At 44.1% G+C, this 271,378-nt stretch overlaps 8 protein-coding genes and 1 non-coding gene across 24 annotated transcripts; 5 read left to right on the top strand and 4 right to left on the bottom strand.

The window, feature by feature from the left end:
- The first annotated feature begins 54,616 nt into the window (after positions 1 to 54,616).
- On the top strand, positions 54,617 to 68,824 carry Araf (A-Raf proto-oncogene, serine/threonine kinase). Of its 2 annotated transcripts, XM_090326152.1 has the most exons (15): positions 56,789 to 56,907; positions 57,047 to 57,150; positions 59,643 to 59,745; positions 59,839 to 59,993; positions 60,105 to 60,203; positions 62,509 to 62,650; positions 62,752 to 62,779; positions 62,867 to 63,015; positions 63,127 to 63,329; positions 66,044 to 66,220; positions 66,299 to 66,347; positions 67,031 to 67,147; positions 67,361 to 67,492; positions 67,941 to 68,075; positions 68,262 to 68,824. In XM_090326152.1, the coding sequence occupies exons 1-15, from the start codon at positions 56,812 to 56,814 to the stop codon at positions 68,394 to 68,396; spliced, it is 1,824 nt and encodes a 607-aa protein (XP_090182278.1). In that variant the 5' UTR covers positions 56,789 to 56,811; the 3' UTR covers positions 68,397 to 68,824. The 2 variants fall into 2 exon arrangements, with proteins under 2 accessions (XP_090182277.1, XP_090182278.1); XM_090326151.1 differs by lacking the exons at positions 62,509 to 62,650; positions 62,752 to 62,779; positions 62,867 to 63,015; ... (5 more) ...; positions 67,941 to 68,075; positions 68,262 to 68,824 and adding an exon at positions 54,617 to 54,793 and having other exon boundaries at positions 56,753 to 56,907; positions 60,105 to 60,207.
- Syn1 (synapsin I) lies at positions 68,813 to 138,853 on the bottom strand. 2 transcript variants are annotated; one of them, XM_090326132.1, is made up of 13 exons: positions 138,339 to 138,853; positions 126,902 to 126,959; positions 126,708 to 126,799; positions 125,059 to 125,215; positions 124,464 to 124,553; positions 75,154 to 75,216; positions 74,369 to 74,511; positions 74,199 to 74,273; positions 74,007 to 74,109; positions 71,982 to 72,128; positions 71,581 to 71,668; positions 70,897 to 71,488; positions 68,813 to 69,867 (listed from the first exon to the last, which is right to left on the bottom strand). In XM_090326132.1, exons 1-13 carry the CDS (start codon positions 138,713 to 138,715, stop codon positions 69,840 to 69,842), a joined length of 2,013 nt encoding a protein of 670 aa, XP_090182258.1. In that variant the 5' UTR covers positions 138,716 to 138,853; the 3' UTR covers positions 68,813 to 69,839. The 2 variants fall into 2 exon arrangements, with proteins under 2 accessions (XP_090182258.1, XP_090182257.1); XM_090326131.1 differs by having other exon boundaries at positions 68,813 to 69,905.
- Positions 85,542 to 89,190, top strand: Timp1 (TIMP metallopeptidase inhibitor 1). Of its 2 annotated transcripts, none has more exons than XM_090326149.1 (6): positions 85,542 to 85,646; positions 86,530 to 86,658; positions 87,900 to 87,979; positions 88,156 to 88,282; positions 88,502 to 88,626; positions 88,922 to 89,190. In XM_090326149.1, the coding sequence occupies exons 2-6, from the start codon at positions 86,538 to 86,540 to the stop codon at positions 89,090 to 89,092; spliced, it is 624 nt and encodes a 207-aa protein (XP_090182275.1). In that variant the 5' UTR covers positions 85,542 to 85,646; positions 86,530 to 86,537; the 3' UTR covers positions 89,093 to 89,190. The 2 variants fall into 2 exon arrangements, with proteins under 2 accessions (XP_090182275.1, XP_090182276.1); XM_090326150.1 differs by having other exon boundaries at positions 85,563 to 85,666.
- A 2,599-nt stretch (positions 138,854 to 141,452) lies between the features above and the next one.
- On the bottom strand, positions 141,453 to 149,040 carry Cfp (complement factor properdin). Its single transcript, XM_090326134.1, has 9 exons — positions 148,780 to 149,040; positions 148,536 to 148,686; positions 146,670 to 146,845; positions 146,142 to 146,312; positions 145,811 to 146,002; positions 145,439 to 145,612; positions 145,014 to 145,205; positions 144,765 to 144,876; positions 141,453 to 143,081 (listed from the first exon to the last, which is right to left on the bottom strand). Exons 1-9 carry the CDS (start codon positions 148,841 to 148,843, stop codon positions 142,919 to 142,921), a joined length of 1,395 nt encoding a protein of 464 aa, XP_090182260.1. The 5' UTR covers positions 148,844 to 149,040; the 3' UTR covers positions 141,453 to 142,918.
- A 5,870-nt stretch (positions 149,041 to 154,910) lies between these two features.
- On the bottom strand, positions 154,911 to 172,552 carry Elk1 (ETS transcription factor ELK1). Of its 13 annotated transcripts, XM_090326148.1 has the most exons (9): positions 172,388 to 172,552; positions 163,943 to 164,036; positions 162,555 to 162,690; positions 161,623 to 161,866; positions 158,644 to 158,827; positions 158,378 to 158,469; positions 157,112 to 157,543; positions 156,393 to 156,494; positions 154,911 to 156,302 (listed from the first exon to the last, which is right to left on the bottom strand). In XM_090326148.1, exons 4-9 carry the CDS (start codon positions 161,830 to 161,832, stop codon positions 156,204 to 156,206), a joined length of 1,119 nt encoding a protein of 372 aa, XP_090182274.1. In that variant the 5' UTR covers positions 161,833 to 161,866; positions 162,555 to 162,690; positions 163,943 to 164,036; positions 172,388 to 172,552; the 3' UTR covers positions 154,911 to 156,203. The 13 variants fall into 13 exon arrangements, with proteins under 13 accessions (XP_090182274.1, XP_090182271.1, XP_090182261.1 ...); XM_090326145.1 differs by having other exon boundaries at positions 158,378 to 158,827; positions 162,555 to 162,617; XM_090326135.1 differs by having other exon boundaries at positions 158,378 to 158,827.
- Positions 172,553 to 173,337: 785 nt separating this feature from the next.
- Positions 173,338 to 183,886, bottom strand: Uxt (ubiquitously expressed prefoldin like chaperone). The gene is made up of 7 exons (XM_090326154.1): positions 183,747 to 183,886; positions 183,463 to 183,569; positions 181,934 to 182,015; positions 181,720 to 181,787; positions 181,334 to 181,441; positions 174,134 to 174,197; positions 173,338 to 173,696 (listed from the first exon to the last, which is right to left on the bottom strand). The coding sequence occupies exons 2-7, from the start codon at positions 183,558 to 183,560 to the stop codon at positions 173,643 to 173,645; spliced, it is 474 nt and encodes a 157-aa protein (XP_090182280.1). The 5' UTR covers positions 183,561 to 183,569; positions 183,747 to 183,886; the 3' UTR covers positions 173,338 to 173,642.
- An 11,447-nt stretch (positions 183,887 to 195,333) lies between these two features.
- Positions 195,334 to 222,675, top strand: LOC150040683 (uncharacterized). The gene is made up of 5 exons (XM_090326155.1): positions 195,334 to 195,418; positions 200,301 to 200,529; positions 204,998 to 205,124; positions 208,732 to 208,827; positions 219,006 to 222,675. The coding sequence occupies exons 2-5, from the start codon at positions 200,425 to 200,427 to the stop codon at positions 220,694 to 220,696; spliced, it is 2,019 nt and encodes a 672-aa protein (XP_090182281.1). The 5' UTR covers positions 195,334 to 195,418; positions 200,301 to 200,424; the 3' UTR covers positions 220,697 to 222,675.
- Positions 209,311 to 209,411, top strand: LOC150040684 (U6 spliceosomal RNA). The gene has a single exon (XR_016533906.1). It is a non-coding gene; the product is annotated as a U6 spliceosomal RNA (small nuclear RNA).
- A 20,410-nt stretch (positions 222,676 to 243,085) lies between the features above and the next one.
- On the top strand, positions 243,086 to 247,949 carry LOC150040685 (uncharacterized). The gene is made up of 2 exons (XM_090326126.1): positions 243,086 to 243,220; positions 243,609 to 247,949. The coding sequence occupies exon 2, from the start codon at positions 244,040 to 244,042 to the stop codon at positions 246,677 to 246,679; it is 2,640 nt and encodes an 879-aa protein (XP_090182252.1). The 5' UTR covers positions 243,086 to 243,220; positions 243,609 to 244,039; the 3' UTR covers positions 246,680 to 247,949.
- The last annotated feature ends 23,429 nt before the right edge of the window (positions 247,950 to 271,378 follow it).

The following is a 271,378-nucleotide window of genomic DNA, read 5'->3' on the forward strand; positions in this document are numbered from 1 at the left end:
GACAGAGAGAGAGAGAGAGAGAGACAGAGAGAGAGACAGAGACAGAGACAGAGACAGAGAGAGACAGAGACAGAGAGAGACAGAGAGAGAGAGAGAGAGAAAACAGGCCTTAAATATAAGAGCTTGGCACCAGTAGCTCAACCCTGTAACCCTAGCTACTCAGGAAACTAGGATCTGAGGATCACAGTTTAAGGCCAGCTAGCCTAGGAAGTAAGGTCTGTGAGACTTTTTATCTCCATTTAACCACGAGAAAGCCAGAAGTGGAAGTGTAACTCAAGAGGCAGATCACCAGCTTTGGGTGAGAAAGCCAAGCAAGAGTGTGAAGTCCGCAGTACAAGCCCCAATTCAAACCCAATGCCAGCACACAGAAAAAAGGAAAATATCTGATTCATATAGGAGACTTTGAAGAGAACACAAATTAAGGGAAGAAAAAAAATCCCAAACTATACAAATAAAGACGATTTTTGGGAATTAAGAAAATGAAAACCAAAGCTGGGTGCTGGTGGTTCATGATTGTAATCCTAGTTACTCAGGAGGCTGAGATCTGAGGATCCAGGTTCAAAGCCAGCCTGAGACCTAAAATCCCTGAGACTCTTATCTCAAATTAACCACCAAAAAGCCGGAAGTGTCACTATCCATTCCACAGCACTGCAAAAACACAAGCAATGGGCTGTGAGTGTGGTCTAGTGGTACAGTGCTCGCCTAGCAGGCATGGAGCACTGGGTTCAATTCCTCAGCACCATATGTACAGAAAAAGCCAGAAATAGTTTAAAGAGGGTCAGAGACAGCGACTAGGCCCTGAATTCAAGCCCCATGACGGGCAAAAAAAACCAAAAAACAAAAAACAGGGGCCGGGAGTTTGGCCTAGTGGTAGAGTGCTTGCCTTGCATGCCCAAAGACCCGGGTTCGATTCCCCGGTACCACATACATAGAAAAAAGCTGGAAGTGGTGCTGAGGCTCAAGTGGTAGAGCTCTAGCCTTGAGAAAGTCCAAGGACAGTGCTCAGGCCCTGAGCTCAAGCCCAGGACTGGAAAAAAAAAACAAGCAAACAAAAACCAGTTGAAACTATATGTTGAAAAAAGTACCACAGGACCAGAAATATGGCCTAGTGGTAGGGTGTTTTCCTAGCATGATCAATTCCACGAAGCCCTGGGTTTGATTAATCAGTACCACATAACCAGAAAAGGCCAGAAGTGGTGCTGTGGCTGAAGTGGCAGAGTGCTAGGACAGTGCCTAGGACCTGAGTTCAAGCCCTAGGACTGGAAAAGAGAAGGGGGAGAGCAGGAGGAAGGGAGGAAGGAAGGAAGGAAGGAAAGAAGGAAGGAAGGAAGGAAGGAAGGAAGGAAGGAAGGAAGGAAGGAAGGAAGGAGGGAAGGAAAGGGCACCATAGATTTCTCCTCCTGCCTGTTCCTAGGGAAATTGAGCATCAGATAATAAAGTATAGTGATTCCTAAGAAAGGGAAAGAAGGTTGAGATACTTTCCTATCAGAATGATGAACAATGGATCCTAGAGATAACTCAAATGCTCTCCCTGAGTTAAGAAGATGGCCAAGGGGATCCCAAGAGACCAAGAAAAGTTGAAGACTACAGTGCTGGGTATCAGAGAGGAGCAAGCTATATGGAAAGGGAAAATGCTTAGAGCTACATAGGGGATTCAGCCTTCAGCTTGAGCCTTTAGCTGAGTACTAGCTCGGTTTATGCATGTAAGAACACAGAGCTACACAAAGAACCACCAGAAAGAGTGACCTGAATAGTCCTTAAAGTTTAGGGGGCTGGAAATAGTTATGGTTTCTAATAGTTAAAGTGCAAGCCTCATAACTGACAAGGAATTCAGATGAGTACTTAAAAGGCTTTTACTTGAGCAGGGGTGCTAAACTTAGATCCAGACTAAAAGCTACTCTGGCTCTGCCTAATTAGATTTAAAAGCAATATCTGAAAGGATCAAACTGCTTTCAGATAAATTAACCTTGTCTCAGAATGCAACATAACAATATTTATAGCAGCACATAAATATCCAGTCCCAAGCAAGGTAAAATTCACAGTAGCTCACATCCAATTGAAAATACGCATCTATAGGGCTGAGGGTATAATTCATTGGTACAGAGCTTTATCAAGTATGCACAAAGCTTTGGGTTCTATCTACAGTATCCAAAATTAAAAAAAAAAGTAGGAGACACCAGGCAGGGTAGTTTAAGCCTACAATCCCACGTACTTAGGAGACAGAGATTTAGGGACCAAGGTTAGAGACCAGCTGAGGCCAAAAAGAAGTTTTTGAGATTCCATCTAAGCTTCTAGCTTTGGGAGAAGCACAATAGCTGGGGACAATATCTGTGAGTCTGTGAGACTCTTATCTTCAATTAACCACCAAAATGAAAGAAGTGGAGCTGTGGCTCAAGTAGTAGAGCACTAGCCTTGAGCAAGAAACCTCAGCGTCAGCATCCAGGTCCTGAGTTCAAGTCCTAGGACTAGCACACATACAAAGGGGACTGGCAGTATGGATCAGGTGGGTGACCATTGAAAATATGAGGCTCTAAGTTCTATACCTAGTATTGCCAAAAATAACCAGGAGAGGCCCATGTGTCACCATGAAGGTAGCAAGAGAAGGTAGCTATGTTGCCTCTGCATGTGGCAGCTACCAGCCAAAAGAATGCCATGAAATGGTGTGAAGACAGAGAGAACATGACCCTGCTGACACCTTGACTTTGAATTTCAGCCTTTAGAATGATGAGAGGACAGTCCTATTGTTTGAAGCCATTCAGGTAGTATACTTCATGATAGCAGTCCCAGGTAACTAATATACCAAGATCGATTCCCATTCATGAGTCAGATGGCAGTGGTAGACTTGCCTCACAAAATTGCTAGACATAGGGTACTGGTGGCTTACACATGTAATCCTAGCTACTCAGCAGGCTGAGATCATAGAATCATAGTTCAAAGCCAACCTGGACAGGAAAGTCTGTGAAACTCTTCAATTAAGTACCATAAGTCAGAAGTAAAGCTGCAATCTTAACCACAAAAGCCTGGGGACAATACCCAGGCCCTGAATTCAGTCCCCAGGACCAGCACCAAACAACAACAACGACAAACAAACAAATAAGAAACCAACTGGCTAGAGAGCCAGGAGTATGGCCTAGGGGTAGAGTGCTTGCCTAGCATGCACAAAACCCTGGGTTCAAGTCCTCAATACTACATACGCAGAAAAATCCAGAAATGGTGCTGTGGCTCAAGTGGCAGAGTACTAGCCTCAAGAAAGTTCAAGGGCAGTGCCCAGGCCCTGAGTTTAAGTCCTAGGACTAGCAAAAAACCTAGCTGGAGATATGTATTGATATCTTTGCCCTTTTTCAGTCACACTCTTAGAAACAATCTCAACCCTTAATCCTCTTGTCCTTGGGGAGTCTGTCTGAGCAATGGCATGACCGCTGAATCCCTGGGACAAGTTATGCCTTTGCTTTACCCCCCCAAAACTAATGATATGACTTTATTTGGAAAAAGAGTCTTTGTTGGGCCAGGAGCATAGCCGAGTGGTAGAGTGCTCGCCTAGGATGCACAAAGCCCTGGGTTCCATTCCTCAGTACCACATACACAGGAAAAGTCAGAAGTGGTACTGTGGCTCAAGTGGCAGAGTGCTAGCCTTGAGCAAAATGTGTCCAAGGACATTGTCCAAGCCCTGAGTTCAAGTGCCAAGACTAAAAAAAAAACAAAAACAAAAACAGTCTTTGCAGATTTAATTAAGTAAAGGATATTGAATTGAGATCATTCTGGATTACCCAGTGAGGCCTAAATCTAAGACAATGTTTTTGTAAAGGAAAATGAGGAGGCCATGTAAAAACAGTGGTAGACCCTAAAGTGATACAATCACAGGCCAAGGAATGCCTGGTGACATCAGGAGATGAAAAACAGGAGGGACAGAGTCTCCCTTGGCGCCCTCAGCAGTGAATCTGCCAATCCATTAGTTCCAGATTTCTGCCCTCTGATACAGTTCTACTGTTTTAACTTTCATTTGTGGTCATTTGTCATAGCCACAGAAGGTGTTTTGCGTGCATCTATGAGAGAACAATGAATCATATCTATTGCTAAGCCCATCCCCAATACCTACACACATTCAGTACTCATGAAAATGCTCAGCATTGGACCAAAAGGAACATTTTAACTTCTGGGAATCTTTCCTTAAGACATAACTAGTGTGTCCTAATGGTAGAGTGCTCGCCTAGCATGCACAAAGCCCTGGGTTTGATTCCTTGGTGTCACAGACACAGAAAAAGCCAGAAGTGGCGCTGTAGCTCAAGTGGCAGAGTGCTAGCCTTGAGGAAGCCCAAGGACAGTGCCCAGGCCCTGAGTTCAAGCCTCAGGACTGACAAAAAGAAAGAAAAGAAAGAAAGAAAGAAAGAAAGAAAGAAAGAAAGAAAGAAAGAAAGAAAGAAAGAAAGAAAGAAAGGGAATAAAGGGAAAGAAAACATGTAAAGATTAAATATTAAAAATATTAGATACCAGTGGCTCATTCTTGTAATACTAGCTACTCAAGGCACCGAGTTCTGAGAATTGAAGTTCCAGGCCACCTGGGACAGGAAAGTCTATGAGACTCTTATCTCTAATGAGCACAAAGCCACATATACAGGTATGGTTCAATAAGTAGAGTGCCAATCTGTCATGAAAAGGCCTGGTGAGAGCACAAAACTCTGAGTGCAAGTTCAAGTACCGTCACCAGACAAACAAAAAAGACTCAAATTGAACTTTCGTAGAGATGAGAAAACAGAGTAGGCATGGCAAATTGAAAGAATAGTGAACTTGAAAACATATATGTTGTTAGCATCTTGGGGAAGGACTTAAAAATATCTGAGAGCTCACATTGTGGCTCATGTCTAGGATCATAGTTACTTAGGAGGCTGAAATAGGGAGGATCATGGTTTGAGGCAAGCCTGGGCACAGTTCTCAAAACCCCTGTCTCAACTAACTAAAGAGCTGATCGCAGTGGTTCATGATTGTCAGTCATCTCAGCTATACAGGAAGCATAACTAGGACAATCATGATCCAGGCCAACCAGATCGAAAATGCAAGGGCCTAATCAAAAATAACAAAATCAAGCCAGGCAAGGCAGCTCATGCCTGTAATCCTAACAACTTAGTAGGCTGCGATCTAAGGATCAGGGTTCAAAGCCAGCCTGGGCACAAAAGGACCTGAGACTCTTGTCTCCAATAAACCTCTAGAAAATGGGAAGTGGGGCTTAGCTCAAGGGTAGGGTGGTAGCCTTGAGCTGAAGAGCTCAGAGACAGCGCTGCCCAGGCCGAGTTCAAGCTCCATGTCTCACAAAAAATAAAATAACAAAAGCACGGCCTGGAATTTGGCCTAGAGGTAGAGTGCTTGCCTACCATGCATGAAGACATGGGTTTGATTCCTCAGTACCACATACATAGAAAAAGCTGGAAGTGGAGCCGTGGCCCAAGTAGTAGAGCTGTAGTCTTGAGAAAGCCCAAGGACAGTGCTCTTTCCCTTAATTAAAGTCCCAGGACTGACAACAAAAGCAAGTAGCATTGTGGCTCAAAGTAGTAGAGTGCTGGCCTTGACCCGAAGAGCTTAGGATAGCACTCAGGCCCTGAGTTCAAGTCCTATGACTAACAAAAAACAAAAGCGAAAAGGGCTAAGTATGTGGTTCAAATTGTAGAGAGCCTGCCTAGCAAGCACAAGGATTTATTTTTGCCAGTCCTGGGGCTTGAACTCAGGGCCTGGGTACTGCCCCTGAGCTGCTTTTGCTCAAAGCCACCCCTGTACTGCTTGAACCACATCACTACTTACTTATGTGGAACTGAAGAATCAAATTCAGGGCTTCAGGCATGCTAGACAAGCATTCTACCACTAAGCCACATTCCCAGCCTTAAGGCTTTGAATTCATACTCAATTACCCTAAAGGAAAAGTATGAGAGTATATTTTGTATCTGAGAATATCCACTAAGAATAACTAACAAGAAGTCATATTCTCATCAGTTTTAATGTGTGGGTGCCAATGTTGTAGCTTAGTCTTGTAGTCTGGCTTAGCTTTTGTGCTTAAGACTTACTCTGCTACTTGAGTCACACCTCCACTTTTGACCTTTTTTTCTGGCTAATTGGAGATAAGAGGCTCTCAAAGCCTGGCTTCGAACATAGACTCTCAGATCTTAACCTCCTGAGCAGCTAGGGTTACAGGCATGAACCCCTAGGGCCCAGGTTTCTCACCAGTTATTAGAAAAATATAGATCATCATCAGATTTGATAGCAATCTTAGAAAAATAGTAGCTAAAATAAGGTGGAGTAACTGGATATACCAGGAAATCAAATGTGAGCTAAGGCATTTATATCAGACAAAATTGCCTTCTAATGTTTAAAGGACTAGAACAACTGTCTTCAATATGTAAAACCTCAAAGACTATTGGACTTATAAATCCCTCTTGAGGAATCTATTAGAGAACAAAATTCAGGGCTGGGAATGTGGCTAAGTGGTAGAGTGCTTGCCTAGCATTCATGAAGCCCTGGGTTTGATTTCTCAGTACTACATAAGCAGAAAAGGCTGGAAGGGGTGTTGTGGCTCAAGTATAAGAATACTGGCCTTGGGCAAAAAGAAGCTCAGGGACAGTGCCCAGGCCCTGAGTTCAAGCCACAAGACTGGCAAAAATAAATGGATGTAAGATGTTATATGCAAGCCATGTGATTTGGCTCCTAGCTACTCAGGAGGCTGCAATCTGAGGATCCCAGTTCAAAGTCAGCCCAGGCACTAAAGTCAGTAAGATTCTTATCTCCAGTTAACTACCAGAAAACCGGAAGTGGTGCTGTGGCTCAAGAGATAGGGGGGTAGCCTTGAACTGCAGAGCTCAGGGATAGTGCCCAGGCCCAAAGTTCAAGCCCTACGACCGCCACACACACAAAAAGATGTTATATGCATCATTTTTCATCAATATAAGATGGGTCATTCTGTCAGGAAAAGTTGTAAAGAAAAAAAAGCTGCATCAGTGAGTCAGAGTGCCCTTACTTTTTACTATATATGGGAGAATTGCAATTTGAATTCTTTGAGAACAGAAAACACAAGTCTCCTTGACTAATGATTATTTTTGGTCTCTGGAAGCCTCTAGAAAAAGGGTAACAAGATGAAAAGAGAGGCAATCTCTAAGTCAAAATACATTTTTGGAGTCTTGACCAACAGTTATAAATGCTGGAGCCAGGACAGATGGTCTTCCAGCCTGGTGGTGCTTCTATTTTGAGTAGATCTTTTTGGTCTCTTAAAATGACAAGAAGTGATTTTTAGAGAAGCCTAGATTAAACCTGGTGCTGGTGGCTCCCTCCTGTAATCTTAGCTACTTTGGAGCAGATATCTGAGGATAAAGGTTTGAAGTCAGCTCAGGCAAATCTGTGATTTTTATCTTAATTAACCAGCAAAAAGCTGGAAGTAGATATATGGCTCAGTGGTAGAATGGCAGCCTTGAGTGAAAAAGCCTTTAATGGCCAGTGCCCAGGCCCTGAGTTCAAGTACCCAAGCACCTACACACACACACACACACACACACACAGAGAGAGAGAGAGAGAGAGAGAGAGAGAGAGAGAGAGAGAGAGAGAGAGAGAGAGGTGGGGGGGTGCTACTTGAATTTGGGACATGGCTGTCTGGTTCTTTTTTACTTTGCTTTTTTGCTAATGAAAAAAAGGCCACTGGCTTTTTAAAAACTTGCAGATTCACAGTTCTACAGTCTGTCCCAGCCCTGCAGCTGTAACATGAGCTGCCTGGTTTCCTGCCAGCTGTAACCTGGGAAGTGAAAGGTCATCTCAAAGAAAAGTACTCAGTTTTAGACAGACTTTGTGGGGCCATAAATGACAAAATATGGATGGTGACAGGACTGTCTGGGTTACAGATGCTGACTGGAAATGAAGGGCGTGTTCCCCAGAGACCATCCGAAAATTGCGAGGTTCAATGACTGGATTCCTGCTACAGAGATTAAATGCATTCCAAACTTGTGATACCCTGTGAAAGCTGTGGGTTGAGGAAGGGGCCCCACCACAAGGAGGGTGCCCTCTTCTGTATACTCTCCACATAGCTGGCTCAAGGCTTCCCTCTTGGAGATGTCCTTTTGTTGACAAGTTTGGCTTTCTGGATTGATTCCTTGCAGTTTGCACTAAGGGCTGATAGCCTGATTACCCTTTTATCTCCCTCCTTATGGATACATCTTACTAAGGCAGTTTGGTCATCCCCAACAAAGGTCTAAATGTGTGTTTGTGTGCGTGTGTACACACGTGAGACAGTTCAGACTTGAACTCAGTGTAATGCCTCTAAGCATTTTGCTCAAGGCTAGTGCTTTATTACTTGAGTCACTGGCCCACTTCCAACTTTTGGAAGTTTATAGGAGATAAGAATCTTAACGGCTTTCCTGCCCTGGCAAGTTTCAAACTTTAATTCTTAGATCTCAGTCTCTTGAGTAGCTAGGATTACAGATATGAGCCACCAGCACCCTGCTAAATCCCCCATCCCCAGGCTGTTCACTGGGTAAATGATCAGGACCAAAGGAATGGATGGTTATGGAAACTCATTTTGAAAACATTCAGAAGTGTGAGATTCTTCCTTACTAGTTCCTGAATATGATACATAAAATTGAATAAAAATGCTGGGAAAGGAATTCTTGTCTTTTTGCCTGTAACCCTTCCAGGTCAAGGTGGGAACAAGTAAAATGATTGGGAAACATGAAGTTGTGATGACCCATATGAGAAATGTTGCTTTTGCAATAATGGAGAAAAAGGAAAACCCAGGGAGGTTCCTGCAGTGGAAAGGTCAGTGATATACTATTCTTTCAGAACTACTTCTGGAAGCCCACCCTTCTTCCAGTAGAAAAACACCCCAAGCTTCATTTCCTATCTGCTGTGAGTACTTTGCCTCTCATTATTCCTGCCAATGCAGACTATGACACACTCTACTCTAGTTGGCACACAGATGCCACCCAGTGCTACTCATAACCGTGGAACGGATGAATTGAGGTCATGGGAAAGCCACCTGATGGAACTTGATCATCTTCAGGTCCTTCTGGGACCAAACACTAACCTGAAATATTTAGATTGGACTGAATGAAATGTTGTACTAGAGGTACCCTGACAGCTGTAAACACATTTCCAGAGGTGTAATGGGAGCCCTCTGAGATTGTGCTTGCATACTCATCTGTCTCTGTTGAACCTGCTCTAGCCCTGAAAGACATCCAGGTCATCCTCACCTAACTGGCCAGGGTTTTATGGAGCCTGAATTAATGTTGCCTGCTAGGCTGAAAAGAGATTAGTAAATTAGGTGCAGTGGCTCACACCTGTAATCCTCGCTACTTAGGAGGCAGAGAATTAAAGACTGGGGTTCAAAACCAGCCTAGGGAGGCAAATATAAGAGATTCTAATGTCCAATTAACAAGCAAAAAACTGAAAGTAGAGATGTGGCTCAAGTGGTAGGCACTAGTCTTGAAGGGACAGAAGGGAACATGTCTTAGTGGTAGAGTGCTTACCTAGCATGCATGAGCCCTGGGTTCAAGTCCTCAGTGCCATATAAACAGAAAAACTGGGAGTGGCACTGTTGCTCAAAAGGTGGAGTGCTAACTTTGAGAAAAAGAACCTCAGTGACAGTGCTTCAGCCTTGAGTTCAAGCCTCAGGACTGGCAAAAAAATTTGAGCAGTCCCCTCCTAGCTTTCTAAGATAGACTTCTATGATTAATGGGATTTGTTTCAACTGACTAAAACTAGGATCCTTTGAGGTAATAACTGAGATCAGTATTACAAGCTAATTGAATGTTGCTGCTGGATCGGTTATAGATGCTTTGGGGAGCTGAACATGGAAGTACATATCTATAATCTGAGCTACTCAGAAGATGAAGCAGGAAGATTGTGGTTCAAGGCTGGCCTGGGCAATATCTTCAGACCCTACCTGAAAAACAAAAGGACTAGAGGTGTGGCTGAAGTGATAAATTGCTTGTCTAGCATGTGTAAGGCCCTGAGTTCATTTCCCAGTACTGGAGGGTGGGGGAGAAAGAGAGGGAGAGGGAGACAGAGATAAAGATGGTGTGGCCTTCTGGACCTGGTGGTGTATTGTCTTATTGTCACAGTTACTCAGAAGATTGAGCAAGGCAGGAGGATCTCTTGAGCCAATTTGGGGCCAGTCAGGGCACCATAAGCAGAAACCATCCCCCCAAAAGATACCTTAGCCAAGGGGTGGACACAGTGTTCTCAAGATTGTTATCTGTTGAAATCTTGGACTCTGACTAGCAGCTGAAAGCATCCTTTAATTGATGGGATAGTTTAGTATGCTAAACTTTCTGTGAACCATGGTTTATGCTGAACATCAGCAAGGAATTACGACAAGCACTAAGCAGAATGTACCTTGGAAACTACCATTGGGCACTGAATTGCTAATGGGCTTAGGTCTACAGCAACAGCTTCACACAGGAGCAGCTGCAGGCCTTTGCTTGGAGGAAAGAGAATTCTAATAGAGTTTCATGCGAGGGAATATATCCTCAAACCGCACCCCTGCGCCGCTGCTTTCCCCCTCCCCACTACTTGTCTTCAGGAATCTATCAAATATTGTCTTGCTGTAGCAAGCCGTAGTTGTTGTTGTTGTCATTGTTTTGCCAGTCCTGGGGCTTGAACTTCGGGCCTGGGCACCGTCCTTGGACATTTTTTACTCAAAGCTAGCACTCTGCCACTTGAGCCACAGCGTCACTTCTGGCTTTTTCTGTGTCTGTGGTTCCAGCTTTCTAGGTGAGCATCCTACCACTGGGCCACACTCCCAAACCAGTAAGCCATAGTTTTGAGTACAACTATACACTCAGTGCTGTAACGTCCTAGTAAGTCACCAATGTAAAGTGGTGCTAAGTCCCCCATACAGTGGGATAAAACAAGTGGGAATCTGAGATGTTTCTTTTTTTGGTCGATCATGGGGCTAGCCTAGAACCGTAGAGCTCAGGGCCAGCGCTCTACCACTTTGAGCCACAGCATCACTTCTGGTTTTCTGTTGGTTAATTGGAGATGAGTCTCATGGACTTTCATGAGACTGGCTTTTTCTTTTTGGTCAGGCCTGGGGTATGAACTCTGGGCCTGGGCACTGTCCCTGAGCTCTTCAGCTCAAGGCTAGCACTCTGCCACTTGAGCCACAATGCCACTTCCAGTTTCCTGGTGGTTAGTTGGAGATAAGAGTCTCACAGACGTTAGTGCCCAGGATGGCTTTGAACTGGGTTCCTCAGATCTCAGCCTCCTGAGTAGCTAGGATTACAGATGGGAGCCACTAGTGCCCCTCTGAAGTATTTTAACTTTATCATCCTCTGCATCCTTGAGCACTTGTGGTTTGGTGTAAAAGAAATGAAATGCAGATACAATTTACAGAAGAGGTTAAATTAAAAAGAAAAACCCTACCCAGAATTCGAGCTGGCAATATCTGTATGATCTCACTACATATGATCGCGCGCGCGTGTGTGTGTGTGTGTGTGTGTGTGTGTGTGTGTGTGTGTCCTAGGGCTTGGACTCGGGGCCTCATGCTCCTTTTTTGTCAAAGTGCTTAAATTCAGGGCCTTCAACCTGTTCCTGAGCACTTTTGTCCAAGGCTAGTCCTCTACAACTTTAAGCCTCAGCTCCACTTCTGGTTTTCTGATGGTTAATTGGAGATAAGAGTCTCACAAACTTTATTGCCCACTCTGGCTTTGAACTGGGACCCTCAAATCTCACGCTCCTGAGTAGCGAGGATAACAGGAGTGAGCTACCAGTGCCTAGCATCTCACACTCTCATTTAGCCTTTGTTGCTCAAATCTGGTACTCTACCACTTAAGCCACATCTCCGTTTCTGGCTTTCTGGTGGTTAATTTTTTGTGTGTGTGCCAGTCCTTGGGACTGAACTCAGGGACTGAGTACTGTCCTTTGGCTTTCCTCAAGGCTATTATTCAATCACTTGAGCCACGGCACCACTTCCAGCTTTTCTATGTATGTGGTACTGATGAATCGAATACAGGTCTTCATGCATGCTAGGCAAGTACCCTATCATTAGGCCGAATTCCTGGCCCCAAATTCTGGCATTTTTGTTGTTGTTGTTTGGTGTCAGTTCTGGGGCATGAATTTAGGGCCAGAGCACTCAGGCTAGTAGTGTTTTACTACTTTGATACACAGTGTCATTTCTGGCTTTTCTTTGGGGGGGGTCAGTTATGGGGCTTAAATTCAGGTCCTGAGTGCTGTCTCTGAGCTCTTTTGCTCAAAGCTAGCACTCTATTCTTTTGATCCACAGCTTCACTTAAGGTTTTGTGGTGGTTAATTGGAGCTAAGAATCTTACTGACTTTCCTGCTTAGTCTGGCTTGGAACCATAATCCTCAGATCTCAGCCTCCAGGGCAGCTAGGATTACAGATGTGAGCCACCAGCACCTCCTCTTCCTTTGTATTGGCAAAAAAAAAAATTTCACCCTTAATGCTTAAAAGATAAGCTAAAAAGATATCACTTTATTATATTATCCTGCCTAAAAAAGAACTGGGGGCTGGGAACATTGCTTGAATAGTAGAGTCAAGCCCTGGCTTAAAATCCCATCCTGCCAGGAGGATAAAAAAAAGGAGAATTGGAAGTAAAAGTGTCACTAATTTTACTCAGAATCTCAGGGCATTTCCAGAATTTCATCATGACAGATCTACAGATCTACAGATGCTTCTTACTAAATTGGTTTTTTTTTGTTTGTTTGTTTTTTATTTTTTTGTCAGTCATGGGGCTTGAACTCTGGGCCTGGGCATTGCCCCTGAGTTCTTCAGCTCAAGGCGACCGCCCTACCCCTTGAGCTACATCAACACTTCCAGTTTTCTAGTAGTTAATTGGAGATAAAAGTCAAGGTCTTTACTACCTGGGCAGGCTTTGAACCATAATCCTCAGATCTCAGCCTCCTGAGTAGCTAAGATTCTAGCCATGAGACACCGCACCCAGCTGAATTGTTTTATACTCCATTGTTCTAGTACAATGTGTGTGCGGTGGCTCAAAGTGGTAGAGTACTAGCCTTGAACAAGAAGAGCTCAGGTACGACAGCTAGGCCCTGCATTCAAGCCCCACTGTTAACAACAACAACAACAACAAGAAAAAAAAAACTTAAGGATGAATGCCCAAGCCATGCATTCAAGTCCCAACACCAAACAAAAAGTAAATAAATAAGAAAACATCAAAAAATTGTGATAAAATGCATACATAAAATGTTCCATCTTGATTAATTTTTCTAGCAGTGTTGAGATTCAAATGCAAGGCCTCACAATTGTTAGTCAATTATGGGTGCAGTTCTAACCACATGGACCCAGGCCCTCATCTTAACCATTTTTTTTTGTCGGTATTGCGGCTTGAACTATGGTCCTGGATGCTGTTCCTGAGGTCTTCAGCTCAAGGCTCGTGCTCTACCACTTGAGCCATGGCACCACTCCATCTTAACCATTTTTAAGTGTGTCATTGAAAAAGTGAGAAAGCAAGGGTCTTCTCCCCTCCTCCCACAATGCCTGCTCTGCAGCAGGAGAAGCAGCAGCAGCAGCAGAGATATTCCCTCTCCACCACCTCCACCAGAGCCTCTTCCCTGGCAGACAGGAGTTGATAGGAAAGGGTCACCTCCTCTTGGGCATATAAATGCCCACTCCTGCCTCAGCCAAGACACCACATTTAATAAACAATGACTGAGCTTTATATCAAAGGTATCTGTGGAATAGTGCTACAGTTTGATATGCTATTTTTTTGCCAGTTCTGGGGCTTGAACTCAGAGCCTGAGCACTGTACTTGAGCTTTCTCAAGACTTGAGCCACAGCATCATTTCTGGTTTTTTCTATGTATGTGGTACCGAGGACTCGAACCTGAGTCTTCATGCATGGTAGGCAAGAACTCTACCACTAGGCCAAACTCCAGGCCCTAGATTTTTTTCCTTGATCTAATTTACAGTGTATTTTGTGGGCTGGAAAGTGAGAAATGAAATACATAATAAAATAATAAGCTTATCGTGAATAGATAATAATTCTGGAGGGTTGGGAATGTGGCCTAGTGGTAGAGTGCTTGCCTAGCATGCACAAAACCAAAACCCTGGGTTCTATTCCTCAGTAACACATACACAGCAAAAGCCAGAAGTAGTGCTGTGGATCAAGTGGTATAGCATTAACCTTGAGAAAGCTCAAGGACAATGCCCAGGCCCTGAGTACAAGCCCTAGGACCTGCATTAAAAATCATGGAAATATTTATAATAAAGTATTCTTGAATAGAGATGGGGGGAAGATGGAGGGAGAGAGGAAGGAGAGAGAGAGAGAGAGAGAGAGAGAGAGAGAGAGAGAGAGAGAGAGAGAGAGAGAGTTCACACCTATAATCCTATCTACTCAAAAGGTTAAGATTTGGAGAATGGGCTGGGAGTTTGGCCTAGTGGTTAAAGTGCTTGCCTAGCATGCATGAAGACCCGGGTTCAATTCCTCGGTACCACATACATAGAAAAAAAGCTGGAAGTGGTGCTGAGGCTCAAGTGGTAGAGCTCTAGCCTTGAGAAAAGTCCAAGGACAGTGCTCAGGCCCTGAGCTCAAGCCCAGGACTGGCAAAAAAAAAGATTTGGAGAATCAAGGTTTAAAGCCAAGCAGGAAGAAAGACCATGAAAGACCATCTCCAAATAACCAGCAGAAAGCTAGGCTAGGGATGTGCCTCAAATGGTAAAGTGCCAGCTGAGCTAGCAAGCCAAGCTGGTATGAGTACCTGACTTTGAACTCTAGTCCTGCCAAATAAATAAATAATCATTGAGGTGAAATTTATATAGCACAAAATTCTTTTTTTGGAGATAGAGTCTTGCTATGTATTTCACACTAACTTTGAACCCACAAACCTCCTTTCTCAGTTTCCCAAGTGCTGGAAATACAGACATGTCATTATAGCAGGTCAAAGTAAATCCTTGGGCTGGGAGTTTGGCCTAGTGGTAGAGTGCCTGCCCAGCAGGCACAAAAACCCGGGTTAAATTCCTCAGTACTACATATATTGAAAAAGCTGGAAATAGTGATGTAGCTTAAGCGGTAGAACTCTAGCTTCGAGAAAACCCAAGGACAGTGCTCAGACCTTGACTTCAAGTCCCAGGAGTGACCAAAAAAATCCTTTCCAAGTGACTTCGTGGCATCTATTAATTTGTAAAGCTCTTTACTAGTCTTTGTTCTTTGGACAGTAGATCACAGCCATAGACTGTGGTTCTAACTGCTCAGAAAACACCCTAGCGAAGGGCCAGGAATGTGTGCTAGTAGTATAGTGCATGCCTAGCATCTGCGAAGCCCTGAGTCCTGAGCCCTGAGCCACAGAAGTGGATCTGTGGCTCAAGTGGCAGAGCACTAGCCTTGAGCAAAAAGTGCTCAAGGACAATGCCCAGGCCCTGTGTTTAAGCCCCAGGACAGGCAAAAGAAAAAGAAAGAAAGAGAGAGAGAGAGAGAGAGAGAGAGAGAGAGAGAGAGAGAGAGAGAGAGAGAGAGAGAGAGAGAGAGAGAGAGAGAGAGAAAGGAAAGAAAGAAAGAAAGAAAGAAAGAAAGAAAGAAAGAAAGAAAGAAAGAAAGAAAGAAAGAAAAGAAGAAAGTGTGAGAGAGAGAAGGAGGGAGGGAGGTGGAGAGGGAGGGAGGAAGGAAGAAAGGAAGGAAAAAACCCTAGCTAATGGTTTCCTGATGCAAATCATAGTCCAGTCTCAAGGACCCTTAACCAATGGTGGCTTCTGTCCTGTCCTGACAACACACACACACACACACACACACACACACACACACACACACACACACCTCTTCCAAAGACAGACCATGCAGGAAAGGGACCTGTCTAGTACCAGCCCTCAGTGTCCTGCAAAAGGAGGCTGAAATCCTTCTGTGTGGTGCTTCATTCCTGCAGCCTGCAGCCTAGGATGTGAAAGCTCGGGAAAGAACAGAGCAGCTGCACATAGGAGCCTGCTATTAGAGATGCAGACAATCCCGGAGTTTCTTCCCTTCGGAGGACACAAAGCCCTTTTCAGCAAAAGATGTTCAAAGATCTGAATGACACCCATGCTAATTGCACTTGGCTTCAAAACCCAAAGACTCCTGAAAACCTCGTTACCAGTGTCACCCAAGCTGCTTTCCCACGCACCAGCTGCTTTTGAAATTATGGTCCTGAATGTGACACCTCAACCTTGATGCTAGCCACTGTCAGCTCTTCCTGAAAACCATCAATACACCCTCCAAGAGTCTCTGATCCCAGCATCCTCTATGGGGGGGGAGCATCCCCTCCCTCAGCAGTAGGTCATTTTCTAGCACCCCACAGAATGGAGGGGAGAGTCAACTAACTTTCTTGTCACCGCCTTTCAATTTTCCACATTGGGCTCCTTTTGTTTCCAGTCATCAAAGAGAAAGCTTTCCGACACAAAGCAATAAGAGAGAGCCATCCAGAGAGCCAGCTGCAAGAATTCCCCAGCTCAGGAGATCATATTGAATGAACTTAGTAAACCAAGCTGAAAAAGGCCAGATACTCATGTTTTTTCACTCATTTGTGGACTCCAGATTTTGTAAACCTGCATATAAATATGCATGTACTTTTTTATACATAGACCTTGATAGTAACTCTGAGACTGATTGGGGGGGTGGGGAAGGGGATAGCGAATAATGGAGGATGAATTCTACTGAAATGAATTCCACTGTGTTGCAGTGGAACACAGTGGAAATCTTTATAATTGGAAAAAAATTTGCCAGTCCTGGGGCTTGAACTCAGGGCCTGAGCACTGTCCTTGGGCTTTCTCAAGTCTAGAGCTCTACCACTTGAACCACAGCACCACTTACAGCTTTTTCTTTGTATGTGGTACTGAGGAATTGAACCCAGGTTTCTGTGCATGGTAGGCAAGCACTCCGCCACTAGGTCATACTCCAGGCCCCTCCTAGAGCTTTCCTTTGATTTCTTTTCTTTTTTTTTGCCAGTCCTAGGGCCTGAACTCGGGGCCTGGGCACTGTCCCTGAGATTCTTTTGATCAAGGCTAGCGTTCTACCACTGGAGCTACAGCACCACTTCCGGCTTATTCTGTGTATGTGGTACTGAGGAATGGAATCCAGGGCTTTATGCATGCTAGGCAAACATTCTACCATTAGTCCATGACCCGGGTCCATGTGCTTGAGCTTTCTTGCTCAAGGCTATTGCTCTACCACTTGAACCACAGCTCCAGTTCCTGTCTTCTTTGTGCCTATTAGGAATAAGAGTCTCATCGACTTTCTTGCCTAGACTGGCTTTGAACAGTGATTCTCAGATCTCAACATTTTGAGTAGCTAGGATTACAGGAGCCACCCATGCCTGGCTGGGAAAAAAAAACCAAACATTTTTTCTTCAAATCAAAACAATTTCCTAGTGGGGGGGGGAGGGAAATGGGTACCAAGACATGTGAAAGGGTATCAATGTATGTGAATTAATGCACCTTCTATCTGGCAAATATCATGTAACCCTTTTACTAATTACAATAAAAAAATAAGCTCAATGTAAAAAAAAAAAAGAAAAAAAAACCAATTTCCTAGCTCCCTGACCAACAGGGCTAGGCCAGCTCAGGAAATGTCACCAATGCATGTCTCACTGCCTCCAAGAAAAGACAATCAGCCAGGTGCATTGGCTCACACCTGTAATCCTAGCTACCCAGGAAGCTGAGATCTGAGTATCATGGTTCAAAGCCAGCCCGGGAACTAAAGACTGAGAGATTCTTACCTCCAATTAACCACTAGAAACCCGGAAGTGGTGCTGAGTCTCAAAGGAGTGGGCGGTAGCCTTGAGCTGAAGAGCTCAGGGACAGTGCCCAGGACAGAGTCCATGCCCCACAACTTAAAAAGAGAAAAGAAAGAAAGAAAGAAAGAAAGAAAGAAAGAAAGAAAGAAAGAAAGAAAGAAAGAAAGAAAGAAAGAAAGAAAGAAAGAAAGGAAAAGAAAAGACAAAACCATCTGCTATTAATTTTAAAGTCACAAGACATAGCTCTACGGTTCTAGTGGTAAAGGCAATGACCATTTGATCACAAGTTGGCCAGACCGCAGGAAGGACTTCCAGCTCTGATAGTCAATGAATCATGGATCTTTCTCCTGGCTCTTTGCATCTTAAAATCTTAGACATGATTACACCTAGGAGGCCACTCCCTGGCCGGAGGATCAAATGCAGGGTACGAGCTGGCATGCCATCTCAGGCTTTGTATTTTTCCTTAATCCATGTGGTATTTATCTGTTTGTATGCTTTCTTTCTCTTTTTCTTTTTTAGGGTGTTTGTGTGTGTGTGTGTACTCACACTAATAGAGCTTGAACTCAGAACCTCATTATTTTGCTCAGGTTTTTCTCTTAAGGGTGGTATTCTTCCACTTTTGGTTTTTCGCTGGTTGCATGGAGATCATTTTCTTACAGATTCTCCTGCCTGGCTGGTTTTGAGTCAGGATCCTCAGATCTCGCCTCTTCAATAGCTATGATTACAGGTGTGAACCACCAACTAACCCTCTATTTTTTTTAACAGCAGCCATAAGAAATTAATAATACAACATACTGAAAAAACAGGGCAGAAAGTATAGCTCAGTGATAGAGCACTTACCTAGTATGCTTGCTTGAGGCCCTGAGTTCCATCCTTAGCCCTTTGTTAATTTTTTAAAATTAGCGAAAAGCAACTAAGTAGTTGGGCGCCTTAAATCCTAGCTACTCAGGAGGTTGAAATCTAAGGATCACAGTTCAGAACCAGGAAAATCCATGAGACTCTTATTTCCAGCAAACTACCTGAAATAACTAACATAGAGCTGTGCCTCAAGCAGTAGAGCTCTAGCCTTGAGCAAAATAGCTCAGGGCAGTGCCCAGGCCCTGATTTCAAGCCTTAGGACTGGCACACATAAAAGTAATTAAGTTTCTCACAGTTATAGAGGCCTATAATCACTATTGCTAAGCTGAAATCATATGTTATAGGGCCATGTTATAGGGTAGAATCCATTTCTGCAATCTTCCAGCTCCTAGTACCTGGAAAGTTCATGAGTTGTGTTTTTTTGTCAGTCATGGGATTTGAACTCAGGGCCTGGACACTGTCTCTGAGCTTTTTCACTCAAGTCTAGCACTCTACAACTTTGAGCCATGGTGCCACTTCCTGTTTTCTGGTGGTTAATTGAAGATATGAGTCCCATAGGCTTTCCTGCACAGGCTGGCTTTGAACTGAGATCTGAGGATCTCAGCCTCCTGAGTAGCTAGGACTATAGTCATGAGCCACCAGTATCTGGCTTCATGAAACATTTTTCTCTTTTTGCTCACTTTTGAGGCTTGAACTCAGGGCCTAGGCGCTGTTCTTGGCCCCCTTTGTGCTCAAGGATTTAGGCCCTTAAGTTCAAGCCCAAGCACATAAAACAGATCTCTTCATTGAACTTCCTATTTTCTCTTCTTTCAGTCTCATTTTACTATTGAGCTCATTTAATGATTTTGTGTGTGTGTGTGCCAATCCTGGGGCTTGAACTCAAAGCCTGGGTACTTTCATTGAGCTTTAGTGCTCAAGGCTAGTGCTCTGCACTTGAGCCACCATGCTACTTCCTTTATTTGTGCTGTGTTATTCAGAAATACCCAGTGGCCAGTTTTCATTTGAAAGTAGTCTGTCCTGTGTTTCAAATCTCACATCCTTTGATGTAATCTTTACTATAAAATCTATGCAGATGCTAATCATCCTTACATCAGGGGTTGAACACAACTTTATGTGATTCTTGGATTCTTTCATCCCTTTGATGTTGCAAATGCTTGCCCCTCACCCCCCTTTTTTTCTGCTTGCTAGAATACTAAGCCTTCCATTTCCTCACTGTGTCATACACTTCCCATAAGTTTGCTGGCCTTTTAACCATACAGCAATAAAAGGAATGATTTTTTTTGTGTGTGTGTGTGTGTGTTTTTAAATAAAGGGAAATGCTGGGCTCTGGTGGCTCAGGAAGCTACTCAGGAAGCTGAAATCTAAGGATTGTGGTTTGAACTCTGGCAGAAAAGTCCTGTAAGACTCTTACCTCTAATTAACCACTCAAAAACCAAAAGTGGCACTGTGGCTCAAGTGGTAGAACACTAGCCTTGAGCACAAAGAATCTCAGGTACAGCACCCAGGCCCTGAGTTCAAGTCCCATATCCCACAAAAAATGAGACTGGGGACTGTAGTTCCTCCATCATAGAAAAGGAGTCCCTTGGCTATTAGTTTTAGGCACTTCTCCAGTCAAGGCTACTATGGCACAGTTAATGATTGTTTGGGTGGAAAACAAGTGGCAACAATAACAGCAACAACAATCCCTGGGGATTTCTCCTACATCCTATCACCAATAAAGGCTGTTTGCCTCTTCCTTAAAGCACAAGCAGAGGATTTCTCTTGGAGAAATTTCTTTTTATGTAGAGGAAGAGAAAAGTGGAGCTTCATTACTGGTTTGGTCTTTGGGTTTTTCTTTCAACAAACCTCACACACAGAGAAACAGAGAAAGACAGAGAGAAACAAGCCCATCAAAAAAAAAAAACAGAAGTGGTGCTATGGCTCAAAGTGGTAGAGCGCTAACTTTGAGCTGAAGAGCTTAGGGACAGTGCGCAGGCCAAGAATTCAAGCCCCAAAACCAACAAAAATTAAAATTAAAAAAAATAGCCATACCCTGAGCCAGGGGCTCACACCTGTAATCCTAACTACCAGGAGGTAAACATCTGATGTTCATGGTTTGAAGTCAACCAGGCCAAGAAAGTCCATATATTATCTCCAGTAATCACCAAAAAACTGATAGTGAAGCTGTGGTTCAAGGCTAACTCCCAGGCTCTTTGTTCAAGCCCTCGAACTGGCACACACAAAATGGATACATCTAGGAGCCAGGAGTTCGGCCTAGTGGTTAAAGTGCTTACCTAGCATGCATGAAGACCCAGGTTTGATTCCTCAGTACCACATATAGAAAAAGCTGGAAGTGGTGCTGAGGCTCAAGTGGTAGGGCTCTAGCCTTGAAAAAGTCCAAGGACAGTGCTCAGGCCCTGAGCTCAAGCCCAGGACTGGCAAAAAAAAAGGACACATCTATTCTTGATCACTTTAGGATTTTTTTCTGGTAGCACTAGGGTCTGAAGGTAGGGTTTCAAGGTTACTAGGCAGATGTTCTCCCACTTGAGCCATATCTCCACAACACTTTTTGCTTTATTTTGAGGTCTTGCATTGTCTGAGTAAGACTGAACTGTGATCTTCCTACTTATGCCTACCACAAACCTGGAAGTGCACGTGTGAACCACTATGCCCAGCTTTTTGTTGTTGAGAGGCAGTCTCTAAATTTGCACCCCCCACCCCGTTGGCCTCCTATTGTGACCCTCTTGATTGTTCTCTCTGAGTATCTGGGATTAGGCTAGAGCTCTACCACTTGAGCCACAGCACCACTTCCAGCTTTTTCTGTGTGCATGGTTCTAAGGGAATGAACCCGTGTCTTCGTGCATGCTAGGCAAGCACTCTACCCCTCAAAAATATATATATATATATTTCAAATATATATGTATTTTGTATATTATATATATATATATATATATATATATATTTCTAGGTCATGGGACTTGAACTCTTGTCCTGGTCACTATCTCTGAGTTCTTCAGATCAAGGCTACCAGTCTACCTCCGGAGCCACAGCACCAGTTCTGCTTTCCTAGTGGTTAATTGTAGATAAGAGTCTCTCAGACTTTAGTTCCTAAGCTGGATTTGAACCAGAATTCCCAGATCTCAACCTCCCCAGTAGCTAGGATTACAAGCGTGAGCCACTGGCACCCATCTCAAGTATATTTTTAATTAGTAAGTGTTGTTTTAAGCCAGGCGGTGGCTCACCCCAGTAATCCTAGCTGCTCAGGAGGCTGAGATCTGAGGATCGGAGTTCAAAGCCAGCCCAGGCACTGAAGAATGTGAGACTCTTATCTCCAATTAATCACTAGAAAATGGGAAGTGGGGCTATGGTTCAAGGGTTAGGGCAGTAGGCTTGAGCTGAAGAGCTCAGAGACAGCATCCAGGCTTGAATTCAAAACCCATGACCTACAAAAAAAGTGTTGCTTTAAAGTGTTTGTCAGATAATTCCATCTTCAGTAGTATCTTGCTTTGGCAAATGTTGGTTTTCTTTTTTTTCCTTTCTTTTTTGTTTTGCTGGTCATGGGGCTGGGACCCTAGGCCTGGGCACTCTCCTTGGGTTTTGTCAAGGAGAGAGCCCTACTACTTGAGCCACATCACCACTTCCAGCTTTTTCTATGTATGTGGTACCTAGGAATCAAACCAGGGTCTTCATGCATGCTAGGCAAGCACCCTACCACTGTGCCAAACTCCCAGCCCCAACTGTTGGTTTTCTTTCACATTCCAAGGTCTTTCTATGCTTAGTAATTTGCGTTGTATCCCAAACATCTTGGGTATGATGATACTAAATGTTATGTAAATCCTGTGGAGGCAGCTGATATTTTTGTTTTAGCAGGCCATCAGTCTGATTGAGTTCAGATTAAATTCCAGTCTACTTTCAGTGAGCAGTAAGGCCAATGTGAGCTCAGCTTTCATGTCCTTGGTAGTGCCCTTTAGAGATTTTTCTGGCTACCATATGCAGCTGTCAATCTGGGATTTAGATGGTGTTCTGTTCTGGTTCATTTCCAACTACTTTGGTATATTAATTTTGGAATAGTTCCATACATGCGAAGCTAGAAGACAAGGCCTAGACTTTACAATTCCCATTAGCTGCTTTACCCATGTGTCCTTCCTGACAGAAGGAGCTTAGTCACATAGACATTTCTGCCTGGGCTGACTTTGAACCTCAGTCCTCAGATCTCAGCCTCTTTATTAGTTAGGATTATGAGCATGAGCCTGGCTCTGGTCATATTTTCGTATTGTGCACTTAAGGCTTGCTTTCTAGGGGGTGATCCCACGTCCACTCAGACATTGATCAGAGATTGAGCCTAAATATGTGAAGACACACGTGACTTGTGAGCACATTCTAGCCTTGAGCCTCTTACAAATCAGACCTGGTTTTGCTAATCACTGGGCTTGCTGTATATTCGTTGTGCTCATACAAGCACTGTGGGTAAAGGAAAAACGGGGAGTTGGGGCAGGCCTACTGGTCCAGTACTTGCCTAGCATGCATGAAACCCTGGGTTTGATTCCTCCGTAAACAGAAAAGGCTAGAACTGATGCTATGGCTCAAGCTTCAGGCTTGCTTGGCTTTCTTGGTCACAGTTGGAGCTCTAACACTTAAGCCATGCTTCTAACCCAGCTTTTTACTGATTAATTTGAGATAGAATCTTGCATTCTTTTCTGCCTGGGTTGACTTTGAAACTCAATCCTCTGGTCTCTGTCTCCTGAATAGCTAGGATTACAGGCCTGAGCCACTGGCACCTCATTATATTCTTCATTTTTGGAAGAATTTCTAAACGATTTTGCTAAGCAGTTGTGGCATTTTGTAATCTTACCAACAGTGCACCAGGGTTCTAATCTCTTTACTTTCTTGACAACCTGATTGCATTCTTGGTTTCTTTTTAAATATGACATAGCTCATAACACTTGTTATTTCTCTTTTTACTTCAACCCATTCCACCCATGAAATGCAGAAACTTACAACTATTTTTACAATGTGACTAGGTGTTTATTGTCAACCACTTGCCTCTAGCCTGGCTGCCAGAAACAGGAAGTAGTAGAGACAGAGTCCCAGCCCCTCCCTTCCGGGCAGAGTCACTGCCAGATCCTGACTCATTCTTACATTTAGTGTAGTCACAATGACAATTTGGAAGAGAAAGGATATGGCAGCAACAGAGGACAACACTTTCCTAGGGAAGGAGAGTTAGGGGAAGCCACAGCACCACTTCTGGTTTTCTAGTGGTTAGAGATAAGAGTCTCATAGACTTTCATGCCAGGCTGGCTTTGAACTGGGATCCTCAGATCTCAGCCTCCTGAGTGGCTATAGGTTATAGGTGTGAGCCACAGTCACCTGGATCCATTTCTCCCTTAACAACAACTAAAAAGTTTAATTGAAAGTCAGGCATGGTGGCTCACGCTTGTAAATCCTAGCTACTCAGGAGGCTGAGATTTGAGGATCAAGGTTCAAAGCCAGCCCCAGCACAAAGGGACCTGAGACTCTTATCTCCAATTAACCTCCAGAAAACGGGAAGTGGGGCTGAGGCTCAAGGGTAGGGTGGTAGCCTTGAGCTGAAGTGCTCAGGGACAATGCCCAGGCCCAGTTCAAGCCCAATGACCCCCACAAAAAAAAAGTTTAATTGGAGATGAGTATTTGGGGCTTTCCTGCCTTCGGATGGCTTTTAGCTATGATTCTCAGATCTTAGCCTCCTGATTAGCTAGGATTACAAACATGAATTCAGAGACAGCCTCAGACTCTGAGTTCAAGTACCAGGACCAGGCCACACGTGCATGTACATGCAGTCACTCATGGAGTGAAAAAATCACAGTTTGCCGAAGAAATAAGGAAATCTATCATCATGAAGCAAGCACATTTTGGTTCCAATTAACACTGACACTATTTTGAACAGAGAAATATTAACAGAATTTGCCAAGAGACAAAGGCGATAAGATTTTTGATTGGGAGGAGTGAGGGCTGGGGCCTGCTAAGGATGAGGGCTGCACACAGAAGAGAAGCAGAGGTAAGTCAAGATCCTTGGGAAAGGACACTTCTGTCTTCCATCAAGCCCTGCCCCCTTGCATAGTCCAGGATGCAGCTTGTTTCCCCTTGTCCATAAACTGAGAAAGCCCCACTTGATTGTAGAGTCAAATTTATCTACAAGCCAGGTGCAGTGGCTCACGCCTGTAATCCTAGCTACTCAGGAGGCGGAGATCTGAGGATCTCAGTTCAAAGCCAGCCTGGGCACTAAAGACAGTGAAACTTTTTTCTTGCCACTTCTTGGCTTGATATCAGGGCCTGAGCACTGTCGTTGGACTTTCTCAAGGCTAGAGCTCTATCACTTGAGCCTCAGCACCACTTCTGGCTTTTTCTCTATGTATGTGGTACCAAAGAATCAAACCCCGGTCTTTGTGTATGCTAGGCAAGCACTCTACCACTAGGCCAAACTCTTGTCTTCCCCCCCCCCCACCCCTGCCGTGAGACTCATCTCCAGTTAACCACTAGAAAACTGGAAGTGGGGTTGTAGCTCAAGGGGTAGGGTGGTAGGCTTGAGCTGAGGAGCTCAGAGACAGTGCCCAGGCCCAGAGCTCAATCCCCACAACCGACAAAAAAAAAATCACCTATAGTTTGCCATCTCTGAAAAAATCTGTTTTATTTCATTTTGCCAGTCCTGGGGCTTGAACTCAGGGCCTGAGTACTGTTCTTGAGCTTGTTTGTGCTTAAGGCTACCAAGTCTACCACCTGAGCCACAGTGCCACTTCCAGCTTTTTCTGTGTATGTGGTACTGGGAATTGAAATCAGGGCTTAATGCGTGGTAGGCAAGCACTCTACCACTATGCCACATTCCCAACCCCTGGAAAGCTCTTTCATAGCTACAGAAATATTAATACTGTTTATCCCAGGTGCAGAGAGAGAGAGAGAAGAGAGAGAGAGAGAGATGAGAGAGAGAGGGAGGGAGGGAGGGAGGGAGGAGGGAGGGAGGGAGGGAGGGAGGGGAGGGAGAGAGAGAGAGAGAGAGAGAGAGAGAGAGAGACGAGAGAGCGAGAGAGAGAGGAGAGAGAGAGAGAGAGAGAGAGAGAGAGAGAGAGAGAAATACACACCACCACCAGCACCATCACCACCTTTATCTGTTAGGAGATGAAGGTGGAGTTGAAGGCGGATATGGAAGAGGGGGAGAGAGGGTGACGCTCCAGGAAGCATCAGTGGTGGCAGAGCGCCACGGTGACTGCCGCACTGCAGGGTAGGTAGCCCCACCCTCCAACTGCAGACCTCTCCGCAGTGCCCTTGCCGCAAGTGGCAAGCTTGGCCTTGGTTTGGGGCGGTCTTTGGCGCCCTCTGCTGTTCTTCTCTCTACCTGTATCAAACCACTTACTGCACATTGCTCTCACTTTCTGCCTCCATTTTGCTTCTCCACACCTTTCCCGATGTCCCGCCCCTTTCCAGGTCTCTGCATCTTGATTTAGGGGTCCCAGCTCGAGGAGCCCTTTGTGCAATTAATTGCTGTCATTAGTCTCAGAGGGACCGAGCAGATCGATAGGGGCTTAGGTAGTCAAGGACAGCTGGCCACAGCCAGGTTCCATAGCCCCCCACCCTTCCCGCCCCCTGGGCACCCCAACCTGCCAGGCCAAGTATATTGTAGTGTCTGATGTCTAACTTCATGTGCCTTGGGAGATGGTGCCAGAAGCATCAACACCTGTATGCAATCCGGGGACCACAAGATTGCAGACCTGCACTCTCCTCCTCCTTCCAGCAGAGGAAGTGAACGGGGGGGGGGGGGGGGGGGGGGAGCACTAGAGCACAGAAATGCCCAAATGTGATATCTGGAGATGGCAGGACAACTACCTGCAGGAGCAAGCAGAGGACCTTGTGGGTGACAGAAAGCAGTCATGTCTCCAAATCTCAACCTGCAGAGCTGAGGCTTCCTCATATGGCTTCCCACCCATGTGTCATCTCCTTCCACTTTCACAGTAGCCTCAATTCCAGCAGGTTCTAGACCATCCTCTGGAAAGTGCCTTTTGATTGGCAGGATGCTCCAGGCCTCTCCACATAGACATCCCTGGTAAAGGGCGCACCATTCAATGTGGTAGAATCTGGAGGAGGAAAGGCAGAGTCCAGGAAAGGCAGCTTGTGGGTGGTTCAGAGTCAGCCCCAGTGCTGACAGAGCGGCAAGAAAGGAGAGGTAATACAAGTGATGCCCCCCAATGTCTGGCCTAGAGCACTCAAGGACACTGGATGAGGAGCCTTAACTGTTGACAGGCCTCCTGGCAGCACACAGAGGACTCTGCCTAGTCAAAATCCATAAGCTTGACCAAGAGCAGTGGCCATGTGACTTGGTGGCTCATTCAGACCTAGCTGTGTCCACCTCATCCACCTCAGCAACATTATCTCTCTCTAAGCTTTCTTTTCCTGTCCTTTTTTTGTCAGTCATGGGGCTTGAACTCAGGGCCTCAGCCCTGTCCCAACCTCTTTTGCTCAAGACTAGCCCTCTACCACTTTGAGCAACAACATCACTTCCAGTTTTCGGTGGTTAATTGGAGATAAGAGTCTCACAGTCTTTCCTGCCTAGGCTGGCTTTGAACTGCATTCCTCAGATCTCAGCCTCCTGAGTAGCTAGGATTACAGGTGTGAGTCACCAGAGCCCAGCTTTACTTCTAAGTTTTTTCGGGATCCTCCATTGCTGTTTACAGTTTTCTGGATGTGAACTCTGATCCGCCACCACTCCTTCACTGTCAAACTATGATCTTCACAGTGACCCATATCCGCATGATGAAGGCATTGCAAAGGAGGGCTTTTTTCTGTGACTGGAGATATGTCTAACTTCAGCTTTTGCAAATGTCTACCAAGCAAAGTTAAGCTGTTGTCACCCAGTTGTGGATAAGTTACCTGTGGACTCCATCATAGCTGTATCATAATTTTTCTTTTCTTTTCTTTTGGCCATATTGGGGTTTGAATTTACAGTTTCAGTTTTGCTTGTTTACCTGGTGCTCTACCACCTGAGTCACGCCTCCAGTCCAACTTTTCATTGGTCAGTTGGAGGTGGAGTCTTTTGGACTATTTTGTTTGGGTGAGCTTTGAGCCAAGATTCTGTGATCTCAACCTCCTGGGGAACTAGGGTTACAGGCGAAAGCCATTGACACTCAGCACCCTTTATTATTTTTATTTTTGCCAGTCCTAGACTTGAACTACGGACCTGGGCACTATCCCTGAACTTCCTTTGCTCAAGGCTAGCACTCTACCACTTGAGCCACAGCATCATTTCCAGCTTTTTCCTGTGCATGTGGTACTGAAGAATTGAACCCAGGGCTTCATGCATGCTAGGCATCGATCACTAAGCCACATTCCCAGCCCAGCCCCGTCACAGTTTCTAAATATCATTGAAGGGTATAGGACACTTTAGAGAAATGACTGATTTCAGAGCTAGAACAAGGAAAGGCAAAGTGGGCCTCGAACATGGTGTGCTGGAAAACATAGAAAGGCTCAGAGAACCTAGGGGCTCTATAAAAACTGATCAAGGAGACAGTGGCAAGGGTGCTCTACCACTTGAAACACACCGCCACTTCCAGCTTTTTGCTAGTTAACTGGAGAGAAGAGTTTTTTAGAATTTTCTTGCTGGCTAGCTTCAAATCTCAGTTCTCAAATCTCAGACCCCTGACTAGCTAGGATTACAGGCATAAGCCAACCACACCTGGCTCATACCCCTGGCTCAGAGCCCATTCCTCTTGTTCAAACATCCAGGAAAAGGATATTTGATCCAAATGGCCAGATATTCTTATCTTGAGGCCCCAGAACTAACACTCCCACGTTACTCTCTCTACTTGACCTCTGGACTCATATCGCTGGCAACAGACTAAAAATTTATTGCCAATTAGGGCCTTGAGCTAAGATCTCCACCTGGCTCAGCTTCCTCTCTACCTCTGGCTTAGATTCTTTTCCCACTTTATCTGCTTCCTACCATTAGTTACTTTCCTACCAACCCCCACCAGACAACTCTAGCATTCCTTTAGACTCACAATAAATACATCAGAATGTAAGAGTGTTTGAAGCTTTGCAAGGGCTCCCAGCTGCAGATTGCAAAGTTGTACAAGATTAAGCACCTCCCCTCTTTCTTTGGTGCCAGTCATAGGACCTGAACTTACGGTAGGGGTGCTATCCCTAAGCTTCTTTTGCTCAAGGCTAGCGCTCTACCATCTGAGCCACAACTCCACTTCCAGCATTTTTTGGCCAGTTTATTGAGGTTAAGAGATTCAGGACATTCCTGCCTGGGCTAGCTTCAAAGGACAATCCTCAGATCTCAGTCTCCCAATAGGTAGGATTACAGAGGTGAGCCACTTGTGTGGGGCTTTGAGTCCTTTCCTTGTCTATTCTCAGTACTTTTTTTGTCAGTCGTGGGCTTGAATTCAGGGCCTAGGCACTGTCCCTGAACCCAAAGCTAGCACTCTACCACCTGAGCCACAGCAACACTTCTGGCTTTTTCTGTTTATGTGGTACTGAGCAATCAAACCCAAGGCTTCATGCATGCTAGGCAACCACTCTACCACTAAGCCACATTCCCCCAGCCCCTCTGCACCCTTTTGAACCTATCAAAAATCTTTTGGCTAATACCAACCCTGCACTAGGAAAACTCCAACCCTGCACTAGGAGAAAGAATTGCAAACCCACCCACTCTCACCCATTTCATGTGGAAACAGGGAGCTGGGCACTGAGCCTCCATTCCATTGTATCAACAAATTGAACAGGCAATAATGAATGGGAGTATTCTTCCTTTTCATGTGCTGTCACCTCCTTGCTCATACACTGGAAGACTTATCACAGAAACAAACAGAATCTCATCTGGACTTGGCTCAGCCTGTCATGGAGATGAGGTTTAGTGACGCTTCCTTTTAAATACAGGAATTCTTCCCATAGGGTCCTTGACTTCCATCAGATTTCAGAATAAGAATTTCTGGACAAGTCACAATGGTAAGAAAACTTGGCAGAACTTTATTGAGTAAATAAACAACAGACAATCAGACATACAAAAAACAAATGAGTGCCGGGAGTTTGGCCTAGTGGTAGAGTGCTTGCCTAGCATGCATGAAGACCCAGATTCGAACAGAAGGGCAGGGGCACACTCTTACAGAGTGTGGGTGTTTTCCTAGAGAGATGGACAGAGAAGCACACAGCTCCTAGAGCTGCTGGAATATTATAGGGTAAAGACAGGGGGTCTGGCTTCAGTGTTATGCAAAGACAGGTGCTTTGTCTTTGCTCTAATTACGACTGGTGTTACTTTCTGAGATTCTAGGTAAAAATGCATCCTGACATAAAACAGAAGTTTACCCTTGAGACAAGGAGGCTGTCTGTAATCTGCATTTTGGACAGGGAGCTTAAGTTTACTCAGGAAGACATAGTTAGCTGTTAAGTTAGGCTAGAAATGCATCCCTCAGGAAGAAATGCATTCTGATGTCTCTCTTTGAAGCACTTCTGTGTTTCTAAATACCGTATTCTTGAGTTGCCTTCACCATGGCCTCAGTTTCCTTAACTTATCCTGCTCCATTTTCCCTAAAATGATTTTTGTTCCCTTAATCTATTTTTTTTATTTTTGCTGATCATAGGGCTTGAACTCTGGGCCTGGATGCTGTCCCTGAGCTCTTCAGCTCAAAGCTAGCGCTCTACCCCTTGAGCCACAGCGCCATTTCTGGTTTTCTGGTGGTTAATTGGCGATAAGAGTCTCATGGTTTTTTACCCTGGCTGGCTTTGAAGCTTGATCCTTAGATCTCAGCCTCCTGAGATCCTGACCTGGGCACTGCCCCTAAGCTTCTTTTGTTTAAGGCTATCACTCTACCACTTGAGCCACAGTGATACTTACGGCTTTTTCTGTTTATTTGGTACTGAGGAATCAAACCTAGAGCTTCATGAATGCTAGGCAAGCACTCTACCACTAGGCCACATTCTAAGCTCCCCAGTTTCAATATTTTTTTGCCAGTCCTGGGCTTGAACTCAGGGCGTGAGCACTCTCCTTGGGGCTTTCTCAAGGCAAGCAATCTACCTCTTGAGCCACAGCACTATTTCTGACTTTTTTTTTCTATGCATATGGTACTGAGGAATCGAACCCAGGTCTTTGTGCATGCTAGGCAAGCACTCTATCACTAGGCCAAACTCCTGGCACCCCAGAAATAAGAGGTTTAACTCTTATTTCCTGACGGGGAAGCAGAAAATGTTTCTCTTCTTTTCCTAAAAGAAAAACATGATAGAGTAGGAAAGCACTAGGCACAGACATACCACATGTATTTCTTTTGTATTTCTCCCTATTTTAAACTTTGATACTAAAATACATCTTTGGTAAAGGTTTTACCTTGTAAGACATCCTGAAATGCTTTTGAAAAGTGGATCTTGCAGGGTGCTGGTGGCTCATGTCTGTAATCCAAGTTACTCAGGAGGCTGAGATCTGAAGATCGTTGTTCAAAGCCAGCCCAGGCACAGGAATGTCCATGAGACTCTTATCTCCATTTAACAACCAGAAAACTGGAAGTAGCACTGTGGCTCAAGAGATAGAGTGCTAGGCTTGAGCTGAAGAGCTCAGGGACAGCACCCAGGTTCAGAGTTCAAGTTCTATGATGGGTCGGGGCATAGAGGGAAAGTGGATCTCAAGGACCTGTAATTTTGTGTGGAAACTGGAAAGTTAGGAAATGCCCTAATCCATTTTCCAATGACACTAATAGTGAGATGTTTGCAAACTATTTTAATTCATAAGTAAAGGGCCAAGAGTGTGGCTTTGTGGTAGTGCGCTCACCTAGCATTCACGAAGCCTTGGGTTCAATTCCTGGCTACCACATACACAGAAAAAGCCACAAATGGAGCAGTGGCGCAAGTGGTAGAGCCCTAGCCTTAAGAAAGCTCAAGGACAGTACCCAGTCCTGTAGTTCATGTCCCAGGACTTGCAGGGAAAAAAATCACTAGCCCTAGCTGGGCACCCGCTGCTCATGCCTGTAATCCTAGCTTCTCAGGAGGCGGAGATTTGAGGATCATGGATCAAAGTCGCCCCAGACAGGAAAGTACCTGAAACTCTTATCTCCAATAAACTACCAAAAAGAAAGAAAAGAAAAAAAAAAGAAAGAAAGAAAGTTGGAAGTAGAGCAGTGGTAAAGTGGTAACTAGCCTTAAGCATATAAAAGCTTAGGAATTGCATCCAGGCCCTGAGTTCAAGCCCCTGGACTGACACCCAAAACTAAAATCACTGGCCCTAGAATAGCTAAACAGAGGCAGAATAGACTAGGGAAAACGTGTCTGCCAGGAGTTCAAAAACTCAAGCCTAAAGCTAGGCCATCAACTTCTCTTAAGATTAAGAGAACAAAGAGTCATTTAGGGGGAAATTAGGTAGGATAAATTGAGGAAAGTGAGGTGGGAGAAGGCTACCCAGAAACATAATCTGTAGAAATACAGTAGCACTATCTCTGCTCCAAAGGTAGACAACAGGATGCTTTCTTTATCTCAAGGATAAGCATCTGCTTAGTCGCAGGAAGCATTCTTATCTGGAAAGAATGCCCAAGGCATCTAGAGACAGAGCAAAACTAAGAGTGATTCCAACAAAGATAAAACACCTATCTGCATAACTTTAAAGTCAGACCCTCAACCTTCATCTTATGAACACTCCTAACACCCAAGGAACTGAGTGTTTGTGTTTCTGTCTCCCTTTGAGAGCTCTGCTAGAATGTGTCCCTGCCTTCTGCTTGTCTGCTTTTTGTTTGCTTGTTTGCTTTCTGTCTGCTGATCTGTTTGCTTGCTTACTTCCTTACTCGATAAAGTCCCACCAAGTTTTCTTAACATGGTGACTTGTCCAGAAATTGTTATTCTGCTATCAAAGTCAAGGATCTTTTTTTCATATATTTTTATTATAATTAATAGAAGGGTTACATTATATTCACCAGATAGAAGGTGCATTACTTCACAAACATTGATACCCTTTCTCATGTCTTGGTCCCCATTTCCCTCCCTCCACCCCCTCCCCTCATCTTGTTTTCCCGCCTTCCCTATCTGATTTCAGGTAACCAAATAAGCATATAGACAATGTGTCAGAAAACAAGGTAAAATACTGTAACAATATGAGATCACCAAGGGACAGCAAAAGAGATGAGAAATAGCATAGTACATTAAGGAAAATAATGACTCATTATATGGCTTTTGTTTCTATATCCTGGAGGTCCTTTCATTTAGTGTCATGCTATAAGGCCTTATGTATCTAGGTTTTGCTCTATTGTAAATCTCTGCTATGGGCGCACAAGGTTTCTACTGATTATGACAAATGACAATTCTAGTTAGTTTGCTAGCTATGTCCTTTGCCATACAGAAGCTCTGCAGTTTAATGCAGTCCCACTTATCCAGACTTTCTCTGATTTGTTGTGTTTCTGGTTCCTTATTAAGAAAGTTTTGACCTGTGCCAAGGAGACTTAGTGTATCTCTTATTCCTTCTTGTAAAGTTTTCAGTGTATCTGCTTTTACCTCCTGGTCTTTGATCCATTTGGAGTTAATCCTGGTACAGGGTTAAAGTCAAGAATCTTAAGTGATGTGTCCACAAGGAAACTGCACAAACCCTCATCTGCATCCAGTGACAAAACTACATGGTAAAAAAAGAATAAACTGGAGCCGTGAGTTTAGCCTAGTGGTAGAGTGTTTGCCTAGCATGCATGAGGACCCGGGTTCTATTCCTCGGTACCACATACATAGAAAAAAGCCAGAAATGGTGCTTTGGCTCAAGTGGTAGAGCTCTAGCCTTGAGAAAGCCCAAAGACAGTAACCAGGCCCTGTTTTCAAGGCCCAGGACTGGCAAAAAAGGGAATAAACTGCTGGATGCTAATGGCTTATATCTGTAATTCTAACTACTCAGGAGGCTGTGGTCTGAGAATTGTGATTCAAAGCCAGCCAAGGTTCAAGGTCCTAATCTTACTACAATAAAACACTAAAAGAACCCCCACCAAACAAAACAAAACAAAAAACCCTTAAGTCCAGCTGTGGTTCAAGTAGTAGAGCTCTAGCCTTGAGCAATAAAAGCTCAGGAATATGATTAGGCCCTGAGTCCAAGACTCAGGATGGCACAAAAGGGAAAAAAAACTGTAGGCATGTATGTAATCCTAGCTACTCAGAAGGCTGAGCTCTGAGGATCCTGTCTGAAGCCATCCCAGGAAGGAAAAGTCCAAGAGAGTCTTATCTCTAACTGGCAATAATCTGGAAGTGGAGGTATGGCTCAAGTAATAGAGTGCTAGCCTTGAGCAGGGGAGGGGGGGACAAGCAAGAGTGTGAAACTGAGTATTAAATATCAAAACTGGCTTTAGAAAAAGGATTAAAATACCTGAATTTACTATTAAGGTTTCCTGTATAACACAGTTGTTAAGAGAATGTAGTACTAGAGAAGTAATAGACAGATACACAGAGTAGTGGACAAAACAGAAAAGCTAGAATATACAATGTAAATGTAAGTAGTTGAGTTTTGGAGCCACTACTGGGATTAAAACACTGTTTCATCTTCATTGAGCAAGTGCCTGTTTGAGTCACACTATCTATCCAATTGATCTTTTGTCTTTTTATTTTTTCCTTTCTTGGTACTGGGGATGAGTCCAGGATGTTGCATTTGCTAGGCAAGCACTTTGCCACGAGCTACATCCCAGCCTCCAATTGATGTTTGAAAAAGGTGCAAAACAATTCAATGGAAGGATTTTCTTTTCAAGAAATAATGCTGCAGGGCGCAGCAGCTCACACCTGTAATCCTAGCTACTCTGGAGTCTGAGATCTGAGGATCACAGTTCAAAGCCAGTCCGGGCACTAAAGACTCTTATCTCCAATGAAGCACTAAAAAAAACAGGAGGTGGGGCTGTGGTTCTCAAGGGGTGTGGTGGTAGCCTTGAAGAACACAAGGACAGTGCCCAGACCCAAAGTTCAAGCCCCAGGACACACAACAAAGAAAGAAAGAAAGAAAGAAAGAAAGAAAGAAAGAAAGAAAGAAAGAAAGAAAGAAAGAAAGAAAGAAAGAAAGAAAGAAAAGAAAAGAAAAGAAAATTTAAAAAAAGAAAAGAAAAGGAAAGAAAAGAAAAGAGGCTGGTAGTTTGGCCTAGTGGTAGAGTGCTTGCCTAGCATGCATGAAGACCAGGGTTTGATTCCTCAGTACCACATACACAGAAAAAAGCCAGAAGTAGTGCTATAGCTCAAGTGGGAGGTCTCTAGCTTTGAGAAAACCCTGAGCCCAAGCCCAGGACTGGCAAAAAAAGTTTTGGTATTGCAAGACACTGGTGCTCAGCTATGACTTTATTTCCCGTTTGTTGTGGGACTTGAACTCAGAACCTAAGTGTGTCCCTGAGCTTCTTTTGCTTAAGGCTAGTGCTCTACCACTTGAGCCACAGCTTCACTTCCAGTCTTCTGGTGGTTAACTAGAGATAAGAGTCTCAAAGGCTTTCCTGCCTGTCTGTCTTTGAACCTCAGTCCTCAGATCTCAGCCTCCTGAGTAGTTAGGATCACAGGTGTGAGCCACGGGTGCCCAGCTCAGCTAGGAGTTTTATATTTTAAACTCTGCAGCTTGGGCTAAGAATATGGCTTAATGGTAGAAAGCTTAGAATGGTAGAGTGGTAGCATGCATAAAGCCCTGGGTTTGATTCCTTAGTGCCACATAAACAGAAAAAAATCAGGAAATGGTGCTGTGGCTCAAGTGGCAGAGTGATAGCCTTGAGTACAGAGAGGCTCAGAGATAGGGCTCAGGCCCTGAGTCCAAGCCCCACGACTGGGCGGGGGAGAACACAACTATACAGCTCCCCCAGGATCGTCCTGTATCTGGTCCAGATTGTGGCTACACAGTAAGAACCAGAGGGCCAGGAGTGCAAGAGAGGGTAGGAGGGAGCTTTCTGGAGGCAGAAGAGAAGAGCAAGAATGAGAAAAAAAAACATGGTGAGGGTTATGGGCCTGGGTAGAACTTTGGGTCTGCCACACATTGCTTCTCTTCTGTGGCCTGAGCTGAGTCCCTTCCTCCCTCCTCTCTCATCTCCCCTCTTCCTCCACTTCCCTCTTGGTCTCAGCTTCCTCATCTGCACCTCCACTGAGATACAGGGCTCAGTAACTCTGAGTGGCCCAGATACACTCAGTCCTTGTGCCTTTTGGCTAGAAAGTTGCTTAGCTGCAATTGTCAGGTGATTGTCATCAAGGGATGCTGTAAAGTCACAATGCAGGAGGACTTCACTCATCAGCAAGATATTCTTCATGCACTGGAGACAGCCAGCTTATATGTAGTATTAGGCATTATCATTTGTGGGACTATTTAGATTGCTGTCATCTCCTGTTACTTCATCCTGCATGATGCAACCTCTTTAAAACTCAAACACAATAGTAGATTGTATTCCTCCTGCATAGCCTCTAAAGTAGCTAGGACTACAGAGCCACCAGCAACTGGCTTCCAAACTATGGTGTGTGTGTGTGTGTGTGTGTGTGTGTGTGTGTGTGTGTGTGTGTGTCTGTGTGTCTGTGTGTCTGTGTGTCTGTGTGTCTGTGTGTCTGTGTGTCCTGGGGCTTGAGCATTGTCCTTGGGCTTCCTCAAGGCTAGAACTCTACCACTTGAGCCACAGCACCATTTCTGGCCTTTTTATGTATATGTAGTACAGAGGAATCGAACCCGGGTCTTCGTGCATGCTAGGCAAGCACTCTACCTCTAGGACAAACTCCCAGCCCCAGCCCTGAGCTTTTTGGTTCAAAGCTAGTGCTCTACCACTGAGTCACAGTTCCACTTCTGGTTTTCTAGATGCTTCTGCCAGGGTTGGCTTTGAACCACAATCCTTAGGTATCAACCTCCTGAATAGCTAGGATTACAGGTGCTGAGCTCTAAACTATGTCTTTTTTTTAACATTGTCTTTTAATATAATCTTAATGCAATTGCGTGCTTTTCATTTTACCAGTCCTGGGGCTTGAACTCTGGTCCTGGGCATTGTTTCTAAGCCTCTTTGTGTTCAAGGCTAGAACTTTATCACTTGAGCCACAGCACCACTTCTGACTTTTTGAATAGTTTATTGGAGATAAGTGTCTCAAGGACTTTCCTGCCCAGGCTGGATTCGAAGTGCTCTCCTCAGATCTCAGCCTCCTGAGTAGCTAGGGTTACAGGTATAAGCCACTGGCATCTGGCAATATGATATTTTAAAAAAGTATTACACTTCCTAGCTGGGAAGTGTAAAGTGTGTTCTGGCCTTGCCATTTGCTCTCAGAGTCACTTGTCCCCAGCCACATGTTGGAGCAGATTTCCTGAAACCCTTGCAACAAGAGCTTGAAACTACGTAACAGCCTCCAAGCTGCTACTGTTGGAGGCACATCCTTTGATTTTCATATAACCTAATCAATTATTTAAAAATAGGTGAAGGTTGGGCCGGGAGTTTGGCCTAGTGGTTAAAGTGCTTGCCTAGCATGCATGAAGACCCGGGTTCGATTCCTTGGTACCATATACATAGAAAAAAAAGCCGGAAGTGGTGCTGAGGCTCAAGTGGTAGAGCTCTAGCCTTGCGAAAGTCCAAGGACAGCGCTCAGGCCCTGAGCTCAAGCCCAGGACTGGCAAAAAAAATAGGTGAAGGTATCTGTGCAACGGTGGCTCACCTCAGTAGTCCCAGCCTCTCAGCAGGCTGAGAACTGAGGACTGATGTTCAAAGCCAATCTGAGCATTAAATTCCAACACTCCAATTAACGACCACAAAACTAGAAGTGAAACTGTGGCTCAAGTGGTAAAACATCAGCTTGGAAAGGCAGCGTGCCCAGGCCCTGAGTTCAAGTCCTATTACCAACACACACACACACACACACACACACACACACACACACACACTCACACTCACACTCACCATCACCATCATCATAGTTTGGCTTTCCAGAATGAGGATAATAAAATGTATCATTTCACCAGTTACTTTTCTTTTTGTTTGTCAGTTGTGAGGCATGGGCACTCTTCTTAGACACTTTTTGCTCAAGGATAGCACTCTATCACTTTGAGCCACAGCGCTGCTTCCGGTTTTCTGGTGGTTAATTGATGATAAGTCTCATGGACTTTTGTGCCCAGGCTAGCTTTGAACTGTGATCCTTAGATCTCAGCTTTCTGAGTACAGGTGAGCCGCCAGCACCTGGCTCGTTTTTTTTTTCCTTGATGCCAGATCTGGGGCTTTAACTCAGGGCCTTTGTGCTGTCTTCTGCACTTTTATTAATTTTTGTGAGTCCTGGGGCCTGGGCGCTGTCCCTGAGCTCTTCAGCTCAAGGCTACTGCCCTACCCCTGGAGCCATAGCCCCACTTTCTATTTTCTAGTGATTAATTGGAGATAAGAGTCTCAAGTTCTTTAATGTCTGGGCTGGTTTTGAACTGCAGTCTTCAGATCTCAGCCTCCTGAGTACCTAGGATACCTAGGATTATAGTAAGCCATTGCACCTGGCTTCCCTGAGCGTTTTTTTTTTTTTTTTTTTTTTTTTTTTTTTTTTTAGAATACTAGCACTCTACCACTTGAGCCACAGCTCCATGTCCACTTTTTAGGTGGTTAATTGGATATAAGTATCTCAGGGACTTCCCTGCCCAGTCTGCCTTCAAACCTCACTCCTCAAATATTAGCCTCCTGAGTAGCTAGACTTACGAGCAAGAGCCACAGAGGGCCCACTCCATCATCTACTTTTTAAAAATAAACTTACGTTAAATACATCCTATGTGGGGGCCAACGGAAAAGGGGAATATGTATTCTCTTGACCAACATACATCTTTCAAATAGTTTCCAGTCCACTCACAGATTCAAATGACAGCATCATTGTTGTCCTTTGTTGTTCGGTCTTCAGAATTTTGCCCATATTCTCTCCAAGGTTTGTTTTGTTCCAGAAAATCTCCTAGTTGGAATTTAATGCACAGCCCAGCAGAGGGCCCTGTGTTCTGAGTCATGATGTGGCTGGCACCAAAGCCACTGCACCAAACAAGCAGCAAATCAGGCCTGAGTAGGCCAGTCCTCCCACACTCCTCTCTCAGGGCTCAGTTCCAGTTCCAGCTGGCCTGCTTAGGACAGAAGGTGTCTGCACGCCCTTTAGTCACTGGCGGCACAAATGGTTTCTAAGAATAACTAGTGCCTCATGAAGATTCTTATTATGTGAAAAGTATTTATATCACAGCTTTTATTCCTCTGTCCAGTTCTTATTTGAAAATGGGTGGCAAAGGTATAGAGGAATAGAAACTATAGGAAAAGAATATTACTGAAGGTGCAGGACACAGTGGCTCATGCCTGTAATCCTGCTACTTGGGAGGCTGAGATCTGAGGATTACAGTTCAAAACCAGCCGGGGCACAAAAGACCATGAGACTCTTCAATTAATCACTAGCAAACAACAAGTGGGGCTGTGGCTCCAGGGGAGCTCAGGGACAGCGCCCAGGCCCAGAGTTCAAACCCAATGACCCCCACACACACACAAAAAGAATATTACTGAAGGGACTATAGCTGAGTTATTCCAGTCTGGGTTCATGTGGTATTGTTTTGTTCTTTAAATTTTTGTTTTATCTTTTGTTTTGTGCTGGTACTGCAGCTTGAACTCAGGACCTTGAGCTCTGGCTTGGCTTTTTTCCACTCAACTCTACCATTTGAGTCACAGTTCCACTTCTAATTTTTCAATAATTAACTGGAAATGAGTTTCACAGACTTTGCTGCCTGGGCTAATTTCGAGCTAGATCTTCAGATCCCAGCCTTCTTTTTTCTTTTTTTTGCCAGTCCTGGGCTTAAGCTCAGGGCCTGAGCACTGTCCTTGGACTTATTCAAGGCTAGAGCTCTACCACTTGAGCCTCAGCACCATTTCTGGCATTTTCTAAGTATGTGGTACCAAGGAATCGAACCTGGGTCTTTGTGCATGCTAGGCAAGCACTCTACCACTAGGCCAAACTCCTGGCCCCTCAGCCTTCTTTTTTCTTAGTCAGTTGTGGGGCTTGAACTCTGGGCCTGGGCTGTCCCTGAGTTCTTCAGCTCAAGGCTAGTACTTGAGCCACAGAGTCACTTCCGGTCTCCTGGTGGTTAATTGGAGATGAGTCTCACGGACTTTTGTGCCCCGGCTGACTTTGAACTGTGATCCTCAGATCTCAGCCTCCCAAGTAGTTAGGAGCTGGTGCCCCGCATATCTCAGCCTTCAGAGTAGCTAGTATTACAGGTGTTTGCCATTAGTGCCTGGCAGACCTCTCCTCTTTTTAAATTGCTTATGTCTAGGCCAGACAATGGTGGTTCCTGCCTATAATCCTAGTTACTCAAGAGGCTGAGTACTGAGAGTTATGGTTCAAAGCCAACCTAAGCAGAAAAGACCCTGTAAGATTTTTGGGGGGGATCTGTTCTGGTGCTTGAACTCAGCACCTGAGTATGTAACAAGGCGAGAATATCCAGAAGCCACTCTTTGCCAGTTCAAATCTTAGAGTCTTTGTTAAAAGGCCAATGACTGCATAGTGGACTCCCGCTTCAAAGTGCAGCTGCCAGAAAACACAATGCAGTGAGGAAACGGGCCAGAGATGACAGAAACAACATCCAATACCAACAAGCCAATTCAGCGGTGATGGAGAGCTGAACTGGGACATCATGCTCATCAGAAAACAGCCAGGAGACTGGACCCAGGACCCAAACATGGATACACCTGGCATGGTGTAAAGGCATCTAAGCTGGTTCAGGCATAAATAAAGTCAGGGCAGGAGGCAGGGTCACAGGAAGCTCCCAGTCCCAGGGACGCAGGCAACACCCATCACTGGGAGAGGTGGCTTCACCTTCACCCACCAGAGAACAAGAGGCTAGAGCTTAAATCTCTAAATGTAGGACTTTGTTTTCTCATAAGCAGAGCCCTATCTGCTCACCTTGATTCTAGGCATCTGCATTTACCAGAGGTGCCAAGATGACTGAGAAGCCCTCAGCAACTGGGCAGGCGTTGGCATGGCTCTGACTCAGTTTCCTTACTTAGGTTCAGCCACCTTATTTCAATGTTCTTGAGCTTTCCCAAAGCTAGTGCTCTACCACTTGAGCCACAGCACCACTTCTAGCTTTTTCTGTGTATGTGGTACCGAAGAATCAATCCAGGGCTTCATGCATGATAGGTAAGCACTTTACCACCAGACCACACTCCTGGCCCCGCTGTGATACATTTAACTCCAATTAATAACTCAAAAGACAGGTAGAGCTGTGACTCAAAGTGTTAGAGTGCTAGCCTTGAGCACAAGAGCTCAGGAACAGTGGCTGGATCCTGAGTTCAAGGCCTGTGATGAACAACAACAACAAAAAACTTTTTTTTTAATTGAAGGCGGGAGTTGGTTATGGGAGCTTGAAACTCGGAGCCTTGTGCTTGCGAGGAGTTATATTATTTGAAGCACTACCCAGTTTGGGGTTTTGTTTTTTTGGGGGGGCAGTCTTTTTGAGATAGATTCTCATGACCTTTCCTGCCCTGGCTGGCCTCAAACCATAATCCTTCTGTTCTCTTCCATACAGGTAGGTAGGTTAACAAGCATAAACCACCAGCATGTGGCAGGAAATTTTTTTGCCAGTCCTGGGCTTGAGCTCAGGGCCTGAGCACTGTCCTTGGACTTTCTCAAGGCTAGAGCTCTACCACTTGAGCCTCAGCACCACTTCCGGCTTTTTCTATGTAGTGGTACTGAGGAATCAAACCTGGGTCTTTGTGCATGCTAGGCAAGCACTCTACCACTAGGCTACGCTTCCAGACTGAATTTTTTTTGTTGCTTGTGTGGCTTGAACTCTGGGCCTGGGTGTTGTCCCTGATCTCTTCAGCTCAAGGCTACCGCCCTACAGGCTTGAGCCACAGAAAGCTGGGTAATATATAGAGTAGGGAACCCCAGTAAAGGGTTCCATATTCGGCTTGGCTTCTCTAGTGACTTTCCTTCCTCCAAGACACAAGTCCCCATTGAAGGAGGACCAGTGATCTAGTATCATATAAAACAGATCAGTGAATTTATTGCAGAAGGGGAGAGGAAGGCTTGAACAGAGATACCAGGTTTTATGGCTTCCTTTAGGGGTGAGGTACTCTACTGTTTATGACTTGTCTGAGTGGAGGAAGGGGATAAAGAGAAGGAGGATAAGAGATCATAAAGATCTTTCTTTGAGGTACTCTCTACTTCCTGAAGATCAAAGTACCCTGCATACAAAAGCTCAGTACTTCATGGCATTGTATTCTGTGCTTGAACAGAATTTCTTCTTCTCCCTCTTGTTCTTCTTGTTCTTCTTGTTCTTCTTGTTCTTCTTCTTGTTCTTCTTGTTCTTCCTCCTCCTCCTCCTCCTCCTCCTCCTCCTCCTCCCCCTCCTCCTCCTCCGCTGCTTCTTCTTCTTCTTCTTCTTCTTCTCCTTCTCCTTCTCCTTCTTCTTCTTCGTCTTCTTCTCTGTCCCTGAGCTTCTTATGCTCAAGGCTGGCACTCTACTTCTTGAGCTACAGTGCCACTTCTGGCTTTTTCTATTTATGTGGGACTGAGTAATCGAACCTGGGACTTCATGCATGCTGGGCAAGAACTCCACAACTAAGCCACATTCCCAGCCCCTCTTCTTTGTTATAACCAATGCCCAGTTTTCCAATTATTAAGTAAAAAGTTGATTTATTAGAAGAGATGCATCAAATTCTACTGAAATTATAGTAAGCACTAGATGCAGCGACTTGCACCTGTAGCTACACAGGGATTCAAGTGTGAGAATAGATCAGCTAAAAAGAGTTGGAAAGGTAGGCACCCACTCACAGCTACTGTATTTCTAGCTATTCAGGAAGCTAAGATCTGAGGATCATGGCTTGAAGCTTGCCTGGACAGGAAAGTCCTTGAGACTCTTATTGCCAAAAAACTGGAAGCACCAGCCGGGAGCGTGGCCTAGTTATAGAGTGCTCGCCTAGCATGCATGAAGCCCTGGGTTCGATTCCTCTGTACCACATACACAGGAAAAGCCAGAAGTGATGCTGTGGCTCAAGTGGTAGAGTGCTAGCCTTGAGCAAAAAGTGTCCAAGGACAGTGCCCAGGCCCTGAGTTCAAGCCCCAGGACTGGCAAAAAAAAAAGCTGGAAGTAGAGCTGTGGCTCAAGTGGTACAACACTGGCCTTAAGCACAAAAGCCCAGGGAGAGTGCCCAGGTCCTGTACCAGGACTGGCATTAAAAGGGGGGGGGGTTTCCTGGGTGCTCATGGCTCACACCTGTAATCCTAACTACTCAGGAAGCTGTGATCTGAGGATAGAGGTTCAAAGCCAGCCTAGGCAGGAAAGTCTATTAGATTCTTATCTCCAATTAACCACCAGAAAACCAGAAAAAGAGCTGTGGCTCAAAGGGCTAGAGCACTAGCCTTGAGCACAAAAATCTCAAGGCCGTCAGTTCAAGCCCTACAACAAACAGCAAAAAATGGTGAAGAGGGGCCGGGAGTTTGGCCTAGTGGTAGAGTGCTTACCTAGCATGCACAAAGACCCGGTTTTGATTCCTCAGTACCACATATATAGAAAAAAAGCCAGAAGTGGTGCTGAGGCTAACACTCTACCACTTGAGCCACACCACCACTTCCAGTTTTCTAGTGATTAATTGGAGTTAAGAGTCTCATGGACTTTCCTGCTCTGGCTGGCTTCGAATGTTGATCCTCAGATCTCAGCCTCCTGAGTAGCTAGGATTACAGGTGTGAGCCACCATGCCCCAGCTTGCCCAGCTAGTCTTGAGCTTATGATCCTATCTCAGCATCCTGAGTGTTGAGAGTTATGGGTGTATACCACAATGCTCAGCTGGACTGCTATTTAGGAGTTGATTACAATTGGATAATGTCATTAAGGTGACCCTCAGTGATTGAAGCCTGATAGCTTTATGAGGGTGCTACATTGAAGACACAGTACAGACCTACAGACTCCCTGACTTGCCATGTTAACATTCAGGACTCTGCCAGTAATTAGGCCATCACTAGTGTTAGCCTTTGACCTTGGACCTGAATGTGAGTGATAATATGCCTCTTCTTTAAGAAGTTACCTAGTCCATGGTATACAATACTTAACAGCAGAAAACCAAATAGATACAAATATAAATGTATGAGCTTGGGTGCTGGTGGCTCATGCCTTGTCATTCTAGCTACTCCAGATGCAGAGAATTCGAAGGTTACAGTTTAAGGTCAGTTCAGCCCCCTAAGCATACACAACAAGTCAAAGAAAAAAAAAGCTCATGATACAGAGAAAAGCTGAATATGAGTGTGTACGCCTGTCATCCCAGTTACAATGAAAAGCCTAAAAGCCTAATAAAGGAAGATCAATGTCCAGGCTGCCCTGGATAAAAAGTAAAAATAACCAGAGCATAAAACAGGTGGGAGGTGTGGCTCAGATTGTAGTGTGCCAGCCTAGCAAGTGCAAAGCCCTGAGTTCAGTCCCAGTATCATACATACATACATACATACATACATACATACATACATACATAGTCCTATCTCTTGTTTGTAAATTTTTTTTTGCCAATTCTGGGGCTTGAACTCAGGGCCTGAGCACTGTCCTTGAGCTTTCTCAAGGCTAGTACTCTACCATTTGAGCTGCTGCACCATTTCCGGCTTTTTCTATGTATGTAGAGCTGAGGAATCCAATCCAGAGCTTCATGCATGCTAGGCAAGCACTCTACCATTAGGCCACACTCACGGCCCCACAATGTTTTGTTAGGAGACCTTTACCTTTGTGTGTGTGTGTGTGTGTGTGTGTGTGTGTGTGTGTGTGTGTGTGTGTGTGCGCGCGCGTCTGTGTGCCAGTCCTGGGGCTTGTAGTCATAGCCTGCGCATTGTCCCTGAGCTATGTGTGCTCAAGGCCTGAACCATAGTTCCACCTCTGGCCTTTTAAAAAAATATATTTTGTGGGTCGTGGGGCTTGAACTCTGGGCCTGGGCACTGTCCCTGAGCTTTCAGCTCAAGGCTATTGCCTCACCCCTGAACCACAGCCCCACTTCTCATTTTCTAGAGATTAATTGGAGATAAGAGTCTCACCTAAGTAAGCTGTAATCCTAGCTACTCAGGAGGCTGAGATTTGAGGATCAAGGTTCAAAGCCAGCCCAGGCACAGAAGGACCGGACACTCTTCAATTAACCTCTAGAAAATGGTAAGTGGGGCTTGGCTCAAGGTAGGGCAGTAGCCTTGAGCTGAAGAGCTCAGGAACATCACCCAGGCTGAGTTCAAGCCCCATGAAACAGGAAAAAAAAAAGTCTCACCGTCTTTGGTACTCGGGCTAGCTTTGAACCGTGATCCTCAGATCTCAGCCTCCTAAGTAGACAGGATTACAGGCCACAGTGTCTGGCCCTCTGGCCGTTTTTTGTAATTTATTGGAGACAGGAGTGTCATGTACCTTACTCCCCAAGTTGGCTTTGAACCACAATCCTCAAATCTCAGCCTCCTGAACAGCTAGGATTACAGGAATGAGCCACTAGCACCCAGCAAGAGAGACTTTTACTAAAGAACTTTAATGATTAGATTCACTGATTTGTAAATGTCCTACACTTCTGACCAGAGAGTTATATATTTTAAGTTTTTTCACATTGGGGAGTCCATATATTAATTAGGATATTTTTGTCGGTTGTATGACTTGAACTCTGGGCCTGGGCATTGTCTCTGAGCTCTTAGCTCAAGGCCACTGCCCTACCTCTTGAGAGACAGCACCACTTCCAGTTTTCTGGTGGTTAATTGGTGATGAACTTTTGTGCCCAGACTGGCTTTTATTTCCCATATATTTTGGGTGCATTATTTCACAAACATGGATACCCTTTCTCATGCCTTGGTCCCCATTCCCTCCCCCGCCCCAGACTGGCTTTGAAGCATGGTCCTCAGATCTCAGCCTCCTGAGTAAGTAGGATTACAGGCATGAGCCACTATGCTCAGCTTAATTAGGATTTTTTTTTGGTTGGTCATGTGGCTTGAACTCTGGGCCTGGGCGCTGTCTCTGAGCTCTTCAGCTCAAGGCTACTGCCCTGACCCTGGGCCTGGGTGTTGTCCATGAGCTCTTCAGCTCAAGGTTATTGCCCTATGCCTTGTGCCACAGTGCCACTTCCGGTTTTGTAGTTGTTAATTGGAGATAAGAGTTTCATGGACTTCAGTCCCAGGACTGGATTTGAATGTGGATCCTCAGATCTCAGCCTCCTGAGTAGCTAGGATTTCAGTCATGAACCACCATGCCCAGCTTTTACGATTGTTTTTGATGGTCATGGGTTTTGAACTCAGTGCCTAGATGCTGTCACTAAGTAATTTCTGCTCAAGGCTACTAGTATTCTACCACTTTGAGCCACAGCTCTACTTCTGGATTTTTTATTGGTTAACTGGGGTTAAGAGTCTCAAGGTGTCTGCCCACTCTTGGCTTTGAATTTTGGTCTTCAGATTTCAGCCTCCTGAGTAGCTAAGGTTACAGTCCTGAGCCACTGACAGGATTGTATTCCTCTTCCTCCTCCTCCTCCTCCTCCTCCTCCTCCTCCTCCTCCTCCTCCTCCTCCTCCTTCCTTTTTGCCAGACCTGGGGCTTGAACTTATAGCCTGGATATTGTCCCTGAGCTTCTTTTGCTGCAGGCTAGCACTCTACCACTTGAACCACAGTGCCATTTTTGTCTTCTTCTGTTTATGTGGTACTGAGGGCTCCATGCATGAAAGGCAAGTACTCTAACACTAAACTACATTCACAGCCATTCTTCCTGTTTTGGTCAGTCATGGAACTTGAACTCAGGCCCTACGTGCTATCCCTAAGCTCTTTTGCTCAAGCCTAGCACTCTACCACTTTGAGCAATAGTTCTACTCCCAGTTTTCTGGTGGTTCATCAGAGATTAGAGTCTCATGGACTTTTCTGCCCAGTTCTCAGTCTCCTGAATAACTAGGATTACAGATGTGAGCCACCAGCACCCAGTAGAATTAAATTTCTTTTAAGATAATGTTATTAGCACACATTAGTTGTAAAAGGGAGGGGTTCATCCTGACATTTCCATATGTGTATCCAATGTTCTCCATGACCTCACCCTCAGACTCCCTTAGCCTTCCTCTTCTTTTTATTTTCTATGCTAGGGCTAGTGCTTGAATTCAAGGTCTGGGTGTTGTTCCTGAGCTCTTTTGCTCAGGCTAGAGTTGTACCACTTGATCCACCTTCACTTCTGGATTTTTGATGGTTAATTGGAGAAAAAAATCTCATGAAGCAGTGAGCCTGTGGCTCATTCCTATAATCCTCGCTTCTCAAGAGGCTGAGATCTGAGGATGGGGGTTCAAAGCCATTTCTGGCAGGAAAATCCATGAAAGATTATCTCCAATGAACCACAAGAAAATCAGAAGTGGCACTGTGAATCAATGTGGTAGTGCTAGCCTTGAGCAAAAAAAAACCCTCAAGGTCAGTGTCCAGGTGCCAAGTACAAGCACCACAATCAACAACAACAACAACAAAAATCTCACAGGATTTCCTACGCAAGCTGGCTTTGAATTCCCATCCTCATATATCAGCCTCCTAAGTAGCTAGGATTACAGACCTTAGTCACCTTCAAATGACTATCTTTTCCCTTCTTAAAACAGTTTCCAGGCTGGTAGTGTAGACTAGTAGTAGAGTACTTACCTTGTATACATTAAGTTCTAGGTTCAATTCCTCAGTACCACATACACAGAAAAGGCCAGAAATGGTGCTGTGGCTCAAGTGGCAGGGCTCTAGCCTTGAGAAAGCCCAAAGACAGTGCTCAGGTCCTGAGTTTATGCCCCAGGACTGGCAAAAAAAAGAAGAGGAAGAAGAAGAAGAAGAAGAAGAAGAAGAAGAAGAAGAAGAAGAAGAAGAAGAAGAAGAAGAAGAAAGAGAGAGAGAGAGAGAGAGAGAGAGAGAGAGAGAGGGAAAGAAAGAAAGAAAGAAAGAAAGAAAGAAAGAAAGAAAGAAAGAAAGAAAGAAAGAAAGAGAAAGAGAAAGAAAGAAAGAAAGAAAGGTGAAGAAGGCCTGGAAATGTTGCTTAGTGCTAGATTGCTTGCCTAGCAAGGATGAAGCCCCAGGTTCAATTCCTCAGTACCACATGAACAGACAAGGTATAAAGTGTGCTGTCATTCAAGTGGTAGAATGCTAGCCTTCAGCAAGAAGAAGCTCAGGGACAGTGTTCAAGCCCCAGGACTGGCAATAAAAAAAAGAAAAGAAAAGAAAGAAATATGTGGAAGTATAAACTCCTGGGTGCGGGAGTGTGGCCTAGTGGTAGAGTGCTTGCCTGTCATCCACTGGGTTCAATTCCTCAGTAGCACATACATAGAGAAAGCCAGAAATGGTGCTATGGCTCAAGTGGTAGAGCTCTAGCCCTTGGGAAAACCCAGGGACAGTGCCCAGTCCCAGCATTCAAGACCCAGGACTGGCAAAAAAAAAAGAAAGAAGGAAAGAAAGAAAAGAAAAGAAGTGGAAATTCCTATGCTTTACCTTTCTAGGGCACAGTTGACATGTCAGTAATGTAAAAATGACTTTACATGCCCTCAAATAGCAAGGCCTAAGCTTTCACCACTTCCTATATGCTAGGATGACCTCCAAAGCCTATATTATGCAAATAGTTATTGGTCTGCTAATGGCTGTAGGGCTGAAGCACAGCTTGGTAATGCCTATAACATCCCAAAGACATCTTCTGCTGTGCTGCCATTGGTTGATTTTGCTGCCAGTCAGACCTAACTAAAGAGAGACTCCCTGAAATGGCTGCCTTAGCCCATAGGAATTAACTGCTGGGGTCTGTAGTATCTAAGGGAAATGTGTATTTTTTTTTCATTTCCTTGGAATAGGAGGAAAGAGATAAGTGATATAATTGAAGACTCAGGGCTGTGTCTTGGCTGGGACAGGAGTTAGCCACTAAACAATTTTGGGACTTGAGCATGGCCTATTTTGGAAGTTCTTTTGGTATGCAGGACAGCTGGGTTGGATCTGACATTACTTAAGCAGGTGGCTCTGGCACACACCCTTGTTAGGCACTCTATCAAACCTGATTGCCTGATGCTCTCTTCCCTTCCCTTTGTTAGGGTAGCTTGAACCTCACTTTTCCTCTTATGAGATCTCACTGTTTTTCCAACAGGTTTCTGACAACTTAAAATAACCCATAGTAAAAATCAGCAACCACATTGAAATCCGTGAACAATCTCTAGGTACATAATTATAAGGAGGACATCAGAAAAACAATCAGCTAGCTCATGTTTTAGTTTGTTTTCTTTTTCAGGGTCTTGCTATGAAGCCTAGGGTGACATCACACTCTAGATCCTCTCCTGCCTCAACCTCCTAAGGGTTAGGAATACAAACATGTATCCCTGTGCCCGGCTTTTGGGCTTTCATTTTTTTCCCTTGTAAAACATGTTTTCTAGGGCTGGGAGTTTGGCCTAGTGGTAGAGTGCTCACCTAACAGCACAAAGGCCAGGGTTTGATTCCTTGTTTCTACATACGTTAAAAAAAAAGGTGGAAGTGGTGCTGTGGCTCAAGCGGTAAAGCACTATCCTTGGGAAAGCCCAAGGATAGTGCTCAGGCCCTGAGTTCAAGCCCCTAGACTGGCAAAAAAAATATTTTCTACCCAGCCACAGTGGCTCACACCTGTAAGCCTAGCTACTCAGGAGGCTGAGATCTGAGGACTGCAGTTCAAAGCCAGCCCGGGCACTAAACTCCGGGAGACTCTTTCTCTTTCTCTCTTTTTTGTGGGTCATGGGTCTTAAACTCTGGGCCTAGGCATTGTCCCTGAGCTCTTTAGTCAAGGTACCACCCTACCCGTTGAGCCACAACCCCATTTCCCCTTTTGTAATAATTAATTGGAGATAAGAGTCTCTGGGTCTTTAGTGCCCGGGCTGGCTTTGAACCTCGATCCTCAGATTTCAGCCTCCTGATTATCTAGAATATCAGGTGTGAGCCACTGTACTTGGTTTGTCTGTGAGACTCCAATTAACTACTAGAAAACCAGAAGTGGCACTGTGGCTCACGGGGTAAAGCAGTAGCCTTGAACTGAGGAGCTCAGGGACAGTATCCAGGCCCAGAGTTCAAGTTCCAGGACCAACAAAACAAATGAACAAAAAAAAATGTTTTCTGCTGGTCACTGGTGGCTCACTCCTGTAATCCTAGCTACTCAGGAGGCTGAGCTCTGAGGATCGTGGTTCAAAGCCATGTGGTACAAAAAGTCCATAAGACACTTCCTCTTAAGCACCAGATAACCAGAAGTGGCACTGTGGCTCAAGTGGTTCTGTGGCTCAAGTGTTAGCCTTGAGCTGAAGAGCTCAGGGACAGTGCCCAGAGTTCAAGCTCCACAACTGACAAAAAACCAAAAGAATATATTTTCCAACTCAGATGGTTAGATTTTCACCTTTAGTGTGGTGAGCCACAGCTAAATCTTTTCCTAGGTATCAGGGTGTCATGGGAGCCTGTCTGGTACCTCCAGTAGACTGCTAGGTAGCAGGTTGATGTTTGCAGTTCTTAACCAGCCCTGAGACCCTGAGGGGAAACAATGAAGAATTCAGTGCTCTGGAAGTGTTCAATGATTTGCATGAGTTTCTACTTTTTGTTATAAAACATCTGTTAGGAGGTTGTTCTACTGTAGGCCAGCAACAACTTCCTGAGTTTGGGGTGTGTGTGTGTGTGTGTGTGTGTGTGTGTGTGTGTGTGTGTGTGTGTGTGTGTGTGTGTGTGTGTGTGTGTGTGTGTGTGTGTGTGTGTGTGTGTGTGTGTGTGTGTGTGTGTGTGTGTGTGTGTGTGTGTGTGTGTATGTGTGTGTGTGTCCTCATGCAGGAGCAGAGCTTGAACTCAGGGCCTGGGCACTCTCTCTGAGCTTTTTTTCAAGGCTAGCCTCTACCATTTGAGCCTTTGCACTACTTCTGGCTTTTTCTGTTTATGTGGAAATGAGGAATCAAACCCAGGTTTTCATGCATACTAGGAAAGCCGTCTACCACAAAGCCACATTCCCAGCCCTTTCCTGAATTTGTTTTGGTAGGTCATGGAGCTTGAACTTGGCCTGGGTGCTGTCCCTGAGCTCTTCAGCTCAAGGCTAGCACCCTACTTCTGATCCTGGGCATTGTTCCTGTGCTCTTCAGCTCAAGGCTACCACCCTACCTTTGAGTCAAGCCCCACTTCCCATTTTCTAGAGGTTAATTGGAGATAAAAGTCTCAGGTCCTTTTGTGCCCAGGATGGCTTTGATCCTTAATCCTCAGATCTCAGCCTCCTGAGTAACTAGGATTAGAGGTATGAGCCACTGCACCCTGCTCTTTCCTGAATGTTTTTAAGGTATCTCATGAGAAGATAAAATTAGGTGGCATATTCCCAGCCCTCAGGAGGCTAAGGCGGGATGATTATGAGTTCAAAAACTGCTTAGACTCAGGACGGGGAGTTTGGCCTAGTGGTAGAGTGCTTGCCTAGCATGCACGAAGACCCAGGTTCAATTCCTCAGTCCCACATACGTAGAAAAAAAGCTGGAAGTGGTGCTGAGGCTCAAGTAGTAGAGCTCTAGCCTTGAGTAAGTCCAAGGACAGTGCTCAGGTCCTGAGCTCAAGCTTAGGACTGGCAAAAAAAAATTGCTTAGACTAGTTAGTGAGACCCTATCTCTTAAAGGTATAAACGAACCTCATAGATTAAATTTCCACTGTCTTTGAGAGTTTCCCAGTACTAGGCCCTGAACCCGGGGCCTGGGTGCTTTCCCGTAGCTTTTCATGCAAAGCTGGCTTTTTAATCACTTGAGCCCCAGCTCCACATCCAGCTTTTAGGTGGTAAATTAGAGACCAGACTTACCATCTTTCCTGCCCATGCTAACTTTGAACTTCCATCCTCAGATCTCACTGTCCTTAGTAACTAGGATTACAAGTTTGAGCCAACAATGTCTATCCCATGTGCTCTTTTAACTTAAGACGACTTTAAATTTATAAATTTGTCTGGCCATTATCTCATCACAAAAAGAGAAGCATTTGTATATCATGTTCTGAGAGTTGTTTTTTTTTTTTTGCCAGTTCTGGGCTTGAGCTCAGGGCCTGAGCACTGTCCTTGGATTTTCTCAAGGCTAGAGCTCTACCACTTGAGCCTCAGCACCACTTCCAGCTTTTTTCTATGTATGTGGTACCGAGGAATCGAACCCGGGTCTTCATGCATGCTAGGCGAGCACTTTAACCACTAGGCCAAACTCCCGGCCCATGTTCTGAGAGTTTTAATGTGAGGATGCTGGTCCTCAGCCAGAGTCCAGGCTGTGGTGCTGAGATGGGTTTGGAGTAAAAGAGAAAGGATTTCCCTGGAGTAGCTGTGCCCACGCTTCCACTCCTCACCTCCTTCCCAGCCTACACAGTGAGAGTGCAGTAAGCATGGTCTGTGGTTTTGTTTGTTTTTCAGATAGGGACAGAGATGGGTCACTGCCCTAGCTTTGTAGCTCAGGATGACATCAAAGTTGAAATTCTCATGTTACTGGATTTGGGGCACCAAATGCAGTAGCAGGTGTGTTAATACAAAGCAGCTTAGAAGTTAACTCTCAAGCACAGAGAGAAGAAAGTCTCAAGAAGGAATATGCCCTAAACATTCAAGACTTCAAGCTCTGTCCCTCCCTTTCTCCCTCCCTCCCTTCCTTTCTCCTTCCCTCCTTCCCCTCCTCTCTTCCTGCCTTCTTGCCTTCCTAAGGATTAAACTCAGGGCTTTGCCCATTCTAGGCAAGAATTCAGGGTGACCTTGAATGGACATTGCTGGATTACATGGTACATTTACGTTAAACTTTATACAAAGCTGTCCATCTGTTTCCTAAGTGGCTATATTATCTTACATTCCCTGTGTATGGAATGTTCCAGTTGTTCCATATTCTCATCAATATGTGGTACTGTCAGTCAACTGCTGTGTGTGTGTGTGTGTGTGTGTGTGTGTGTGTGTGTGTGCACGCGCGTGCCATCCATGCACATGCAAGTAATGGGGCTTGTACTCAGTTCTTGGGTGCCCTTAGAATTTTTGCTCAAGGAAGATACTCTACCTCTTGAGCCACAGCTCCACTTCTTGGTTTTTGGTGGTTAATTGAAGCTAAGAATCTCACTGACTTTCCTGCCTAGGCTGGCTTCAAACCACAACTTCCTCAATAGCTAGAATTACAGGCATGAACCACAAGCAGCTGGCTAATAACTAAGTTCTTTTCTATTTGTCAGTACAAAGGCTTGAACTAAGTGTCTAGGCACTATCCCTTAACTTTTTAAAACTTTTTTTCCAGTCCTGGGGCTTGAACTCAGGGCCTAGGCACTGCCCTTGGCTTTCTCAAGGCTAGTACTCTACAACTTGAGTCACAACCCCACTTCTGTGTATGTGGTACTGAGGAATCAAACCCAGAGCACGCACTCTACCACTAGGCCATGCTCTTGGCTCCATCACACTTCTACTTCTAAGAAGCGTGTTTTTTGTTTGTTTGTTTGTTTGTTTGTTTGTTTGTTTTTTCTGGTGCCAGTCCTGGGAATTGGAGTTAAGGCCTGGGTGCTATCTCTAAGCCTTTTTGCTCAAGGCTGGCATGCTACCACTTGAGCTTCCAGCTTTTTTGTGATTAATTGGAGATAAGATTCTTATGGACTCTCTACCTCTGAGTAACTGATATTACACCTGTGAGCCACTAGTGTCTAGCTGTAAGAAACATTCGTGTATATATTTCCCCTTACATGAAAACAGATGGGAAGCAGAGCTGTGGCTCAAGTGGTAGAGTAACAGCTGTCTAAGTTGCAAAAGCTAAAGAACATAGCCCAGGCCCTGAGTTTAAGCCCCAGTGCCAGTATAAGAAAAAAAAAAGAAAGCAAAAGAAAAAAAAAGAAAAGGTTTATTTCCCCTACGAATGAGGAGGAAAAGAAAACCTCTAAGAGGCAAGGAGAATGAAATGTTACTTTGTTGTTTACCTTTCAAACAGATAGCTCCAGGCTCTTACCCAAGGGAAAACTAAGACTCATATCTCTATGACAATCTAACAACTTGGGGCTACTACACCCTAGATATGAGGATAATTTTGTTTACATTTCAAGGAGATGACTTCAAGGCCCCCAAGGAACTGTTTTCAGACTTGTAAAACAGATAAGAGATCTAAGTTCCTGTGTGATTTTAGAGTTTGTCCTAGGGACCTTGCACATGTTAGCAGAACATTTTGATTGCTGAGCTATATCCCCAGCAAGTTTCCTTAAAAAAAAAAAAAAAAAAAAAAAACAATACTCGAAGCAAAAGGAAGGGTGAAAGTCTCTTTTCCTTAGGGAAAATTCAATATAACAAAACTTGTGTTGATTTTACAGTATCTCCAAACATTTACTCCATTCCAGGATCTATACTTCCTTTTTCACTTAACAGCCCATGACGTACATGTCTTTCAAAGTTTTCACACACTCCCCTGCACAGGCAGGTGGCTCATGCCTGTACTCCTATACATTTGGAAGGCTGACACTAGATAGAGATTTGAGGCCAGCCTGGGCCCTATCTCAAAATTAAACAACAAAAACAGGGGTAGGGGTTATGGCTCATGTGGTAGAATGACAGCCTAGCAAGTGAATAGGCCTGAGTTTAAACCCCAGTACGGGGCCTAGAGTTTGGCCTAGTGGTGGAGTGTTTGCGTAGCACTCACAAAGACCAGGGTTCCATTCCTTGGTACCACTTACATTGAAAAAAAAAGCCAGAAGTGGTGCTGTAGCTCAAGTGGTAGAGCTGTAGCCTTGAGAAAACCCAAGGACAGTGCTCAGGCCCTGAGCTCAAGGGCGTAGGACTGGCAAAAAAACAAAACAAAACAAAGCAGTAAGTGTGTGTGGGGGGGGTGTGGAGTTCTCATCGATCTCTTTTCTAAAGGATTTCCAGTCTTAGTCAGCCGAGAGACCTGCTATTATTTCCAGTCTCCTGCTGCTGGTTAATACTACAAATCATCTAGTCTGATTTCAACCCATTTTAAAGGCAGGAAAACTGAGACTTGGGAAAATCCTAAAGGAATACTTCCAATATTAGTCCCAAATTGAATTTAAGGAATCCTCTGAGCAGATTCTAAACACTTAAGGTCAGCACTAAATGACCGGAAAAGAAACATTTTTCTTGCCTCTATAGAAAGATTGAGGTTAAAGTCCTTGCACGCAGTTCTCACCCTAATGCGCCTGCGCCAGGCATGACCTGCGAATTTAACCCCAGACTCTGACGTTTCAGGCCGCCCCTCCTAATCCGGAACACGACCTACATTCCGCCAGTCCGGGCTTGATAGGCATGACCCATTTCCAATAATGATAGAGGGCTGAGTCCCACTGAACCAATAGAGAAAGTCCAAGGTGCGGTGCAGGCGGTCTATGTGAGGAAACAAGAAGACAGGCCCAAGATGGAGGCGGTGGCGGCTGTAGCGGCGTGACAGGTGAGGGCGGGTCTGCAAGGATTTGGATTTTGGAGCTGCTGTCAGGCTTCGGTAGGGAGTCCGGACCAAAATCTTAGCTCCGGAATGGCTGTGTCTGGATTCCGGCGCCCCCTGCCCGGAACCAGAGGAGTGGTTTGGCCCGGGGCGAGACCATCATCCACAGCGGGGGTAGGGTGGGTAGATGGGAATCGACCAGTAAGTCTGCGGGGATGGTTTCGCCCGCTGCCACTGGCTGCGCGCCTGCGCAGATCTTCAAGACCGTCAGGAGGCGGGACCTGGCCGAACAGGGCTAGGGGGGCTTGGGCATGTGGTTCCCAGTTGCATCTTTAAGGCTCTTGAAGTGTTTGCTGACCTTTCCTTACGAAGGTCAGGGTGTGGGTGGTTCATTCCTAGGGTTTGTTATTCTGGCTCTATATCTGACCCCTAGGGAAACATCTGATGATTTCTCCCTTATACCTGCTTACCTTCTTCACTGTTTCCTGATTCTCCACTGTGACTCATTTGCTCTCAAAAAGATTTTTAGAGACCTTTCCCCAATTAACGTCCATTTTCATCAACTTAGACACCATTACCTTCCTTTTCCCACGATGGTGTGATAACCCCCAATATACTTCTCTTATTACAGTACTTAGTGATTCATGTATCTTCCTTCAGTATTGTGTCTGGTGACCTCCTCTTATCTCTATGAACTTCTCATCCTAGAGCTTGGTGACCTCCATTAGTCACTAAAACAAGTGCCTGTGATTTTTACCAACAACACGACATGCCAGGATACAATGTGCTCAGGAATGAGCATAGTGCCGTTTAAAGTGTCTAGCGGCCCGAGGCTCACACCTGTAATCCTAGCTACTCAGGAGGCTGAAATCTCAGGATCATGGTTTGAAGCCAGTTTGGGTCAGAAAGTCTGTAAGACTTAACTTCAACAAACTATTCAGAGAATGTTGGAGGTGGTTCTGTGGTTCAAGTGCTAGCCTTGAGCAAAAAAAAGAAAAAAAAAGGCTCAGGACAATGCTCAGGCTTTGAGTTCAAGCCTCAGGATTGGGGTGGAGTGGGGACCAAAAACCAAAAAATTTAAAAACCCAACATTGGTGTGAAGCTAGAGGGTAGGAGGTTGGGAGGAGGAAAGTTGGTGGATCAGGTTTCTAATCCTAGCAGGTTGAGATTTGAAGATTGAAGTTCAAGAAGAAGGAAGGAAGGGAGGGAAAGAAAGAAAGGAGAAAAAAGGAAAAAAGCAAGTCATGGAGGAAGGAAGGAAGAACCTTCCCCCCCCCAAAAAAAGGTTCAGGAGACTCTTATCTCCAATTAACCAGCAACAATCCAGAAATGGAAGTGTGGCTCAAGTGGTAGAGCGCCAGCACTGATTTAAAAAGCCAAATGACAGTGCAAGGCCCTGAGTTCAAACTTTTGTACTGGCATCAAACCAAACAGAAGAAACAAGTAAGCAAAAAACACATTGATGGGGCCTCTATTTCTTCTAAACCAAGGGTAATATATGTGATGATCCTTCCTTTCCCATCACCTTGTCTATGCCACTTCCATTACCATAGTATGTGATTAACCCACTCCTCCATAAAGTACCAGGATACCCTGTTCATGCCATTATGTACCCACTCTCGTAGTCCCCAGAGCAGTGCATGCTGAATTCTCAATTCGTTCTCAGCAGAGTCTTGTGCACTGTACCCAACTGGACAGTGTATGCTTCTTCTCACTGTGTGTCATTCCCCCTACTTATTCACACACCTCCCTGCTGTGAGTTTAAGACCTTGGCACCAAAGAGTAAAATGAATAACGGAAAAGACCCAGCAGAGGAGACAGGATGTATTTCATGGGTTAGACTTCTTGGGCTATTGCATAGAAATGGAGATTCTGGGTGCAAAACTTGATTTTGTAAAATATCATTTTGCTTCCAGGTTATCATTATTGAAATTTTGAATTTCTCCTTTATGTTCTCTCTCCTAGAAGCCCCATGGCACCTGCCCAACCTCATCTCAACCCATCTTGACAGAGTCTTAGGCTCCATGGAGCCACCACGGGGCATCCCTGCCAATGGGGCCGAGCCGTCCCGGGCAGTGGGCACTGTCAAAGTGTACCTGCCCAACAAACAGCGCACAGTGGTGAGTCACTAGGTCCAAACTGGATTCAGTTGTGAGGGTGGGATTGGAAGGGTAACAAAGGGAATGTGGAAGGCGGTGGTCATGGCAGAGAGATGGGAGAGTCAGCTTGGGCTCACCATCTCTCTACATCAATGTACAGGTGACTGTCCGGGATGGCATGAGTGTCTATGACTCTCTAGACAAGGCCCTCAAGGTGCGGGGCCTCAATCAGGACTGCTGTGTGGTGTACAGACTCATCAAAGGGTGAGTATGGCAGTCTCACACTTCCTACCTCCTCTGCCATCTCATTCCTTCTGCATTAGGGTAGAGAGCCCATAAGCCCATTTGTCTTGTCTTTTATCCTTTCCTTTTTCTTTCTTCCTTCCTTCTTTCTTTCTCCTTTCTTTTCCTTCCTTCCCCCTTTCCTTCTTTCTTTACGTCCTCCTCCTCCCCACCCCCTCCTATAGGTTGTACTGGTATTTGGACTTGAACTCAAGGCCCAGAGCTTTCTGACTTAAGTCTAGTGCTTCACCATTTGAGCCACAGGTTTTTTGTTTTTTTTTTGCGGGGTGGGTAATTGGAGATAAAAGTCTCTTGGGCTTTCCTGCCCCAGCCAGCATTGAACCAAAATCCTTTTCAGCCTCGTGATTAGCTAGGATTGCACATATTAGACCCTGGTGCCCAGCTTCAACTTCATTTATTCTTTTACTTTTAAATTTTTATTTATTTATTTATTTATTTATTTATTTATTTATTTATTTATTTATTTATTGTTGGTCATGGGACTCTGGATCTGGGTGCTGTCCCTGAGTTCTTCAGCCTTACCCCTTGAGCCACAGCTCCACTTCCAGTTTTCTAGTGGTTAATTGGAGATAAGAGTCTTATCGTGGGCCAGGAGTCTGGTGTAGGGCTTGCCTAGCATGCAGGAAGACCCAGGTTCAATTCCTTGGTACCACGTACATAGAAAAAGCCGGAAGTGGTGTTGTGGCTCAAGAGGTAGAGGGCTAGCCTTGAGGAAAGCCAGTGCTCAAGCCCTGAGTTCAAGCCCCAGGACTGACCAAATAAAAGTCTCACATTCTTTAGTGCCCCAGCTGGCTTTGAACCTCCATCCTCAGATCTCAGCCTCCTGAATAGCTAGGATTATAGGCATGAGCCACCTCACCCAGCTTATTTTTTTTATTTTTGTGCTGTTCTTTAGGCATGGATTCATGGCTTGGGTGCTCTGTCTGAGCTTCTTTTGATTAGGGCTAGTGCTCTACCACTTGAGCCACAGACAGTTTTTTTTTTCTTTTTTGTCAGTCATGGAGCTTGAACTCTGGGCCTGGGCACTTTCTCTGTGCTCTTCAGCTAAAGGCTAGCACTCTACCACTTGAGCCACAGCACCACTTTCCACAGTTCTACTTCTGGCTTTTTCTGTGATTAGTTGGAGGTAAGAGTCTTATAGACTTTCCTGCCCTAGCCAGTTTTGAACCCACATCCTCAGATCTTAGCCTCCTGAGTTGTTAGAATTACATTAGCCAACCAACCTCTGACTTTGATTTCTTCTTTAGTTCATTAGCTTGGAATGTCTTCAGTTCACTCCTCTCTTAGCTCCTAAGTTCTCATCCTGCTTTGTCATTTCCTCTCTTGGTTTATCTATTATTTTCTTTCTCCCCCCCCTTTTTTGTTGCCAGTCCTGGGGCATGAACTCAGCACCTGAGCCCTGTCCTTGGGTTTTTTCAAGGTTAGAGCTCTACCACTTGAGCCACAGCACTACTTCCAGTTTTTCCTGTGTATGTGGTACTGAGGAATCGAACCTGAGTCTTCGTGCGTGCTAGGAAAGCACTCTACCACTAGGCCAAACTCCCGGCCTTTCCTCCCTTTTTTTGTGTGTTGATTTGGGGGCTTGAATTTAGGGTCTGGGCATTGTCCCTTAGCTTTTTCATTCAAAGTTGATACTCTACCATTAGAGCCGCACTTCCACTTCCATCTTTTTGGTGGTTAAATTGGAGATAAGAGTCTCAAAGGGAGCTGGGAGTGTAGATGAGTGCTAGAGTGCTCGTCTAGTTTGCACAAAGCACTGGGTTTGATTCCTCAGTACCACATACACAGAAAAAGCTGGAAGTAGTGCTATGGCTCAAGTAGCAGAGAACTAGCCTTGAGCAAAAGTGTTCAAGGACAGTGCCCAGGCCCTGAGTTAAAGCTCAGGACTAGCTCATACACACACACACACACACACACACACACACACACACACACACACACACACACACAAAAGAATCTCAAAGGCTTTTGTTTTGTGGGGGGCAGCTTCGAACCATAATCCTCAGATCTCACCCTCCTGAGTAGCTAGTATTACAGGAATGAGCCATCATCACCCAGTTCATTTTTCTTTTTTGAGAGTTCATAAATTCATTAGCTCTTATTTCCCTCAGTTTTCCCATTCCCTGTGGAGTTGGCCATGACTGCTCTAGAATTATTTTTCTAATCCAGTTCATGCCTTGTTTTGATTTGTTGTTTCAATGCCTCATCGACTCCTTTCTTTTCTGTGCTGGCTTAGCACTTCTGAGATTTTGTTTCATTTGTTTGTCACCTTGTGAACAGCATAGATTCTTCAGAGTCCTCTTGGACAAGTCAGTTTATTCCCTCTGCACCTGTTTCCTCTCTGTAAATCCAGGGCAAGGATAATGAGAATTAAACCTGCCAATATTAGTGCATGGATGGGGGCGGGGCTTAGCCCCAGTCTACCCTCCCTGACCCTCCTATGCCCCCTACAGGCGAAAGACAGTAACTGCCTGGGACACTGCCATCGCTCCCCTGGATGGAGAGGAGCTCATCGTAGAGGTCCTGGAGGATGTGCCTCTGACCATGCACAATTTTGTAAGTGTGGTAGGTTTAGCCAGCGCAGGTCATGGAGAGCAGGAAGGAGAGTCCTTGACCAGGTCTCAACCGCCTTTTTCTCTGTGGCTACAGGTACGGAAGACTTTCTTCAGCCTGGCGTTCTGTGACTTCTGCCTTAAGTTTCTGTTCCATGGCTTCCGCTGCCAGACCTGTGGCTACAAGTTCCACCAGCATTGTTCCTCCAAGGTCCCCACCGTCTGCGTTGACATGAGTACCAACCGGCGACAGTGAGCCCAGTCCTGGGTGGCTGGGGTATGGGGAGGCCGGAGAAGTAGCCACAAGGCCCTTATAGCCAGCTGACTCATGTCCTCTTGTTTTACACCCTTACTATCCTCAAGGTTCTACCACAGTGTCCAGGATTTGTCCGGAGGCTCCAGACAGCATGAGACTCCCTCCAACCGCCCCCTGAATGAGTCGCTAACCCCTGAGGGCCCCAGGTAGGGCTCCTGGAAGAGAAACAGATCTGAGTGCTTTTGCAATGACAAGCCATACTTCTGTTCCTTTGTTTACTAGACAACCTTTTTGTTGTTGTTATTGTTGGACATGGGTCTTAAACTCAGGGTCTGGATACTGTCTCTGAGTTCTTTTGCTTAAGGCTAGCACTCTCCCACATTGAGCCACCGTACCACTTCTGATTGTCTGGTGATTAATTGGAAATAAGAGTCTCACAGACTTTCTTGTCTGGGCTGGCTTTGAACCAAAATCCTTAGATCTTAGCCTCTGGAGTAGCTAGGATTATAAGCATGAGCCACAGGCATATAGCTTGACAGACATTTTTTTTTGCCAATCCTGGGACTTGAACTCAGGGCCAATGCTCCATTCCTGACCCTCTTTGTACTCAAGGCTAGTGCTCCAGTACTTGAGCCATAGCACCACTTCCAGCTCTTTCTGAGTAGTTTATTGGAGATAAGAGTCTCAGATTTTTCTCCTCAGGCTAGCTTTGAACCATGATCCTCAGATCTCAGCCTCTTGAGTAGCTAGGATTACAGGCATGAGCCACTGGCACCTGGTGACAAATATTTCTTGAGCATCTACAAGTGTGAGCTTTCATGGAGCTGGTAGGCAGAGGACACCCACTGACTCTCCTAGAGCTCAGGCTTTTCATCTGTAGGGGATGACACTTGGTACCACACAGGACTCTGGTGAGATGAAATGAGCTAAGACATGTCCAGTGCTTTTTAATTACAAATTACACATCAAAGCATCTAAGTACTTGGTTCATTCTGCCAGTATAACCATGCTCATGTCTTTCCAATTGAAAATGCACACTATGTTATCAGAAGCTTTTTCTTTCTCCTTCCTCTTTTATGTTAAGTATAATGACATGTATGATGTTTTGCCATTCCTGGGGTTTGAACTCAGGGCCTGGGTACTGTCCTTGAACTTTCTTAAGGCTAGCACTCTACCACTTGAGCCACAGAACCACTTCTAGCTTTTTCAATATATGCGGTACCCAGGAATCAAACCCAGCCCTTCATGCATGTTAGGCAAGCACTCTACCACTATGTCATACTCCCAGCTCCCATGTATGATTAAGTAGTTTTATAATCTCGAAAGTCAGGTTACAAGTACAATGCTCCTTGGTCAATGTCAACCTTTTAATCATTCTCCCCCTTTCTTCCTCCATCCTTAAACATCTAGGTTTAACATAGAAATGGATGGTTTTATTTATTTATTTATTTATTTAGGGGGGTCACAGGACTTGAACTTGGCCTGGGTGCTGTCCCTGAGCTCTTCAGCTCAAGGCTACTGCCCTACCCTTGAGCCAAGCCCCATTTCCCATTTTCTAGAGGTTAATTGAAGATAAGAGTCTCAGGTCCTTTTGTGCCCAGGCTGGCTTTGAACTTTGATCCTCAGATCTCAGCCTCCTGATTAGCTAGGATTACAGGTATGAGCCACTGTGACCAACCGATGTTTTATTTAGTACACACACAAGCCCACATACTTATATATTTGTTATATCATATGTTTGAACTTTTTCATACTTTCTTGTAATACATAATTTATATATATATATATATATAATTTTATATAATATATAAGAGGGTAAGTTTAGGGCCCGGGAGTGTGACCTAGTAGTAAAGTTTTCTAGTGGTTTATTGGAGATAAGAGTCTCATTGACTTTCCTGCCAGGTGAGCTTTGAACCACAATTCTCAGGTCTCTGCCTTCCAAATAGCTAGGTTTATAGGGATGAGCCACCAGTGCCCAGCTTCTTTTATTTTTAATTTTTTGCCTATTTTTGTGCCCATATACTAGCAGATATAGTGTATATTTTTTGTTTATGTTTTCTCTTTCTACTGGACTATCAGCCCCACAAGAGCAAGAGCTTTGATTTATGTAATCCATAGTTGTTGTTGTTGGGCTTCTTTTGGCCAGTCTGGCACTTGAACTCAGGGCCTGAGCACTGTCCTTGGGTTTCTCAAGGCTAAATCTCTACCAATTGAGCCACAGCACCACTTCCGGCTTTTTCTGTGTATGTGGCATCAAGGAATTCAACCCAGGGCTTCATGGCAATTACTCTACCACTAGGCCACACTCCTGGCATAATCCAGTTTTTAACTTCACCATCTAGTATGGTATGTGGCACATAGCAGGTAGCACTCAATAACTTTCTTGAACACACAAGTACTAGTATTACACTTGTTCTATGTGAGCTAAATGCATGTTCAGGTGGCCGGGGTGAGTTCTGTTGCCTTTCTAGCGCATTCTCCAGCAATTTCCTGGCCTTTTCCTCTCATCAGCCCCTGCACGCAGCACTGCGACCAGGAGCATTTTCCCTTCCCTGCCTCGCCCAATCCCCCTCTGCAGCGCATCCGCTCCACATCTACTCCCAATGTCCACATGGTCAGCACCACAGCCCCCATGGACTCCAGCCTCATGCCGGTGGGTGCAGAAGGGCAGCTGGGGGAATGTGGGGGAGAACAGTATCAGCTGTTCCTAGGGGCTTCCATGTCCTTACCTGGATTCTTTCCCCTCCTTTCCAGCTAACAGCCCAGAACTTCAGCACCAATGGTGAGATCCCCAACCACCCAACCCCCGCACCTTTCCCAGCCCACCCTTCTCATTTACCTTGACTTACATCGGCTTCATGAAACACAGCTGCTGCTAATAGAGGTGGCGGTGGTGATGGAACCCCCCGGGGGACCCCCAGCCTGGCCAGTTTGTCCTCCGGGAGGAAATCCCCACATTCCAAGTCATCTTCAGAGCAGCGGGAACGCAAGTCCTTGGCTGATGAGAAGAAGAAAGTGGTATGCTAAGGGGACCCTTAGCAGGGGGCGGTGAGGGGGGATGCCCATAGACGAATGACATGGGTGAAGGGTGTGGGCAGGTCCCTCAGGTGCCCCTTGTCTGGCCCACAGAAGAATCTGGGGTACCGGGATTCAGGCTATTACTGGGAAGTACCACCAAGTGAGGTGCAGCTGCTGAAGAGGATCGGGACAGGCTCTTTTGGCACCGTGTTTCGAGGACGGTGGCATGGTGATGTGGCTGTGAAGGTGCTCAAGGTGGCCCAGCCCACCGCTGAGCAGGCCCAGGCCTTCAAGAACGAGATGCAGGTGCTCAGGTGAGGTCTCTCGGGAGCATAGTGGGGGCAGGCAGAGCTTTGATATCTTGGGGGGCTGGAGGAATGAATGGTTGTTTGCATTTGTTCATTTGTTTTTTGTTTTTTTTTTTGCCAGTCCTGGGCTTGAGCTCAGGGCCTGAGCACTGTCCTTGGACTTTCTCAAGGCTGGAGCTCTACCACTTGAGCCTCAGCACCACTTCCGGCTTTTTTTCTATGTATGTGGTACCGAGGAATCGCACCTGGGTCTTTGTGCATGCTAGGCAAGCACTCTACCACTAGGCCAAACTCCCGGCCCCATGTCATTTTTTTTTGCCAGTCTTGGGACTTAAACTCAGTGCCTGAGCACTGTCTTGAGCACTTTTGCTCAAGGCTAGCACTCTGCCACTTGAGCCACAGCAATGCTTCTGACATTTTCTGTGTATGTGGTTCCGAGCTAAGCAAGCTCTCTATTACTAGGGCACACGCCTGGCCCATTCTTTTTTTCCTCTCTCTCTCTCTCTTCTCTCTTCTCCTCCTCCTCCTCCTCTTCTTCTTCTTCTCCCCCCCCTCCATCTCTCTCTTCTGCTGGTCCTAGGGCTTGAACTCAGGGCCTAACTGCTGTCCTTGAGGTTCTTGTAGAGCTCAAAGCTAGTGCTCTACCACTTTAGCCACAGCTTCACCTCCAGCTGTTTTGGTAGTCTCACATGTTTTCCTCACTTGGCTGGCTTAGAACCATAATCCTCAAATCTCAGTCTCCTTAGTAGCTAGGATTATATGTATGAGCTACCAGTCCTGGGCCATTTGTGTCATTTTGGAGGCATATTCATCAGTCAATTTTCTTTTTCTTTTCTCTTTTTTTTTGTTCAGTCATGGGGCTCCAACTCTGCACCTGGGCACTGTCCCTGAGCTCCTCAGCTCTAAGCTACTGCTCTATCCTTGAGCCACAGTGCCACTTCTGGTTTCCTGGTGCTTAATAAGAGATGAGTCTCAAGGACTTTAGTGCCCAGGCTGGCTTTGAACCTTCATCCTCAGATCTCACACTCCTGAGTAACTAGGATTACATGGGTGAGCCACCACGGCCAGCTTCATTTTTCTTATAAAGGTATCATTTTGCCTCTGGGCATCAGACATTTGAAGGGACCTACGAATGATTTTAGTTTGTGTTGGTGTTAGTACTGATAGCAATTAGTGGCTCTGCCCCCAGCTTGAGTCTTCACATTTGCCTGCTGTGGACTGCGTCTAAGCAGGGGCCATCATTTCCATGATCACTGGCATGTTTGTAAAGAACATAATGTTTTTTTTGTTTTCTTTTGTGCCAGTCCTGGGGTTGAACTCAGGGCTGAGCTCTGTCCTTGAGCTTGTTTTGCTCAAGGCTAGTGCTCTGCCACTTGAGCCACAGTTCTACTTCTGGCTTCTTTTTAGTAGTTTATTGGAGATAAGAGTCTCATGGGGGCCAGGAGTTTGGCCTAGTAGTAGAGTGCTTGCCTAGCATACACAAAGACCTGGGTTTGATTCCTCGGTGCCACATACATAGAAAAGGCCGGAAGTGGTGCTGTGGCTCAAGTGGTAGAGCTCTAGCCTTGAGAAAGCTCAAGGACAGCGCTCAGGCCCTGAGTTCAAGCCCCAGGATTGGAACAAAAAAAAGAGTCTCATGGATTTTCCTGCCCAGGCTGGCTTTGAACCATCATCCTCAGAGCTCAGCATCCTGAGCTAGGATTACAGGGAACTGACATCAAGAACATAATGTTAAGTAACCCCAGCACCAGGAAGGCTCTCATTGGTCCTTGCTCTTGGTTGCACCATTCATGTTCTGTTTATCAAGTGGTGATCATGTGATGAGTTAATTATGAGTGCTCTAATGAAAAGCACAATAATGTGAAGTATAATCATGTCCCCAATGTAATCGCTACTTCATTATTATAATTGCTATAGCTAATGTTACCGTTAATACTCTGAGTTCACTCACATTGAGAAACTTAGAGTTACCCCTAGTGGCCACTGTGTTACCAGGCGAACAATGTGTACTATAAGACATAGTGTCATCCATCTTAAGCATGCACTCTACCACTCAGCTGCTTCCCCAGCCCCAGGACTGTATAATGTTTGTCACTCTGGGCGATGCCAGCATGGGTTCTTCCCTCTGTCAGATGAACCCAGTGATGTTACAAAGTCAATGATGCCATAATGACTTGTGCCATATTAATATTTTTCTCATAACAGATGCTAAAGTAAGAACACTTCTGTTCTTAATTCCTCTCTGTGATATGGCAATGACTTGAGCATGTGATAACTCAATTCCTAATTTTGACCATATGCTTATCATGTCTTTAGAATCTTTTTTTTTGGCCAGTTCTGGGGCTTGAACTCAGGGCCTGAGCATTGTCCTTGGACTTTCTCAAGGCTAGCACTCTACCACTTGAGCCACAGCACCACTTCCACCATTTCTGGCTTTTTATGTGTTTGTGTTACTGAGGAATTGAACCCAGGGCTTCATGCATGCTAGGCAAGCACTCTACTGCTATTCCACTCTCCTGACCCTGTTTTTTGTTTTTTTGTCAGTCCTGGGGCTTGAACTCAGGGACTGGGCATTGTCCTTGTGCTTCCTCCAGGCTAGCACTCTACCACTTAAGCCACTGCACCACTTCCAGGTTTTACTATGTTTGTGGTACCAAGGTATTGAACCCAGGGCTTCCCCCTGCCCCCCCCCATATATACACCATCCTCCTTGTTTGCAGGAAGACTCGACACGTCAACATCTTGCTGTTCATGGGCTTCATGACAAGGCCAGGGTTTGCCATCATCACTCAATGGTGCGAGGGCTCCAGCCTCTATCACCACTTGCATGTGGCTGACACACGCTTTGATATGGTCCAGCTCATCGACGTGGCCAGGCAGACTGCCCAGGGCATGGAGTGAGCCTCCCATCTTGGGCATTGGGGGAGTGGGGTGAAGTAGCTTCAGCCAGTTAACCATCTATTTCCACTCCCTAGTTACCTGCATGCCAAGAGCATCATCCACCGAGACCTCAAGTCTAACAGTATCTACCTGTCACTGGCTATGGGTGGGGTGGAACCATAAACTGAGTAAAGGACTTAGCAGGAGGGAGGGCTTTTGTGGGATTTGCTCCTAGGGGTAAAAAGGAAAGGGCGAATGTTCCTGCCTTTGATGATGAAATAGCTTTTTTTTTCCAGTCCTCAGGCTTGAATTCAAGGCCTGTGCACTGCCACTGAGCTTCTTTTGCTCAGGGCTAGCACTCTACCACTTGAACCACAGCACCACTCTTGGTTGTTTCTGTTTGTGTGGTACTGAGGAATTGAACCCAGAGCTTCATGCATGCGAGACAAGCACTCTGCCACTAAACTACATTCCCACCCTCTGAAAGGCCTTTAATGGTTAGGAATCAGAGGCATGGCTAATTGAGTGATGTTCTTGGGGATTCTGGTCGAGGTGTGAGGTATGACATTTGTGAAGGACTTTATAGGGAATTTCTGATTGGTGTCAAAGATATGAAAAGTTTGGGCTCCATTGAAGAGTCTGAGTCAGAGGGGGACAAAGGGACCAAGTGTAGAGGGCATTGATTGTGGATAGTTTGTAGAAAATTGCCGTGGCTTCTGGACAGAGGCATGACTGGTGTGGGGACAGGGCATTAGTGGGAACTTCTGAGTTAGGGCAAGAGGTGTGATTGTTAAGGGTTTCTGTAGCGATCCTTAACCATGGCGGACATCTTCCTACACGAGGGGCTCACCGTGAAGATTGGAGACTTTGGCCTAGCCACAGTGAAGACACGATGGAGTGGAGCTCAGCCTTTGGAACAGCCTTCAGGCTCTGTGCTGTGGATGGTGAGTCGGGCCAGATTGGATGCAGAGCTCAGAGAGGAAGGGCTTGTGGATTGGGACATTATGGGACCAAACAAGAAGAGGAGTGCCTCTGCCAGGTGTGGGTACCTAGACAACGCCTATGGGAAGTGACCCAGTATGGTCAGCAAGATCTGGGACTGTGGGCTAGCTATTTACTGATCTCAATGTTTCTCCTGCCTTTCTGGCCTACCAAAGGCCGCGGAGGTGATTCGGATGCAGGACCCGAACCCCTACAGCTTTCAGTCGGATGTCTATGCCTACGGGGTTGTGCTCTATGAGCTCATGACCGGCTCGCTGCCTTACAGCCACATTGGGAGCCGTGACCAGGTGAGCTGTACACCTTCCCTGTAGTTCTTAGGCCTCCATGCTTCATATCCCTTATCATCCCACACTTCCCCCAGAACCCTAGAATTTTCTAGGACCAGAACTCCCAGAGTTCATCTCTTAGGTACTGAATATTGACCCCACTTCTTCCTCCACATCCATAATTCCTGGCACAGAATCCTCAAATTCCCCATTTCTCTGAATCCTGATACTCAGAAAGTGCTTAGTCTTTCAAATACCTAGACCCCTCTGGGTCCCTCAACATATATTAACTTCTGCTCTGGGTACTCCGAATACCCAATGTCCCCCCCCCAAATTCAGCATCCCATCTCTCCCAGAAACAGACTTCCTTCCAGATACCCAAATCCTTCAGGCTTTGGGGCCCTGGCACCCATAATGTTTTAGGCCCCAGACTGAATCCAGGATCACCCCATTTCCCTCCCTCCCCAAGATCATCTTTATGGTGGGTCGTGGCTATCTGTCTCCGGACCTCAGCAAAGTCTCTAGCAACTGCCCCAAGGCCATGCGACGCCTACTCTCTGACTGCCTCAAGTTCCAGCGGGAGGAGCGGCCCCTCTTCCCTCAGGTAGGCTGAATACTTGGGGAGGAATGTGATATGGGGGGAGGGGGAGAACAGAGATGGAGGCAGACATGCGTCTTGTCAAAGGCCCAGAGGTACACAATGTGTGTGTCTCCATTAGGGTGGGGGTTCCAAGGACATGAGGTGTCTATGGGCCTCTGGACATCCCTCCTCATTCTCACCTGTCCCCAGATCCTGGCTACAATTGAGCTGCTGCAACGGTCACTCCCCAAGATTGAGCGGAGTGCCTCGGAACCCTCCTTGCACCGCACCCAGGCTGATGAGTTGCCGGCCTGCCTCCTCAGTGCAGCCCGCCTTGTGCCTTAGGCCCCCCCTAGCCAGGAGGGGGGCACCAATCTCAGCCTGCCATGCCAAGGAGCCCTGCCTACCAGCCAATCAATGTTCCATCTCTGCCTCAGGACCCCTATTTCCTACTCTGGGAGATGTGGGTGGGGTCCCTACATGCTCATCCAGTTCCTCTGGAAATGGAGACTTAGACCCCTGTCTCCATAATTTTAGTTTCCTCTTATGGGGATACTTCTCTAACTCTGGAGTGCCCCTCTTCCTCTGATGGCTGGGATTTGTGGCAAGGATTCCACTCAGAACCTCTCTGGAATTTGTGCCTGTTGTGCCTTCACTGGATTTGGGGGTTCCCCAGCACCCCATGTGGATTTAGAGGGGGCCCTCCTGTGTCTCCTTTGCCATTCAAAGACTCCCCTCTTTCTTCACCAAGAAGCACAGAATTCTGCTGGGTCTTTGCTTGTTTATTTTACTTCCTGACTCTTCTCTTGGGGTTGAGAGCTGCTGAGGGGTGGGGGAATCCAGGCAAGGAGTAGAGGTCAAGGGGAGGTGCAGACCACACAAACAGCGCCACTGCACGCATCACCACAGGCAGCACAATGAATGAGGACCACATATGCCAAGCACGGCACAAGAGGAGGCCACATCAGTCACAGACACAGACATCACGGCAAAGGTGGGGTAATGGGAGACCACTGGTCTTCCCTGTGCAAAGGATTCTGGGAGGATGGGTAGAATTTGCATATTTAGACAGCTGTCAAGAGGCAGGAAACTGGGGAGGGAATCCCTGGGGGAAATGAGGGGTCCTAGAAGTAGGAGGAGCTCCCAAATGGAATTGATGGGGAGCCGTGAAGGGAAATCCTTATAGAGCTGGGTGTTCGATGGCATGTGAGAATGTGAGCTCTAAAGAGACGGACCTCACATGGAAAGTGGTGGGAAGGCAGGGGTTTCTTGCGGCATTGGAATATTTTTGATTAGGAACAAGGTGTGTTGGAGAGATTCGGGACCAGGAGTAGGGTTTTCCAGGATTTTCAGGGTTCCAGGAGGAGATTCAGTGGTGTTAGGGCCAGAAACAGGTTGCCTGGTACTTGAGAGCTTCCAGAAAGGAAGTACTCTTTGGGGCTACCAGGAATAGAAGTGTTCAGGAATTTCCAGGGTCTAAGACAGTAGATCTTGAGGTGACCAGGAACAGGGCTCTAAAGGATTTGGGGGATCCCAAATGTGAGACCTGGATTTAGGACTGGGTTTCACAAGGAACTTGGGCATCTTGAGGAATGAGAAGTAGGATGATGGAGAACCAGGAGATGGGTTCTCAAGGGATTTTCAAATCCCAAACAGAAATGGATTCAGGGCCCAGAGAGGGTTGCCCAGGGACTTGGGGATTCTCAGGGGGGGGAGTGTCAGTCGGAGAAGAGGCTGGCGAAAGACTTCCTCAGGCTGCGGATGGTCTCAGCTTTCACCTCGTCCTGGCTAAGGCTGGGCCTGGGCGGGGCTGGCTCTGGAAGGTTGAAGGCATTGGTCAGAGACTGGGATTTGCTAGAGAGAGACAAGGTGGAGGCATGGGAGGAAGGGGAAAAGAGGAAGGGAGGAAGGGAGAGAAACACAATGTTACCCCAGGCCCGGCCCCAGCCCTGCCCCTCTGATCCTGGGGCTGTGCCTGTGACCTTCCCACCCACCACCTTCGGACTGGGCTCTTAGGTTCTCTGGGCTGGGAGGACAGTGGAATAGGTTCGGCCTGGGAGTAGGGAGCAGAGAGCACTGCTGGGAAGACTAGTACAAGATGAAGAAGGGTAGGATTAATGGAAAGAGCCCTGGCCCAAGTCTAGGTTTGTTTGGTGTACAAAGGAAGATGAAGGAGGTTTCCAGTCTAAAGGTAAGGATTCTAGAAGGGACTGAGGAACTTGGGCCAAGGACAGGCTGCTAGGGCCCAGTCAGTCTATAAACAGAAGCACTTGGGTGAAGGCAAAGAGGACTTTTGAGCTGGGGTGGGGTGGGATGGACCCAGAGGAGGCTGGGAGAATGATGGAGGGGCAGATAGATGAGCCAGGAGGATTTGGGAGATAGACCAAAACGTTGCCTAGACCGTTCTGGAAAGGATTGCCTGGGAAGAATGGAGTGACAAGGCCAGACACATTTCAGGGATGGGCCAGGAGGAACAGGGCGAGGGCAAGTTTGGCAGGAAAGCCTGAGTTGGGCTGGGCCGGGAGATACTAGAGACGGGTCTGTCAGGCACGGGCTGTGGGCCTCGACTTGGGGACTTTCCCAGGGCCTGTTGTTGGAAGCAAGTGGAGGAGGGTGAATGGAAAGTGTCTGGGATCTGACATCAAATCCCAGGATGGAGACAAAACGATGTAGATGGGGAGGAGGAGCGCCAACCCGGAGGTGGGGTTTGGCTTTTGCTGCAGGGTTCTCTGATGGGAGCAACCAGAACCTGGGTTTGCTGAGCCGTGATACTAGGGCTGCCCTACCAGGCCCGGAACCCTCTTTGTGAGCAGCAAGGCGAGGGCTGCTGTAGGGGGCCCCTTACTTGAGCTGGGGGTGCGGGGGACCCCCGGCAGCAGCGGTGGTGGGTGGCGGCACATCCTGACTCGGTTTCTGGGCCAGCTGTGGCTTGGCAGGACGTCCAGCGGGACCTGGGCCGCTGGGCCGGGGCTGCTGCGTGGTGGGTGGCCCGGTGCGAGGTCCGGGACCTGCCTGGCTAGCCTGGCGTGTGGGGCCTGCGGGGCCTGGGGGTTTTTGGGGAGGGCCCTGACGCTGCTGCCCCGCTGGTGGGGCCCCAGTGGCTTTAGGCGGAGCCGGGCCAGAGACAGATGTCTGACGAGTAGCCTGTGGAGGGCCTGCCTGGCGCTGGGGAGACGGAGAGGCAGGCGGACGGGCTGCAGGAGGCGCCCCAGGGCCTCCTGCCACTGGACGGGATTGGCGGCCTTGCCCCTGGGTCATCGGTGCGGCCTGGGACGCAGGCTGCTGGGGCGATGAGGTGGGACTTGGGAGGCGCTGGGGCAGAGGACTGCCAGCTGGGGGTCCGAGGCCGGTAAGGTGCTGCTGGCCCTGCGGTGGCGGACGCTGCTGCAGTGGGGGTCCCTGACGTTGGGGGCCCGGGCCTGGCTGTGGAGGGCCGCCTGGTGGACAAAGAAGAAAGGACAAGTTAGAAGGAGAGGGAGAGATGGTCCCATGGAATAGTGGGAGCGGGAGAAAGCTGGCTGACCCTTACCCTGGGGCGGGGGTCGTTGCTGAGCTGGAGGCCCTGCAGGCTGCTGGGAGGTCTGGCGGCCTAAGGGCAGGGCCCCTGGGGACTGAGTCTGCGGCAGAGGAGTGAAGCAGGACAGGTTAAAAATAGTTACCAGCCATAGTGTATCAGCCAATCAGAATGACCATCCTTCCCTGTGTACTGGGTGTTTCCCCTTTTGTGGGCAGCTGAAGGGGTGTGGGGCTGAGTCCTCCACCCCATCTACACTCAGGTGGACGAGAGAGCAGCAGTCATGTACCACGACTTTACACAACTGGCCATTCAGGCCATAGGTGATGCTTGTAGTTTACTGAGTATCTGCTCTATGGTCCATGCTTGACCAAGGACTGGCCTCCTTGCCATTAGCTCCATGCCAAGGGCCTGACCTGGCTGTGAGAGCCCCTGCCAGGGGAAGCATCCCTTTGCCGCTGCCGAGGCAGGGCCTGGGCCATCTTGTTGACCACCAGCTCCACGATGAGTTGTTTGTCTTCATCCTGGTGATCACCAATGAGTGGCATGGAGGAGCCCACCACCTGGGGGAAGAAAGGGAAGCCAGTGAGAGAAAAAGGCAGAAAAGACATGGGATGTCACAGTGACCACATGTTTTGACTTGACCAAAAAAGCATGGACACTTGCAGGAAGTGAGGTCTGGTTCCAAACAGGTATTGGTTGAGCACTGTGAAGAAGGCTTAAGAAGTGACTTTTGATTAAGATCTACAAACCAAGTCCCATGGGACATATCAAGCCTGTCATTTGCAGGGCTCGTGAACTTAGAGTGATTTATTTATTTATTGTATTATTAGTCCCTGAGCTCTTCAGCTCAAGTCTAGTATTCCACCACTTGAGTCACAGAACCACTACTTCATTTACATCGGGGGGGCGGGGGGAGAGTATTGGGGCTTGCTCTCAGGACCTTATACTCCCACTTGCCCTTTTCAGTGAAGGCTGGTTGTCTACCATCTGAACCACACCTGCATTTCCAGCTTTTTGATGATTATAGCTAAGGGTCTCATGGACTTTTCTGTCTGGGTGAACTTTATACCCTGATCCTCAGATCTTAGCCTCATAAGTAGCTAGGATTACAGGAGTAAGCCATTATTGCTCAGCTCAGATCTTTTCTCCTCCTCCTCCTCCTGTGCTTCCTCCTCCTCTTCTTTTTGTTGGTCTTGAGGCTTGAACTCAGGGCCTGGGTGCTGTGCCTGAGCTCTTCTTTTATTATTAAAGAATTTATTAACATTGATTTTTACATCATATTTCAAATGACGTGTTTAACAAACAAGTGTTCAAGAAGGGAATCTCTATATACCATCACTGGCACTTAGATTTTAGAACATAATCAAAATTAGGCTGAGGGTTTATATGTCACAGATCCCTGAACTCTTTTGCTCAAAGCTAGTGCTCTACCACTTTGTGCCACAGCTCCATTTCCTGTTTTTTAGTGATTAATTGGAGATAAGAGTCTCATCAGGACTTTTCTGCTAGCTTTAAACCACAATCCTCAGATCTCAGCTTCCTGAGTAGCTGGATTACAGGCATGAGTAACTGCACCTGGCCTTGGCTGATACCTTTTAATGGTTAGAAAAAAATGTTTCATGATAGGTTAAATTTAAATTTCAATGTCCATGAGCAAAGCTTTTAGACAGAAACACACAAGTTCTGTCCATACATACAGCTACATTTATGATTTTACATCTTGCCTGTGGCTGCTTTCTCTGAATTGAATCAATTAACAGAAACTATAGGGCCCACAAAGCCTAAAACATCCATGGTCTGGTCCTTCACAGGAAATGTTTGCTGGTCCCAGCTTGAGAGTTTTTCAGGAAGGAATTTTGTCATTTCCAAAGTGCTTCCCTATTGTTGAGTGCCAGTGGCTTACAGCCAAAATCCTAGCTTCTCAAGAGGTGGAGATTTGAGGATTAATGTCCAAAGGCAGTCCAACCAGGAAAGTCCATGAGATTCATCAAAAAGCCAGAAGTGGAGTTGTGGCTCAAGTGGTAGAGCCTTGAGGAAAAAGAAAACAAAACAAAAACAACTAAAGGACAGTACCAAGGCTCTGAGTACAAGGCCCAATACAAACACACAAACAAAAAAAAATCCAAACAAAGTGCTTCTCTATTGGTCCAGTTCACTGGAAACTTGAAAGGTAGCTAATTGCTTTGCCGGTTACCACCGGTGTCTCCATTCACTGAACACTTTATAGCTTGACAAGTGTTTTTTGCCATTTATCAAAGATGTCCAGATTCACAGAGCCTGACTAGAATTTGCTATTTTGCCCTTAGTACAGGACATCCCAGTTCACCAGGTACTTTCCAGTTTACTAGAGCATGCTGTCATTCACTGAGGACTTTCTGTGTGACAGGTGCATCCTCATTTGGGATGTTGCTGCCCCACCAGTCCCTGGGTGTCCCCACCTCAATGATGTGGTCCCTTCCATCCTTGCCATGCAGCGCTTCCACTGCACAGATGTCCAGTCCCCCAAAAATCTCTGAGCATGTGTCCACCCACAGCTTGTACCTGCCAAGACAAGAACAGGGCAGCCTGTCAATGGCCAAGGTGGCTACTCTCCCATCCTCCATCCTCTTTCCCAAGTGTGGATCCCTTACCTGTCCGACATGGCAATCTGCTCGAGCATAGCAGAGCCTGTGTTGGTTTTCCAGTTCCCTGATACTGATGTTCTCCTAGGGAATAAGGAAGAAGACGTTGGAGGGGGGGGTGCCGACATGTAGGAGACAGAGCAGGAAATATACTCCGAGACCCCAGTCTCTCCACTCACATGTAGGCCTTATAGTTCTGCCCAATCTTCTGGACACGCACGTCATATTTGGCGTCAATGAAGGGCTCGGCAGTGGCGTATGTCTTGGTCAGTGCCACAACACTTGCAATGTCCTGGAAGTCATGCTGGTTGTCCACCTTGACCTATGGACAAAGGGGAGACAATCAGGCACCAGGAGGGATGTGGACACATGACACAGATACTCACACATGCAGTGTGGCAGATGCTATACACAAACACAAAGCTGGCAGTGTATTGAAGCATACTATAAACCACGGTGTTCTCCATTTTGAATGTGTAATGCCTTTTTCAATACAGTTGTGAATAAACACTGTATATGGGACACATATACAGGATTCCACCCCCCCCCAGACAGGCATAGAGAAGCTGGGACACACTCAGACTTACAAATGCCAAGTCAGCTTGCCACATACACACAGACAAAATCAGCTGGATGGAAAGCATACCGGACCCCCAAGACCCTGCAACATAAAAGGTGACACAGTGCATGTTCAGCACACAGGCATGCACATACACATAGACCCAAGATCACACACACCAGCACAATAAAAGAACACCAAATTGGCTGAAAGCATGCTGGAAAAATGAGCTAGCCAAATCAGCTGACTAGAGGAAGACATCCCAGGACACTACTGTCAAACACAATTACTGGTATGCATTGAACACAAAACCATTTACCCCTACTTACCCCAACACACACCAGGGCCGAAAGCATGCATGTACAAATGCCCACATGCATGCCTGCCCTCCAGCTGCGTACTCACCTTGCCCATCCCAGAGTGGGCATGCCCCATCTTTATGACCACAGGGTATGTTGTGCTGCTGAGCTGGTGGGGACAAAGGCAGAATGGAATACGGTCAGGCTGCAGTGCTGGCTACCAAGAATGAGAGAGGTGCTGGCCCCTGGTGACTTGTACCTGTAACCCTAGCCACTGGGAAGGCTAAGATCTGAGGATGGAGGTTTGAAGCTAGACCAGGCAGGAAAATCCACGCTACTCTTATTTCCAATCAAACACCAAAACACTGGAAGTGAGGCTGTGGCTCAAGTGATACAGCACTAGCTTTGAATGCAAAAGCTCAGGGATAGCACCCAAGCCCTATTTCAAGGTCCAGGACATCTCTCTCTTCCCTCTCTCCACACACAGAAAAGAGGAAAAGAGATGTTCAGTGACCCCCATGGAGAATGAGCCACATTAGGACCTATTTTGTAGAAAAGGAAAATCAGAGACCGACAGCTGCTGGGAGTCACACAGCATCTCCAAACCCAGAATCCAACCCCAAGCCCTATCTGCATGTCCCGTCCTCCACCCTCTCACTGCCAAACTTCCCGCCTCTGCTTTCCCAAGAAGAGGCAAGGAATAAGGGTGGAGGACTTCCCAGCAAAGAGAAAGTTTATTTTTATAGTGAATAGTTGATAGCAAAAGTGAGTCTATTTATGGGGGTGTAGTGGTTAGCATGTAGCAATAGACCTTTTAGCCAAGCCTTGTATGGAAGATCACACACACATACCCACATTCTCAAAACTTAGATCTGTCTAGCTCAATCTAGAGATGTCCATGCATGTTGAGATGGACCCTTGACACATGCTCAAAGCACACCAACTAGATGCTAATGGCTGGGAAACACTCCACACTCTTAGACATCAAATCAGCACTTTGGAGCCCACACACGTATCCTCCCTCCTTTCCTCTAAAGCCACATAACTGAGGGGCATGCAAAGTAAAGAACAACCTGTGTAACACATACAACAGAACTGGACACCTACTTAACACTCCTGGGTACATGTGCAACACCTCTAGGCACATGCACAACCAACAGATGTGTCTACACAAGACACAGGAGGCTCACATGCTTTTTAGGTATTCCCCATAACCACACCCTCATCACTCCAGCCTGCCTCACATACTTGGGCAGACAAAATTCACATATAGACACATGTACACAGCATACACAGACGAACACAGAAGGGGAGATAGCACAGCTCTTCTATGTATACACAACACACACACACTCAGCAGAAAAGACTATGTTGTCTCCTATAACCCTGTGGAGTTAGAGGGAACCAGGTTAAAGCAGTGTAGAGAGGTAGTCTTCCCGGGGCTGCTGGGGTGGAGGCAGTTCCCGAAAGGCACAGGAAGCCCCACATACTCAGGGTGACCCTTTGGCCTTCTGGCCTCATCCTCCCTTTCCCTTCCTCATTTCCCAGATGACTTGCGTCATGGAGGGAGATTCTAAAAGGCATGGTTTGGGGAGTGAATAGGGTTCAGGTTGTCTCGGCAGCATGCCAGGGGAATATAGTGACATTTTCAATCAAGCATGCTCATAGCACACCAAGGCATCCACAGCACAACATTCAGGCACAAACAGATTCTTAGGAATAAACAGATCCAACTGGGCATGCATGCCACTCTCGGAGCAGATATTTACCAGAGACCTATGGGTACACATGCGTGCCCACTCTAATTTGCCAAGCCTTCTAGGTCTTTTCAGTGCTAGAGACAAGACTCAGAGCTTTGTCACACTAGGCCCGTGCTCTAGGTTCTGTTTTTCATAAACCCAAGTGGAAACACTTGAATTTCCTAAGGCCCCGCTCCCATCACCCCCCGCCCCACCCAGGATCCGAAGGATCTCAGGATCATAGCCGAATTCCTTCCTGGACCTCAGTTTCCCAATGTGTACAAAGGGCCCAAACACTTGGTACACAGAAGGATCTTTTGCTGTTGGTGGTGGTCATGGGGCTTGAACTTTGGGCCTGGACACCATTCCGGAGCTTTTCAGCTCAAGGCTAGCACTCTACCACATTGAGCCACAGTGCCACTTCTGGATTTCTGGTGGTTAATTGGAGATCAGAGTTTCAAGGACTTTCGTGCCTGGGCTGGCTTTGAACCATGATCCTCAGATCTCAGCCTCCTGAGTAGCTAAGATTACAGGCGTGTGATCCACCATCACCAGGCTTCATGGTGGGATCTTCAGGTGTCTTCTCTGTACATTATAGTTGCTCCCCATAGGCCCTCCATACCTACTAAGCTCACTAGTTGGTTGCAGGCCTAGACACCCTCTCTGAATCCCACACCAACCCTGTTTCGAAACAAGCTAGGGACAGGTGGCTCATTCCTCTAACCTCAAGAAATTGACATCTGAGGTTTGCAGTTCAAAGTCAGCCAACTCTGGAAAGTCTGTAAGACTCCCATGTCCAGTGGGCCACTAAAAAGCTGGAAGTGGAGCTGTGACTCAAGCAGTAGAGTGCTAGCCTTGAGATAACAAAGAGAGCCCAGGAACAGCTCCAAGGCCTTTGAGTTCAAGCTCCAGGACAGGCGCATAAAAAAACAAAAACAAACAAACAAAACCAAAAAAAACCCTGAGAACAGTTGACCTGATCCACACTACTTCTCACATTTAAACACTCAGCAAACTCTGTGCTGAGTCAAGATTCACAGTTAAGAGAACTGGCGTCAGAAGCAGGGTCAGCACAGGACTTTCCCTGTCCTCACGTCTCCCTCAGTGCCGCCATCACATTACTCAGCCCCCTGTCTCATTCACTCTCACTCCCCACTTTCACAATCAGCTACTAGAAATTCTTGGTTTCCTCCTTCCTTTTTATCCCTTTTTGTCCTCTAATAGTCATTTCTTCATTCTCATTCCTGGACAGGTCTTTCAACCACTTTGTGTCTGTTTCCTCATCAGATAATAAAAATGTAACTCACCGGGATGTTGTGAGGAATAAATCAGTTATTTTGTGGGGGAGGTGGGAATCTCTCTTAGCTCACTATCTGGCAAAATCTCAGTAAACTTGTCTTTAAAAAATGTTAGGAGGGGACCAGGAGTTTGGCCTAGTGGTACAGTGCTTGCCTAATAACATGCACCAAGGCCGGCTGTTCAATTCCACAGTACCACACACACAGAAAAAAAGCTGGAAGTGGTGCTGAGGCTCCAGTGGTAGAGCTCTAGCCTTGAGAAAGTCCAAGGACAGTGCTCAGGCCCTGAGCTCAAGCCCAGGACTGGCCAAAAAAAATGTTGGAGGAGGGCCAGAGGGTGGTCTAGTGATAGAGTGCTTGCTTAGCATTCATGAAGCCCTGGGTTCAATTCCTTGGTACCACACATACAGAAAAATCCAGAAGTGGTGCTGTGGCTCAACTGGTAGAGTGCTAGTCTTGAGAAAGCCCAAGGACAATGCCCAGGCCCTGAGTTCAAGACCCAAGACTGACAAAAAAATTGTTGAGAGGGCCAGACGCTGGTGGCTCAGGCCTGTAATCCTAGCTACTCAAGAGGCTGAGATCCTGGGATTGTGGTTCAAAGCCAGCCCAGGCACTAAAGTCCACGAGACTTATCACCAGAAAACCAGAAGTGGCACTATGGCTCAAAGTGCTAGACTTAAGCTGAAGAGCTCAGGGACAGTACCCAGGCCCAGAGTTCAAGCCCCACGACTGACCAAAAAAAGATGTTAGGAGAGGTGGGAATGTGGCTCAGTGGTAGTTTGTCTAGCATACATGAAGCCCTGGGCTAAATTCCTCAGTACCACATAATGAGAAAAATACATGTAAAAGGCACTGTGGCTCAAGTGGTAGAGTGCTAGCCTTGAGCAAAAGAAGCTCAGGGATAGTGCCCACGCCCTGAGTTCTGAAAACTGGCAAAAAAGATGTTGGGGGTTGAGTAAAGGGTGTGGCTCTCAAGTAGTAGAGAGCACAAGCACAAACCCCAGTTCCACCAGAAAAGTATTGGATGCTATTAACTGTAGAGAGCTATTACATTCGCCATTACAAGATGGCGCTGGCATCCGCCTTTGTGGTTGCACCACTGAGTTGTTTGTCTGAAAGTTTCCAGGAAAAGATGTGATTGTTCATGAGCTTTATGCATGATTGGAAGTATGTGTAATGCCATATTGCTGCTTGTTTAGAATGTGCTATAGAGGTGTACTTATATTATTGGCTATAGAATTGTAAGAAAGCAAATGTGATTGGATGATGGGCCTTTATAAGCCCCAGATTTTGAGGAAGTCGGGGTCGACCCGGCATAGCTGTAAGCTTGCTGAATAAACTGCTGCTCGAGAAGAAGTCTCACGTGTTGCGTCTTCCTTGCCGGCCGAGGGGACAGCGACAACTGGTGGCCCGTACGGGGACGCCCGTACGCCAAGACCTTCACTTCCAACAGACTTCAGAACTCGAGGTGGTGCACCGGTAAGTTTCCCAGGTAAGGGGAACCAATTAAAGTCTCAGGTAAAAGAGACCAATTAAAGTCCCGGGTAAAAGAGGGACCAATTACTTTTGCTCTTTTCTGTAGATAAAGAAAGAGCGGGGAAAAGCTCCGGTTTTGAATTATGGGAGCCTCACAATCATCTCAGCTGGTAAAAAGCGCAAAGGAACTGAAAGTGAAACAAAGTATCTTGAGACTTTTCCTCCTTAAGGTGGAGGAGGTAGCTCCCTGGTTCTCTGTGTCAGGTAATCTATCATTGCCTGCATGGGACAAGCTAGGGAAGAATTTAGACCATGTTGCAAATCAAGGAAGTCTAGGGCCCGGAGTAAAACCCATTTGGAAACTAGTTAGGAGCTGTTTGACTGATGAGCGTTGCTCCGGCGCACTAGTGGAAGGAAAAATAGCATTGGAGGAATTTAAGGAGGAAAGGTCAGAATCAAGGAGTGAAAATTCAGGGGAGGATCGAAAGGTTCCTTCTATTTATCCCCCCTTGCCGCCTGAAAATAGGCAGGAGGAGTCTAATTTAGAGGAGCCTGTGCTAGGCGCAGTATCTCGAGTTCGTATTACATCGGACTGGAAGAGGTCGCGCAAGAAAGCAGACCTTAATGCAGGACAGGAAGTTCCTTTTTTCGAGGTGCTGCCCCCCCCTACGTTTTGTATGGGTGGTATTGCCTCAGGGAATGGCCAATAGCCCCACCTTATGTCAACTGTATGTACACGCAGCTTTAATCCCCCTGCGAAAGGAATTTCCATCAGTGAAATGCTTATATTATATGGATAATATCTTGTTGGCTTCCAAAGACCAGGAAATGTTGAATGAGCCTTCTAGTTTATTAGTAAAGTGCCTTGAAAATAAAGGATTATTTATAGCCACTGAAAAGGTTCAGAAAAATAGAATATCACAGTATTTAGGAAGCATTATAACATCTCAGAAAATAAGGCCATTGAAATGGCAGTTGCGAAAAGATAACCTTAAGACCTTAAATGATTTCCAGAAATTGTTGGGAGATATTAATTGGATTAGAACCTCCCTCCCTATGAGCAACAGTGAATTAAAACCCTTATTCGATATATTACAAGGTGATTCTGCCTTAGACTCACCAAGAATGTTAACCCCCGCAGCCAGAAGAGTTTTAGAAGTTTTGGAAGAAAGATTAGATTCAGCATTTTTACAAAGAATAGAACCAAGACTAGAAATTTCTTTAATTATTTTGGCTTCTTTTAAATTGCCTTCAGGAGTCTTGTGGCAGACTGGACCTTTAGCGTGGGTTCACCCTAAATTGTCACCTGCAAAATCAATTGAATACTATCCCACAGCTGTTGCAAATTTGTCCATTTTGGGTATTAAATTTAGTATACAACACTTTGGTTGTCAACCTAATCTTCTTATAGTTCCTTATACTTCTGATCAAATTCAGGTTTTAAGTGCCACCATTGATGAATGGGCTATTTTAAATTGTATGTTTACAGGAAAAATAGATAATCATTATCCTAAGAGTCCTTTTTTACAGTTTTTTAAAGAACATCCCGTGGTTTTTCCGGTAGTTACAGCAAAACAACCTATTATTGGAGCAGTTAATATTTTTACCGATGGCTCTAAGAATGGATTAGGGGCCTATTTAATTGAAGGACAGCAACCAGTTTTATGTCACTTTCAACCTGGATCGGCACAGAAGGTGGAGTTACAAGCTGTTATTGCTGTATTTCAGAATTGTCCCTTTCCTTTTAATATTATTTCTGATTCCCTTTATGTAGTAAATGCCTTGAAAAGTTTAGAACTTGCTGGGGTTATCAGCAAAAGTAGTAGTGTTTATAAATTATTTGCACAATTGCAGGAATTAATTTGTGCCCGCAAGGCCCCATTTTTTCCAGTTCATATACGTGCTCATACAGGATTACCCGGACCAATTAGTTTGGGTAATGATGTAGTGGACAAGTGCACACGTGTGCAAATGGCCTTTACTGTTTTTACCCCGGAACGACAAGCTCAGGAATTTCATAATCATTTTCATGTTAATACCCGCACCCTACTATCTCGGTTTAAATTAACTCAGCAAGTGGCCAGACAAATTGTGTTAAATTGTCCAAAATGTGTTACCCACCTACCGGTTGCGTCATTGGGTGTTAATCCTCGTGGTCTTCTTCCTTTAAAAATCTGGCAAATGGATGTTACCCATGTTATGGAGTTTGGAAAGTTAAAATTTTTACATGTTTCAATTGATACATGTTCAGGAATTATTCATGCCACTCCTTTAAGTGGAGAGACAACTCATCATATAATTACTCACTGCTTGGAAGCTTGGGCTTCCTGGGGCATGCCTTATTTAATAAAGACTGATAATGGCCCCGCTTACACTAGTAAGCAATTTCTTACCTTTTGCCAGACTATGGGAGTACAATTATTACATGGATTGCCTTGTAATCCTCAAGGACAAGGTATTGTGGAACGTGCTCATCGCACCTTGAAATTCTATTTACAAAAACAAAAAGAGGGAATTGGATATAAGAAAACACCTAAAGATAGAATTTCCCTTGTTCTTTTTACTTTAAATTTTTTAAATTTGGATATTCAAGGCCATTCTGCCGCTGATAGACATGTTTCACCAGCTATAGGACTGCATAAAGGACTTGTGAAATGGAAGGATGTATTAACTGGCCAATGGAATGGGCCAGATCCCGTGCTCTCTTGGGCACGAGGAGCTGTTTGTGTGTCTCCACAGAAATCACAGGATCCCATTTGGGTGCCGGAACGTTTAGTGAGGAAAGTGCAGAAGGATGAGCGTCATGAAAATCCTGTCGATGATGCTGCTACTGATGATGCTGTTGTGGCCATTAATGGAAACTCGAGTATTGTGGGCAATAATGAAGACGTTTCCTCTACCAATGCCAGTGACTAGTACTTCAAACGTATACCCATATATATTCACCACTAACAGTTCCTTGATTGTTCCCTTTCTGAATGTTATTTAAGTCAATGTTGGAATGTTAGTGAATTTAATTCTGCTGTGGTTATGCACATGCCTACCTTTATTCCAATTCCAGTAGAAGCAACAAAAAGGAATTTAATAGTGAAATTGAGAAGAAGACCAAAGCGTAATTTTGGAGTGACTGCATTAATTGTTTTAGTATCTTCATTAATTGCAACTGCCGCTGCGTCTGCTGCCACTATGATTACTTCCATTCAGACTGCGACTACTGTAAATACTTTGTCTGAAGTGGTTTCACAAGCTATGGATACTCAAGTACAAGTAAATCAGCATTTAGCCCGAGGACTTATAATTTTAAATCAAAGAGTGGACTTGTTGCAAGAACAAATGGATTATATGTTTCAATTTACTCAATTAATGTGTGTAGGAACCACGTCTGGTTTATGTATTACTTCCTTGGATTACTATAATTTTTCACATGCTGCAAATTTATCCCGAGAATTGGGTCATATGCTTCAAGGATCTTGGACTCAAGAATTTGAAAATCTTACTAATCAATTACGACAGGAAATTATAATTGTTATTTCCACCCGAGTAAATATTACTACTGTGGGAGAATTGGTAGATTGGATTTCCCAATCCCTAAATTGGGTTAAAGAATGGGCTGGAAGTGTGTCCTTAATTGTTATTTTATGTGTTGGATTAGGATTATTGTGCTGGTTTGTTCTTGTTTTGCGCAGACAAATTATCAGACAAAGGAAGCGCGATCACATGGTCATTATACAAGCTCTTATGGCTCTCCAGCAACATGAATCTCCCCAAGAATGGCTGGGTATGCTGGGTCAGTAGTCAACGACGGGTAAGAGTAGAGATTGGTCTTGGTATCAACCTAAGACAGACTCCGATGCTCGAGTATCGGACGTTGAAGACGGGTAAGAACCAAGAGGCATCTCTCCAACCTAAGACAGGCATGATCCCTTACCCTTTGAATGAGAAAATTGGGAAGGCGTTTGGAGACCTGATCAATCTCTGAATTCCTACTCGAATTCTCTATACTTTCAGCCAAAAGAAAAAAGGGGGAGATGTAGAGAGCTATTACATTCGCCATTACAAGATGGCGCTGGCATCCGCCTTTGTGGTTGCACCACTGAGTTGTTTGTCTGAAAGTTTCCAGGAAAAGATGTGATTGTTCATGAGCTTTATGCATGATTGGAAGTATGTGTAATGCCATATTGCTGCTTGTTTAGAATGTGCTATAGAGGTGTACTTATATTATTGGCTATAGAATTGTAAGAAAGCAAATGTGATTGGATGATGGGCCTTTATAAGCCCCAGATTTTGAGGAAGTCGGGGTCGACCCGGCATAGCTGTAAGCTTGCTGAATAAACTGCTGCTCGAGAAGAAGTCTCACGTGTTGCGTCTTCCTTGCCGGCCGAGGGGACAGCGACAATTAACATCATCATCATGACCATCATCATCAGCAGCACCACCAGTTTAACATCCTTTCAGTAACTAGCATTAATCAAGCAGGATAAAGAAGTTCTTTAGATTGATTAGCTCAGGTCTGAGTTCCTAGCTGCTCCGGAAGGTGAGTTCTTAGCATGGTGATTTGAAGCCATCCTGGTATGGCGTTAGCCTTGTGTGGGGGCAGGGAGAGATAATGTGCACATAAAAACTTTAGAACAGTGTTTGGTACACAGTTAAGCTGCTGGTCTCTGGAGGTGGTTTTTATTCTGCTGTGGTTATTGAGCTAACCTGCCTAAGTTAATAAAGCTTAATTAGCAAGGGGGTAATGGAGAGTGACTGAGATAATTTATACAAAGACCTAAGCTCATCGTACACAGTAAGCGCTCAATACGTGGCTGCTGTCATTGCTATCATTATCATTATTATTGGTCTGTTCTCCCTGAATTAAAGGAGACTGTTAATCAGCCCTCAGAACCCATCCCTAGGACCCCAGGGAATCTTCCTGCATCATCAGGAAGCTGGTGGGCAGGGGTTGCCTCATCTTATCCTCAAATAGGGGCGTGGGATGGTTGGTGGGGAAGGGGTAGGGCAGGATGGGGTGGGGATCGGTTTTCTACTGACTCACTAGCTTTTACCACCATTCATCCCCCACTTCTCCCTGCTCACTAATGCTCACTCCCACCATTCCCAACTTGCTTGGACTGTGCCAAGCCTGGGTTAGAATCCCAGGGCCCAGGAGCCTAGGTTTGAATCTCAGCCATGTTCTGTGACCCTGGGAAAGTTCCTTAGTTCTATAGCTCATTTTCTTCAGGTTCCCACTCAGAGATTTGCTGTAAGCTTTTAAGGGAGATAAACTATATCCAGTACCTGGTACACAATCAGTGACATATAAATGCTGGCTATTTGCCACCCCTCCCCGTGTGTGTGTGTGTGTGTGTGTGTGTGTGTGTGTGTGTGTGTGTGTGTGTGTGTGTGTGTGTGTTTCACCCAGTGGTATGAACCCCCAGGATCCACAGGGCATGGAACCCCAGGATTCATTCACTCAGGCTCCTGTTGTTTTTTGAGAACAGATACTGCTCTGGCACTAGCTCCAGGTCACCTTCATTCTTGTTCCAGTTCTGCCATTTGTTAACTCTTTGATCTTGCATAGGTCACATAACCTCTCAGTGTGTCCCTACCTCCTCATTTCACTTGCCTTCTGTCCTTCCATGGCTTTTCCTCAGTTTCCCATTTGCCACCCCTCACCAGAAAGTTAGACACATCAGGAAAGTGATTGTTGTAGGCTTGGCACAAAGTACATGCGCAAGAAACATCTACAGACTGAACTAATTCGGGCTTCAGGCATGAGAACCTTGGGGTATGTGAAATTGGAGATATTCGTCCGATTTTTGGCTTGGGCTGTCTACAGCTGCCTTGAGGCCGCGGGAAGGAATGCTTGCGACGACGTGGAGGGGGAGGAGGAGGGGGCGGCAGCGGCGCGGGCGGGGGAGGGTGTATCTTCTTTGGGCAACCCTCGGCCCGCCCCTAGGCCTGGGCTGGGGATGAGTAATGCATCCAGGAAGCCTGGAGGCTGTGATTTCCGCGCCAGCCCCGCCCCTCGTGTGGACATTTATCCTCCACCGCTCCAGCCCTGCTGCCATCGCCTCAGATCCCGAGCATAGAGAGACACAGCGGTAAGCAGAGAGCCACAGCGGTAAGCGGGGCCCCTTGTCCTGGTCAGGCTGAGGCTGGAGGCTTTGTGCTGGCCTCTGGGCCCATCCAAGTCTTCTGCCGGATGCCAGCCTACATGGCCTTCCTGTGGGCACAAGGATTCTGGACTCACTGAGGGGGGGACAAAAGGAGGGAGATGGAATACCCCACCCCCAACTGGACTCAAAACTCTGAAGCTTCTAGCATTCATCCCCAATCGCCACAAACCCATGACTTCCCAAACACCAGCAAGGCCTCACAATTTGCCAACTCCTCTAGTTCCCATGTTGCCCCCCAAGTCCTCACCGCAGCCTCTCAGAAGCTCTTAAATTCTCTCCCCCCAAACTTCTCAATTTCTCTCTAAGTCTCAACCCCTCCTTTGGTGTCAAATCCCTCAGTTTTTCCCTTTGCCTTAAACATACCAAACCTTTTTCCCAGCTTCTGCACCCCACAGTCTTCTTAGAATTCCTCAATCTCCCTAAATTTCCTCCAGGCTTCCTATATCTTAATAGGCACAAGCTCTAAACTCCCAACCTTCCCCCAAACTTCTCTAGGTTCCCAGCCCTTGGACTTCTCAACCCCAAACTCCTCAACTTCCAAACACTCCCACCCCACCCCCATTAAACCCTCAAACTTCTCAAACTTCCCAGCCATCTTTATTTACCAGTCGCCACAACCCTATAATTTCCCAATTCACTCAGTCCCCTAAATCATTGTCCCAACTCTCCAAACCTTAAATTCTGAGCTCCCTAACCCCTTTAAGATTACCAGACTCCAAATTCAAATGCAGTTAGATAGCTATCTAAGCTATCCAAGTCTACAGATCAGCGGGGTTGAGGGCTGTCTAACACACTTCTTTCCCAACAGAAGCCACCATGACTCCCTTCGCTCCCGTGGCCTCCGGCTTCCTCCTGTTACTGTCACTGATAGCCCCCAGCAGGGCCTGCACCTGTGCCCCACCTCACCCACAGACAGCCTTCTGCAACTCTGACCTTGGTGAGTCTGGTCCCTGCCTGTCCACATGCTCCATCTGCTTAGCCTTCCATGGCATCTTCCTCTGCAACATTTCCACTCATTCCAGCATCTCTCTGTTGCAGTATCCTCAGACTTCCAACAGTATGCCATTTACAAGCTCCCCTCATATCCTGTGTACTGGCTGCTCCCTGTTCCTGAAACACCCTGCCATCATGTTATCTAGATAAGAGGAAGAAACAGTAAGACTTCATCCAAGGCCATCTCCATAAGCAGGAGACTGTGGCAATGAGGATTTTCAGTGGGGGAGGAAGACTGGGCTCATCTCCCAGTACAGTATAGGCAAGTGGGACTCTACTGCCAAGTTGTAGCTGAGAAGAGGGATCAGTGAATGGAGATGTAAGAGACGTGGGGATTGGGTGAGGATTCTGGCTAAAGATGCCCTAATGGGATTCTTGCTGAAACCAGACCCAGGTGATGAGACACCATGTGAGGCTGGTGAATGAAAAACCCCATCAATTATTGAGGGGAATCAGATGTGGGTGTGTGGGGTCTCACTAAACTGACTTAGAATTCTTTTTTTCCAGTCCTGGGACTTGTTCTCAGGGCCTGAGCACTGTCCTTGGGCTTTCTCAAGGCTAGAAGTCTTCTACTTGAGCCACAGCTCTACTTCCGGCTTTTTTCTATGTATGTGGTACCGAGGAATCGAACCGGGGTCTTTGTGCATGCTAGGCAGGAACTCTACCACTAGGCCAAACTCCCGCCCCCCCTGACTTAGAATTATTTGCTAAGTATGGATTCTACAATAAAGTGCACATGTGGGCCCGGGAAATGTTTCAAAAGGCTATAAAGTTTGGCTAAGCAAAGATTCTTTGTTCCCTTACCTGATTTTGTAATTCCTCATCACACACTTAACATCCTCTAACATTCCATGCACATCTTTATTTCTAGTCTGTCTCTTGTTGAGAGTGTGGGGTCCCCAAGGGAAGAGGTATCTGTGTTTTGTTAAGTGCTGGATTCCTCTCTGGCAATTCATAGTTCCTGACATACAGTAGGCACTCCAAAATATTTGTTGAGTGAATGAACAAATGAATAAATGGAAAAGCTTAACGTGTTCAATGAATCCGTGAACAGATGTATAAACTACTTTGTGTGCTCTCTTTGTGGGCATTATAATGAATACGTGTTTCTACTATGATGACTACTTTGTTTTTATTGGCTTATGACACCCATTTGACTCCCTCCCTACTCCCCCTCTCCTATAGTCATAAGGGCCAAATTCATGGGGACCGCAGAAGTCAACCAGACCACCTTTTACCAGCGTTATGAGATCAAGATGACTAAGGTACCTCACTCACCCCTCCCTAACAATCCCTAACATCCTCCTCAAAATAGCTGCTGGCCACTACTCAGTGAAGCAGCTGTCTGTAATCTCAGGATTTAGCTATGAGACTTCAGGGAAGAACGTGGAGTGGGAGGATTGTGTCAGTAAAAGGACTGTTCCCTCACATCTGTCAACAGATGTTCAAAGGATTCAACGCCTTGGGGCTTGCCACGGACATCCGGTACGTCTACACCCCCGCCATGGAGAGCGTCTGCGGATACTTCCACCAGTCCCAGAACCGCAGTGAGGAGTTTCTCATCGCGGGTGAGGCCCCGCCCTCTCCCCCGGGCCACACCCACTCTCCCTCAGCCGGACCCCTCCCCACTATAGGGTGACGGCAAGGCTCCAAAAGGAAAACAATTTCCAGTCTTTCAGAAAGGCCAGGACTTTTTCTTGCTGTCTGTAAGCTTAAGGCTCCAAGGTGGCACCACCCATCTCCTGCCCACTCAAAGTCACCTTGCTGTTTCCCTCTCTCCCTCCCAGGACAACTGAGGAACGGGGACATGCACATCACCACCTGTAGTTTCCTGGCTCCTTGGCACAGTCTAAGTGCGGCTCAGCGCAGAGGCTTCACCAAGACCTACAGTGCTGGCTGTCAGGCATGCACAGTGAGTGCCTGTTTCTTGCCTAGACTTCGTTCCCAGGGCTCGACTTGTTTCTTCCTCCTTCTGGCTATTGTTGGCTTTGCTGTTGCCTCCCAAACCTGACACTGCCCCCTTGGGAATTTTGCTTGTTTCTTTGTCCTGTGTTTGATTACTTAGGATTGCCTGGTTGTTCACTGAACCTTCTGCTTCTCTCCAACTCTCCTGTATGTTTGTAGATCATGTTGCCAGCTGAGGAAAGTTCTCCCTCTAGGGGAGGGAGGGAAAGGAGGATAACACTGACCTTTCTTCTCTCTTCCAGGTATTTCCATGTTCATCCATCCCCTGCAAACTGGAGAGTGACACTCATTGCTTATGGACAGACCAGCTCCTCCTGGGTTCAGAGAAGGGCTTCCAGAGTCGCCACCTTGCCTGCCTGCCACGGGAGCCAGGGCTCTGTACCTGGCAGTCCCTGCGAGCCCGGACCGCCTGAAGCATGGCCTGACTGGGAGCTAAAGCCTATTTGATATTTGGCTCCATTCCCCTCCTTTCTTCCACATGGTGAAATAAAAAAAAAAGTACCATCCAGCAGACACTGTCTTTGTGAAGTTAGTGCCTGGGAACAAACTTGTGTCAGTGATAGCCTGGGACCAATGGGGAATGGTGCAAGGTGTTGGGGTGTGGGCCTTCAGATGCTAAGAATAGGGCCCTTGTAAAGGGCATGTAAAGGGCAAATCCCCCTAACAAAACAAAACAACAAAATGATGTTGGGGTTAAGTGCTGGTGGCTCACAGGTGTAATCCTAGCTACTCAAGTGGCTGAGATTTGAGGATCAAAGTTTGAAATCAGTCTGAGAGACAAACCCACTGGACAAATCCACCAGCCTCGTATCTCCAATTAACCAGCAAAAAAAAAAAAGCTAGGCTGTTTCAAGTGGTAGAGTGCCCGGAGTTCAACTCTGTATCAGGACACACAGAAAAGATGTTGAGGTTTTTTTATTTTACACAAAACAATGCACTTGGGGGCCGAGAGTTTGGCCCAGTGGTTAAAGTGCTTGCCTAGCATGCATGAAGACCCGGGTTTGATTCCTCGGTACCCCACATACATAGCAAAAAGCCGGAAGTGGTGCTGAGGCTCAAGTGGTAGAGTGCTAGCCTTGAGAAAGTCCAAGGACAGTGCTCAAGCCCTGAGCTCGAGCCCAGGACTGGCAAAAAAAAAAAAAACTGAATGCACTGGTATTAGCATCAATATTGGATTAGTACTGATGATCTGCAGAATCAGTTATGGTTATTTAAACTGTATTTTCTCTCTTTTTTGTCAGTTTTTGTCAATCATGGGGCTTGGACTCTGGGCCTAGGCTCTGTCCCTGAGTGTTTCAGCTTAAGGCTACTGCCCTACCCCAGGGCCTGGGCTTGTCTCTGAGCTCTTCAGCTCAAAGCTACTGCCCTACCCCTGGAGCTTCAGTGCCAATTCCTGTTTTCTAGAGGTTAAGTCTCAAGGTCTTTAGTGCTCAATACTCAAATCTCAGCCTCCTGAGTTGGTAGGGTTACAGGCATGAGCCACTAACACCCAGCTTGCATTTTCACTTTCAATTTTCAGTTTCAAACACGCTGCTACAGTAATTTATAATTTCCTAATTGCCCAGAACCTTTTAGATAATAAGTGAATTCACAGCCATAAGTCCAAGTCACAAACCTCATCATTTAATAAAGTATTTGGGAAGGGCCTGGTCAGATGACAAACAGCCTTTGTTCCCTTATGCTTTGTCTTGAGGTTGTATGGGGATGCCCTGCCCCAACCCTGGCCTCTGTCCCCTCCCTTAGGTGGAGTTCTGTTATTTCTTTTTGTCAGTTGTAGGGCTTGAACTTTGGGCCTGGGCACTGTCCTTGAGCTTTTCAGCTCAAGGTTAGTGCTTTACTACTTTGAACCACAGTGCTACTTCTGGTTTTCTGGTGGTTAACTGGAGGAAAGAGTCTCATGAACTTTCCTGCCTGGGTTGGTTTTGAACTGAGATCCTCAGTTCTCAGACTCCTGAGTAACTAAGATTATAGCCCTGAGCCACCAGCACCCTGCTCTGTTATCTTTAACTTGACTGTAAGAAGGGGGACTCAGATCCCCTTTTGTGCCCTAGCCAGGGACTCTAGAAAGAGGAATAGCTCCAGCCTACCACCAGCAGCCTATGGGAGGTTTAAGAGGGTTTGTTGCTGTAGAGTGGTGGGATAGGGAAGTAGGAAGATGGAGAAGTACTTCAGCTTTGCTTTTCTTTCCCCTCTTGTTTTAAAATCAGGTTGACCCAGGCACAGGGGCCCACATCCTACACCTCCTCTACCCACTTGTCCTTTCCCAAACTGAAGTCTCTGGACCTGACCCTTACCTTCTGAATTTATCTTCTATAAAACTCAAATGTGAGACAGGAGTGCTGGCTTACACCTATAATCCTAACTACTCAGGGGCCTGAGATCTGAGAATCACAATTCAAAGCCAGCCCGGGCACTAAAATTGTGAGACTCTTCAATTAACCACCTGAAAACCGGAAGTGGAGCTGTGGCTCAAGGGGTAGGGCAGTAGCTTTGAGCTGAAGAGTTCAGGAACAACACCCAGGCCCCAAGTTCAAATCCCACTACTGACAAAAAAAACTCCAATGTGAGCCCTCCAAACACTATCTCTGCACCTTTCAGTTCCCAAACTGGGCCTCAGTCCCTCAGCCTTTCACCTACTCTGAGGCTCTTGCTCCCAGAACTGCAAAGATTGTGACTATAATAAAAGCCCTAGGAACCAGAATTTCAAACAGCACCCTTAGTGGAACACCCAATGTTCTGTTGGCTTGAATCGGTTTGCAAAGGCTCCAACAGGACTTCTTTGGTAAAGGAAATAATCCCCAAATTCTCTTCCATCAGACTACTTGTACATGGTAGCCCACACCTGCAATCCTAGCTCCATAACAACAAAAAAATGGTACTGACTTCTCACTTGGACTTGCAAATGTCCAAAGGTAAACTAAAAGCAGAAGAAAACCTTGGTATTCCTGTTTTGATTGTGTATCTGTGTCCTTTGCTCTGAGCCATTTTCTTCTGCTGTCACCTTGCAGCCCCCCTGGAGATAAGGAAGTATGATAATATCTTGTGACAAGTCAGTACTTAGAATAACAAAGCTTTCTTATCTTGACCTGGCTCCAGCTGACCATCCTGAGAGGACTGAGCAGTCCGTCTCTGATCACCTCTGACCTTGGGACACCACTAGTGATCCAGACTGTTTAATAAGGCATACCTTTGCCCCTCCTTCCCCTATTAAAAACCGAAAGCTCAGCAGGGCACTGGTGGCTCATGTCAGCAACCTTAGCTATTCTGGAGGCTGAGATCTTAGTCACAGTTTGAAGCCAGCCTGAGTAGGAAAGTCCATGAGACTCTTACCTCCAGTTAACTACCAGAAAACCGGAAGTGACACTGTGGTTCAAAATGGTAGAGCGCTAGCTAGACTTGAGCAAAAGAGCTCGGGGACAGAGCCCAGACGCTGAGGTTCAAGCCCTACAACCACCACCATCACCAACAGCAACAAAAAACAAAACGAAGCAAAACAAAACAAAACAAAAAACCATTTAAGCTCATGTATGCACTCAAAAGATAGGCTCAAGTGCATACCTTGTTTAATCCCCTGGGTAGTTACAGTCCTATAATAAACTTTTCTCTGCTCTTTATCAGTATTCATCTCTTTATTTGAAAGAGAGACTGAATCTGACATTTCCCAAGTTTCGAGCTCTAGACTACAATTACAATGCCAGCACTTGGGAGGCAGAGACAGGAAGATCATGAATTCAAGGTCAACCCGGGCAGGCTACATTCCTAATTCCATACCAGCATGAGCAACTAGTAGTGCAGTAGCAGAAGGAAATAATCAGGGCTCTTTCAGGTCACATGAGATCACTAAGTATGACCCCTGAGTCCTCTCTGGTCTATTTTGGGGAGCTTTTTATACTCCTGGGAGCTTAGTTCAGGCCCAAGTTATACAGTGCATCAGGACGGAATTTTTTTTTTTTTTTGCCAGTCCTGGGCTTGAGCTCAGAGCCTGAGCACTGTCCTTGGACTTTCTCAAGTCTAGAGCTCTACCACTTGAGCTTCAGCACCACTTCCAGCTTTTTTTTTTTTATATGTATGTGGTACCGAGGAATCGAACCTGGGTCTTTGTGCATGCTAGGCAAGCACTCTACCACTAGGCCAAACTCCCGGCCCCCAGGACGGAATTTTTATTTTTTATTTTTTGCTAGTCCTGGGCTTGAGCTCATGGCCTGAGCACTGTCCTTGGACTTTCTCAAGGCTAGAGCTCTACCACTTGAGCCTCAGCACCACTTCTGGCTTTTTGCTATGGATATGGTACCGAGGAATCGAACACGGGTCTTCGTGCATGCTAGGCAAGCACTTTAACCACTAGGCCAAACTCCCCGCCCTGAATTTTTATTTTTTTGGTGGGTTATGGGGCTTGAACTCTGGGCATGGGTGCTGTCCCTCAGTTCTTTAGCTCAAGGCTACCGCCCAAGACCTTGAGCTACAGTGCCACTTCTGGTTTTCCAGTGGTTAATTGGAGACAAGTGTCTCACTGACTTTAGAGCCTGGACTGGCTTTGAACTGCAATCCTCAGATCTCAGCTTCCTGAGTAGCTAGGATTATAGGCATGAATTTTTTTTTGCCAGTCATGGGCCTTGAACTCAGGGCCTGGGCACTGTCCTTGGACACTTTTTGCTCAAGGCTAGTGCTCTGCCACTTGAGCCACAGCACCACTTCCAGCTCTTTCTATGTATGTGGTACCGAAGAATCCAACCCAGGGCTTCTACATGTGAGGCAAGCACTCTACCCCTAGGATATGCTCCCGGCCTATGAATTTTATTTTTGTGCTGGTCTTGGGGCTTGAACACAGGGCCTGGGCATTATCCTTGAGATTCTTTTTCTCAAGGTTAGCACTCTACCACTGGAGCCACAATTCCACTTTTGTTTTTTTTTCTGAGTAGTTTATTGGAGATTGAGTCTCAGGCCCTTTCCCACCTGGACTAGCTTCAGATCACACTCCTTAGATCTCAGCCTCCTCTGTAGCTAGGATAATAGATGTGAGCCATCACTAGCACCCTGCTCATGTATTTTTTCTGATTCTTCTGCCTCTACTTCTCAAATTCCAAGATTACACGCGCCACTATACCTGGCTTATACTGGCAGATTTGGGGCATTTAGTACTCATGTACCTGAGCAGGAAATATCTGCTGTTACATTTACGATGGCATCAACATCTACACATTGGTTATGTCTGGGAAGGTCTGAACATTGCCTGCCATAAAAGGACAAATGATGGCCTTTGTTGATGGGCATGACTAGAAGGGAAAAGGATCCAGGATCCATTCTGTTCCCAGTGATATTACTATTCCCGCAGCAGTCTGAAAGACTTCAGCAGCTCCCGACAATTCACCAAATGTTCTTACTAGCTCTCAGCTCTCTTACGTGGCTCCCTGGTTTTGGCAAACCATTCCTGTGTGCTCAGCTATCCTAGTCCCTCAAGGAAAGTGCAAAGTGACAGAAGAAGGATAGTACATAGCATGGAGCCATTCTCTTGTCAATGAGTCTACTCTGCAGGTAGAATTTGCATCCAAACCCTGAGGCCAGAAAAGCATACAAGGCTTCCCCCTGCCCCAACCTGAGACCCAGCATGAGCAACCCATAGGATCTATATAATCCTCACATTACTCTTCTAGAAAAGTCTATTAAAGGCATGTATCAGCAGCATTCAGTGTATTCATTGACAACTCTCTGAGAGAAATTTGTGCAGGCTGAGAGAATGTGTGTAGACATCACAGCCCTGTGAGGTGTGTAGCCAGGATACAATCCAGTGGGTGATCCAGCATAGTGAATGACCTGAAAACCAACCCTTCCTTTTATCTAAGCTTCAGTCCTCCTATCTAGGCAAATGGAAATCACAGCCCTTACCTAGAATCTTTCAGGGGTCTCTGCTATGGCATGGAAATTTTTTTCTTTTTTTTTTTTTTGTCCATCGTAGGACTTGAAATCTGGGTCTGGGCGCTGTCCCTGAGCTCTTCCGCTCAAGGCTACCACCCAAACCCCAGAGCCACAGCGCCACTTCCGGTTTTCTGGTGGTTAATTGGAGAGAAGAGTCTCACAGGCTTGGGTTGGTTTTGAACCATGATCCTCAGATTTCAGCCTCTTGAGTAGCTAGGATTTACAGGCATGAACCATTGCACCTGGTTGGGAGATGGTTTTGAAATGTGTTTCTCCATTACATATTTTTTATGTCAAAACACATGAAATTCTCAGACTGGGGGTGTGGCTTAGCCACAGAGCCCTAGCCTAAAGTGCATATACTTAGAGCTTGATCCCCACTACTGCACAACATAAAACAAAACCACAAGCAAACACTGGGATACTCATGACAATATGTTAATGTGCATTATCACTAACAGTGACCTAATTTCTAGATAGGCAGTGAAGTGTTAGTTAAGAACATGAACCCAAACACAAGGTATTGATTTCAATCCCCAGTATTGCCAAAAAAAAACCCCTGCAAATCCTACATGCTTATAATATACTTTGATCATATTGACTCCCCTGTGTTATTTGTGTGTGTGGATCATAGGGCTTGATCTCTGGGCCTGGGCGCTGTCCCTGAGCTCTTCAGCTCAAAGCTACCACCCTACCCTTGAGCCAAGCCCCACCTTGCCATTTTCAAGAGGTTAATTGGAGATAAGGGTCTCAGATCCTTTTGTGCCAGGGCTGGCTTTGAACCTCAATCATCAGATCTCAGCCTCCTGAGTAGCTAGGATTACAAGCATGAGCCACCACACTCCTCTGTTATTCTTTCTTTCCCTTTATACCCTCTTTTTTTCCCACTATTCTTTGTGTGCATGCATGTGGGTGAGCACACATGTGCATGTGCTCATGCATTCCTGGGGCTTGAACTCAGGGCCTGGGTGCTATCCCTGAGTTTTTATGCTCAAGGCTGGCTCTCTATCATTTAAGCTACAGCTCCACTTCTGGATTTTTTTTATTTTGGAGGTTAATTGGAGATAAGCATCCTTGCATTGACAGATAGCATTTTCCAAGACTTTTGAGGAAAAACATCCTTCTAACCTGTGATAGCAAGACCAGCTATGAAGTCCTCACAATGGACAAATCTCTACTGTTATAGCCCTCTGCTGTTGTCTAGGCTATAGATAGCAATTCCTAAGCCCTTTGTAAATCCTTCCTTTGATTAGTACCCTATTCATGTTAAGTCAAATCCTCTGTTTCACAAATACCCCACGAAGAAATACCATTTATTTATAAATATTTTAGCACCATCTCCCCACTGATCACCCCCCCCACTGACAAATCTCTCATTCACAAATGCTCAGCAGTAATCTAAACCGCAGTCATAACTATCTCTCTTAATATCTGCCCACCCACTGACATCTCCTAGGCTGACAAATCTCTCCATTCATTAATATCTTTATTTTTTGTCAGTTATACGGCTTAAACTCTGGGCCAGAGTGCTGTCCCTGAGAAATGTCTTTCTACTCAAGACTAGTGCTCTACCACATTGTGCCACAGTGCTATTTTCAGTTTTCTGGTGGTTAACTGGAGACAAGAATCTCCTAGACATTCCTGCCCAGGGTACGTTTTGAACCCGGCTATTCACAGATCTCTGTTTCCTGAGTAGCTAGGATTACAGGTATAAGCTACCAGCACCCAGCCCATTAAAACTTTTGATGATGTAATTCCCATTCACATGACAACTTGCATAATTTCCCTATCTCCCCATTGTCCAGCCACTAGGAATGATAAACCTCCCCATTCATACTTGCCCAGATAGTTCTACTGATGAACCCCCTATGAAGTCGTCCTATTCACAAATACCCACCACTGACAATTATCTCATTGATAGGTCCATCCAAAAGAAGAACCCACCTTATCCATATTCTTCCTATTGGTTGAGCCCCTATACATAATTTCTCTGTCTTTAGATATTTTCAGTTGGAAAAAGCCCCAATAGAGCAGCTCTTAATATGTCACCCCATGTAGTGATACACATCTTCCCAACCCAGTGTTAGAAAGAAAACAACCCTTCACTTTTATTAATATCGACTGATTGACAACTTACGCCCTAGGTCCAGACATCTCCTCTGCCAGCAGTGGTGGTGAAATCTGAGAATGTACCTTACTTACACTGCACAACTTCAGAGGGCAGGATTAGGGTATAAGTTCTTTCTGGATGTGATTATAAAACCTGAGGTGTTTTTTTAATTTTCTGAGACAGGATATCTCCATGTAGTGCAGGTTAGCCTGGAACTCCCAAGCCATGAGTCATGAGTGTTGGGTACAACAGACATGCACTACCATAGCTGATACCAAAGAAATAGGAGGGAGAGACGGAGAGAAAGAAAGAATGAGAGAGAATGAGAGAGGAAGACAGAGAGGAAAAAGAGAGGAAGGCAAGCAGGCAAGCCAGATAGGCACTGATGGTTCATATCTATAATCCTAGTTACTCAGAAGGCTGAGCTCTGAGGATGGAGGGAAGCCAGCCCTAGAATACAAAGCCATGAGCTTTTTATCTCCAATAACCAGCAAAACGCTGGGCATGGGGGTCTGGCTCATGTGGTAGAGCACTATCTCTGAGCAAAGGTCCTTAGTTCAAGTGTGTGCATACTCACGCTTAAGCGTGTGTATTCATATACACACACACACACACAGAGTTAGGATTAAGCCAGGCATGTGGACCACACATATATGTCTAGCATGTGCAAGGTCCTGAATTCACCACAAGACCATTGGCTAAAAGTCTTATATAAGAATCTGTTAGGGACTGGGAATGTGGCTAAATGGAAGAGTACTTGGTTAGCATGTACGAAGCCCTGGGTTCGATTCCTCAGTACCACATAAACTGAAAAGGCTGAAAGTGGCACTGTGATTCAAGTGATAGAGCTCTAACCTTGAGCACAGGGAGGCTTAAGGATGGCACCCAGGCCCTGAGCTCAAGCCCCAAGACTGGCACACATGCACACAAAAGAATCTGTTAGAAGCTGGGTAGGTACCAGGAGCTCACACTTGTAACCCTAGCTACTTAGGAAGCTAATAGCTGAGGATTGTGGTTCAAAGCCAGCCTGAGCAGGAAAGTCAGTGAAACTCACACCTCCAGTTAGCCACCAGAAAACTGGAAGTGGTACTGTGGCTCAAGGTGGTACAGTGCTAGCACTGAGTGAAAAGGCTCAGGAACAGCACCCAGGCCCTGAGTCCAAGCCCCACAAGTGACCAAAAAATTGTTAGGGCTGGGAGCGTTGTCCGGTGATAGCATGCTCACCTAGCATGCATGAAGCTCTGGGTTTGGTTCCTTGGTATCACATACACAGGAAAAGCTGAAAGTGGTGCTGTAACTCAAGTGGCAGAGTGCCAGCCTTGAGCAAAATGTGTACAAGGACAGTGCCTAGGTCCTGAGTTCAAGCCCCAGGACTGGTATAAAAAAATCTGTTAGAGTCCTGCTATAATAATTACTGAACTTTGCTCCACTTAGAAGCTGTGAAGCTTGACATACCTGAGAACACAAATGGGGGCTGGTTCATGCTGGTAGGAATGCTTGGGCTGTAACTCCTAATTGCTGATTATTTGCTCTATTTACTAAGCCTGGGTTTCCTGCTGAACCACATAGGAAAACATCAGATCCTCTAGATAGAGATGAAACCCCAGGCATAATGTCCTATCTTATCCTCTCACCACAGCAGGGGAGTCTTCCATTGACCCTAAAGGGAAAGAGGCTTCCAAAATCTCTACTGATTAGCTGGGCTGGGGAAAAGATCTTGTTCAACCTCTACTGTGAAGCCTGGCCCTTGCTGTGCCCCTGGCTGAGCTTTCTCTTGGGGAGGCCTTTTGGAGCCACCCTCAACAGATCACTAGACTGACTCCATCTCTAAGTCATCATTGTCATCAAATCCCCCCTAAACACACACACACACACACACACACACACACACACACACACACACACACACACACAGTTAGGATTAAGCCATGTATATGGACCACACATGTATTCCTAGCATGTGCAAGTTCCTGAATTCACTACAAGACCATTGGCTAAAAGTCTTATATAAGAATCTGTAAGGTGCTCGACATCTCTGGCCATAAAAGAAATACAAATCAAAACAACTCTAACATTCCACCTCACTCCAGTAAGAAGGGCCAGGTTCAAGAAATCTAATAACAACAGATGCTGGTGGGGATGTGGCCAGGAGGGATCACTACTACACTGTTGGTGGGAGTGCAAACTCATTCAATCACTATGGAAAGCAGTATGGCAGTTCTTCAGAAGACTAAATGTAGAGCTTCCCTATGACCCAGCAATTCCACTACTTGTCATTTATCCAACCATCCAGAAACAAGTACATACTAAATCCACTAGCACAACGATGTTCACTGCAGCACTATTTACTATAGCAAAGATATGGAACCAACCCAAATGCCCCTCAGTTGATGAGTGATCAAAAAGATGTGGTATTTATACACAATGGAATTCTATGCTGCTGTCAGAAAGAATGACATCGCCCCATTTGTAAGGAAATGAAAAGACTTAGAAAAAATCATATTAAGTGAAGTAAGCCAGACTCAAAGGAACATAAGCTCAATGGTTTCAATCATTTGTCATAATCAGTAGAAACCTTGGGCTCTCCTAGCATAGATTTACAATAGAGCAAAACCTAGATACATAAGGCCATATAGTATGACGCTAAATGAAAGGGCCTCCAGGATATAGAGACAAAAGCCATATAATGAGTGATTGTTGTCCTTAATGTACTATGTTATCTCTCATCTTTTGCTGTCCCTTAGTTATCTCATATTGTTACAGTATTTTACCTTGTTATCTGATATATTGTATATATGCTTGTTTGGTTATTTGAAATCAGATAGGGAAGGGGGGAAAACAAGATGAGGGGAGGGGGTGGAGGGAGGGAAATGGGGACCAAGACATGAAAAAGGGTATCGATGTTTGTGAAGTAATGCACCTTCTATCTGGTGAATATAATGTAACCCTTCTGTTAATTACAATGAAAATATATGGAAAAAAAGAATCTGTTTGGGACTGGGAATGTGGCTAAATGGAAGAGTACTTGGTTAGCATGTACGAAGCCCTGGGTTCGATTCCTCAGTACCACATAAACTGAAAAGGCTGAAAGTGGCACTGTGATTCAAGTGATAGAGCTCTAACCTTGAGCACAGGGAGGCTTAAGGATGGCACCCAGGCCCTGAGCTCAAGCCCCAAGACTGGCACACATGCACACAAAAGAATCTGTTAGAAGCTGGGTAGGTACCAGGAGCTCACACTTGTAACCCTAGCTACTTAGGAAGCTAATAGCTGAGGATTGTGGTTCAAAGCCAGCCTGAGCAGGAAAGTCAGTGAAACTCACACCTCCAGTTAGCCACCAGAAAACTGGAAGTGGTACTGTGGCTCAAGGTGGTACAGTGCTAGCACTGAGTGAAAAGGCTCAGGAACAGCACCCAGGCCCTGAGTCCAAGCCCCACAAGTGACCAAAAAATTGTTAGGGCTGGGAGCGTTGTCCGGTGATAGCATGCTCACCTAGCATGCATGAAGCTCTGGGTTTGGTTCCTTGGTATCACATACACAGGAAAAGCTGAAAGTGGTGCTGTAACTCAAGTGGCAGAGTGCCAGCCTTGAGCAAAATGTGTACAAGGACAGTGCCTAGGTCCTGAGTTCAAGCCCCAGGACTGGTATAAAAAATCTGTTAGAGTCCTGCTATAATAATTACTGAACTTTGCTCCACTTAGAAGCTGTGAAGCTTGACATACCTGAGAACACAAATGGGGGCTGGTTCATGCTGGTAGGAATGCTTGGGCTGTAACTCCTAATTGCTGATTATTTGCTCTATTTACTGAGCCCGGGTTTCCTGCTGAACCTCGTAGAAAAACATCAGATCCTCTAGATAGAGATGAAACCCCAGGCATAATGTCCTATCTTATCCTCTCACCACAGCAGGGGAGTCTCCCATTGACCCTAAAGGGAAAGAGGCTTCCAAAATCTCTACTGATTAGCTGGGCTGGGGAAAAGATCTTGTTCAACCTCTACTGTGAAGCCTGGCCCTTGCTGTGCCCCTGGCTGAGCTTTCTCTTGGGGAGGCCTTTTGGAGCCACCCTCAACAGATCACTAGACTGACTCCATCTCTAAGTCATCATTGTCATCAAATTCCCCCTAAACTCTCTCCCTCCCTCTCCCTCCCTCTCCCTCTCCCTCTCCCTCTCCCTCTCCCTCTCCCTCTTCTGCAGGAAACTGTATTTCCAATTTCAGTTCATCACTTAATTCTGTTTCTAGCCTGAAGGTTTTTGAATGTTGGAGAGTAGCCACTTGGGCCATATTAAGGCATATCTGGGTCACACTTTACTGCCACTCAGGGCATGGCCTCTGTCCTCTCCAATTTCTGTGGGGACAAGAGCCTGCTATACAAGGTACAGGGCTGTATTCTAGAAAAGGGAAGAAGAGCACAAAAAGGCTTTCTGAATGTGGGCAAAAAAAATCTCACTGGCACTCAGTGGCCACTCCCTCGTGTTTCTGCAGCCACAGGCATTTCCTAAGCTGTTCCCCACTTCCTTGTCATTTGCCCTGCTCCCTTTCCCAATTCCTTGTCTGCCTCCTTTCTTCTGGCATGGTAGCTCTACTCACTAGCATCCCTGCTTTCTGCTCCCTGTGCCTCCTGGCTGCTCCTTCTCTATTTGCCATTACCATTATAGTTTTCTGTGTGATGTCACTGGCTCAGGTCCCCATTTGGCTGAGTCCCTGTTGCCCTTTGGAGGACAGAATGTAGCGCAGCCTTGTCCAGCAGCCACAGAGCCACATGTATGCTTTTCTAGGCGCTGAAGCCATGAACTTGGCTGCCTTCCCTGGTGGCCTAATGTCTGCCAGGCAATCTTCACTGCAACAGCCTTCTATTCAGCTGGCCTTCCACTTCCCTCAGTCTCCCCTTCCGCAGCCTCAGGCCTCTGAGGGGCAGATAACAGGAGTATGCCCAACCTCCTCTCAAAATACAATGAACTCTGCCATAGGAAAAGTCCCCCTTTCTGAAGTTTTATTAATTATTCATCATCATTTTTAGTACTAGTACTGGAGCTTAAACGTAGGGTCTCATACTATGGCTTAGTACTGAGCATTGTCCTTGGGCTTCCTCTAGGCTAGAGCTCTACCACTTGAGCCACAGCACATCTTCCAGCTTTTTCTATGTATGTGGTACCAAGAAATCAAACCCAGGTCTTCATGTATGATAGGCAAGCACTCTACCAGTAGGCCAAACTCCCGGCCCTTGGCTTAGCTTTTTTTTTTTTTTTTTTTAATTCAAATTTGGTACTCTACCACTTGAGCAAGACTTCCACTTCTGGTTTTTTGCTGGTTATTTGGTGAGAAGCATCCAACAGACTTTCCTGCCTAGGCTGGTTTTAAACTATGAGTAGCTAGGATTATAGGTTTGAACTACCGGGGCTAAGCTACCCTTTCTAAATTTGTGTAGTATACAAATACTTAAAGATATTTTCTGAATCATTGTATTATATAATTTCCTTCCAATGTAGATGAGCTTTTTGCACCCATAGCCAGGATTTATGGCCAGGCGATCTGGTAACAGAACTTTGTGGCCATATAGTGACAGTATTTGAGGGGGTGTTTTGGAAGTGTTACTCTCAAGGTTTTGCTCATGGTTCACTGGATCTGAATTGCATCAGGAAACTTTCTTTCTTTCTTTTACCTAGTGCTTATGGCCCTTTACTGCCTATGGAAAAAATAGAAACATGAATTTTAAATCTACACAGCCAAAATCTGTTTCCCTGCTAAATTCCTTTCATGTGGGCCTTACTCTTTCATTTTCTTGTTGTTTGTGGCTTTTTAGACAGTTTGTGGAAAAAATGCAGGGTTCTTTTCAGAACTGTTGGCTTGATGAGGAAATTAGGGTTCTTTGTGCATTTGCTGCCAGTTCCTGAAGACATTAAGACTTAAAAACCCCAATTGTATTTGCAAAGCTCTGATGCAGTTGCATGAGAATCAAAGTTCTAATTTTGTTATCTGTAGTGCCTTTTGCCTTTATTCTTTCTCTTGAACTCACTTTTCAGTTATGGTCACTTAATATCTTATTTATTCATTTATTTATTTGCCCGTCCTGGGCCTTGAACTCAGGCCCTGAGCACTGTCCTTGGACTTTCTCAAGGCTAGAGGTCTACCACTTGAGCCACAGAACCAACTCTGGCTTTTTTTCTATGTATGTGGTACCGAGGAATCGAACCCTGGTCTTCGTTCATGCTAGGCAAACACTCTACCACTAGGCCAAACTCCCGGCCCACACTTAATATCTTTTTGTTTTAACTTTAACTAGTTTTTGTTGGCTTGATTGGATAGTTTGGCTTTTTCTCACTATTTGGGGTGTGTGTGTGTGTGTGTGTGTGTGTGTGTGTGTGTGTGTGTGTGTTTTAGGGCTTGAATTCAGTGTCTAGGCACTGTCTACTGTCTCTGAGCATTTTGCACTCAAAGCTAGTGATCTATCAGTTAAACTCTACTTCCCCTATTTAGTTTTTATTTTCTGCTAAGATAACCTATCACGACTACTTGAAAGATTGTGCTACAGCGAGTCCTGGCTGGAATGCAGACCTTTAAAAAAATAGTTTAGACTGGTTAGGGCTAGAATAAGGTAGGCAAAAGTATATATCTATCTCTATATATATATTTTTACTACTATAGAGGATGTGTTTTTGTGGGGGTAGGAGCCTGTGTGCATGCACTGGTGCTTGAACTCAGGGCCGCACAGTCTCACGTTTTTTCCTTACTGGACTGGTGCTCTACCACTTGAGCCACATTTCACTCTGGCCTTGTGCTGTTTAATTGGAGATATGACTCTCACAGACCTTTCTGCCTAGGTTGGCTTTGACCCAGATCCTCCAATCTCAGCCTCCTGAATAGTTAGGATTAGAGGCATGAGCCACCAGTGCCTGACTATTGCTACAGAAGAGTTGACTCAAGACTTCTAAGGTTCGAAGTGGTAGAAGGACAGCCTTGATCGAAAAAGCTAAGGGACAGAGCCCTGGCTCTTAGTTCAAGCCCCTAACTGATGAATATCACACACACCAAAAAATACTAATGTTAAGATAGTCATGGTTCTATCTGGCAAATATCATGTAACCCTTTTATTAATTACAATTAAAATAGTTTTAAAAAGATAGTCATGGTTTAAATACTAATGTTAAGATAGTCATGGTTTCAGTTTATCACAAATATGATTTTAACTATGTTTACATAAATGGCCAATTAATATTATATTTCTTTGTCTTATACAGTACCATGTCTCAAGTACAGTGATCTTAGAGGAGTTTCCTTTGATAAATAAATGACTTAAAATAGTTACTCTGTTTCTCTGAATTGTTGAATTCCATGGGTTACCAACAGCAACTGCCCAAAAGGAAATAAGTAAGAATAAAGTGGGATAAATGTTTATAAATACAAATGATAGTAGTAAAACAATTGAGTCAGATGTAAATAACAACCACCAGCTGGGTGTGGTGACTCACGCCTGCAATCCTAGCTACTCAAGAGGCTGAGATCTAAGGATTGCAGTTCAAAGCCAGCCCAGGCACTAAAATCCATGAGACTCTTGTCTCCAACTAACTACTATAAAAAGAAAGTGGGGCTGTGGCTCCAGGGGTAGGGTGGTAGTCTTGAGGTGAAGCGCTCAGGGACAGTGCCCAGCCCTGGAGTTCAACCCCCATGATTGACAAAATAAATAAATAAATAAATAAATAACAACCAGACAGGGGCTCATGCATGTCATCTCAGTTACAAAGAGGATGGAGGTCAGGAGGATCATAGTTAAGGAGTAGGCTGGGAGTAAAATAAGTGAGAAGCTATCTCAATAAACAATCTTGGTGTGGTGATGCTACCCAGGAGGCTTAAGTAGGAAGAACTTGGTGTAGATTGTCCCAATCAGAATTGGGAGATAGTATCTTAAAAACAAAACAAAAACTTGTGGCACACTAGTGGCTCATGCCTATAATCCTAGCTACTCTAGAGATTTGTGAGACTCATCTCCAAATAACTGGCTAGAAGTAGAGCTGTGGCTCAAGTGGTAAAGCAGTGCCTAATTTTTCCCCTGCCCATCTCAGGGCTTGAACTCAGGTCTTGGGCACTGTCCTTGGGCTTTCTCAAGGCCTAGTGCTCTACTACTTGAGCCGGCTTTTTCTATTTATGTGGTACCAAAGAATCAAACCTGGGTCTTCACGCATGCTAGGCAAGCACTCTACCACTAGGCCAAACTCCTAGCTGTAACTAATATTGAGAAAAAAAGCTCAGGGACAGTGCCTAGGCCCAGAGTTCAAACCCCAGGTCTAGCACCAAACATAAATAAAATGAGAATAAAATAATAATAAAATTAAATCCAAAGTACATCTATAATCTAAGCTATTGGAGAGTTAGTGATCAGTAGGACCAGGTTCAAGGTCAGCTCAGGCAAAAAGTCACTGAGCCTCACATCTCAGTATAGCAAGGTATGGTGCAAGCCTGTATGCTCAGCTATGTGGGAAGAATAAGCAGGAGAGTCACAGTCTAAGGCTACTCTGAGTAAAAAAGTATGAGCCCCTATTAGGAAAGTAAAGCAAAAAAGGACTGGGAATATGGTTCCCAAGTAATAAAACACCTGTCTAGGAAGCATAGGCTCTGGGTTCAAACTCCATTATTACCAAAACATATCTGATTAAGGCTCAGTTTGTCCATCTGCTTCAAATGTCCGAGAGTCTATAACTTATACGAGCAATTCATTTGATATTCAAGTTGTAAAATAGCAACCATCTATTTTAGGTAACATGTGTCTTTAGCAGAAAATATTCTTCTGTTAATTAAAATATTCCTTCATTTAAAAAAACCCACTTTAATTAGACTTCGTAGCTGCTGTCTATGTATGTAGATACCATTTTCATTATTTGTTTATTTATTTAATTTTTTCCCAGTCCTGAGGTTGGAACTGAGGGCCTGGGCTCTGTCCTTGAGCTTTCTCAAGGCTAGCCTTCTACCACTTAAGTCACAGCACCACTTCCAGTATTTCTAGCCAAGAACTCTAGCACTAGGCCACACATTTCCAGCCCCCAATTCCAGCAATTTCTGGCTTTGTGCATGCTAGTCAAACAATCTATCACTAGGCTATACTCCCAGCCAATACCATTTTTCTTTTTACAGCATAGGAATTATTCTTCTTTAATTCCTCTGAATATATCTAGTGGAATTTAATTTACCTCTCCAGTAGCTATCAGGTTGCCCATGTATGTGGATAAAAGCAGCTGAAGGGTGACTTTTTTTTTTAATTTGCCACCTCTAGGGCATGAACTGGGGCCTGGGCCCTGTCCCTGAGCTTCTTTGTGATCAAGGCTAGTGCTCTACCACTTGAGCCACAGCGCCACTTACAGCTTTTTCTGAGTAGTTTTATTGGAAATAAGATTCTCATAGACTTTTCTGCCTAGACTGGTTTGAACTAAGATCCTCAGATATCAGCTTCCTGAGAAGCTAGGATTACAGGCATGAGCCACCCATGTCCAGCTGGGTGGTGTGTGTGTGTGTGTGTGTGTGTGTGTGTGTGTGTGTGTGTGTGTGTGTGTGTATGTGTGAGAGAGAGAGAGAGAGAGACAGAGACAGAGACAGAGACAGAGAGACAGAGGAGACAGAGACAGACAGAGAGACAGAGAGTGTGTTGGGACTTGAACTCACTTGAACCATAGCTTCACTTCTGGCTTTTTGGTGGAGTGGAGATGAGAGACTACCAGACTTTCTAGTCCAGGCTTGCTTTGAGCCTCGGATCTCATGATTCTCATATCTCAGCAGCATGAGTAGCTAAGAATACAGGCATAAGTCGTAGGCACTTGGGTTGAAAGGGGATTTTGTTAGGTAAATGTGAAACCATGTAGTGTGTAATTGTCACTGCTTTAAGCTTTGGTTTATAAGAATGACAGAGTATGTGCATGCTTGCGCGTGCGCGCACACGCGTGCACACATACACACACACACACACACACACACACACACACAGAGCCGTATAATGAAATAGCATCCATTTAGTCCTCAGACAGTGGTTTTAAGTTGCTAATGAGTTTTGCATGGCTGCTTAGATAATATGGTCAGACAAATGTTACATTTTTATCCATTACATCTGCATCTTTTATTACCTTTCTCTTAATTTAGTCTTATTGATTAGGTCTCATTTGAAATGTAATTACAGAAGAAGAAATGCCTAAATTGTGGGCATACATTTGTTACTATTTTAATTTATTTTAAATTAACAGTACCAAACTTAAGGACTTGAATTTGCTAGGTAAGTACTCTTTCTCTGAACTAAATCTCCCAACCCCAAGATTTTTTTGTTGGTTATGGGGCTTGAACTCATGGCCTGGGCACTGTCCTTGGGTTTTCCTCAAGGTTAGTGCTCTACCATTTGAGCCACAGCACCACTTCCTGCTCTTTCTATGTATGTGGTACGGAGGAATCGATCCCAGATCTTCATGCATGTTAGGCGAGCACTCTACCATTAGGCCAAACTCCTGGCCGCTGTACTAGAAAATTTTAAGATGTAAATTTAGGATTTAGGGTGGACTTCGGGACCCTGGTCCTATATATAAAGGCAATTTTTACATAGATTTTAGGTAGGATTCACTCTGTGGAATAATGTTGGGGTATATATAAGCTTAAAGGATTTCTTTCTTTCTTCCTTTTTTTTTTGCCAGTCCTGGGCTTGAACTCAGGGCCTGAGCCCTGTCCTTGGGTTTTCTCAAGGCTAGAGCTCTACCACTTGAGCCTCAGCACCACTTCCGGCTTTTTTCTATGTATGTGGTACTGAGGAATTGAACCTGGGTCTTCATGCATGCTAGGCAAGCACTTTAACCACTAGGCCAAACTCCCGGCCCCCTCTTCCTTTCTTTTTTTCTCAGGTTGTGAAGCATGAATTCTGGGACTGGGCACTGTTGCTGAGCTCTTCAGCTCAAGGCTAGTACTCTACTACTCTAACACTTTGAGCCACAGCACCACATTTGGTTTTCTGGTGGTTAATTGGAGATAAGAGTCTCATCAATTTTCATTCCCCAGGCTGGCTTTGAATTGTGATCCTTATGTCTCAGCCTCCCCAGTAGCTAGGATTACAGGCATGAGCCACTGGTGCCTAGCAACTTTAAGGATTTTTTTTTTGCCAATACTGGGCTTCAACTCAGGGCCAGGGCAATATCCTTGGGCTTTCTCAAGGCTAGAGTTCTACTATTTGAGCCACAGCACCATTTCTGGCTTTTTCTATGTGTGTGGGACTGAAGAATCAAACCGAGTCTTCACACATGCTAGGCAAACACTCTACCACTACGCCAAACTCCAGCCCTAACTTCGAGAATTTCTAATGATAAGGTTGACTAATTTTGTTATAAGGATAGGAAAGTTGCCACTCAATGCTAATTCACTGCTGATAGGAATATATTTTGTCATAGATAATGTTATGAGGTTAAATAATGTGACATCTGTTATATAAATATGGATATAATTGTAAATATCTACGAAATGATTAAGACAGACTCAGCATTGTTTAAAAAAACAATGTCAGATTTAGATTCTCTGTGTTCATTGAGTCACTGGGCTCAGGTTTTATGTTGTAGTATATATAACAGAAAATGTTCTTAGAATTTGCATAGTATAATGTTGCATATGTCAGTGCATCTCTGCCAGATGCAACATGGTAGAAATGTCATCAGAAATTTTTCTCACATTTGTTATGGTTTTTAGATGTGTTTGCATATAAATACAGTTCTTTGTATGACAGAAAAAACCTTCATGTTGTCAAACAATATTGGTTAAAATTTTTTGGAATCTGGCATTGGTGGCTCAGGCCTATAATCCTAGCTACATGGGAGGCTGAGATTCAGAAGATTGAAGCTGCAGCCTGAGCAGAAAAGTCCCTAAGACTGCATCTCCAATTAACTATCAAAATGCCAGGCTGAAGGAATAGCTCAAATGGAAGGTAAGCAAAACAAGATCACAGGGTCCTAAGTTCAAGCCCTAGTATTGGCAAGAAAACAAAACAAAAATCCCAACTCTTCACATTCCAGATATGTTATGTTTTTTTTGTTTGTTTGCTTGTTTGGCGGTACTAGTATTTGAACTCAAGGCCTTGTGCGTGCTAAGCAAGTGCTTTATCACTTGAGACTTCTGCCAGCCTTGGGGCTTGAATTCAGGGGCTGGGTGCAGCCCTGAGCTTTTGTGCTCAAAGATAGCACTCTACTACTTGAGCTACAGCTCTATTTCTGGCTTTTTGTTGGTTAATTGGAGATAAGAGTCTCACAGACTTTACTGCCCAGGCTAGCTTTGAACTTCTATCCTCAGATCTCAGCCTCCTGAGTAGCTAGGATTACAGGCGTGAGCCACCATGCCCAGCAAAAGTCTCAGTATTTTTGCTAGGTTTTTAACCATGGTCCTGATTTACTCACCTGGATCTTTTGAATTGAACTCCTTGCTTTATTTAGATAGCTGTTTGAATTTCCTTTGAGATCACTGACCATTTTTTTAAATAAGATTTTGAATTCTTTGGCATTTTAGTATCTTTGAATTTGGTTACAGAAGAGTTATGGGCTGTTTGAGGAATCATATTGTTCTTTTTTGTTGGAGACTGCCTCTGGGTCTCTTAACTTGTTGCCTAGGACTTTAATATGATAGGCTTAGGAATGCTTTAAGTTGCTTTGATCTGTGTTAAGAAACATCTGGACTGCTATCTTTCTCACAGACCTGCTATCTTTCTCACAGACCTGCTATCTTTCTCACAGATCCGTTATCTTAGTGACCAAATTGCCTATGTCCTGTTCCCACAGACTCATGCTGAGGAAAATTTTTTCTACTGAACCTAGCCCCTGCTTTCGAGCCCTATATAAACCCCCTCTAACTTTCAATAAACAGACCTTGATCAGAACACTGTCTTGGTCTCATTCTTTGTGTTTGTCTGTCCCACTCATTTAGGTATGGTTCCCTCTCGGGTCTCAGTTGACTGAACCCCGCGGGCCGGGGCAGATTGGCGCCCAACGTGGGGCTCGAGGCACGGGAACAGCGCCTAAAGCCGTCGCCACCGAAGAAGGACTGCGCAGTCCAAGCCACCCCAAATTCAGAGGACGAGGAGTACCCGCCTGCGTCCACTGCCAAGGTAGGAGACATTCGACGAATTGGGACAGAAACTTAGTAAGCAAGAGTTGTTTGTTCAAGGCTTAAAGGCTTCACTCAAAACACAAGGAACTTGGGTTAAAAAGAAAGATTCAAAGGCATTTTTCGAAGAATTATGTCCTTGGTTCCTCAAAGAGGGAACGATTAATGAGGTTAAATGGCAAAGAGTAGGGGACTGTTTAAATGATTAAGAAGATTCATGTTTTTATAAGAATTTTCATGTAATTATTGCAATTGTGGTCAAATAAGGAACATTTTCTGCTTGAAACTATAAATAGTGCATGCTTGGCCATGTACACTGTAAATAGCCTTTACCAAATGTGTTTGACAAGGAATTGTTTTTATGTAGATAAAATGATCATTGATCTTAAAGATTGCTTGTTTACAATTCCCCTACACCCTGATGATATTTTGTTGGCAGCTCAAGACAGGCCAGATCTACTTTCTAAGGCCTTTCTTAACCTTGGCTTGCAAATAGCTCCTGATAAAGTCAAAGTAGTGTTGACTGCCTCCATACCCTTAGATATTCAATGGCTCAGGCCTTATTTAAAATTGCCTAATAATATCTTTTTGCCCCTCAATGATATTCTGCGAGGAGACTCTGACCCCTCCTCCCCCCGCAAGCTTACAGCAGGCTAACATTGCAGGCCTTGCATCAGCTTGATTTGGACATCTCCTCCGAGTTAAAAGTTAGACCCTTAAAGAATCCACACAAGTCTCAGGTAAAACAGCAGGCCCCTCCCTTACTTGTCTTTCCAGTCACTCCCTCTCAGATTAAAATTACCCCAGGGCGGTGACAACCAAAACAAGGAGGCAGAAATCCTGGAGTGAAGGGGAGTCAGGAAATGACTCCCCTCAAGGAGATCAAATAGAGCACTCTGATAATCAGAGTGAAGAGGAGTCAGAAGAAGAGGGAGGAAGAGGCCCCCGGTTAATTCTCAGAGCCCAAAATAATTATCGGCCTTTCAAATTTAAACAAATTAAAGAACTAAAGAACGCTGTTTCCTCCTATGGGCCGACTGCCCCTCTTACTCTGTCTCTGTTGGAAACCTTGTGCTCATAATACCTCACTATCTATGATTGGGAAACCCTGGCAAAGGCAGTTCTTAGCCGAGGTCAATATCTTTCCTGGAAAGCTGATTATACAGAAAGATGTGGAGAGCAAGGAAGGAACAATGTCCTTAAACCAGAAAAGGCCAAGTGGACGCTTAAAAAATTATTAGGACAGGCTCCCTATAACACCAATGAACGGCAAGCCAGGTTTTCCCCTGGGTTGTTAGTACAGGCCCAGCTTGCCGCGCTGCAGGCCTGGAAAGCAATACCTTCCCCCGGCTCTATTTTTTCCTCTATTGCTAAAGTTCGTCAGGGACCACAAGAGCCCTACAATGAATTTGTGGGGAGGCTTACTGAAGCCGCTGAACGTATTTCTGGTAGGGATGAAACTGAGAGTGATTTCATTAAACACCTGGCTTCCGAAAACGCCAACACCACCTGCCAAGCCGCGTTACGGCCTCATGGGCGCATTAAGACTCTCTTTGATTATATAAAAATCTGCTCAGATGTAGACCCCACCTCCCGCAATATTGGCCTGGCTATTGGAGCGGCGCTCAAAGAGTTACACCCAGAAAAAAAACGCGCCTGTGCTTTAACTGGACATTTTGCTCGGGAGTGCCCCCAGCCCAAAACTATCAACTCAGCTCCAGGGAACTCCCCACAGCAGGGACAAATTCCACCCTTTTGTCCACGGTGTAAGAAGGGCAGACACTGGGTTTCCGAGTGCCACTCCAAGACAGATATTCAAGGAAAACCTTTAACTTCTGGGCTGGCGGGAAACTACAGGAGGAGCCAGCCTCAGGGCCCCAGTCAACAAACTTCTAGGGCAGTCAGATTTGTTCCCCCACAGCAGGTGGCCCCTGCAGTGTCTCATCCCTCATACGGGCCACCCCAGGGAGCGCAGGGAGCAAAGGACTTGACTTCTGTTCCTCCACCCATACAATATTAACTCCTGATGCAGGAACCCAGCTCCTATCCACCAGAGTATTTGGGCCCCTGCCGCCAAATGTATTTGGCCTTATTTTAGGAAGAGGCAGCTCAGTTATTCAGGAACATAATATTTCACCTGGCATAATTGATAATGATTACACAGGGGAAATAAAAATCATGGCCTCTGCACAGGACGGCCCTGTCTCTATTTATCCGGGACAGAAAATCGCTCAATTGGCTTTATTACCCCTAAATACTAATAACCCAAGCTTCTCAAAATCTAGAGAATCCTCTAATTTTGGCTCCTCCGATGCCTATTGGGTCCAGGCCATTACCCCTTCTAGACACCTATTACTTTTGGATACAGGAGCTGATGCCACCATTATTGCTCAAAATCAATGGCCAGTCACTTGGCCACTTACCCCCTCATTAACACATTTAAAAGGAATCGGCCAGTCTTCCAACCCTCTCCAGAGCTCAAAAATTTTAACATGGGAGGATCAAGAAGGAAGTAAAGGCACAGTTCAGCCCTATGTAGTTCCAAATATCCCAGTTAACGTATGGGGGAGGGCTATTCTCTCTCAAATGAAGCTTTTTATGTGCAGGCCAAATGAGATTGTAACACAGCAAATGCTTAGTCAAGGAATTCTTCCCAGCCAAGGGCTTGGAAAAGAAAAGCAAAGGCCTCTGGCCTAGAAACTGCTGCAGGCCCAGCTCCTGGGTGTAGCTGGCCTAGCAGCATCTTAGCAATTGGCATGCCCCCTGTTCTGGCCAGAGCCATTCAGCCGCTGCTCTTAAAGAGAACCTGCCCTATAATTTCTAGGGAGAGACAAGATACAGATGTTGTGACATTCTATGATGACTGCATTAGTTATGAAAAAAAATGGCATAGAACTGCTCCCCAAATTCTAGGGGCCACAGCCTAATCGCATGGGGAGCAGTGGCCTATTGGCCGGAAAAACAATTGGGGCTACTGAAATTAATAAGGATCAGGCAGATACAAGTTTCAAATACAGGTTTCTTCATGGGAACCACCCAACCAGGGCTCCCAAGTCTTTCACCAACTCCTAATAATTTGTATATTTATGCTATTGAGATAAAAGATTGCCTTTCTCTAGAAACAGTGGTTTTCCTTTAACAACCTTTTTTGTAAAAGATGCCCAGGTGAAAAGCAAAGGCCTCTGGAGGTAAGTAGAAATCGGCCGACCCCCTGTATGTCTGTGTTTTGTTTTGTTTTGTTTTGTTTTTAAGAAAGTGCACTGTAGTCCTAAAACAGAGAAAAGAAGGCTGGACACAGCAAGGTCTCTAAGGCCTGGGTGGTCAAGGGACGCCTTGACCCCCCTTCTGAGTTTCTTGTGGATAACAGGGCATGCCTGAGAGTCCCACCAGCAAGACATGTCTAAATCTAAAAACAGCTGTTTAGTGAAAGCATTCATCAAAATTCATGTTTTTGTGTTAAGTGTATCTGATTAAGTCCAATTTTCTTGTTATATGTCAATGTCTGATTTTGTTTCAGAGCCTTTTGTAGGTAGGTTAGGATGGCCTCCGTCTGCCAGCTACCAGGGAATGGAAATCTCTTTCCGTCACTCTGATAGCTTAAGGCCCAGCATGCCATCAAAAGTTTAGGAGTTACTTAAAAGTCTCTGCTTCTCTGTCTTGTTCGTGTTATATATTTTTCCTTGTCCGGTTTTGTCTTTAAAATTGGTACCAGTTTTAAATATGGATCCTTATGTTTTTTCTGTGTGTACTCAAGCACACATCCTTGTTATCTATTTGAATGTTTCTGGGAAGTAAAAGTTTTGGCCCCACTCGGGCCTGGTATGGCCCCTCCCAATCGGCTGCAGTTCAGGTGAGCAGAGGCCAGACAAAGCAGCTGTAGGCTTCCTGCAGGCTTCCTCTAGCTTCCTTTTTCCTACAACCTGCTGAAGTGACAGTGTGGAGACAGTTGGTGGCAGGACACAAACTTCAGTCTTAGTTCTCCTAAGTTTTTAAGACTCCCACCCAACTTTCATCTGTAAAAGGTATTATGGTAATATGTCTAATATCAGGAACTAGCTCTGAAAAAATAAATTTCAGCTAGTCGCTTCATTAAAAACCTTTGTTTTAAAACTTGGTTGTCACCCACAAGAATAAGATTAGCAAAAAAAATCTCTTGTCACTAAAACTTCCGGAAAAATGTTCGCCCGATATTAATTTTGCGCGCTTTAAGATCTTTGAGTATGAATGTGTGTGTGAATGAGTGTGAATGAATATGTTCAAGGTTAAATTGTCAGCATGCTATGTTAACAATGGATAAATTTATACTTGAAACAAAAGCAATTGGGTAAATTTAAGTTTAAACTTCAAGTATTAGGTTTAAATGTTTCCTATGTCTCAAAGGTGCATTGTTTTAAAGAGAATCTGGTAAAAAGTATTTTTCTAAAGATCCTGAAATCTGCATTTTAAAAATCTGGTATTGCAATGGATACAGCTGTTTACATTGCAAACATTGTATCCTGTTTAGCACATAGGTATTAGGGAATTTGGGATTTATTACCTTAAGTTAAAGTTTGGAGACATGTATTAGAGATTTAAATGTAAATTTGTTTATTAATGTCAAAAATTTTGCCTGTCTGTCTTTTCTTGCAGACTGACACTAGAAATCTGATGGTAAAATGTGGATAATGTGATTAGTATTTTAAAGGAATGTTTAAAGGTTTATCTCTATGCAATTGGGTGTATTTAAAAAAAAACAAAGGAAGGAAACTAAGTCCAGACTTAGACTTTTGGTACACTGATGTCCGTAGTTCTTGCATTAGGGAAAAAGTATTATTTGAGTTTAAACTGTTGTAGGAGTTCTAGGCAGTAATCTAAACTGCAGGAAAAAACAAAAAGCCTCTTCTAAGGCAAGGGGAGTGCCTTGAGCCCTAGGGGGCCTGGAGACAAAAGGAAGTTCCTTGAGCCCTTGAAGGTTTTTCAAATGCAAATAAAGACTAAAGTGTTAAATGTTTAAGCAAATATCTGTAAAAGTTTTAAAGAACATTAGAAAAGGGTTTCTGAACAAAGTTTGAAAGTGAAGTTGTCCTAAATGTTTGTTTCAAGAAAGAGAAAAAAGGAAAATTAGGACTACCAAAATGATTGCTTAATTGCTATTTAGCCTGCTCTTATAAAGTCTCCTTATAGCAATTTCCAGCCAGCCCGGGCAAAGCAAGGTCCCTGTGAGACTGTGGTGTCTAATCTGCCAGCAGAATGCTGAGGCAGAGTTGCTTTGGAGCTCAAAGTGGCAGAGTGCTGGCCTTGAGCTGGAGAGTTGAGGGACAGCACCCAGACCCTGAGTTCAAGTCCAGCAACCAACAGAGTGAAGTGCCAATGGGATGTTCTTCCCTGTGTGGAGAGACACCACTGGGACAAAAAGCAATAATGCAGTAAGCCGCTGCTTGGATGGCAGAGATGGTGTCAGATCCTAGAGTCACTTGTGCTTAGCCATTCAATATTAATCAGAGTCGGGAGGTCATAGAATAGTTTGTAAGCATGCCTTACTAATGCCCGTGCCTTTCATAACTGGGCAGGAACTTGTCAATCATCTGTGATAGTAGTAGTTTAAAGTTCTGACTAAGTGAAATTTGATTTGACACCAGCCACAAATTCAGGAAAGTTTGTGGATCTGGGGCTTGTGTCCCTACTATCTGTTTAGATCTGGCAACTGAAGCATAGTTAGAGTCGCAGGGATTAAGTTCCCCAGACAATCAAGAAAATGCCTTTGCAAATGGATGCTAAGTAGGCTAAACTATTGTAGCCAAAGAAGGTTTGTGCAGTTGTTAAATGTTGAATAGGATCTCTAGTTCAGAACAAATCATTGTTCCTGACAGCTAATCCTGGCAACCCCTTGGTAAAATAGACTAAACCTTTTAAGGTCCCTGGTCAAGTACAGAGACAACGCCCCTGAGTCAGCTTGAAGAAGTTACAGAAGCTGAATCTCCAGCCATCAATCCCCTTTAGATAAAGGGACCAGGGAATCATTGGGAGAATTCACCGAAGTCAGGCCTTAGGTTAAGCTTCTTTAACCAGTTTGTGCAGAAATTTGCAGGCAATCCAGCAGGAGGTGTGACATTCCATTGGAGTCCCTGAGAGATGAAGCTGCTGCCATATATTCTGCCCTGCCTGATTCCACCACCACCATACAACTGTTTCCTGAGAGGACTGGAAAAACTCTTGGTGACAGGAATTGGAGATGTACAATCATTATCCAGTATTGTCCGAGATTTACAGGACCAGCTAGATTCCTTGGCAGAGGTTGTACTTCAGAACAGGAGAGGGCTAGATCTGTTAACTGGAGAAAAGGGAGGTATTTTTTGGCTCTACAGGAATGATGTTGCTTCTATGCAAACAATTTTGGCATCGTCCGGGACAAAATCAAAAACCTTCAGGAAGATTTGGAAAGAGGGCGAAAAGAGCTGGCTGATAACCCCCTCTGGAGCGGATTCAATGGACTCTTACCTTATCTCTTGCCCCTGCTAGGACCCTTGCTTGCTCTATTACTAATTGCTATGATTGGACCATGTATTGTTAATAGGCTTGTTTCATTTATTAAGCAGCAGGTAGATACCCTTATGGCAAAACCCATACAAATCCATTATCATCAATTGGCTCTCGAAGACCTGGATGTGCCATATGGCTCTCCTATGGAGACTGCGCCTTAGTCCCACATAGCGCACACCCTCTGGGTGAAGGCATCTGCTTAAGAGGTGCACTGCTAGTGCAAAGGGGCTAGTAAAGCTAGCATGTGGGACCCCTTGAGAGATACGCACGATAGCATAGGGGTTGGTGTCGCGTCATCATGGGACACGGCCTTGTGAATACGGGACCGTTTCCCCTGACAACCCCCTCCTTCTCAAAACGACACCCGAGGCTTTAAGTAAGGGACAGGACTGCCAACCAACAGTTCGCTCCCCTTGTTCCACCTCCAAAGTGCATGAAGGATCAGTGCCTCTGTCTCCCCTCTCAGATTAATGTCTATGATTACCAATGTTGCCATATGCGTTCATTTATAAAAACAAAAAGGGGGATTTGTTGGAGACTGCCTCTGGGTCTCTTAACTTGTTGCCTAGGACTTTAATATGATAGGCTTAGGAATGCTTTAAGTTGCTTTGATCTGTGTTAAGAAACATCTGGACTGCTATCTTTCTCACAGACCTGCTATCTTTCTCACAGACCTGCTATCTTTCTCACAGATCCGTTATCTTAGTGACCAAATTGCCTATGTCCTGTTCCCACAGACTCATGCTGAGGAAAATTTTTTCTACTGAACCTAGCCCCTGCTTTCGAGCCCTATATAAACCCCCTCTAACTTTCAATAAACAGACCTTGATCAGAACACTGTCTTGGTCTCATTCTTTGTGTTTGTCTGTCCCACTCATTTAGGTATGGTTCCCTCTCGGGTCTCAGTTGACTGAACCCCGCGGGCCGGGGCACTTTTTCATACTTTTTGGGTATCTAAGTTATAATTTGCCCCATTCTGTGATGATTATCTTTTCCAATTGTATTTGGTTGACTTTTTCAGTAAGCAGTACTATCTTGAGGGATCAGAGAGGAGAAAATAAACCACTAAAAAGAAAAATAACTACATCCATTTTAGAAGCTTCATTGTGTAAAAGAGCCGCTGTTGGCTTTCAAGGGACATTGAGCTAATCAGGTTCCCACTAGCTCCACTAGACCCCAGTTTGTACCTCTGCAAGTAACTACTGAGCAAGCGTAGGGGTATCCACTAAAATGTATTGAAGAGTAGAGATGCAAGGAATAAAATAATATACTGAATAACTATAAATTAAGGAAATATTATATTAGCAATTAAGAAAAAACAAGCATGATCACAATTTTCAAAAATTCAGTGATGTGGTAAGATCAAATCTAAGAATCTGTGGAGGAAGCCGGGCGAGGTGGCTCACGCCTGTAATCCTAGCTACTCAGGTGCCTGAGATCTGAGGATGGTGGTTCAAAGCCAGCCCAATTAATCACCAGAAAACCAGAAGTGGCACTATGGCTCAAGGGGTAGGGCAGTAGCCTTGAGGTGAAGAGCTCAGAGACAACGCCCAAGCCCAGAGTTCAAGTCCCACAACTGAAAAACAAGAATAATAAAGACCAATTATTAGTTAAACCAAAAGCAAGAGATAAATAATAAAAGTAGAGATAAACGGGGGATATGCTGACAGATATGAATTTCAAAGCATAATTAGGGAAGCTTGAAGATATAATTCAACAAATTGGAAAAATCTAGAAAAAAATGGATGAATTTCTTTCTTTCTTTCTTTCTTTTTTTCAGTTGGTCGCAGGGCTTGAATTCTGGGCCTGGGTGCTGTCCCTGAGCTTTTCAGCTCAAGGCTAGTGCTCTACGACCTGAGGCATAGCATCCATTCTGTTTTTTTTGGAGGTAAATTGGAGATGAATCTCAGGGACTTTAGTGCCTGGACTAACTTTGAACCACAATCCTCAGGCGTCAGCCTCCTGAGTAGCTAGGATTACAGGCATGCGCCACCAGCATCTGGCTATGAAATGGATAAATCTCTAGAGACATATAATCTACCAAAATTGAGCCAGGCGAATAAGGCACTTAAACAGATCTATAACAAGTAAGAAGTTTGAAGCAGCTGTAAAGAGTCCCCTACCAAAGAAGACTACAGGACCAGATGGAGTCACTGCTAAATTATACCCAATGCTTCTCAATCCACTCCAAGAAATAAGTAGGGAATCCTATGCTGTCAAGCTCATTCTGTGAAACCAGTAGTACTCTGATATTAAAACTGGGTAAGAGCACACAAAAAAGGAAACGTATAAACCAATTTCTTATATGAACATAGATGTAAAATCCTCAGTAAAATACTTGCAATCTGAATTGAATAGCACATTAAGAATATCATACATCATGATTAAGTTGGTTCCTTCTAACATATGCAAGCCAATAAACGTAATGTAAGACAAAACCATAAAGCAGATGCAAATCAAAATACAAATCTAGCAGAGTGTTGGTGGCTCAGGCCTATAAATCCTAGCCACATAAGAGGCTGAGATCTGAGAATCAAGCTCCAAGCCAGCCTGGGAAGGAAAGTCTGAGACACTTTTTTCTTTTCTTTTCTCTTCTCTTCTCTTCTTTCCTTTTCTTTTCTTTCTTACCTTCCTTCTTTCCTCCTCCTCCTCCTCCTCCTCTTCCTCCTCCTCCTTCTGCCAATCTGGAGGCTTAAACTCAGGGCCTGGGCATTGTCTTTGAACACTTTTGATCAAGGCTAGCCCTCTGCCACTTGAGCAACAGCACCACTTCCAGCCTTTTTTTTTTTTTGGTCGGTCTTGAGCCCTAACTCTGGACCTGGGTACTATCCCTGAGCTCTTCAGCTCAAGGCTACCACCCTACCCCTGGAGCCACAGCACCACTTTGGTTTTCTGGTGGCTGATTGGAGATAAGAGTCTTACGGACTTTAGTGCCCGGGCTGGCTTTAAACCACGATCCTCAGATGTCAGCCTCCTGAGTAGCTAGGATTACAGGACTGAGCCAGCGTACCTGGCTTTCTTTCTTTCTTTTTTTTTTGCCAGTCCTGGGCTTGAGCTCAGGGCCTGAGCACTGTCCTTGGACTTTCTCAAGGCTAGAGCTCTAGCACTTGAGCCTCAGCACCACTTCCAGCTTTTTTTTCTATGTATGTGGTACCGAGGAATCGAACCTGGGTCTTCATGCATGCTAGGCAAGCATTTTAACCACTAGGCCAAACTCCCTGCCCCCTTTTTTTCTTTTTCTTTTTCTCTCTTCATTGTATTTTACTTTCAGGGTAATGTATAGAGGGGTTACAATTACATTCATCATGTAGTGGATACATTACTTCTTTTTTTTTTTTTTTGCCAGTCCTGGGCTAGAGCTCAGGACCTGAGCACTGTCCTTGGACTTTCTCAAGGCTAGAGCTCTACCACTTGAGCCTCAGCACCACTTCCAGTTTTTTCTATGTATGTGGTACCAAGGAATTGAACCCAGGGCTTCATGAATACTAGGCAAGCACTCTACCACTAGGCCACATTCCCAGCCCTCCATGATACTCTTATTTCAAATTAACTACCAAAAAACCTGGAAGTGGAGCTGTGGCTTTAGTGGTAGAACATAAAAGCTCAGGGAAGGCTCTCAGGCCCTGAGTTAAAGCTCCAGGCCCGGCACAAAAATACCAATAAAAAACTACATTGAGATTCCATCTTATCCTAATGAGAGAGGCTATAATCAAGAAAACAAAAGTCTAGTATCATCGTTTCTCTGTCTGTGTCTCTGTGCCTCTGTCTCTCTGTGCCTCTGTCTCTCTGTCTCTGTCTCTCTCTCTCTCTCTCTCTGTCTCTCTCTCTCTCACTGTCTCTCTCTCCCCCCCCTCTCTCTGAATGAGAGTATAATTATAAGACAGTTCTTTTTAGGCTGAGTGGAGACCTCACCACAATCCAACCATGCTGGCACTCTGATCTCTCACTTATTAGTGACCTGAACTGTGAGAAATAAATGTGTTTTGTGTGGAAATAAAGAATACAAGAAAAAAAAGACAAGGAAATGAAATGGGCTGGAGTTACAGCTCAAATAGAACATGACCATAGCAAAACATGACCCTTAGTTCAAACCCCAGTACCACCAAACCTTAAAGCTGCCCTTAGCCTCTTTGTGTTAAAGGCTAGAGCTTTACCATCTGAGCTACAGCACCATTTCCAGCTTCTTAATAGTTTATTGGAGATAAGAATCTTGGAAGCCTGAGCTAGCTTCAAACTATAATCCTCAGATTCTCCTGAGTAGCTAGGATTACAGGCGTCAACATACTTATAATAAGCCAAGAGACTAGATTAGAATCAGTGTGTGTGTCTGTGTGTGTGTGTGTGTGTGCACATGCACACGGACTTGGGCTTCAACGTAAGGCCCCATGCTCTTGCTATGCTTTTTCACTCAAGGTTGGCACTCTTCCACTTAAACTGTGCTGGTCAATTAGAGATAAGAGTCTCAGATTGGACTGCTTAGCCTGGCTTTGAATTATGCCTTTTGAGTAACTAGGGTTAGAAGAATGAGTTACCGAGCCAGTTCTGGTGGCTCACACCTATAATCCTAGCTACTCACGAGGCTGAGATCTGAGGATCAAGGTTCAAAGTGAGCTCTGGCACTAAAATCTGTGAAACTCTTATCTCCAATTTACCATCAGAAAACTGGAAATGGCACTGTGGCTCAAGGGGTAGTGCGGTATCTTTGAGCTGAAGAGCTTAGGGACATTGTCCAGGCCCAAAGTTCAAGCCCCATGACTGACTAAAAGAAAAAAAAATATGGGGAGGGAAATGGGGACAAAAACATGAGAAGGGGTATCAATGTGTGAGAAGTAATGTACCTACTATCTTGCAAAATTAACTGCAACCCCCCTATACATTACAATAAAAATAAAAATATAAATAAAGTATGAGCTACCAGCTCCTGGATAGATTAGAATCTTAAAATTTTCCTATGAAGAAATACCCAGTACTAGATACCTTCACTGTTAAATTCGACCAAATGTTGAAAAGAAAACATCAATTTTCCCAAAAATACAAGTGGAAGGAATAATGCCCAATTCTTTCTTTTCTTTTCTCTTTCTTTCTTTCTTTCTTTCTTTCTTTCTTTCTTTCTTTCTTTCCTTCCTTCCTTCCTTCCTTCCTTCCTTCCTTCCTTCCTTCCTTCCTGTCTGTCTGTCTGTCTGTCTTTCTTTCTTTCTTTCTTTCTTTCTTTCTTTCTTTCTTTCTTTCTTTCTTTCTTTCTTTCTTTTCTTCCTTTCTGCCAGTCCTTGAACTCAGGGCCTGAGAATTGTCCTTGGGCTTTCTCAAGGCCAGAGCTCTACCACTTGAGCCACAGCACCACTTCCAACTTTTTTTTTTCTATGTATGTGGTTCTAAGGTCTTCGTGCATGCTAGGCAAGCACTCTACCACTAGGCCAAACTCCCAGTCCCCCTCCAATTCTTTCTGAAGGGACAATATTACCCTGATATCAAAACTAAAGATGTCATTATGAAAGAAATTTACTATTTAACCTTCAACAAAATTCTGAAACACACAAGAAGAATTTACACCACGATCATGGGAGATTTAACATAGGAATGCAAAAGTCTATACCCATATATATTATAAACACATTTATGAACCTATTGACTCATGAAAATCAATTAATGAAATATGTAATTATATTTAATTAATAGAATACACTACAGTTACAGAATAAGAAACAACAGCCACACAATCATTTAAATAAACATAGCAGAAAACATTTCAGAAAGTCCAATGTGCTGTCATGATAGAAACCAATCAAGTAGGAACAGTAGAACTTTGTCAACGCTGAGGTAGTGGTGAAGATAGGCCAGGAACACTATTTTAACCACTTTACATTCAGTAAGAAATTTAATTATCACATCAAACCTACAGTTTGCAGATGGGTAAACTTAGGCAAGGGAGATTAAAATAACTTCTTACACATTAAGTACTTGCTAAGTTATGGAGCTAAGATTTCCTTTCACTATTCTCATTATAGGACCTACATTCCACTCTTGGCTGCTATCCTGTCTTACCAAGCATGTGCAATAATAATAATGGCAGACAAATTGAATTTCCTTAGTGAACTTAAATCTTTGCTGGCTGATTGGAGATAAGAATCTCATTGATTTTTTTTTGTCTGTCATGGGGCTTGAACTCTGGGCCTGGGCACTATCCCTGAGCTCTTCAGCTCAAGCTATCGCCCTACTCTTAGAGCCACAGTCCCACTTCCGCTTTCCTAATGATTAACTGGAGATAAGAGTCTCACAGTCTTTAGTGCCCAGGCTGGCTTTGAACCGCCATCCTCAGATCTCAGCCTCCTGAGTAGCTAGAATTACAGGTGTCAACCATTAACATCCAGATATTTCCCTTAGTAATTATAGACCAATTCACAACCTAAGTTGTGAATTCATTTATATGAATAAACCTAATTTGTAACTCTAGGAATAAATTATATTATTTATTACATTTAATATTAGAAATAATTCATCTTTTTAGTGTATTTAAAAAGAGGTACAATTATTATGAGAGCAAAATTTGCAATAGTCATAATTTGTAATAATGGCTAATCTTTGATGATTATTTGTTTTTGCTTTTTTTTTTTGCTAGTCCTGGGCTTCAGCTCAAGGCTTAAGCACTATCCTTGGACTTTCTCAAGGCTAGAGCTCTACCACTTGAGCCTCAGTACCATTTCAGGCTTTTTTTTCTATGTATGTGGTACCGAGGAATCGAACCCGGGTCTTCGTGCATGCTAGGCAAGCACTCTACCACTAGGCCAAACTCCCGGCCCTTTGATGATGATTATTTGTTTTCCAGTCAGAATTATAATTTAGTCATAAAACTGATACTCTTAATTCACATGAATAATTTATAATATTCATGATTATTTATGATATTAGTAACTACACTTTATGAAAATAGTAACCAATGATTCAATTTTTGTTTCTGATCATTATCATTTATAACTGCTACAGTTCTTATTGGCAATATTGATTTGAAATTTGGGTAGAATTTCTATTAGAGCTAGGTGCTTATAGCTCATGTCTATAATTCTAGCTACTCAGGAGTTGAGATCAGGAGGACTGTGGTTCAAAACCATCCCAGATCTTGCACAATTCTATCTCCACAATAACCAACAAGAAGCCAAGAAGAGTGTGAGTTCATGAGGCGAAACCTCAGCACTGCCAAAAAGGAAAATATTTTATCAGGAGAAATACTTTATGTTTGTAACAATGACTTGATACATAGAAGGTATTTGTTGTGTTGATATATACTTGAAATTGTTATTTTTGCCAGCCCTGGGGCTTGAACTCAGGGCCTTGGCACTGTCCTTTCAGCTTTTTCTGTGTCTTTGCTACTGAAGAATTGAACCCAGGGCTTTGTGCACACTCTGCCAGCCCTCGAAATTTGTTTTAATATTGACAAGATTTGACAAGTATTGGGATTGATGTTTTAATTCACACTTATAGTCACTAATTCATAGTACAGGTTGAATGTTCCTTTTTTTTTTTTGGTCAGTCTTGGGGCTTGAACTCAGAGCCTGAGCACTGTCCTTGGGCTTTTTCAAGGCTAGAGCTCTATCACTTGAGCCACAGCCTGTAATCTTAGTATTCAGGAGGCTAAGATCTAAGGATCACAGTTCAAAGCAACCCTGGGCAGAACGTTCGTGAGGCTCTTATCTCCATCTAACCGCCAAAAAGTCAGAAGTGGAGTTTTGGTTCAAGTGGTAGAGCACTAGCCTTGAAGAACAACAACAACAGAAAGCTCAAAGACAGTTCTCAGGCACTGAGTTCAAGCCATTGTACTGGCATCAAAGAAAACCAAACAGCAACAATAACTAATTTTGGTCTATATATATAGGCACCATAGGAAACATAAATTTTGTGTTTAGACTTGGCTCTCATTCTAAAACATTTCATTATGAATATGTAAATACATTAAAATCTTTTTTTAAAAAAAACACAAATCTACAAGTGGTTGCTAGCATTTTGGATAAGTGACACTTGCTCTGTCCTAATAGACCCTATCCATGGCAGTATGGGACCTTCCTAGGCACATGGCTATTATTCTCATTGATAATACAGAATGCCCAATGACCATATTGTATGAATCCTGACTCCTTCCCCAGACTTACCATCTCTTTGTGGTTGGGATAGAAGGTCTGATCAATCAGAGGGAATTCCTCTGTTCCAAGTTTCTTGTGCAGTCGAACCATTTGGGCAAACTATGAGAATCAGGAGACATATGTCAGTGAATTCTACACCTGAAGACATTCTCAAGCAGAAGAGATTCCAGGTGCTGCATTGTAGATCTGACATATCCCCTAAGGCCCCACGTGTTAAAAGGCTTGCTCCTGAGAGTGATATCGTTGGAAATGGTGGAAAGATGAAGAGGTAGGAAATTTTCAAGTCACTGGGGGAATACCTATGAAGAAAACTGTGGGACTCATCTCTCTTTCACTTGTAGGCCACGATGGGAGTGGCTTAGCTTTTTCATACCCTCTGCCATAACGCCCTATCTCACTACAGACTCAAAACAACAGCGCTACTTTATCATGGATTTAAACTTCTAAAACTGTGAGACAAGATAAACACTTCCTCTGTCTAAGTCAATTATGTTAGGTTATACATTATAGTAATCGAAAGCACTTCTCAACATCCTCAGTCCGTAAAAGTCACTTAGTGATTCCAGGCTCCCACATGCATAAATAAGCCATTTCTGTCTCTTACCACCCAAGGCTTGTCACAGAAGTTGTAGACAGAATGCAAAGAGTTGACACTGGGGATTCCAGCATACTGCAGTCCGATAACCAAGCTGCGGTAGTCTCCATTGCGTGCCATGCTGAAGGCATGTTGGCGGATCAGCACAAAGTCTGGTTTCAAAGACCTGAGTGGAGGGAGGGGAGGAAGTAATGGACAAATAGTGTCCAACCAGAAGCTCCTTACCACACGTGGACTGAGTTTCTCAGTCTTCACAGTTCCCCCATGTGGGTCTCAGTGTCCATGTCTGCTAATATGGCATGGCCCAGCTCTCAGCAGTTTCTTTCCTATGCACACATACATGGGCTACTTCTGCCCAGAGCATCATTTCTATCCTTTCTCCATCTGCTGATAGCTTTGCAGCCTTTCCTGGCTGCCTTCCTCTTTGCCAAGGTCAGTGTGTAGTTACCTATTCATCTCTGCCACCTCCTTGGGCACAGTCACTTAGACGACCAGCTGGCCTCAAAAGTAAGCTGCCTGGAACAGATTCTGGCCTCAGTTTCTCTACGGGAGCTGTTTCTCTGTCCTAAATTTATCCCCTTAGGTGTCTGTGTGGATCATTCCTCCTCCTGCCGGTCGTTTCTCATCTGCCTCTCATGCTAGCAGGATACCCTATCCAAACTCTACACCCAGCCAGCATTCACCAACCATTATATCTTCCCTATTGCTCTGATATCTTCTCAGTACTTTTTTTTGCCAGTCCTGGGGCTTGAACTCAGGGTCTAAGCATTCTCCTTGGGCTTTCTCAAGGCTAGAGCTCTACCACTTGAGCCACAGCACCACTTCTGATGGTCTTTGTGCACTCTACCACTCGGGCAAACTCCCAGTCCCTGAAGGTCTTTTTTATTTTTTTTTGTCTTTTGTCTTTTCTTTGGTCTGTTTAATTCACTACTTTGTTCTTTGTGCACAGTAAGTGCTCAATAAATACATGTTGGATTTCATGTGCTGCAGCAGATGTGTGAGAAATGTTGAATGAATAATTGAAAAGTTTGCCTTGTAGCCTGCTGGGATACTTGGCTCTTCAGAAGAAAAGTTTCTCATTATGTTCTGTGCTAAGTTCTCATTTGAAGAAGCTCTAAGGGATCCTTGTGCTTCTCCTATCACACTAGCATACCCTTTTTCAAAATTAATTTTTAGATGCCAGGAGTTTGGTCTAGTGGTAGAGTGCTGGCCTAACATGCACAAAGACCCAGATTCGATTCCCTTGTACCACATTCATAGAAAAGCTGGCTGTGGCTCAAGTGGTAGAGTTCTAGACTTGAGGAGAAAACGCTCAGGGACCACACCCAGGACCTGAGTTCAAGTTTGGGAACTAGTTTTAGGCACACAAGCGCCCCCCACCATACTCATTTTAAGCCGGACACTGGTAGCTCATACTTGAAATCCTAATTACTCAGGAAGATGAAATCTGATGAATGTGCTTTGAAACCAGCTGGGGCAGGAAAGTCCATGAAACTCTTATCTCCAACTAATGAGCAAAAAGCCAAAAGTGGAGCTGTGGCTCAAATGGTAGAGCACTAGCCTTAAGCAAAAATTGCTCAGGGTCAGCATCCAGGTCCTGAATTCAAGCTCCATAACCAGTACCCCCTCCAAAAAAAGGATACCCTTTTAATACTCACCGCACAACCTTGACCCCATTCCTTAGCACTTCCATATCCACAGAGAATCCACCATTGGCATGAGCCACGAGATTAAGATCAGAGAATTCAGCCTGGAAATGAGAAAATTGATGAGTCACCCATATCATAGGAAAATGATCAATCAGTTTGCAGCCTAGAGAATTAAGCTCCAAAGTCCACTTGCTCCAATTTACCTGTTCTACTTTAATGTCAGTTTCTCCATGGATCTTCTTTCCTTTGAAGTATTTCGCCCTAGAGAGGAAAATAGAGGGTGGGGGGGAACATTCATCAGTGCTCAGATCTCAGAAAGAAAGACAATATCCAGGTTGATCCTTTGACCCCCTTTTCCCTTCAGTACTGCTATAGACGCCACACAATGCTTTCAATTTGCAGAACTACTTTGAAAAAAAATCCGCAATGAATGCTTTGTGAACAATGAAGTCTATTGTAATGCTCATGGGGAGGTCTGTAAAGGGCATTGAAGACTGTGAAGAGTGTTCATAAACCATAAAGAACAGGCATTTCCTAAAATATGATCTGCTCATTATACTTCTATTGTCAATGTCCCAGAAAAGTGTTACAAAATGAATAGTGCGGTGTCCATTATAAAAGACTTTGAGCTTGCGGGGATGTTTATAAATAGAGAAGAACCTCACAGAGGACAAATAAATGACATGGTCCTGTGGTTATATGTGGTTTTTTGTGGGTCATGGGGCTTGAACTCAGCCTGAGCACTGTCCCTGAGCTCTTGAATTCAAGGCTCCTGCCCTATCCCGGGGTCTGGGCTTTGTCCCTGAGCTCTTCAACTCCAAGCTACCACCCTACCCTTGAGCCAAGTCCCACCCCCTGTTTTCTAGAGGTTAACGAGATAAGAGTCTCAGGTCCTTTTGTACCCAGGCTGGCTTTGAACCTTGATCCTCAGATCTCTGCCTCCTGAGTAGTTAAGACTACAGGGGTGAGCCACTGCACCGGGCTGGTTATATGTATTTTAGTGCCCATGTAGGTCTCAGTGTCCACGTCTGCTTATATGGCATGGCCCAGCTCTCTGCTCTCTGGTTCTTTCCTAAGCACTGAGAGAGGAGCACCGCAGTCATGGGCGTGCTGTCCTATGAGGACCATAGCACCAGTGTGGGTGGGCAGCTGTGTCTGAGCAGATTGAGCCGTGCTGGCTGGGGGTGGTTCTAAAGAAGCTGCAGCCAGCAGTGATGGGGACAGGAGGGAATGCAGCTGAGGATGAGGGGAAAGCCACAGGAAGGAGGTGGAGTAGCAGCAGCAGCAGGCACATCACGAACTGCTCTGTCATCATTCCTGCCCCATCTTAGTGGTGTTCAGTTTCCAGTGGCTTCTTTGCCCAGGGCTTCCTCCCTAACAGACATCTTTATAGACAGAATGAGCTTTCTCATGGATTGGGTGGGGGGGAGGGGCAGGAGATATTTCCAGGGCTACAGGTCACTGATAAGCACCATATATTTCAGATTTTTCGATACATATGTACTGCACAAATGGCCTTGGTGACTTCACTGATGTACACAGGAGTAGCAGAGCATGCTATTTCTTTTCCCTTTGTGGTGCTTGGAATAGAACTCGGGGCTATGCACATGTTAGGCAAGTGTTCTACCTCTGAGCCACATTCCTAGTCTAGCTATTTCCTTTTGCTGTCTGTCACTCTATCTTGGTGTCTGTCTCTCTTACACACACCTCATTACTGACAGTTATGAGCACTGGGAGAGAATTTTCCATATATGTAAACTATATTTCATATATAAACTGATGGCAAATACGAATGATAAGCGTAGATCATATTTTACAATGTGGTATTTTTTTAAGTTTTGGTCGTGGGGCTTGAACTCTGGGCCTTGGTGTTATCCCTGAGCTATTTAGCTCAAGGCTACTGCCCTACCCCTTAAGTCACAGCGCCACTTCTGGTTTTCTACTGGCTAATTGGAGGTAAGAGTCTCACGGACTTTAGTACCCAGGCTGGCTTTGAACTGTGATCCTCAGATCTCAGCCTCCTGATTAGCTAGGATTGCAGGCATGAGCCACTGTGCTTGGCTACAATGTGTTTTTTAAAACCAGGGTTAATGAATTTTGCATAGCAGATGATGACAGCTAATGCCTTTGTTCCTACTGGGAAATGAATTTTGTCACAGCTAACTGCCTTGGCTGAGGTTATACCTACTTCTGGAGGACACCCCCTAGCCTATGTCTACTATTCAGTATCACTCCAGACTGACCATTTCGTTCTGAATGAGTGGAGGCTTCAAGTCCATCCATATGAGAACCCAGTCTCTCCCTCCATTCAACCTTTGTTGACCCAACAGAATTTCCAGGAAGCCTCCTAGGTGCAAACATTTGCCTCAAAGGCCATTTGCAGGAAGATAGTCTAGGACACTGGGCCAAAGATGTCAAACCACAGAGAATATTCAACACGATTCTGGATCTGGTTCTCCTAACAGACACTTGGGAGTGAAGATCCATCAGTGAGTGGTAGGAGGTGAGGTGCAGCTCAAATGGCCTCTGACATGCTAAGCAAAGCACTGTGCAACAGATCTGGCTGTGTCATAAGCAGGATGCCACTTAGATCATATGATCTGGTAGGTACTATGATGTTGAAGGTAAAGCAGCGTTTTCTTTTTTTCTTTCGTACTAGTCCTGGGCTTAAACTCAGGGCCTGGGCACTGTCCTTGGACACTTTTTGCTCAAGGCTAGCATTTTGCCACTTGAGCCACAGTGCCACTTCTGGCTTTTTCTGTGTACGTGGTTCCAGGAAATATGGGGCTTCATGTATGCTAGGCAAGCATGCTACCACTAGGCCATGCTCCAGGTCCAGAAGCAGCCTTTTGTGCTGGTCCTGGACCTGAATTCAGGGACTGGACGTTGTCCCTGAGCTGCTTATTCTTATTGTTGTTGTTATTGTCAGTTCCTTGGCCCTTGGGCTTGAACTCAGAGCCTGGGCACTGTCTTTGAGCTCTTTTGCTCAAGGCTAGTGCTCTACCACTTTGAGCCACAAAGTCATTTATGGTTTTTCTGGTGATTAATTGGAGATAATAGTCTCAGGAATTTTCCTGCCCAGTCTGGCTTCAAATTAAAATCCTCAGATCTCAGCTTTCTGAGTAGCTAGCATGAGTTACTGGTGCCCAGCTAAGATGTAGTCTTTTCTCCTCTGAGGGAGAATGAAAGCACAGGCCACTGGACTTGAGGAGCATAAATTGGCTTTTTCTGCCTGTGGACTGTAAGAGGAATCTGGTAGAAGGGAGTGAGCCAGCTGGTGAAATATCCTTGGCACTTGAGAGGAGCAAGGGAAATGGGAACCAGATCGGGGTGACTGTTTGCTAAATGTCACTGATGTGCTGAAGAAACATCTAACAAGCTCAGGGTGAATTATTATCAATTCAAAGCTAATGTGAAAGCCAGACTTCATTTAAGGAAAGCTTTTGCAGCCAGAGGGTAGAAAAGGGGAAAGCAGGCTTCAGATTTAACAGTAAGATTTACAGAGCTTCAGAAATGACCTTTCAGGCCTACCACTCTCTTGTGTCATGCTCAGAGCGCTAACATGGGAGAGCACCCTGATGCTTGGGGTGGGTATAGCTGAGCAGATGCAAACACCTTGAACTTATAGACTCACTTGAAGCTGCCATTGTGCTTAACGGAAGCATACCACTCCCCTTTGGATATAGCACTTTCCTCTATTTGGTGATAATGCAGAAGGCCTCAAGAAACAAGTGCTTTATAAGTCAATGCCTATTGTTTTCAGCATGGACCCCCACCTTTTCTTCTGAAAACCAGGCCAACACCCATATCCTGCTCACTGTGGGTTCCCTGGATCCAGAGACCCACAAAGTAGTCACAAACACGTAATTGGAATGGTCCTGACATGGGTTCCTTGGTCTATCACAGTTAAGAATGTCCAGATGGAAGCTTCTGCAATGGCACGTATCTCTGTGCTTTGATCAGAGAAGTAAATCAGGCTGGGTGGAGAAGGGCAGGCAGTTCAGTAGTGCCATACTTAATTAATATGCACAAGGCCCTTTGTTTAAAAATAAGACAATAGCAAATGAAATGAAAAGAAATATTGTATTATTCTAGGGGTGGTGGTAGAAATTTGGACCACTCAGAAAGATCTAGAGGATGTAGAAGTGTTGGTCTCTGAGAAGGCTGTTGGTCCTTGAAAAGGTGTTATCTCTGATTGTGCTATGATATGGTATCATTGCTATAGTAGCTTGATAAAGTCTTATGTATGGCATGTGGTCACCAATTTAGGAAATACGTTATTCGTGTGTGTGTGTGTATGTACGAGGGCTTGAACACAGGGCCTTCCACTCTTAATTGCTTTCTCACTCAAGGCTGGTATTCTACCACATGAGCCACACATTCACTTCCAGCTTTTTGGTGGTTAATTGGAAATAAGAGTCTCAAAGACTTTTCTTTCCAGGCTGGCTTCAAACTGCGATCCTCAGATCTCAGGCTTCTGGGTAGCTAGGATTACAGGTGTGAGCCACCATCACCCAGCAAGTATATTCTTTTTACTTTTGATTAGAAAGGAAGATCAGAAATATCTCACTTTCACATGGGACTGACAATAATAGTCGTTTATGGTCTTGCCATGGGGCGATGTTATTTCTATCATTTCTATCAACTTGTGTCATAATATAGTCCAAAGGAATCTGTACCATCTGGACATCCCACAGAAAATCACACTGGACAATTATATCAGTTACATCATACAATTATGTAAGATGGGTAAGAGATGGTTAGCATATTCCTTTGATAAGGCACATATGCTCCAAACTGGGTATGGTGGTACACACCTGTAATCCAAGTACTTTGTAGGCTGAGATAAAAGAAAGGGAAAAGACTTCAAGATCAGCCTGGGGTACATAGTGCAATTCTTTAAAAAATTATATGTGTTTCAAAGGGCATGAGAGAAACCAGACAAAGACTTAGGGACCAACCACATTAGCAAAAGTTGTAGGGATCCAGTGGTCCAAAGAATTTCATGAGGGCACCTCCAAACAGAGAACAGCACTGCATCTCACCTCTCCCTTCAAGAAGAGAAGCACAACAGCCAAAAGGCCTATTCCAGGTTCTGGAAGCACTGTATTCTGTACCTGGAAATACTACTCTGCCCCATGTTTCAGGTGACATGTGAAGCTGCCAGCTCTTAGTGAGGACCAGAGCACCAAAGGGCTGTGTATCAGGTCTAGGATGTGGAACAAGAAGTCCTGACACAAAGACCATAAGATGGGGAAGGGCCTTTGATACTGGAGTTGACTTAGTCTGGAAAGACACTGTGTGGAGCTTGTGAGAGGCCCAAGCTAGAGGCCTTCAGAATCCTAGAGTCACACCATGCCATCTGCAGCTGAGAATTATTTGTCTTTTTGCTTTGGAGACAGTCTCGCTTCGTAGCCTAGGCTACTTTGGCACTTGTTATGAGGTTAAGATTGGCCTTTAAGTGTCCATCCTGTTTAAGCCTTCCAAGTGCTAGGATTACAGATGTGTGTCTCCATGCCTGGCTGAATTACATGCTCTGTGAGAAACCTATTCAGTCAGAACACTGGTAGATTTAGAATGCTTGACTACAGTTCAGCAAGTAACTGTGCGTCCAGGACAGTCCAATACAAGCTAGGTTCTGTCACATACACCAAGTAATAAACAGATGGGACCAGCAGTGTCAGTACTGAGACCATGCAAGGCCAAGCACGCTGTATGTGTAGGTAACCGAGATCTCCATAGTGTCCACAATTGGCATGCTGTCTTCTCACCCTCACCTAAAAGATTTCCAGCCAGTTGAGACAAGAGGATAATGTCTAAGCTTGGGTTAGAAATGGGTTGCCCCAATCTGTGAGTGAAAGTCAAAGAAATGGACAGTGGCTATACTGCAGCTGTCACTTTGAGCATCCTTGGAAGATAGTACCAAAACCTCCCATAGTGGGCTAATGTACATGGTAGTCTACTTTGTGCAAAAAAGAAAGTAGCTCCAGATTAGACTATATATGCATTTACTGGTAATGGTAAATGCCTTTGCTGGTTGGCCAAAGGCCTGGAAGGCAAAAGATTGAAAGTTCAGGACAAATGATGTCTGGGATAAAGAAAGGTGGGTGGACAAATGGAAGTGGGCAAAAAGGGAAAAGGGAAGATGTTTGTATTGTGCAACACCTACCAGTCATCATCTACCATGGAAGTGGCACTAGGCAACCAGTAAGATAGGATGAGTCAGCCAGATGATGTCAGCCAGCCTCTGTAATCAGCCACCCCAGGGCTAGCAGATGGGTTCACGAATCAAGTGGCAATAGCAGCAGAGAAAGAAGCTATGGGGTGGGGCCAACAGCATTAGAGCTGCATATCCAATCTGCCAGCAACTGAGACCAAGGCTGAGTATTAGATGACACCATGTCTAGAGAGAACCAACCAATCAACCACTTGGGGCAGGATACCTATACATTGGGGCTCCTTCCATCATAGAAAGAATAGCAATCTATTTTGACTGGAAGATTCCATACATGGGTTGCCTTTTCTGAATGTAGGATTTCTGCCAGCATCACTGTCCAAGTGTTCCCACAATGTTTGAACCAGCACCTTCAGATTCCAAAGATCACTGCATCAAAGCAAATGACACAAGTCATAGCAAAATAAAGAAGTGCAAAAGTGGTCTGTGACCATTGAACCAAGTAATTTGGTTACATATCACTGTCTAGAAGCTGCTGGCCTGCTAGAATGATGTGGGTTTTTTTTTGGTACCCATAGCTAAGATCCTATATGAGAGATGATACCATGTAAAGATGGCATCATCTTCAGAAATAAAAAAAAACACAGTATAAGCCCTAAATCAATGGCCATGGCCCGTGCTTTGTTTTTAATAGGTAGGATACATGAGTCTTGGAATTTGGAAGTTAAAGTAGTAGTGGCCCCGCTTACCATAGATCCCAGTGGTCCACTCTGGGAATTTGTGCTTCCTGTTCCCTCAAGGCTCTGCAAGGTTAGAGGTCCTGGTTCTTCAAGGGGGACACTGCTACCAGGGGACACAGCAAGAATCCCATTAAACTCTAGAGTATGATCACCACCTGGGCATGCCAAGTGAAGAGGTGTCACTGTCTGGCAGGAGGATATGACCTTGATACTTAAGAGGATGCAGGGCTGCTACTACACGTTAGGGGTAGGGAGGTAATCCACTTGGGCATCTGTTGGTACTCCTTGATCAATTTCGACAGTAAGTGGACAAGTAGAGCAGCTGGAGCCTGAGATGTGTGTGGGGATACAAGGCACAGGGACCCATCAATCAAAGAGAAGGGAAGAGATCATCCACCAAGTAAGCCATTGAGACCAAAAGAAGTGCTAACTGAAGGTGAAGGGTCTGCCACCAGGGAATCTATCTAAGGAAAGAAGCCACAATAAGAAATATAGTTTATGCAACCCACTGTATGCATATTTACATAATAATCCATGCTATATATATTATATAAGGCACATTATTTAGCAAATAGAATATAGGATATGCCTTATATAATATGTAACAAATGTGGCATACTAAAATTATGCATACATGTCTCTAGGAAACATAGTAGAATGTACTTAAGTATACATATACAATTGGAATTAAAGTTTTAGCTAGGCATGGTGACATATACCTGTATTCCTAGCACATGGAAAGCTGAGGAACGAGGATCATGAGTTCAAGGCTAGTCTGGGCTATATAGCAAGATATCATATTAAAAATTTCAGTAAATAATTACTTTTACTATTTGAAATGGAACTTTGTATTTCCTATCTTATTTTCTGAAGAAAAATATGCAAATTAGCTTATGTAGTACAAAGTAATTAAATAACACATGCAACATGTCATATATAATATGTAGTATACATTATATAATATATGTCTTACTGGAATGACAATTTACATTTTTTTGAAAACTCGGCTTACTATGTGTAAAATAGTGTTATTTTCTTTCTTTCTTTTTTTCTTGTGGGGCTTGAACTTGGCCTGAGCGCTGTCTCCGAGCTCTTCAGCTCAAGGCTACCACCCTACCCCTGGGCCTTGGCATTGTCCCTGAGCCCTTCAGCTCCAGTCTACCGCCCTATTCTTGAGCCAAGCCCCACTTTCCGTTTTGTAAAGATTAATTGGAGATAAGGAGTCTCAGGTCCTTTTGTGCCCCGGCTGGCTTTGAATTTGATCCTCAGATCACAGCCTCCTGAGTAGCTAGGATTATAGGCGTGAGCCACCGCACCTGGCAAAATAGTGTTATTTTCTATTTCCATTTATCTTTCATCATGAAGAAAGTGATATGCTGGTCAATAAGCTGATAGGTAACCGCTGTTTGAAAACCATGGAACTAAATTATCTCTAAAACAGAGAGGTGAGTCACCTCAGAGGTTGCAACTTCAAAGCACAGAGGTTCTAAATTTTGGGAAGAAATGAGAGTGGTGAAGTTTTTGGGAAAGCATCATACTTCACTCAGGCGTGCATTTGATACAGTTTGCAAAATTCCTCCTTTTTTCCAGGCTTCCTTGGTTCTGAGAGGCTGTTAGCTGGTGACGAAAGGCTCTTTTCTCATGCTGAGCCTGGTGTACAAAGGCTTTTTCCCTTCATCCATGTTACCTCATATATAGTAGGCGCTAACTATATATTTGCTTGATTGCCTGGAAGGAAAGACTGGAGAAGCTGCTGGGATAAAAAGAGCAGGTGCTCAGTAAATACTTGCTTGAAAGATTAAAAGCAAAAATGAAAACCAATGGAGTTGCCAATATGAAAAAGGTCTTGTATGTTTGCTGATCCCAGTGCAACAAATTTGACCATGAAGAGAGCAAATTGGGAAGAGGACTTTGGTGAAGGAATTATGGCACATGAACAATATATGCTTTATGGGCTGCTGGGGACAAGAGTGAAGCAGCCTGCTGAAGAGATAGGAATGCAGTTATTTGAGCAGAATACAGTAAGAGATTAATAAGTGCTTTAGGATTAATGGGTACAGGAAAGGGTAACTCAAAGATGGCTACCAAGTGGGAGAGCATCATCTAGCTAGAATAAAGTACAGTATGCATTGAGTTTTCGGGACTATATAGTGTGAAAGGAAGGATGGGGATTGCTAAAGGGGGATTGGACCTACAAGAGGGGGAAAATAGAGGTTCTTTAGCATATACATTAGGTGTTCATTAAATGAATATGGGGTTAGGGGGGAGCCATTGGCTCATCCATGTAACCCTAGCTACTCAGGATGCTGAGATCTAAGGATCGTGGCTCAAAACCAGCTCACCAGGAAAGTCCACGAGTCCCATCTCCAATTAACTGCCCAAAGGTAGAGGGGCAGTTTAAGTGGTAGAGTGCTAGCCTTGAGCAATAAACCTCAGGGACAGTGTAGGGTGCCGAGTTAAAGCCCTAGTACAAGCACCAAAGTTGGTGGGGCTAAATAAAAGAAGATATATTAAAAATTCAGGTAGTGATTGACATTAGAGGGAGGACTGGAGGCATGGCTCAATTAGTAGAGGGCCAGCCTGGAGGGAAAAAAAGCTCAAGACCATGAATTTTAGCCCTAGTACTGGCACAGAAAAAGGAAAAAAGGAAAATAGCTGAAGGAAGGTTCTTCCCAGTGTATTGTAGTGCATAATAAATGCCTCCCACATTCTGACACATGGAAAAAGGCAATAAATATCTGTAGCGTGAATTGCTCTGAAGAGAGAGGAAGGCAGCAGGGTAAGGACTCTTGGGGAAGGAGGAGGGGTGATCTGACTAGTAAACAAATGGTACTCAATAAATTTCAGCTGAAGTGGATCCCTGGAGAGTGGGTTCTTAAGGCAGGGGCAGGAACTTCAGAGACCTGGAAAGAGGAGATTGAGAATGACTCATACAATAAGTGCTTAGTAAGTGTTTACTGGCTTAAATAGACTAAAGGCCCTTTGGGGGGTATCAAATGAAGTTTGGGAGAGGGAATCCCATGGTTAGTGAAGGGAACAGAAGAGTGGACCCTCTAAATTGGGATCTGGATTGATGGAAGGAGAAGAGCTGGGGAGAGGCAGAGCTTGTGGTTGGGGCAGGTGCTCCAAGTGGCATTGAAGGGAATGTGTTCCCTCCATGTATCAGGCACTAGATCCACTGGAAAAAAGGCCTCTGGGGAGGAGGCAGGAACACACAGAAGGACTCTGCAGATGCTCATGGGAGCCATTGGGGGAAAAGGCCTTCAGGGAAAGTAATTAGAATGTAGTACATGTCAGAAAGGAATATATCCATCGCATCCATTTAAAGAAAGCTTTGGCAAGGTGTGTGTGGGGGCACCGGCTAGGGGTAAGCATGTGATCATTTGATAAACATTCATAGGATTTTTGGAGGAAAAGTCTTTTGGGGAAGAGGAAAGGAGATGCAGAAACCTGGTCTCTGCAAGCAGGATTCTCCATCCATGGGTGGAAAGGCTTTTGTGGGGAAGGCCTGTGCTCCCTATACATGCTAAGGAATGATGAAAAGGAAAATTCTTCTGCAAGAGTGACTGAAGTGGTGCCCATAGCAACTGCTACATACCTGAGCATTGGATTAACTGCAAGCATAGACCTTGGAGGTGTCTAAGGTTGGTTCATGCAAAAGGTGCTCATTACATGCTGAGTAAAGCCATGAAGGAAAAGGCACTGGGCAAATGTTTAGTGGGGGGGATAGGAGGGTGTTATCTAAGCAGGCCCTCAAAACATGCTTGCTGACCATATTGGAGGAAAGAATCTTTAGAAAGGGACCACGCTCTAGGCAGTTGTTAAATTCTGGATGAACCAACCAAAGAAAAGGCCTTTGAAGAAGTAGGGATGGAGGATGCAGAAGGCACTCATTACATGCATGTAGGATTCACTATAGGTCTTTGAGGAGACAGTGTGCTGATGAGTCACACACCAAAGGCTCAAAATGCTCATGGAACTCACTGGAGGAAAACGATGTGTTTGAGAGGGGCTTAGGGATGCGATATATGTCAGGTACTTAATAAATGCTTCTTAGATCATTTGGAGAAAATCTTCTTGGAGAGAGAGCTGGGATTTGGGGCAAATAGAAGACATTCAGTGACTGTTCACGGGATCCATTACAGGCCCAGGTTGCGGCTAAAAGCTAGGGTGGAATAGACAGCAGGCACTCAATCAATGTTTACCACATAGAGGATACATGCGCACAAGACCCATTAGAGAGAAGGCTTAAGGGCAAAGGGTGAGGCGAAATGGGCTTAAATCCAGCTCTCAAAACATGCTTGCCAAATTCAACTGAAGCTAAAGGCTTAAAGGAAGGGTTCTTCAACAAAGCATACTGTAGGTACTGGATAAATGCTTACAAATCCATTAGAGGAAAAGCCCTTGGGGACAAGGGTTAGGTAGGGAAAGCAGGTCACATTCAGTGCTTGAAGGCTTACGGGATATACTGAAGTCAAAGGTAATTGGGGAGGGGGATTGAGGAAGAGGTACACAGTAGGCAACGGAGTATTGCTGTCTGTACCCACTGAGCTTTGGGGGAGGCAAGGGCGGGGCACATAGGAAGGCCCAGCATCATGACTTAAAGGAAAGGAATTTGGGTGAGGGAGCTGGATGCCAGTCACCTAAGTGGCGCTCGATAATTGCTCATTCACCGTGGAATCACTTGGGGACCCAGGCCCACAGGAAGGCGCAGCAGTGGCTTACCAGTCGGTGTGCGGCTCGTCGATGACCAGCAGCACCCTGGCGGCGGCGCCCCCGCGGCCAGCGCCCCCAGAGCCGCCGCCCACCTGCTCGCTGAAGGTGGCAGCCGCAGCTGCTGTGGTTTGTTTGACCGCGTTGGACAGCGACGAGAAGAAGCCACCGCCCCCTGAGGAGCTGGGACTAGGGGCGGCAGGAGAAGCCACTGGGGCGGCCGTGGAGGTTCTCTCGGCAGTAGCGGCCGTGGAGCCGGGTGTGGCTCCGGGGCTAGCGGCAGAGGGCGGCGGCGGGGGCGGCTGCGGGCGCTGCAGGTCTGTCATGTACCCATTCGGCAGATTGGCCATGAAGTTGCTGTCCGACAGGCGGCGCCGCAGGTAGTTCATGGTGGCGGCTTAGGGCAGAGGGTCCTAGGGGCAGTCTGTCCTGGAGCCGCGGGGGCGGACCGCGAAGGGCCCAGGAGCACAGCTGCGCTCTCAGGCACGACGCGACTCCTCTGCTGCCCGCCGCAGACTGAGGCAGCGCTGAGTCGCCGCCGCTGCAGCGCGGACGGTCGCACCCGTGCCCCCCTATGTTGAGCCTCGAGTGGTGCCGTCTGGCTGGGCACACAGTAGTGCGGACGCGACCAAGGCGATGGGGAAGGGGAGTTTGTAGAGGACTGGCTAGTGACGTCAGCGCGTCTTCAGTGCTGGGGAGGCGGTGGCGCGCGCTGGCGGTGGGGGCGAAGGCGCTGTCCGCGGTGCTGAATCCATCAGTGCGCACGCGCCACGCCGCATCATGTTACCCTTCCCCCCCTCGCCGATAAGGGATGCGCAATTTGGGGAGTGGGGGGTGGGGTGCTTGTCCAAAGGCTTGGGGTCGGTAGTCAAGTACCCCACAACCCGCCCCATCATGGTCCTCATATCCACTCCATTGCACCCTCTGCAAATTTTGCTTCCAGTGTTGGTATCTGCCACTGAAGATAATTAGTGGTATCCATGGGGAGGCGGGGAGGGTATGGAGGCACACGCAGAGACCTAAAAGTAGAGAAATAAGCCCCTCACGAAGAGGGGTGGGGGTCACATGCAGTGCTTTGCGGGAAATAAGTCTTCCATCCCACACAGTCTCAAGCAGAGAGAAGTGGGGGGTTGGCATGGGGGTGGCAGAAACATCAGACATGCAGAGGTGGGTACCTGGGGTGATATACACACTCATGTCTTGGATGGTGAAGGGCCTGGAGACAAACAGGGATGAGCACATGCATATAAAAGTAAGGAAACACGCGGGCCATGAAAACACATACCTGTCTAGGTTTATAAACAGACATATAAATCCAGAGCAACAGGCACATGATCATATTGAATCCATGCTTGCATACACATTTTACAGACATGAGACCACACATAGGGACCCAGAGAAACTCACACAAGCACACACACACACACACACACACACACACACACTCACACCTACACAAAAACATACCTACAAATGATCATGGAGAAACCCAGATGTACAATAGAGACACATTATCTGCCACGCTAGCTCTGATGCCAGTATTTCCTCCTCCCTACATACACACTCAGTCTACATGTCCCCATTCTTCTGCTGTGCACACAGCAAAACCATAATGCTAACAGTGTCCATGGCTGCCTCCTCAAACACCTAAGATTTTTTTTTCAGACAGGACCAGGGTGCCAAATGACATTTGCACATGAGCAAGTAGAGTAGTCCAGAGTGAGATGAAAAGTCATGTCATATTTATTTTCCAGTCCTGGGGATTAAACTCAGGGCCTGGGCACTGTCCTTGGACACTTTTGTTCAATGCTAGCACTCTACCACTTGAGCTATAGCACCACTTCTGGCTTTTTCTGTGTATATGACACTAAGGAATCGAACCTAGGGCTTCGTGCATACTAGGCAAGCACTCTACCACTAGACTATGTTCCGGCCCAGTCATGCCATATTTTAAGATCTTGACTGAAATAAAAGCATAAGTCAATAAACAAGCATTTGTTAAATGTACACACTGAATTGTTTATATGCCTTGGTTCATACAATCCTATGCAATTTCTACTTTGCCGAAGAGGGAATCCAAAAACTCCATATCATTCCTGTAGGATCAGGTGAACGTTCTCATCCATACATTATTTTTCTTTTAAGAGTGTGCCAGGAAGATAGAACAGCCACTGCTAGTGTGGCTAGAACAAAGTCAGGGGGATTGTGGTAGAAAATAGTGTCACAGTTTAGTAAGGGCCACACCGGATAGGGGCTTGGCCATAGGGAGCAATGACAGTGGACCAGATGTGACAGCAGGAGATATGCAAGTAGGCAGTTTTGGGGGTCTCTTTTGCCTGCAGGATTTTAAAGTGAACCGAGCATGTATTCATTTCTTTTTCATTCATTAAATGTTTAAACAAAGCATATAGTGTGGGACCTGGAGTCACACTGCCTGGGTTAAAGTTAGGCCTCCACCATATAGTTGAAAAGTGACAAAGGTTCTTCATCTATAAAAGGGATGGTCATTTGACCTACCTCTAAGCAGAAGGGGTAGAGCAAGTTCTGTATCTTTGCATGTACTGTAGCCTCTACCAGGAATGCCTTCTCTCTCTTCTCTGAACAGCTGCCTTTGGCCATAGTCACAAGGAATTTCTCCCCCTCCCCAGGTCTCAGATTCTAGTCTTCCCCTAGGTTCCCCCAAGTCAAACATTTCCCACCTTATATATTTTTTTTCCATTTTCCATTCTACTCAGCTTCAGTCCCATCTCTAGCCTTTACTTTGGCATGTCTTTCTTTATCCTTCCAGGATGTTCACAATGCGGGTATTTTCCAATGTTTTAATACTGAAAAAATAAAACCTCTCCATACCATCTCTATCTCCTTCAACAGGGCTTTCTACAGAAGAGCCTCCAAGAACATTTTTCTTTCTTGTTTATCAGTGAGCAACAGTGCAAGCTCATCCCTGACATATCCACACTCAATATTGTGCCCATATTTATGATGTATGAATCTATGCCACTTTAGTGAACATGCACATGTGACACATATAAATCATATATGTACATTTTTCAACACATGCTTAATTTCTGACAGATCTGTAGATCTAATCAAACACATAGATATGTAACTCACAATGCATATACACAACTGAACCTCCACTTTTCCATAAACATACCTTATGCCCTGTAGTAGAAACCAAGATCCCTGACATGTACTTTTACTGTTTTTCCAAGATAACTAAGTACTCATCGACTCCTCTTCAACTCATCAACTGCACTAATACATAATGGAAAATGGACTCAAGAAGTTAAATTAGGGTGCTGACAAGAGTTTAGTTATAATAAATCTTCTACCTGGACCTTTCAATGCAGCGGGATCTCCTTCACCCACTGCAGTCTTGAACTCCTGATATTAAGTCTGTACCAGAATACATGGTGGTTCAAAGATGTATTGCCCACAACCTTTCTGTTCTTGTTTCTGCCTTTGTAAAATAGGAGAGAATACCGAATCTCATGAGTTTATTGTGGATTAAATGAGTCCACACTATGGAAAGCCTTAAGACACTTCTGGGCACACAATAAGTACTTTCTAAGTGTTAGCTATTACCATAACTATGATGATGATTCCTATGTGTCTCATCGTAAGGGGTTCTCAGCATTCAGTTAGTGGTAAATGAATGAGCAAATGCTAAGAGCATTGGTGTCTAGGTTTGTTCCCCTTTCTGCAGAGACACGTGCAACTCTGATTCCTCTTCTTATGTTCCCTGATGTCCAGCACTATTGTTAGTATACAGTAGGCGTTAAGTGTTGAACAAAAGGAAAGCCTATTCTGAGGCTGTTCCTTGCTCAGATGTCCTCTTCTTCTACAAGTCCTCCTCCACTCCACATGTCCAGACTTTAGGTCTAGCATGCAGTGTTCAGTGAAATACACAAATGTGAAAAGAATATGTGTCTGGGTTTGCCATGGGGGCCCCTCAAGAAGGATACTGACTCTAGCTTCTCTTTGTTCCCACCTCAGATCACAGTACATCACAGCCACTTCCTCAGTCCGCCTCCCCAACGCGCAGAGCTAGCAGAGCTATTTGTCGGGGATAATTGTGGTGCTAGAATTGGGCTGTTGGGAGTGGGTGGGTGCAGGTGCTCCCTTGGCAGGGTGCCAGCTGTGGCCACGCCTCTGCCTCCCTCTGTCATTGACATTGATGGACCAGCTGAGAGGCTCTGGTGGGTGGGAACCCAGGAAGATTCAGGAGGCAGAGAGACAGCAATTACCCAGCACAGTGGCCAATCAAGAACTGTCTGCTTCAGCGAATAGCCAATCAAAGCAAAGCAGAGCTCTGCAGAGGGACGTGCTGGGTAGCTCCAGAGGACTGGGAAATGGGAAAGGTTAGGACAATGGGGAAGGAAGGTTGGTGCTGCACCTGCTTTCACAGGCTGCAACCACAGTGGGCCATACTGTTTTCCAGAACAGGCTGCTGTGTCATAGCTCTAGAAAAGGCTATTGCCTTATTTCCGGAAAGAGGGCAGGTTGTTTTTCTTCTTTTAACAATCTCAGAAGAGCTGGATTTATTGGGAGTCTGGGAAGACAGGGGGACAGAGTGGAAGCAAGAAGGATCAAGGTTTCTCCATAGGATCTTTGCAGGCAGGCACACGTAGACACGGCCGTTTCTCCTCCACCACCAGCTTCTGCCCCTGCAGCTCCTCACATTGTGGTCGTGGGATCCCCCAGAAGGTCACATTCTTCTCACCCTGACCTTCGACCATGGTAACGGTGGGCCTATGGTGTTAGTGAGGGAATGGATGAGAGCTTAGGAAAGGCACAAGTACATTCAACAGATTTTTCTTTAAAGACAGAGTCTCACTTTGCAGTCCAGGGGCTGGCCCTGTACTTGCCATCCTCCTACCTCAAGAGTGCTGGGATTTAAGTGTGTGTTCACCAAAGTCATTTAGGGGATAGAAAATAACATTTGAACTCAGGGCCCTGTGCTTGCTAGGCAAGCCATACCTTCAAAGAAGTTTTAATGACTGTCCATTGTGTGCCTGACACTACTTTGTAGCTGATATTGAGCTACTTATCTTTTCTGTGCCTCAGTTTTACTCATCTACAGAATGACAATTAGAAGGAATAATATTGCTGGGAGTTTGGCCTAGTGGCACAGTGCTTGCCTAGCATGCACGAAGACCCAGGTTGGATTCTTTGGTATCAAATATATAGAAAAAAGTCAGAAGTGGTGCTGTGGCTCAAGTGGTAGAGCTCTAGTCTTGAGAAAGCTCAAGGACAGTGCGCAGGCCCTGAGTTCAAGCCCTAGGACTGGCAAAAAAAGGTAAGGAACAATGCCCAAACCCTGATTTTAAACCTCAGTACTAGCGGTAAAATAAGACCCATTCTTGGGCTGGGAGTGTGGCCTAGTGGTAGAGTGGTCATGTAGCATGCACAAAGCCCTGGGCTTGATTCCTTGGTACCACATACACAGAAAAGGCCAGAAGTAGTGCTGTGGCTCAAGTGGTAGAGTGCTAGGTGGGAGAAAGCCCAAGAGCAGTGCCCAGGCCCTGAGTTCAAGTCGCAGGAATGGCAAAATAAGAACACACGTTCCAAACTTCATAGCAGAGAGATCAAGTCCTAGATGGCATCCCATGTGTTGGGAACATCCCACTTAAACTAGTAGCTTGATCTGTATGGAAGGAAGGGACAGGGGGGGGGGGGGTGTGTGTGTGTGTGTGTGTGTGTGTGTGTGTGTGTGTGTGTGTGTGTGTGTGTGTGTGTGTGTGTGTGTGTGTGTGTGTGTGTGTGTGTGTGTGTGTGTGTGTGTGTGTGTGTGTGTGTGTGTGTGTGTGTGTGTGTGTGTGTGTGTGTGTGTGTGTGTGTCACTTTGAGCCCCTGGATGCCCAACCAGTAAATATTTTACTGGTTAATCTTAATCCTACACTTAGGGCCCTGCTCAGTCTTGATGCCAGGAATGTTTTTCCCAACCTCTAACTGCCCAGGAAATCTGGCTCTGCATCTTGGACCCAGGGCAAGGTTGCAGCCCCTTGGTCAATCATCCCTTTTTATGTCTTCTGCCAGATCCACACTCACCTGGGTTCCTTGGAGGAGTCACAGAACTGGGTTGTATGTCTGCAACTACGGCCAGAAAGGCCTTTCAAGTGCCTCAGGGAAGTGAGATGGCGAGTGAATGGAGGTCTGAGTGACTGAGCAACTCAGTGTAGGAACTAAGGGGTGGGGAACGGATGCTGAAGTACTGAGTACATAGGAAAATGGCTGAGCCAGCTGTGGGAATGACTGAAAGGCACAAAGCCTGTGCATTAGCCCTCAGTATCTCCTCTTCCCCTACTTAATTTCTGGCAGATTGCAATTGGTAAGATAAGCAACTTAGACCCAGTGGTGGAAGCCCTTGTTGGGTGTGACTGACTTTCCCATTTTTAATACCCTCTTCTCGGCACAATCTTCCCCCTCACTCACGAGAATTTGGGAAGCATGGCTGTGCAGAGACGCTGGCGGATGCGGGTGGGGTTGGGTCCACATGGAGGTGTGCACAGCCCCCAGGCACTCCATTGTGACCAGTAGCCTTTCACTGTAATGAGGGGAGGGGGTCAGACAGTCAATACTGGAAAGTCTCAGCGGGAAGGTATAGAAGGGTTTACAGCAGAGATGGAAGACCCTTATCCCAGCCTGGGCTGCCCACAGAGTGTCATCTGTGGGGCCACTCACAGTTGCAGTTCTGGATGTTGTAGCAATGTCGGATATCTTGGTAATTCCCGGCACACCGCTGCCCATCAAACTTCCGACCCCTGCAAATCCTTGTGCGGGACTGCTGGCCCGGGATTTCATTACAGACGATGGACTCCCTGCCGGGGCGTTTGCAGATATCCCACTTCCCCCAGGCTTCCCACTCCCCATTCACTGCAAAGACAGAAGGCAAACAGGGAACCAGTGAGGTACCTCAGGGAGGAGGAAGGCAGGCTATGGGAACTGTAGGGGTGATCAGATGTGTGGATGGGAATCAGAGGTAGAAGCAAGGCTCAAGGGCCAAGGAACAGGGGGAAATTAAAGCACCAAGCCTCAGTTGCAGGAATAGGATAGCGAAGATGGGCTGAGGGCTTGGGTATGGAAACAGTGCCTGTAGAGGTGCTAACCAGGGCAGGGAGTAGCTGTGTTGCAGATCTGGTTCCGTGTAGCATCACCAGCACAGGGGGGTCCCCCATGCTGGGGCACAGGGTGATTACATGTCCGTCGTTGCTGAGTCTGTCCTAGGCCACAGGTCACAGAACAGGGGCTCACAGGGGCCCATGGCCCCCAGCCTCCAGCCACTGTTGGAGAAGGGAACAGCAGTGAGAAAGAAGACCCACCTCAAGCTTTCCTTCAGCCCCTAGACCCTTGAGGCAGTCCCTAGATGAAGAGCTCTTCGTGACCCTATTATATAAGAACTGATCTAGAAATGACAAAGCTTCTGTGCCCCCAAACTAAGCATCCCCTGACAGTGTGTGAATGTCCTCAAATCAGCAAACCTGGGCAGTGTGGTAGGCCAGTGCAGCCCCGGTGTTCATAGGCTGCTCCTGGGCAGGGCTTTCCAGGAGGATTCTTGGAAGGCTCTGGTGCAGTACATGTGCGCTTTCGTGTCTCCTTAGGTTCTTGGGATCCACCACGGCAGGTGCTTGTACAGTGACTCCAGGAGCTCCAGGCAGCCCAGGCCCCATGTACTGTGGGAGGGGTGGGAGTGATATACATAGGGTCAGGTACAAGGATAGTCCTCTCACTCTGGCAGTTACTTCCTGTAACCCCACAGACCCACCCTGATTTTGGTTAGCACATCCACATCTTGTGGCTGCCCTTACTCACTGGGGCAGACCTGTTGGGTATCACAGGCCTCAGACTTCTGGCCCTCTCCAGGGCAGTGGCCCCCACACTTGGGAACAGGATTATCACATGTTCTCCGGCGAGTCCTTATTCCTTTGGAGCAGGTTACAGAGCAAGGCCCCCATGATGCCCACTCAGACCAGCCACCCATCTCTGTGAGAGACAAGGGGGCAGGATGAAATGAGAGATGATATTCTGTTCTCTGTTTCCTTACGTACCCTAATCCTATCCTGGCATCCTGTGCATAACATCCCTGTTGATCTGGACTATGGCAGCAGACTTAGAAACACTGGTCCCTTCACTTCACCCCTCAGGGACAGGATGTCCCATTTTCCAATTACATTGGTTGGGATTCCTTCCCTGCCTACAATGGCAATCCCTCAGACTAAAGCCAATGTCCTTCCTTCTACCTACTCTCCTCCAGCCACCCCAGGCTCCTCAGTGTCTTACGGGTACAGGACTTAGACCCAGGGGTTGGGTACAACACATGCCTCCCTCCCTCATCCTTACCAGGACAACATGGTTGGTCCTCACAGGCTTGCAGCTGCCACTCAAGTGTTCCAGGAGTCACCTTCTCAGAGCACTGCCCATCCCTGCCTACACAGCGCCGATGTCGTAGCTGAGAACCTTCAGAACATGTCACTGAGCAGGGAGCCCACGAGGACCATGATGACCAATGCGGGGACCTATGGAAAGGAGCATGTATCCCATCCGGGGATGAACTGACAGAATGGCATGTGGGATTCGAGAGTATGGATAGACACAAGAATGGAGCTGGGTAAAATACAAATGGATGAGTGAATACTAGTCTTAAGGGATGCCGAGGGATGGAAGGGGGAGAGGTGGGTATGGTTTGGAGTAAATGTCACTTCCCTTCATGGTTGGGTCCCTGAAGTTACCCTTAGACATCCCCCAAGGACAAAACCAGGCATACAGCAAGCAAATGTAAGGATCTAGAGCCATGAAATACTCCCAGAAACCCAACATGCCCATCACCCTGTACTACAGCAGGCAGACAGGAAGTGCTGAGTAAAAAGGAGACATCATTCCAATGGGCTAAGCCCACTTCAGAAACACCCTACCTAGATAGATCCTCAACCTCCTGTTCAGTCCTGAGTATTCCACCAGTGCTTCAAAGACATGAACTAGGGACTCAGAGCTGCTCTTAAAAATTTCCCAGTCCCCAACTCAGCAGGATGAGATATCAGAGTTGCTGTTCAAAGTCAGCTGAGGCAGAAAAGTCCAAAGGACTCTTATCTCCAATCAAGCACCAAAAAAGCCAGAAGTGGAGCTGTGGCTCAAGTGGTAGAGCTTTAGCCCTGAGCACAAAAGATCAGGGACGATGCTAAGGTCCTGAGTTCAAGCCCCCGGACTGGAATCAAAAAATCCCCAAGCCTCCCATCCCCACATTGTCTATGGAATATACAGGAAGTAATAATAAAATACATCTAGAGGACAATAATGAGGGCTCCATCAGTGTAAGCCAAAAGTTATGATACTATAGATACTTTGAGATCCCCAAGCTGCCACCCTGAACTGTGCCTACTATGAAGAAGTTCCCAGTGAACGTGGCATGTCATCACAATTAGGGGACCAGAACTACCCCCGAATTCCCCAAAACTCCTCCATTCCCACAAGGTGTCTGTAAACACTAAGCACTCAATAAACATGAGCTGTTATCACATCTAGGGGACCGGAGTTACCTTCTGGAAATATCCAAATTGCACTCTACCCGCAATGCTTACAGGAAGTGCTGTAACTGGTTCTCAACAAGGGCTGTTCTTCCCCACACCCAGGATCTTTGGTAATGTCTGGAGATATTTTTTTTGATTGTCTCAACAGGTGTGAGGAGTTGGTATTAGCATTTGGGAGGAGGCCAAGAATGTTATAAAATATCCTATAATGCCCAGGTCAGCACCTATACACCCAAGGAAGAATTTTTCAGCTCCAAGGGACAATCATGCCAAGGTTGAGAAACTTTGAACTATGGGGCTTGGGGCAGGGGCTCACTCCGATAAACCCAGCTACTGAGGAGGTAGAGACTAGGATTGGGGTTCAAGTCCAGCCCAGACAAAAAGTAGAAGACCCTATCTGAACATCTAAAGCAAAAATGGCTTGGAGTGCTAGAATGCTTGCCTAGCCAAGTACAAGGCCCTGAGTTCAAAGTCCAATACTCCCCCCCCCCAAAAAAAAAGAAAGGGAGGAAGGGATGGAAGAAAGAGGGAAGAAGGAAGAGAGAAAGGAAGAAAAGAAGGGTCACTGAGTTAAGATCATGATCTGGACCTTTTGGGCCACCTTTGGAAGTTCAAGAGAACAACCAAGCCCAGTTCTGGGTGACAGTCCTCTTGGCCTTCCCCTAGCCCAGCTCCCCCGAACCTGCATGTCTGACAGAGCCCACTACCATGCTTCTGGAAAGCATAGGCAGCGTTGAGACAGCAGTCCTCCACACGGACGCCTCCCCCCAGCAGGCCCTGGCACTTGCCAGTTGACTCTTCATAATGGGTGAAGCAGGTCACTGGGTCTGAGCCTGTAACAAGACCAGGGGTGGAGGAGAATGGATGGTTAGGGGTCTGGTAGGCCTGGGCGCCCCTGGAAGACCACTAGGCCTTTTCCCACTTACCTGTGGCTGGCAGCAGGAGCAACAGCAGTAGTAGTAACCACAGGACCTGCACTTGGACAGTCATGTTGTATACAGCAACGCTGCTGTCCCGTCAGAGGAAGAGAGGAGGCCCAGCCTTTATCTGGGCTGATCTGCACTGTGAAAGAGGAACCTAGGGGTGGCAGGAGGAACTGAGAGGGTATGATGCGGGCCTCTTCAGCTCTGACCTCTCCCGTTTTGTACCCTCTGCCTCCTCCCCTCTCCATTTCCTGAGTCACCCTTAGTACTGTTTTCCTTGTCACCCAATCCCCAGTACCCTCCTCTTCTTTACCTAGAAACCTTTCAGTGCTCCGTGAACCTTGGAGAAACTAAACTCTCACTTGAACAATGGAACCAGAGAGTTTGGAACAAGAATCTCTTAGCAATGTAGCCTTGGGCAAGTCGCTTTATCTCAGATCCTGATCCCCAGGAAAATGTATGATCCCCACAATGCCAGGGAAAGCCTCATGTTCATGGGGGTGTTGGGTTAAGATTGGAATGAGGGTGGCCCTGCTCAAGGGGTAGAGAGGTATTGAGGCAGTTACTGAACCCTCCATCCTGACTTAACCCTGCCTTCTTCTTTCCTAAAAGTGGGGTTCCCTGGAGTCAGCATGGGGTGGGGGGGAATACAAGGGAAGTGAGAAGGGGAAGTGGCATAGTATGGGGATTCCAAAGGGAGAGGAACTGGGTATTCAATGACCTGGGAAGGGGTGCTCAGGGGTGGGGTAGGGATGGGGATGGAAAGGAGGGGATAGGCTGGGCCATGGTCCATCAGAATACATTTTGTAGGTAATATAACCCACCTTGGGCCTGTTTCATGCTCATAGATGGTACCTATACAGCTGGGTATGATGGTGCACACCTATAATCCTAGCTAATCAGGAGGCTGAGATTTGAGGATCGGGGATCAAAGCCAGCTCAGGTACTAAAGAATGTGAGACTCTTATCTCCAATTAATCACTAAAAAATGGGAAGAGGGGCTGTGGCTCAAGGGTAGAGCTGTAGCCTTGAGCTGAAGAGCTCAGGGATAATGCCCAGGCCCAGAGTTCAAGCCCCACAAGCCCCTTCCCCCCATCACACACACACACAAAAGATAGTACCTATATAGCACAGGACACATTTGTGGTGAACTGTGGAAGTTAAGGTTTAAAAAGTACTTAGAGTTGGGCCAGGAGTTTGGCCTAGTGGTGGAGTGCTTGCCTAGCATGCACGAAGACCCAGGTTCGATTCCTCGGAACCACATACATAGAAAAAAGCCAGAAATGGTGCTGAGGTTCAAGTGGTACAGCTCTACCCTTGAGAAAGTCCAAGGACAGTTCTCAGGCCCTGAGCTCAAGCCAGGACTGGCAAAAAAAGTACTCAGAGTTGAGTGCTAATGGCTCACACTTCTAATCCTCACTACTCAGGAGGCTGCGATCTAAGGATTGACGTTTGAAGCCAGCCTGGAAGGAAGGTCTGTGAGACTCTTCAAATAAGCACAAATTGAACTGTGGCTCAAGGGGCAGAACCCTAGCCTCAAGTGAAAAAGCTAAGGGATAGTCCCTAGGTTGAGGTCACCCCAGCTGCTGCTTAGAGTAGCACCTGCCATATAGCAAGGGCTGCTTTTTAAACTTACCTGTTCAGCAATGATTTCATTGAAACAGCATCTTACAATGTGGCTTACATTGTCATGGAACTAACTATGGAGTCCAGGCCGGCCTTAAATTTGAAATTTTCCTCCCTCAGCCTTCAAAGTGCTGAGATTCCACAGGTATAAACCACCACATCCAACTTCAGTCACCATTGATTAGGTACACATGAGATTTGAGATGTGGAGCATAGAACAGGACAAAAGTCTTGGTCCCCTAGGGAGGGGGACTTATACTGTAAAGTTGGAGAGAAACAATAACATTCACAGAGGCTCACTCCAAATACCTTCAAACTTTAGTATTCATCAGAATGACTCCCAGGGTTTGGAAAAACTGTAGATTGCTGGGCCCAACCTACCGGATTCAATAGGTTGAGAATAGGGCTTTTGAGTATTCATTTCTTCTTTGTATGCCAGTACTGGTGCTTAAACTTATGGTCTAATGGTCTCCCTTGGCTTTTTTGCTCAAGGGTAGCACTCTACCAATTGAGCCACAGCTCCACTCCTGCCTTTTTGCTGGTTAATTGGAGATGAGTCTTACAGTCTATCTGGGATGGCTTTGAACTGTAATCCTATGATCTCAGCTTCCAGAGTGGCCAAAATTACAGTAGTGAGCCACAGGTGGCTCGCTAATTATCCATTTCTAACAAGCTCCCAGATGACATGATGCTGTTGTTCTGGGGAACACACTTTGAGACTCACAAGTCTAGTCCTTTATGCCTTGTTTTTCCTTGGGGGAGGGGGTCTCATCTAAAAGAAACAATACTATGAGTTCCTTGTTTTACTGTTAGTAATTAACTGCTCTTTAGCTCATTTTCCTTGCCAGTAAACCTGAGCTTCACAGACCTGCTATTTTCCTTTTTCATAAGCCCTAGTGAACAAAATTCAAGAATCTGCTTTAAAAGCAGAAGTTTTAGGCCAGGTGTGGTAGCATAGACCTATAATCTCAGCACTTGGAAGATTGAGACAGGAGGATTATGAGTTTGAGGCCAGTCTGGGCTATATAGTGAGGTTATTGCAACAAAAGTAAATCTTGTAGGCTGGGGGTATAGGTCAGTGGTAGAATTCACACACATACATGCTCCTTGAGAAAGGAGAAAGGTGAGGACTCATTTCTTTTGCATTCATAGAGAAAGAAAAAAATTAAAAATTAAAACAATTTGGTCAAGGGTTGGAAACAGAAGTTCTTTAAGAATGCTGCTCTTGTTTTCTGGGTAATCTGGTTTGTTAGTATTTGTATCCATTACAGACATATTGTGTTCTCTGTACATGTACTTGAACAAGGGGGTCTTATTAAGATTCTAAGTCTTCAGCTGTCAGGGCTTGTATTATCCTATGAAAACAAACTCCCAAAGAAACGTGCAATTCTGCCTGGCTGCTTTATTGAGTCACTTGTTGCCCTGGAAATTATGTTATAATCGATATTTCCTTTGTTCCTAACCTGAATAGCTACTCAGGATTCTCTGTGGATGAGGACTGTATTCTCCCACACACTTAGGTATTCAAATGCCTTAGCAGATCGCTTAAACAAAGAGAGGGAGTGTCTGGTCTTACTGCATTAATAAATACATTTAGGGTATTTTATGTATTTAGTACATTAATATATTTATCTGTTTCTTGTCAGTCTTCCACACCCCAAAATGGCAGAAGATGGTCTTTCTTGCTTTCTTCCTTCCTCTCTCTCTCTCTCTCTCTCTCTCTGTCTCTCTCTCTCTCCCTCCCTCTCTCCCCCTCTTCCCCCCCCCCTTTGTCATCCCTGAGATTTTTTGCTCAAAATTAGTGCTCTACCAATTGAGCCACAGCTTCACTCCCTTTTTTGGTGGTTATTTTGAGATGAGTCTCACAAACCTTCCTGCCAAGCTAGCTTCAAACCTCAATCCTTTGATTTCAGCCTTCTGAATAGCTAGGATTACAAGCATGAGCCACTAATACTTGGCTTTTTTTTCTTCTGAGACAGGATCTCAATATGTGGCCTTGACTGTCCTTGAGTTTGTGAACCTCCTGTCTCAGCCTCCGAACCTAAGTGCCAGGACAGGCATATATCACTACCCTGGCAATGGCAGAGATAAAAATCTAGTTAACTTCTAGGAATTTGGTGCATAAGTGTTGATGTACAAATGTACAATAAACATCTGTTGAGTGAATTAAATAAAACTTGAGATAACTGAGTAAATGCTAATAACAGCTTGAACAGGAGATAACAACTTGGGCATCATTTTGTCCTGTTTTGTCCTAGGACCAGATAAGATCACCTAAACAGGGCACATGAGAGGGGAGTCCTAGGAAAACCCTAGAGGAACCCCAGCTTTTCTCATTTTGGAGAAATGGAAAGAGAGAGCTAGCCCACGAGATGGAGCTAGAGGGGCCTGTGGAGAAAGAGAACAGATAGACATAGTCTCATCTGGTCTCTACCATGTTTTCTCATGTTGGATTTTTTATTTAATTTTTGTTGTCAGTTCTGGGGATGGAACTCAGGGCCTGGGCATTGACTTTGAGCTTTCCCAAGGCTAGTGTTCTACCACTTTAAGTCACAGCATCACTTCTGGACTTTCCTTGGGTATGTGGTACCAAGGTATCCAACCTAGATCGATCTTCATGCATGCTAGCCAAGCAGTCTACAACTAGACCAAACTTCCGGCCCGAGTTTTTGTTTTTGTTTTTAAAATTTAATTTTTTTTTTTGGTCGCTGGGCCTGAACTCTGGGCCTGGGCACTGTCCCTGAGCACTTCAACTCAAGGCTAGTGCTCTACCACTTGAGCCATAGCGCCATTTCTAGTTTTCTGATGGTTAATTGGAGATAAGAGTTTTATAGACTTTTGTGCCTGGGCTGGCTTTGAACCACAGTCTTCAGATCTCAGCCTCCTAAGTAGCTAGGACATCAGGTGTGAGCCACCAATACACATCTTGAGTTTTTGTTTTGTTGTTTTATCAGTCTTTAACTGTTTTATCAGACTTTAACTCTGAATCTGGGCCTTGTCCCTGAGCTCTTCAGGTCCAGGATCCCACCCTATCCCTCGAGCCACAGTTCCACTTCCGGTTTTCTGATGGTTAATTGGAGATAAGAGTCTCATGGTCTTTAGTGCCTGGGCTGGCTTTGAACCACAATTCTCAGATCTCAGCCTCCTGAGTATTTAGGTGTGTGAGCCACTGCACCAGCCTTGAGGTTTTTTTTTAAACATACAGTTTTGGGTTTACACCCACTATTTATTTTATGAAGAAGTTCATGAGCTGTGTACCGGTCGCTCACAGCTCACAGTTGTGTTTCAGAAACATCTAAAACTGTATAAAAGCCTAGTATGGAGGTAAAAGTCTACAAGGTCACACATACAAGACAAACATAACTCCCTGAGTAAGGGGACAGTGCCTGAGGTATTTGATCCAGTATGCTCATGCTTATTTTTTCACATAAATACACTGTCAAAAGTTAGTGGTCATAGGGGCTGGGAGTTTGGCCTAGTGGTAGAGTGCTTGCCTAGCATGCACAAAGACCCGGGTTCAATTTCTCAGTACCACATATATAGAAAAAAAAAGCCAGAAGTGGTGCTGAGGCTCAAGTGGTAGAGCTCTAGCCTCGAGAAAGTCCAAGGACAGTGCTCAGGCCCTGAGCTCAAGCCCAGGACTGGCAAAAAAAAGTTAGTGGTCACAATGTCTTTTTTTTTTAACTCAGGGCCTGAACTCTGTCCTCAAGGCTAGCACTCTACCACTTGAGTCACCGCACCACTTCCGGCTTTTTCTATGTATGTGGTACTGAGGAATTAAATCCAGGGTTTCATGCATGCTAGGCAAACACTCTACCACTAGTACATGCTCCCTGCTCCAGTGCCTTTTTTGCCAGTCCTGGGCTTGAGCTCAGGACCTGAGCACTGTCCTTGGACTTTCTCAAGGCTAGAGCTCTACCGCTTGAGTCTTAGCACCACTTCCAGCTTTTTTCTGTGTATGTGGTACCGAGGAATCATACCAAGCACACTACCAGTAGGCCAAACTCCCAGCCCCAGTGTATTATAATTTAAAAGCCTGTTCTGGGGCTTGAATTCAAAGCCTGAGAATGGTCCTTGAGCTTCTTTTGCTTAAGGCTGACACTTTTCCACTGGAGTCACAGGTTCAATTCTGTCTTTTTGGGGGGTACTTAATTGGAGATAAGAGTCTCATGGACTTTCCTGCCTAGGCTACTTCAAACTGTGACCCCATGATCTCAGCCTCCTGAATAGCTAGGATTACAAGCATGAGCCACTGATACCCAGCTGTGGTCACAGTTTCTGACATCTCTCATACACATAACACACATAATCACAACTTTCCAGTTTTTCTCACCACGTTGATTAACAACTTGCAGTTCTTGATGACTGTTTCTGACACATACCAACACAGCAGTATCTCTTAATCAACCCCTACCTCACACCCTTTGCCCTTCACACAAAATCATGCCTGCCACACACAGTTCATCCTGATGACATTGTGGGGAAAGAATACCAGAAGGCTCCAGGAACACCTTTAAAAATATATATTTACAGGAACAATTCCCCATTCTCTGGGACTTTTAGAAAAAAAGATCCATTTTGGGGAAGTAAAATAAACAGTGGAGACGAGTGTAGCACCGTCCCCCAAATCACCAACTCCCAGGTCTCCAGGCCTGGGTTGGACTGGTATTGACAGGAGGTGAGCCCAGAAGTATTTTAAACCCACCCTCTCCAGCCTGCAATTGTCAACCTGGAACTCCTAAACTGTAAGACAAGCTTTATATCCCCCATTCCTCCCTCCCAACTCCAGGGACACTTAAAGGGTCCTTTGCACCCGCCCGCAGGAAATTGGGGGGCTGGGAGGGAGCTGAAAATACATGTTTGGTATCAAAAATAAACACTTGGGGGTGTGGTAGGAAGATTCCCCCCAAATCCCTTCCTTCCCACCCACCTACCCAAAACAGGAAGAGATGCCTCCCTCTCCCATATTGAAAAGCCCCATTTAAAAATAGATTATACTATCAAAATGGCAAGGGGTGGGAGACACGGAGATCTGGAGTACTGGCTGGAGGGGCCCCCCAGACGGGGACCACTCAAAAAAACCCTCCATTGGGAGGCAACAGGCAGGACCCCAGGGAGTTTGGCAGACAAAGGAATGGCTTCTCAGTGGGAAGAACAACAAAAGGGATGTTCTTCCCTGGCCAAAATGTTGGTTGAGAAAAGGATAAGCTGTCTGAGAGAAAGTTAGGGAGGAGGGAATTGCTATCCCAAGGGTGTGATTCCTCCTTGACAGACTCCCAAACGATTAAACTGTACAATTTCTTCCTGGACCCTTAGGTATAGCCAGGAATAATAAACTAGCTCTTCTACCCACACCCCAAAATAGTGACAGGGCTCCCTCATCTCCCCAAGGGTAGGCTGAGAAATAAAGAAAGGTCCCTCTCAAGCCAGATCCCGATTGTCTTGTACTGAGGGGGAAAAAATGAGGAGATGAAGGAGATGTCTCAACCACCCCCTAAAAGGATTGGGCCAGATTCTTCCCAGTGGCCTTCAAAAAATAAATAAATAAACCGCCCCTACCATGGAAGTAGGAGACGTGTAAAGGCGGCCACTGAGGGACTGGCGGAGAGAGAAGTTGTATGTTTTCAGTGGAAGAGTTAATGAGTGAGAGATCCTTCTTCCCAGGAATCCCCACCCCATCATAACCAAAGCACAAGTCAGTTAATTGTTCTATGTTTCTCCTTGAGATGGCTGGCTGGAGAGAAGTTTAGGGGCATGGATGGAGTGACCCCAGAAGGGGGTGGTGGTCGTGGTGGTGGTAGTCATGGCTTCTGAGGCCCTGGGGAGAGCACCACGGGGGTCGAGAGGCCATCCACGCTGATGGAAGGGATGTGCACCTGTGCGCTGCCGCTGGACGGAAACTGGGGGAAAAATAGGGATAGGTCATAGATGGGGCCATGCTAGCTTCTCTCACCCTCTCCAAAATGGTGTGTGTGTGTGGGAAATCCTACCTGGAAGGAGAGCTTGGCTGGACTGCGGGGCGCAATGGGACTCAGGGTGCTCCAGAAGTGAATGCTGGGGGGCAGCGAGCTGGGTGTCAGCAGCACCGGGGTCTGTGAGGAAGGGTTGGTCAGAGCTCAAGTAAACAGAAGAAAGGTGTGGGAAGATGGAATGAACTTGGCCTCAGCCCCACCATCTATTTCCTACTCAGATTTCCATAGTCACTCCTCAAAAGCTCACAGACCTCGGCCATAACTACTAACGCCATGCCCTCACCCCCTCTCAAGTTGCTGAGACGTCACTGCCCAAGACTGCTCAGTCATTGCCCAAGACTGCTCAGTACAATCTATTCACTTGTTTGAAGACCTCACAAGTGACCATCATCATAACAGCTCATGGTCAACTTGCAATTCTTAGGTCCCATCTGCATACCTCACTCAGTAACAAATCCCAGGCCCTTAAGGCCCCCTGCTCAGGTTCCTTCAGCCCACTCCTACCCAGAAATAGTTCCTATTGAAAGCCTGTGTCCCCTAAGTGCCACCCACAAATTCCCTAGACAGGCTTATCTTGAATCAAGCCCTCTCCCTCCAGACCAAGCCCCAGCTCAGACAATCTCATTTAAATGCTCAACCCTCTTAGGATTCAACCCCAGGTGCCTAATTCTAATTCCTGTCAGTCACCCGCCAATCCGTCCCATGCCCAATGCTAGCCACGCCCCTCAGACACTCACCAATGTATGCGTAGGTAGCAGAGACGGCGTCAGTGCCGGTCCAGGAGCCTGCAGACCAGAGCCAGTTCCTGATCCGGGAGTCCGTTCAGGTCCTGGCCCACTCAACAGGCTCGGGCTAAGTGGAAGTTCCAGATCTCGGGGCTTCCGGCCTTTCTGGGGCTGAGCAATCTCAGTGCTGGAGGCTGAGAGGCCGCCCACCGGGGCTGTTGTTTCCATAAGTACTGCGGGCAGCCGCGACAGCAGGCCCTCCGTGGGAGGAACTTCCGGATCACCCTTGACAGCTTCCCGCACCAATCCTGCCTCCCCTGAAGCTTGTAACTCCTCCTTGGGCCCCTCCACTTTCACTTGTGGAGGCAATGGGCGGCCCGGACTTGGCTCTATGTTCAGGTCTTCTGACTTCTTGTTTGGGGCCTCAGGTGGGGTCAAGATAACCTGGGAGAAAGGTGAGCACAAATGACGTATATAAAGATTGTTGGGATACAGAACTTTTCTCCATGGGTCACTGATGATCTTCATAAACGAGAGTGGAGTGGAGGCATGGCTGTATATGAGGGGTATTTCCATCAATGAGACAAGACTTCAGGGAAATGAGGTTTTCTCTGGGATAGGGCATCTAGGGTGCCACAATTTAATGGGGGCCAGATACTAGGAGTAGCACCCTCCTTCATGAGAACAGTGGCACTCAGAAATGTTTTTTTGGTGCTGGTCCTGGGCCTTGGGCATTGTCCCTGAGCTTTTGCTCAATGACAGCACTCTATACTTGAGCCACAGCTCCACTTTAGTTTTTTGGAAGGTGCTTAATTGGAATACTTTTCTGTTCCATTTCAAACTGTGAACCTCAGATCTCAGCCTCCTGAGTATCTAGGACTACAGGTGCGAGTCACGAGTACCTGGCTCAGACATGTGTTTTTACAGACCAGAAGCATTTGTTTCATTGAGGAACTCATTTAGGTGCAAATCTAGGGCCCTGACCCCAGAGATACACAGATCAGATTGTTGGGTCAGAGCTAACTAACTGTTGGTTAACAAGCCACCTAGGTGATTCTGATGAGTACTAAGGGGTGAAAACCTGTGCATTAAATATGTGCTGAGCACCTTCCACATACTGAGGAGCTATTAATTGTACCATGCGTCTCCTCCCTCTTCCTTCTTAGAATCTGCATAACTCTCACCCTATCTCAAAGGGGACTTCTTCCTTCCACCATGATGTCCTTTAATAGGACTTATATATCTTTTCAATATGAATCTCCATATTCCAATATTTACCTGCAGAGGCAGGCCAGCTTCTTCCACCTCCAGGCAGGCCTCTAAGGGATTCGGACTGGCACTCCTGCTCCTTGAAGGGGGTGCTGCTGCTCCTGCAGAGGCAGTGTTGGGGAGCACCGAGGCAGGCCGAGGGTGAGGAGGTACCTGTGGCTGTGGCTGCAGGGACTGGATTGTGAAGGTGGAATAGAGGCCTGAACGCATATATTCATTCCGGCTACTGCGTGCCAGGCTGCTGGGGCCCGCCATTCCTGCACTCTTGGGTGTACCTGGCTTTCCAGTGGTAGTGTCTCCAGGCGCAGCATGAGCAGCAGCAGGGGCAACATTTGCCACTGCAGAGGCTACAGACACTTCAGGCTGCGGTGGGCAGTCCTCTGTAGAGCACCCTGCAACTTCTGGGTAGGACACAAACTTGTAGACAAACTTCTGGCCACTCACCTTGCGGATTATATTCTGGAAAAGGAGGGGACAGAATTGAGGGCCTTAGAGGAAAACGTGCAGGGTGAAAATGTGAAAGAGGGTTACTGAGGGGTCTTTCTTCCCATTTTTCTCAGTTTGCTCATTGATTTCTCAAGTTGTGGGCTTTCTCACTGATTCTTCCTCCTCCCAGTTGCCACTCCAACCCATCTCCATTTTCCCCTCCTCTGCCCCCTCCCCATGCCACAATTCTTTATCCTTTCTTTCTAGATCACTCTAAGTCTCCTGTTACTCTTAATCTCCAGCCTTCCAATTCCCTTACCCCCTGCCATGGCTCTACTTCACAAAGGGACATTACAGGAGTAGGTGAGGTCCAAGAGCCAGGGGTTAATGGCATTGGATTTTGCAGGTAGCTTCTGGGACACAGTTTTGGAGACTAGCCAGTATAATAAGATAAGGAAATGCCAGAAGAGGCCTCATAAATGTAGATGAATGGGGTAAATTATTGATATGGAGGATTACTTAAAGCTCTTGACACAGACAAGGAACAAGCCAGGTCACTAAGGGCAAAGGGAGGTCCCATATTAGTACTGTGGTAGAGATTTAGGTTAAAACACTAAGAAAAGGAAGTACCTGAAAGCAACTAGACAAGAACATTTAGCTATTGGACTAGATATTAGAGGATATGATGGTCCCAGGAGACAAAACAAGGTAGTTTCATTACTATTGTTTTGGAAGTCTAAACCAAGGGAACAAAATAAGTAAATGAAAAAAAATGTGCAGATGCAGTAAGTGCCATGAATTACTAAGGATGGGAAGTACAGGTCTGCTTGTGGAACACCAGCTCATTCTGGGGATGCCCTTTTCTATGTGCCAGTTCTGAGATTTGAACTCAGATCCTGGGCAGTATCCCTAAGATTTTTTGCTCAAGGCTACAGCTCTACCATTTGAGCCACAGCTCTTCTTCCAGCTTTTTGGTAATTAACTGGAGATAAGAAACCCATGGGACTTCCTTTTCTGGGCTGGCTTCGAACTGTGATCCTCAGATCTCAGCCTCCTGAGCAACTAGAATTACAGACTCAAGCCACTAGTGCCTGGTTCTGGGGAGGTCTTCATGATGGGTCAGGTGTGTCACAGTGTGGGTTTGTATTTCTCAGAACAGGAATAAAGAGAGATGTTTGTTGATATTGTTTTGGATGTTTCTGCTAAGGAAATCAAATGAAAACTGGTATAAATGTTGGAGAGGGATAAGGCACAGGTCTTGTGGTCTGAGAGAACAGGGTGAAGAAAAAAAAATTAGCTGTAGGAATATGATGATGCCATAAAGCAATTCTTAGAAATATTGAGAAGGATCAGTATTATTCTGTGAATCCAAGAGAATAGGGTATAGAGCTGGTATCATACATGTTGATCTGGAGGCTTTAACTAAAGAAATAAGAGAAGGAAGGAATGTGTTAGAAGCTCTGGAAAATTAAGTTAGGAAATGTTAGTAAAGTACTATCATGGTTCTGGGTCTAGGGTTAAGAATATGGGTGTGGTGGCTCCCACGTGCAATCCTAGATACTTAGAAGGCTGAGATCTGAGGATCAAGGGTCAAAACCAGCCCGGGCACAAAAAGTCCCTGAGACTCATCTCCAATTAACCACCAGAAAACCAGAAGTGGCGCTGTGGCTCAAGGGGTAGGGCTGTAGCCTTGAGCTGAAGAGCTCAGGGACAATGCCCAGGCTCAGAGTTCAAGTCCCATGACCAACAAAAAAAGAATATGGAATATTCTGGACTATGAGCAGATTACGAAGTAACTTGGGGAGCCTAGAATTGGTCTGTGTTCTAAGGGAACACAATGGGGACTAGTCTCTATTAACAATGTTTTTCAAAGTTTTGGCTACAAGAATAAGGCATAAAATCAAAAGCAGGTAGCTCATGCCTAGAATATTAGCTACTCAGGAGGCTGAGATCTGACGAACACAGTTTAAAGCTAGCTTGGATAAGAAAGTCTATACGACTCATCTCTAACCCAAAAAGCAAGAAGTAGAGGTATGGCTCAAGTGAGAAAAGTGCCAGCCTTGAGGGGAAAAAATGCTAACGGACAGTGCCCATGTCCTGAGTTCAAGCCCTAGTATCAGCACATATACAAAAAAGAATAAAGCACAAAAATGAAATATAGGACCAGGAGCATGGCCTAGTGGTAAAGTGCTTTCCTAGCATGCATGAAGGCCCCGGGGTTCGATTCCTCAGTACCACATACATAGAAAAAGCCGGAAGTGGTGCTGTGGCTCAAGTGGTAGAGCTCTAGCCTTGAGAAAGCCCAAGGACAGTGCTCAGTGAGTTCAAGCTCCAGGACTGTCAAAAAAATGAAATATACAGGGCATGGGGTGGGTGCTTAGGGAATCTCAGTGAGTAAGGTAAAGAGGAGTCAGAATTATTATTGCTGTAAGTGTTAGAGCCAAAGCAGTAAGAAAATAAAACAACCTAGGGGCCAAGAGTATGGCTTAGTATACATGAAGCACTGAATTCGATTCCTCAGTACCATATATACACAGAAAAAGCTATAAGTGATGCTGTGGCAGAGTGCTAGCCTTGAGCAAAAGAAGCTCAGGGACAGTGCTCAGGCCCTGATTTTAAGCCCTGGGACTGGCAAAAAAGAGAGAAAAAAAGAAAACAAAACAACTGAGATAAATATTGGGGGGCCCAACATTTGTCTGAAAGTACTAGTAGATAAGATCTAATGTTAATATTGTTTTTTAGAGTTCTGACTATAGCAATCATGACAAAGAATAAAATTTTGAATACAAATCTCAGAGGGTCCCAGCCATGAGTCTCAGAGGTCATACCTTGTCATAGTAGTACCGCAAAGCCCTGCTGAGCTTGTCATAATTCATGTTGGTTTTGTTCTTCCGCAGCCCCCAGAGCCGGGCCACCTCCTCTGCATCCACCAGCTTGAACTCACCACCATCTCGTGAGGTCCAGGAGATGATGTGGCCATTACCTTGTTCTCTCAGCAGCTGCAGCAGAAACTGCCACAGGGTCACAGATGGGTCCATCACTGGGGGAGCACTCACGCCATCCCAGGGGTACCTAGAAGGTAGGGTAGATAGCTGGAACTAAGAAGCTGTGGAGAGATGGGGAAGACAGCAAGACTCCTTCCTTATCACCTTGCCTCCTCCTCTGTCCCCAAATCCCCACCACTATTTTGGGGGGAAGGGGAGGTACAAAAGGCTGTAGTTGGCAAAAATAATGCCAAGGCTCCAAGATGTCTATCCTATGAGTACATTATATTATGTAATAAGAAAGAACTCTGCCAGGCTCTGATGGCTCACATCTGTAATCCTAGCCACTCAAGAGGTTGAGATCTGAGGATCACAGTTGGAAGCCAGTCTGGGAAAGAAAGTCTGTGAGACTCTTAACTCCATCTAACTGCCAAAATGCTGGAAGTGGAGTTTTGGCTCAAATGTTAGAATGCTAGACTTGAGCAAGAAAGCTCAGGGACAGAGCCAAGGCCCTGAATTCTAGCTCCACAACCAACAAAAGGAAGGAAAGGAAGGAGGGAGGGAGGAAGAGAGGGAGGGAGGGAAAAAAAGAAATCTCTGAGATGAAATTAAGTTTATAGACCTTAAGATGAACGAAAGAAAACTCTGGCTTATGTAGTGATGGCAACTTAATCATATGAGCTCCAAAAAGCAGAAAAGGGAAGCAGAAAGAGACTGGAGATGGAATGGTAGGTGAAGGAGAGTTTGCAAGGCAAGGGCAAACTAGAGGGACTAACCTGCCATCTGAAAGGGGGTCCAAGTCAGGGATGTGAGTGCCTTAAAGCTGTTACGACCTTCAGCTGATAGCCAATCAGAAAACAAGCACGTCAGTTCTACAACTTGATGAGCTGAATTCTATCAACAATCTGAAATCTGAATAACAAGAAATTATCCTATTTTTCAGTCTCTATAAAAATACAATGTTGCTAATACCTTCTTGCTAGCTTGGTTAGAAAAATGTGGGATTTCTGATCTACCTAGAACTATCAGATAAGAAATGCTGTCTTTGTTGAGAAAAGTTTCACTGTGTAGCGCAGACCTCAAACTCAAAATCCTCCTACCTCAGTTTCCCAAAGTCTGGGATTATATATATGTGTTAGTGTACCCACATTTTGTGTGTATTGTATGTGCAGGTCCTGCAGGTACTGTAGGTCCTTGAGCTTTTTTTTTTCTCTCAAGACTAGCTAGCTGTCTGCTAGTATAAACACAGCTCCACTTCCAGTTTTTTTTTGTGCTTAATTCGAGAAAAGAGCTCTGGGACTTTCCTTCTCAGGCTGGCTTTGAACCTTTATCCTCAATTTTGGCCTCCTGAGTGGCTAGGATTGCAGGCATGAGCCACCCGTGCCTGGCAAAAAATAAAAAATAAAGAAGCTAAATTTCACATAAGTTGTCACAGCAGGACTAGAAAATTCGTGCAATGCCTTTTATGTGAGTTTTTTTGGGTTTTTGTTTTGTTTTCATGTGCTGATACTAGAGCTTGAATTCAGTGCCTAGGTGCTGTCCCTGAGCTGTTTTTGCTTAAGGCTAGAGCTCTACTACCACTTGACCCACAGTTCTACTTCTGGCTTTTTGCTGGTTAAAGTCTCAGAGACTTTTCTACACTGGCTGGCTTCCAATCTCAATCCTCAGATCTCAGACTCCTAAGTAACTAGGATAACAGTGTGAGCCACTGTCCCTGGATATAACGTGTTTTGTTTTATTCAAAACAAGGATTTACTATGCCTTGTTATGAACTTTTCTTAAAAATCACTTCAGTGTTAAGATCTTCAGGAGATGTCTTTGTTAAGACCCTTGCAAGTACCAGTCACTGAACTTGGGGTTGCCTTGCTTTGCTGAATAGTCTTCAAGTCTCAGCCCAAAGTTCCTTTTTATGAAGCTTTCTTCAATCTGTTCTTGTATCCTCACTCCTCCCCAACCTATGACTGTCCCTATATGTCTTACTTCTTTTTTTTGCAGTGGTAGGGATTGAGTCCAGGGTCTTGTGCATAGGCTAAGCATGTATTTTACCACCCAGCTATACCATCAGCCCATCTTCTTGGCTACACTAGTAACTAACACTTACCCACTGCTTAATATGTCCAGGCTCTGCTCTAAAGAGAGGCAATCTGGCTTACCAAACAGTTACCTAAGCTCTGATGCCAGATTCCAGAGTTTAATTCCTAGGTCTTCAACCTCGTTGTACTTCAAATATTCTCATCTGTAGAGGAGAATCAGACACCCTGAAAAAATAGGGATTATTTTTTTGAGTAAATAGTGTAAGTCTTCAATGCAGAATATTTTTTGTATGCCAGTACTAGGGCTTTTGAATTCAGGGCCTGGGCACTGTCCCACAGCTTTCTCACTCAAGAAGGACATTCTACCACTCTTAATGTAAGAATTAATCATTCTTTTTTGCCAGTCCTAGGCTTGAGCTCAGGGCCTGAGCATTGTCCTTGGACTTTCTCAAGGCTAGCCCTCTACCACTTCAGCCACAGCTCCACTTCTGGCTTTTTTCTGTATGTGGTACCAAGGAATTGAACCCAGGTCTTTGTGAATGCTAGGCAAGCACTCTACCAGTAGGCCAACTCCCAGCCCCTAATCATTCTTTCTATGTAGATTAATGTCTGGGTATTATAAGCTCTAAGCAATTATTAGTTTCTCATTTGTTCCCAGTTCTTTGTCTGCTGTGCCCAAATCCTGAAAGCTCTAAAACCAGAAATCTTTATAAGTCTCTTGGCAGCAAAACCTGATTTGACACAAAACCAAGCCTTCTCTGGTCTTTATTGATTCTCGCCTAGCGCAGATGTTCCTGCATTGTGCTGCAGAAATATGAAAGGAGCTGATGCCAGAGCTGAGGATGTTATGTAATGCATCATATGTGCACCACGCTACCTTTCTCAAATCAGAAAAATGTCCAATTCTGAGGCACATCTGTCCCTAGGGATTTTGGAGGAAGGCAGGGGCTGTTATTTGAATAGGCACTGACTCTTTTATTCCCCCCTCATCAACTCTGAAAAGCAGATCCTAATTATTGTGAATTTATAGATAAGGCAGCTGAGGTACATGGTATCTAAATGATGCCCACACAGCTAGTGACAGACAGAGCCTGCATTTGGACCTAAGCAGCCAAGTACAGGTGGTCTAAGCTTTTACCCATCAGGCTAAACTGCTCCTCCAATTTCAATCCTATCAACTTATTGCAGTTACTGTCTTTTTTCTTTCGCCTGTCCTGGGCCTTGAAGTCTGGGCCTGAGCACTGTCCTTAGGCTTTCTCAAGGCTACAGCTCTACCACTTTAATCACACCACCACTTCCAGCCTTTTTTCTATGTATGTAGTACTGAGGAATTGAACCCGGGTCTTTGTGCATGCTAAGCAAGCACTCTACCTCTAGGCCAAACTCCTGGCCCCCCATTGCTGTTATTTTCTAAGAGAAAAGTGGGGAAAAAACCCTGATCTTCCTATTGCCTAACAGGATGAACATCATTCAAGAAACCATCTACCTGGCTGTGATTGCTGGATTAAGACTAAACCTAAATCGGAAGGTTTTGAAAAACCTCCTTCTATCATTTATAGCTTTGCCCTTTAATCTACAACAAAATATACAATATGATCTTCTAATGTCAAAGCTTGCTCCAAGCCCATTAATCAGACACAGTGTGGGGCAACAGTCCAAGAGACAAAGCTATAGAGTGGCAGCTTAGAATCAATCCTGTCTTCAGAGCCCCTCACTGAGTTTGTTTTGAAGGCTGGCTCCTTTCAGAGGCAGTGTTTGGTATGACTCCTTGTGGCAAAGAGCAGTATTGTCAACCTCAAGCATTCCTTTGAGCTGCAGCATAATCTATTTATACACTGAGTGCCCTGGACTCTGGGTTCTGCTGCTCATCACTTCTCTCACTTAAAAAAGAGTGCTGCATTTGGCCTTGCCCAGATGGGCTTACTTTCTATTACCACTGAGACACAGTCACACTTAGAAGTGACAACCATGGGTCAGCAACATACTGGACACATGTACCCTGCCCTAGTACATTCCCCAACTTACTGGTGTAGATAAATAACTAAGGCAAACAAGTCAAGAGCCTGGCAGATGGTGAAAGGGACTATGGGAAACAACCAATCAGCAAAGGAGCTATTCTCCCAGTTCAAGGGAGGGTAGGCCCTGAGATGACAAGTGAGCCAAGAGCTGAAAGAGTTGAAGGAAGGGCTCTGATCTTGGGTGCCAGCAGGTTGGAGGGAGAATCAAAGCTGGGAAGGAAGGAGGAAGGATGGTAGGAGACTGGATCAGCCAGAGGGAGGCATTTTCCGGCAGTGTTAAGACTTGGATTCTGGGTGAGACAAGAGCCATAAGAGGGTTGTGAATAGAAGCCTGACAGGCTGTGTGACTTGGATATAAAACAGAATCCCTGTAGCTTCAGTGAGAATAACAGTTTGGGCAAAGAGGCTGTGGTGATCGAAGTGAGAGATGGTGGCAGCTATGGAAGGGCTGAGAAACAAGTTCTGCTAAGATTCATGGAGAGACAGCACAGATAGTGTGGGGGACGTGTCAAGGTGAACCTGGCTGGGGGGCCTGATTACTTGGAAGGATGGAGTGAGTATGAATGGGGTCGACAGGTTTCAATGGAAGAACATACAGAAGGTCAGTTTGGAGATGACTAGTTTCAGAGGCTCATTAGACACTCAGGACTATGCTATGAAGAATAATAGTAATATAAGAAATATAAGTGTCAGGCAGCCCTTACAGTATCCTACACACTATTTTGACAGCATTTTTTCACAGTCCTGGGGCTTGGACTCAGGGCCTGGGCACTGTCTCTGAGCTCATTTTGTTTAAGGCTAGTGCTTTACCACTTGAGCCACAGTGCCATTTCCAGCTTTTTCTGTTTATGTGGTACTGAGGAATCGAACCCAGGGCTTCAGACATGCTAGGCAAGTTCTACTATCACTAAGTCACATTCCCAGCCCCAGCATTGGTTTTTGAACTTAGGGCCCTTTTCTAGGTAAATGCTCTACCATGTGAGCCATGCTCTGTCCCCCATGTGCACTTTGAGACAGGATCTCATTGTGCTGCATAGACTGGCCTTAAACTCATGGCTGTTCTATCCCATTACCACTACATGCTGAGATTACAGGCATGTGCCACTATGTCCAACACCACATGCTTTATTTTTGCTTTTGGTACTAGTACCAGGGGTTGATCTCAGGGCCCCATAATCCTGGTTAGCTTTTTTGCTCAAGGCTGCCATTCTACTAGTTGAGTCACAATTCCACTTCTGACTTTTAGTGATTAACTGGAGATAAAGAGTCTCACAGACTCCTCTACCTTGGGCTGGCTTCAAACCATTATCCTTGGATCTCATTCAGTAGGATGACAGATGTGAGGCACAGAAGGCACATTGCTTTAAACATTTAATCTTTAAACCAATACCTAAGGATAGGTATTATACCCCCCCTTTTTTCCCCAGATGAGGGAATGGTAGTGCAGAGAAGTAAGTTGCCCAGAGTCACACAGATGGAGGCAGGTGCAGCTGGGATTCCTACTTAAACAATGAGCTGCAGCCAGCATTCCTAGCCATTCTTCACCATCAATTCTCTATGAAGAGACATATTGAAGGGACCTTAGAGGATTCTACACAGATAGATGGAGCAAGCTAGTTTTTCATGAGGTCGTGGCATGTGACCTGAAGGAGTGCTAAGGGCACTTTTGGCCAAGGGACCAGAACAGTGTGTACAAAGGCTAGGAGGTGGCCACCTCAAGATATGCATAATTCTCGGAGAGTTCCTACTTCTGAGGTACAATCTGTTCTCCCAGGAAGGGGAGTAAGTTGTTCTGAGACAACTTTTTATCACACCGGTATCAAGTTCTAGTACCTTCCAGCCCGAATTCATTCTTCCACTGCATGATTCAATGAACTGAATAACCTTGTTTGCCCTTGCAAATCTGTTCTCTCTGGGTGTGTGCAGCCTTCAGTAAATTACTCAGCCACCCTGTTTCTGGTTTCTCATTTATAGCACAGGGATATTTTAACTTTTTTTAAAGCCAGTCCCGGGGCTTGAACTCAGGACTTCAGCACTGTCCTTAGGCTTTCTCAAGGCTAGTGCTCTATCACTTGAAGCACAGCACCACTCTGGCTTTTTCTGTGTATGTGCTGCTAAGGAATCAAACCCAGGGCTTCGTGCATGCTAGGCAAGCACTCTACCACTAGGTCACGCTCCTGGCCCAGATATTTCACTCTTAAAGCACTCAGAAGCACACCTACCCTAAAAGGCTTTTTTATGAGGATTAAATGTACCGATGTATGCAAACGACTTAGAAAATTGTCTCTGGCACATGGTAGACACTCAACATCTGTTAACTAGCACATTATCTTTCTCCCTCCTCCTCAATCTTGTGTATTACCATGGCCTCTACCACCTCGTCTTCTACCCCTCCCTCCACATTGCTTCAGCTACACTGGCCTCTTTGATGTCATTACAGCCCATGAGATGCTTTCTTAGGATTGATGTACTGGCTGTTCTTGCTGCCTGATATCCTCCCTGCCTTATGTATGGCTTGCCTTGTGCCTAATATTCCAACTACCCCAATATGCTATCCCTATCTGGCCTACTTCATTCTTTTTCCTTAGCACTTGTCTAACACACTATCTAATTTTACTGGCTTATTTTTTACATAGCCTATCTCCCTTACTGTTAATGTCTGCCCCACAAATGCAGGGGTTTCTACCTGTTTTTCTTCTCCCCATCTCTAGCATCTAGAAGAAGGCTTGGTACTCACTAGGTTTTTAGTATATATTTGCAAACATTTGCAAGTCCCAAAAACTTAGTTCTCATATTCCTCCTCCTTCATCTGCCACACAATGTCTGAAGTGATGATGTCTCCCTTGTTATTTATGCAACAAACCAACCATTTTTTTGTTGCTGGTCCTGGGGCTTGAAATTTGGGCCTGAGCCACCGTCCCTGAGCTCCATGTCCTCAAGGTTGGCACTTTTTACCACCTGACATACAGTTCCACTTCTGACTTTTTCTGTGATTAACTGACATTCCTGCCTGGACTAGCTTGGAATCTCAATCTCCAGATCTCAGCCTCCTTAGTAGATAGGATTATAGGTATATTTTTAGGTGCTGAAGACATAGCAGTGAAGAATCAGACCTTGTAGCAGGGAGAGACAGACCACATACAAACTATATGATATGTAAGACAGTGACAGAGAACAAACGGATAAAGAAAGTACAGAAGAGACCTGAGCACTACTAGGTGTACAGGATCAGATGCTTAGAGAGGTGTTGGCTATTTTTTTACACAAAAAGCATCTTCAGACACATTTTTATATATGTGTCTTTCTATATTCCAAGCACCACAGTTACGAACACATGATTTACTGAAATAACACAACACAGATGCAATGTAATGAAAGCAGTCTCAGAAACATCTTTTCTAACTGTGCCTTTACACAGGGTATTCCATACATCACACTTCTGGGAACACATCCTTCAATAACACTCACCTTATTCACAAAGCCACTGCTATCCTTGGAAACATCTTTACATGCATCTTGCAGTACTGTGTTCCCCATACTGGGTGTGGGGCACATTCTTTAGGAGTTGGCATTTCAAGAGGGCCCTTGAAGGCACATTGCAGAGATTTGGGAGTAGTGTTAGAATAGAGAGAATAGAGAAGGCTCTGGGGTTGCCTGTGCCTTCTGTGTTTAGAAGGATAGTAAGGGGGAGGCCAGCATGAGGAAAGTCACACTGGAGCACAGGTCTGGGATCGGAGGAGAGGTGAAGAAAGTTAAGTTAGAGAGAAGATATGTTTTATTAACTCACAAAGAGGAGTCTAGTTCTAAGCCTCATTTTTAACAAAAACCAAACAGGTACAGGGAGAAGGTGGTTAAGTTATTCATCTAAGGCCACAGTGATACTGGGACTGAGGGTGGGTGGGTAATAAGATCAAGTGTGGAACAGAGATGGTTTTGCAGACTATGTGAGAAGAAGGAACAGCAAGAAAAAGACCCCTAGAGATGGGAACTAATTTGGTTTCTAAGGAATGGGACCTCACACAGGGAAAGTACAATGAGGTAAAAGAAGAATGCCTTCTTGCGCCAAGTATTTACTGGGTTTAAGAAAGGTATTTTTACCTTCTCCGTGTCTCAGTTTCTTAGTACCTGTCTTACAGGGCTATGGTGAGAATTAGAAGAGCTAGTGAATACAGATCACTGGTACTTAGCAAGTGCTCAATAAATGTCAATGACTCTTGGTAGTCTCATTGGTATTACTAACAAATTTGTTTCCTGCAGTAATGCAAAATATCTTAGTGGCTAAAGAGTGTCTGTGAAGAAAGTTTACACTACAATAAAAAAAATCTGAGGTTAGCCAAGGCCTAGTAACTCATATCTGCAATCCTAGCTACTTTGGAGGTTGAGATATAAGGATCACAGTTCAACACCTGTCTAGGCAGGAAAGTCTGCGAGACTCTTTTTTTTGGGGGGGGTCAGTAGTAGGGCTTGAATTCTGGGCCTGGGTGCTGTCCCTGAGTTCTCCAGTTCAAGGCTAGCACTCTACCACTTGAGCCACAGCACCACTTCCAGCTGTTTCTGTACATGTGGTACTAAGGAATGGAACCCAGGGCTTTGTGCATTCTAGGCAAGCACTATACTACAAGGCTACGCTCCTGGCCCCCTGTGAGACTTAACTCTACAAAGCTACCAAAAAGCTAGAAGTGAAGCTATGGCTCAAGTGTTAGAGCATTAGCCTTGAGCAAAAGAAGCTCAGGGATGGCACCCAGGCCCTGAGTACAAGCCACATCTGAGTTCATACACATCTATATAAAGTCTGAGTACCAGCCAGAAGCTGGTAGCTCATGTCCATAATCCCGGCTACTCATGAAGCTGAGTTCTGAGAATCCTATTTCAAAGCTAGCCCAAGGAGGAAAATCTGTGACACTCTTAATTTTCAGTTAACTACCAAAAAGCCAGAAGTGGACCTGTGGCTCAAGCGGGACAATGGTATCCTGGAGCACAAAAGCTCAGGGACAGCGTCGAGGCCCTGATTTTACAAATTCCTTGATCCAACAAATACACAGGCTGATCTACTAAGGAAGGGACTGGCTGGGGGATTGGGGTGTCAGGGAAGATCAGTCTATCTAGCACATGGAAAGGATGAAGGACCATTTTTCTATATGTGTGCAGATCCTGGGGCTTAAAATCAGGTCCTTGGCACTGTCCCATGCACTTTTGTGCTCAGACTAGTGCTATACCACTAACACTAGAGCCATAGCTCTATTTTTGGCCTTTTGGTAGTTAATTGGAGATATGACTTCCCAGACTTTCCTGCCTGGGCAGGCTTTGAACCTTGGTCCTCAGATCTCAGGCTTCTGAGTACCTAGAATTACAGGCATGAGCCACTCGTACCTAGCAGGAAGAACCTTTTGAGTGTGTGTGTGCAGTCCTTGAACTCAGGACTGGGTGCTATCCCAGGAATCTCAGGGATAGTACTCTACCACCTGAGCCACAACTCCACTATAGTTTTTTATTGGTCAATTGGAGATAAGCGTTTTAGGGACTTTCTTGATTGGACTGGTGTTGAACTCTAATCCTCAGATCTCAGCCTTCTGAGTAGCTAGGATTAATTACAGACATGAGCCATCAATGCCTAGCTAGGAAGAACCTTCTTCAGGAAAAGATTTCAAACACTGGATACATGGGAGGACTTAGGGAGTGTGAATGCCAGCAAAGGGGTAGCAGGAAGCCAATGAACAGATCTGCTATAAAGGGAATCTGGCTCATCTTCTGGAGGCAGAGTGAGCAGAAAAACTTTCTCCTGCACAACAGTGGAAAAGCCATTACGGTGCTTAAAATGACAGGACAGAACAAGGCATGGATTTGGCTACTTTAAATGATCGAACAAATATTGAACACTAAACCAACTCACTATTAAAAGGGAGAAATCTATACATAAAATAGTTAAGGCAATGGACTGATAAGTATGAGTATGTTAATACAAACATGTAGACGGATCCACTATAAAGGTGGGGAGTAAAGCCATGAGCTGAGGGACATTAGGGTACTAGAGGAGTCAAGAATAAATATTCAGATGGACTCACCATTAGACAGAGGCTAGTGTACTGCCCGGGTACATGGCAGCACAAACTGATTCACTACAAGGAACTGGGAGGGGTGGAATATAAACAAGGCCACAGACAGGTCCCCTGAAAGTTGAGACTTGAAGAAAGACAAACACTTAAACGTACCTACTATTAAGGGTGTTGGTCAATGCCATAGACTGCCTCCCAGTAACTGGGGGGAAGTAGGGGTAGGTAGGGGGAGACCACGGACGAGTCCAATGTAAGTTAGGGTGGGGTAAAATAAAAGCACGCAGACCAATCCATTATACAGCCGGAAAGGGTGGTTACGTCACAATCAGATTCACTACAAGGGACGAAGGGAGGGGCAGTGCACACGCAGGTCACCAACCCTTGTGGTGGCTAAAGGGAGTCCGACACTAGGAGGCCACAGCACAAGCCACATACCCTGTGCGGGGGTGGGAAGGATACGTGGGGTCACAGACAGGGCCCTCCACCCTTTAGGCCCAGAGCTCACCTGTGTGTGGCGAGGTGGCAGTGTTGGCAGCTCCGGGGGGCGGGGGCTCCATACGCGGCCCCACCGCCCCCCAGGCCCGGATTCTGAGGCAGCGGCGGCGGCGGTGGTGGCGGCACCTAGAAGCCGCCCCAGCGTTTCTCCACCGCTCACGTGGGCCCGGGGTGGGAGGAGGAGCCAAGCATCCCGCCGCTCCCCCATTGGCCAATGCATCAGGAACCAACTGCACGGCTTTAGAGCCGGGGGGCGGGACCTAGCCTACAGAGCTATACAGTGATTGGTTTAGAGGTGTTGATGGACTAGCCTGAGCGGCGCTTGCACTCGCCGGAGCTCCACCCTGATTTGTTTAAGTAAGACTGAACAATTGATTGGGTTAAATAGGATTGATGGCAGATGAGAAGGCTCCGGGGATAGGGGGTGGGTGAGCACTGCTTTCAGCTGATTGGTGGATACTCCGAAACAGCTGCCAAAACACCAAGCAGGCAGTGCTGCACACCATGCCGCCGGGCGGAAGCAGGACTTATATAGAAATGGGGTGTAGCAGCCGGCGGGGAGAGGGTCAGGCCGGTTCTGCGTAGGCAGGCAAGGTAACTCTATGGTGATTGGCCAGAAAAGACGACTTTAGAAACAAGCCAGAGGGCTGGATGGCTGCCAAATACACAAAGGTGCTGAGTGGCAGAAATTAAATGTATACAAGGAAGGCAAGCTCGAGCAGTAGCCAGTAATAAGAGGACAGACTCAGAGGGTCTTCCATAATCACGGTAAGGCAGTCTCAACTGAGACTAGGGCCTGGTGCAGGGAGGGTGGTATCTGTCCCCACTGGTGAAACCTAGAATTATTTAGAAGCAGGAGCAAGACTGTGGTAACATGGGTGTTATTTAGGGTATTTCAGGAACCACTGAGGTATAGAAGAGGAGTAAACCTTAGGGCCAGGAGTAAACGGTTCCTGGCAGTGAAAACAAAACACTTTTAATTGGTTCATTCTCTATAGCAGTTCAGGCAAAAAAACAAAGTGTGAGATAGGGGCTCAGGCTGCTAAGGTGACTGAAAAGTGGGCAAATCATAAAGTGCCAAATGCTGCCAGGCAACAATCTAGAGACAGGACTTCCAGGGTGATGAAACCAATCTCTGGGTCTCCCCAGTAACTTTGTGCTCTAGAAACAGGACACCTTGGCCACCATCAGGGTTTAGGGAGGGAAAAAAGGGTCATGTGATTCCAAGACATTCAGGCTCTTTAATATCAGAGGATAGGAAGTAGTCAATGGTGAGCCGGTTCTGGGAAATTCTGCAGGCCTTGTAGTTCTCTTAGCCCCTGAAAAAGAGGATAGAAAAGGTTGAACACAGGGCTAAGTTTTGCTAGGACTTCCCTTCCCTTGGCTCTTCTTTAGAGGAAAAAAAAATAAGTCCTTTTGTTCTCTTTTTCAGTCAGTTGTGGGGCTTGAACTCTGGGCCTGAGCACTATCCCTGAGCACTTCAGCTCAAGGCTAGCACTCTACCACTTGAGTCACAGCACCACTTCCCATTTTCTGGTGTTTAATTGGAGATAAGAGTCTCTTGGTCTTTCGTGTCCAAGTTGGTTTCGAACTGTGATCCTCAGATCTCAGCCTCCTGAGTATCTAGGATTATAGGTGTGAGCCTCGGCTACCCGGCAAATAAGTTTTTTTTTTTTTCCTATTCTTGTTTTCCCCCATCTTCACTACCCTACACACATCTGGGGATAGAATGGGAGTGGAATTGAGCTGCTCTTACCTCTAGCAACATGTGGATATGAGCTTTGATTTTCATGGAGTCCTTGGTGAGGCTGTTGCTGAGTCTGGAGAAAAGAAACAAGAAATTCCACTTAGGGTTATGAGGATGACCCTTCATCATTTCCAGAACTGCCTGTATTCTGGAGGACTGCCACTCAGACTAGCTACCACCTGAACTACACTGATTCAAAGGTAACAGAATGCCTGCCTACTTATGCCAGGTAGATTTAAGCACTGGGGAGATGGACACAAACAGAATAAACAAGACTCGTGACCTCACAGAGTTCAACTTCTTGCTAAAAAGAGACAAATGAATGACAGAACAAATACATGGTATATCAAATGGCTGTAAGAATAAAAAAATTGGGGCTGGGAGTGTGGCCTAGTAGTAGAGTACTATCCTAGCATGCACGAAGACCTGGGTTCAATTCTTTGGTACTACATACATAGAAAAAGTTGGAAGTGGTGGTGTGGTTCAAGTGGTAGAATGTGAGCTTTGAGAAAGTCCAAGGACAGTGCTCAGGTCCTGAGTTCAAGCCCCAGGACTGGCCAAGAGGAACAAAAGAATAGACGGGCAAGGTGGCTCACACCTGCAATCCTAGCTACTCAGGAGACTGAGATCTGAAGACTGCGGTTCAAATCCAGTCCAGGTACTAAAGTCCATGAGATCTTATCTTCAATTAACCACTAGAAAGCCGGAAGTGGTGCTGTTGCTCAAGGAGAAGGGTGGTAGCCTTGAGCTGAAGAGCTCAGGGACAATGCCCAGGTCCAGAGTTCAAGCCTCACAACCAAAAAAAAAAAAAAATCAGGGAAGATAAAGAGTAGGGGAAGGGGAATAGAGGCTTCAATTCTAAATAGATTGTTTAGGAATGACTTCACAAAGAACATTGTTTGAAACAGGATCTCATTATGTAGTCCAGGCTGCCCTTGACCTACTGCATCAGAGTCCCAAGTGCTGGGATTACTGTTCTACATGTCCATGACTGGTCACTGGGAAGATCTGAATAAAGTCTTCAAGTATAGTGAATAGTGAATACTGTGGCTATATTGGGGATGGGTATTCCACATGGGGCAGCCAATACAAAGGCACTGAGGTAGCAGTGTGCCTAGCATGTTTGGGGCACAACTAAGAGGTCATTGTGGTTGCAGAAAAATAAAGGGGGCTTCTAAGAGGTGAAGTAGGCAGGCAGGCTTTATAAAGCCTGCAAGGCCAGAGTAAAGACCCTGGCTTTTACATGAAATAGGGTGAGAGTTAGGGGAGGGGTGGGAAAAAAAGAAGGAAGCGAAGAAGGGATACAGCTACTTAGTTGGGGAACAGAGAAACATGGAAGCAGCAGTTCAGTGAGGTGGATACTTCAATAATCCAAGGGATACAGCTACTTAGTTGGGGAACAGAGAAACATGGAAGCAGCAGTTCAGTGAGGTGGATACTTCAATAATCCAAATAAGACACAGAAGCTCAGCTGGGTGCTGCTTGGTGGCTCATGCCTATATTCCTGGTTACTCAGGAGGCTGAGATATGAGGATCATGGTTCAAAGACAGCCTGGGCTAAAAGACTCCCCCAGAGATTATCTTCAATTAATCACCAGACAACTGGAAGTGGAGCTGTGGCTCAAAGTGGTAGAGGGTTACCCTCGAGCAAAAGACTTCAGGGATAGTGGTCAGGCCCTGAGTTCAAGCCCAACTGTTAAGAGGAGAGAGGAAGAAAGGGAGAGAAAGGGAGAGAGAGGGAGGGAAGGAGAAAGGGAAGGAGAGGGAAAGAGAGGGAAAGAGGGAAGGAGAGAGAGGGAAGGAGTGCAGGAGAGAGAGGGCGAGAGAGGGAAGGAGGGAGGGGGGGGGGAGAGAGAGAGAGAGAGAGAGAGAGAAAGAGAAAGAGAGAGAGAGAGAGAGAGAGAGAGAGAGAGAGAGAGAGAGAGAAGCTCAGACCACAGTGGTGGCAGCTGGGTGGTGAGATATGACTGGGCTTGGGGGGTATAATATGAACGGGAAAGACAACCGAATTCACTAAAGCATTGCATGCCCAGGTATGAAAGAAAAGACTCAAGGAAGAGGCTGAAGCAAAACAAACTGAGAATCTAGATTGACTGAAAACCACCCTAACCTCAACTACTGAGTCACATAGTAAACTCTTTGTTCGAGTCTTTTTTTTTTTTACTTTTTTTTTTTTTTGCCAGTCCTGGGAATGAGTTCAGGGCCTGAGCATTGTCCTTGGGATTTCTCAAGGCTAGAGCTCTACCACTTGAGCCTCAGTACCACTTCTGGCTTTTTTTCTATTATGTGGTACCGAGGAATTGAATCCGGGTCTTTGTGTATGCTAGGCAAGCACTCTTACCACTAGGCCAAACTCCCGGCCTGTTCGAGTCTTTTTGAAGGTCTCAGCCAGAAAGAATCCTCATGGAGAGAAATGGTTAAAGATTGTTTTTCTGAAAAATGAATAATGAAAAATAAAAACCGAATACAAGTTAAACAGCAGAAAGATATTTCCCACAGATAAGCAAGAGACAGGAAAAGAAAGTTTTGAAGATCAATCAGGAGGCCAAAGCATTACAAATTAAGTAAATGGGCCAGGAGTTTCGCCTTGTGGTAAAGTGCTTGCCTAGCATGTGCTATTAATGTAGGACTCAGTTTGAATGGTAGATGAAACTACCATGTAAAGAACAAAGGAAGTAAAGATGTTAAGTGGGAAAAAAAGAACCCAGTTCTACTACCAGTGTCTCTACATTGATCTCTCTCCTGAACCCAACCAACCTAGGAGTTTTAATTTTATCTTCAAAAATCCATTTCAGGCCTGGGAGTTTGGCCTAGATGTAGGTAAAGTACTTGCCTAGCATTCATGAAGACCTGGGTTTGATTTCTTGGTGCCTCAGATATAGAAAAAGCCAGAAGTTGTGCTGTGGCTCAAGTAGTAGATCTGTAGTCTGTCTTTCTTCTCCTTCTCCTTCTCCTCCTTCTCCTCCTCCTCCTCTTCTCCTTTTTTGCCAGTCCTGGGTCTTGAACTCAAGGCCTAAACACCGCCCTTGGGCTTTTTTCAAGGCTAGAACTCTACCACTTGAGCCACAGCACCACTTCTGGCTTTTTCTATGTATGTGGTAGAGAGGAATTGAACCTGGGTCTTCGTGCATGCTAGGAAAGCACTCTAGCATTAGGCTAAACTCCCGGCCCCTAGATCTCTTGTCTTGAGAAAGCCCAAGGACAGTGCTCAAGCCCCGAATTCAAGGCCCAGGACTGGCAAAAAAATCAATTTCAACAGTTAATAATCACTTCATACCCACAGGCTCCAGACTGAACTCCAGCTCTTCCTCTCCTAACATGTTCTTCTCCATGTCATGATGACTCTATCCTTCTAGTTACTCAGCAAAAACCTAGAGATCTCTCTCTCTCTTTCTTTTCTTATCCCTCCAGTACCGGGAATTGAACTCAGGACTTCATGAATAGCAAGCACAAGATCCTGAGTACCAACTCCAGAATCATCAAAAAATTAATTTATATACCGTGCTGGTGGTTCAAGCCTATAATCCTAGCTACTCAGGAGGCTAAAATCTGAGGATTACAGTTCACAGCCAGCCTGGGCAGAAAAAGCCATGAGACTCTTATCTCCAATGACATACCAAAAAAGAAAAAAAAAAGAAAAAGAAAAAATGGAGCTACAGTGCTAGCCTTGACTCAAAGAAGCTCAGAGACAGAACCTAGGCCCTGAGTTTAAGCCCCAGAGCCAGCACACACAAAATATTAGTTTAATGGTACAAGCTTTGTGATAGGCTATGACAAAGGAGAGGATAAGATTAGAGGTATAGCTCAGTGGTAGAATTTCTGCTTAGTATGTGCATGGCCCTGGGTTCACTCCTTAGCACCATAAATAACAACAATAAAAAATGCAAATCTCACTAATTACCAGTGGTATACCAAAAGGTTGCTTTAATCTATTACAACTGCTTTAATGAAATGTCATGCCATGCTACTTCTTAAATAATTCTGTATTAGATATGGAGGTATACTTCTAATCAATAAAAAAAATAGAGACTACCCTTTCCAAACAAAGAAATATGCTAAAACATAGGAAGAACTGCAGTTACATAAAGTAACTAGAAAAAAGTTACTTGTCATGTTAATCAAGTTTAAAAAGGATTAGTGATAGACTCAAATCCTTATCGCCTTGAAAAATGAAACTTTAATTATAATAAAGCAATATGAAAGTGATCCATATTTTTCCATTACACTAATAGAATAGGTTAATTCAGTAAAAAGACTAAATAAAAGATCAGACACTGGCAAATACCTCATTGTGAACAAAGTTAATCAGTCTCAAAAATTTTAAATATTAGAAAGGACCAGGAATCCTTTCACACAAAGAATGTATTATAAGAACTAGACTTGGAGCAAACAGCCAGTAGCTCATGATTGCAATCCTACTTAGAAGCTTAAATCAACAATCAGTTTGAAGGCAGCCTGGGCAGATAAGTTTCTATGTCTAATTAACCAGCAAAAATCCAGAAGTCCAATAAACCAGTAAAATTCCAGAAACGGAGGTGTGGCTCAAGTGGCTAAGCACCATCCATGAGTAAAAAAGCCAAGCAAGCCGGGTTCTAGTGGCTCACACTACGAATCCTTGCTACTCAGGAAGCTAAGATCTGAGGATTGCAGTTCAAAGCCAGCCTGGGCAGAAAAGTCCACAAGACACTTATCTCCAATTAACTACCAGAAAACCATAAGGAAAGCTATCTCACAAGGTGGTAAAGCACTAGCCTTGAGCAAAAGAGCTTAGAGGCAGCATCCAGTCCCTGAGTTCAAGCCCCACTATTTGCCCCCCCCAAAAAAACCAAAACAAAACAAAAAAGCAAGACCAAGAGCCCCTGAGTTGCAAGTTCCAGAACTGGGAACAAACAAAAAACAAAACCCAAAAATCTGGATTTGGCTAAATGGTCACAATTTCAGAATTTTGCTGATCACATTCAAGCTATCTACTAATTGGACTAAGCACTAAGGTTTAGAAATCAGTAGTGATTCTTTTAACACTGATATCTGAAAAGGTTTGAAAAAACACTCAAAGTCTAAGAAAGGAAACTGTAGAAGAAGTGAATGTAAGAATAAAAGTAGCAAGGAAGAAGTTTAGATGAGTAGCAGTCACACTGTGAGAAGTTATTTGTCTCTGCGTGTTCCTCTACCTGAGCCGTGCTTGCTTCTCTTGGCAGTTTCTCTACCATGTTAGACAGTGTACCCTTTCCCAGCAATGTACTTCCCAATGGCTTGTTCACTCAATCAGATGACTCAAACGTCACTTTCTCTGGAACACTACCCATCTATCTATCTATCTATCTATCTATCTATCTATCTATCTATCTATCTATCTATCTTTGTGTGGGGGAGGTCATGGGGCTTGAACTTGGCCTGGGCACTGTCCCTGAGCTCCTTAGCTCAAGGCTACCACCCTACCCCTTGAACCAACCCCCACTTCCCATTTTCTAGAGGTTAATTGGGGATAAGAGTTTAAGGTCCTTTTGTACCCTGGCTGGCTTTGAACCTTCACCCTCAGATCCTCAGCCTCCTGTGTAGCTAGAATTATAGGCCTGAGCCACTGTGCATGGCTTCTATCTATATCTACATTTTAAACCCCTCATCCACAGTCTCCAATGCCCTTGCCTGCTCCAAACCTAAACTTACCTGGAGGTCATCCTTTGTCTCCCCATCATTACCTCCATCCACCTGCTTCAAATACCATTTTACTTCCAGTATGCCCTTACAAACCCCATCGCCAAACAGTATCTGCTATATGTTGTGTAATGATTTGGTCAGTTGGAGTAGAGACAAAATTTCTCCCTTTATAAAGCGTGAAACGTGGACCGTCATGTAGCTTAATGGTTGAGTGACTGCCCAGCACACAATGTCTTGGGTTTGAATCCCAACTGTGCAAAAAGTAGTAATTTTAAAACGGATAATCTAGTTGAGAAAATAAATAAGAGAAAGTCAGGTGCTGGTGTGTCACACTTATAATCCTAGTTATTCAGGAGGTTGAGATCTGAGGATTGTGGTTTGAAGCCAGCCCAGGCAGGTAAGTCCTTGAGAATCTCATTTCTAATAAGCTACCCAGAAAAAGCTAATAGTGATGCTGTGGCTCAAGTGGTAGAGAGTTAGCTCAGGGACAGCATCCAGGCCCTGAGTTCAAGCCCCAGGACAGGCAAAAAAACCTGTAAATGTCAAGAGGTGATATTTGCAGTGGCAGGAGTTGGGGAAAAAAAGTAGGGGAGTCAAGAGTGCTAGAGATTGATATTTAAAAGTTATGTCATAGCAGGGTGCAGGTGGCTCACATCTGTAATCTTAGCTACTCAGATGACTGAGATCTGACAAGCATACCTGAAAGCTGGCCTGGGGAAGGAAGTCCATGAGATATTTATGTGCAATAAGATACCAAAAAACCTGGAAGTGGAGCTGTGACTCAGGTGGTAGAGTGCTAGTCTTGAGCATAAGAAGCTCAGGGATATCAGCCAGGCTTCAATTTCAAGCCACAGACCAACACACACACACACACGCACGTACACACGTTAGGGCACAGAAAGAATAGTTGAAATAATATTCAAGACAACAGAGAAGAAAGGAAGCCACATGAAACATGCCCTGCAGGCAGGCAGAAATTCCATTTCATTTGTCACCAGGTAGGATCATTCAGTATGGTGAGAGCATGGTAACAGCGGGAAAACCAACAGAACATGACATGAGAGATAACTTGTTTTACTTTTGCAGATTTATAGGCTGCAACCTGCTCACAGACATGCTCATAATTGGATGCATGTAAAATAGGACAGTGCCTCTGGAATGTAAACCTTCTAAGACTTTGTCTCATACTTTTCTTCACAACACTATGAACAGAGCCTGGTATATAAAAGATGTTCAATAAATATTTTTGTGAATGAACAACACAAAAACCATTTACTGTGTGTTATGTGCCACATCTGGGGTAGAACTATGCATCACTTCCTCAGCCCTGAGGATGAGGGGAGATGGTACCCTAAACAACAACCCAGATAGTGCTGAAAATGGTTGTGTGTGTGTGTGTGTGTGTGTGTGTGTGTGTGTGTGTGTGTGTGTGTGTGTTGCTGTGGATGGAACTCAAGAGCTTCAAGCATTCTAGGCAGGCATTATACCAGTGAGATACATCTCTAGTTCATGTTGGTGTTTTTAGACACTATCCTCAAGCAATAGACTTACTCTGTGAGGAGGGAGCTCTTACGATCAATGAACTTGAGTGCTTCTGCCAGTGTCAACTCAAGGAAAAACCCATATCCCAGGGCCACGTAGATTCGTGAAGTATCTGAGCTGAGAAAAGAGGTCAGAGGAAGTCCTTGTTACTTACTGTATGGCAATGTATACAGCTAACTTTGTTTTTCATTACCTCCCCAACCCCAAACTGAGGAATTGGAAGGGCAAGGATTTTGACCTATTTTATTCACTGTTACACTCCCAGCACCTGGCTCATATTTTAAGGCAGTATAAAAGCATAGTGCTTGATATCCAGAAGATACTAAGCGTATTTACTGTATAAAGGAAATGGGAAGCTGAACCCTGTGGGCTCAGAGGGGTGGAAAGACACTCACACCACTGTGTCAACGAAGAAGTTACAGCCCAAATCCACCTGCATATATAACTCCGAGTGATTAGCTTCCTGTGGAGCCAGGGAAAAAGAGGTAGGGGTCAGTGGTCAACTTGTAAGTCAGTTGACAGGTTTTGATCTGGGGTTTCTCTTCCCATCTCCCTCATTTATTCTGCTCCCCACAAATAAAAACTGATACCCTATCCAGAAGTCTTTACCTGGAGTCGCTCAATGACATTTTTCAGCTGAAGGTATGTGGCCAGCTGCTCATATACCTTGTCTCGATGGTCCAATACTTTGCTGATAGGATGAAAATACAAAGTAATAGGTACTGCTCCTCTTGGAAAATTTCATGTCATGCCCTAACAGGCATTCTAACGTCAGGCATGAAGTCACACACTTGCAATATCAGAACTCCAGAGGCTGAGGCAGGAGAACCACAAGTTTGAGACCAGACTGGCCTACATAATGAAACCCTATTTCCAAAACAAAATAAGACATTTTACTGCTGATGTTAAGTTTGGACTCTGAGTCAAACTGCCTGAGTATAAATCTGAGCTCTATTCTTTACTAGCTGTATGACTTTGGCACGTAATATACCTGATTAGGACTTGGTTTCCATATTTATAAAATGAGATGACAGTAATTTCTTAATAAGAATATTTAGGATCATATGTTTTCCATAATGCACTAAAAATAATGCCAACTATTTTTCACTATTATATTATCCAAGGCCTCATGCCAATCAAAATAGCCTACCCTCCACCCTGAGATTAATTACAGTAATAACTTTTTTCCCCATTACTGTAATCTGAACTCAGACTCAAAATCAATGGGCTTTCTTGCTCATGGGCTGGCACTCTACCACTTGAGCTATAAATCCAGCCCAGGTTTTTTGGTAGTTATTTGGAAATGAGTTGTTGTCAAGTATGACAATATTTATTGATAGATACAGTATATAAAAACAGGGCATGAACATGATTTGTAAATTAAGTAGACTTAATTTTAATACAGTAAGAAAAGGGACCAATTCAAATTCTCACCATTTGTTTCACATCCACAAAAACCACCAAGGACATTAACGATCTCTCAAAACGGATCACCTTTGTGCAAGTAAATCATGTTTCTTTGAGACCAGTTCTTGTGGACCTTTCTGCCTGGGATGGCTCTGGGCCACAAACTTCCAAATCTCAGCTTCCTAAGTAGCTAAACTACCGGCTTGAACCATCAGTCTAGCTGCTTTAAGTTTCCACAATTAGTGAGTCTCTTTTGTGTTTCAGCCATCAGTTAAATTCTATAAGATCTCTCCCTGCAATCCAGGCTGGTCTCAATAATCTGGCCTCAGTCTCCTGAGTGGTATCTGTGGCTACTTGGCTTCTGCTAAGTTTTTTTTTTTTGTTTTGTTTTTTGTTTTTTAACAAACCACCAAATGAAGTTTCACAAACTACCCAACATTACACATAAGCAAAGTTTGTAAAGTAAATAGCCAGGTAGAGTGCGCTGTGTTCACATAGCCAAGCCAGAAGACGGACGCAAGAACTCCGGTTCTGGAACACCAGGTCGAATCTGATAAATAACATCAAAGACCGTTCTGCTAAGAACATTAAGTTCCACTCAAAACGCACCACGGAAGTCACCCCCGTTTCGTTTGCTTTACCCACCAATCCGAAGGCTTGGCCCCGAGTCAGAACGCCCAACCCACCACGTGGAATGTTCCGAATGCCCCACCTCCCGCGCTGTCCCTCACCGCAAGTCCCGCTGCAGCACGTCACTGATAAAGGCCTCATAGCGCAGCACTTTCTCCCCCGTGGCATCCACAGCTCGGCGTTTAGGGGGCGTCGCCATAATGGGGTCCTGGGGAGTGAGAAAGGGGGAGGGCCACATAACCACTGTTTTTTTTTCTCAGGCACACCGATCTTCGCCCTCTCAACATTAGGAATAGACTTGTCTGGCTTATGTTTGGCAGTTCCGCATGCTTCCCATCCCAACTTTGGGACTTATTGACCCAGGACTCCCACACGCGCCCCTTACCTCAGGGGCCGCCGGCAATAAGAATTGTTAGCGTGAACCGCAGCTTCCGGGTGGCGCGGGTAAATGACGTAGGTAAACTCGCTGGCCAACCAAATAGCCAGATAGGAAGGGGGACGTGCAGTACGGAAGATGACCGACCGAAGGGAAGAGGATAGGGCGGGACTGTACGGAACTGCTCAGGTCGCAGAAGATTGCAGAGCCGTGGTAGCCCCGGCTGTGTAGCAATTGACAGGCCAATGGAGGACTTTGAAAGCAGCGCATGGAGTTTGAGGGGCCTATGTATAGCAGGTGGGGTTGTGGTATAATAAGCTTTGAACAAGTTGGGGGCTGAGACTGGACGCATAGGTGGAATTAGGGCGAGGGCATGAAGTATTTATAAAAAGCAGGTTCTCCAAACCAGCCAGAATTCTTGGCGGTTTTCATCAGGGGGGGTGATCAATAGTAGAGTCTCTCTCCAGCAAGCACGGTGTGGATCTTGAGTTCAAACTCCAATACCGCCATCGATCAATGACTTGATTGTGATTCTAGTCTGCAGGGAAAGATACATTAATTTTATTTTTAATAAATGAAGTTTGAGTTTCACTCCCAATGATGGACATCAGTTAAGCACTTAAATATTTTTAAATGGCCCTGCGTTGTGGTTCATGCCTGTAATCCCAGTAACTCAGACGGTTGAGATTTGAATACTGAAGCTATCTCGAGCACTCTGAGATCTGAGGATCATGGTTTGAAGCCAGCCTGGGCAGAAAAGTCTTTGAGACACTTTATGTCCAATTAATCACACACACAAAAAAAACCCTGAAAGTGAAAGTGCCTGAAGTGGTTAGAGCACTATCCTTGAGAAAAAAAAAAAAAACACTCAGGGACAGAGTCCAGACCCTGAATTCTAGCTCCAGCACCAGTACAATTTTTTTTAAGTGAAGACAACTTTACTAAAATTCCTCTGATGAGACCTATGCTGTGACTAGCATAGGACTTATAACTGCAGCACAAGACTTGCAAAGCTCTATGTCTAATCAATTCACTTAATAGTAAAACAGATTGTTGCTGAAGTTCTCCATGGAGGATCCATTAACTTGTGGTTAGAAATAGTTTCTAGTTCCTGTTCTTGTTTTTGTTTGTTCTGTGCTTGTGGAGATTGAGCTCCTCATGATGAGCAAGTTCTCTACCACTTGAGTCATGCCCTGCCCATTCAGTCATTTTCTTTGAGTTTGTTTTTTTCAGCTGCCTCAAACTGTCAGCCTTCTCAGTTTGTTCCCTAGTAGCTATGTATTACCAGGCCTGGCCTATTCATGTGGTTTTATTTAAGCCTATAATAAGTTTTCAATGAATTTGTTTTGATGCTCTAGAATGATGGAACACATTTCTTTTCTGTACTAGATTTTCAAACAATATCCAGCAAGTGAAGGCCTGATCCTGGAAGAGGAAAGGAATGCTAGTATCCCCTAAATGCTATTCCCAAAATCAGGCTGTAAAGCACTATTACCAAGGAAGGATTCCCAGGTCATGTGGGCTATATTGTGTGTAAAACAAGGTTTTGGGGCAAAGGGGAAACCCTTCCACACAAAGGGGATGGGATTCCCCTTTGCCCCAAAACCTGAGCAAATCAAATGTCTTGCCCTTAGACCAAGATAGTTGGAAACATTGAGTTACTTTTAAATCTCATGTGTGATTTAAGTTATATTTAATGTGCTTTAACAAATACTAGGTAGTTAGAAAACTATTACTTAGATAATCTGTACCATGTTTTGTGAGAAGAGAGAAAATATCTATTTGGTGGAGAGAGCATAGTTCTGATGGATCGGAGAGGAAATCTGTCCACATCGATTAGCATTTCACACACAAAAACAGTGTGGGTCATAGGGCTTGAACTCAGCCTGGGCACTGTCCCTGAGCTCTTTAGCTCAAGGCTACCACCCTACCCCTGGGCCTGGGCATTGTCCCTGGGCTCTTCAGCTGAAGGCTACCACCCTACCATTGAGCTCAGCTCCCCTTCCTGTTTTCTAGAGGTTAGTTGAAGATAAGAGTGTTGGGTCCTTTTTTTTACCCAGGCTGGCTTTAAATCTTGATCCTCAGATCTCAGCCTCCTGAGTAGCTAGGATTACAGGCATGAGCCACGGCACCAGCACAATTTTTTTTGCTTAAATGTTTCCAACTTTTTTTTCTGCCAGTCTTGGGGCTTGAACTCAGGGCCTGAGCACTGTCCTTGGGCTTTCTCAATCCTAGAGCTCTACCACTTGAGCCACTGCACCACTTCTAGCTTTTCGCTCTATATATGGTACTGAGTTTTCATGCATACTAGGCAAGCACTCTACCACTAAGACAAACTTCTGGACCAACCCTAGCTTTTTTGATAAAGGTTAGCCCTCTAAAACTTCTTCCAGCTCTTCTTTCAGCGTTTTTTAAAATTATTTTATTAGTTTATTGGAGGTAAGAGTTTCACGAACTTTCCTGCCTGTGCTGGCTTTGAACTGTGATCCTTACATCTAAGTCTCCTGAGTAGCTAGGATTATAGATGTGAGCCACTTGGCCCAAGACGAGATATTTTTGTTTTATAGTTCCAAAGATAACATCTATTCTTTGGCTTTCTGGCTGGTAGAGTCCAAAAGCAGCACAGGAGCTCACATGTCAAGATATCAGGAGGATGGCCCAGAGTTCAAGCCCCAAGACTGACAAAAAAAAACCCAAAAAATAAAACAACAAAAAAATACAAAGGTATCAGGAGGATGTATCCTTTGGTGCAGTTTAAATAATAGCTGAAAGCCGGGTGCGGTGGCTCACACCTGTGATCCTAGCTGCTCAGGAGGCTGAGATCTGAGGATCAAGGTTCAAAGCCAGCCCAGGCACAAAAGGATCTGACACTCTTATCTCCAATTAACCTCTAAAAAAACAGGAATAGGGCTTGGCTCAAGGGTAGGGTGGTAGTCTTGAGCTGAAGAGCTTAGGGACAGTGCCCAGGCTGAGTTCAAGCCCCATGACCCCCCCCCCACACAAAATAAATAGCTGATCACTTTGAAATGAACAAAAGATTTTTTTGTTGTTTTGTTTTGGTTCCACTCTATCTTCTTCTCTCACTAACAATCTGTTTCACTGAATTACTTTCAGCAGTTTGAAAATCCAACAAAAACAAAAGACCCTCATTTTCTTATCCCTACAAAGCCAATAATTCCAATACTTGAATTGATCTCTCCCTTTTCCATTAAAAAACTAAGAATAGGGCTAGGATATACTTTGGTGGTACAATGCTTGCTTAGCATATGTGAGGCTTTGGGCTTGATCCTCAACACTATAACAAATTAAGAACAAAATAGTTATCAATCTCCCTTTTGTTCTTTTGTTGATGGTGGGGCTTGCACTCAGACCCTACACACTGTCCCTGAGCTCTTTTGCTCAAGGCTAACACCCTGTCACTTTGAGCCAATTCTAGTTTTCTGGTTAATTGGAGATGAGTCTCATGGACATCCCTGCCTAGACTGGCTTTGAACCATGATTCTCAGATATCAGTCTCCTGAGTAGTTGAGTTTTACAAGTGTGAGCCACAGGTACCTGGTTGTATTCTACCCATTTTGCAGATAAGAAAATAGGGGTGTGGCACCTAGAGTGTAGCTTAGTGGTAGAGTGCTTGCCTAGCACGTATGAAGCCCTGGGTTCTTAGTCCTCGGTACCACATGCACAGAAAAACCAGAAGTGGTAATGTGGCTCAAGTGGTAGAGCTGTGGCCTTGAGAAATCTCAAGGACAGTGCCAAGGTCCTGCGTTCAAGCCCAAAGACTGGCAAAAAATAGGGGTATAGAGATCTTAAGTCATGTGCTGGGAGCTCATAAAACTGTCAAGGATTGGCAGGATTCAACTCAGATCTCTCAGTTTTGTCTTTGATACTATCAATCATTTTATAAGCACTGTCACAGTCTCAGCCACATACTCTAAAGGATCAACTCCTAATAAACATTAATTTTATTTATTTCTTTCTTTTTGCCAGTTCTGGGCTTGAGCTCAGAGCCTGAGCACTGTCCTTGGACTTTCTCAAGGCTAGAGCTCTACCACTTGAGCCTCAGCACCACTTCCGGCTTTTTTCTATGTATGTGGTACCAAGGAATCGAACCCGGGTCTTCGTGCATACTAGGCAAACACTTTAACCACTAGGCCAAACTCCCGGCCCTTTATTTCTTTTTTTTGGTCGGTTGTAGGACTTGAACTCTGGGCCTGGGCGTTGTCCCTGAGCTCTTTTCAGCTCAAGGCTGCCACCCTACCCCTTGAGCCACAGTACCACTTCCTAAACATAACTTGTTTCTTATTTTCTTCAAAAGGCTCAGGTTAAGGGGTTGCCACATTGCATGTGTATATTTAGGGCAACCAGTGTAGCTAAACCTCTTTGGAAAAACATAAACTCACACTTCCCAATTCCACAAACATGAGACCAGTATGTCCACACCAAGTGTCTGCCAGTCTTCTACCCTCTGCAGTATATTGATCATTAGTCACCACAGGCTCCAGATTCTGATAAATTAACCACACACTGACAGGGCATAAAGTTCTATTTTTTTTTTCATTTGTCTGTCATGGGGCATGAACTCAGGGCACAGTCACTGTCGACCTTTTTCCACTTAAGAATCCCACAGACTTTCCTGAACAGACTGTCTTCAAACCTTGATGCTCAGATCTCAGCCTTCTGAGTAGCTAGGATTAGAAGTGTGAGCCACCATCACCCAGATATGGTGTAGATCCTTAGTGATAATTTACATTGGTTGTAAACTACTTTTCCAAGAAGATAATTACTTAGCATCTACAGATCCCTGAAATAATTCCCAATACAGGCATCCAGCAAACATTTTTTGCTGTAGTTTGGACTTTGTTCTTCCCCCCTCAAAGTTTGTATATTGGTAGTTGGGTTTCCAGTGTGATGTTGTGGGAGATGTTGGGCCTTTAAGGAATGGGGCATAGAGGAGTCTCTAGGTCATTGGAGTATGTCCATGAATCAGATTGAACAACCTAAGTGTCTTTTTGGCTTCCTGTTTGAGAATGGGATCTCTTACTACTAAAACTATGCTGGAATCATAAATAGGATTGCAGTCCAGGCTGTGCCGAGGAATGAGCAAATGACTTTATTTCAAAATAACAATTGCACGAAGGGAAGTGGATGAATCTAGAGCGAATCATGTTGAGTGAGACAAGACAAGACCAAAGGAACAAAAGGCACATGGTATCCTTAATATGTGGCTATTAGATCCGAATGGTACAAAAGCGAGGACTCAATATTTGCATACCCAATGCTATGGACGTGGTATTGGAAATATAAACACAACTACATAGACATAAAAACATATTACTCTATACACATAATGTTTTATTACATAGATTAATATGTATCTATGATATAAAAACCCTTAGCCTAATTTTGATTATGTTCTAAAAACTAAGTGCCAGTGATTGTATATAGAGATTCCATTCCTGAATACCCGTTTGTTAAACATGTTGTTTGAAATATGATGTAAAAATCAATGTTAATAAATTCTTTAATAAAAGAACAATTGCAAAAGGGCTGAAGGCAAGGCTCAAGTGGTAGAATACCTGTCTAACTAGCACAAGGCTCTTCAGTTCAAACACAAATACCTCAACAACAACCACAAAAAGGAGAAATAAAAAAGAAAAGAAGCCAGGTGCGGTGGCTCACGCCTATAATCCTTGCTACTCAGGAGGCTGATATCTGAAGATTTTGGTTCAAAGCCCACTAAACTCTGTGGGACTCTTTATCTCCAATTAACCATTAGAAAACCGGAAGTGACTCTGTGGCTCAAAGGGTAGGGTGGTAGCCTTGAGCTGAAGAGTGCCTAGGCCCAGAATTCAAGTCCCACAACTGACAAAAAAATAGGTGAGAGGACCAAGGCAATGAGTCTCACACCTGTGATCAAAGCTACTTGGGAGGCCATAAAAGAGAGGGATATGGTTCAAGGCTAGTTAAGCCCCATGACCGCCACCCCCATAAAAAAAGAAAAGAAAATGACTGAGTGATGAAGAAATAGCTCAGTGGTAGAGGTCTCACCTGGCATACATAAGACATTGAATTTTGTCTCTAACCCTTTTGGAAGAAAGATGACATTAGTGTGGAAAAATAAAGTAGTTGATTACTCCATAGACATGAGATGCAGAAATCATTGCAGGGCCAGGTGCCTATGGCTCACTAGTTACTCAGGAAGATCTGATCTGAGGATCATAGTTCAAAGCCAGCCTGGTCACAAAAGTCCATAGGACTTTATCTCCAATTAACTACCAAAAAAGTCAGAAGTGGAGCTGTGGCTCAAGTAGTAGAGCACTAGCCTTGAGGATGAAAGCTCAGGGCCAATATTCACACATTGGTTTCAAGCCTCAGGATTGGCATACACAAAAAAAATATCATTACAAGACAGCCAGGGAAAGGAATAAGCAAACAGTATACCAGAAAGTCAATTTGCAATCAAAAGGAAGGTTATGAAGAAAAGGGAAGCATGGTGAAGAACTTGAGAGTGCTGGAGTGAGGCAGAGAAGAAATGCTTCTGAAGAAGGGACATTTAAGTGGATGCCCAATATGGGCCCAGAGTACCACGAAGGGGCCAGAATGTCTTTGGCCAAGGCAGGTAGATAATGTGTATAGGGTTCCTGCTCCTTGCTCATCCTGATAGTTGTCTCTGGGCTGAAGCCAAAGATTTTCTTGCCCTACTCAAGGGTCAGTTCTTTTCTTTTCATTTTTCCAGTCCTGGGGCTTGAACTCAGGGCCTGAGCACTGCCCTTAGGCTTTCTCAAGGCTAGAACTCTACCACTTGAGCTATAGCACCGTTTTTGCCTTTTTTTCTATGTATGTGGTACTGAGGAATCAGGTCTTTGTGCATGCTCAAGGGACAGTACTTTTCTCCAGAGTGCATCTCTCTCTCTCTCTCTCTCTCTCTCTCTCTCTCTCTCTCTCTATCTCTCTGTTAAAACAAATATATGTATATGTATTTAACGTTTAAATTTTCCAAATTAAACTATTTTCAATAATATAGTTAGTGCTTTTGGATCTAACACCAAAATAAAACGTATGATTTTAACATTAACTAATCCATGCTGGGAGCATAGCCTAGTGTTAGAGTGCTTGCCTAGCATGCACGAAACTCTGGGTTCGATTCCTCAGTACCACATACTCAGAAAAAGCTGGAAGTTGCACTGGGGCTCAAATGGCAGAGCACTAGCCTTGAGCAAAATGTGTCCAAGGAGAGTGCCTAGGCTCTGAGTTCAAGCTCCAGGACTGGCAAAAAAAGATTAAAAAAAGTAACATTAATTAATCTCCACCTATCCCAGTTTGTTTCTCTCTCCCTCTCTCCCCCCCTCCCCCCTCTCTGTCTGGTGGTACTATATACAAAAATCCTAAGTCATGTTCTTTATATTAGCGGCTTGTATATATATATATATATATGTATGTTATGCTTTATTTATATATTTTTGTACTGATACTAGGAATTGAACTTAGGGCCTCACGTTCTCCCTTAATTTAGTTTTCTTGTTGTTGTTCAACACTGGTGATCTATGTGCTGTGTGTGATATAGTCTTTTGGGATTACAGTGTTTCCCCTTAATTTTCCTCCATATTAAGTGCTGTCCTGTTTCATTCACTCTGACTCATTTTGCTGTTGTAAATAGAAATATATATCTTGGTTTCTTTCACTAGAATCTTGGATTTACTCCTAAAACTACACTTACTCGATTGGGAAGCATGTGAATATTCACTATTAAGAGGGAATGGTGTAAGCCAAGCTCAGAGAGACAAATAGCACATGTTTTCTCTCATATGCAGAAGCTAGATCGAAAATACACTGGGGCATAATAAATTATTCAGGACTTTAGGTATTCATACATACTGAGACGAAAGGGGAGGAACACAAAGGCATAGTGCCTATGTGTCTCTAATCATACAAAATAATATTGACCAAAATAAATTCAAGGAAATGTATGGGGAAAAAGAAGGAATAGTTAACTATCCTTTGGTGTGTGCTGGTACCAGAGCTGGTACTCAGGGCTTTGTGCTCTGGCTTGCCCTTTTCATTCACAGTTGGTGCTCTACCATTTGAGCCAGACCTCCAGTTTGGCATTTTTTGCTAGTTCTGGAGCTTAAACTCAAGGCCTTAGCACTTTTCCCTGAGCTCCTGTGCTCAAGGCTAACACTGTAACACTTGAGCCGCACTGTGCCACTTCCAGTCTTCTCTGTGATTAGAGATAAGAGTCTCACAGACTTTCCTGCCTGGGCTGGTTTTGAACAATGTTCCTCAGGTCACAGCCTCCTGAATAGCTAAAATTACAGGCATGATCCATAAGCACCCTGCCAATCTTTTCATTTTCATTTTCATTTTCTTCTTCTACTTATGGGCTCTATTGTTTTTTTCTTTGAAGCAGAATTACTTTTTCCAACGTATGTATAGTGCCATTATGATTCTCAGAAGCATTAACAATAATTCCTTGCACTCTATGTATTCATGTCATATGTGATTCCACTGCTTCTGTTTTTTCTCATCTATTCAACAAATATTGATATAGACCAGGGGTTCAGAAGAAGAAAGGCAATCTAGGACCATCACAGCAAAGGCAAAAATGCACTCAAGAGTATAAAATCTGCCTTGCCATTCAGGATGTGAAAACAGACACAGATAAAGCCAAAAGCAAAACAAAGAGCAAACATTTGTTTAGAAAATTATGTCTATAATGCCATAAAGAAACTTATTTTTAGTGACTACTGTTCCAAGAAGGGCCTCTTCCTCTTCCTCCTCCTCCTGTTCCTCCCCCCTCCTCCTCCTCTTCCTCCTCTTCTCTCCTCTTCTCCCCCTCCTCCTCTCCCCTTCTTCCTCCTGCTCCTCCTCTTCCCCTCTCTCTTTTGGTCTTTTCTGTTTTAGTACTGGAGATCAAATGCAGGATGTTGCACTTGTAGGCAAGGACTTTGCCACTGAGCTACATCTCAGCTCCTCTTCTTTTGGTGATACTGAGGTTTGAGCTCAGAACCCTATACTTGCCTCGACAGGTACTCTACCACTTGAGCCATGTCTCCAAAAAGAGGTTTCTTATGGCAGTACTATGGTCATTGGGAAACTTTCTTTTCTACCATCAGAAAAACTGCTGTTTGAAATAATATCGGTAAGAACAATAATATGTGACTCTTATAGGAGATTCTGCAACTTAGACACAGGAAAGCCAGCCTTGATTTCCAATCCAGGTGCACAGCTCCAGATATAAAATTTTTAGGTGTAATGCCATACCTTAAGTGTTTCCAAGGTAATAGTGCTTTGGAATCATTTCACAGACCAGCTCTGTCTGGTGCTCCTCCAAATACTGCTTCATTTAAATCTCACCTGAATTATTACACTGTTCCTCAGAAACTTAAAGGATTTCAATTTTTTCCTCTGCTTAATGACCTGCCACATTGCTTCTCTGGTGTATCTTATTGATGGATGAATCTGTCAAACTACAAATTAATTTCTGATGGTCTTAGGCCAACTAGGGTAGGATACTCCATGTATTACAGTTTGTTAAATCCAGGCCCATAGGGGTAGATGGAACGAGAGCTCTAGCAAGTCTTCCTTTCAGCCTGGCTCAGGGAATATCAAACTACTTTCCTCAGCTGGATGCTTGTGACCGGCTCATGCCTATAATCCTAGCTGCTCAAGAGGTTGAGATCTGAGGATTACGTTTTGAAGCCAGTTGGGGCAGAAAAGTCCCTGCGACTCTTATCTCTAATAAACTACTAAGAAAAAGGCAGAAGTGGCACTGTGACTCAAGTGGTAGAGTGCTAGTCTTGAACACAAAGAAGTTCAAGGACAGGCCCAGGCCCAGTTCAAGTCCCAGGATCGGCACCCCCCCCCCAAAAAAACCCAGTATTTTTCAAGCCAGGTGCCCAGATGCCTTTCATCCTAGCTACTCAGGAGGCTGAGATCCAAAGCTCCTGGTTTGAAGCAAGCCCAGGCAGGAAAGTCTATGAGACTCTTTATGTCCATTTAACCACATAAAAGCTTAGGGACAGAACCCAGGCCCTGAGTTCAAGTCACAGGATCAGTACAAGCACATGTGCACACACACACACACACACAAGCACACATTACTTTTTTGACTCAAGGATTTAGGAAAGCCTCAGCCAGGCACAGAACCTTCTATTTAGAGGATTCCCTGAATGGGGACATACTGGAACTTGACCTGGAACTTGAACTCAAGTCCTAGGCACTGTCCGTTACCTTTTTTCCTCAATATTCCCAATACTGCCACTCTGCTATTTGAGCCAGGGCTCCACATCAGGGTCGATGCTAGTTACCTGGAGCTAAGAATCTCACAGACTTTTCTGCCTGGGCTAACTTTAAACCTCCATCCTCAGATCTTAAGTCTGCTGAGTAACTAGGATTACAGGCATGTTCTCTCAGAAGGACAGGGGTGTCTCCAGATTCCACATTGAAGATAAGAAGGGACAGCAAACTGAAGATCTGAACCAGTCTTATATTTAAAACTGCATCTGTAAAGTAAGAGCCTTATTGCTTCATAGATAGATTGCCCTTTCATGGGGAGAACCGTGCTGGGGAATTGAACTCAGGCCTTGCATAGGTTAGGTATTTTATTCTACCACTGAGCTACATCTCAGCCCTTGGGTTTTTGAATCAGAGCCTCATTATGCAGTTCAGACTTACCTTGAATTTGCTATATACTAGACTAGTGAAGATTCCAGTTTTCATAGATTTCACTTCATGATGGAATTTTAAAATGGGGGATTTTCTTTTTGGGTGCTGTTGCTGCCACTTGAAATCAGAACCTAAGTGCTGTTCCTTAGCTCCCCGCCCCCAGTGGTAGGATTTTACCACTTGAATCACACACAGTTCCACTTTTAGCTTTGTGCTGCCTAATTGGTGTTAAGAATCTCATGGAAATTTTTGCCTGGTTGGCTTTGAACCACAATCCTCAGATCTCAGTCTTGTAAGTAATTAGTATTACATATGTTTGCCACTGGCAAACTGGCAAAAGGTTTTTATTGGTAGATCATTAAAGATATATGAAAATTATTATTAGCACATACTGTTATTTTAGTTGAGGTAGACAGAGGAGAAGATGAAGTCGATTATGGGAGATTCAAACTCCACAGCTATGCCCCAATTAGCACAGCTCCTCCTGTGATATCTTAGAAGGCTTACTGAACCAAAAATACTTTTCCATTTCTCTAAGAGGCTTTCAGTTTGTCGAAGTGTATTGCCCAGATCTGTAGAATACAAATTCAAAGACTCCCTTCTTCCTGCAGTGAACCAGCCTAGAGAATGGTGTCCACTCCTGCTCCTGGCTGCCAGTTCTACACAGCCCCATACCTTTGCCTTGTAAGTGTTGTAAGCATCCCATCCTCCGTACGGAATGATCCGCTTCCAATATGGCGTTCCCCATGGAGCTCGTCAGAATTGGGCGCGGCCATGTTCCCTGCCTAACAATGCTTCTGAGGGGCCGCCAACTCTCCAAAAACCCTGACTCAGGAGCAGCTGTGTGGAAGCTTGATTTTGCGCATGCGCTGATCATCCTTTAAAGCCTCGGCGCAAAGCCTCAGATCCCGAGAAGGGGCGGTCCTAGGGTGGTGACCGGAAGCAGCGGCTTGATAGTTATCAAGCCAATTCAACTCGGTGGGGAAGGATAAGGAAATGATGAGCGGCCTTGGAGGGTGAGTGCTGTGGGACTCTCTGGGATCCTGGGGTAGTTGGATGATTGGCTCATTATTTTTCAAGCTTTTTATTTAATAATAGCAACCTAAAGGTCTTAAAGTGAACTTTAAGACCCACTAGTTTGGTGCACTATTTTCAGTATTTTGAAGAGTTAACAATATTGTTTAACGAGGAATTATTTGGAATTGTGTTTCCATCATCTGAAGTTTTTATTTCTGATGAATGGGGGCTTGTAAAGTATCCAGGCTAGCCTTGAACTCAATATCGTCCTGCCTCTGTGTATTGAGTGTTGGGATTACAGGCTGGAGCTACCCCACTCAGCTTTCTAAATTTATCAGTTTGATGGCTTTCTAATCTTAGTGTTCTGTGTGAGGAAAAATGCCTATATTTAGCTCATTCTTGATATAAGAGATTTATGGCCTAATCTGTGGGGAATTTTTAGCAATGTCCTTCATTTAGTTCAAAAACAGTGTTTAATTATGTTGATTGTGGCATGCAGAATTTAGAACTTTTTTTATAATCCATTTCATCCATTACTAAAAAAGGAAAGAGATTCTCTACCGTGATGATAATTTGTTCTTTCTGCTTCCTTTTGTTAATGATACTTGAGTTAATTTTTGTATAATGTAAAATTTAGGTTTCCACATGCTTATTTGCTCATGGATGTTCAATTGTTCAAGCTCTAGTTACTGTAAACATTATCCTTCCTCTATTGACTTACCTCATATCTTTATAAAAAATAAACTGGTTGCACCTTTGTATGGGCTCTTTCTGTGTTCTCTGTTCTGTCTCGTTTATATGTATGTCCTCCTGTCAATAGTTCCAACAGTCTTCATTACTGTAGTTATTAATAAGTCTTGAAATTGGGTAGAATGTGTGGGCTGGGACATATCTCAATTGATAGACGAAGCCCTCATACTCCGGGTTCAATTCCAGAGCTTGAAAAGAAAAGAAAAGAAAAGAAATAAAAGGAGGGAAAGAGGGATGGAAGGAAAAAAGAAATTGGGTGAACTGATTCCTTCCACTCCATTCTGTTGCAAAATTGGTTTGCTCTTCTCAACTACCTACACATCTTCCTGGGGATTTTATAGGAATTGCATTAAATTTACATATCAACTTGATGGGAGAGAAAAGAGAGAGAGAATGTCAGTCCTGGGACTTGAACTCAGAGCCTTATGCTCTTGCTTGTCTTTTTTTTATATTCTACGCTGACACTACCAAGTGAGCCGTACCTCCACATCTAGCTTTTTGCTGGTTAATCTCATGAATGAGTTTCAAAGCCTAGGCTGGCTCCAAACCAGTTGCTAGGATCATAGGCCTATGCTAGTGGGCTAGTGTGTGATGCTAGTGTGCTAGTGTGTGTGTGTGTGTGTGTGTGTGTGTGTGTGTGTATGTGTGTGTATGTATGTATTCTAATATAATAAAGCCTGCTCATTTAAAATATACAGCTTAGTGCATTTTAATATATCCAAATTGTACAGTCTTTGCCATGATATAATTTCAGAGCTTTATTACTACCAGGGCTTGAACTTAGAGACTGTGTTTGCTTAGCTTTCTTACTCACAGATGGCCTTCTGACACTTGAGCCGTACCTCTGATTCAACATTTTATAGTTTAATTGGAGACTGTGTCTCTCAAACTTTTCGCCTCAGTCAGCTTTAAACTGAAACCTTGAGTAGTTAGGATTTCAGGGATGAGGCACTGATTCTCAGAATTCTTTACCCATTTTTAAATTTCTCTTATTTCTTGTTTCTTCTTTGGCAGAACTGGGATTTGAATTCAGGGGTTTGAGCTTGTTAGGCAGGTTCTCTACTATCAAGCCATGCCGCCATGCCCCACTTCTTCTGGTGAGATGGAGATAAGAGTCTCTCAAGCTTTCTTGTCTGGGTTGGCTTCAGACAATAGTCCTCAAATCTCAGCCTCCTGAGTGGCCAGGAATATAGGCATGGATCATTAGCACCTGGTTCTCAGCAAATTTTTGAGATAATTTAAACATTTTTGTTTCAAGTTGCTATTGTTTTGTTTTAGTGTTTTAGTGTGTCCCTTCTATTTCAAGAAGTTATACTTAACTTCTTTATAGTATTGTGGTTTGAATTCTTCTTTGGCAGGCATTCTACCTACCACGTGTGCCATGCCCTAGCCCAAGCAATTTTATTTTATTTCAGTCATGGGACTTGAACTTTAGGCCTGGGTTCTGTCCTTCAGCTCTTCAACTCAAGGCTACCACCCTACCCCTGGAGCCACAGCACCACTTCAGGTTTTCTCGTGGTTAGTGGAGATGAGTCTTGCAGACTTTAGTGCCTGGGCTGGCTTTGAACCACAGTCTCCAGATCTCAGCCTTCTTTTTTTTTGCCAGTCCTGGGTTTGAACTCAGGACCTGAGCACTGTCCTTGGACTTTCTCAAGTCTAGAGCTCTACCACATGAGCCTCAGCACCACTTCTGGCTTTTTTCTATGTATGTGGTACCAAGAAATCGAACCTGGGTCTTCGTGCATGCTAGGCAAACACTCTACCACTAGGCCAAACTCCCGGCCCAGATCTCAGCCTTCTGAGTAGCTATGATTACAGGCATGAGCTACCAGTGCTCAGCTTAATTTATTTTTTTATTCCAAATTCCTAGTCATATTTTTAGCCTCTAAATAGGACCATCTTTATTTTGGGCTCAATATGTTACCAGCATTGTGTTTTATAAGGTTGACTGTGGATATGAACTTGGAGTCAGGAAGATTCAATTTAACTTGTTACCACTAAACCTCTTTCTGTATACATAAAATGGAATAATAGTTATATAACAAATACATAATAAGATTACTGTGTGGATGATGTGAGACACTTGCTTTGAATTTTACATAGTTCCTTAAGATAGGGTGAGTTTCCCTTATCTGAAGTACATGGAGCAGAATGTTTTGGTTTATGGAGTATTTACATACATAATGAGATAATCTTGGGAATAGACCCACGTGCATATATAACATTCATGTGTGTCTTCTTTATACCTCATATGCTCAATCTGAAGGCAGTAATATTTTAGGATATTTGTGTTTGGACTGTGATCTGTCACATAAGGTCAATGATAGAATTTTGTCCTTGTGGCATTGTATCAGTGATCAAATTTTTGGAGAGTCAGGTGCTAGTGGCTCATGCCTATAATCAGAGGTACTCAGGAGGCTGAGATCTGAGGATTGCAGCTCGAAACCAGCCCCAGCTAGAAAGTCCGTGAGAGTCTTATCTTCAGTAAACTACTCAGAAAAAGTGGGGAATGGCACTGTGGCTCAAATGGTAGAGCACTAGCTGTGAGTATAAAAAGACTCAATAACAGGGCACAGTACATGAGTTCAAACCCCAGGACCAGCAATAATAATAATAATAATAATAATCAGAAAAAATCCTTGGATTTTGGAGCATTTTGGATTTGAGATTTTTGGATTTAAGATACTGACTCAGCTTGTGTGACAATCCTCACTATTGATTGTTAAATATTTCCACTGAGCCATCCCCATTCTAAGTGTCTTGTAAATACTATTCTGTTTAATTTTCACTACTGCTACTTGAGATAGTTTCAAATATTAAAAAATAAGTAAATCAAGTGAGTTTGTGTGTGCCAGTAGTGGGGCTTAAACTCTGGAACTCCATACACACACACACACACACACACACACACACACACACACACACACACACACACACACACTTTTTTTCTTGCTAGTCCTGGTGCCTGAACTAAGAGCCTGGGCATTGTCCCTGAGCCTCTTTGTGTTTAAGGCTAGTGCTCTACCACCTGAGCCACAGGACCATTTCTGGCTTTTTCCGAGTAGTTTACTGGACCTAAGGGTCTCACAGACTTTCTTGCTCAGGCTGGTTTCAAACTGAGTTCCTTACATCTCAGCCTTTTGTGTATCTAGGATTATAAGTTTGAGTCACCAGTGCCCAGCTAAGAGACTCGTGTGTGTGTGTGTGTGTGTGTGTGTGTGTGTGTGTGTGTGTGTGTGTGTGTGTGTGAGAGAGAGAGAGAGAGAGAGCTGTAGGGCTTGAACTCTGGACCTGGGCTCTGTCCCTGAGCTCTTCAGCTCAAGACTAGTGCCCTACCCCTTGAGCCACAGTGACACTTTCAGTTTTCTGGTGGTTAATTGGAGATAAGAGTCTCACAGACTTGAGTGGATTTTAGTGCCTGGGCTGGCTTTGAACCGCAGTCCTCAGATCTCAGTCTCCTGAGTAGCTACGATTGCAGGCATGAGCCACCATGCCTAGCTTAGAAACTGTTTTTGTTGTTTTCCAGTCCTGGGACTTAAACTCATGGCATGTGCACTGCTTTTGGGCTTTCTCAAGGCTAGTGCTCTACCACCTGAGCCACAGCACCACTTCTGGATTTTTCTCTTTATGTGGTACTGAGCAATTGAACCCAGGGCTTCCTGCATGCTAGGTGAGCACTCTACCACTGGGCCACGCTCCAGGACCGAGACTGTTTTCTTAGCCTTTTCTGCTCAAGGTTAGTGCTCTACCACTTGTGCCACACCTCCATTTCCAGCATTTTGTGAGTTAATTAGAGATAAAAGTCTCTCTTATTTGTCTGCCTGGTCTGGCTTCAAACTGCCATCTTCAGTTCTCAGTGTTCTGAGTAGCTTGGCTGATAGTTTTGAGCCACGGGTCTCTGACTCAAGGGCACATTTAATAGTCTCATAGCTAACAGTTAGTGGAACTAGAATTTAATCTTTTATTAATGTAGTACAAATGTCATTATCTTGGAACTATTTAATTTGGAATATACAATGTATGTTTCTGATACATTGTCTTCCACACAATATCCAGCTGTATTTTGAGGTCACCAGAAAGGGCTTGTATGGTATATTTTATGAGTCTGGCATGTGTACTCTGTCTTTCAAGGTTGCTTGGAGTCTCTGAAGAGTCCTTGGCTAAGACCCCTTAGTGAAGGCTACAGGATCTTCCTTCAGACCCCAGCAACTTCTGATTGAGACCACGGATTCTAAAGGCTTGAAGAACCTGGGAAATGTGGAGTTATCAGCAAGAGAGCCCCAGAGAGAGATCCAGCCTGAGCATGGAAGCCTCTACTGGGAACTCTTTCCACCCAAGGGGACATGGTAAAGCCTCTGAGGTGAGGAAAGGGAAGAGGTAACAACATCAATAATTCATCCAGACTTTCAGAGTCTGAAGGAAAGATACTGTTTCTTCATTTTACTTTGTAAACATCCTTCCTTCCTTCCTTCCTTCCTTCCTTCCTTCCTTCCTTCCTTCCTGTCCTGGGGATTGATCTCAGGGCCTAGGCACTGTCCTTGGACACTTTTTGCGCAAGTCTAGCGTCCTTCCACTTGAGCCACAGCACCACTTCTGTTTTTTTCTGAGTATTGATAATGAGGGATCGAACCCAGGGCTTCCTGCATGCTAGGTGAGCACTCTACCACTAAGCTATGCCCCGGCCCCCCTTTCCTTTCCTTTCCTTTCCTTTCCTTTCCTTTCCTTTCCTTTCCTTTCCTTTCCTTTCCTTTCCTTTCCTTTCCTTTCTCCTTTCCTTTCTTTTTCCTTTTCTCTTCCTTTCCTCTTCTTTTCCTCTTTCTTTTTTTCTTCCTCCTCTCTCTCTCTCTCTCTCTCTCTCTCTCTCTCTCTCTCTCTCTCTCTCTCTCTCTCTCTCTCTCTCTCTCCCTCTCTCTCTCTCTCTCCCTCTCTCCCTCCATCCCTCCCTCACCTTTTTTTTTGCAGTGCTGGACGTGGAACCTGGGGCCTCTCATTCTACCATTGAGCCACACCACCTGCATTTGGCCACATTAATTTAAAAATTTTCAAAAAAGCCAAAGCATTGCTGATATATATAATATGTATAATCCTAGCTATTTAGGAGATTGAGATTAGAGGATTATGAGTTAAAGCCAGCCTGAGAAGAAAAGTATATAAGATTTATCCCCAACTACCCACCAAAATGCTGAAACTGGAGCTATAGTAGAGTGCCAGTCTTAAGTGAAAAAGCTAATGGATAGCACCTAGGCTATGAGTTCAAGCCTCAGTATTAGAAGGAAAAAAAATCAAGTCAGTGTCTTCCCCAAATTAATCACTTTATTTCCAGAATTTAAACAAGGTGTACACATTACATTTTGTTAGTATGTACTTTTGAAGTGTCCTGCATTTCACTCTATTTGCAGTTCAACATGTTAGCCTGCCTCAGTGTTCTGGATGCCAACAAAATATGTTAAACTCTTGGATTAGAGAAGAAATACTTCATTATTCATGCCAGTAGTAGTAGTTAGCATCTTGGCATTTTGTTTAGCTACCCAAGTCCTGATTCCTATAGAGTGACAGAATGAGGAGGACATGACAAATGGTGGTTTGCTTAGATGACCTTAATTTTTTTTTTAAAATTTGTATTAGCACATATTAGCTGTATAGGGGAATTTCACTTTGGCATTTTTCCATATAAATACAATGTAAGTCAGGCACCAATGGCTCACGCCTGTAATTCTAGCTGTTCAGTAGGCTGAGATCTAAGGATTGGGGTTTGAAGCCAGCCCAAACAGAAAGGTCTATGACACACTTATGTATAATTAACCACCAAAAAACTGGAAGTGGTGCTGTGGCTCAAAGTGGCGAAGTGCTAGCCTTGAGTGTAAAAGCTCAGGGACAATGCTCAGGCCCTGAGTTTAAGCCCCACAACTACAAAAACAAACAAATGAAAACCCCAACAATATATTCTAGCCAATCTCCTCCTCTTTCCTTTACCTGCCTTCCTGCTTCCCTAATAGAATTTCAGGTGCTTTCATTGTTCTATTTTCATCCATGCTGACAATCTGTTTTGATCAAATTCCAAATTCATACTGAACCCAATTCCCTCTAGACTACCCACCCACTCCTAACAGAACCTGTGATCTTAATCTTTTTTGTTTAGTCTGTTTGTGCTGGTATTAGGGGTTGAATTCAGGGCCTCACACTTTCACTTGGCTTTTTCTTTCATGGGTGGCACTCTACCACTTGAGTCAGACCACTAGTCTGGCTTTTAAAATCTGTTGGTTAATTATAGATGCGTCCAAATTTTCTGTATAGTCTGGCTTAGAACTTTGATCCTTAAACTGTATGCTCCTGAGTAGCTAGGGTTAGAGATAGAAGCAAATAATCAAACTTAAACTTTTCTCAGTAAGAGGATGTGAACCATTCTAAGGCTGGTTTTGCTATATGAATATCCTTGAATAAATAGCCCAGAACAAAGGGCAATGTGTGGTCATTACAAAAATCTTTGGTTTTTACCCTATATTCCTAGCACAGAACATGGAAAATTCTTAAAATTTCAAATAGCCTCTGGCTCCAGTTCTCACAGAGCTTCTAATGAAAAATCTTCAGATCTTCACATATACCTAGTAGGTCATTACTATCAGTTTTCTAAAGCATAGTGTCCTTTCCTTTGAGCTAAGTGATTGGCTCCACTTAGCCTATGATATTTCTCCAAGTGGGGTAGAAGGTATTGGCTGTGGTGTTGATGCCAGTTTAAGAAGCAAGAACATTACGGTCTATACTAACTTGGGCCAGTGAGTTTCAACTTACTTATTGTGCTTCTAGGGTAGAAGTGCCTGCAGGGAGAATCGTGGCTTTCTGAAATTCTCCCAAATAGCCTGTATTTACTAGTTTTGGAGTGGTTGTTCAAGTTTCCAGAGAGACATGTGGTTCACAGATGGGGTGATAGTTTTCCCTATCTTGAAAATCTTGGAAAAGAGAAGGCTTGGTGTGTGGAAGGCAAGTGTAGGCTGGCTGGCAATGTACCATGTAGTGTCATTGGGGGTGGGGGTGTCACAGACTGTTTTTGTAGTATAGAATATATTAATGATGGTTGTAGTTAGCCATGAAGTTGCCCCCTCTGGTGGATCAAGCCTCTATAGAATTGGACATAGCCTGTAAGGCCGGCTGAAAAGTGGTGGAGGATGAGATGGTACCAATAAGAGATAAAACTACTGCTAGCTATGTAGGGGCAGGCTCAATGAATAATTGCTTTGTGGCAGATAGTTCCTCATAAAGGATCACATACAAGAATTTCTTTCTTTCCTTTTTTTTTGTTGGTTGTGGAGCTTGAACTCTGGGCCTGGGCACTATCCCTGAGCTCCTCAGCTTAAGGCTAGCACTCTACCACTTGAGGCACAGCACTACTTCTGGTTTTCTGGTGGTTAATTGGAGATAAGAGTCTCACGGACTTCATGCCTGAACTGACTTTGAACTGCGATCCTCAGATCTCAGCCTCCACATTAGCTAGAATTAGGGGTGTGAGCCACTGGCACCCAGCTATGAGTCTTGTTGTTGTTATTGCTATGTTTGTTTTCTTTTCCTTGTGCTTTGTTTGGTCATTCATCTGCCTTTGGGCGAGAAAAGGGAGGCTCAGAATGGAGGAACAAAGGGGGAACAAATACAGCAGGAGCACTCACTAGGCACTATGATGAAAATGAACTATACAACTTGTGGATGGAGACCAGGAGGAAAAAGCTAGGCGAGAGCAAGGGAAAGGGGTAACATTGTCCAAAAAGAAATATACTGATTACCTGACATATAGCTAGCTATAGCCCCGCTGTATAGCACCTTTATAATAGCACAAAAAAGAAAACCAGAACAAAAGAGATTGACAGAAAGAAAGCAACTTATATTTTGGTCTCTTTAGTTTTTTTATTCTGAGTTGAAAGATTGAACTTGGGTCCTTACACTTCCTAGGCAAGTGATCTTCCACTGAGCTAAATCCTCAATCCCTGGAGGCAACCTGCTTTGGTAGAAAAGATGACTCGTCTGTCTGTCTGTCCTTTTATTTCAGTCAGCAAAAGCTGTTGACATTCCTTTTGTCTTGGACACAAACAAATCCTGCCTCTCTTACTTACAAAATGACTCCTCTCTGTCTAGGTTCTAACAGGCTCATTCACCTAGGTTGATTCTAGTTTTAACCACAGTAATGTGTGTTTCACAGAGAAACCTAGGAACTGTGAATGATCATAAAGTGGCTGTGATACTAATATTTTATAAGAGCAGATTAGCAGATTTTATGAATATTCATCTGAAAATTCACAATTAGGTGAAATGGAGGGCAGGAAACTGGCTAGGTTGGCATATATGGAGGTTCCAGATGAGAAAAAGATGTGAAGTTTAGTTTGTAAAGGAGTACGAAGAGGAGGATCTAGGAGCACAAGATTAACTTTTTTTGGTGCCATTTCTGAGGCCTGAATTCAGCACCTGGGTACTGTACCTGAGCATTTTTGTTGAAAGCTACTACTTGAGCTATAGCTCCATTTCTGGCATTTTTGCTGGTTAACTGGAGATTAAGAGTCTAATAGACTCTTTAGATCTCAACCTTCTGAGTAACTAGGTTTAAAGGCATGAGTCATTGATGCCCAGCTGTGAAGCTGTGATATATATATATATATGTATATATGTATAATATATGTACATATATACACACAAGTGTGTGTGTGTGTGTGTGTGTGTGTGTGTGTGTGTGTGTGTTCAATGGATATAGGATATATAGTGATAGCAATCCTTAAAGACAACTTCTTGTCTATCTTTTCTCATCCCAAAGTGCTGATCCGTTGCCTTGAACAAGACTGTTGTTACAGGTCCCAGTGTCATTTGAGGATGTGACTGTGGACTTCAGCAGGGAGGAGTGGCAGCAACTGGACTCCACTCAGAGATGCCTATACCAGGATGTTATGCTAGAGAACTACAGCCACCTACTCTCAGTGGGTAAGCATAGCTATCCTGTGGGGTCTGCCATGAGCCTATCATAGCCTAAATTGTATCCCTGAGAAAACTTCAGTACCACAGAATGTAACTTTATTCGGAAATAATCTTTACAGAAGTACTCAAGCTGTATTGAGGAAATTAAGCGGATCTAATCTAGTCTATTTTTCTTATGAAAAGAGTAAATGTAGACACATAAACACACACAGAGAAGAATGATAGTCCATAGACATATTTAGAAGAAGACAGTCTACTACCTATGACACATTGGAGTTTATTGGAAGCTAGGTGAGTGTGGAACATTTCCCTTCTTATTGATTCAGGGGAGCCTGGACTTACCTCTCACACCTTGATTTTGGACTTTTGATCTCCAGAACTGTGATACACTAATTGTCTGTTTTAAGCTTCCTACTTCATGGCACCTTGTTACAAAAGCCCCAGTAAACCATCACAAACTTTCATACTTGGAAATAGGTTACTAATGTGACCACTCAAAACTAGCAGTGTTCAGTCAGATATCAGTGACTTTCACCTGCAATTCTAGCTGTGTAGGAGTCTGAGATCTGAGCATGCTGGTTCAAAACCAGCCTACGCACACAAATCTAAAACACTCTTATCTCCAATTAACTAGAATAAAAGCAGAAGTTAAGGTATGTTTTAAGTAGTAGAGCCCTGGGCTTGAGTGAAAAAGTCAGCCAAGAGCACAAGGCCCTGGATTCCAGCTCTAGTCCTAGTTAGTGCATGCATATATATGTGTTGTACATGCATACACACATGCGCGTGTGTGCACACACACACCCCCCAGAAATATTTAGCAGCTGTTTATATATCATAGTAAATGGGTCATGGTAGAAAATCCAAATAAGGAATTTTTGCTACCCAAGGCCTCAGAGGTCCAGTAACAAAGTATGCCTTTGTGTGTGAAAAAGGGCCAGATACACCAGTTTATCCTTCTTTCTAGAAGGGATGTCTTTTTTTTTCTTTTAAAAAATATTATTTTTTAATTTTTTATTTATTTTCATTTTTTATTTTTTGCCAGTCCTGGGCTTGAGCTCAGGCCTGATCACTGTCCTTGGATTTTCTCAAGGCCAGAGCTCCACTTGAGCCTCAGCACTACTTCCAGATTTTTCTATGTATGTGGTACCAAGGAATTGAACCTGGGTCTTTGTGCATGCTAGGCAAGCACTCTACCATTAGGCCAAACTCCCTGACCCTTAACACTGATTTTTACATCATATTTCAAATGTCATGTTTAACAAACAATTATTCAAGAAGGAAATCTTTCATATGCAATCACTGGCACAAAGAGTTTAGAACATAATTAAAATTGGGTTGTATTGATATACCCAACACCACTGGACCCCTAGAAATTTCCATGAGGTAGAAAGTCTATTTTTTTGTCACATTTACCTCCATACCATTAGATTTTTCTGTCCTCTGGTAAGCAGATGTCTTAAGCATAATTCTAGAGTAGTTGCTGCTTGCTGCTCAGTAGGTTCATTTAGCGTAAGGAGCCAGCTGGAAGCTGTCTTTAATGACAGGTACCATAAAAATGTATTTGTTGGGTTCATTGTGGCATACTGGGTACCCATGGTACCCAGTTAGTTTTTTTCAGATGACCAGTGGCTGCAGGTAGAGGCCCCAGTTGGTTAAGTTCATGATGTTCCTCTGGCATCTTCTGCATAGGTCACATAGGCAAGATGAACTGAGGAAGTGATAGGAATCCCCAGCTCTCCCTTTTCAAGTCCTTGATGGTAGTACTGGTCTCTGAAATCACTCTAGGAGCATGGTATGGCTTTGGCTTTTCTTTGTAGTTTTTAGTGGCTTCTGCTTGGTCTATCCCACCAGCAGAGCCCTTATGTCACATGTTAGGGAGCCAGTATGGCAATTTTGCCATTGCTGAGACTGTAGGTTCCATTTAATATCCTGGAAATGGAGAAATGACCACAGGACAGGTTCAAGGACACCTGGGTCCTACTGGGATGTGACCTGAGCTAAAACTCCATTCATTGCTTCACTTATTTGTTTTTGTGGGTTGTAGGGCTTGGTCTCCAGACTTGAGCACTGTACCTGAGCTCTTTTGTTTAAGGGTAGCAATGTACCATTTTGAGCCACTGCTCCACTTCTGGTTTTCTGGTGGTTAATTGGAGACAAGAGTCTCACAGACGTTCCTGTTTTAAACCACAAATTTTCAAGTCCCCTGATCAGCCAGGATTACATACATGTGCCTTCAGCACCGAGCTGATCCTGGTGTTGGAACTCAGGGCCTAGGGGCTGTCTCTGAGCTATTTTGCTCAAGAGAAGGTCTTTAACACTTGAGTCACAGCTCCACTTCTGTCTATTTAGTGAATAATGAGTGATAAGAGTTCCATGGATTTTCCTGCCTGAGCTGGCTTTGAGCCACAGTCCTTAGATCTCAGCCCCCTGAATAGCTAGGATTGATTATATGCATCAGCTACTGGTGCACATGCAGGAGAATCAGTAAGAGAATCAGTGACTGATAAAGTGGACCAATGGGAGAATAAGCACTGTGGCAGTTCTTTTCAGTTGCTCACCTACAGAGGGATACTCAGAGAGCTATACTACTTAGCAGTTTTCTTGCACAGTCATGGTCACAATTATTGCACTCTGATGAGTAGATCTTACATGATGAATCGGCTATAACAGTCTAGGTTCCCTAATGTTTTAGATACATTTCTTTCCAGGATACCAGATCATTTCTGGTATTTCAACTTTGTTTGGTGTAGGTCAACTTTTGACCCATATTTTAGCTAGCCAACCAGACTTCTAGAGCTTGCTTGCTTGCTTGCTTTCTCGCTTTCTCTCTCTGTCTCTCTGTCTCTGTCTCTCTCTCTCTCTCTGTCTCTCTCTCTCTCTCACTCTCTCTCTCTTTCTTTCTTCTTTTTTTACAAGTCCTGAGGTGGAACTCAGGGCCTAGGCACTGTCCTTGGACACATTTTGCTCAAGGCTAGTGCTCTACCATTCAGGCCACAGCACCACTTCTAGCTCCTGGCCCTACTAGAGCTTTTTCTGTACATAATTAATTCACTGTGATACTATATTTTATTCCTTCCACTATTATCCCACTTCCTCCTATTCTTCCTCTTCCTCCCCCTTTTTCTTCTTTTAGTGGTACCTTGAACTCAGGGTCTCATACTTGTTAGGCAGGGACTATACTACAAAGTCAGGCCTCTGGCCTTTAAAAAAAATACTGGTGGGGCTGGGAGTTTGGCCTAGTGGTAGAGTGCTTGCCTAGCATGCATGAAGACCTGGGTTCAATTCCTCTGTACCACATACATAGAAAAGCCAGAAGTGGTGCTGTGGCTCAAGTGGTAGAGGGCTAGCCTTGAGAAAGCCAAAGGACAGTGCTCAGACCCTGTGCTAAAAGCCCAGGACTGGCAAAAAAATACTGGTTATTTTTTGCAATAAAATCTCACTTCCTACCTAAGCACATGCCTGGGCCTTGACCAGGATCCTTGATTTGTCTAAGGTCCTTCATGTGCTTTTTACCTCTGATTATTGCACTGTTCCAAAGAAATGTACTTACTTTCCAAAGAGCAAATTGAAAACAATTGTCTGAATCCAATCTTTTCTCATCTTCTCTTGACAGGGTTTGAAGTTCCCAAGCCAGAGGTCATCTTCAAATTGGAGCAAGGAAAGGAACCATGGATGTTGGAGGACAAAGCCCCACATCAGAGCTATTGTGGTAAGTGTGAATCAGGCACAGAGATGAGTGTCACTATCATTGCTACTCTTTTTCCTGTAATACTGGAGATTGAACTCAGGCCCCCATGCTTGTCATTTAATCCATGGCTTCAGTCCTTTTGCTTTTAGATTCCTCATTTCTCTCTTATCTTTTGACTTTATGGTCACTGTCACTTAACCAAGTTTCTTTCCTATTTGACAGTACTTGTGATTTGAACTCGGTGCCTCATACTTGCCCAACTGACATTCTATCCCTTGAGCCCTATTTCTAGTCCTGCTTTTGGCTGGTTGTTTTGGAGATGGAGTCTTATGGACTTTTCTACTTAAGCTAGCCTCAAAATGTGATCCTCCAGATCAGAGCCTCCTGAGAAGCTAGGACTACAGGTATGAGCCACTGGTGCCAAAATCATTTTTTTTCTTTTAAAATTAATGTTAAAGTATAATTTATATAAAATAAAATGTATCCACTTAGACTGTATACTTTGTGCTTTGGCAGCATATATACTAAAGAACTGGATCAAAAAGAGATTAGCATGACCCCTGTGCAAGAATGACATGCAAATTTATAAAATGTTCCCCAAATTAAAGTGTACACTTTGATGTATTTTGATAAAAACACACCAGTATAACAACCCACTGAGACATGTATGTGACATTCCATTACACAGAATGTTTCTGTATGCCCCATGGTCTTGGTACCCAGAACCACCTTGGTTTTGGGCAACCACTGACATGCTTTTCCTCCCTGCAGATAGGATTTGTCTTTATTAGGGCTTCATGTAAATGGAATCATATCCTGCGTACTCTATTGAGCCTGACTTTTTTCATTTAGTATAATGACTCTGTAATTTGTTCTTGTTACTGAATATGTCACTAGCCTTATTCTTATAAATTCTGAGTAATAATTCATGGTGAGAATACACAGGTTGCACACCACTCATTCAAAAATTAAAAACCTAAAGCCTGGTGGGCTCACGGTGGCTCACTCCTATAATCCTAGCTACTCAGGAGGCTGTGATCTGAAGATCGCCCATAATCTCCAGTTAACCTCTAGAAATCTGTTTTGAATTGCTTAATTATTTATTAAGTAGAGATGTTTTAACTGGTAAAATCAATACAAATTTTCTAAAAGAAAAAGGGGGAAAAAACCCCAACTCTGGAGACTCATGTCTTCAATCCTAGCTACTCAGTAGGGTGAGATGTGAGCATTCTAGTTTAAAGGCAGCCTGGGTAGAAAAATCATTTAGACTCTCTCTAAAAACTAGCATAAAGCTAGAAGTTGAGGTATGACTTCTAAGTGTTAAAGCATCAGTCTGAATGAAAAAGCTAAAAAACAGTACCTAGGCCTCAAGTTTAAGGCCCAGTACTGGCTTATAATTTGTTAATCTACACATGTGGGTATGTTATTAAAATTTGGTTATTATAAATGAAGCTGTTTCAGTGAAGTTTGGTTTGGTGGTACTGGAGTTTGAGCTCAAGTTCCTTCACTTGCTTGGTACTCTACCACTTGAGCCATGTTTCCAGCCCTTTTTGCAATTGTTATTTTTGGAATAGGATCGCTTACTTTTTGCCTGGGGCTGACTTAGATTGTGATCCTCCTACTTCTGTCTCTGCCTAACTTATTCTAACACAACCATTCCTGTTACTTTTAAATTTTTGTTTGTTTTTATGATGGTATTGAGGTTTGGAATTAGGGCTTCATGTTTGCTAAGCAGGTGCACTATTGTTTGGGCCATGCCTCTAGACATTTTAGCTCTGGTTATTTTATTTTTTTTGTTTATTTATTTATTTATTTATTACCAGTCCTGGGCTTGAGCTCAGGGCCTGAGCACTGTCCTTGGACTTTCTCAAGGCTAGAGCCCTACCACTTGAGCCTCAGCACCACTTCCAGCTTTTTTCTATGTATGTGGTGCCGAGGAATTGAACCCGGGTCTTCATGCATGCTAGGCAAGCACTCTACCACTAGGCCAAACTCCCGGCCCAGCTCTGGTTATTTTTGAGATAGGGGTTCTTTTATTAAGTGGGCCAGCCTGGACCACAACCCTCCTATTTACACTTCCTGCTGTAGCTAAAATGACAAGCACATGCCAGTATGCCCAGCTTTCTCTATTGAGATGGGTTCTTGTGAACTATTCTTTTCTTTTTCTCAGGCTGGCTTATTACACACCACCCAGTGACATGCTTTCTTTAGTTAGGCCCCAACTATTCGTTACCTTCCAATAAAGCCATTCTGTAATGAACATATCAACAGATTAATCCATTGATAAGATTAGAGCCCCCAGGATCAAATCACTTCACAGAAGACCATCAGCTTGCAACCAAATCTCCAGTATGTGAACTAGGGAGGTATTTTATATCCAAACCATAACAGTATATTACATTTCCTCTGGGTAAATTCCAGAGATTGGACTGGCTGACTCGTAAAATACATGTACGCTGCCTTTTAACAAAAGATTGCCAAACTGCCAAATAAGTTATACACAAGAGCGGTTCCCATGAGCAATAACATGGTCATTTCTATTGCTTTACATCCTTCTCAACATTTGCTAGTATCAGTCTTTAATTTTTCTTATACAGCTATATACACAATAGCATTACAGTATAATTTTAAGCTCTGTTCCTTTGATAAGACAAAAGGTGCATCTTCCATATATTTGTTAATGACATATCTCTTCAGGTCTCCTGCTTTTACAGGGTTGTTTGTCTTTGTCTTATTATTGAGGTTGTTTTGTTTTATTTTGGAAATGAGCTCTTTCTATGTAGTCTAGACTGGCCTTAAATGTTCAAGGCTGTGTACTCTCTCTCAAGTGCTTGGATTACAGGTGAGTTCCACCAGGCCTAATCCATTTTTTATCATATTTTTGTTTTAAATGCATAATATTCCTTTTATATATGTATGTGATGTAAGGACCAGGGCTCTGTGTGTGTGTGTGTGTGTGTGTGTGTGTGTGTGTGTGTGTGTGTGTGTGTGTTTGTGTTTGTGTGTTCTAGTCAACTCAGGCCCTGAGTGCTGTCCCTGAACATTTTTTTTTTGCTCAAGGCTAGCACTCTACTACTTGAGGCACAAGCTCCACTTCTGGCTTTTTTATTTTTCTTTTTTGTTGCTTAATTGGAAATAAGAGTCTCATGGACTTTTCTGCCCAGGCTGGCTTCAAACCATGATCCTCAAATCTCAACCTCCTGAGTAGCTAGGTTTAAAGTTATGAGCCTGGGTAATGTCCCTGAGCTCTTCAGCTCAAGGCTACTACCCTACCCCTTGAGCTACAGGGCCACTTCCTGTTTTCTAGTGATTAACTGGAGATAAGAGTTTTATGTTGTTCTTTTGTGCCTGGTCTGGCTTTGAACCGGGATCCTCAGACCTCAGCCTCCTTAGCAGTTAGGATTACAGGTGTAAGCCACCATGTCCAACTGCTGACTCATTTTTTTTTAATTAAAGAATTCATTAACATTGATTTTTACATCATATTTCAAATGACGTGTTTAACAAACAAGTGTTCAAGAAGGGAATCTCTGTATATAATCACTGGCACTTAGATTTTAGAACATAATCAAAATTAAGCTGAGGGTTTGTATGTCATAGATACATATTAATCTATGAAATAAAACATTATGTCTATAGAGTCATAAGTTTTTATATCTATGTAGTTGTGTTTACATTTCCAATACCATGTCCATAGCATTGGGTATGCAACTTTTGAGTCCTTGCTATTGTACTGTTTGGATCTAATATCCACATATTAAGGATACCATGCGTCTTTTGTTCCTTTGGTCTTGACTTGTCTCACTCAACATGATTTGCTCTAGATTCATCCACTTCCCTGCAAATGCCATTATTTTATCTTGTCTGTTGGCTATGTAGAATTCCATTGTATGTGTGTGTGTGCGTGTGTGTGTGTGTGTGTGTGTGTGTATATATATATATATACTGTGTGTATATATATGTATATATATACTATGTGTATATATATATGTATATATATATATATATATACACCACATTTTCTGTATCCATTCATCTACAGTAGGGCTATTGTGAATAGTGCAGAGATAAACACAGTAGAGGTGTCCTTATCATATCTTGGGTTATGATGTTCAGGGTAGATGCCCAGGAATGGTATGGTGGGTTCGTAGGGAAGGTCAGTTTTTAGTTCTTTTAGAAACCTTCACACTGCTTTCCAGAGTGGCTGAACTAATTTACAATCCCACCAGCAGTGCAGTAGGGTTCCTTTTTCTCCACAACCCCACCAGCATCTGTCATTGTCTGAGGTCAAAATCTTGGCCTTTCTTGTTGGGGTAAGGTGGTATCTTAGGGTTGTTTTTATTTGCATTTCCTTTATGACCATGGATGATGAACATTTTCTCATATGTTTTTCTGCCATTTTAATCTCTTCTTTTGATAAGTCTCTCTTTAGTTCCCTTGCCCATTTAGTGAATGGTTTGTGGGGTTTGGGGGGATTAGTTTCGTGAATTCCCTGTAGATACTAGATATTAAGCATTTGTGAGATGTATTATTGATAAATATCTTTTTTCCCAGTTGGTTGGCTGTCTCTCTACTTTTGCGGCTATACTTTTATCTGTGCAGAAACTTTTTATTTTTAGGTAGTCCTATTTGTTAAGTCTCTCTCCAATCTGTTGTGACCCTGGGATTCTGTTCAGGAATCTTTTGCCTGTGCCTATGAGTTCCAGTGTCTCTCCTACTCTATCATGTAGCAGTTTCATGGTTTCTGGTCTGACATTGAGGTCTTTGGTCCACTTTGAGTTAATGCTTGTGTATGGGAAAGGCTAGGGTCCATTTTTAGTTTTCTGCATGTGGCTGCCCAGTTTTGTCAGCCCAATAATTGAATAGACTGTGTTTATTCCACTGTATATCTTTGGATCCTTTGTTAAATACAAGTTCACTATAGGTATGTGGTTCTATTTCTGGATCTTCTATTCTGTTCCATTGATCTGGTCTATTTTTGTGCCAATACTGTGCTGTTTTTGTTATTTTGGCTATAGAGTAGAGTTTGAAGTCTGCTATTGTAGTACTATCAGCATTGCTCTTTTTGCCTAGAACTGTTTGGGCTATTCTAGGTCTTTTCTTGTTCCATATGAATCTTTGGATTGTATCTTCTATTTCAGTAAAGAATGTCTTTGGAATTTTGATGGGGATTGCATTGAATTTGTTTATCAATTTTGGCAGTAGAGCCATTTTCACTATGTTGGTTCTCCCTAGCCATGAGCATGGGATGTCTTTCCATATCCTAGTGTCCTCTTTAATTTCTTTTGTTAGGCTTTTATATTTTTTCATTAAATAATTCCTTTACATCTTTGGTTAAGTTAATTCCTAAGTATTTTATTCTTTTGGAGGATATTGCGAATGGGATTATTTTCTTGATTTGGCCTTCTGTTTGTGTTTTGTTGGTGTACAAGAAGGCTACTGACTTCTGAAGGTTAATTTTGTATCCTGCCACTTTGCTAAAGTGGTTGATTAATTCTAGGAGATTGAGAGTGGAGCTTATTGGGTCACTCAAGTAGAGGATCATGTCGTCTGCGAATAGGGATACTTTAATTTCCCTATGTGGATCCCTGTGATGTCCTTTTCTTGCCTTATTTCTCTGGCTAAGGGTTCCAGCACTGTATTGAAGAGAAGTAGAGAGAGTGGGCATCCCTGTCTACTGATTTTAAGGTAAATGGTTCCAGTCTTTCACCATTTAGTATAATAGTGTCTGTAGGTTTGTCATAGATAGGTTTGATTATTTTAAGGAATGTACTCCTATTAAGACTCATTTTTAAACATTTGTATCTATTTGTTTTACATTATTATATCATTTCATTGAATTTCCTTGGCATGTTTCTTCTTTCTTTCTTTTTTATGTGGGGGCGGGCTTGAACTCTGGGCCTTGAACTCTTCAGTTCAAGGCTACCGCCCTAACTCTTGAGCCTCAACCCTACTTCCGGTTGAAAAGAGAGTAACAGATTTTCATTCCTGGGCTGGCTTTGAACCGTGACCCTCAGGTCTCAGTCTCTTGGTTAGGATTACAGGCGTGAGCCACCTGGCTATTGGCATGTTTCTTAAAACTGACTAATTTTCTGAACTGTTGGTGGGATTACATCCCAATAATCACATTATAGCTGCAAATTCAAGCCAAGAATGCATGTAATCCACGAACCTACTACAGTTTTGTTCAACTGACTGTAAGGATGAAGTTTAGGGGAATTGACATCTTAAACATAGCATAATCCTGCTGTCATTAAGGTTTTTAATGCCTTTCAGCAGAGTTTCTTTCTTTTCAATGTAGAGGTCTTGTATACCTTTCATTAAATTTATCTCTAAGTATTTGACAGTTTTTTTCCATACTGTTATAAATCTCTCTGAATTTTCATTTTGTGAGATTGTTCAATGCTAATATATACTAACAATGTTTTAAGTTATTTTTTTAATTTTCAGCTTGTTGGTTTAAGCAGGTAATTGATTTTTATACACTGACTTTGTATGTTACTGAATCTACTGATTCATTTTCTTGTAGGCTCCTTGGAACTTTTTCATCTAAGTAATCATTATTACTTAAAAATAGAGACACGTTGACTCCTTTTCCAATCTCATGTGTTTGATTGCTTTGCCTTTCCTTTTTTAAAACTAAGACCAAAGTACAGTTGAGCACAGTGAGCGTGGGCATGCTTTCTTTGCCTGTTCCAGATATTAGGAGGGAGAATCAAGTTTTTTCACCCTTAAATGTTATATAAGATGTGGGGTTTTGCTAGCTATCCTTTATGAGGTTATGTAAGCTCCTTTCTAATCCTAGCTTGTTGAAGTGATTCTTCTTATTTTTATCAGGGTTAAGTACTGCTTTTTTCTCCAGTACTTCCTTTTTTTCTCATTATTTCTGCTAATATGGTGGTTTTGTTTCTGGGATTTTTTTAAACTTTTGTTCCTGGGACTTGAAATCTTAGCCTGGGCTTTGTGCCCTGTGCTGTTCATCTCAAGGCTACCATCCTACCCCTTGAGCCACAGCGCCACATCTGGTTCTCTGGAGGTTAATTGGACTTTAGTGCCTGGACTGGCTTTAAACCTTGATCCTCAGATCTCATCTTCCTGAGTAGCTAGGATTACAGGTGTGAGCTACTGTGCCTGGCCTGTTTTTGGATTTTTAAACTACTGAATTACCTTGCATTTATTAGATCTATACTAGTTGGATTTGCATTACTCTCCTTATTGCATAGTGTTGGATTCTATTTACTAATATTTTGTTTAAAACATTTGCTGTTTTCATGAGGGGTTCTGGTTTATAGTTTTTGTGGGGGTTTTTGGCAATATTTTTGTCTTATTTTGAATTTAGGGTCATACTGGCCACATAAAATGAATTGTAAAGAGTTCCCTTTTCTTCTTGTTAAAATATATCTATAAGATTATTATTTTAATCTTTGTACGAGTATGGAATTCTCCAGGAAAACAATCTAGACCTGAAGTTTCCCTCCCTCCCTCCTTCCCTCTTTATCTTCTTCCCTTCTTTAACACAACATACAGAGATTAGTATGTTGCCTAAGCTGGACCCAAATTTACGGTCTTATTGTCTAGGACTCTTGAGTGCTGGGATCTAAAATTTTCTTGATGAGATTTTTTTGTGCCAGTCCTGGGGTTTGAACTCAGGGCCTGGGTGCTATTCCTGAGCTTTTGTGTTCAAGGCTAGCACTCTACCATTTGAGCCACATAGCTCCACTTCAGGCTTTTTGGTTCTTAATTGAAAATAAGTTTCATGCCCAGGGTTGGCTTCAAACTGTGATCCTCAAATCTCAGCCTCCTGAGTAGCTTGGATTACAGGCATGAGCTACCTTCACCTAGACAGGTTATTTTATTCTGAAGTATCTCATGTTCTTGTTGTAGCAGTCAATTAACTATGTTGGACTCAAACAAGAAACACTGTCTCACAGTAAGTGGTAGCACTGAGCTCTCAGTGCCCTCTTTGCTTTCTGTTTGCCCTGTAGCATTGGGGTATCAGGCAAAAACTCAATATAGAATTTGTATATGGTATTTGGGGTTTACACTCCTTATCCTTTATTTGCTGATTGTTCCTTCTATCTATAGTCCTTCTGGGCACCCTGTCCTTCTCCTGATTCCCCTGCCAAAAAGATAACATTTCAAAGAAATATCAGTGGTTTCACACTATTGGTAGGAGTACAGCTATTCCACAGAAACTCATGAAAAGTAGGAAGTAATTGCATATTGGTCACTTCCAACTTTTGACTCCTCCAAATTTTGCCTTTTGTTTGTAATTTAAGACATACCATAAGAAAGATAAAACTTGGTTCTGTGATGAGCTGGGGGTGTAGCTCAATGGTGGAGTGCTTCCCTAGCATATGCAAGACCCTGGGTTCCATCCTCAACACCACAAAAACTTGATTCTTTAAAGATCAATACTATTAATAACTGATTATTCAAGAAAGAAAAAGAAAGCATACATTATCAAGGCTGTAAATGAAAGAACAAGCATTATTTTACATTTGGGGCGTAGGCACACCCTCTTAGCTTTTATGTGCTTAAGGCTAGTACTATCCCAATTGAACCTCAGCTCTACTTCCAGCTTTTTGGTTTTTAAGTAGAGATAAGGATCTCACTGAGTTTCCTGATGCTGGCTTCAAACCATGATCCTCAGATCTCAGCCTTCTGAGTAGCTCACATTGCAGGCATGAGCCACTGGTGTCCAACTTATTTTACAAATTTTATAGACCTTAAAATGATACTAAATGGATGGGGTTCAGAGATACTAGGGAGAAATGATGGGAGGGATGACATTGTTCATAATGCATTGTTCTTATAAACTGACATATTAAATTGAAACCCCTTTGTGCAACCACTTAAAGATAATAAAATTATTTAAAATGATATCAAGGATCAAGTGTGATGTGCAGGCCTGTAACCCAGGAAGAAGAGCTAAGAGAATCTCAATTCAATGCCAGCCCTGGTAAAATTAGGGAGACCCTGTAATAAGGGGAAAATACAAATAAAAGGGCTGGGCCATGGCTTAATCCAATCTCCAATTCTGGAAAAAGAAAAGAGAAGGTTCTAATGTACCTCATAGAAACATCCATAGTCTTGAAGAGAGTACTGTATGAATTATGTGAAAGTTAATTTGCAGTAATGAAGAGATTATGAGGTACATTGATTTAATTACTAAGTAAAATTATTTCTCTTACGGAGAACCTTGTTGCTTATGTTTATCCTAGAATACAGGCGTCTTCAGTCCACTAATCCACCATCTCTTATATTTTTCTAGACTCTACCTACTTGAACTTGTGTTGCTGCCAGTTCCATGTTCCATTGGGCATTAAAGTAGCACACTTGCCTGATGTCCCAGTGCTCTAGTTTGAAAGTGAGAGCATCATCTGCTCTCACATTCCGTTGCTGTGAATGCTATCACATAGCCATAACAATCTGCAAAGGAGGCTGAAAAAAATGTTTGATTAGGCAGCCATATTCCTGATAACTATTTTGTCAATGCAAACAAATGAGGAGATACCCTATTGGACAGCTATCTATCTGTCACTACCACAGATGGATTCTCTTTTTCAGTACTAGGGCTTGAACTCAGGGCCTCATGTTCTTGCTTGGGATTTTACTCAAGTCTTAGCCACATCTTTACTTTGGCTTTTTTTTCCTGGCTAATTGGAGATAACAGTCTCACAGACTTTCCTTCCTAGGCTGATTTTGAACCCCAATCTTTAGATCTCAGCCTCCTGAGTAACTAGTATTATAGGCATTAGCTACCACACCTGTCCTAAATCTTTGTCTTATCCATCATTTATTCAACCTATTTGATAGCCAAGCTTCCTACCAACACAGAGATAAGCTCTTAAGTTGAACTCCAGTCTCCACTAGTTAATAACAAGGTATGTTGGTGAATCAGATAGCAATTAAGGACTTTACTTTCCTTGTCTACAGAAGGTGGACAAGGAGAACTTTGGAAGGTATTATATGAATTCATATGTATATGTTTTCTGGAACAATGCCTGAGCTAGGAGAGGAGTCACTGAAGAGGTCAGCAATAAAAAACTACTCCATATATATAATTCCTATCACCTTTCCATTGTCACTGTCATTATTATCTTTTTTGACTTTCAGGTGTTCAGTTGGGATTTGCTTATAGGTACTTATTTTTAGATAGTCTTCACGTCAATGTTACTTTTTCTCTTCCTCTTTAGATGGGATCAAGAACTCACAAAAACGAGTTTCCTGCCAAGCTCCATTTTGTAGTAAAATGGAAATTGACAATGGGAGAGATGTCCCATTGTATTCCATTTTAGAAGACCTATGGCAAGATGCTGAGCAGATACAAAGGCGTAAGAATAACCAGAATAAGTCTTTGAGAAGTGCTGCTTTCCTCACTAAGAAAACATTAAGTGCAGAGTGGGAATTTGAATGTACAGACATGGGGAAATATGTACTTCCAAACCCAGACCTTCCATCTGCACAGGAGAGACCCCCCAAGCCCAACTCATTGGGGAAGCATTTTAAACATAATTTAGATGTCCATGTTCGTAACAAAAGCAATTCAGCAAAGAACTTAGAAAAACTTATTGAGCAAGGTCAAGTTTTTACCCAGGGCACTTCTTATACTACCAACCATGGAAATTCACCTGCAGGAGGGAGGTTCTATGAAAGTAATCCATGTGGAAATGTCTCCAGCCCCAAACAAAACGGGAAGCCTCCTATTGGGGAGAAAACAAACACATGTACTGAATTTGGGAAAGTCTGTACCCCCAAATCACGCTTCTTCACACCTCCAAGAATTCACAGTGTGGAAAAACATCATGATCTTAGCAAATGTGCAAATGGTTTACCACAGAAGCCACTGCTCAGCATATACCTGAGAGTCCAAAGAGATGAGAAACTGTACATCTGTACAAAATGCGGAAAGGCCTTCCTCCAAAATTCGGAATTAATGGTGCATGAGAAAACTCACACACGAGAGAAACCCTATAAATGCAGTGAATGTGGAAAATCATTTTTCCAGCCATCATCTCTCCTCAGGCACCAGACAACGCATACCCGAGGAAAAATCTATGAGTGTAGTGAGTGTGGGAAAGGCTTCTCCCTGAACTCAGCCCTCAGTGTCCACCAGAAAATCCATACTGGAGAGAGGCACCACAAGTGTAGTGAGTGTGGGAAAGCCTTTACCCAAAAGTCAACACTCAGAATGCACCAGAGAATTCACACAGGGGAGAGGTCCTATGTGTGTGCTGAGTGTGGCCAGGCCTTCATCCAGAAGGCACACTTGATTGCTCACCAGAGAATTCACACGGGAGAAAAGCCCTATGCATGTAGTGACTGTGGCAAGTCTTTTCCCTCCAAGTCCCAACTCCAGATGCATAAGCGAGTCCACACAGGAGAAAAACCCTACGTGTGCACTCAGTGTGGAAAGGCTTTCACCAACAGGTCAAATCTTAATACTCACCAAAAATCTCATACCGGAGAGAAGTCGTATATATGTGCGGAATGTGGAAAGGCCTTCACAGACAGGTCCAATTTCAATAAGCACCAGACCATTCATACCGGAGAGAAGCCTTATGTGTGTGCTGACTGTGGGAGAGCCTTCATCCACAAGGCAGAGCTAGTTGCTCATCAGAGAATCCACACTACTGAGAAGCCTTATAAATGTCCTGACTGTGCAAAGTCCTTTTCCAAGAAACCACATCTCAAGGTACATCAACGAATTCACACAGGGGAGAAACCATACATATGTGCTGAATGTGGGAAGGCCTTCACCGACAGGTCCAATTTCAACAAACATCAGACCATTCATACTGGAGAGAAGCCATATAAGTGCAGTGACTGTGGGAAGGGCTTCACGCAGAAATCAGTGCTCAGTATGCATCGCAATATTCACTCCTGAAAGTAAACCCCGTTTCCTGAAGAGAGAGAACCATGACCTACATTGCACCTTTCACCTGAGGCAGACCCTTCATGAATACGTTGTCTGAGAAAATGTCCATCAGCTTGTCTTACCTGAGATAAGGAAAATGACAGAGAAGGGACCCTCTAAGAGTACATCAGAAGAAGGGCAGTTTCCATGATTGCACAGTCTCATAAAATATAGTTGGCTTTATAGGCTTGATGCATAAGAAAAGCTTTTATGAAGCATAACAAGGCGAGTTGTTATCAAACTCTGTAGGAAGAAAGATGCGAAAATCATGTAAAACCATGCAAAATCAGGACACATGTGTACTAGTACAACTACTTTACACTATATACTTTATAAATAATAGCAAATTGATCCTTTAAAGTACCAGAGAAACAAAAGGCAGAATGAGAATAGAATGTATTTGATGTGTAAACCTCTCAGTTACGTAGAGTATTTATGGCAAGACACACTTCATAACAGGAGGAATAGTTGAAATTCTTTTTGTTCTAGATACAAAATATGCAGATACGATTTTCCATGAACATATGATTGTAATTACAGTGGAAACCTTGACATAGCATTCCTATCTCCTTTCAGTGTGGATGTGAAGAAAATTCTCCACAGTTTCCCCCCAACCCTTTGTGCATGAGCCTTTTCAATGTCAGTTTGTTTTTCATGGTAGCCTCTTTTTTTCTGCTCCTTACTTTGGACTTAGCTACAAAGTTTACTTTGGCCAATGATCATTAGTGAAGATTTAAGAAGAGGCTTGATTATTTAGAAAATAACACAGCCCTTACATTTTTTGGTATCTCTAGCCCCCAGTGAGAGCCACATTGGACTTTTGATTTATGGGATGCTAAATAATATATCTGTGCTGTTTTAAGTCCCTAAAAAAAGGAACAGAAATCCCAAGCTGGACGCCAGTGACTCATGCTTGTAATCTTAGCTACTCAGGAGGCTGAGATCTGGGGATCGTGGTTCAAAGCCAGCCCTGGCAATAAAGTCCGTGAGACTCCGATCTCTAAATAACCACCAGCAAATTGGAAGTGGTGCTGTGGCTCAAGTGGTAAAGTGCTAACCTTAAGCTAAAGGGCTCGAGGACAGTGTCCAGGCCCAGAGTTCAAGTCCCATGACCGACCCCCCCAAAGAAAAAGCTGCCTTGCTTACCCTTTCTTACCTTACCAAGCCAACATACAGACAAATAAAATAACTGTTGTTTTAAATAGTTATACTTTGGGCTATTTCATTATTACATGGAAATGCTAAGCAGTAGTAAAAGTATAGATGTATAAGGGCTGGAGGTATGACTCAAGTGGTAAAGTAATAGCTGAGTAATAGCTGGTAAAAGTGTGAGACCCTGAGTTCAAACCTCAGTATGACCACCCACCCACCCCCCAAAAAGGAAAAATATAATGTTGCCAGGAACTAATGGCACACATTTGTAATTCTAGCTATTCAACAAGCTAGTATCTGGAGGATCATGTTTTAAGGCCTGCCACGTGTAGTAAAAGCCCGAGACTCGATTTCCAATTAACCAGCAAAAAGCAGGCTGGATATATGACTCAAGTGGTAGAGTGCCAGCTGCAGGCAAGCAAGCTGAGCAAGCTTGAGGATCTGATTTCAAACTTCAGTAGTAAATATGTAACAGGATCTGTGTGTGGAGAATATTGTACCAAAATATAATATGGCACTGTCTTTGGGAGACCAAGGAAAACAGTAAAGAAACTTAGCAAGGAAGCCTGTAGTATATAGTAAGGGGAAAATGGCTAAACAATCACTATCCTTGTTGGAACACAGACAATTAACTAAATGGAACTTGTGGATCTGACTGAGGAGATTTGCAGTAGAATACAGAAAGGGTCAGCTTGCTTCTTTTAGATGTACATGATAAAATATAGAAGGAGAAAAAATAAGTAAATAAATTCTACTGGCAGCAGAATCAGAAGAAATGCAGAGAATTCAGGAGTTTCTAAGTTGGGAAATAAGTTTCACATAATCTGTTTCATTATCAAAATATTCTCCAAGTTAAAAATGGCCTCAGTGTAAAGATCAATCATGAGTCTATAAGACACATTGTGTGAAATACTGTGTTGTGTTGGTGCTTGAGGGAGTTAGTAATTAATGAGCATTTAAGAATAAGCATCTAGAAAGCTTCATTACAGCCAGGCACTGGTGGTTCACACCTGTAATCCTAGCTACTCAGGAGACCAAGCAAACAAAAGACAGAAGTGGAGCTGTGGCTCAAGTGGTAGAGCGCTAGCAAAAAAGCGCAGGGGTAGTACCTAGGCCCTAAGTTAAAGCCCCAAGGCATAAAGCAAACAAAAAAAATCTTTCTAACACTATCCCACAGAGCCTTCCCTACTGCTGTATGTAGGAGTCTTGTCTTAAAAAATTGTTAATGTGACATTTGAAGCATGGATCTATCCAACCAGACTCAGAAAAATGTGCACCATTTTAAATAGTTTACCAGTGGAACTACCTCCAGATTGGCCTCAAAGAGACTGCAAATGACCTCTGGGCTCTCCTCCTTAGCCTCTATGAAGAGGATTCAACCCAGGAACTTTTCTCAACTGCAAAGATGGATTATTGTAGCAAATATAAAATATCTCACAGAAAGACCTAAGAACAAGAGATGTACATGGACTGGGGAAACATTCCCAGGGATAACTGTGCCCTAAACAAGAACACTCTCAGCTTCTGGAGAAAAGAATCTGCTAGATTACTCCATGACTCTGGCCAGGTAATGGTAAATTGCTTGCCTAACATGCACGAAGACCCGGGTTTGATTCCTCAGTACCATATTCATAGAAAAAACTGGGAATAGTGCTGTGGCTCAAGTGGTAGAGCTCTTGCCTTGAAAAAGCCCAAGGTCAGTGCTCAGACCCTGAGTTCAAGCCCAGGGAATGCAAAAACAATTACTCCATGGGATTTCAGAATTCTCTTACTTTGAAACAGTGACCAATATTCATCTTTTAGTCCTCTTTTGAATGGGAATGTGTACCGTAGCTATTCTGTCCCAATATTAGTATATGTACAGTATGTGTGTGTATTCAGAAGCGGTTTCTTGTAATGTTTCATTTAGCTCACAGGTGTCTGAATCAAGAAACTGAGAAATTGTGAAAGGAGCTTTAGTCACCTCTAAACCAAATACAGGTCTGACATCCAAGATTTGAGCCTGATAAAATTTTGGATGAGATATTTATATGTCATGGAGTAGGAGTGAACATATTTTGTATGGGTTGGCAATGTGAACAATTTTTGACCAGAAGATTTACCCATGTAAGCAAAATGCTAAAGAGCCGGGAACGTAGCCTAGTTGGTAGAGTGCTTGCCTAGCATGCACAAAGCCCTGGGTTTGATTCCTCAGTACCGCATACACAGAAAAAGCTGGAAATGGTGCTGTGGCTCAAGTGATGCAGTGCTAGCCTTGAGCAAAATGTGTCCAAGGACAGTCCCAGGTCCTGAGTTCAAGCTCCAGGACTGGCAAAAAAAAAAGCTAAAAAAGTTTTCCCATGATTTTAAGTATGTCCCCTTTCAATTTTTATTTCTGTTTCAATTGGGATAATTTCTATTAGTCTACCTTCAAGCACAATGATTTTCCCCTCATCCTGGTTCTATCAAGTCTACTGACAAACTATGTCAGTATGTTTCCTTTTTTATTTTTACTATTTCTACTTGACACCAATAGTCTTCAAATTCTTTCTTTCTTTTGTTCTCTCTCTCTCTCTCTCTCTCTCTCTCTCTCTCTCTCTCTCTCTCTCTCTGTCTCTCTCTCTCTCTCTGTCTCTCTCTCTCTCTCTCTCTCTCTCTCTCTCTCTCTCTCTCTCTCTCTCTCTCTCTCTCTCTCTCTCTCTCTCTCTCTCTCCCCTTTTGTGCAGGTCCTGCAGCTCCAAGTGAGGTCATGGTGCTCTCCCTGATTTTGTGCTCAAGATTAGTGCTCTACCAGTTAAGCCACAGAACCACTTCTGGACTTTTTGGTGATCAATTTGTGATAAGAGTCTTATGGACGTTCTTGTCCAGGCTGGCTTTGAACTGAGATCCTCAGAACACAGCCTCCTGAGTAGCTAGGATTACAGGTATGAGCCACTGATGCCAGCTTCAAATTTGTGCTGAAATTCTCATGTTACTCATGTATGCTATTCCACTTCCCAACATTTCTTTTGTATTTGCTTGGACTACTGTGTCAAAGTGCTGCAGATTGTGGGATTCTAAGCAACAGAAAATTTCTCCTTGATGTGCTGAAGGTAGAATATCTGAGATAGGGGTTCCAGCATCGTCACACACTGGTAAGAGCCCTTTTCTGAGTTGCCCAGTACCAACTTCTCATTTTACCCTCACGTGGCAAAAACACAGCTAGAGAGCTTGGTAAGGGCACTGTCTCGTTCATGCGTACTCCATCCAGTGACTTAACTAGCTTTCAAACGTGCCATCACATTGGGGAATAGGATGTCAGCATACAATTTATTTTTGCCAGTCCTGGGCTTGAGCTCAGGGCCTGAGCACTGTCCTTGGACTTTCTCAAGGCTAGAGCTCTACCGCTTGACCCACAGCACCACTTCTGGCATTTTTCTATGTATGTGGTACCGAGGAATCAAACCCGGGTCTTCGTGCATGCTAGGCAAGCACTCTACCACTAGGCCAAACTCCCAGCCCCAGCATACAAATTTTGAGAAACACCAACTTCTGTAATACCCTCTAATACTTTAATTATTGCTATTATAAGTTTCCAGTTTGATAGTTCTCAGTTGTTGGGTTTGAGCTCATAGTCTGGGTACTGTCTCTGAGCTCCATTTGCTCAAAGCTAGCGCTTTACCACTCTGAGCCACAGCACCACCTCTGACTTTATCTGAGTAGTTTATTGGGGAGAATAGTCTCACAGACTTTCCTGGGGCATGATCCTCAGATCTCAGCCTCCTGAGTAGTTAGGATTACAGTCGTGAGCTATGTTGCAGCTTTGAATCTAATGATTTTTGACCAAATGATAGGTATATGTAGGGTAAGAAAAACTGGTAAATTGTGTTAATTAATAGAAATAGGTATGGTTGCCCTTTTGCTAGGCTGTTAGCATGGTGGGATTGAGTCAGGATTTGGGCTGGCTTTGGGTTTTGTTGATGCTATTGTACTCAGACTGCCATGGACTTCAGATCCCTCTAATGTTCTCTTGGGTTTGTGTAGACATTCACTATTTTCCCCAGAGATTTTTTTTATCTCAGTATATTTTGACCACACTTACCTTTAGGTCATTCCTGTGGGCCTCGATCACAATGAGGGGTTCTCTCCATATTTTCATTTCTCTTAGTAGTACTAAGAGAGAGTACTTGGTTCTTGCTGATCTGGTGTGTGTTGGGTGGTGTGCAGAAATGACCTGTGCCCGAGAAGTTCTTTTTGGTTTTCTGACACAGATCCTCACAATGAAGTCCTGGCTGACCTAAAAGTCCCAGTGTTCCTGCCTCAGATTCCAGGTTTGCCCTCCCATATCTAGCTCTGGTACACTTACTGGTTTGGTCTGGGCCCAGGATGGTCTCCCTTTAATCATGGAGAGTGTTTTTTATCCTTTTCCTTTTTTCTTATAATGCATCTTCCTGGAGATAACAGTTTGCTGGTCTGCATGTAGTGGCTCCAGGTGTTAGTTCTGTAGGTTAGCCCATTAGCTTTTGTGTGCTTTTATCAGCAGCTGCCTCCTCACTGGCCTACAGCCTAGAGGATTTTTTCAAGTTTCCCATCAGAAGAGTTCTGATTTTTTCATGTCAGTGCTGAATCTTCCAGTTTCTTTTTTGCCTACTTTTCCTCCCCCAGCTACTGATATAAAGTGTGAATGGTCTAATTACTATTTTTAATAATGTGTTCCATAGTGGTTATGCTTTCTCTTTATTTTTCCCCAGTCCTGGAGCTTGAGCTCAGGGACTAGACATAGTTCTGGAACATTTTGCTCAAAGCTAGCACTCTCCTGCTTGAGCCATAGCTCTACTTCTGTCTTTTTGATGACTAATTATAGAGTCTCAGAGACTTTCCTGCCCAGGCTAACTTCAGACCACGATCCTCAGAACTCAGCCTCTGGGGTAGCTAGGATTACAGGTGTGAGCCATGGGTGCCTGGCTGGTTGTGCTTTCTTGATGGATAGACTTAAGTATTATTTCCCTGAGAATTTTTTAGTTGTTATAAAATTGAGTGATGCCATTGAGAAGTTTTGAATTTTCTTTCTTTCTTGCATATAGCATATGCATATAACATACGATTCTTTCTATTGTTCTTGATCCTGATGTTTGAGTATTAAAGTTACCTGGGCTATGAGAAGTCATGCAAAAAGTTCAGCTCCCATATGACCAAGCAACTCCACTACTTGGCATTTACCCAGTCATCCAGAAATAAGGACATACTAAATTCACTAGCTCAACTATGTTCATTGCAGCACTATTTACCATAGCAAAGATATGGAACCAACCCAGATGCCCCTCAGTTGATGAGTGGATCAACAAGATGTGGTATTTATACACAATGGAATTCTGTGCTGCTGTCAGAAAGAATGGCATCACCCCATTTGTAAGGAAATGGAAAGACTTAGAAAAAAATCATATTAAGTGAAGTAAGCCAGACTCAAAGGAACATAGGCTGAATGGTTTCCCTCATTAATCATAAGCAGTAGAAACCTTGGGCTCTCCTAGCAGAGATTTGCAATAGAACAAAACGAAGATTCATAAGGCCATATAGAATGACGCTAAATGAAAGGACCTCCAGGATATAGAAACAAAAGCCATATAAGGAGTGATGGTTGTCCTTAATGTACTATATTATCTCTCATATCTTTTGCTGTCCCTTGGTTATCTCATTATTACAGTATTTCACCTGGTTATCTGATATATTGTATATATGCATATTTGGTTATTTGAAGTTGGATAGGGAAGGGAGGAAAACAAGATAAAGGCTGGGGGTGGGGGGAGGGAAATGGGGACCAAGACATGAGAAAGGTATCAATGTATGTGAAGTAATGCACCTTCTATCTGGTGAATATAATGTAACCCTTTATTAATTACAATAAAATATATGAAAAAAATTCAGTTCAGGTAAATTTAATTTTTCTTAGTAATTTTTCTGGTCTGCTTTTTCTCTTCTTTTGGAACATCAGCTACTCATATAGAAAATATCTTTATTGGGCCAGGAGCATAGCCTAGTGGTAGAGTGCTTGCCCAGCATACACGAAGCCCTGTACCACATACACAAAAAAAGCTGGAAGTGGTGCTGTGGTTCAAGTGGCAGAGTGGTAGCTTTGAGAAATCCCAAGAACGCCGGGTGTGGTGGCTCACACCTGTAATTCTAGTTACTCAGGAGGCTGAGATCTGAGGATCAAGGTTCAAATCCAGCCCGGGCACAAAAGGACCTGACACTCTTATCTGCAATTAACCTCTAGAAAATGGGAAGTGGGGCTGTGGCTCAAGGGTAGGGTGGTAGCCTTGAGCTGAAGAGCTCAGGGACAGTGCCCAGGCCAAGTTCAAGCCCCATGGCCGACAAAAAAGAAAGTCCAAGAACATTGCCCAGGCCCTGATCTCAAGGCCCAGGACTGACAAAAACTATCTTTATCAATTTCTGTGTATCTTTGGTACAACTCTGCATTCATTTCATCTCCCCATTTTCTTTTTGGTTAGTCGTAGGGCTTGAACTCTGGACCTGGGCCCTGTCCCTGAGCTAATGCCCTACCCCTTGAGCCACAGTGACGCTTCCTCATCTCACCATTTTTTGTGCAGTCCTGGGCCTTGAGCTGAAGGACTTTTAATTTGGCCTTTTTGTTCCCCTCCATGTCTGGTATTGCTGGTTAATTGGAGATAAGAGTCTTTTAGACTTTTCTGCCTGGACTGGCTTCAAACTGCAATCCTCAGATTTCAGCCTCTTGAGTGGCTAGGATTACAGGCATGAATCACTAGTGTTTGGCTTCCTATCATCATTCTTTTTGGTTTTTGAGTCTAGACTTCTGGTGGGAGACAGTTCTATATGAATTTCTAATGCTTGCTTTTGTTTATCAACTTAAAATCAATTTGTACATATGTACTTACATTCTTGGATATAAAGAGGAAATGTCTTTCTCACTGGAAACATTCTCAGAGTAGATGTGGTTCCATTCCAGGATAGTAAAGATGGTTCTGATCTGAAAAAGAGGTTAGGCAATAAAACAGTCACGTAGTATTCTCCTATGTATTGTTTTATGTATATTTTCAATAATGTAGAGCTGTTTTGATTGAATATAATACATATCCATGTAATTTCCATTTAGTTTAACAATGCATATCTTTACCCTTTTTCTTAAATATCAGTGATACAGTATAACATCACACCCCTAACTAATTCAGCATCAATCTCTTATAAATCTCTTATTTATAAGAGCACATAACTGGAATATCATCATCAATTTCATTTTATTGTGTGCCAAATCTAGTTTACGTTCAAATTTCTCCCATTTTCCCCAATATATATTTTAAGGCTTTATTGTACTATAATTAGCACATGAAGGACAGAAGTGTGGCCTAGTGGTAGAGTGCTTGTCTAGTATAAACAAAGCACTGGATTTGATTCCTTGGTACCACACGCACAGAAAAAGCTGGAAGTGGTGCTATGAGCTCAAGTGGTAGAGCACTAATCTGGAGCAAAAAAGCTAGAGAACAGTGCCTAGGCCCTGATTTCCAAGCCCCAGGAGTGGCAAAAAAAATAACACATGATTAATGGAATTTTACTTACCAAAGTATTGAGTTTAAACAACTTGATGAGTTTTGGTCATTTGGGTGCCCCTTTCAAACCATCACTACAATAAAAATCACATATGTGCCCATTATCACAAAAAAGCTTCCCTGGCTCTCTGTCCTCTAGCTGTGTTCCCCTATACTCACCCCCACACTAGTCTTATTTTCTCATAAGGTTAGTTTGCATTTTCTCTAACTTCATACAACTAGAATTATACTGTAAACCTTTGTGTTTGACTTCTTTCACTCTGCAAAATTATTTTGAAATTTATACATGTTGTTATCTGTATATTCATTCCATTTTGTTGCTAGATTTTATTTTATGGTATGAACAAAAATCTTTTGTCCATTCATGTACTGATAGAAACTTGTGTTTATAGTTTTGTCTACTACAATTAAAACTGATGAAAAAACATTTCAATGCAAGTCTCTGTGTGGACACAGTTTGTATTGATCTTGGGCAAATGCCTCAGAGTGAATGGTTCAGTCACACCCCATCTTAAGTGTACTGTTAGCTCAGTGATTTAATTCACACTTCCTAAATAACTCGTACTATTGGGTATCTTTTCATGCATTTATTTGTCATATACCTATTATTTTGGATGATATAGCTTTTAAACTATTTTGGTCATTTTTTTTTTGCCAATCCTGGGCTTGAGCTCAGTGACTGAGCACTGTCCTTGGACTTTCTCAAGGCTAGAGCTCTACCACTTGAGCCTCAGCACCACTTCCGGCTTTTTTCTATGTATGTGGTACCAAGTAATTGAACCTGTGTCTTTGTGCATGCTAGGTAAGCACTCTACCAATAGGCCAAACTCCCAGCCATTGGTCATATTTTTTTACCTTTTATTTTTGTTTTTGGTGGGTCATGGGGCTTTAACTTGGCCTGGGCACTGTCCCAGATCTCTTCAGTTCAAGGCTTTTGTTTTGTCAATTATAAGGCTTGAACTCAGGGCCTGGGTGCTGTCTCTGAGCTGTTTTGCTCAAGGTTACTGCTCAAGCTACAGCTCCACTTCTGGGTTTTTGGTGCATAATTGGAAAAAAAAAGAGTCTCATGGACTTTCCTGCTCGGGATGGCTTTAAACTGTGGTCATCAGGTCTCAGCTTTCTGAGTAGCTAGGATTACAGGTGTGAGCCAGCAAAGCCTAGTGGTCTCTTTGTTCTTTTATTTTGTATCTTACTTAGTTTACTTTTTTTCTGAGACAGGCTCTTAGTATATAGGGGACACTGTTCTCAAATACAAAATCCTGCTTCCTCAGTCTCCTCAGGGCTGAGATTGCAGGCCAATATCATGATTCATGGCTCCAGCTACCTTCTAATGTTCCAAATGTGGCAAGAAATTACCTTTTTTTTTTACAACATAAAGTCCTGTAAGATACTTCAGTATAGCTAGCTCAGTATTAGAATATGTGCTTAACACATAGAGATCCTGGACTTAATCCCTAACAATAAGAAAAAAAATCAATAAAATAAGGCCAGCATTTAAATTTTATTCATTAAACAATCCATATATGCCCCCCCAAAAACTATGAAAAACAGAAATCTCAACTCAGAAGTACAAGCAGGCCTGAACTCAGGGCCTGAACACTGTCCTCGGGCTTTCCGCCAGGCTAGAGCTCTACCACTTGAGCCACAGCACCACTTCCGGCTTTTTCTATGTATGTGGCACCAAGGAGTCAAATCTGGGTCTTCGTGCATATGAGGCAAGCACTTTACCACTAAGTCAAACTCCAGGCCCCAGAGAAGAACCTTTTGAGGGAGAAGGAACCAGGGAGAGGGATGGGATGAGGAGGCAGCAAAATTGCTGGCTTACAAAATCTTTGATGACCTATGGGTAAATATGCAGTAGGCAGCCCATTCAGTAGAGTGGGTAGATTCTGGATGCTTTTGGAGCTCATGGAGGATGCTCACATGATCACAAAGAGCTCATGGAGAATGCCACAGCTCATGTGAGAAGGAAGTGAGATCGGCTGCCTGGATTTGTTCCCTGGAGAGGCTGGACTCAGGGGATCATGGTCAGGAAAGAAGGTTCACCTAAGACTAGCAGGGCTATAAGTGAAGATTGAGCCCAAGCCATGAAACTCTGGAAGAGCCAAGAGCTGGTGACTTGCACCTGTTATCCTAGCTCCTCATCAGGCTGAACTCTCAGGATCATGGTTTGAAGTCAGCTTGGACAGGAAAGTCTGTGAAAATTTTATTCGCATTAAATGTCAAAATCCAGAAATGTATGTGTGGTTCAAGTGGTAGAGTGCCAGCCTTGAGTGAAAAAGAAGCTATGGGACAGCAACCAAGTCTTGAGTTCAAGCCCCGAGACTGGCACCACACACACACACACACACACACACACACACACACACACACACACACACACACACACAGGCATCACACACACAAAATACACCAGGGAAAAGGGAAGAGGAGGGGAGGGAGGGAGGGAGAGAGGGAAGGAGAGAGAGAGAACAAAGCATATCCAGGTAGGGAAGATTCCAGGAGACACTCACTGATAAAATCTGTCATATGGCTCTTGAAATAACCTCGCGCAGGTAAGTAGATAGAAGAATGAAATGAATAATAAATGAGATTGGCCTAAATGATGTACATTATACTTGGAGTTTGCATCAAGATTACAGACTTGCTGGCTGCCTGTGGCTCACACCTATAATCCTACTCAGGAGGCTGAGATCTGAGGATCTCAGTTCAAAGGCAGTCTAGGCAGGAAAGTTTATGAGATTCTTATCTCCAATTAACCATCAGAAAATTGGAAGTGGCACTGTAGCTCAAGTGATAAAGCACTAGCTTTGACCTGAAGAGATGAGGGATGGTGTCCAGGCCCAGAGTTCAAGCCCCATGCCCCAACAAAATTAAAAAAAAGATAGCAGACTTCACCAAGTGCTGGTGGATCACTTCTGTAATACTAGCTGCTTAGGAGACTGAGATCTGAGGACGGCAGTTTGCAGGAAGCCTGGGAAGAAAAGTTTACAAGACTCTTATCTCTAACCACCAAAAAAGCCATAAGTTAGCTGAGCACTGGTGGCTCCCGCCTGTATTCCTAGCTACTCAAGAGGCTGAGATCTGAGGATCAGAGTTCAAAGCCAGCCCCAACACAAAAAGTCCATGAGACTCTTAACTCCAATGAGTAAAAAGGTAAAAGAGAACATCCAGGTTCTGAGTTGAACCTCCAGGACTGGCACAAAAAAAAAAAAAAGAAAAGAGAAGGAAAAGGAAAAAACAAGAGTGCAGACTTCTCCTCTTGGGATAAGCAGCTGACAGCAATAGCAACAAGAAAAGCTTTGGAAAATCTTTAAAACCAAAACAAAAATCTTAATTCTTTTTTTTTTGGTCTGTTGTGGGACTTGAACTCTGGGCCTGGGTGTTGTCCTTGAGCTCTTCTGCTTAAGGCTACCACCCTGCCCCTGGAGCCTCAGAGCCACTTCCGGTTTTCTGGTGATTAATTGAAGATGAGTCTCATGGGCTTTGTAGTGCCTGGGCTGGCTTTGAACTGCAATCCTCAGATCTCAGCCTCCTGAGTAGGTAGGATTACAGGCGTGAGCCACCAAGCCCAGCTCAAAAATCTTTTTTTAAAAATTATTGTTTTTTTTGATCTCTCCTGACCACTTCTCCCCCCCATCCCAGCATCTGTTGTTATTAGATTTCTAAATCATGGCCATTGTAACTGGCGTGAGGTGGAAACTCAGAGTTATTTTGATCTGCATTTCTTTTATGGTCAGAGATGTGGAGCATTTATGTGTCTATAGGTCATTCTTATTTTTTTTCCCACTTGTAGCTTTTTAAAAAATTTATGTTTATTTTTAATTAATAGGTTACAGTTATATTCACTAGATAGAAGGTACATTACTTCACAAACATTTATACCCCTTCTCATGTTTTTGTCGCCATTACCCTCCCCCCACCCCTTCCCTCATCTTGTTTTCCCCTGTCCTTTCCTATTTAAAATAAACAAATAAACATATATACAATATACCAGATAACAAGGTAAGATACTGTAACAATATGAGAATAACCAAGGGACAGCAAAAGAGATGAGAAATAACATAGTACATTAAATACAACAATCACACATTTTATAGCTGTTTCCATATCCTGAAGGGCCTTTCATTTAGCCTCATCCTATATGGCCTTATGTATCTGTAAAGTCTGCCGAAAGGAAACAACACACAATTCAGGAGAAGAGAGTTTATTGTGTGAGGAAAGAGCAGACTCCTGCCACCCAAGATGGAGTCGGGCGAGCAAGAGAGCTTATTGTGGGAAGTGAGAGATTATGTAGGGGGAGGGGTATCGCCACAGTGGAAGTGGTTGTGACCTCAGAGGATGGGGAAATACCTCAGTGGGGACCTCTCACTGCACCCAGGCATGCCAGTTGCCAGGGTTACAGGTGCTGGGCGGAGATTTCCAGGGTGCGGGGGAAAGAGCCAAGGGAAGAAGTCATTTCTTCCAGTCAAACCTAACATTCCCGACTTCTGATAGTTGTAAAGGGGCGTCGACTCTTTCTGGCTACTTCCTGCTGACAAGGGGTGTTGACATTGAGGGTAGGAGGCAGGGATGCTGTCCATCAAGAAAGAGCAGTAATAGTTCCATGGTAATGAAGGTGCATATGTGTCCTTGGATGAAATTCAAAAGAAGTCTTAAGAGGCAGGGGTGCCATCTTCTTCAGGGATGTGAGACACCTTGGAGTCATAGAAGGGGCAAGAGCAGGAGCCTTTTTCATTCTTGACAGAAGAAACCACTGTGGCTGTCCATTGAGCTAAACTGCAGTGGGAGCGGTCAGCAGGACCTGAGGAGGGCCTGTCCACTTAAGATGTAATCCAGACAGATTAAGGGTCTTAAGAAAGACTCGTTCCCAGGCAAAATTGGGGGAGAAGGAAAAGGGCTTTAAGGGGATAAGGGAGCCTTGGATCTGGGATAGCGGAGTAAGATTAGAAAGGAATGTAAAAAAGGAAAGTTATTTCTACATGGGTAGTTACAGAGCAAGTAAGAAGGACATCTACACCCACCACTGAGATCTGGGAGGGAAAGACAGGCTGGAATACTCAGGTAACAATGAATAACTGGCTCCCATATCCAAAAGAAAGGATACAAGTAGCTTGCCTGCAACCTGGAGACATAACCTAGCTCCTCCACTGTGATGCTTGTGGGATCCAGCAGCCCAGGGCACCATCACACTTCTGTTGCTAAGTTGAGCATCTCAGATAAGTTGGGCTCTTCCCCATGTGTGGGGGGTATGGGAGGGACTGGCTCACCTTGTAGAGACGAGGAGGGATAGTCGACTCCCCAGTGTCCCGGCTGCCCACACTTTGGCAGGGTCCAGAGGGTGGTTGTAGAGTAGGGCAAGCTCTTGCCCAGTGGCCTTCCTTGCTACACTTAATGCATGGTCTGGGTGGTGTGCATTGGGCGCTTCTTCTTTGAGGAGCCTGAATGGCATTAGCCAGGAGCTGGCAATTTTTCCTATTATGGGCAGCCTTATCAGCTTTTTTCTGTTCCACTCAGTTGTTAAAAACCTTAAAGGCCATGCTCACCAGCCAGAGCTCCTTGGGGGGGTTGAGGGCCATCCTCAGCCTTTTTCAACTTTTTTTTTAATATTGGGCAATGAAATGGCTATTAAGGACCACTATACCTTCTATTGACTCCGGGTCCAGCTTACTATAACGCTGGAGTGCCGCTGTAAGGTGATCAGGAAATTCGGCCGGGTTTTCAGTGGGTCTCTTGGTAACCTCCTTTAGTTTATCATAGTTGACTGCATGGTGGGCTGCCTTCTGGAGGCCAGCTACCAGGCAGGTTACCACCCTGTTTCTGCTAACCCTTCCAGGTGCATTATTTTCATAATTCCATTTGGGCTCTTCCCTGGGCACAGCCGTTGCCCCTACTGGGAAAGTATTGTCTAGGCGGTGGGTTTCATCAGCATGTTGCCTGGGCTGCAACCCAAACCCTTTCCTTTTCCTCAGAGGTAAGGGTAGAGGACAGGACTGTATATAAGTCATGCCAGGTGAGGTCATAAGTCTGAACAAGGTATTTAAACACTTTGGTATAATTATTAGGGTCTTGGGAGTAAGATCCCAGTCGCTTCTTGATCTGGGAAAGATGGGTCATTGAAAAGGGGGCCTGTTCACAAAAAACTCCATCCGCCCCTGCCACCTCTCACAGAGAAAATAAGGGGGCTGCTGGAGGCTGTGAGCCACCAGTGCAGGATTGGGTGTGTGCTTTGGGAGGTGAGGAAAAAGATGAAGCGGGAGAAGGAAGGAAGGAAAGGTTCAGCTTGGGAAGGAGAAGCAGAGTCTTCAACGTTGAGCAGGGGATCAGGCACTTTAGGTTTAGGAAGAGGCTCCAGGCTCTTAGGTGATTTGGCAGGGACAGACTGCCCCTGGCCAGGAGGCTAGGGAAAAGTGAACAGGATTGATAGAGAGAAAGGCAAGCATGGAGAGCAAAGAAAGCCTGAACATATAGAACCTCTGGCCATTTACCATTGCGCCACAGAAACTGTCTAAATTCCTGAGAATAGTATAATCCAAAGTCCCATTTTGGGGCCATTGAGACCAATTGTCTAGCCTATACTTTGGCCAGACACGATGAGCCGTTTTGGCTTTATGGAATCTCTAAGTAGAAGAACATCTAAAGAGCATAAAAGATAACCCAGGGGGTGTCCTGGCCTGGGTGAGACTGATGAGACCCCATTGTAATAAGAAACGCTAAGAAGAAGTGAAGTCTGTGAAGATGCGGGGTGGTCAGTGAGGAGATAGGGGAAGAGTTAGTGAGGACATGGGGGGGCCCAGTCGTTGAGTATACCAGGGAGGGGTGGAGTCAGTGGTGACTGGGGGTGGAGTCATTGAGGACGTCAGGGGGTGGAGTCAGTGAGGACATAATTGGGTAGAGTCAATAAGGATGTTGAGTGTGAATCCAATCTCACTAGAACAGATTGGGGGTGGGGGGTCTTGAACTAGACACAGGGAGAGAGCTCTAGGCAGGGGTGGGTTAAAGGAGACAGAAAAGAGGCCTGCAGGCAGGAGTCACTCACCAGGTGCAGATAGGAAACATTGTAGCGAATGAACCGCCAACAATGGGGGAATGGAGTTTCCTTTCTCTGGTGGGGGGGGGGCAGAAGGCGGATTGACCCTTGAGAAACAGAGGGGATCCAGCCACTCCTGACCCTCTCCCCCATCCAAATCAGGCACCAAATGTAAAGTCTGCTGAAAGGAAACTCCACGCAGTTCAGGAGAAGAGGGTTTATTGTGTGAGGAAAGAGCACACTCCTGCCACCCAAGATGGAGTCGGGAGAGCAAGAGAGCTTATTGTGGGAAGTGAGAGATTATGTATGGGGAGGGGTATCACCACAGTGGAAGTTGTTGTGACCTCAGAAGATGGGGAAATACCTCACTCGGGACCTCCCACTGCCCCCAGGCATGCCAGTTGCCAGGGTTACAGGTGCTGGGCTGGGATTTCCAGGGTGCAAGGGGAGACAGCCAAGGGAAAAAGTCATTTCTTCCAGTCAGACCTAACAGTATCTAGGTTTTGAGCTACTGTAATCCTCTGCTAGGAGAGTCCAAGGTTTGTACTAATTATTACAAATGAGGGAAACCATTGCCAGCTCAAAAATCTTAATTTTTAAGGACCAAAAAGAATTATGGGGTGTCTTAGGAGAAATCCAGATAAATACAATAATCACAGGTCTTCAATAGCCCCACATCTGCCTACATGAAGAACTGAACTCTGCTTTCGGGCCTCAGCTAGAGTGCTGGGCAACCTCCCTTATTGTGAGCTCAGAGAGCATTGGCCAGATCTGAGTTAGGAAGGAGCCTGATTTGTATTATCTGGTAATATAAATATAACAGGCCAAATAGAGTATTATAGCTAGTTTTGGTGGAAATGTGTCTTTGTTTTACTGTATGGTCAAAGCCAATGTGCAACATGGGTAGATTTTTTTCCTTTTTTTTCTTTCGTGTGTGTGTGTGTGTTTGCCAACACTGGGGCCTGTACTCAGGGCCTGAGCACTTTCCTTGGGCTTTCTCAATGCTAGGGCTCTACCACTTGAGCCTTTTCTGGTACCAAGTAATTGAACCCAGAGATTCGTGCATGCTATGTGAGCACTCTACACCTAGGCCATGCTCCCAGTTCCTGGGTAGACTTCAATACAATATTAGGCATAAAAAGAATTAGTTTTATTATGATATTTTCATATGGCATATAACATACTTCAGTGATATTTACTCCTATAATCATTTGTCATCCCTCATACCTCCTCCTTCCCCCTTCCATATTCCTAATTGTCAGGGTTTTACATTCATAAACTCATTTCCACACTAAATTGCACATCTGAGAGAAATCCTACCACATAAAAGTAGGGAAAACCAGCCAGGTGCCAGTCGCTCATGCCTGTAATCCTACCTACTCAGGAGGCTGAGATGTGAGGATCCAGGTTCAAAACCAGCATGGGCACTAAAAGACTGTAAGACTCTTATCTCCAATTAACCACCAAAAAACCCCAAAAGTGGTACTGTGACTCAAGTGGTAGAGTGCTAGCATTGAGCTGAAGAGCTCAGGCCCGGTGTTCAAGCCCCACGACAGACAAAAATAAAACAAAAAAGTAGGGAAAACCATGGAAGAACTTAACACTGGACTGTTTTCAGCCTTTATTCACCCTGAGATCATAGAGTTTGTTAGATAGTCTTCATGCCAAGTATTAGAGGCCCATGCCTATGATCCTAGCAACTCAGGAGGCTGAGATCTGAAGATCACGGATTGAAGCCAACCCAAACAGGAAAGTCCATGTGATTTTTTTGGTCATTAATGGGCACTGTTTCTGAGCTTTTCTGATGTAATCCTACTGTGGTAGCTGAGATCAGGATTCAAAAACCAGTCCAGGATCTGAGATCAAGCCTCAACACAAGCATATGCAAACAACAACAACAACAAAAACAACCCATCTCCCCACACACAAATAAATAGAGGTTTAAATGTGGTTCAGTTGGTAGAGTACTAGCCAATGAGCAAAGTGTTGGGTACTGAGTTTGAGGATCTTGGACCTAAAAAAGAAAAGTCAAACAAATAAATAAATAAAAGGAAAAAGAAAAGGGGAAAAAAAAGAAAAAGAAAAACCAAACTGACAATCAGAACCCAATATGAATGGCCTAATAAGACATAAAGATGTCCAGTGCATACATATGGTTTTGTTAGAATTTAAGTGCTAGTTTACTTGTATTTGCTTATCTGTTTTTGAGTCACATAAAATACCTTTTGTAATAATGATTAGAAATGTGTCATCAAAAAAAAACTGGAAGTAGTGCTGCAGTTCAAAGTAGTAGAGTGATAGACTTAAGCTGAATAGTTCACAGATAGCTCCCAGGCCCAGAGTTCAAGCTCTATGATGGAAAAGAAAAGAAATGTGGCCAGGCATGGTGGCTCACACATATAATCCTAGTTACTCAGGAGACTGAGATCTGAGGATCAAGGTTCAAAGCCAGCCCAGTCACAAAAGGACCTGAGAATATTATCTCCAATTAACTTCTAGAAAATGGGAACTGGGGCTGGGCTCAAGGGTAAGGCGGTAGCCTTGAGCTGAAGATCTCTGGAACAGCACCCAGGCCAAGTTCAAGCCCCATGACCCACACAAAAAAAGGAAATGTGTACAAATATTAAACTCGTTCAGGATACAACAAAGACACTTTCATACACCTATTTATTGCTGCATTATTGACCATAACCAAGTTATCAAAACAGGGAGGCAGATAAATGATGACAGGAAGAGTGGAAAAAATAGAGCATGCTATAAAATTTACATAAGTAAAATGGAATTATGTAATTTGAAGGGATGGATGAGGTTAGGATAAATAGGGGTATAATGGAAGGAGTGATATTAATCAACTTGCATTCAGCTCATAAACAGACATGTGATATTGAAACCCCTGTACAACTTCTTAAAGTTAAATTTTAAAAAATCCAGCCAAGCCGTGGCTCACGCCTGTAATCCTAGCTACTCAGGAGGCTGAGATCTGAGGATCAAGGTTCAAAGCACAAAAGGACCTGAGACTCTTATCTCCAACTAACATCTAGAACATGGGAAATGGGGCTTGGCTCGAGGGTAGGGCAGTAACCTTGTGCTGAAGAGCTCAGGAACTCTGCCCAGGCCCAGGGGTAGGATGGTATCCTTGAGCTGAAGAGCTCAAGGACTGTGCCCAGGCCGAGTTCAAGCCCCATGACCCACAAAAAAGTCCAACTAGAAAACTGTACACAATAGCATATTTATTATAGCAGAAACTAGAGACTAATACAAATGAGTTAAATGCAAACTTGAGACTAATGCAAATGAGTTAAAGTACAATTTTAGTTTATTCCTGTATATTCCTGCATATTCCTTCCCACATAATAGCTGATGAGTTTAAGCAGAATATCCCTTTTCATCCTAAGCACCATAGATTTGTACCTTAGGTGATAAGTCAGGGAGAAGTTGCTAGCCTAACATGCTCCTTTCCTAGATTGGCCAACAAAGGGTCCCTTTGGTGCAGGCAGCTGATAACCAGCTCCCTCCTCACCTTGAAGTAAAATTCAATTTAATTAGTCACAGCCATAAGTGGTAACAGTAGGCCCCCTTATCTACTATTTGGGCAGCTGCCATAAATCTTGGCCTTCTACAATGGAATACTCTGCTCTCACATTCTCTATGAAATCTAGTCCTTAGCCCCTCTATATTACAAAAACCTACTTTAGATAAAGACAAGTGCTGTTACTCTCTCTCGAGTGAAAGACATAGCTTTGTCAGCTCCTCTGCTGACAATAAACCTCTTTCTCTGACTATGATCTGTTTCCATGTGGTTTTCTGGGATGGTGCTTTCTTGGTGCTGTGACTCTGATCTAGGCTCCCCAGTGAGTTTTGCTCTTCCCCTCTTGAGAACCTGAGCTTTGATTGGGGCCTGGTACTAAGCTCAGGCCCACCCAGACAACCACCCAGGTGAATTCCTTCTGACTAAGCACCTTTCTTCCTTCAACACCAGATGGTTCATCCCCTCTTCAGTGGTGAGTTCGGGGCTTGGGACACCAGGGACACCAGTTCATTCCAGGAAGCCAAGGCTGCTTGCCACCCATAGGCCAGGGATCAAACAATTGTTTGGTGATGGCCCCTCTTGTTGCTTCCCTGTGTGTTTGGGACCCAGCAATTCCAAGTGAAGACCCTCTTGCTGCTTGCTCCCTCAGTCATTGAACGAAGTTCTTCTGGGGACACCCATGGAAGATCTAGCATCAATTTGCAGCACTCACCAAGGGAAGGGCCACACCTAAAATTCCTCAGGATTCTCCTCTAGGTTGTCTTTTACATAATTTGTACTCTTAAAAACTCCTGTCTGACCTTAAGCCTCACAAAATTATGTGCTTATGCAAGCAAATTTGGCCCCAATATTCACTGGATAATGAGTTCATATGGCCCGTCATAGGACACTGAACCCTGATATTTTATGAGACCTATATATAAGCATTCAGGCAAGTGGAAAAAACACCTACATTCGGCTTCCCCTGTTTGTGCCCTTAAGAAGGGGTTCCTGGAAACCCCCTCTCTAGGTTCCCTCTCTAGGCTAGCCTCCTACCTTAAAATTCTTAGCTAAGATTAACTACATTCTTCCCCTTTGCAGCTGGTTCAGATTCTCTAAGTAAAAACTGTCTTTATGATCTAAGCATCTCATACTGGGAGTGGTTAGATAGCATACCTAAAACAAACTAGTCGTTTACTTTCCTGAGTCTACTCCCTGCAAAATCTGGATTCTTAATTTCTCTCTTAAAGCAAAACTCATGTAAAAGGCTGCTGTAGGCCACATGGAACCTCCCCCCGCCCCCATTCTCTCTGTGAATCCTGGGGATTAACACCTGCCTAGAAAGAAACAAAGGCCACATGGTGTTATTTTTTGCCAGTCCTGGGGATTGAACTCAGGGCCTGAGAACTGTCCTTGGGCTTTCTCAAGGCTAGAGCTCTACTACATGAGTCACAGTACCATGTCCAGCTTTTTCTATATATGTGGAACAAAGGAATTTAACCCAAGTCTTTGTGCATGCTAGGCAAGCATTCTACCACTGGGCCAAACTCCTGTCTCATGTGGTGGGTTTATTATATAACCCCCAATCTTCCACCAAACTTACTCTCATATGCTATAATGTTTAAAAGTTTTCTGTTCTGATCAACGTTTAAGTATGGAGATTCTGTTAATTTCTGCTTGTTGTTGGGTAAATCTTAACTTTTATCTTACATTTTGTTTGGTGTTGCCTGCTGTTTTAGCATTATACTAATGGTTCTAAACCTATGGGTGATTTTCTTTTTCTTATTTTTTTAAAAAAAACTAAGTGTGCCTTAAATTTTTTTGCACAAGTGTGTGTATGTGCGGGTGTGTAAACATGTCTAGAGTAATCTCATTGCAATATGTAAAAACTGCCATTGTGGTGTGAAAATGATTTGCTTTTTGACTAAGTTGTAACTAATATAAATCTTGTGTTAAGGAGTTAGCTATCAAGTGTGCTGCTTGTTAAAAAGAAAAAAAATCTATGTTAATAAAAGCTGTAATGTGAGATGAAGTCTAGCAAACTGCTTTGCCCCTACAGCCTAACTGTTGGTGGAGTCACAGTTAAGTGCCTTGAGACAGGCTAGAAGAAAGAGGGTGGTTTTAAACACAAACCACAAAGCAATTCATCAGATTTGGATACAAACAAATGTGTCTAAAAGTTATGGCATTATTCTAAGTGCTATTTGAGTTGAAAAGTTTCATTGAAAAAGCCTTGGAAAATGAATTAAAAATGGTTTCCTTTGTATATAGAAGGATTTTTTAAAAGTAAAAACATCTTACAAACCCAAAAGGTTCAAGTATATAGCAGATGATATGAATATGTCATGAAGTTCTAGATCTGTTCCCCATGAGGTCATGAAGAGGTGGATGATATAGTTTGTTCCTATCTTAGAGTATCTTTCAAGAGATCTACGGTTGGAGGCTGACAAGGCTGGTCTGGAGGGCTATGACTCTGTTCGTACAGATGTGTATACCCCCAAACCTTTTATTGGAACTCTCTCGTGCTTATTGTTAAGGCTATGGAAATTCCTACTGTTGACTTTGGAGGGCAGATAATAGACAGGTGGCCCACGCCAAAACCCACCACTGATTCCGCTACACTCACTCCAAACCTAGTCATCATGAGGCTCCACCAGCCTCCCTTGTCACACTTTTCCCAAAGACTCCATCAGACTTCAGCAGACTACACCAAAAGATTCCTTTAGATTTCGGCAGTATAGCAGTGTGTATATGTGTGTGTGTGTGTGTGTACACGCATGCATGCATATATATATCAGTGTCAGTTAAGACCCCCATCAGTCTTCTGCAAACCTTGGCAGACTTCGGCAGGTATCAGCAAACTCCTCCCACTCTCATCAGTCTTTGGAAAACATTGGCAAAATCTATTAAACTCCTTGCAAAGACCCCATCAGATTTCGGAAGATTTCGGAAGATTTCGGCATATTCCGCCCCGTCAGATTTCGGAAGATTTCGGCATATTCCGCCCAAAGACTTCCCTCACACTTCGTAAGACTGTTGCAGACTTTAACAGACTCCGCCCAAAGATTCCCATCAGACCTTGGGAGACACGGGCGGACTCTGCATGCTCTGCAGAGTTCTCCGTAAAACTCCTGGTAAAAATTCCTCTGGAAAACTCCAGCAGACTCTTCAGATTCATCTGGAAGACTTTGGCAGACTTCTTTCAGAGATTCCGCCTAAAAATCCAGTCTGATTTGGGCAGATTCCTGCAGATGTGGACAAAGGTAGGAGAGGGGAAGGGAGCGTTTGGCGGCAAGACGCAGGAAAGGCAGCAGTATGTGGGAAGCGCAGCAAGAAGGGCGGAAAGAAGTGGGAAAAGCGGCAAGAAGCAGGAAGGGGCAGGGCAGAGAGAGATGAGAGACAGAGAGACAGAGAGAGGGAGGTAGAGGGAGGGGAGAGGGGGGAGGGGAGAGAGGGGGGATCTAAGAGAGAACGCGCAACCAATTTAGCACGCGCATGTGCGAGCAAGCCAGAACGAGCCGCAGTGAGCAACAAAAGGAGTGCGTGCGCGCGCCATCCTAACGTTCGGGTTCGTTGGTAGTAACAAGTGATGTGCTCCTAGTGAGAGATGGTGGGATTCAGGCGTTTTTATTTACGATGCCCCTTCCACAGGCTCCGCCTCCACGCGGTTCTCGCTGAAGGTGTCCTGGTCCCCTTGCTGTTTGTCCAGGACTGAGAACCTGCTGGTATAAATAGACTCCTTGGCACTTGAGGCTACGCAGAGGGCTGAAGGAGTCCACACGTTCCATCTCTACACAGCTCCTGCCAAAAGTGCCCTGGAAGCCATACTTTTTGTTTGTGACTGAGAACTTGCCGCAACAGTCTCAGATAGCTACTCGGAAAGCCGAACGAGTTCACAGACCCGCCTCTACACGGCTCCCGTTGAATGTGCCCTGGCAGCTATTCTGCTTGTTCCTGATTAAGAACTTGCCGCTTATAGACTCCCTGACACCTCAGCTACGTGGAGGGGCTGCCATAGACCTGCACCATGCCTGTAGACTGACTGTTGGACTTCATAATTTTGAAGCCTCAAACAAGGTACCATGGCTTCATCAGCCATTTCATTTTCCGAAGATGAGGTGCTGCCCCCCAGGGACGGTTGGGAAATGCAGTCTAATCAGGGCCAGAAAAGCCAGGGCCCTTACAGAGTCCGTAGACATTCGAGGGCTGCAGGGAACAGCCAAGGCTGGGTGGAGCAGCCCCCAAAGAACACTTGGTTACCGGGCTGGAATTGGAGGCAGACACAGAATCCTGAGGACAACCTTGGTGGGAATCTGTCCTACAGTGATCAGGCAGAAAACCCTCCAGGGCCCCATCCGCTTCCTGGGTCTCCCACCCCTTCTCCCTGTCCTCCTTTGCCTGTATCTCAGTCCTGTAGCAGCAGCCAGTCTGTGGTTTGTACAGGAACACAGGCATTCCTTGCAGAGCCTGTTCTTGGCAGTATCACCATGCCAACAGCCACACCAGCTGATGATTTCTTTTTGCATGAATCTGTGTCAGATTCTGTTCTGCAAAGTCATGTATCTGCTCAAGGTACTGATCTTCACAATTGTTCCACCTGGGCAGTTTCTGATCTGGGCATCACTAGTCAGACAGGTGCACATATGTGCAATCAGGCTAATGGACAGTGGTTTGAATCTCACTCAGATCTTGCAGTCCAAGATCTTTGTGATTGGGAGCCTTTGCCACGCCGGGAACGAGGCCTCCGAAGGGGCACATCAACATCTGCCTCTGATATCTGTAGTCTAATTGAGCAGGAGGGCTTTGATCAAGGCAACCTCTGTGACTCTTTTCAAGCAGTTTCTGATGACACTTACCTTGCTGATCTGTCAGATCCTGATGTCCAGATGCCGTTTACCCAAGATCAGGATCTTTGCAGCCAGGAAACTGGAGAAGGCCTCATTTTTAACAACAGTGCATCTGGGTTCCACCCTGATGTCCTCAGCTATAATATGTGGTCCGATCCTTATCTCTACAATTCTGCTCAGTTGGCAGACATAGGTCTCCATAACAATGTATCAGAGTTTGATCCTGATCTCTATGGCCAGGCCATGCATGCAACTCTAGATTTCCATTATCCAACTGTGATAGGCACTGATCTTTATGACAATATTACCCAAGCAGGCCTGGATTTCTACAACCAGGCCAGTCAACAAGGCCTTGTTCTCCAGAGCGGTGCATTAGGATCTGATATCCATAGCCAAGCCATCCAGGAATGCCCTGATCAAGGATTCCTCCTTGACCCCACCAGGGTAGATCCTGGCCTTCTGAATCAGGCTACTCAAGAAGACCATGTGTTCCTAAATAATGTTTCTGGGTTTCAGCCTAATGTGCCTTATCACGATACCTGGTCAGGTCCAGATCTCCAGCAATGGGCTGTATTACCAGGCTATGTTCTCCAGAGCAGTGCATCTGAGTTCCAACATGATGTCTATTATGGTACTGCCTGGTCAAGTTGGTATTTACCATGCCAGGTCACAGTGCCGGATGATGTTTTCTGGAGCATTGCAATTGGGCCCCAACCTGATTTCCAGAGCCATCTCATCTCAGATGGCCAGAATATATACAGCCTAGCTGAGATGCCAGGCTTTTGTCCCCAAGGCACTGCATCAGGGTTTGGCCCAGAATTTGATGGCTCAGTTAAGCAGGAAGGCCCTGATTATGGCAACTATTGCCACCCCAACTACCTCTGCCATTCTACCCACAGAGGTTCTGATTTGTCCTGCACTACTATGGCAGGTCCTTATGCCCTAAACAAGACCACTCAAGTAGACCACATTGGAGCTGAATTGCCAGGCTATGTGCTCAAGAGCAATGCACCTGGGTCCCACCGTAATAGCTACCCTGGCCGTGGCCGCAATCGCCACTGCTATAGCCATGGCTGGAGCAATACTAGTCAAACAGGCCTGGATCTCCTTAATGAGGCTGATTTGCAAGGCCTTGCCCTCAATAGTGGGGTATCAGGGTCTCCCTGTGATGGCCATTGCAGTCATAGTAATGGGGCAGGCCCAGATCTCGATAACCAGGCTGATTTACAAGGCCACACCTGCAAGAGCAGTGCATCTGGGTCCCACTGTGATTGCTTTTGTGGCCATACTACTGAGACAGGCCCAGATCTCCATAACCAGCTCAATTTGCCAGGCCAAGCCCTCAGGGGCAATGAATCTGGCTCTCAGCATAATTACCAATGCGGTCTTACTATGAGGGCAGGCTCAGATCTCCACAATCAGGTCGATGTGTCAGCCTGTGCCCTTGTGGACAATACTTCTGGATCCCAAGGCGATGGCCTTGGCCGTAGCCGTCGTCGCCGCCGCCGCCATCGTCGCCGCCGTCGCCGTACTACTCAGGCAGGCATGAATCTCAGCAATGGGGCTGAGTTGCCTGAGTGTGTCCTCAGGAGCAGTGCATCTGGGTCCCATAATGATAGCCAGCACCATAGCCATACTACCCAGGCAAGCGCTGATCTCCACAACCGAGCCAACTTGCCAAGCCATGTCCTCAGAGGCAGTGCATCTGGATCCCACCATGCTGCTGTCCGCTGCCGCCGTCGCCGCCGTCGCCGCCGCCGCCGTCGCCACAACCAGCCTGAATTGCCAGACTCAGGTTCGCCTGGAGGCCACCGCGCTAGCCGCCACCGCCGTCGTACTAAGCGGGTAGTCCGGAGGCTCCTCAGGCCACATTAATTGTCCCTGGACAATGCGTCATAATGTCTGGCAGGTTGTATATCAGCAGTTCAACCACACTGCCAAGACATTTATCCTTACTAGGTGCTGATCTTTGCAACTTCAGTGCCCTACTGGTTCACTTCCCCACAGCAATATGTCCAACTATCATTTTATTCTTTAACAATGTCCTGCATCCTTGATATGTCCTGTTGTGCAATGCTGTATCACCCCAACAGGTACTCCTCTACAGTCAGGCAAAATCATCAAATCCTACATGAGGCAGGCATTCAACCAAGGAAGATCTATCATCCTAAACCACCAAATCTTGTGCTTTCCACTTATGTCACACCCAGTCCAAGTTCTCCACAGCCCAAGTCCAAATCACCACCAAACCCAAACTCCCAGTCCCAATTAGCTAAGTCCAACCTTGCTTTGGCAGCCAGGAAAGAACATCAGGACCCGTCATTCAGAGTCCTCAGCAAGAACATCTCTCCCTAGCCAGCCTGGCCAGATTAGCTGTACAGCAAGGCAAAACACCAAGTATAAATAGGGTGGAAAAATCCTCTGCTGATAGACCACTCTCTAATTACACAAAGGCACTGGGTCCTACCCACACAGCCAGAACAAACCACCATACGATTTCATCCATAGCCAAGCTAAACCAGGAGGCCCTATACTTCATAGCCAGGCCAAATGAACATGCTTTGCCCTTCAGAGACCCCATGGAAGGACAGGCTCTGCCCTTCAGAGTTTTGCTATATTTTGCTTTGCCACAACACCGGCTCCCACCATCTTCAGTCCTGTCTACCCTAGGCTCCATCCTTAATCGTCATGCCACTCAGAAAAGGTGGCCTGGGCTTGATCTCCACTCAGCCCTGCTAGCCTCAGGTGAGCCTTCTCCCTGACCATCGTCCCCTTAATCTAGCCTCACCAGAGACCAAATGTAGGGAGGGAGCAGGTCTCCTTCCCTTCCACACCTGAGTGTGGCCCTCTGTTGAGTGTATTCCATGAACCCCCAAAGCATCAAAAAATCTACTCACTATACTGAATGGGCTCCTCATTTCATAGTTACCTATAGGTCATCAAAGGTTTTCTAAGCCAGGAACCATTCCCCTGAGCATATTTGAAGCCTCTTCACCCCATCACCCAGGCTTCTGCAACTGATGACCCTTGATTCCTGGCTCCTCCCCCAAATGGTTTTGCTTGTGCCCAGAGTTGAGATTTGTTTTCCATGTTTTATTTTTTTGCTATGTATGGATTGTCAAATAAATGTTAAATGTTGGTTTTATTTGTTGTTACACTGAAAGTTTTTTTTTCTTTCTGCTAGGGATTGCACCCAGGGCCTTTTATGGGTTAATAAGCACACATTCAAACACTGAACTACACTGCAGTATATATGGGAGTATTCATTGTGATAAAAATGGCTGTATTTGAAGGATTAAAAGATAGCAGTAGCAAGGCATGGTGACACAGGCCTGTAACCTAAGCAGTAGGGAGGCTGAGGTAGGCTGACCCACAGAGAAAATGGCCAGCATAACTCCTGGAAAACCCTATCTTAAGTCACCTGTCTGGTAGATCTGCTGCTTCATGCTGTTTCTTTAGGGTTGGTAGTTAGCCTTGGGGCTTGGGCTCTGTATTGTTCCCCAGGCCCATGCAGTGGTACTTAACCTGGGCCAATCCAGGTTTTGTTTCTTTTGTTACATTGGAGAATTTTATTTTTTTATCGGTTGTGGAGCTTGAACTCTGGGCCTGGGCATTGTCCCTGAGCTCTTCAGCTCAGGGCTACTGCCCTACCCCTTGAGCCACAGCGCCACTTCCATTTTTCTGGTGGTTATTTGGAGATGAGTCTCCTGCCTGGGCTGGCTTTGATCCACAATCCTCAGATCTCAGCCTCCTGAGTAGCTAGGATTATACTGTGCCCAGCTACACTAGGGTTTTTTTTGTTTCTGCCAGTCATGGTGCTTGAACTCAGGGCCTGGTCACTACTTGGGCACTGTTTGCTCAAGGTTAGCACTCTACTTGAGCCGCAGTGCCACTTCCAGCTTTTTCTATGTATGTGGTACTGAGGAATCAAAGCCAGTGCATGCGAGGCAGGCACTCTACCACTAGGCTATGCTTCTGGCCCCCACTGGAGGAATTTTACCACTAGAAAGGGAATCTAAATTCAAGTCAGCCCTTATGATTTGACAGCAGCTTTTAAAGCGAAGGGGCTTGATGAACTGCTGAGTACAGTGTCACATCTGAGTATGTGGGAACCAAGTAGGGGTCAGTTCCTTTGAGGTGCAGGAAGTCCCAGAAGAAGAGCTGCCAGATATGGCAGAGGCTGTGATTCCCCTGAGAGATAGGAACTGCTCCCTGCAGAGCTAGTCTTCAAGAATGTCCAAGTCTCCAACAAATCCTTACCTAAGAACAGCTTCATTCTAATTACTTTGTCTTTACTTGGTAAGGGGATTTACTATAAAGCAATGAAGGCATAGATATGGAATTTTCAACTACCACCCTTGTTACTTGCAAACAAGATCCAATTAGGAAATGGAACTAAATATTCTTGATATTATTTGAGTAAAGGAAATGAGAGACTTGGAAGGGAGTAGAACCCCTGTTATTAATCTGGAACAGGAACAAGTCAACTTATTCTAGCCAGGAATGCCCTGCCTATAATGGAAGGGACATGTAAATTGGAGACCAGCATTCCTCATGGTCCCAATTCATGCCTTGGTTGTGTTCTGTGCATCTTCTGGGAGCTCTCCTGATTACAGATCAATGGAAATCTCCAGACACAGATTGTTACTAAGTGAAACCACCTGTAACAGATAGTTGAATCCACAATATCTTCTGTAAGTGGTTTTAGCTTCAACAGTAATTCCCATTTCCTTGCAGCCAATTAATTATCAAATATTTTTAGACAGATATGCTTTAGAGAAGAATCTGTGGTCAAAAAAGAGTAAGAAAAGGATTTCTTCTGAGGTGGGGGAGCTGGGCAGAATTGAGTACAGTTCTGGAAACATACTGTTCATAATCTTTTAGATTACCGGTTGGTTGGGACAAGGAACATGATCCCTACAAACAAGAGTCCCATGTCTGGATTTGGACATCTGCATACCCACATGCACATCTAAAACTCAGGTTGAGGACAATGAAAATATCAAGGAGAAAGTAGCTATTGTTATTTTTTATTGTTATTTTTTTTGCCAGTCCTGGGCTTGAGCTCAAGGCCTGAGCACTGTCCTTGGACTTTCTCAAGGCTAGAGCTCTACCACTTGAGCCACAGCATCACTTCCGGCTTTTGTCTATGTATGTAGTACTGAGGAATTGAACCTGGGTCTTCATGCATACTGGGCAAGCACTATACCACTAGGTCAAACTTCAGGCCTTATTGTTATTTTTTTAACCCAATGTTTTCCATATCCAGTTGGAACATCTCTTCTCTGCCTAGGAGAGGGATGAGTGAATACTCCTCTGATAGAATAGCTTGGTTAAATGATTTGGCACATAGAACTTAGCTAGAAGACCCTGAGAGGTGCATAGATTATGATTTTGAAAGAATACTAAGAGAACTCCTAGTCTGGCATCAGGATCCTGATGCTAGGATCAGAATATTGGCTCCACTTTGTCAAGCTTATATTATTCTTCAGGGTTAGGATTGAAGCCTGATCCATTTGTCCACAAATAGCTAGCAGATGTAGCACCTGAAAGGTTCTACCTGATGAAGAAGATAGTGTCCATTTGGCTACATCTGGGGAGGCTTGTGGAGAGGGTAGTAGAAGAGGGGACAATGGACCCTGTTACACAGCTGGCCTTCTTCCTAGGAAGGCCCCATGTTATCATGCCAAGTGGGGTTTGCACTGGGTGGAGGAAGGGGCCATCTAATAGGAGGCCACATATAGATCTTGGAGATCTCCTTCAGGACCCTGATTGTCTCTTGGGTTTGCCAGCAAGGACAGCAGCTGGCAGCAGGATGCAAAAGCTTGGAACCTCAGCGGAAACCTCCAGAGGAGCAGGTATGTTTAGCAAAAGGAGAGAAGGATGTAAGTTTGAACCTTTTGCCCAACTAGTGCCTGAATATGCAAATACTAGAGGAGGCAGAGATAAGCAGCCTGCTCTATTAATGGCTCTACCTTTGTAGGCTATGAGGTGTAGGAAGAGAGAAGAAGCTGTAGGAGATGAATGGGGTTGATGGAGGAAAGAGTGAAGCATGGAGAATGAAGGGAAACAGGCAGGTTGGTCTTTACCTCCTTCAAAAGCATGTATGAATGCTGCAGATTTATCTTTTCAGTGGATTCAAATAAAGAGAAAGCATATTTGACCCAAGTCTTTGGCAAGGAGAGATTCCAGTCAGAAACAAGTAGAAAGCTAGTTCCTGTTGGCTCATGCCTATAAACCTAGAAATTGGGAAGATTGAGAGCTGAGAACTGAGGTTCAAAGTCAGCCTGGGCAGTCAAATACATGAGAATTTCATCTTTCATTAGCCAGCAAAGAATAGAAAAGAAAGGAAATAGAGCAAGAAGTGGAGGTTTGCTTTAAGTAGTAGCCTTGAGAAAAAAAGGGATAGGAAAGGGACTTGGCCCCGAGTTCAAGCCCTAGTACCACTACAAGAAAAAAAAACAAGTAGACCAGGTTAAAGGAAAGTTCTTGAAGCATGGAAGCAGTTTAGATTTTTTTGGTCGGTCAGGGGCTTGAACTTGACGACCTGGGCACTGTCCCTGAACTACTTACTCATGTCTAGCACTCTGCCACTCTGAGTCACTTCCACTTTTCATGGTTAATTGTAGATGAGAGTCTCTCAGGCTTTACTGCTTGGTCTGGCTTTGAACCATGATCTTCTGATCTCAGCCTCCTGAATATCTAGGAGTACAGGAACAGGCCACCAGCACTCAGCTTTCAGTTAGCTGCGTTTGAGTCTGAAAAACTAAAACTGCCAAGTGCTGGTAGCTCATGCCTGTAATTCTAGCTGAGATCAGAGGATCGTGGTTCAAAGACAGTCTGGGCAGGAAAGTCTGTGAGACAGGATCTCTAATTAATCACTAAAAAAAGCTGGAATGGAGCTGTGGCTCAAGTGTTAGAGAAATAGCCTTGAGTAACAAATCTCAGAGAGAGAGCCCAGGCCTTGAGTTCAAGCCCCATGACTGGCACAATATTAAAAAAGCAAGCAAGAAAAAAAAGAAAAGAAACCCTTCAATCAGGTTCTGATCCATGTTCAAGAATGTGTCCATTGAAAAAGAAGGATAAGCAAATTGGCAAGAGTTCCTGGGAAATAAAGGTAAGCATAGCACCTGCCAAAAAGAAGCAGGTCTGAAGGGAAGATTGCTTGCCTGTGGTGGGTTGTGCAAGAGTTAATAAGGCATCTCTAGGAGAAAGCTATGTGACTCAACATCATTTAGGTAGCCATAAGGCCATATAAGTCCTCAAACAACATAGAAGCTCCTTGGACTCCCTAGGAGAAGAAGCAGCACCAAAACAATATGTGTTATGAGCAGAAGAAGGAGCGAAAAACTGCTGTATCATCACTAACAGGAGTAGATACTCTTAACAGTTTTTCTTCCCCAGTGAGTAACAAAGGGTTATAGGCATCCCTTTTGTGAACAGAAAAGAAGACAGCATCCTGTAGTTCATCCTTATCTCCTCCCCTCTAGGTCTGTGCTTTAGTTACCTCCATTTGCCAGTGTGTGGCCCACTAGCTTGCATATGTCCCAGAAAGCAGGACTCCAAATACATGACTGCAATCCAGCCCCCAGCCCACTGAACTGTGTTCTTTACTAGTCCTGACGCCTCAGGAATATTGTCTATCTGTAGGCAGATAAAATAATTGTTTTCATTTGCTTTGGACATACTCCCTAGAATACACCAAGAGCAGCAAGTCAGTTCACTTCAACTTCCCTCTTCCTGGACAGGCACTCTCTGAGAAATGTTTCACTTTCAGAGTTTATTATAAAGCAGAGGCAACTGAGCACCAGTGGCTTACCTCTGTAAGCCTATTCAAGAATCCAGTGGGGAAAAGAAAGTGTCGGAGCTGTTGTCTTAAGCATGAAAAAGCTAAGGTTCCCTGCCCAGGCCTTAAATTCAAGCTTCCGTAGCTTTGAGGGTAGGCATTGCCCATGGTTCATTTTTTTTTCTTTTTCTTTTTTTTTTGCCAGTCCTAGGGCTTGAATTCAGGGCCTGAGCACTGTTGTTGAGATTTTCTCAATGCTAGTGTCCTGCCACTTGATCCACAGCGCCACTTCCAGCTTTTTTTTGTGTGTATGTGGTACCGAGGAATTGAACCCAGGGCTTTGTACATGCTAGGTGAGCACTCTACCACTAGGCCACACTCCCTGCCCTTCATTTTCTTTTTTGCCAGTCCCAGGGCTTGAACTCAGGGCCTGAGCACTGTCCTTGGGGTTTCTCAAGGATAGAGTTCTACCAATAAAGCCACAGCACCACTTCTGGCTTTTCCTATGTATGAGGTACCAAGTAATTGAACCTGGGTCTCTGTGCATGGTAGGCAAACACTCTACCACTAGGCCAAACTCCTGGCCCCCATGGTTTATTTTCTTTCAGGATAATTGAGGTATAAAAACAAATCCTAGGAAGGTACAGACAGGATCACAGAGCTAACCCATGTGTTTTGATAAATGTAAATACTGTCTATTCCCTAGGTTTGGTGCAGCCTACCTTGCTCATTTCCACCAGAGCTGGCCCCAATGTATAATCATGCTACCATGAAGACCACTATAGAGTAATTTACAAGCAGGTCTTGTTCTGCTGCAAGGGTCCTTTTATGAGGTTGTTGGCTGAGGCCATTCAGACCAGGTTGTTGGTGGCTGAGGCCATTCAGACCATGGGACTAAATCTTGTCTCTCACCTTGGAAAAATATGTGCCATCAGCAGTATTATGTCCTTAGGAGAGAGATAGACTTCAGTTCCCCTCAAGATTCATGATTTATATCTCTTGTAAAAATGTGTATACACAGAAGTAAGGACTCAAATCTTGAGATAATGGTAAAATCTAGTCATTTAGCCAGGGTTTTGATTTTCTTTTCAGGCAAGAAAAATAGTAAACTGAGAAAGAAAGGTCATCCGATAGATAAAAAAATCATCAAGAGTAAAATTATCCAAGAAGCCATCTTACCTACAAATATAAAGTTGCTATAGGTTTCAAGCATCACATCTTTATATAGAGTCTTCTGTGAAGGGCTCAGGTATTGCCACTCCTCTTGCGTGAAATCCACAGCCACATTCTCAAATGCTACTAGTTCCTGTAATGACACATTCATTTTATTCTAAATGCTGACCACAGGGTCATGAAGATAGAATATAAGGGAATTTATGATAGGGTTTCCAGTTTATCAAGATAACAATATAGGATGTCTAATTCAGTTAGCTGGTGATCTATTTTGTGGAGTAATCATAATCATGAGAAAAACTATTCTATTAAGTAATAAAATATTCTAACATTAGCCCAAGGATAGACATATAGTACAGTTGAACAACAAAAAGAATCCAAACATGTGTAGGCATTTGATTCATGACAAAGTCAGCACAGTAAAGCAGAGAGAGGAAGATAATTTATTTGATTGGTCATGGGGCTTGAACTCAGGACCTGGACATGAACAGCGAGCTCTTTGCTCAAGGCCAGTGTTCTACCAGATTGACCCACAGTGCCACTTCTGGTTTTCTGGTAATTAATTAGAGATAAGAGTGCTACTGATTTTCCTGCTGCCCATGCTGGCTTTGATCTCAGGTCCTCAGACCTCAGCCTCCTGAGTAGCTAGGATTTACAGGTGTGAGCCATTGGTGCCTGGCTTGCATTGATTATTTTTGAGGTATGGTCTTGCTTTATGCCCCCCTTGCCCTCTCAAATACAGAAAAAGGAGCAAATAAGACAACCCCCCCAAAAAAACAACAACAAAAAATAAATCATCTTGTTTCCATTTTCTGGAGTTCCTTTTTATAAATATTATTTTATATGATCAGATACACATAAGCATTCTGCCTTTGTATTTGAGGAGGATCTTTTTTTCAATAAATGTGAATGGGCTATTGGATATCTGTATGTGAAAACATGAACTGAACCCTTTTCATACACAACAATTAACTACAGATGTGAGAGGTAACACAATTAAGTATCTATATTAAACAGCAACAACAACAACAACAACAGGACTGGGAGTATAGCCTAGTGGTGGAGTGCTTGCCTAGCATGCATGAAGCCTTGAGTTTGATTCCACAGTACCGCCTACACAGAAAAAGCCAGAAGTGGTGCTGTGGTTCAACTGACAGAGTGCTAGCCTTGAGCAAAAAGTGTCCAACAACAGTCCCGAGTTCTAGCTCCGGGACTGGCAACTTCCTTCCCATAAAGGTGTTTTGGGTGCTGCCTACAACACTGAATGATAGTAGCCTGACATTGGATCAAAAAATTTTTAAATGAACTCTATACCCTCTCACCCTCACTCTGGACATCCCTTTTCCTCATCATCCCTTTTAAGACTATTGCAGCCCACTTTAAGTGGGTCACCTGATATCCAGCTTCTTTCTTTGGAATCCCAGCAGGCTCTATCTCCAGGTGATTTGGGGTGGTTCCTTGTGAGAACTTTCTGCTGCCAATTTTGAGGCAGTTCTAGCTTTGAGTTTAGCAAGACAAGATAATAATAGAGAAAATGTTTTCATATGCTTAGGATAGAGGACAAATGCTAAAACAAGACAGGAAAAGAGCTTACATAAATGAGGACTTGTGTTACATTAAATGCATGTCTGTGAAGGCAGGCACCAGTGGCTCATGCCTGTAATCCTAGGTCCTCTGAGGGTAAGATCTGAGGATCATGATTCAATGTCAGCCCGGGGCAGAAAATGCCTGTGAAATTCTTATCTTCAACTAACCACTAAAAAGCCAGAAATGGAACTCTGGTTCAGGTGGTACAGGACTAGCCTTGAGTGAAAAAAACTAAGAGACTGTTCCCAGGCTCTGAGTTCAACCCCCCGGTACTGGCATAATCACACAAAAAATATAGCAGTGAAAAGGCAAGCCACAGATGAGGAAATGATGTTCCATAGTCACGAGTGATTAAGTGATCTTGTCTCTTTTGCGTCAATAATAAACATACAAACAATAAGAAAAATGGACAAGAAGTAAGGAGTAAGGAAGTATTTCACTAAAAAGGAAAACCAAATGATCTATGCACATCTACTTGACTTCAGTTCTCAAGTGAACTGAAAAGTACTCCTTGTAAGCAGGCAAGTAAATGAATATGCAAGCCACAATGAAATATTGCAAAGCACCAGCCAGGAAGGTTATACTTAAATATCCTAAATACATCATAATGGTATACTAAAATGAGAACCCTATTCCAATAAAAGGGATAGCCTAGTCTGGTCACTTTACGGAGCATTTACTGAGTTGCTGATTTTCATAGGATATGACCCAGAAGTTCTCCTAGGTGAATACCTACACTGGACTGCAGTGTGGAGATGAAAATAAATGATCTCCAAATCCACGTGTGAAATAGCTTCTCTGTTTTCTCAGGTAATTAAATTTGTGAGTCAGGTAGAACAGAATGCCCATACAGACAAGTGACACGGAGTGAGCTTATCCTCTTGTATAGATAACAAAAGACAAGACAAGCCAGGGATCTTTGGAGTTGGTGTCCCAAAACTCAGGAAAGCTGCTCAGGGGAGAAAAACGTCTTATCTTTGAGTGTTGCACATTCCTCTCAACAAAGTTGAGAAGACCATGGAATACATCCATCACACAGTGTTTCATACCTAGGGACCAAATGAACCCCTGACAAAAATCTCATTTTTAGGGGAGGACTAGTACAGAGCTCAAACGACACTGACTAGAGTCCTCCTTAGGATATTATCTTCCTTGTGTATCTCACCACTATTCTTAAAATATACAAGTGATGACTGGGGCTATAGCTTTAGCAGAGCACTTGCCTGGCAGGCTCAAGATTTTGTTTTGATTTTTAGCTGAAAAAAATCCAGTGTCCTTGATGGTACATATCTGTAATTGCAGCACTCCTAAATCAGAGGCAGAAGGATCACAAGTTTGAAGTCAGTCTGGGCTATAAAAATAAATAGATAAATAACATACATATATAAATAAACAAGCTACAAGTGAAAAATAGGTAAGAGGCGAGGACTTCAGTCTGAAGCCATTCAGAGAAATGTTTTGCACATATGTAACAGGAAAATATCATAGGTATACTAAATGAGAAAAAAAAAAAACATGCTGAAGCCGGGTGCCAGTGACTCACGCCTAAAATCCTAGCTACTCAGGAGGCTGAGATCTGAGGATCCTGGTCCAAAGCCAGCCCAGGCATGAAAAGTCCATGAGACTCGTATCTCCAATTAACCAACAGAAAACTTGAGCTGTGGCTCAAGTGGTAGAGCACTAGTTTTGAATTGAAGAGTTCAGGGACAGTGCCCAGGCCCAGAGTTCAAGCCCCCAAACCAATAAAAAAAAAACATGCGCAAAACTAAACATACTGCACGTTTCTATTTATACAGAGTAAGAGAACAAAGAGGTATGGTTAATCCATGTTGTTAGAAATAGGACAGTGATTACTACTGTGAATGTCAATTTAGGGAGAGGTCATGGTGGAGGGATTCTGAGCTGATTATGTCCTATATTTTGTCCTGTGTGATTGAGTATGTCTGCATTGTGATAACTTATCTAGCTGTATATTACAAAACTGTACAGTTTATGTATGTATACTGAAATGTATTCATAAATTTTATTTTCAACAGAGGTCAGGATGTAGTTCAATGGTAGAATCCTTACAAAACATACATAAGACCTCAAGTTTGAGCTCTATTATTGTGGAAAAAATTCTGTCAGGAACTAGCAGCTCATGCCTGTAATCCTAGCTACTTAGGAGGCTGAGATGGAAAGACCATTGTTTGAAACCAGTCCAGGTAGAAAAGCCTGTTATTGTCCAAAAACAAAAACAAAAACCAGGCTGTAGCTGGGTGCTGGTGGCTCATGCATGTAATCCTAGCTACTCAGGAAGCTAAGATCTGAGGATCGGGGTTCAAAGGCAGCTCAGGCACAAAAGTCCATGACTCTTATTTCCAATTAACCACAAGAAAATCGAAGTGGTGCTGTGGCTCAAATGGTAGAACAATAGCCTTTAGCTGAAGAGCTTAGGGACAGTGCTCAGGCCCAGAGTTCATGCCCCATGACCAACAAAAACAAAACAAAACAAAACAAAAAAAACAGGCTGTAAGCATGATTAAAATAGCAGAGCAGCAGTTGTGAGCTTTAAAGGAAAAGGCCAAGAGGGTATGAGTTCAAGCTCCAGTACTAGCAGAAAAAAAAATGTGTGTGTGTGTGTGTTTGTGTGTGTACAAACAACTTCAATGGAAAAATGACAGATCCTATTTTGACAAATAACTCTGAAACAATTGGATATCACAAAATACCTTCAATCAGTACATCTAATATATATAAAATTAACTCAGAATGGATCATATAATTAAATGTAAAATGTAAGCCTAAATATCTAGAATTTCTGTCAAATATTTTATAGATATGACACTAAAATTCATGTGACACATTTAAAGACATGAAAAAGATAAGACATGGAACCAGGTACCAGTGGCTCACACTTGTAATCTTAGCTACTCAGGAGGCTGAGATCCGGGGATCATAATTCAAAGTTTGCACAGGCAGGAAAGTCTGTGAGACTCATATCTCCAATTAAATACCAAAAAGGCTGGGAATGGAGCTGTGGCTCAAATAGTAGAATGCTACCTTTGAGCAACACTCCCCCCCCCCCGCTGTAGGGGCAGTGCCCAGTCCCTGAGTTCAAGCCCCAGGACCAGACCCCCCCAAAAAAAAAGAATTAACAAAACTAAAAAAGTGGCAAAACATTGTATATCAATGAAGATATACAAATCACACACACACACACACACACACACACACACACACACACACACAAAGCTGTATAGGGCCAAAAGCATAGCTTGCCCAGAATATATAGGGAGCCAAAAAAAAAAAGTCCTTTAAGACTCTTACTGCCAGCAAAGAGCTGGAAGTGGAGCTGAGGCTCAAGTGACAGAGTTCCAGGGAAAAGGTAAGGGACAGGGCTGGGAATGTGGCACAGTGGGAGAGTGCTTGCCTGGTATGCACGAAACCCTAGATTCTATTCTTCAGTACCACATACACAGAAAAAGCCAGAGGTGGTGCTGTGGCTCAAGTGGTAGAGCACTTGCCTTGAGAAAGCCCAAGGATGGTGCCCAGGCCATTAGTTTCAGCCCCAGGATTGGCCAAAAAAAGCTGTATAACATTAGTCATGAGAGTACAAATTACAGCCATAATACTCCTCCACCTATCAACATGGGGGTGGGAATGATAGTACCAAATGGTAATATATATGTTTAGCCATTGGGCTTCTGGTGTCATCAGTAGGAAGGCAAAAGCAGCACAGTCTCTTTGGAGATTGTTTTCCAGTTATTTGTGAAGTTAATAATATATTACCAAACAATCCCGCTAACTTATTTCCACAGGTATTTTCACTCCAGTGAAATGAAAATCATGTAAATCCCAAACCTACAAATGAGCATTTGCATAGAAGTGCATACATGGATCTATATCTATATTTACATATCCAAATCAAATCCATGCTTAGCAAGCACTCTATCAGTAAGCAGCAGGATCACCTTCTAGAAGACCTTTCTCTCTTTTTGATGCTGGTCTTGGGATATGCTCAGGGCCTGGGTGCTGTCCATGAGCAACTTTGCTCAAAGCTAGTGCTCTAGCACTTGAACACAGCTCCACTTCCAGCTTTTTCATGGTTAATTGAAGATAACAGTCTCACAGGCTTTCCTGCCTGGGCTGTCTTTAAACCATGATCTTCAGCTAGGTTCACAGATATGAGCCACAAATGCCCAGCAAGAAGCTCTTCTATTTTTAATCATGATAATCTAGAAATAAACTAAAATAAAAAATGCTTTTCAGTCAGTGAATCCAGAAAGAACCTAGAATCTATACAATGTAATACTCAACAGTAAAGATGAAAGAACTTTCAAAGCCCTAGTGGTTCACACCTGTAATTCTATTTACTTGGGAGGCTAAGATCTCAGTATTGCTGTCAGCCCAGGTATAAAAGTCCATGAAATTATTAACTCTAATGAACAACCAAAAACTAGAGATAGAGCTGTGGCTCAAGTAGTAGAGCATTAGCCTTAGGGGAAAAAAGGCAGAACAGGGACAGTGCCCAGGCCCTGAGTTCAAGCCCTGAGGACAAGCACATAAAAAAGAAATAACTAAGCTGGGCGCGGTGGCTGACACCTGTAATTTTAGCCATTCAGGAGTCTCAGATCTGATGATTGGGGTTCAAAGCCAGCCTGGGCACTAAAGAATGTGAGACTCTTATCTCCAATTAATAACTAGAAAAACAGGAAATGGGGCCTTGAGCTAACAAGCTCAGGGACAACAACCAGGCCCAGGGGTAGGGCAGTAGCCTTGAGCTGAAGAGCTCAGGGACAGTGCCAAGGCCCAGAGTTTAATCCCCATAACTCACCAAAAAAATAAATAAAAAGGAAGAACTAATGCCATGGATGAACTTCATCTGCATAGCCTAAAATGTAGTGAAGCCTCAACTATACAATGCCAAATAAAAGAAGCCTGACTGGAAAGACTACTTGCTGTCTCATTCCATTTATGTAACATTATGGGAAAGGGAAAAGTGCATTATGACAATATTCAAGGTGATTAGGGAGCAAGGGGCTGATTCTAAAGGGGACACATTGGAAGGTGATAAGAACTCTTTTATGTCTTTTGCTGTTGTAGTGGTCATTAGTAAACCGTGTTTGTCAAAATGTAGGGTCCACTTTACTGTATGTATACTCTATTTTTTTATTTAAGAAAGTAAGGATCTTGCAGCTAATGTAGAATAATCGCATGCATATAAACTTAAATCTCTTTATATATCCCCCAAGAAACTAAACATATTAACACAAGAGCACAGAAAAATATATAATCAGCACCTTCAGTATAAACGTGTTTTACAAACAGACATTGAACAAATACCTAATTACCTACAAGCAAAAAACAGGTACCAAATTCTAGCTTAGTTATCTCCCAAAGTCTTGTCAAATATCTTTCTAGAATATAAAAATGTAGAAGAAACTAAAGAGGAGAATGGGGAGACTAAGAGTAAACTAAATTTCATGCTTACAAATAATACCCACTGCTTTTCCTTCCCTAAGTATGAAAGTATTGAAAACCTGGCTAGATATAGCAGAGAACCAGCTACCGGAAAGGGGTTCAGGACCCAAGGTGGGAGTCACAAAAGGTATCACTTCTGAGGGAAAAGAGGGTAATGGCAGAAAAATTTCAGAGGAGAAAATTTAGGTGCAGCCAAGATAAAAATGACTAGAACAAAAACAAAGCAGAAAAAAAGCAGACCATACATAGTCTCTTGAAAGGGCAAGAAGTAAAAGTCATCTATGAAGGATGACCACCTTACTGTCAAGCATAGTACTCTTAAACTAAGAACCATGCCCACCACTCCAACCCCTAATCCTGTCCTCAAAACAAATAGGATATAATGCCCTTTCAATGCTTCTTTAGCAATAATGGAAAAATGAGAAAACATTTAATGACTGAGGCCTGAAGTAGCTTGGTTAGAGTATTTACCTAAGCATATTGTAGGCCTTAGGATCTAGCCTTAACACTACAGAAAAAAAAAACTAATCAGGGGACTGGCACATGACTCAGGAGGTGAAATGCTTGTCTATTAAGCACAAGGCCCTCAATTCAAATCCCAGTACTGTAAAAAACAATAGGTGACAAAAATATTTATTACCATGGTGAACAATAAAATGCTAAAATAGGCCGCTCCAAGCTTTTGCTCACTTACGGGAAACATTTAAAAGAAGCCAGGTGTTGGTGCCTCATATCTGTAATCCTAGCCACTTGAAAGAGTGAAAATGAAAGGATCACAGCTTGAGATCAGAGCAGAGATATTCTTCAAAAATCAACTGACAAAAAATCAATTTCTCAAACACTAAGAGCTTTAAACATGGATGAAAACAAAACAACAGATTTTTTAACCCAGACACTTGTGCTAATATTTAAAAATTGGCTCTCTTGCCAGGCACCAGTGGCTCATGCCTGTAATCCTAGCTACTTAGGAGGCTGAGATCTGAGGATCGTGGTTCAAAGCCAACCTGGGCACAAAAGTCCGTGAGATACTTGTCTCCAATTAACCACCAGAAAATCGGAAGTGGTGCTATGGCTCAAGTGATAGAGCTCTATCCTTGAGAAAAACCCAAGAACAGTGCTCAGGCCCTGAGTCTAAGCCCAGGACTGGCAAAAAAAACCCCTATATATAAAGGGATAAGATACAGTTCAGTTACAAGTAACCTGAGGAGATGTTAACCTCTGACTGCAGGCTAACGCACAGAATATACACAAATGTGGCTGAGTTTTAAAGGAGTAAGCTATCACAGAGCCAATTTTTTTTCAATTGTGGTGCTTGACCTGAACACTTCCACTCAAGGCTAGTGTTCTACCACTTGGGACACAGCACCACTTCCGGTTTTAACCAGTAGCAGAAGAAAAACAAAAAATCACAAATATAGGGAAACTGAATAAACAATGGGTCAAAGACATCACAGGGAGTTTGATGTGGTGACACACTTGTTTAATAATAGCACCTGGAAGCCTGAGGCTGGGAGATGACAAGTTTGAGGCTAGCCAGTGTGGGCTATATCATGAGACTGTGTCTTAAGTAAAAAATGAAAAGAAAATGAAATCAGAAACCACCTTGAGAGAATTGAAAATACAAAATATGCCCAGTGCTAGTGGCTTGCACTTGTAATCCTAGCTCTTCAGGAGGCTAATATCTGTGAATTATAGTTTGAATCCACCTGGGAAGTCCATGAGACTCTTATCTACAAAAAGCAAAAGAGCTAGAAGTGGACCTGTGGCTCAACTACAGAGTCATAACCTTAAGCAGAAAAAGCTAAGGGACAATACCCAGGCCTGAAAAGTTCAAACCCGAGTTTCTCTCCCTCCCTCCCTCCCTCCCTCCCTCCCTCCCTCCCTCCCTCCCTCCCTCTCTCTCTCTCTCTCTCTCTCTCTCTCTCTCTCTCTCTCTCTCTCTCTGTCTCTCTCTCTCTCTCTCTCTCTCTCTCTCTCTCTCTCTCTCTCTCTCACACACACACACACTATGAAACTTAGCAGATGATGTAGAACTAGTACTAAGAAGGAAATTTATAACTATAAACACCTTAAAAAAAGAAAAAAGATCTGGGCCAGGAGTTTGTCCTAGTGGTAGAGTGCTTGCCTAGCATTCACAAAGACTCAGGTTCGATTCCCTTGGTACCACATACATAGAAAAAAAAGCCAGAAGTGGTACAGAGACTCAAGTGGTTTAGCTCTAGCCTTGAGAAAGTCCAAGGACAGGGCTCAGGCCCTGAGCTCAGGGTTGGCAAAAAAAAAAAGACCTCGAAATAACAACTTAACTACAACGCGCAAGTGTCCTTTGTTATTAATGGTGGATCATAATGAAGTAGTTATAGATGAGCTCTTAGACAGTTTATCTAAACAAATGACTCAACATAGGACTGGCAATACCAGACAAACATATAATGTCATCAATGAGTATTTTGGTTGCTGTAACAGAGAACCTGAAACTGGAGAATTTAATAAAATGCATTTATTTAGTTCCTAAATTCTTCTACATAAATCAACTATAAATTTGATGTTTAAATGAATTTAAGATTGTACAAAATAAGAAAATTGTTGACAAATTCATACAAGCTAGGGTCAAACCTATAATCCTAGCTACTTAAAAGGCTGAGATACGAGGATCATAATTCAAAGCCACGCTGGGCAGAAAAGTCTATGAGAATCTTATCTCCAATCAAACTTTAAAATCAAGAAGCAGAGGAGCAGCTCAAATGGTAGAGCACTTGCCTTGGGGGTAAAAGCTAAAGGGCAGTGTCTTGGCCTAAAGGTCAAGCCCTAGAAGAGGCACAGAAAGAAAAAACAATGTCAGTGCAAAAATCCTAAATTAAATATAAACACAGAAGACATGCGTACTGGCTCATGCCTGTAATCCTAGTTACTCAGGAGGCTGAGATCTGACGATCATGGTTCGAAGCCAGCCTGGGCACTAAAGAACGTGACACTAGTTTTATCTCCACTTAACCACGAGAAAACCAGAAGTGATGCTGTGGCTCCAGGAGTAATGTAGTAGCCTTGAGCTGAAGAGCTCAGGGACAGCGCCCAGACCCAGAGTTCAAGCCCCACAACCGACCTCCCCCCCCCAAAAATATATATGTAAACATAGAGAACAAGGCTATAGTGAGACAATAATATAACATGACTAAGTAAAATGTATTACAGAAATACAATGATCTATTAACAGAAAACCCGAAGTATAATTCACCATTTAAATAACAAAAATTAATATGCTTAACAAAAATATTGATAGAAAAATGCTGAAGAAAAATTTATCACTCAATTCTGACTTTAGAAACATTGAAGATGATTAAAATTGAAGGGAAATTTGTGTAAAGTAGAGATGTATAGATACAGATCAATTTTAAAGCCAGCATTTTACTTAATGGGAAATTCCTAGAGGCATTTCTGCTAATATCAGGAAACATTTTATTGTAGGAATGAGCCAGTGTAATTTGATACTAGCAAAGTCATACGAACTAAGAAAAAAGAAAATTACTTGCAAAACACATGTGAATATGTGAAAACTGTAATATCGGCAATAAGACTTAAAATCATTTCAAGTATTCAGAAAAGTAGCACTATATAAAACAATTTTACACTACTCACTTTCATGTATGCAAGCAGATGCCAGTTAAAATAGATAAATAGGAATAAAACGTATCATACCAACAAAGAAAATAAAATAGGAGTAATCTTTTTTAAAAAGTGTGAAAACCTTACATGTAGAAGACCTTTTAAATAATACTGAACACAAAATTTAAAATGATGATTGGGGCAGGGAATTTGGCCTAGTGGTATAATGCATGCCTAGCATGCATGAAGGCCTGCGTTTGATTTCTACCACGTACATAAAAAAGCCGGAAGTGGTGCTGTGGCTCAAGTGGTAGAGCTCTAGCCCTGAGAAAGCCCAAGGACTGTGCTCAGGCATTGAGGTCAAGGCCCAGGACTGGCAATAAATAAATAAATAAATAAATAAGTTCAGAGCTTCCCAAAAAGGGAGAAGATCTTCACTAGTTATACAACAGACAAGGGTCTCACATCTAAAATATACCTACAGCTGAAAAAAAATTGAATCTTTCAAAAATTCTCAAACAACCATCCCATTTTAAGGAGGGCTAAAGACTTAAAGAGAGACTTCTCTAAAGAAGAAATAAAAATGGCATATAGACACATGAAGAAATGTTCCGCATGTCTGTCCATACAAGAAATGCCAATCAGGGGCTGGGAGTTTGGCCTAGTGGGTAGAGTGCTTGCTTAGCATGCATGAAGACCCGGGTTCGATTCCTCGGTACCATATACATAGAAAAGAGCCTAAAGTTGTGCTGAGGCTCAAGTGGTAGAGTTCTAGCCTTGAGAAAGTCCAAGAACAGTGCTCAGGCCCTGAGCACAGGCCCATGACAGACAAACAAAAAAGAAATGCAAATCAAAATACTTTGAGATTTCCACCTCACTCCAGTTAGAATGGCTATGACTAAGAAATCTAATGACAACAGACACTGGCGGGGTTGTGGCCAGGAGGGATCATTACTACACTGTTGGTGGGAGTGTAAACTTGTTCAACCATTATGGAAAGCAGTATGGCTATTCCTCAAAAGAGTAAACATAGAGCTCCCCTATGACCCAGCAATCCCACTCCTTGGCATTTACACTAACGTCTAGAAACAAGGGCACACTGTGCTAGTGCACAGTGATTTTCATTGCAGCACTATTTACCATAGCTAAGGTATGGAATTAACCCAGATGCCCCTCAGTAGATGATTGGATCAAGAAGATGTGGTACTTATACACAATGGAATTCTTTGCTGCCATCAGAAAGAATAGCATCGCCCTATTTGTAAGGAAACGTTAAGACTTAGAAAAATCATATTAAATGAAGTAAGCCAGACCTAAAGGAACATAGGTTCCATTGTATCCCCGTTTGTAATAATTAGTACACATTTAGAATTCTCTTAACAGAGGATCACAATAGCTCAAAAGCTATGTACATATGGGCATACAGGATGAGACTAAATGAATTGAACTTTAGGATATGGAAACAAGAGGTTTATCTTTGGGATTGTTGTTCGTAATGTACTATGTGAAGTTATTTGTTTTCTCTTTTTTTCTCCTCATGTTAGTCTCATGTGGTTACTGTATCTGACTTTGTTACCTGGTATATTGTATGTACATTGATTTGTTTATTTGAAATAGGGAAGGGAAGGGGGAAAACAAGATGATTGGAAGGGTTGTGGGGAGGGAAAGGAGGATAAAAACATGAAGGGGTAGCAACGTTGGAAAAGTAATGTACCCATTACCCATCAATAAAATACAATTGAAAATGGCCCTTGTCCTTGGATTACAGGAGACAGTCTTTAAGACATCATGTCTGATATTATTTTTGTTTGCATGAAGGCATTATCACCATAGCAAGATTCAAGGTAGCCATCCTGGGTCATACCCAAGAGGCTTGAGACAGAGACCAGCCACAGAAACAATCAGGCATGCTCGTATGATGAAGCCCTAATAAAAATTCTGAACACTTATGAGTCAGGTTAGCATCCCTTGTTGACATTACTGTGTACTGTCACACAATGATGACCAAAAAGTCATGAGTCCTGTCAGGTGCTAGTGTCTTATACCTATAATCCTAGCTACTCAGAAGCAGAGATCTGAGGACTGTGGTTCACAGCCAGCCTGAGCAGAAAAGTCCACAAGATTATTATCTCCAATAAAGCACCAAAACAGAGGCAGAAATGGAGCTGTGGGTCAAATACAGCAGTAACTTTGAACATGAAAGTACAAAGACAGAGCCTGAGTCCTGAGTTCAAGTCCTAGGAACCGGCACAAAAAATAAAAAAGGAATGAGTTCTGACTGTACAAGAAGAAAATAAGAACTCCACATGCACAATATTCTTGTACCTTGCCAATGTGCTTCTTCCTATAGCTGATTCCAGTCTGTAACCTCTTACTATACTAGGCCATCTTCATGTGTATAATATCTTTTAGTGCATTCTAAAGTTTTCGAGTGAGTTTCAAACCTAATTGTAGTCTTGGGACACATAGAAATACAGTGTGAGAAGTTAAAGTGGTCTTTTTGGGGAATTGTTTTCTTTAAATTCACAGTTTCCAAATGACAACAAAGTAATAAATACACAATTATCCCTAAGTTAATAGCTATGTTTAATGAGATACCAATAAAATAAGCTTTTAAATAATGCTAATGAAGGCAATACTGGCTAGAGTGTAGCTCAGTGGTAAGACTATGTATTTACAACCTGTAAGGCCTAGGCTCTATCCCCAGTACTAAGAAAAGTAAGCATAAGCTGGGTGCTGTACTAACAAAAGTAAACATAAACTGGTGCCAGTGGCTCACACCTATAATCTTATCCACTGAGGAGACAGAGAAAGAGCTAAGGATCTGAGCATCTAACAATCATAGTTCAGATACAGCCCAATTAGGAAAGTTGGTGAGACTCTTATAACCTGATTAGTAACAAAAAAAGGGTGGAAGCAAACCTGTAATTCATAATTCATGTGGTAGAGCTCTAGCCTTGAGAAAAAAAAGCTCAGAACAGTGCTCAGTCCCAGTATTCAAGTCCCAGGACCATCACACATATACAAAAAATAAGCACAACCAATGACCAGTGAGTGGCTCTTACTTATAATCATAACTTCTTGGGAAGATGAGAATGGGAAGGTGAAGTTCAAGGTCATCTTGGACAGAAAAGTTCTCAAGACCCCTTCCTAACCTAACCTAAGCTGAGTACAGAAGCATGCTTATCATCTCAAGCAGATCCCAGTCCTAGGCCAGCCCAGACAAAAATATGCTTGAGATCCATCTCTATGCGGAAGCTGTACATTGTGGCATGTACCTGTTACCTCAGCAGCAAGGAAGCCTAAAGCAGATAGATCATAGTTCGGGTTCACACCCAGATAAGAAGACCCTACCTCAAAAATAACCAAAAAACAGAGCTAGAGGAGTGGCTCAGGTGAAGTACTAACCTAGCAAGCAAGAGACTCTAAATTCAAACCAAAACACTGACAATAAATAAAAGTATGATATTTAGCATATTGGCATATGCTTGCAGTCCTAGGACTCAGAAAACAAAGGCTGGAAGACTGTGAGTTTAAGGCCACCCTCAGCTACATAATGAGTTTGAAACCACAATAGACTATACGGTGAGACTCTGTCTCCCCTCAAAATAAATAAAAATAAATATAAAAATATACAAGAAAAGCTAGAAAAATACTGGAAAAGAAACACTGAGGGAGGGAACAGCCCTATCACATACAAAAACATACTTTGATACATATATTTTCTTAAAGCACCAAGTGAAAAGCTCATTTTTGGAGGGAAAGGGTCTCACTATTTAGCCCAATCTGGGCTACAGAATCATGAATCTCTTGCCTTAGCCTCACGATTGCTAGTAGGATGGTATGCATACAATACCCCACTCACCTAAAAGACTTACTTTTTAATAAATGGAACTAAGACAATAGGAAAACCATGTTGAAAAGGTTGAATTAGATGCTCATACCATACCATGCTCAAGAATAAATACCAAATGGATCAAAAAGAGTGACTACATACAAAGTTGTAGAAGAAAGCACAAGCAAATACCTCTATGATCCAACCAGTGTAAACCCTGTTTTTATAACTACGAATAAAATGTAGATAGAATAAAAGGTTAAGTGTAAATATCAAAAAGAAAACACTTATTTTTAAAAGACAGGCAAAGATAAATGAAAAATTAGATGAAAAGACATAACATGTTTGAAAGATGAAAGGATAATATCCTTAATTGTAAGAAATATTGTAGAATATCAGGTTAATAAAAATAACTCATAAAAGATATAAAATAGAAAATATACTGGGCACTTGTGGCTTATGCCTGCAATTCCAGCTATTCAGAGATTGAGATTTCAGAATTATGGTTTGAAGCTAGCCTTGGCAGAAAAGTACATGAAAGTTTTTCCCCAAATAACCATTCAACACTCAGAAGCAGAACTGTGGCTTAAGTAGCAGACTGCCAGCCTTGAATGAAAAAGATGAGCAGGCTTGAAGCTATAACTTGAGAAGATATAGCCCTGATACTGGAAAACATAAAAATGAAATATGAAGATACCCAACTTCAATGATAATAAAAAAGCCAACAAAAGTAACAGAAATGCTATTTCAAATGTTAGAAGACAAGGGGATTTGTGGGATCATGATTTAAAGCCATCACAGCCAAAAGGTTAACAAGACCCAATCTCAACAAAACAAGGTGGGTATCGTAATTCCTGTAATTAATCCCCATAATTAATCAATTGATCCCTGAAATCTCAGCTTCTAGGGAGATGAAAACAGAAGAGTTACAAGTTCATGACAGCTAAAGTTAGAGAGACCTTGTTTGAAACAATTAAAAACAAAAGAGCTGGGGTAAATGGTTAAAGTGGAGTGAGGTCGTGGGGCTTGAATTCTGGGCCTCAGCGCTGTCCCTGAGCTCTTCAGCTCAAGGCTACTGCCCTACCCCTTGGGCCACAGTACCTCTTCCAGTTTTCTAGTGGTTAATTGGAGAAAAGTATCTCACAGTCTTTAGTGCCCGGGCTGGCTTTGAACTGGAATCCTCAGATCTCAACCTCTTGAGTAGCTAGGATTATAGGCCAGAGTTACCATGCCGGCTTTTTTTTTTTGCCAGTCCTGGCACTTGAACTCAAGGCCTAAGCACTGTCTTTGGGCTTTCTCAAGGCTAGTACTCTACCACTTGAGCCACGACATCACTTCTGGCTTTTTCTATGTATGTGGCACCATGGAATCAAACCCAGGTTTCTGTGCATGTTAGGCAAGCATTCTACCACTAGGCCCAAAGTGGAGCAAGTTATAAGCCCCAGGTTCAATCCTCAGCACAAGAATGAAAGGAAGGGGAGGGCAGAAACAGTGAGAAAAAGAGAGAGGGTGAGAGGGAGAGAGAAGAGAGAGAAAATAAATGAAGCATAATGACATCCAACATAATTATAAGGAGAGGAAGTTATGCATGGATTCCTTTTTTTCCTTGTGAAAGGAAAAGCCAAGGACATAGCAATAATTTAGTGGTCTGCAAGTAAGAAAGAGTGCCATGAACAGAAATTAAACGAGACAGGATGTTGACATGGGAATTCTGCAAGTCTAGAAATGTGGAAAAAAAGGTTACCTAATTCATTCAATCTGTAGTATTTTATTATGGTAGCTTTAATTGACTAATATAAACTATACTTGTCTAAAAGAAGACACTTAAAATGTAAAAATATAACTAGGCAAAAAGTAAGATCAGTCTAGCATACCTGAGGCCCTGGTTTCAATCTCTGATTCCACAAAACAACAACAACAACAACAACAACAACAACAAATACTATGGAAACAATAAAAAAGTTCTAAGTGGCAAATGACTGTCCATATTCATAAAAGCCAAATTAGCCTCCAGACCAAAAAAAAGGGCACCTCTCATAATGATTGATTCCTAAGCTTAAATGTACCTACCATATAGAGCTTCAAAATGGAAGAAGCAAAACCTGAAGTAACTGACAAAAAGACAAAAAGACAAACCTGGAACTTACAATATGCCTTTCTCAGTAACTAACACAATGAGGAGTCAGAAAATCAAAATCAAACAACACCAACTAACTATAGGCAATTGACATCGATTCCGAGAAAAACAAAATGTACATTTTCTTCAAGTGTATGTACAGTACTACATGAGCCAGAAAACAAGCATCAACAAATTTAAAATAATTGAAATAATACCATGTGTGTTCTCAGATCACAAAGAGGGTAGGGGAGAACAGAAGTAGATAAAGGAAAAAAATCACTGGAAATCATTCTTCTAAGCAGTATACTGGTCAAAGAGAAAGTAAAAGAAAATCAGAAAGTACTTTGAAATAAACAAAAATGAAAATACAACGCAAAAACTTCTACAATATAGTGCTTAGAGGATCTTTTACACTATTAAATTCTCTGCAAAGTAGAAAAAGAAGGGTTGGAGGCATGATTCAATTGGTAGAGAGCTAGCCAATGAGTGAAAGAAGCAATTACTGAATTTGAGTCCCAGTCTTGGACCCCCCTCAAAAAAAATCAGAAAAAGAAAATGAAGTCCCAAGACAAAGAAATAGAAAATAGAAATCAGCAAAATTTGAAATAGAAAAATCAGTGAAACCAAGCGTTGATATTTTAAAAAGGAGACCAACACAAATCCCTCACAAGAATGACAAAAGAAAATGAGAAGAAATGAAATACTAATATCAGGAATGAAACTACAACCCTAGTGACTTAGGAGGCTGAGACCTGAAGGATCAAGTAGGGAAGCCAGTCTGGGCAGAAAAATCCATGAGACCCCATCTTCATTAACCTACATGCCTCCTGATTGGAGTCATGGCTCCAGGTATAGGCTACCAGCAGTAAACAAGAAAGCTGAGCAAAAGCCCAAGTTCCCAAGTTTGAGCATTAGTGTCAGTACATACACACAAAAGAAAGAAGACATTGAAAAGGCAAAAAGGAATTCCATAAAATCCTGAAAGCAAAAAACTGACAATGTAGGTGAAAT

The sequence above is a fragment of the Megascapheus bottae genome, chromosome X (assembly GCF_031878675.1).
Source record: "Megascapheus bottae isolate mThoBot1 chromosome X, mThoBot2.hap1, whole genome shotgun sequence".
Lineage (NCBI taxonomy): Eukaryota > Metazoa > Chordata > Mammalia > Rodentia > Geomyidae > Megascapheus > Megascapheus bottae.

What these genes read in the sequence shown, in the direction of transcription:
- Elk1 (XM_090326147.1), bottom strand. Translation starts at nt 161,832, where the DNA reads ATGGACCCATCTGTGACCCTGTGGCAGTTTCTGCTGCAGCTGCTGAGA. An exon ending in TGCGGTACTACTATGACAAG is followed by an intron (nt 158,828 to 161,622) that starts GTATGACCTCTG and finishes CTCCTTTTCCAG; the next exon opens with AATATAATCCGCAAGGTGAG. An exon ending in TGCTACCTACGCATACATTG is followed by an intron (nt 156,495 to 157,111) that starts GTGAGTGTCTGA and finishes CCTTCCTCACAG; the next exon opens with ACCCCGGTGCTGCTGACACC.
- Uxt (XM_090326154.1), bottom strand. Translation starts at nt 183,560, where the DNA reads ATGGCGACGCCCCCTAAACGCCGAGCTGTGGATGCCACGGGGGAGAAA. An exon ending in GTGCTGCAGCGGGACTTGCG is followed by an intron (nt 182,016 to 183,462) that starts GTGAGGGACAGC and finishes TCATCCTATCAG; the next exon opens with CAAAGTATTGGACCATCGAG. An exon ending in AAGAGCTCCCTCCTCACAGA is followed by an intron (nt 174,198 to 181,333) that starts GTAAGTCTATTG and finishes TCTTTTCTCCAG; the next exon opens with ACTCAGCAACAGCCTCACCA.
- Timp1 (XM_090326149.1), top strand. Translation starts at nt 86,538, where the DNA reads ATGACTCCCTTCGCTCCCGTGGCCTCCGGCTTCCTCCTGTTACTGTCA. An exon ending in CTTCTGCAACTCTGACCTTG is followed by an intron (nt 86,659 to 87,899) that starts GTGAGTCTGGTC and finishes CCTCTCCTATAG; the next exon opens with TCATAAGGGCCAAATTCATG. An exon ending in CTGGCTGTCAGGCATGCACA is followed by an intron (nt 88,627 to 88,921) that starts GTGAGTGCCTGT and finishes TCTCTCTTCCAG; the next exon opens with GTATTTCCATGTTCATCCAT.
- Syn1 (XM_090326131.1), bottom strand. Translation starts at nt 138,715, where the DNA reads ATGAACTACCTGCGGCGCCGCCTGTCGGACAGCAACTTCATGGCCAAT. An exon ending in TCTGTGACAAGCCTTGGGTG is followed by an intron (nt 124,554 to 125,058) that starts GTAAGAGACAGA and finishes TGATTCTCATAG; the next exon opens with TTTGCCCAAATGGTTCGACT. An exon ending in CAGATTGCCATGTCGGACAG is followed by an intron (nt 74,110 to 74,198) that starts GTAAGGGATCCA and finishes TTGTCTTGGCAG; the next exon opens with GTACAAGCTGTGGGTGGACA.
- LOC150040685 (XM_090326126.1), top strand. Translation starts at nt 244,040, where the DNA reads ATGGCTTCATCAGCCATTTCATTTTCCGAAGATGAGGTGCTGCCCCCC.
- LOC150040683 (XM_090326155.1), top strand. Translation starts at nt 200,425, where the DNA reads ATGTGGAGTTATCAGCAAGAGAGCCCCAGAGAGAGATCCAGCCTGAGC. An exon ending in GACATGGTAAAGCCTCTGAG is followed by an intron (nt 200,530 to 204,997) that starts GTGAGGAAAGGG and finishes CTGTTGTTACAG; the next exon opens with GTCCCAGTGTCATTTGAGGA. An exon ending in CCCACATCAGAGCTATTGTG is followed by an intron (nt 208,828 to 219,005) that starts GTAAGTGTGAAT and finishes CTTCCTCTTTAG; the next exon opens with ATGGGATCAAGAACTCACAA.
- Araf (XM_090326152.1), top strand. Translation starts at nt 56,812, where the DNA reads ATGGAGCCACCACGGGGCATCCCTGCCAATGGGGCCGAGCCGTCCCGG. An exon ending in CCAGAACTTCAGCACCAATG is followed by an intron (nt 62,780 to 62,866) that starts GTGAGATCCCCA and finishes CATGAAACACAG; the next exon opens with CTGCTGCTAATAGAGGTGGC. An exon ending in CAGGCTCTGTGCTGTGGATG is followed by an intron (nt 67,148 to 67,360) that starts GTGAGTCGGGCC and finishes GGCCTACCAAAG; the next exon opens with GCCGCGGAGGTGATTCGGAT.
- Cfp (XM_090326134.1), bottom strand. Translation starts at nt 148,843, where the DNA reads ATGACTGTCCAAGTGCAGGTCCTGTGGTTACTACTACTGCTGTTGCTC. An exon ending in GCTCCTGCTGCCAGCCACAG is followed by an intron (nt 148,687 to 148,779) that starts GTAAGTGGGAAA and finishes GTCTTGTTACAG; the next exon opens with GCTCAGACCCAGTGACCTGC. An exon ending in TACCCAACAGGTCTGCCCCA is followed by an intron (nt 146,003 to 146,141) that starts GTGAGTAAGGGC and finishes CCCCTCCCACAG; the next exon opens with TACATGGGGCCTGGGCTGCC.